The 279,417-nt window shown below is 57.7% G+C and overlaps 1 protein-coding gene across 2 annotated transcripts; it reads left to right on the forward strand.

Annotated features, from left to right (window-relative positions):
* The first annotated feature begins 20,344 nt into the window (after positions 1-20,344).
* Positions 20,345-236,338, forward strand: ITPR1 (inositol 1,4,5-trisphosphate receptor type 1). 2 transcript variants are annotated; one of them, XM_040995101.1, is made up of 62 exons: positions 20,345-20,531; positions 21,206-21,280; positions 41,380-41,487; positions 45,277-45,347; positions 98,783-98,898; positions 105,695-105,781; positions 107,229-107,387; positions 109,450-109,548; positions 110,024-110,107; positions 110,217-110,363; positions 112,528-112,623; positions 113,668-113,712; positions 115,894-116,048; positions 120,707-120,806; positions 121,946-122,106; positions 122,715-122,856; positions 122,983-123,141; positions 124,582-124,754; positions 125,501-125,620; positions 126,514-126,708; positions 129,048-129,299; positions 129,549-129,690; positions 130,032-130,185; positions 131,297-131,484; positions 134,645-134,786; positions 135,503-135,557; positions 136,623-136,788; positions 136,864-137,034; positions 137,755-137,820; positions 138,455-138,592; positions 139,103-139,228; positions 140,373-140,573; positions 141,312-141,563; positions 144,135-144,260; positions 146,863-146,991; positions 150,946-151,066; positions 152,645-152,829; positions 155,433-155,581; positions 156,825-156,936; positions 161,931-161,963; positions 167,936-167,971; positions 168,975-169,025; positions 172,693-172,825; positions 174,506-174,696; positions 191,789-191,969; positions 193,116-193,369; positions 193,821-194,021; positions 195,256-195,366; positions 197,143-197,238; positions 198,955-199,077; positions 199,952-200,056; positions 201,493-201,685; positions 205,464-205,586; positions 210,778-210,953; positions 213,248-213,412; positions 216,149-216,344; positions 217,228-217,320; positions 218,596-218,735; positions 218,959-219,124; positions 220,829-220,989; positions 231,784-231,945; positions 235,940-236,338. In XM_040995101.1, exons 3-62 carry the CDS (start codon positions 41,396-41,398, stop codon positions 236,024-236,026), a joined length of 8,253 nt encoding a protein of 2,750 aa, XP_040851035.1. In that variant the 5' UTR covers positions 20,345-20,531; positions 21,206-21,280; positions 41,380-41,395; the 3' UTR covers positions 236,027-236,338. The 2 variants fall into 2 exon arrangements, with proteins under 2 accessions (XP_040851035.1, XP_040851036.1); XM_040995102.1 differs by lacking the exons at positions 161,931-161,963; positions 167,936-167,971; positions 168,975-169,025.
* Positions 236,339-279,417: the final 43,079 nt, after the last annotated feature.

Raw genomic sequence — 279,417 nt, forward strand, 5'->3', positions numbered from 1 at the left:
GAAAATATCATGGTTTCCCAGGAGTTTTCATCGATCTCTTGGCTTAAGATTACAACCAGGTGTCAGGAGATCTGTATAAATAAAGTACAGAATGGGCATCCCCCTCTCAAAAGCCCAGCATGGGAAGCTTTGGGAGCCCTGGACTTGGCATCGCAAGTGGGAAATGCCACACCGGACCTCATGCGACACGACACAGAGGAAGAGCAAGGTCCCAAAAACATTCGTGGAATTACATCAGGATCATGTGTATTCTTCCTGATGCACCCCATTTCCAAGTCATGCTGCTCTGTGTGAACAAACAGTCAAAGTCCGAAACCCAGCACCCTCTGACCCCACGCATGTCGGATCCGGGGTACTGGGCTTCTGTGCCGGCTTCAGCAGCAAAGGTTCCACACAGCGTGTATTCTGGGATCTGGGACAGAGATCCGTTCTGGCCACTCCTTCCAAGGCTTCCATCTCGACACGCACTAGGCTGCCCGTCCACCAGTCAGGGCACAGAGAAGGAACTCGGAAAACACATACCAATCAACAGGACCTAAACAGGTGACAGTGATCGTCACGTATTTCTGTTAAGGAAAGGCAGATTGCTTTCAAAACTGTGCAGGGATCCTCAGCTGCAGGCAGCTGCCTAGGTGGCCGTGTACATAGGCAGGGCTTGCGCTGCTGGGAGAAAAGCAGCCATTCTGGGCCTGCTTAATACCACATTTGTGTTAACTATACCAGTATGTCAGCAGAGTTGTTTGTTCTTTTTTAATTGTTATTCTTTAAAAAAAAAAAAATATGGCAGACCAGGCCACAGATAAACAAGGGGGCTGAGATTGAGGAGAGCTGGAGGACCTTTCTGAGTCAGCCCAACGTATGCGCCCACGTGGAGACCCAAGCTGGGCTAGTTAGCTCACTACTGCACACAAAAGCTAGGGTTGGGGGACCTCCTGGGACAGCTAGTCCACAGTACCAGTGAGTGTCATGGCACGGGTGGGCCACGTTTGGCTGGGCCGTGACACTAACCAACTTGCAAGAGAACCAGGCCTAGAAGCAGATTCTGTGGAAGATTTGTGGGCTTACCCTCTGGTTTGCTCGAGAACTGGGGGTGATGACGGACTGAGCTAGGCATGAACATGGAGCTCATCAGCACTCGTGGTACCGAGGTTAGGAATAGGCCAGGTTAGGCCAGGCTGTAGCACCTGCAGGTGCACCCAAGAATTGGGTATGGGGTGGGCCAGGCCCTAACATCCACTAGCACACATAAAGACCGAGACTCAGGAACAGACTATTCCAGCTAGGGGCCTAGCACCTGCTGGCACACATGAGATCAGGGTCTGGGAGTGAGCCTGGCAGGGGAACTTGGGGAACTCCTTTAGTGAGCTGTGGCCCTGCTGTTGAGCACATAAATCATGGCTACATGTGAACTAGTGCTGCTCTATCTTGTCAGTTGGGGGGTAGGTAGGAATCTGGGCAGAGCCTGGCCAAACCATAGCACGTTTGCATGTGTGGGAGCCAGGATGGAGTGCAGCCAGACCAGGCTAAGACATCACACCTACTGGTTTGCATGAAAGCCAGGGACAGGGGCAGGCTGAGCAGGGCTAGGCTACAGCACCCACCAGCAAGAGTTGGGACTAGGGTCAGGCCAGACCAGGCCAGGCTAGAGCAACCCATGGTGAGGGCCGAGACTGGTGGAGGGGAGTGGGCAGGGAGGCCATGCCAAGCTGGGTCAGAGCAACCAACAGCATATGTAAGCTCTGTGGCTGGGAGCAGGCCTGGAAGGGTAGCTAAGGGGACAACCCTGCTGGGCTGCAGTTCCCACTGGTGAGTGCTAGGGCCGGAAATGGGGAGTCACTGGGCTGAGCATGGCCACAACACCCGTCAGAATGTGTATGAGCTGGGCTAGGTCGTGACACCTGTTTATCCACATGAAAACCAAGTCTGGGTGGGCCAGCTAGGACTGGGCTGCAGCACTCACCAGAGAGAGCCAGAAAGGTTGTTGGCTGGACTAGCAAGGCCACAGTATCAGCCAGTGAGTGTTGGGACTAGAAGTGGGCCAAGTCAGGCTGAGCCAGACATCCACCAGTGTGCAAGAGATCCACAGTTGGGAGCTGGTCTGATAGGGAGCCTAGAAAACTCCTCTGTTAAGATGCACATTGTAAGATCAATAACCCTTTCCCTACTGTTTTTGTTGCATCCCATGTGTTTTGATGTTTTCGCTTTTATTTTTATTTCTTCCAAATGTTTCTTTTCTCTTGTCAAATTCATCGCTAGCTCGTGGATTGCTCAGTGGCATCATTTTGCTCAAGAGGGTCTCGGTTTTTGTTTTTCATTTCTTCACCCATGCGTTGGCGAGTTTTTCAATTCCATGGTGCTGTAAATTTTTTATTTTAATTTCATACCTGCTCTTTGTTTCGTGGCTTCTCATTTAAGGGAATGTATAGTGATGGCGTAATAGAGACTGTCATATTCAGAAATAAAGATACATAATGCAGTATGCATCCCTACTTTAAACCAAAGATGGACTCCCAATGAAAATGTTGGACCTATCTTGACAAGGGGATGCTGGACTGTCTGACATTGTCTGTACCAGCAGTGTCAGGGCACACTTAAGTAACAAACTGATGGAGTTATGACTCCTTATGAAGGTCTTTACTATTGCACTAATATGGGGGCAATCAGTCAGGGGTGGGAATTTGGGGATGGGGTAGGGAAATCCCAGACCCTATAAAATTGTACCATAAAATTCAAACATATATGAAAAAAAAATACTTTACCAAAAAGAAGAAGAGAAAGATGCAGCCCGAGCTGGCGACTATGAGAACTGAGGCTGGGGGCAGTCCAGGGCAGACTGGGCTACTCTACCCATTGGCAAAATATGGGTCAGATTTGGGAGAAGGCAGGAAACTGGGCCAGTCTGCAACACCAGCTGGCAGTGTGAGAGCCAGGATGGGATATGACACCTGCCAGTCCACATTACGGCCAGGACTGGGGCCTGGCCAGTGTTGGCTAGGCTGTAGCATTCCCAGCATAAGCTGGGACAGGGGCAGGCTGGCTGGAGCCAGGCTGGAGCACCCGCCAGTAAATGCTGAGACAAGATGGACTATACCAGGCTGGGCTACAGCATTCCCTGGCACATACGAGACCCTAGGCTAGGAGCAAACCTGCTAGGAGCTGTGAGGGGGTCCCTTGCTGGGTCACTGCTCCCACTGTGAGTCCCAGTCTGGGACTGGGGCAGATTACTTAGGCAGGGCTGCAGTAACCGTTGGCTTGCATGCAAACTAGGCTTGGGGGAGGGCCAGGCTAGGTCAGACCACTGCATCCATTGACATGTACAGGAACCAGGATAAGTGCTGATTGACAGAGCTTTTCTGCAGCATCCCTTGGCAAGTGCTGGGATAGGGTGCAAGTTGTATCAGACTGGACCACAGTATCCCCCAAAAAGTGCAAGATCCAAGACTGGAAGTGGGCACTCTCCTGCTGGGTTGCAGCTCCCGCTGGAGTGTATGAAAACCAGGGGCTGAGGTAGACCAGGCCAGACAAGGCAGCAGCACCCATCAGCATGTGTGTGGACAGGTTGTGGATTGGGGTGGCTGAGCTAAGCTGCAACACCCATCGGTGTATATAAGAGCCCAACTCGGATGCAGCACAGGTTGGACTAGTCTGCTCTACATACTGGCACACACAGGAACCAGGGCCATGGGAGGGCCTGATGGGGGTTATGGTGGGTCGCTCTAACTAGGCTGCAGTTCCTACTAGTATGCACAAGGAATAGGTCTGTAGCAGGCTGGTTGGGCTAGGTCGCAACACCCATCAACTTGCACAGACTTGGGGTTGGGGTTAGAACTGACCAGGCAGCTGCAATTGCCAGTGTGTGCATAAGCTGATGCAAGTGACAGACTGAATCAGACCCTGTACCAGCTGGCACATGCAGGACTCAGGTCTGAGGTCACCCTGGGTGAGGTTTGCTGGGAGACTTGCCAACTGGACCACTGGACTCAAAACTCCAGCCACAGGGAAGCCTGTGAGATTTATAGTCTAACCTTGGAATGCACATATTCCTCAATTGTTGATGCTTGTACACAACATCAAAAATGAAACAAAATTATACAGGAGCCAGTGTGGTAATGTTGCAGGTACAATCGCTACCTGTGATGCTGGTGTCCCATATGGCATCTATTCGAGTCCTGGCCACTTCATTTCCAATGCACTCTAATCCACTAACCTGAAAAAGCAATGCAAAAAGGTCCAAGTCTCTGGACCCCTGCTACCCACATGGGAGAGCCAGAAGAAGCTCCTGGCTCCTGGCTTCAGTCTGACCCAACCCTGGCCATTGCAGCCATTTGGGGAATGAGCCAGGGAATGCAAGAGTCTCTCCTCTCCTTCCTTCCCTCCCTCCCTCTCTTTTTCAAATAAATGAAATAAACCTCTCCCCCCGCCACCTTTTTTTTTTTTAAGTGGTTGAGCTGAGTTCTGGCATAACATACTGAGTCAGGCTGCAGCTCAGACCTTGGCCAAGGTTGCAGCCTCATGGGTCACTCAAGCGGCCATTGGCAGGAGGCCTAAGCAGCATGCTGTGTGATTCTTTCTGGAGGGCCACTTGATGCCCTTGTGCCCTGAGATTCTATGCTGGCCAGTCCCTCGGGGCTGCTGCTGGAGGCTGCCCGCCAGTGGATGGCACACCAGCAGCAAGAGTGCCTCAAGCATACGCCCCGGCTGCCACCCAGCTGCACATCCTCCCTACCACACCAAGAAGTCATCCAGCAGGACCCTTCCTCCGGCACCTGGTACTCGCTGTGCCTTCCACCTGCACCTGCAGTGTGTGACTCTGCTCATGGCAAGAACAGTATCTTTGGCTTTTACTGTGGGAGCCTCGATGCCTACAACACTGCGTGTGCATCCGTGGTAAATCAACGCATCATCTGAAGGATAAACCCTGCAGGCAGCTGTGAAAGGCTGAGTGTGAGTGTCAGCCTTCCCAAACAGCAGAGCTAAGGCCACCCTCGGAGTCGCGGTCCTTGCCTGGCTAGAAGCTTGCTGTGTCTCCCTTGGAGACTTTCAGGGTGTGGCTTCCCGTCTTCCCAGCCAGCAGGGCCTGCAGGCAGCTGGAGAAGCACATCCCCCAGCCTTGTTCAAGATTCTCTTCAACTCATCTGACTGTGCCATGTCTCCCAGTAGCACACACTGAGGACGTATCCACTCACAGAACACACAGAATCCCTGCTTTGTGAAACTGATGTTAAAAAACCTAAAATTGGGGAAGAGTAGCTCAGGAATTGTCCGTTTGTTTCCTACCTAAAATGAATAATCAGATGTGGGCTTTCTGCCCCTGAGCTGTTTCCGCTAACTTCTCTTCAGGAACATGGAAAGGCAGTTGCATTCGGCTTTTGGCCGAGTTTTGCTAGTGTGCACCCTAGCCAATGAGGGAGACCTACATCAAGGAACGTGGTATTTTTATTTGCTTGTTTCCTGATTTCCTGTCCAAATGCTTTGATCTTCCCTCTCTGGAAGCATACACTTACATGTGTGCACACATACACATACACACGTGGCTGCCTTAAAGGCCATGCAAAGAAAAGTTGCGTAAGGAGACACAGACCAAGGGCAGGAGTTGTGGCATAACAGGATAAGGTGTTGTGTGTGATGCTTGCATCCCATATGGACACTGGTTGGAATCTCAGCTGTTCCACTTCCGATCCAGCTCTTTACTGATACTGCTCCTGGGAAAGCAGCAGAAGGTGGCCTAAACGTATGGGTGCCTGCACCAGTGTGGGAGACCTGGAAGAACTGCAGGCCTTGGCCTGGCCCCGCCTGGTCATGGTGCTCATTTGGGAGAGTGGGTACAAGATCTCTGTCTCTTTCTTTGTAACTCTCTCACTTAAATAATAATAATAAGTAATCCTTTTTAAAAATGGCAGTGCAGGGAGAGGCCGTGGGCAGGTCAGAGCCAGGGTAGGTAGCCTTGGCCTTCACTCTGGGCTTTCCTGGGTCAGCCCTGCCTCTGTGCACGGCTTCCCTTTGCCTCCAGAACCTGTCCCTCTTTCTCAACCCAGGGCATTCCCGTAGGGAGGCCGCGACTTGGCTGTACTTGTCGCCTCTGGCCACTTCAAGGTCATGTGAGGCCCTCTTGAAGCAGTGTGTCCTTGGCCCATGCCCAGGTTCCATGGCTGTGCCCTGGGCAGGAGAATTCACCTGACAATGTCCTGGCTCCTGCCGACCCTGCAAATCTGGACATGCCATAAGCTGATGCTTTTGTCGGGGACATCCCTGAGGCCCCGTGTCAGGTGGAATGTTCTTCTCTTGCTGATGCCAGGGGCGTGGCCATCCAGCGACTGGATGACTGGCACCTGCTGCCTGAGCCCTGAGCATACTGCTCCAGATCCACCTGCACTTATCTTCTTGATAACAATGGCCACTGGAGGGAAAGGGCGGAGCAGCTATGAGGCCATCAAAGGAAATCGAGGCACACCAGAGGAAGAGAGGGAGGAATGGCTAAGAAAATCCACAGCCCTGCAGCTGCTTCTGACCAGCATTTCAACAGCATCCTCAGTGAAAACGAGTGAGGGAGAAGAACCCAGCCCAGCCTTTCAAGCAGAGCAGGACAAGCAGGTGAGCTCACAGTAATCTTGGGGTACAAGCATAATGTGGCCAGACTGCGCATTTCCCCGGAGGGTACGGAGGACGCCTTGGGCAAGCAGTGGACACATGAAGCTGCACCAAGATCACACAGCCACCCAGGAGCAGTGTTACTTCTAGCAACCCTCTATGCAAAACTTCGCTGCCCTGGAGGCGGAGGTGGGCGGTGGAGCCGGCATGGGAGGCCTCCACTGCTCTGAGGACTGTTTGGGCAGCGCAAAGGCACACACCACCTTTTTGGGCCTCAGCCCACACTCAGCATGTGGGCTCCGTGGCCTCATGCGTAGCTGGACTCCCCATTGTCACAATCACTCAATGGTGTGGGCTCTGCAGAGGATACAGCGGCTTCCCCAGAGGTCGGAGCACGGTCTGTGTGCCCTGCCACTCTTGCTGGTGTGTAAAGGGCAGGGAATTGGCTCTGCCCATGGTGTTGCCGCATGGCAGTGGGCAGGGATGCAAGTTCAACATGGCCCCTGGGGTGCAGCCACCGTGGCATCCTGGTGCACTCACAAGGGGAGACCAGTGGGAATGAGACAATGCTGCTGTGTCCCCATGTGGCAGCCACCAGCAGGAAGCCCATCACCAACTGCAGCCCCTGGACCCTGGGCCCTGGACTCACCTGACTGTCCCTTGGTCAGCAGCAATGCGCTGCCAGCCATGGAAAATAGACTTGGAGCGGCCTTGCCCAGCCCATCAGAACTATCCCAGGGTCACAAGGCAGGCACTGGGCACTGGGCCCTGGCATTTGTCTGAAAGACTTGGGGTTTAATCATTAGTCTCCTAGGAGCCCAAGTTTTCTTTTTTGGCCTACTTCAACTCAGCACTTGGTTAAGATCATGTGCAAAGGGGTGGGAAGGGGAAAAAACCCATGATGACACTACAGTGTTCATTGCTTTCTCCTAAGACACATTTGCACCCCATCTTACAGCCTCTGAGCTATGGGTGTGTGCTTCCTTGTCTCCCAAAGAAAACAGATATTTGAAGTGGAGGTGTGTCTGAAATCCTGTGGGAATAGGGGACTACCACTTCGTCTCCCTCTGAGGACAGAGTGCATCGCCTTTCTTACCTGCTCCTCTGGCACGGAGAGCAGTCACCCTACGCTACACAGCAGGACTTGGCAGGTGGAGGGACGGCCCCAAGACACCTGCATGGCAGTGTTCAGGACCTGGTGGTGCGTTGCCTTGCCTGGCTAAAAGGACGGTGCAGATGTCACCAAGGAACCAAGGGGTCCTAAGGAACCCGCTGCCACCACCAGAGCCCCTAAGAGGAGGGTCAGCCTCCTGGCTGTGGACAGCAGTGCCTGGCTTTGTGTGGTTCAGAGGTGGAAGGCAAGGAGCCAAGAGCTGACTATATAGGGGAGAGGGCAGCTGGAAGCTAGGAAAGGGCAGAAATGCATTCTCCTGGAGACCCCCAAAAGGAGGCCCCCTAAAACCCTGCTCTTGGCTGGCTTCAGCTCAGTGAGGCTCAAACCCCAGAGTGAGACACCGAAAGTGAAATCACTAAAACCACTTTCTGGGGGCAGCAAGAGGAAATACATTTAAGCCCCGTATGTTAGGCCCAGCACCGTCACTCAGCATGAGTTGAAGCTCCTGTGCTCAGGGTCAGCAGGTGCAAGGCTCAAGACTCCAGCTAGGCCCAGGCCCATGGCTGGACCACAGTGGAGCACCAGCCCCACAATCGCTCCCCTGGGTGGTAATGCCTCTGTGAGCTGCAGTGGCAGAGGGCCCTCTGTGGGTGAGAATGGTCGCCAGGGGGCTCAAGAGCATGCTATGTTCAGACCTGGGCTATCTATGAAGGTCGCAAAGCTGGCCAGGCCCTGGAGCTCCTGGGGTCTTGAACTGGGAGAGGTTCAGCTCACAGTAAGAGACACAGTTCCCAGCCAGGCAACACAAAAGTCCCCGGAGATGTTTCCACATAGATGTCTTAGTGTCCTGCCCACAGAGAAGAAACCTTCCAGCTCAGACACATAGCCAGGGGCACCCGATTCTCCCCCACCAGCATCAGGATCACCTAGAGGGCAGCTTCCAACACGCACGACAGAGGCAGGCAATTGTCCCAGAAGTCAAGTCAGCAGTTAGAGTGCCCATGTCCCACACTGAAAGTCCTGACTCCAGCTGCCTGCCAGTGCAGATCCTGGGTGGCCGCTGCAGAGGTTCAACAAGTTGGGGCCAGGGCCTGGCACGGTGGCCTAGTGGCTTAAGTCCTTGCATTGAACATACCGGGAACCCATATGGTCGCCGGTTCTAATCCCGGCAGCTCCACTTCCCATCCAGCTCCTTGCTTGTGGCCTGTCATAGCAGTTGAAAATGGCCCAAAGCCTTGGGGCCCTGCACCTGCATGAGAGACCTGGAGGAAAGTTCCTGGCTCCTGGCTTCGGATCGGCGCAGCACCGGCCATGGCGGTCACTTGGGGAGTGAATCATCGGACAGATCTTCCTCTCTGTCTCTCCTCCTCTCTGTATATCTGACTTTGCAATGAAAATAAATAAATTTTTTTTTTAAAAAAAAGAAGAAGTTGGGTTCCTGCTAGTGTTCACACCCCTCTTTGGCCTCCCACCCATCGCAGTAGTTTGGGGAGCAACCCAAGGGAACATTCTATCACCCTCTCTTCTTCTGTGTCGCTCACATGAATCAATATTTTTTTAATTGTTGTCCCTCAGGCCCAGAACTTCTGACTCAGTAGATCTGAGATGCAGCTGGAACTGGGAATTTTGCAATCCTAAAAATTCCCCAGGCAATAGTGATGTTACTGGACACGCTGTGAGAAGTCTAGGCAGAATGGGCAACAGCTCGGGGTTCAGGCACCCCTTGTTGCAGCCAATGGGTGCCTTAAGTGTGGGCTCTTCGCATTCTAAAAGGTGATGAGAGTTAGAGAGGATGATCTGTGGGAAACACACAGCACACAGTAGGGCCTTTGTGCATGGCTTCCATGTGAGCTGGCATACATTTTTACGGTTAATGACAAGTGACAAGGCACAGCATTCGAGGCACCAGGGCACACCCGCAGACACACCAATGGCAGACAACAGGACCGGCCCCACCCCTGCCACTTTCTCGCAGAAAAATCAGGAGGACGTCTGGGAAAAGAGTCTGGATCAAATACTTCACCCTCCAAACAGAAGAAAAGGGAAGCAGAGCGCTTTGAGATATTCTAACAATAGAAAGAGGAAACTCATTTGGGTGTAATGCAATGGCCACAGAAATGAACAAAAAGTAAAATGGGCCAGGAGCAAATTAATTTGAAAAATAATGAATAATTGCAGACAAGAAAAAGGAACTGTGCCACATTGTCTCCTCTGGGGAATCTGACAAGAAAGTAAGGATTGGGTTTTTTCCTTCCTGTCCTAGGATAATTGGCATTACCGTCATGTGAAAAAAATAAGCCACCCGGGAGGATTCCATTTCCCTTCCACCGTGCAGAATTTGTTCCCCGGGCCGCAGCGAAAGCAGGTTAGGTCATGGGAAACCAGGACGCTCTGGAGAGTTCCCCCACAGTCTCCTGGTGGAAAGTTGCCGTACCCATGGACAAGCCCCCACTCCAGTGGAACGAGCCTTAACAAGCTGTTGTGTCCTTAAACTTGGAAGGTTAGCAGTTAGGATTTGGGCTTTACTCACCTACTCTGTCTCAAAATAAAGAAAACGAGTTGGTAAAGGGAGAAGATGGAAAAGTCTTCCAGGTGAACCCAGCGGTTGCCATCTCAGATCCCTGTGGCTGCAGCCTGAGTGGGGGCCGGGTCAGGAGAGCTGGCTGTCTTCCCCCAGCCTGGCCCCTGCTTGACTCTGCTGCAGAAAACGCCAGAAACAGCCCAGGTTCTGCAAATGTCAGCCTCTTCTTCACCAAAACGGGGTGAGCAGGTCACTGAACCTCGAAACTCACCAACCCCTCTTGAGTAAAAACTGCTTCTCGACCAGATTGTCAGGGCACGGCAAGTTAGCCCCGCAGGGACGTCTTTCCCCACTCTACGTGGACGATGAGAAATCTCAAATGCTGGCCAGCCAAGGGGGAAGGGTCTCAGACAATGTGGATGGGAGTTCCACTGGCAGCAACAGTGAGGAAGATGGTATGCAGGTGCCTTGAACCACTAAACAGAATCACAGTGCAATCCAGCAACCGCACTGCAGGGCACAGACCCAGGGGAGTCGATGCATGCATGTCTATTTCCACACCAGTGCCAGGGCCAGGGGTAGGGATCTGCTGAGGTGTCAGTGCCGTCTGCACACACAGTGGAACCCTGTTCAGCCACAGGCAAGCACAGAAGCCCAGGGACACTATGTTAGTTAAGGCCAGTGAGACTCAGGGAGGGGAGCCTGGAAGGGCAGGAGGAACGAAGGAGGAGCAAGTTGTTAGCCCGGTACACATCAGGGGCTGGGAGCAACAAGTGTATGCCGAAACAGGACAAGGGTGGCTTTCTTTCTTTCCTGTTTCTCAGTTCTTCACCCGAGATGGCAGAATGTGCACGTGACACACTCAGCCCTCACTGAGCGGCCCAGGACAGGGGCTGCCAGGGACTGCTTTGTAGGAGCAAGGTGCATTGCAGGCAGGTGTCTTCGGACGCCCCGAGGGGCCGGCTGTAGTCCGCAGTAGTCAGTCCTCTGGTCTCCCTTTCCCTTCTCCCTCGTGCTCTGGCCTGCCCATCCACTGTCTTCTGGACATGGAGAGTTCTGAGAAGATGCTACGATGGCCAAGAGGCTTTTCTTAACCAGAGAAATGAAAACTGTATGAGGGGTTAGGGATGCTTACTGCCCTGATGTGGTCATTACATGAACGGACTCACCACGCTGCACGTCGTTATACAATCACAGCATCCTTAAGAAAAGCAAGGTATATCCTTCAAAAGTGACTCCTTCTGCCACAGGCCTTCACGCTATGAATAATTCAGTATAACCAGCAAGTTCACCTGTGCCTTTGCTTGCGAAGAGTGAACTCTTTGAAAACAGGCTGGTGCTAGCCGAGAACAGTGCTCAGCCATGGAGCACACAGCCAGCTGAGCTCACTGCGTGTGTTCAGGTGCTCTGTGAGGGGCCTGCCATCAGCCAGGGTGCACAGATACGGCACCGACTTGGAGAGCTTGCACAGCTGCTCCCGATCTCAGCGAGGACACAGTAAGCTAGGATTCCTTTCTGAATGATCATTCCCTGTCTGTTTGAGACAGGCGGAAGAGAGAACGAGAGAGAACGAGAGAGAACGAGAGAGTGCTTCTCCCCAGTGGTGCACTCCCCAGATGCGCAGGATTCAGGCACCTCACTGCTCAGTCCCCTGAGCCCTCATCTCTGCCTCCCGGCGTCCACCCTGGCGGGAAGCTGGAGTCAGAAGCCTGGATTGCACTGAGACACAGAGATGCCCTGTCCCTCTGCCCATGGCTGCACCAGCTCCCACCATGCAGCTGATGTCCTGCACTGCTTCACATGGCATGGGCTGGAGCTCAGGTAGAGCTCAGGTGGAGCTCAGCTCCAGGCTGTCCACCTCCACACATGCCATCATCCCTCCTTCGCGTCTCCTGCACGCTTCCCTCCCACGCCGCAGTGTGCTCTGTCCCCGAGGAATCACTTCTGCTCACTCATCTGTAAATACAACTTGCACACAGTCCCGGTGCCTCCGGTCACTTGCACGCACTCCCGGTGCCTCTGGTCTTGGCTGCTGTTGTTCACCGGGCTCTCTGTTTCTCCAGGTCACCTCGTTGACCCTGGCCATCCTCTGCTGGGAGATTGTGCCACACACTGTCTGCCACAGAGCCTGGCACATGCCCTCAGTGGCACGAAATATAGCAGCGTGGTGTGCGGGTGGGCAGGGTCGTGGAAGTATCACTTCAGCTGGCACTGACTGGAGTCTCCAGGTGAGTGGAACCCAGTGGGACACAGGATGCTGGCCCCTTTAGACAGGGGACGCATCTAAGCTAATGAATAGCAGCTCCCAGCTCCTGGATTTTCTTACTCCTCAGCTTTATCAGAAAGTAATGCATGGGACTGTACGTTCCATGTGTAAAGTGCATGAGTCAACGGTTTTCAGGATGGTTGGACAATCACAGCAAGATTCAGACTGGTGTTATTTCCTCCACAATAAACTGCATGTCTCCCAGCATCACCACCATGTCCTCCCCCCAGGCCCTCACTCAAGCAGCCCCTGCCTACCTGAGTGCTAAGCACTTTACCAGGCAAGTATCTTCAAGGGTCAGTGTCTACAGTTCTTGCATGAGTGGCTGAACCAGAGTTCAGCTTCCTGAGTCCCTCTTTGGTTTATTTGGCATGTCCTAGCCACTTGTGTGTCTGGATGGCTCAGGTGGGCGGGCAGGCTAGAGGCCGGTGTGCAACCCAGGAGACAGCAGGGATGGCTAGAGTGACTGGGTCCTTGCCAGCCACGGGGAGACCCAGCCTGAGTTCCCAGATCCCAGCTTCAGCCTGGCCCAGCCCTGGCTGTTATAGGCCTTTGCGGACTGAAGCAGCAGCTGGGAGATTTCTGCTTCTGTCTATCTCTCTGCCTCTCAAATAAATAAACCTCCAACAGGCACCTCCTGAGTGGGAAACGGTATATGTCCACGGTCTCTATCGGAGAAGGATGTTGGGCTAATGCTGCTGTTTTCCTTATTTCCTCAAGAACTTCCCATTTCTACCACAGTGAAAATGAGATAGAAACACACAACAGAGACACACAATTAGTCCTGGTTTATTGCTGATGGGGAGTCCTTGGGGCAAGCATTTGGCATACTGGTAAGGTTAGGACGTGGGTTCAGGAGTCCAGGCTAAATTCCCAGCTCTGGCCCCTGACTCCAGCTCCCTGCTAAGTGGAGACACAGGAAGCAGGGGTGATGGCTCACATACTTGGGTGTGGGAGACCCAGCTGACTGTCCGACTCCTAGCTTCAGCCTGGCACAGTTCCAGATATCGCAGGCATTTGAGATGTGAACTAGTGACAGAAGATTCCTGTCTGTTTGCCTGTAATCGGACATTTAACAGCTATGCCATTCAATACACGAGAAGGGTTTTTCCTCTTCTTCGTCCTACGGTATGGACCGACATCACGCCAGTCACCCCGTGGCTTCAAGACGTGTTTCTAAAGTAGGTTAGCATTACACGATCTTTTTTTTTTCTTTTTAATAATGGTGCCTCTTCCTTTGAGATATGTTCTGAAAATAAGTAGAAGAGACTAGAAGAGAAATGAAGGCTAATTTAATCTGAAAACCTAGTTCCTAAGACACTTTGAGGTCAGAATGACCAAATTTTTCTTGAAAAGGAAAAAACAAATAAGAAAGGACAACAAACATGAGACACAGATTGCTGGTAGCAGCTCTTCCCACTGCTTCTCTAACCATATGAAAAGTTCCGAAGCCATATGGGCCTACACATACGCTTTTTCCCAAAGTCCAAATGGCCATTTGAGGATGCGTAGGCCGAAAGACCTCATCAGGGCTTGGGTTGGTGTTGCGGTGCAGAGGCGAGCTTTGAACTTGTGGTGTCAGCACCCCACACGGGGGTGTTGACTGCACTCCTCTGCTGTGCCTGCCCTCCAGCTCCCTGCCAGTGCATCCAGACAGGCTGAGATGATGGCTCATGTGCTTGGGTCCCTGGCACTCGCCGCTCAGCCCGCAGTGGAGTTCTAGGCTCCTGCTTTGGCTCCGTCCACGCTTGGCTGTTATAGACAATAGGGCAGTGAACCAGCAGGTGGAAAACCAATCTCTCTCCCTCTCTTTCTATAAAGGTCTTTGCAGACGCTTATCAAGATCCTTGGGGCTATCACAACTTTTCCACACTCAGGTGCAGGGAGCTTAGTGAGAAAGGCCTTGCTTGCCTTGTGACGGGATTCTTTGGTAAACACTGCTTCCTTTCTCTGAAATACTTTTATTAATTCTTTACAAAAAAAGTGCTGTGTGCTTGTTTAACTTGCTGTCTAGAGCCTGCTGGTATTTAACAAATGGCTCATGTTTCAGGGGAGATTTACTACCTTGTTAAGGTATCTCAAGTATTTCGAGGCAGGCCTAGAAATCCTTTAAACCACGCTGATTCCTGCTTCTTCCCTCTCTAGAAGGCAGCACAGTTACAAGGCCAGAGGGGGAGAGGGAAGGGGAGAGAGCCCCTCAGAAGGAGTTGTGTCTCCTTAACTTGCTGTAGCTTATCCAACTCAAATGCTTCAGTGAGGAGCCTCATCTCCATCCTATTAGGGAGAAATACCTGCCTGTGCAGACAGGTGCTGTGTGATGGTGATGCGCTAGGACAGGCCCAGGGATGCTCCCCGGGGCCCAGCAATGGTGTTGAGGCTAGGACAGGCCCAGGGATGCTCCCCGGGGCCCAGCAATGGTGGTGCTGCTAGAGAGGCCAAGGGATGCTCCCAGGAGCCCATCAATGGTGTTGAGGCCAGGACAGGCCCAGGGATGCTCCCCCGGGCCCAGCGGTGGTGGTGTGGCTAGGACAGGCCAAGGGATGCTCCCTGGGGCCCATCAATGGTGTTGAGGCTAGAGAGGCCAAGGGATGCTCCCCGGGGCCCAGCAATGGTGGTGCTGCCAGAGAGGCCCAGGGATGCTCCCGGGAGCCCATCAATGGTGGTGCTGCTAGAGAGGCCAAGGGATGCTCCCTGGGGCCCAGCAATGGTGTTGAGGCAAGGACAGGCCCAGGGATGCTCCCCGGGGTCCATCAATGGTGGTGAGGCTAGGACAGGCCCGGGGATGCTCCTGGGAGCCCATCAATGGTGTTGAGGCTAGGACAGGCCAAGGGATGCTCCCCGGGGCCCAGCAATGGTGGTGAGGCAAGGACAGGCCCAGGGATGCTCCCAGGAGCCCATCAATGCTCCTGGGAGCCCATCAATGGTGGTGAGGCCAGGACAGGCCCAGGGATGCTCCCCGGGGCCCAGCAATGGTGGTGAGGCCAGGACAGGCCCAGGGATGCTCCCCCGGCCCAGCGGTGGTGGTGTGGCTAGGACAGGCCCAGGGATGCTCCCCCGGGCCCAGCGGTGGTGGTGTGGCTAGGAAAGGCCCAGGGATGTGAGATTAAGCACGGGAAAGAGGAAGCTGCTGCTTTGCTAGTGTCTGCAAACACCCAGACAGCCTAGGGAGCACATGCTGCTGGAAAAGATGCCTCTGTGTCCGCCTGCTGGGTGACTCAATTACAGAGACCTGAGGGTCTAGTTCACTGGCTACGTCCATTGATCGCTGGACAGCTTCCTTCCGAGAAGAGAGAGCTGGAGCCTGCGGGCACTGCCTTGCTGTACTCTCCCTGCGTCCGTGCTGCTCCGGCTGGCTTCAAGGGATCTTCACAAGGATGTGCTGCACGATTACTCGAGACTATTGACACGAATCTCTGCATAGCTGCTGATTTTCCATTTTTAGCTAGGAAGATAAATGTAGATTTAAAAGAGTTTATTGGAAAGTAAACTTCATTTCCAAAGGTGCAAAAATGACTTCTTCAGCACTGATATGAGATACCATAAAAATGTGCATGAAAATACCTATTAATACAGATTGTAGGCCATTTGTTAGCTATGGCAGGCAAGGTTAATGTGTAAATGGAGAAGTTTTTGGATTAAGCAAGCAGGAAGGTTTTGAGGTGCGTTTCAGATAAAATGAGATCTTGCTTTGCCTAAGGATCAAGGCATTTGCTACATAACCACGACATCACCAACATGGCCCAGATGTTTACATCATAATTCTCATCAGAAGGGCATCTATATGCAAAGTTCTCCAGAAATCCCAAAATGTCTTCTATAGATTTTTTTTTCTTCTATAGATTTTTAAGACTCCCCTCCCCCCCGGGATGCACTCAAGGGTTACGTACTAAAATATCTGAAGGGTTACATGCTAAAATGTGTGGCCCAGCTGCTTTTCATCTGGGCATTTTCAGCCATTTTCAAGGAAATGTGAGGGGCTGGCACAGTGGAGTAGCAGGTTGAGCGACTCTCTGTGACACTGGCATCCTGTATCCAATTGACAGTTCAAGTCCTGGCTGCTCCACTTGCAACCCAGTTCCCTGCTAATGGCCTGGGAAAGCAGCAGAAGATGGCCTCAAGTCCTTGGGCCCCTACCCCCACGCGGGAGACCTGGAAGAAGCTCTGGCGTTGGCCTGGCCTCCCCGTCCCCCACGCGGGAGACCTGGGAGAAGCTCTGGTGTTGGCCTGGCCCCCTGTCCCCCACGCGGGAGACCTGGGAGAAGCTCTGGCGTTGGCCTGGCCCCCTGTCCCCCACGCGGGAGACCTGGGAGAAGCTCTGGCGTTGGCCTGGCCCCCTGTCCCCCACGCGGGAGACCTGGGAGAAGCTCTGGCGTTGGCCTGGCCAGCCATGGCTTTTGAAACCATTCTGGGGGATGAACCAGCACAGGGCACTCTGTGTCATTCCCTCTCTCGATGGAACTGTGTTTTTGAAATAAAATATATACACCCTGAACAAAAAGAGAGTGATTTGCTTGAAAAGTATGGGCCGCATTCTTGGTTTTTGATCATTTTCTCACAAACAGTTGTGGGTTGAACATTTTATATGTGACACTGTATAGTTGATTTGGTAAACTGGTCAGCTTGGTCCACGTTGGTGATGGCTGTGTCTTCACGGTGAGGGTCCACTCCTCGGGGGCACCAGGTAGGCAGGGGTGATTTCAGAACCATATGAACATCTTACACCCCGCCCACATTTTGCCCAGGGCATCTGGCTTACAATCTCTGCTAATATTAAATAATGTACAAAATAATAGTGCCAAGACTCAATACTTATTAACATCAGTACATCCTAAGATAATATTATTAATAATTAATGCTATTTGTTAGTAATGTCAAGTTTATTTTTGAATGAACTAGGCATGCAGTTTTTGAGTGTAATCCAGATGCAATGAGATTCACTTTATAATATTTCACTTATTGAATTCTTTGTCTAACTAAATCATTCCCCTGGAAGCTGCCAAAGGGTGACTTTTCATTTTAAGATTTCCTCTTAATGAATTGGCTGGATTCTGCCACCTGAAGAGCTTCGTGTGTTTCGTGTGACACACACACAGAGTCCGTCCCAGTTCACACACTGAGGCACACCCCAAGGCCTTCCTTGGCCCTCAGCCCCGACTTGGAGTGACTGCAGACGACAGACTTGGAGCTGGGAGAGAGGTGGACCTGGCCAGAGGTCTGGCTTAGACCGCAGGAGTCTGGGCTGCTGTTGTGTGAAAACGTGGGCACATGAGGCTGGCAGCTGCTTCCACCTGGTGCAAAGGCCCAGCTCTTGGGGACTGTTGCATCCTTTTGTGGCCGCCCTGGCACCTTCAGGTCTCTGGTCACTGGAGAGCCAGCCACATTCCCTCGACTCACAAGGTGGCCGGCCAGCAGGACAACCACTCCTACACCACAGCTGGCCGTGCTTGGGGTTCCATCAGTGAGCCAAGCTGTGCTACAAGGGACCCCGCTATCATGTTCTGCTGATTGCACACAAAGGAAGACGGAGCTGGCCTGTAGCCGAATCCTGCAGGGCTCTTCGCCAATCAGTTTGTTTGGGGGTGGTATAAGGAAGAACCACCCAAGAACCAGCACCCAAGTTATGAATGCCTGTGTCATGCTGGGAGAACTGTCCACGGGTTTCCTAAAATTCTCAAAAAGACTGTGTCACTCCATCCCTTACCACAGGAAGTTAACAGGGACCAAGAAGAACCAGAAGCTCTGGCCATTTCTTTACAGATATTTCTCACTATCAGAGGCTGGGTGACAAGTCAGTACAAAAACAAATAAAAGAGAACCAAAACAGATGGAATTGTGCTGGACATAAGCAGGAAATCATCCCGTGAGGTATCCAAGCACTCAGCTTCCCTGCAGGTGCATAGCAAGGACCCACTGAGCACCAACATGGGCTTGGTCTGGCTTTCCTAAACCAGCACTGTACAGCACAATACAGCCCGGACCACACAGGGCATCTTTGGTTTCCTAGTAACCACATTAGAAAAAGCAAAATAAGGCGGCCAAGCTCCCTGCAGCCATCTACTTCATTTGCATTTAAGACACTACGTCACCAATACGCAAATGAACAGCAACTTCGCTTTCTGAAAGTGTTTCACACCTACCTCATATTTCAGTTCCAGTCACAAAAGAAGAGCCTAAATGGCGATTAGCATCTGTACTGAAAAGTATGGAGCCTAGGGAAAAAAAAAATACTGTAGAGAAAAAGCAGCCCGCGTCCCTCACTGATCTGCACTCGTCAGCCGCTTGCCATCAGTGGAAGGTCTTTGCCTCCCAGCGCCTACCAGCCTGCACTTGAGGTACTGGTGAGGACCCGCTGAGCATGCAGGAGCAAGTGGGCGGGCTTCCGTGCAAGGGCTACAAGGTTCAGAGTGTGTTCATGTGACCTGCCCCGCTTCTGTGACTCCCACAGGTCCACTCAGAGCAGGCGGAGGACCAAGTCCTGCTGGGATGGGGGAAACATGTGCAGAGTGGACAGTGACCCCTGCCCCGGGGACAACTGTGGTCTGAGAGGGAAGATGCAGGGTGAGGCAGGAGTGGCCATGACCTCTGCCCCCCCCCCCCCCCAAAGCTGTGGTCTGAGAGGGAAGACCCAAGGTTAGGCAGGGAGTGGAGAGTGACCGCTGTGTGGCGAGGGTGGAGATGGCCAGCTCAGCTCTCACGGGGGACCCTGTGGTCATCGGGTGCCCTGGTGGAGCCTACACCCAAGCGTTGGTTTCCGTTTGCTATTGTTTAGCAGTGTTAGCAGCACAGAACCGCGTGTGGAGCTCATGCGGAAAGCAGAGCCAAAAACTGAACAGGGAACAGGCTGTTCTCAGGAGGGAGAGGTACTGCTGGATGTGCCCAGCTGGGTGTGCACATGGGCACGCGTGTGTCCAACACACATTCATGCAAGTATGTGTGTGCATCGCACGTGTCTGCACAAGGGTGAAGGGTGGCGGGCCATAGCAGGCACTGCATCGTGTGCCAGGTGTCCGGCATAGCGCTGAAACAAGGATCACACAGGGGACACACTCGGCTCTCCCGGAGCCGACCCACTCCTGGAGGACACGACCACTGCACGTGCCGCTGGGGATGTTCGGGGGCAGAGCTTGCGAGTCCGCACCCCTGTGTGACTTAGGGTGTTAACCTAACCCTGCCTTGTGTCTCGGCTGCCCCAAAGGTCAGGCGTGGCTCTTGAATGAGGTGGACAGCCTCTGTCAGGTTTGCCATGGCTGACCCGGGTTGGCTCTGGAAGCTTCTTCTCCACGGCCAGGTGCCAGGGCTAACGAGGAATCCCTTTTCCGGGTGCAGAGACGGCTCTGGAACAGCCTCTCCTTGGTGCTCCGAGCCCGCGGGGGTGCACCTGCCCCACGGCGGCGACAGACGCACCCTGGCGCCTGGCACCCCGCACGCGCTCACCCGCCTGCGCCCCATCTCTCCCAGACTAGGGAGCCCCGGATTTCGCACTTTCCGGGAGGCTGGGAACGGCTGGAAAAACTCCCAGCTGGAAGCTGAGAGCTCAGCTCCGTCCCCGCCAGTGCGCCCCGCCGGCGGCTCGAGGCCGGCGAGTCCCGAGGGGTCTGGCCGTCTGCTCCCCTCCAAGGGCGCCTGTTCTGGGGTCCAGGCGAAGGAGCTGCTCCGCACTCGCGGCCAGCCCGGCCCCCGCCCCCCACGCGCGTCTACTTGGAGCCCCGCCCAGGGCCCCGGGGAGATGCTGGGAGTTGTAGTCCCACCCCGCGCCCCGGGCGCCGCGGCGACCCGGGACCCGGACTACATTGCCCAGGGAGCTCCCCGACCTATATAAGTCGGCGGGAGTCGCTTCCCAGCGCAGTAACCATGTGGCTGGGCTGCTGAGCTGCTTCCTCGGGCTACCCCGGGCGGGAGCTCGCGGAGGAGGCAGGGAGGAGCGCGCCGAGCGAGGAGCGGTGGGTGCCCGCCTCCGTCCTAGCGGAACGCGCTCGCTCTGCAAACATGGGCTCAGCCCGCGGCCGCTGATCGGTCCACGTCCCTGCTCGCCAGGACACCAGGTAGGGTGGGGCGGGCGAAGGGGCGCTGGCATGGGCCCCCGGGCGCACAAGTTTTCTCCGCGGCTCGGCCAGCTCCGGGTGGTTTGGCAGGCATTGGCGTGCATCTAGGGGCTCACGGCGGGCAGTTGCTGCTGTTCTTTGGAGGGGGGCATCGTCTCGTTGGAGTTTTTAAGGACCCCGAATGCTCCACGACTCAGTGCCCGGCCTTGGGCCCCCCATCCCGAAGTTAGAAACTGTTGCAGCGGCTGCAAGAAATAGTTTCTTTCTTTTCTTTTTCTTGTTTGTTTGTTTTGTTTTGAGAGGGGCTGTGGGGGTTCATACGTGTGTGCGCGCGAGGAAGCGAACGATCTTTCCAAATATGCGGCGCGTGCTGCCGCTGCGCGCGGGGGCCCCGGCGGGGAGAGTGTTTATAGAGACGGAGGAAACTCGGGGAGCGACGGGGCTGTGCACGCAGCCGCTGCTCCGCACAGATGCGGGGTTCGGGTTCATGGCGGGCAGCGATCACCCTGGGCTCTCTCCAACACTTCCCTGAGTGGGACTCCTGCCCGAGCCTGGTGCGTGCACGTCTTTGTGCGTCCCACCCCCAGCCTGCCTGCAGGGGGGCGTCCCCTGCACTTTGGAGTGACTTTGGGGGAGACCCGCCGCGCTGATCTCACACCCTCCGTTACTTGCAGGCGCTGAGCGCGAAGGAGCAGATCCGCACCCCTGGCTGGGCGTGTTGTGGCCGAGCGGTGCCTGACCTGGGTCAGGTGAGTGTGGTATTCCGTGATGAGTTTCCGTCCCGGGCCTGCTTTGGGTTTCCTGGCCGCCGCCGCGGAGGTGGGCAGTGGGGAAGGCGAGACTTGAGGAAGCAGCTGTGGTGAGGGGGCTCGGAGGGCTTCAGAGGGGTGGGTGATATTGTGGGGGAGCCGGGGATACAGGGGCGGCCACGGCCGGGGGCGCGCGCTGGTGGTGGGGTCTTGAGGTTTGGCCTGCGCTTCGCATGCCAGGAGATGTAGCCCAAAATTAACTGCCTCTGGCAAAAATAGTCTGCCTTTCCTTACTGTGTGTGTGTGTGGGTGCGTGCGTGTGCGCGCAGAGTGGGCTGGACTGCAAGAAATGAAAGTGGCTGCCGGCGAATGGAGAGTTAGGGCTTGGAAAGGGGAAGTTTCTCCTTGGTGGGGGCAAACACAGGGCCTGCAGAGCTCCCTGAAGCCCCTGTGATGGGGTGCCCTGGCGGCGCCGAGCTGCGGGCAGTTTATCTGTAAACACAACAGCTCCTGTTTTTTTTCCCCAAAATGGTCAGACCTCATGCTCTGAGAGAGACGGAGGTCTGGGCAGTGCCCGCTCTTCTGGCCAGGGCCGGCCAGCTGCGAGTTTTTCCTCTGGATGGTCTGTGCCGGGGTACCCTGTAGGGGTGGGGTGGGGAGCTGGGTCTCTGTAACTTCTTTAATGTTCCAAATATTTGGCTGTTCCCTGGCTACAATCTTTGGGTTTTTCTAATTAGGAAACAAAAGCCAGAGAGCTTCATTATGGTGCTGCAGGGCTTTTGTTTCCTGCTGATAACATCTTCAGGGGTCTTGTGGAGGGGGGAGGCAGCAGGCACTGAGGTGGGCCTCCTCCTGGGAGTCCTGCTGGCTGGCTCCTGCCCTGGGACGCAGGGTTGGGTCCAGTTCCTGCCTTGGGATTTAACTGGGCACAGGCAGAAACTGGCCCATGCACTAAATGGTCAAGAGTAGAAGTGTTAGGTACTTGTTGGCTGGTGCGGAGCGGTTTGCTAGCGCCTGTGAGGAAGCAGGTGTGGGGGGAGCGTGCTCGGCCTGAGAGCCCGTGGACAGGTGGGCGTGTGGGCTGTGATGGCACACCTGAGGTGGGGAGGAGCCGGGGCGGAAGGATAGGTGAGCTTGTTGCTGCTGGTGAAAGGCCGCTGGCTGCTGCCCGCCGGTGTGAGAGGGACGATGGAGCTGCCGTTCTGGGGATGAGAGCCTGGGCACTGGAGGGTGATCTGGGCTCAGAAAGCTGCAGGTCGAAGTGCACCTGCCTTGGTGCAGCCACAGGGCTGCCGGGAGTGCTGGAGGTCTGAGCCAGGACTGTGTGGTGAGGGGCAGCTGCTGCTTGCTGCGGCCCGTTGTGTGGGATGGTGTAGCGTGCGTGTTGTGTGTAGCTGCATTGAATGCAGTCTGCTCTTGATGCCCCTCGGAGCGGAGCAGGAAAGCCTGATGGGGCAGGGTGGGTCGCAGTCTTTGAGTGCAGTGACGCTGGGTTGCCTTTTGGCACGAGTTGGTGGGGCCCTGCTCCAGTGACGAGATGCGGCGGTTGCTGGAAGGGGAGGGCCGAGTTGAACCCCCGGAGGAAGAGCTGTCATGTCTGCGGGAGGCCCTGGCCCCCCAGAACACTGTGGCTGCCGCACACCAAATGAACCACACAGCAAATATGAACTACAGATAACACGGCCGGAGTGAGACGGGGCCTGAAGTTGGGTTTGCGGGTCAGGGGAGGTCTCTCAAAGGAGTCTGCATGGGCCAGTGTCTCCTGGGCTGTGGTTTAAGCTTTTAAAATAGAGTGGGTCACTTCTGCGAGGGCTCCCGACTGGGTGCGCATGCGCGTTCTTAGTTCTTTGCCAGTTGGAAGTTGTACCTGTATGCATCTTAGAATGATCGAAACCACTTGAGCAGTGTCCTCAGAACCAGAGGGGACCCTGGGATGACATCGCGAGGCCGTCCTTGCATTCACGGGTACTGGCGTGCATGGGAGAGGCCCTTCTGTTCTCTCTCCACTTGATGCAGACACAGGAAGAAAAAGATTGGAGGGAGTTGTCTCTGCCACCTCCCTCCATCCCTCAGCTCTCCCCACCCAGGCCACATGCGCATGCATCTCTCTCAATTATATAAACGTCAAAAGTAAAATCAATGTATTGTTTTGTAAAGATTTATTTATTTATTATTGGAAAGTCAGATTTATAGAGAGGAGAGAGAGCTTCCATCGCTGGTTGACTCCCCAAGTGACCTTGGTGGCTGGAGCTGAGCCGATCTGAAGCCAGCCAGGAGCTTCTTCTGGGTCTCCCACGTGGGTGCAGAGTCCCAAGGTTTTGTGCCATTTTCTATTGCTTCCGCAGGCCACAAGCAGGGAGCTGGAAGGGAAGTGGAGCAGCTGGGACATGAACCGGCACCCGCATGGCATCCCAACACATGCAAAGCAAGGACTTTAGCCACTAGGCTCTTGCACCAGGCCCATGAATTTGCTACTTAGAGCCTGTCTGCTTTGTTGAGGGCAGTTGAGGCTGGAAGCCACGGACACAAGTGATGTGACTGTGTTGATCCCTTCCCAATGTCAGTGATGAGCTGACTGCACCGTGGCAGCTGTCGCCGTTGAACTTGGCGACTGCTGCTCTGGGATGCAGTGGAAGGCCCTTGCGGTGGTCATAGCCTGTGTCAGCGTCACGACGTGTGGGCTCTGGGAGACCGCAGAGGTCACAGCCTTCTTCCTTGTCGGGGGCAGCGTCAGTTCTGAATAGTCAAGGGGTGTCACGGATGTGAGGGCCACGGAGAAGAATCTAGCAGGTTGAGGGAGTCAAAGGGGAAGGTGTGATGGAGGATGTGGGGTCTGCGAGCCGTCAGAAAGCCCAACAGAGTGTGTGCCCTGACGTGTCGCGAGCAGGGTCTTGAACCCTTGGATCCCGCGCTGGCAGCAGAGCGTGTAAGGTGCCCCTGTGTGGACAGATGGAGACCACACCTGGCACAGCCCGTCCTGCACAGGAAGGTTGTTCTGAGCCGGCCTCCTGCCTGGTGACCTGGAGAGCGTTAAACTGAGTGGTGCTGTCCTGGTCCTGAGGCCACACATCCTGTGACGCTGAGTGATGTGGCCGGGTCCTGGTGGCCCCACTTCCTGTGACGCTGAGTGACGTGGTTGGGTCCTGGTGGCCCCGCTTCCTGTGACGCTGAGTGACGTGGTTGGGTCCTGGTGGCCCCGCTTCCTGTGACGCTGAGTGACGTGGTTGGGTCCTGGTGGCCTCGCTTCCTGTGACGCTGCTTGCCTGGGATATAGTGAAATTTGCGTCTGAAGAGGTTAGAGGTGCGGAAGAGGAGGGCTGGAGGTGGTTGGTGCTGATGGCTACTGACAAGACACGTGAGCACATTTGAGGGGTAAAGATTTGTTTATTTGAAAGGCGGAGCTACAGAGAGGAGAGATTTTCCACCTGTTGATTCACTCCCCGAAGGGCTGTAACGGCTGTGGCTGGGCCAGGTCGGAGCCAGGAACTTCATCCAGGTCTTCCATGTGGGCGCAGGGGCCCAAGACCTTGTACCATCTTCTGCTGCTTTCCCAGGCCATTAACAGGGAGGCGGATTAGAAGTGGGGCAGCATTTGGCTTTACCGGCTGTGCCACAATGCTAGTCCCACTGTCATTGCAAAAGCAGTAAGGCATGTGTTACATGTTTCATTACAGGAAGAAAATAAACAGCAAGAGCAAAACAGGGTACGGGAGGGTTGGGGCATGCTGAGGTGGAGTTAGCAGTCAGGGCTGTTTCTCGAGGGGGCCACATTTGAGCAGAATCAGGGGAGGTGTACCCCTGGGCTGCAGGCAGTCAGTGCAAGGGCCCTGGTGGGGGATGGGAACACGGGGTGGGGAGGGGAGGCAGGGTCCAGTCCCGCAGGGGCTGCAGGGCAGCAGGGGTCCACCTGGGGGTTCTTGACTCCAGCAGCCTTCCTGGAGATAGAGCCCACAGAAGCACAGCCCAGGGAGCGGAATCAGGGCAGAACCCACATTTCCAGACCGTCTGGTTCCTCAGCCGCCTCACCTGGGCTTGGATTCGCTTCAGTTGGAAAGGAATTTGCTCAGCGGGTGCACCTGTGAGGGTTTGGGCTTTCCGTGCTCCGCTTCCTGTGTCCAGGGGCAGGAGTGGTGGTGATTGTCCGGGACTGGTGGAGGTTTGCTGTCCTTGCCATGTCGGTTAGGAGTTTCCTATCAGCCTGTGTGACTTCACTGGGAGGAGCTGAAGCTGAGGCAGGGCGTCGAAGCTGTGCGTCCAGGGCCTGGGTCCCTGGCTCTCCCCGCGCATGCTTGTTGGTTGGCAGTTCACTTGTCGTTTATGTCCCGGACTGTCGTCCCCGCGAGTGCTTCCGTGAAGGGTCTGTGTGTGTGGAGTCTGTCGGTTGGCAGTTCCCGCTTCCCGTTTGTGTGTTGTTGCTCAGTCCATCTTACACACCCTGAACTGTTGGCGTGGGAATACCTGTAGTGGGTTCTTCTGCAGCTGTCTGAGTGTCTAGGGGTGGCAGAAGGGATGGCTGGGGTGACCGCAGCCTCGTGTTGAGACTCCCTCCGCATTGCCGAGCACCAGTTTTCTGCTGCATTGACAAGAAAGCCCTGTGCACCTGTTGGCTGCCTGCCTGCGAGGGGAAGGCCTGGTAACCCTCCCTGCTTATGGACGTCTTCTCATTTGTTCTTGGGAGCAGGTGGGACGAGACGCTCACTGGTGGGTGTTTGTGCTTGACCGGAGTACTTGACTGTGGGAGAGCGAATTCATCCTCACTGTACCCCAGGCCCTCCGCGCTCCCTGGTCACCCCTGTGGCCAGGCCCTCCCCACCCTCAGTGCGCCCCATGCCCTCCGCACTCCCTGGTCACCCCTGTGGCCAGGCCCTCCCACCCTTGGCCCCTCTCCACCCTCGGTGCGCCCCATGCCCTCTGCACTCCCTGGTCACCGCTGTGGCCAGGCCCTCCCACCCTTGGCCCCTCTCCACCCTCAGTGCGCCCCATGCCCTCTGCACTCCCTGGTCGCCCCATGCCCTCCGCACTCCCTGGTCACCGTTGTGGCCAGGCCCTCTCCACCCAGAGGCTCGCTTTAGGACTAAGTGTATCTTCTGTGCTGGAGTTTGCATCCTTAGCGTGGGCATTTTAAACACAGTCACATTCCTATTGCCACACTTTGAGAGAAAACATACAAGAGTTCTTTTAGGAATTTTAAATAAAAATTATTTTGAACGAGAGAGGGAAAGAGAGAGCTTCCATTTGCTGGTTCAATGCCCAAATGTCTACAATATCCAGGAGCTTCATTCTGGTCTCCCACGGGAGTGCAGGGCGCAAGCACTTGGGTCGTCTTCCCGTTTTTCCCAGGCTGTTGATGGGGACGGATTGGAAGTGAAGCAGCTGGGACGCTGTCATTCCAGTTAGCAGTTCTACTGGCTTTCCCACAACATTGGCCCCCAGTAATGCTGTTTTTGTTCTTTAGTGTGTATTCCTATTTCTTTGAGATCTACACATCTGTGTAAAAACACATGCAGCTGTTGTGTGCAGTGACACATGTGTGCACTGGTTGCTGTGGGCCCAGGCAGGCTGGCTCTGTGCGGGCTGGCTTGTGTCTTGCAATCTGCTTCCTGTGCCCTTCCTTTTCCCGTCATGGAAGCCCCCGGGTGATGGTTTGCTGTGCAGTTTGCTAACTGCCCACGTGTTTACAGTGTGCTTCTGGCCTCCCTCCTGTAATTTGTGGCTGGAGGCCCAGGTCCACTTTGGGAGCACTGGTCGGGAGTGTGTGGGTGTCCCAATCTCCCCTTTGGGGTACCCGTGGTCCTCAGTGCTCACGGCTGCCATCCCTTGGTTCATTTGCAGCGTGGACCCCTGGCTCTGCCGTTATGTGAGGGGTTGCTTCTGTGCCAGGCCTGCTCCTGCTGCTTTGTGATTGCCCTGGGGCAGTTCCTGGGGGAAAGAGAAAGCAAGTTGGTTTCAAAGCACACGTCGCTTCTTGGCAGGCTGTGTGCACGGTTCTTACACGGGCACCTGTAGCAGGGTCTGGGCATGGGCTTGGTCGGTGCGAGACACCCAGTGAGGAGAATGGCCAGCTCCCAGGCTCCCTTCCTGCAGAGTGCCCACTGCGACACGTCCGTGATGCTGCCCTGGGAGGCTCTCCGCTTGGTGGAGGTGGGCCCGTCCAAAGCCAGGGGCTAGGCACTTTCTCCGTGTCTCACATGAGCCCAAGGCTTGCGCTGACTTCCTCTGCTCCCCCAGGAGAGAGCGGGGTCTGAAGTGGAGCAGCTGGGAATCAAACTGGCACCCTTTTGGAAGCTTAATGTGCTCCCCACAGTGCTGGCCTCGTGTTGCTCATCTCACTGTGTGTAGAAAACTTGAAACTTAAATGTTTGTAGTTGGCACCTTATGGCTGGCTCCATTTGTATCTGGTCCAGGTCTTGCTATGCTAAAGAGTGTGCTGGGCACGTATTTCAGCTCGGAACCAACTGTTGCACCTTGCGCAAGTGGGTCGTGGGTCTGCTAGTACACAGCTGTGTATGTGTGTGAACTCGCTGCACCTAGCCGCACCCAGGGCACCCCTTGCCGGCGTGTCCCTCTGCGTCCCTGCCCCAGCCCTGGAGCTTCGTTCCTGATGGGGTTACAGCCATTCAGTGCCCTTGGGCCTCCTTTCGGGAGCTCCCGGCACCCCGGAAGAGCTCCTGGAGTGCTTGCTGAGGGAGGTGCTTTGTGCTTGGTGTTTCTCTCTTTTAAGGCCATCAGTGTCCTGTGGCTGGCCTTCCTGGGCTGGCCAGTGGCCTGCAGGGGTGCTGGTGTAAGGCCTATTGGGCATGTCTTGAACCCACCTCTGGGTGACTCTTTTAATAAGAGACTGTTTTTTGAAATATTAATTTGAAAAGCAGAGTTACAGTAATAAAAGGAGGGAGATGGGGAGAGAGAGAGAGAGTGACTGAAGAAGAAAGAGATCTTCCATCTACTGGTTCATTCCCTAAGTGGCTGCAACTGCTAGGGCTGGGTCATAGCAAAGCTGGGAGCTTCTGGCCTTCCTCGGGGCCCAAGGGTGTGAGCCATACTCTGCTGCTCTCCTAGGCCGTTAGCAAGGAGATGGCTAGGAAGTGGAGAAAGCAGGATGCAGACCATTGCCCGTATGGAATGCCGACACTGCAGGCGGAAGCTTAGCTGATGACACCCTGCACCCACTCCTTGGGTATCTCTGGAGATGTACCTGGGGATGACTTCGGGGACACTGACCTTACCCTGCAGTGGACTGGAGAGGGAAGCTCTCAGGCTGTACCTGGAGAACCAGGCGTCAGGATGCCCCAGTGCCAGTGCTGATGGTGTTGTGGGCACTGGCAGAGCCAGGAACAGTGCCTCGCCTGGCTGTTGGGTGGAGTGGGTGAGGGGAGACGTGCACTGGGTGTTGTCGCCATGTTTGTTTTGCTTGATGCAGCCAGAGACCTTGGAAAGACAGTCCATGCACGACCTTTGCCTGCGCTGCTGGTTCTCAGATCAGAGCTGGCCATGCCCTCCAGGGGACGTTTCTGGTTGCTGTGTCCTGGGCTCGGGAGGCAGGCAGTGCCCCAAACAACAGGACCCCAGTGTCAGACAGCTGAGGTTGGGGGCTCTCCTGGAGTTGCCACCACAGACCCGGGGTGCACCTGCTGGGGTTTTGCGGTCTAGGCTGTGTGGGCAGAGGCCTGTCTGGGTGTACACGGTCTGCCACTTCCCGCCAGTGCTGCTGTTGCTGGCTGGAGCCCTGTCTGGCTGTGGGACTCTCCAGGCCGTCGGTGCCCCCAGCCTGGCAGGGCCTCAGTGCCCCCAGGCTGGCAGGTCCTGACACCTGCGGTCCAGGAGGCTTGGGGCTGCATGCTGGCTCTCTGGCTGATGTAGCGGATCGGTCCCCTCAACCTTGAGGACACACAAGGGCAGAGGTCAGTGCTGCCAGCACTGTCACTCTGCAGGTAGTGGTCAAAGGCAGGCGGGTGTGCCTGTGTGCGGGAGGTGTGTGACGTCACACTCTGAGCACTGCCGTTTTTGACACAGAACTTCTGATCGTGGACTCCCTGTGGGAATGGCTGAGAATAAAAGCAGCATGCCACTCGGTGCTGCCTGAGTGGCTTGGGCGGCAGATTCTGTGAGGCGGGGTGCCACACGGTTGAGGGCACCTGGTACATAGCGCACGGGGCAGAGGAGCCGAGTGAGTGTGCGTCCATGTGCACGTGCGAGAGTGTGTCTCGGCCAGCACGGGGTATCCTGCCCCTTTCCTCATTTCACCCTGAAGAGGACCCCACTCTGTGCCCTTGCTCAGAGCGAGGGTGCCCAGGGCTGAGGGCACCGTGCAGAGCCGCTTTCCTTCCTCGGAGCACGCCCGGTGTTCCCAGCTGCGTCGGCAGCCATGTGACCATATATGTCCTGGGCGCGGGTGTCCTCCGGGGCCTCGTGCTCCCCTGGAGGAGTCTCCTTGGCCCCAGGCCAGCATGTGGATCTGGGTAGCAGCAGCATTTTCTCCTGCTGGACGGGCTCTCTTTTGCTCTGGGAGACCTCATGGTTGGGCTGGCAGCTTGCTCCACTCGGCCCTAGGCCACCTGACCTGGAAGTGGAGCTGGCCTATGCGTCTGGGTCACTGTGCAAGGCCCTGGGGCGGCAGCTGTGGCTCAGGTGGCTTGGCCTGCGTGTGGAAGCCCCTGTCCTGGCCACCAGACTTGGAGAGATGCTCTCAGTTGTTGTTTTTGAAGCTGGCTGTGACTACAGCGGCACTGAAGGGCTTTGGCCTGGCAGCCTGGGTTCTGGGGGTGGAGGTGGCGTGGACAGCCTTGCCTGGTGCTTGGTGCCGGAGGTGCTGGGGGTGCTGGGAGTGCTGGGCAGAGCCTAATGGCCGAAGGCTCCTTGCCAGCTGGCCCACCGGGACTGCTTTTATGGCATGTGTTTGTAGTGGGGAATGGAAGAGGAAATTCCCATGCACTGTTCACGCCCCAAATGCCTTCCGTGGCCAGGACTGCAGAGCCAGGGACCAGTGAGCTCAGCCCTCGTAGCTGGCTCCCAGGGCCACGCACCGCTGGGATCGCCTGCCTCACACCCTTCTCTCGTTGAGTCCTCAGCACAGCTGTGTACAGGCAGTCTCCTCGCCCTCACTTTGCAGGTGAGGGAGCTGAGAGCCAGGACAGGGCAGTGGCTTGGCCTGCGTGATGCAACCCCCGAAGGTGGCCGCTTCACCCCGGTCCTTCCTGTCTCCCACCTGGACCTGCCGTGTGCTGGCAGCTGCTGCCAGCTTCCTGTTTCCTGCCTCCACAGAGGCTCGCTCTGCCTGGGGCCTCGGCTCTGTCCTCCCCTCCCCCCATCTGGCTCTGGTTGGCTGCTTCCGTCCTGGCATTGAACGCAAAGGCCTGAGCTTTGGCCTGACTGCCTAAGGCTGTCACCCAGCCGTGTCTCCCAGTTTCAGTGTTTGGAGTGAGCGAAACTGCTCTCTGGTTGGCTAGTTGGTTCTATTCTGGCGTTGGTGGGTTAGTTGATTCTGGTTTATTCCCGCCACGTAGCTGTCACTGGGGCAGTCGCATGTCCTGGAAAGGAGCACCGAGGTTTGCTGTCTGGGAACCCCAACTGCTGCAGGACGTGCCTTTTTCCTCCAGTTGGGTCTGGCTGCGTGCTTGCCCAGGAGGAGCCCCAGTACCCAGCGAACAATCATGATTCCGAGCAAAGGCTGCCCTTGCACATGAACAGACACCAATGGCGTGTGCTGTGCACCTGCACCTCACATGTCACACCCTCCGGAAAGTCCTGCTGTGCCTGTGGGAGACACCGAGTAAATAAGCAGGCCTAGAGCTGCCGTGAAAGTGGCTTCGGTCTTGCCGCGTGCCTGACAGCTGTTGGGAGCCCTGGGAGAGCCGCTGGCTCTTGGGCATGGTGGTTTGAGAGGCCAGTTGGTGGCGTGGAACATTTGAGAGGGGAAGGTGGGAGGCTTACGTGGCAGAGTGCAGATGTCCGTGTGTGTGGGTTTGTGGCAGATTTTCTGTTCAGAAATAAGCACACGGGGATGCAAAGCAGAGCTGCTTCCCAGTTAGAGGCACCCATGCAGCTTGTCCATCAGAGGATCAGCAGCGAGGGGCAGCGAGGGGCTCTGCAGCATCCTTCACAGCTGTCCCCATGGGAACCATGCTGGGGTCCTTGTGGCTTTGCCCTCTGCTGGGGCTGGACACTGTGGCTGGGGGAGGTTATCTGGAAGCTCTGTTCCTCTGGTCTCCATCAGAGTCAGTGATGACAGACAAGATTATACCACATCTGTCTACTTGACCGGCCAAGGTGCGCGGTTGCAGGCTGTGTTGGTAATGGGAGGTGAGTGATGTGCTGGGGGCGGTGTGATGGGGCTCTCTGCCTGGGAGGCTTCACTAGGAGTCACGTGGGTTACTGAAAGTCCCACTGCTCAGCCCGGCGGCCACGTCTCTTCCTCTCAGTTAGACCAGCGGCGTACTTTGCTGGTGCAGGTGTGGGGCTGTGGTTTGGGAACTGGTGACCGCTGTGAACTTGGCCCCTGGTTTCCTGCTGAGACATTCACCCTGAGGTACCCAGTGATGCCTTGGGGAGCTTATTGAGTAATGCAAGAGTGCATGAAGGGCGGAGCCAGGTAAACCTGCTCAGGGGTGCGGATATCTGAATCTCTGAGTCACGTGGCTGTGGCTGGGAGAAGTTGTGTCGGGCCAGGCTTCCTGCTGGGGATCCTGGCTCCCAGTCTACTGCTGCCAAGCCCAAGGGCCGAGAATTTCCTCCCGTCACAGCGATCATGCTGTGGGTAGATCTCAGGGACGGCTCTGGGCATGCTCAGGGTCATGGCTCTGCCTACCACCGCCATGTTGGTGGGCGGAGGCCAGGTAAGTCTGGTCAGAGGTGTGGATATCTGAATCTTTCAGCCATGTGGCTGTGGCTGGGAGAAGCCATGCCGGGCCAGGCTTCCTGCTGGGGATCCTGGCTCCCAGTCCACCACTTCTAGGCAGGGGGAAGGTTCTGGGCTCTTGGATGGTCAGAGTGCCAACTGGTGCTGGGCTTTACCTGCTGGCCACCTGGCAGCAAGTTCTGGGGTGTTTGAGGTGTGGAATTACTGCCTAGGGACATCCAGTGATAAGGCCACAGTACATGTAGGTGAGGAATGAATCCTGAGAGAGATTCAATGTCAGGGCCACTGTACTTGCAGATAAGCGAGGGGACTGAGACCTGGTGATTTGGAGGGGAGAGACTGGAAGATCTGTATGGGTCAGACTCATGCAGCAGCCCACATGGGAATCAGGAGTTGGGCTTGTAAGCATGGAACATTGCTGACCACCACACGCCAGTCCGTGTGAAAGCTAGGGCTGGGGGCCTGTCTAGCAGGGCTAGATCCTAGTACCTGACTGAATGTTGGAACAGGGGATGAGTCACATTACACGGGGCCTTGACACTAACCTGCACACGAAAGAACCAGGTCCAGAGATAGATTCTGTGGGGGGATTTGTGGGCCAAACCCTGTGGAAATGCAAGTCCTGCTGGTTAGCTCAAGAGTTGGGATGGTGATGGGCTGAGCTAGGTGTGACCATGGAACCTGCCAACAGTCACGGGTACAGGGACTTAGAATAGTCTGGACAGATCCAGGCTGCAGTGCCCGCATGTGAATCCTAAAACAGGGTGTGGGTGGGCTGGGTCGCAGCATTCACCAGCTCATACTAGGCCAAGATGGAGGAGCAGGCTAAACCAGGGGCAGGGCCTACCATCTGCTGGCATGGGTGAGATCTGGGTCTGGGAGAAGACTGAGTAAAGGAACTTGGGGAAACTCCCCTAGTGGGTCATAACTCCCACTGGCGAGCACATATTCCAGGCCTGGGAGTCAGGCAGGATGGGCAAGATAGCTCCAGCTGTTGGCAAGTTTATGGATTGGTTTTGGAAGGGGGTGGACTGGGCAGGGTTGAGCAAACCTTTGCTCACCAGGCTGGAGCGCAGGTCATGCTAGGCTAGGCTGTCTCACCTAGTTTGCATGAACCAGGGATGGGAACAAACTGAGCAGGGCCAGGTGCCAGCGTCTGCCAGCAAGAGTTGGGACTAGGGGCAGGCCAAAAGGTAAAGGCCAAGACAGGTGAGGGACTATGCCAGGCTGGGTCAGAGCAACCACTGGCACGTGCAAGATTTATGGCTTGGTTGGGGAGTAAAGGGGACACCCTGGCTGGGTTGTGGTTCCCACTAGTGAGTATGAAGGCTAGAATAGGGGCTGCTGTCTGGTCTAGGCATGGCTGTAGTGTCCCTCGGAACAAGTGTAGGCTGGGTCTGGAGTGTGCCAGATTGGGCCAGACTCCAGCACCCACTGGTGCTCGTGAAAACCAGGGTAGGTGTAGGATGGGCTAGGTTAGGTCTCTGCCTCTGCTGAGCCATGTGTGAGCTGTGTCTGGGTGTGGACCAGGATTGGCTGGGCTGTAATGCTCAACAGTAAAAACAGGAATGGGTGAAGGCAAGTCAGGAAAGGCCACTGTTCCTGCCAGGACAGGAGGTGGACTAAGTATTGCTGGCCCATGGACCCACTGGTATGTGCGAGATCTGGCATTGGAGGAGCTTGGGCAACTCCTCTGTCAGGACACTGTCCCTGCAGGTGAATGCAAGAACCATGTTAGGGAACAGCCCGGACTAGGCCAAGGAATGGTACCCATTGGCATACATTTGGTGCAGGTCAGGGGTGAACCAGGTTGGACCAATTCATATTACCCGCTGGCAAATCCAAGTACCAGAATGGAGTGTGGGTCGGGCTGGTTTGGGTCATGACACAAGCCAATTCACATGAGGGCCAGGACTGGGGACAGACTGGGCTGGGCTAGGCTGTAACCCCCACCAGCATGAGTTGGAATTGGGGGGTGGTCTGGGCCCAGCCAGGCTTCAGCAACCACTGGCAAATGCTGTTGTGAGGCAGGCCATGCTGGACTGGACCGTAGCACTGAACCAGTACACGAAAGACCTAGGGGTGGAGGGGGTGAATCTGGTAGGGGGTTGTAGAGGGCTTCCCTGCTGGACCACCACTCCCACTGGAGAGCGTGAGTCGAGATGGGGCAGACGAGACCAGGCAGGATTACAACACCTGTTGCCTTCATATGAGCTGGATCAGGAGAAAGCCAGATTGGGTTGACCGTTCCTACTGGTGCATGCACAAGTCACAGTGGGTATGGGTTGGTTGGGCCTTGCCGCAGCATCAGCTGGCAGATGCTGGCACAGGGGAGCAAATTCTGTCAAGTTAAACTGCAGAACTTCCTGGAGAGTGTATGATCCGGGTGTGGGGGTAGGCCCAGTAGGAAACAGTGGGCACCTACCTCCTGGGTTTGCCACTCCGACTGGTGAGCATGAGAACAATGACTGGCACAGGTATAATTAGACAGAGTGGCACCTGCTGAGAGGTGTGTGGACTGGATAGTGAGGCTGGTTGGGTTGAATTAGGCTTCAATGCCCATTGACATGTGTGAGAGCTGAATGGTTTGTGGGACAGACTAGAGCAGTCTGTTGTACATACTGGCAAGCATGGGAACCAGGGCAGGGGTGGGCCTGGTAGGGGTTATTGTGGGTTGCTCTGACTAGGCTGCAGCTCCCACTGGTGTACGTGAAGGCTGAGTGTGTGGTAGACAGGATCGCCTGGACTGCAACACCCATTGGTTTATGCAGACAGGACTGGATGCAGAACTGACCCAGCAATTGCAACCACTAGCATGTGCATAAGCTGATTGGGGCGATGGACTGTGCCAGACCTTGTGTGGGCAAGCACACACAAGAATCAGTTCTGGGATCAGCACAGATGAAGTTTCTGTGGGGCAGTTTCTGAACTGCTGGACACAGAACCCCAGCCATGGAGAGAATTGCAGGTTCCATGGTCTGACCGTGGAGTGTGTGTCAGAACTGGGCCTCCTCAGTGGCTTAGAGCAGTGGACAGCATATCCAGGTGACATGGATAATATGGGAGTACACTGGAGCCTACAGAGGACACCTGTTACCACAACAGAGGATGGAGGACAGAACGAATCAGTCAACTCCCCCAGCCAAGTGTTGGCAGTGAGTCTCCTGGGCAAACAGAGACTCTAAAGTAGACTATGTCAACCAGTGGATTCTGGAGCAATTTCATCACACTTGGAGTGGCAGTAACTTGGAACTGTTGAACCATCGAAACCTTGTGAGCAGGACCCTGGGGTGGTGTCGGGTGGCTGTCCTCATCCCGAGTGCAGGGGCATTTGGGATGCTGGGTGTGGCTTCTCTCCTTGTCTCCTCCCTTCCCCCCAGATACAGGAAGGAAAAAAGAGAGTGTGGAAGTAGTGATCTCACCCACCTTCCTGTTGCCCTTGACCTCAATCACTGTGATCAACTATGTAAAAATCATCACAAATAAAAATAATGAAAAGAGTTCTCAAATGTTGGCAAAAGTTAAGATTTTTTTTTTTTTTTTTAGAAATGTAATGCTTTTAGTGAGAAGTACAATAAACACATGTGGAGAGCCTCTGCAGGGAAGCCAGCGGTCTCTGCTGTGAGCCTCACTGTGTCTGTTCACCTGCTTGGGGCGGGCCATTGATCCTGCATTGCCTCCACTTTGAAGAACTTGAGGTTTGTTGCTGGGTGAGCCCGCAGCCTGGGGCCCGTGAACTGCTCTGGACGCACTGCCTGGGGGTCAGTCGCTGCCCACCCTGGTTCACGACGGACTCGTGTGTCCGGCATTGCGGCCAGTCACAGTGAGGGATCACCATCGAGGGCAGTTGGGGAGCTGGGGGAGGTGAACCTGAGCAAACCCCAGGCAAGCCTTTCATTCCAGAACTGCAGGCGTGAGCGCTTGGGCAGGACTGCGTGCTGGCAGAGTCTAACGCCCCCATCCTGCTCATGTGCGCTGGGAGGCTGCCACTCACGTGGGAAACCCCGCCCGGAGTTCTGTATGCAGTCTGCCCTGGCTGTTACCAGCATTTGAAAGGAGAGAAAGGAGTTCCATTTCATGCTCCCAAATCCCTGGTGGGAATCTGAGAAGTTCTCTGGCCTTGGTCTAGCAGGGGTCACCTGGTGGTTTGGGAGACAAGCTTGTAGACAGCAGGTGGCATGTCCCCGTGGTTTCCTAAGCCCATGATCCCCTGCCCCGGCCCTGTGTGGGCGGCCATAGGTAAGGTCTTCAGCCACAAAGGCTGTGGCACAGTGTTAGGGCACAGCTGGAGGATGCAGGGCTGATCCCTTGTTGTGTCAGTAAGGACACGTCCTGGGGACTCGGAGCCCAGGAGTCAGAGGGCTCCCCCCTCTTGGTGGTGGCATCAAACTAGAGCTGCACTGGTGATTGGAGTTGGTCACTGCTGGGGGTAAGGGAAGGGAGGAGTGTCTCAGGCCCCAGGAGCAGGGTTGCATGCATGGGTGTGTGTGTGTGTGTGTGTGTGTGCGCGCGCGCGTGCACGCGTGCATGCTGCTGCCTGGCGCTCACTGAGGTTACAGAGGCTGGGAGAGAAAACAAGGTTGAGGAAGGCAGGCAGGTAGAACAGATCTTAAAGAGCTCTGGAGTGCTTCTGGAAAATTCCAGGTGTGTGCAGAGCAGGCTGAGGGGAAAGGTGAATTCTGGGTTGGGTGGGTGGAGGTGTGGGGTCGGTGACGCAGTGACATGGGAATCAGTGAGGCCTGGGGCTTGGTCAGGCTTCTTTATTCACTGATTTGACAAATGTTTGCCTGTGCCTGGGCGGATTTAGAGCTGGACCTTGGGGGAGTGAGGCGTGCCTGAGGGAGGGGCCGGACATTGCTCAGTGCACACAGATGCCTGGGGTGCTGGGTGGGGAGGAGGGACCCCCAGTGCAGGGAGCTCCTGAGGGCGGGGTTTGGGGAGAGCTTTCTGGTGATGCTGCTTCTGAGGCAGGTGGAAGCGGATATGGTGTGGGGGTGAGTGAGGGGAGATTGGAGGTGCTACCAGGCTTCTGCAGCGGGAGGAAGAGAGGGGTTGGGTGGAGCCTGAGTTCTTGCTGGCACGCTGGGCTGCCGTGGGTGGGCAGCGGCAGAACCCTTGGAGATGCTGGCCACAGAGTGCTCCCTTGGGAGTTGTTGCTGTGGAGGGCCTGGAGCCCGCAGACCATGTCTCTGGCTTCTCCACTCCCCGGAGACCTCTGAGTTGCCACATTTCTATTCGTGTCTTTCTTAGGAACTGAATCGTGTGCCCCTGGCCTGTGTGGCTCGCTCAGGGTGGGGTCTGGAGGCCAGCAAGGGAAGTCAGGTGCCGGTGGTGGTGTGAAGCTTGGCGGACTGCGTGCCCTCCGTCTGCCTGCTGCAGCTGCCCTGAGAGCCCCCTTTGAGCTGCCCTGGGCCAGGCAGTGGCCTGCTAGCAGGGGCTCCTGCAGGTGCAGGCAAGTCAGCGAGGTGACTGTTGGAGGGTCAGATGCCCTTCTGGCTGGGGAGAGCCAGGCTCGCAGTGACACAGGGTGGCGCTGACTTTGAAGCCAGGCACATGGGCTCTGGAGCCTGCCCGGGATCAGCAATGGCCTTGAGACCAGGCTGTGCCAGCAGAGAGCAGCCCTGGAGGCTTGGGGTAGGCGGTACGTGGGGAGCGGATGCTTGGGAGGCAGCTGTCTGTGTGGCCTTGGGAGTGAGGGGCACAGTCCATCTTTCTGCCTGCAGTTCTGTTCGCTCACTTAAGTGGTAACGTGACAAAGAGAGAGACCTGAACATCTGTTGGTTCACACTGTTAATGCCTGCAGTAACTGGGGCTGGGTCAGGCTGAAGCCAGGAGCCAGGAACTTGTGGTTCCCCGGGTGAGTGGCTGGGGCCAAGGCCTACATTGCTTTCCCTGGGTGTGTCAACGTCAACAAGGAGCCCGATGGGCAGTGGGGTAGCCAGGGCTCTGCCTGGCGCTCGAGGGGTGCCAGTGTCCTGAGTGATGGCTCAGCCTGCCGGGCCACGTGTTGTTTTCCTGGTATGGGTGTTTGAGCATGGGGAGGCTGGCCTGCCAAATGTGGGGGCAGAGGTGGAGTCCCGTTAGTGGGTGAGTGACCGGCACTGGCTTGGGCCTTTGCACCCCACGGTGGGGGCGTGGTTCGTGTTTGCCAGGCCTGAGGTTCCGTGGTGGGAGCTGAGGGTAGGTCTGCCTGGGGCAGCTTGTCCACTACAGGGTCCTGGGCAGCGTGTTCTTCCCTGAACTTGAGGGTCCTTGTGTCAGGGGCTCAGTGGACTGTTTAAAAAAATGAGAGAGAGAGAAAAAAAAAGAAAGAAAAATTTGAGAGACGAGTGGAAGAATGAAACAGTGCAAGCTCCTGGATTTACTTTCTGTAATATTTATTTATTTTTATTGGAAAGGCAGATGAGGTTTCACAGAGAAGAGAGACAAAAAGATCTTCCATCCATTTTACCCCCCAGATGGCCACAATGGTCAGAGCTCAGCCAATCCATGGGCAGGAGCTGGGAGCTTCTTCTGGGTCTCACTTCAGGGTCCCAAGGTTTTGGGCCATTCTCTTACTATTTTCCCAGGTTGTAAGCAGGGAGCCGGATGGGAAGTGGAACAGCTGGGACATGAACTGGTACCCCTATGAGTTGCTGGCGCTTGCGGGGTAGGGATTTAGCCATACCAGGCCCAGGGGTTCACTCTCCAGTGGCCACAGCTGCTGGACCTGGGCCAGGTGGAAGCCAGGAGCTGGGGACTGAATCCGGCTCTCCCACGTGAGTGGCAGGGAAGTGTCTGCTTGAGCCCTCGTCCCCTCGTCCCCTCCCTAGGGCAGCAGTGGCAGGAAGCTGGAAGGAGCAGCAGGGCTGGGACTTGGGCCCTGGCCCCGCACTCCAGGACATGGAATTCGAGTGGTGTCTTCACTCCAGCCCCTGACACCAGCCCTTCCCAGCTAACCACATGGCTGGGGTGCTTTGTGGAGGTAGCTGGTGTTGCACCGCGCAAAGATGCCCGCCGCAGTAACAAGTGCTTCTCTTTCTTTTTAAGTTGTTTTTCTTGTGTCTGAAAGAGAGACAAAGATGGAGGCAGAGATCTTCCCAGATGTCAGGAGAGCACATCTTTGGGTGTCACAGAGAATGCAGCAGGAGCCACCACCAGGGAACTGGAACCCACACCCACAAGTGTAAGAATGGAGGCTCCAGTGGGGCGTCCATGCTGTGCCCAGTGCCTGCGCCCTGCCTCTCGCGTGTTCTTTCAAGCATCATCTCCATAGGATGTTGTCCCCTCTTACCCATAGGGGGGCCTGTGATGAGAACTCAGGTGCAGGGGTCAGGTGGAGCTGAGGGTGGCCTGTGCTTCCACAGAGGCACCCATGGTGTGTGGCGCAGGGGCACGTCCCGTTGGCTCAGTGCTGTGTAGTTCCATGGTGGGTTAGCGCTAACCCTGTTTTTCTCGTAGGTATTATTCCCCAGCAGCTGTGTGAGTGACAGGGAAGTGGGACACAGATGGCTCCCCCCCACTCGATCAGATAAAGAGGCACCCCCCCTCCCCCGAACAACAGGAAGTCTCCGGGAGTGCGCCCAGGCCTGCGCACCGGGCCCTCTGCTTCCCGACTTCCTGGTCTTTGCTTTCCTCCCAGGAACCTCCCCCTCCCTGCTCCAGGGGCCCTGCAGAGGGGAGGGTGGGGGCCCAGGGCTGTCCTTTCCCTCCCCCCTGGTGTGTTGACTCTGGGACCCCTGGCCTGATGCCCCCCGCCCCCGCCTGTGTCGCTGGGGAGCTGTCCTGTGTGGCTCACGCTGTTGCTGGTCCGGTTGTCTCACCTGAAGTAGCACATGGGTTACAAAGATGGTGTCGTGTCTTTTTTTTTCTTATTTGTGAAAGTGCTCTCTGTGTCTTTGATGGAAAAGTTAGGAATGGCTCCGTAGGAGGATGAGCACTCAGGACTTCCTGCTCCCCGTCACCTCCTCACCCCAGCAGCCACGCAGTCCTGGGGAATGTCTGTCACTTGTTGTGGCTGCCAGGGTTCAGACAGAGGATGTTTGTATGACCTTTCTCCCAGTGGTGTCATCAGAGTGAGCAGTCGGCACCGCAGGTGGCAGTTGGTGGGCCAGTGCTGGACCCCGTGTGTGTTGTTGCGGCATCTCCTTGGGCCCTGGGTCTGTTACATCTTGGTTGCTGTCCTGCAGGGCGGTGAAACGCTTCCCTCTCCAGCCGTGTCCGAGTGCTGTGGACACAGGTCTGACTCCTGAGCTGCTCTCAGCCAGGACTGCGAGGTCTGCACGCTTGGCTTCTAGCAGCTTCCATTCCTTACCAAGCTGCCTGGGCTTCCACGCTGATGCCTGCTGGGGACTGCTTTGTCCAAAGCAGCTGCCGCACCACGCCGGCTCCTGTGCCTTGGTGGGGAGGTGCCAGGGTCTTGTCAGAGTCTGCGTTGACCAGTGAGGTCTTGGGCTGTCCCCACCACCCTCCAGGTCTGTAGCCTAGACCTGGGAGCTGCCGTCTCTGTCGCTGAGTCTGTGCTTTGAGGATCGGTTCAGTGTCTTGCATTTGGCAGCCACTCCTCACTACCTCTGTCCCCAGTGGACGCTGTCAGTGTGAGCCATGTCAGAATTCTTGTTGACCTCTGGGTGTGTGTTCTGTGGTTGCTGGGCTATGTGGCAAGTGTTGGCTGGGCCTGCCTAGACTGGCCGTGTGCCAGTGGCCAGGGACCTTGTCACTGCTGTCCACATCTGGACGGGCCGTGCTGACGTCTGTTCAGGCCTCTCCCGAGTTAGGCGATACGGGAGGTTTCTCACTGGTTGCCAGTGTCTGTGGGTTAGTTGTCTTCTGTTGCGTGTACTCCGGTGCCCTGGACCTGGCGGGGGCGTTTGTGCTGGGCCGTGCCTGGCGCCAGATGCTTCCTTGCACCTTTCCCCTCTGAGTAGGCACTCGGATATGTTGGCGTCCCCTGCACGCCAGTTTCCAGCTCGGTGGTCACGACAAGGCTCCTGGCTGAGTTCCCTGCCTTTACGTTCCCGGGGCCACAGTGTGGAGTCTGGTCCTGGCACGGTTTGCTGGAAGCAAATGCTAACGTGGCTGGAATCTCCTGCAATGAGTTGTGCACAGGGAGAAGCCGGCGTGCGTCCTGACTTGGCTCGGGGGGCCCGCTCTTGGCCGACTGACTCCAGTGTGTTTCTCCAGGGGTGCTCCGGGGAAGTGACTTGGTGACCTGTTCTGCCGCTCTCGGAGCGTGTCTTGCTAACTGTGTTTGTTTTACTTTCTCTAGGGTTTTCAGCAGAAACATGTCTGACAAAATGTCTAGTTTCCTGCACATCGGAGACATTTGTTCCTTGTACGCCGAGGGCTCCACAAATGGGTTCATTAGCACCTTGGGGTAAGAACACATTTGCTCATTTTGTTATTATTTTTTAATGTGACACGATTTGTTTCAGATGTCTTACAAACTGGGATTTCTTTTCTCTCTAGTTACAAAATGCGACTGTTTTCCTTGGCTTTTCCAAAGGTGACAGGTTCACAGATAGCAAATCCCATGCTGGTGTGAGAACAGGCTGTTCTCCTCCCCAAGAGGGCCACACCTCGGCCTCCCGTGCTGGTGTGAGAGCTCTCCTCCCCGAGAGGGCCACACCTTGGCCGTGAGGTCCATTAGCTGGGCATTCCTTGCGTCTGGCCCGCCTTATGTAGGAGGCAGGTGTGCAGTGGGAGTGGCCGAGAAGGTAAAGCTGGGTACTTAGACGCCAGCTAAGGCCCCTGAGCTGTCACCATTCCCCGTCTGCCATGTGTGCCAGGGCAGGGCTCCTGGGATGCCCACTGCACCCATTGGCACCAGGGCAGGGCTGCTGGGATGCCCACTGCACACTGTCTGCCGTGTGTGCCAGGGCAGGGCTACTGGGATGCCCACTGCACCCATTGGCACCAGGGCAGGGCTCCTGGGATACCCACTGCACCATTTGCCATGTGTGCCAGGGCAGAGCTCCTGGGATGCCCACTGCACCATCTGCCATGTGTGCCAGGACAGGGCTCCTGGGATGCCCACCGCACCCATTGGCACCAGGACAGGGCTGCTGGGATGCCCACTGCACCCATTGGCACCAGGGCAGGGCTACTGGGATGCCTACTGCACCCATTGGCACGAGGGCAGGGCTCCTGGGATGCCCACTGCACCGTCTGCTGTGTGTGCAAGGGCAGGGCTGCTGGGATGCCTGTGTTCTTGCAGCAGAACTCTGCCCAGTCAGAGCTGCTCTGTGCACTGCAGAGTGACAGATGGGCATGGCTTGGAGCTTCATGGAGATGCAGACACCCCAGCCTATTATGCACGGAGTGTGGGAATGCAAGGTGTGAGGACTGAGGTGGCCTTGTTGATTTTGGTGGGAGTTCGTCCCCAGCAGCTGCTGGCTGGAGCGTGTGCTCACAGCATGTCAGGCACCCATGTAGGTTCCCTCAGCGCCAATGAGACCATCATTTCCAGTAGAAAAGTGTCACTCAGAAGACCTGCCCTTTCACTGCATGGATTTGACGTGATGGCCGGTTCTGCACTGGCCATATTTGGTGGTGTGATCCGTGGCTGCTCACAGAGCTGCCACCTTCGAGCACACCACCCTGGCTGTCTCTCTCTGACTGGCCTCATGCCCTGAGCATTCCCACAATGCCACCCTGGCTGTCCCTCTCCGGCTGGCCCCATCCCCTGCCCGTCCCCACGATGCCACCCTGGCCATTCCTCTCTGACTGGTCCATCCGCTGCCCGTCCCCACAGTGCCACCCTGGCCATCCCTCTCCGGCTGGCCCCATCCCCTGCCCGTCCCCACAGTGCCACCCTGGCCGTCCCTCTCCGGCTGGCCCCATCCCCTGCGCGTCCCCACGGTTGAGTCTTGCCCTCTTGTCTTTTTCAGCAGTGACAGCAGCTGTGATAAGTGGCAGCGGTAAGCACCCCCAGCCCCCTCTCCTACAAGCTGTGGGTGTTCACATTGTGTCAGGCAGCGAGCTGTGTCCCCAGCTCCCGACCCCTCAGGACCCCCTCAGGTCCTCAGGAGTTGAGCACTGTCCCGAGGGTCAGACTTCCTCACTTCAGGTGGTGATAGCACCTGCCCAGGGGCTCGCGGCTTGGAAGGCTTGGGTCTCGGCGCCAGCGGGGCCATCTTGCCCTCCTCACCGTGTGTGCACAGGTCCTTACCGGGTGCCCTGCCCAGCCTCACTGTTGCTGCCCTGTCCCGACACCTTGGTGCCTCCCTGCCTGCTTGCCTTTCCCTGGGGCTCCTGCTCAGCAAGGCATCTGTCAGGGGCCTCCCCTGCTTTTTGGTCCTCCCCTCAAGTGTTGCTGCAGAGGGCCAAGCCCCTGCTCTCCACGGCAACCTGAGGGCTTCTAGGCGTTACAGTCTAGTGCCTGTTTAGTCCCCTTCCTTGCTGTCCTGTACTTGAAAACCGCTCATGTCAAAGTGGATGGGAAGATCGGGTTTGACCTGCTTTCCTGCTCTTGGTGTGGGTGCCGTTTCTGTAGTCGTGGCAGCCACCTGTCTCCCCACCCCTGTCCCATTGGCATAGGGGTGCTGGCTGCCTCCCCAGCCGTGTCCTGTTGGCACAGGAGTGCTTGCCCCCTGCAAATGTCCTGTCTTTGTCGACCTTGAAGAGGGTCTGTGTGGGCCTGCTCTGTATGAACCAGCAACTGGTGGTGTGGGCCCGGATGCTGCGGCCACATGCTGGGGAGAACAGGCCCCGTGTCAGTGTTGAGAGCAGTCTGATGAATACCCCTGTGCCCTAGTTTAGAATGCTTGAATCCTGCGATCCCATTTCTCAGGTGGCAAGCCTGATTCGTGGGGCGAAGAGAGATGGCCCAGGCACAGTTCCAGTGCCAGGAGCTGAATGGGGTCCCCTGTCGCTTGTTTTTGTTGAGTACATGATGATGTGTCAGCCCAGCCCTGCTTTGGATTCTGAGTGTCCCCTTTGTCCCCACGCGGGGCTCAGCGAGCGGCTGTCCTGTGGCCACGCGTTGCTCTTGACTTTCCTAGGAGACGCGAGCCATTGAACTTGCTGTCCTCCTTGCCAGTAGACAAGGTCCTGTGTCTTGAAGCTGATGAAGACACCTGCTGGTGGGGACCCTAGACCTCTAGGCTCGCCCACCCCTATGAACTGAGCGAGTGGCTGCCTTGGGTGTCTCCCTGGCCACACTTGCCAGTGTATCGGGGTGCCTGGGTAAGAAAGGCCCGGGTGCTTTGTAGGACAGATGGGGGCTCTGAACCTGGGTGTTAGAGAGGGGCAGGCTTCAAGAACTGACAGGGAGCCTGGAGGGAAGTCACCCCAGGAGACACCAGTGTGTGGGGGCCTGGGAAGTCACCCCAGGAGACACCGGCATGTCGGGGGCCTGGGAAGATACCCTGGAGACCCCGGCATGTCAGCCTGGAAGCACCCCAGGAGACCCTGTGTGTCGGGGGCCTGGAAAGGCACCCCAGGAAACCCCAGTGTTTTGGCTGGGAGCAGGTTCTTAGATTGCTTGGGACATGAGGTAGTGTCAGGAACTTGACCAAATCCAGGCTTCTGAGAGCAGTAGCCTGTTAGAAGAAGCACTAACTGTGAAACAGTGTCGTGTCATTGGCTGGGTGGATCTGGGCTTCCCATCCCTGGGGCCTCGTTCCTGCTTCACACTGGCCCGAGTCCTTTCCTTTCTCTGAGCTCCTGGTCTCCTCAGCGGCTTCCTCCTCGTCCTCTGGCCTGACCTCGTCTCCACCTGAGGTCCTCTGTCCACCTCGTCTGCAGCCTCATGGACAGCTTCGAGCACACTTCCTCTCTGGCTGCAGCATGGTTTTTGTCTTGCTCTTGGCAGCCTGGCACCCTCCCCGGGCTCCTGAGGGTGGAGACCAGCTCCTGGTCATCCTTACTTTCCACAACCCAGCTCGGTGCCTGGCACCAACGTGCCGCCTGCCAACCTGCTGAGGGATGCTCTGGCCCCTCGTCATGCCCGCAGTATCGGCGGTACAGCTGGCTGGGCCCACATGCATCACAGATGTGTCTGGGGGCTCGGCAGCCTGACCTTGGGCTCGGTCTGGGCTCAGCTCCACGTGTAGTGGCAGCTGTAGCGTAAGCAGCCTGTGGCTGGAGGATGCTGCAGGCAAGACATACGCAGGAGAGGTCTGGGGCGCCAGGTAATGTGTGTGTATCTGTGTCTCCTCTGCAGCCTGGTGGACGACCGCTGTGTTGTGCAGCCGGAAACCGGGGACCTTAACAACCCACCCAAGAAGTTCAGAGGTAAGACAGAGGCCTTCCTGCAGCAGCCTGAGGCTCTTGGGCGACTCCCCAAGTGCACTGCCGAGTGCGTGAGGCTGGTTCTGTTTTGTCATTCTAGGTTGGATTGCCCTTTTTCAGTGTGGTTTCAGTCCTCAGCTGCATGAGTTACAAGAGATGCCTACATCCGTTAAGGTGGCGATGGGTTTCTGAGCGCCTCCGTCAGGGGGAGCTGGGAGCTGCCCATCCTCTGCAAACATAGGGAGTGTTGGTGGTGTGGGTGGCTCTCGCTCTTCCAGCCGCTGCTGCTGTGGTCACAGCCGTCTGCTGGGCTCTGGTTTGGCCTGGAACACCCGAGGCTGGTTGCCTTTCTGGTGCTGTGTCTCCCATGTTTGGTGTCTTCCTCTGCATATGGCTTGGTTTGCTGCAGGAAGTGTTGGACATGGTACCCGAGATGATGACTAATTTGCTTTTTCTTTCTTGTGGTTCTCTGCTCTTGTCACTAATTGAAACGATCAGGGGAGGACTTTGGATCCGTGAACACTCAGCATTCCACTGCACAGTGGCTGTGGGGGTGGGAGCTTGGCTTCCCCCGTGGGTCCTGCCTGCTGCACAGGGCTCAGAGCACACTGGATTGGGCCTTTGATGGACAGCCTGTGTCTGGCTGTTTGCAGATGGTGTCATTAGAATGACAAGTTCTTACTGGATAGTGCTTCAGGACCTTTTGATAAAAGCTGAAGAAAAGAGAATCCACTCAAAGGTAGCCGTTTCTCTTGAGACTGGCAGGGTGATGTTCTCACTCGAGGGTGGTGGGACCTTTTGCACCTAAGGGTGCTTTGGTCCCTGGATGCCGGGAACGGCCAGAGCTTGCCCACGGACTTGGTTTTTCCTGAGGGACACTTAAGTTCTGCTCTGCTAGCAGTGTCAGGGACTCTGACCATTTTCAGTCTTACGGAGGATCGTGGAATCTCCGGTTGATTCCTCCAGCTCCCCCACCTCGCCCTGATTACCCTGGGAAACACCATCTGACTCTGCTCCCGTGGATCTGAACACGAGTGAGAGTGCATCTGTGTCTGGTTGCTTTTGCTTGACACCTGTCCGTAGGGCCTTCCGTGTCACGTTTGACTACAAGGTTAGTACAGGAAAATAGGCAGGCTGGCTGTGGCGAGGGTGCACGTGTTCTCCTGACAGTGGGGTGAACGTGCACAATCCTTGGTGTGCAACTGGGGTGGCTCTGGAGGACAGGGTAAGAGTGACTGGTAGAGACTACGAGAAGAACTCAGGCCTGGCCATGCAGGAATTGTGGGCTGCTTTTCTCCATTGAAATCTAGACTTTTCTGGGCGATGAGCTGCTTTGCACAGGTGGGAAAATCTGGTTGCAAGAGAACTCTGTGGTTGGCTTTGTGAATGTGGGCTAGCTCCACACCTGCCCAGGGCCTTTCCTGCACGCAGGTGTGGGGTCCCCGCGCCTCCAGCCTGGCAGGCTGCTCCCATGCAGGTGCAGGATTCCCATGTCTCCAGCCTGGCAGGCTGCTCCCATGCAGGTGTGGGGTCCCTGCGCCTCCAGCCTGGCAGGCTACTTCTGTGCAGGTGTGGGGTCCCCGCGCCTCCAGCCTGGCAGGCTGCTCCCATGCAGGTGCAGGATCCCCATGCCTCCAGCCTGGCAGGCTGCTCCCATGCAGGTGCAGGATCCCCATGTCTCCAGCCTGGCAGGCTGCTCCCATGCAGGTGTGGGGTCCCTGCGCCTCCAGCCTGGCAGGCTGCTGCTGCGCAGGTGCAGGGTTCCTGGGCCTCCGGCCTGCACAGTGCAGGGCACACAGTGAACAGTGTCCCTTTGGCTGTGGTGTGCTGCTGTGCTGTGAGGCTTCCTCGCTTTCTCCTTAAGGGAAGAGAAAGATCTGTCTCTGGAAGGCCTCGCTGCCTTTCTAGGTAGAGGGCTCCACGATGTTGAGACGCCATGCTGAGGGTGGTGGGGCCCCTTCCGGCCCCTGTACACTGTTTCCTTGTGGGGTTCGGGCCCAGGAGGTTGACAACACCAGTGACTGGTGAGTGGCCAAAGGAGCCCTTCCATCTTCCCTGGTCTCTCTGTGTTCTGGCCATGTGACTCCCAGTATCATGAGCTGCACCTAGCACTTGGATTTTTCTGTTCCATGAGCTCTGCAGCCCTGGGTTGGGGACCCTGGGCAGGATTGGCTGTCAGCCCCAGGTTGTGCTAACACTCAGCTCTGCAGCCCTGGGCTGGGGACCCTGGGCAGGATTGGCTGTCAGCCCCAGGTTGTGCTAACACTCAGCTCTGCAGCCCTGGGCTGGGGACCCTGGGCAGGATTGGCTGTCAGACCCAGGTTGTGCTAATGCTCAGCTCTGCAGCCCTGGTTGGGGACCCTGGGCAGGACTGCCGTGTGAGACCCGGGTTGTGCTAACGCTCAGCTCTGCAGCCCTGGTTGGGGACCCTGGGCAGGACTGCCGTGTGAGACCCGGGTTGTGCTAACGCTCAGCTGTGCAGCCCTGGGCTGGGTATGTGGGTGTGGATTTCCCAGCTGCAGAACAGGGGTGATCAAGGTTCTCAGTTCTGAGGCTGGGCAGAGGTTCAGCTTCAAACCCAGCAAGAACCTGGCCCTTGCTGAGCCCCTGGCATGGACAGTAGTGTGGGTGAGCCTGGGCGCCACATGTCACATGGTTTCACTTGAATGTGGAGCCCGGCACAGCTGGCCTCATGGTTGAGAGTAGAAAGGAGATCTCCAGGGAGCTGGGGGAGAGAGTGGGGACCGGGAGCTGAGACCCAGGGCCAGTTCCCAAACTCGTCCGTTCCACTGGACAGTGGTGGAGATTGTGGCTTCCCTGTGATGATGTTGGGGTTCACAGCTGCTGTGGACAGGGAGCCCATGGAATTCTAGCTCAGCAGCTGGAGTGTTTGATTTTTGCCAGGAGAGTTAAATGGGGACCCCAGTGGGTTTTCTCTGGTGGGCTCCATTGCACTTTCCGAGGACACGGCTTCTTGGTATGGTTGCTTCGAAGGTGCCTGCTGCCCCACTGTGGTGTGACGCTCACCTCTGCCTCCCTCAGCCGAGTGGTCTGGGATGGTACTGTGTCCTCCATAGGATGAGAGTGGCCCCTTGCCTCCCCTCCTTGGTTGACTGGCACCATCCTGGGCTACTAACATCCCTGGAAGGCTGGGCGAGGGCTTTGCCCATCACCTTCAAAAAAGTGACCCTGGGCCTGGTGCGGTAATCTAGTGACTGAAGTCCTTGCCTTGCATGCCCTGGGATCCCATATGGGTGCCGGTTTGTGTTCCAGCAGCCCCACTTCCCATCCAGCTCCCTGCTTGTGGCCTGGGAAAGCAGAAGAGGATTGCCCAAAGCCTTGGGACCCTGCACCTGTGTGGGAGGCCTGGAGGAAGCATAACCTCCCGCCCCCCCCAAAAAAAGGTGAGGCCTGGCCAGCCTCCCAGCTTAGCAGCGATGAGGTTGTGAACTCATGTTTCTTCCTCCCTCCCTCCACCTTGCCCAAGCACGGTCTCTGTTTAGATCGCTGGGTTTCTGCTGTTTTAAGTTTAGCCCTTGGGGTTGTTGGACTCAGGGCACTGGGGAACTTTGAGAGGCAGGGGCAGGCTGTAGTGCCTGGCTGTGTCCTTTACTGTGCATTCTCCTTTGCAGATGGGGACAAGTTCTTGAAGTTGGTCTTCAACATTTACTTGCTGGGGCCTGGTCTTAACCCTGAGTGGGTTCATGGTGGGCAAAGCTGGGCCCACCATGGGGAGAGAGGGCACGGGCGCCTTCCTGTGTCCTGCATGCTCTCTGTGACCTGTGGTGGGGCTGGGCACCATCAGGCCAGCTCAACAGTGCAGTCTGAGCTGATGGAGTAGTTGGGTTTTGTTTTGCTTTGAGTTGATAGGCGAAGAGGGAGAACGGTCTATGGTGGCCATGGCTGAGTCATGGGAGCTGGAAACCCAGACTGGGTGTCTCCTGCCTGGATGACGGAAGCCAGGTTGATGAACCTGCTTCCACCCAGGAAGTTACTCAGGAGCCTGAGGTAGCTCTGTGATGCAGGCCTCTGACGTGAGCCGTGGGCGTCCTAACTGCTAGGCTGCACACCTGCCCTCGAAACTGCTATGTTGGAGCCCTGCTGTCTGTAGGCTGCTGGCCTGGTGATGGGAGGGCGGGACTCTGACACCTGATGGCCCTGGTGGGGCTCTCTGCACCTGCTAACCTAGTGATGGGAGCGTGGGACTCTCTGATACCTGATGACTTTGGTGATGGGAGGGCAGGACCCTCTGACACCTGGTGATCTGGTGATGGGAGGGTGGTGCCCTTCCCAGCTGCCAGGAGACCTTGGGTCTCACGGAGAAGCAGACTGACCAGCAGGCATACTTGGGCATGGACCTGGTAAAGCACGTTAGCCATGGCATGTGTGCTGTGGTCGTGTGACTGTCTTCCAGGTGTTGGCTTTGATGTTCCTGGGAGTTGAGTTGCTGGCTGTGGTCAGGTGGGTGCTACGTGGTAGGAGATGCTTCCTCGCACGCACATGTGTTGGCACTGCCCGCCTTCCACAGTCTGCTGTTGTGTCCACGTCCTTCCCGTGTCCTGCTGGTGCACTGGGCATGGTGACACTTCACACCCGCTTTGCTCTCGCAGCCTCGTGGCACTGCTCCAGACCTGGCACATCTCTGCTGATTTTTCAGTGTTTACCATGTAGTATTTTACCTTTTTCTGGCAGACTCTAAGCTCCTTGAAGATAGTGGACATGCACTGCTTTTCATTTTATTTTCTAAATAAGTGTCAATTGGCAAAAAATACTTGTCTGTGTTTATGAAGTTTGGTGTGACAGTTTGAGACAGGTGTGCAGTGCCTAATAGTCACTGCTTTGTGTTGGAAATGATCAGAATCCTCCTGACCAGCAGTTTCCAAACAGGCAGTTACTGCTGGTCACGATTACCCTCCTGGCCTGCTGCGCGCCTGCAGGGACATACCTCTTTTACATCTGATGCCTTCTGGGGGATGAAGGGGCCCAAGGCTCCATGGCCTGGCTCGGATGAGTGGGGGAGGACTGCAGACACTTGTGCCGCCGTGGAGCTGCCAGCGGCTTTGAGAGGGCCTTGACTGAAAGTGGTACGAGCTGTCTGAGTGTTGCCTTCAGGCAAGGTGGCACATGTAAGGGAAGAGGCAGAGTTGGCCACTGCCCTTCGTGATTCCCGCGGACTCGGCTTTGTCTCAGCCTCATCTCTGAGATGGGGTCCCAGGATGTGGCTGCCATGGCCCCCTGCATTTGTAGCTCCGTGATAGGTGTCAGACGCAGGTGGTTCACCTTGCGGGAGGACACTGGGTTCGGGAGTCCTGTGCCTGCTGCCCAGAAGTAGGTTCCTGTGTTCTTGGGAATTGCCAGTTGCTGTCGAGACAAGACTGAGTGGTTAGACACGGCTAGGCCTTCCTTGAGGCCAGATGAGGACACGGCCAGCTCGTGGGTCAGTAGGGTCACCTTGGGTGGCCACAGTGCACTCCGTGAGTTTAGCCTTTTTGCACACCACTCCCTCAGAGTGCACATTGTTTTAATTGTTGCTAAGCAACAGGATTTCTTCTTTTTTGGCAAGTCAGCAGAGGCACGAGTCCCTATCTACTTAATTTCAAATGTCCTTGTGCAAAAGCTGTGTGTGTGACTTTGCTCCTTGGATCCAGGATGGCTGTCGTTGCACACGTGCAGGACCCAGTTCCTGCCTGTCTCGGTGAGCAGGGCAGAAGAGTCGGTCTGTTTAAGCGTCAGGTGTGTGCCTGCAGAGCTGGGGAAGGGCTGTGCACGCATAGAGCTGCCTCAGAGAGCCTTTTGCAAGTTGCTCTAACTTCACAGGATTGGTCCAAATTTAATAAAAGAAGATTAGTGTCTGCTTTGGAATTTTCATTTCCCATTTCCTGACTTATCTCAGTCTTGCCCCAGCAGACCCCGTGTAAAGAGAACACACTGTTATTTCAGTCAGGTCCCAGTGTGTCCCTGAGGGCACTGTTGTGGGCATGCTGCATACTATGGCATCCTCCCGGGTCCCGTGGGCATCCTGCATACTATGGCATCCTCCTGGAGCCCGTGGGCATCCCGTGCATCACAGCATCCTCCCTGGGCCCTGTGGGCATCCTTCCTGCCATGGCATCCTCCCTGAGCCCTGGGCATCTCGCATGCCATGGAGCTCTCTCTGGGCCCTGTGGGCATCCGGCGTGCTGCGATACGGCATTCTCCCTAGGATCCGCCTCCTTGGGTCTGACCAGGAGCTGTGCTGCTTAAAGCCCACACTGCATGGACGCCTCAGGCGCCTCTGGGTGTAGACGCCGGAGCCCTGCGGTGAGACTCCAGTACTTGAGGGGCTTCCTGTTGAGGGTTGGGAGCAACAGGTGTGTCCAGTTCAGAGGACACAAGTGCCTGCTGGTCTAGTGGCCTCCCAGCCTGGAGGGCACAGCAGACTTAGAAGTGGCCATGAGTGTAACTGGGTCACAGGCTTGGTGCTGCCTGGGCCTGATGCCCGTGTGTGGTGGAGGATCGAGGACCTGGGTTTTGGCTGACAGGATTGCCATCCTGTCCTCAGACCAGAGTCGAGTTCTGTGGGGTCCCTTGCACTGGATGTCATCCTTGGCCTTCCTCATTTGACAGGTGAGGAAGCTGAAGTGGGGGTGGTTGGCTTGCAGTTCCCCTCCCCATAGCTCCCTACCCATAGCCTCCTCCCCATAGCCCCCTCCCCATAGCCCCCTCCCCATATCCCCCTCCCCATATCCCCCTCTTCATATCCCCCTCCCCATAGCACCCTCCCCGTAGCCCCCTCCCTGTATCCCCCTCCTCGTATCCCCCTCCCCATATCCCCCTCCTCGTATCCCCCTCCCCATAGCCCCCTCCCTGTATCCCCCTCCCCGTATCCTCTCCCCATATCCCCCTCCCCCAGCTCCCCCTCCCCAGACCCCTCCACATATCCCCCTCCCTTTATCCCCCTCCTCATAGCCCCCTCCCTGTATCCTCTCCCCATAGCTCCTTCCCCTTATCCCCCTCCTCAGAGCCCCCTCCCTGTATCCCCCTCCCCGTGTCCCCTCCCGCATAGGCCCTCCATGTCCATCTCTTTACTGCTCTATGCCAGAGACCAGAGGGAGTTTTCTTTTCTGGATGATAGCCTGTTCTCTGTGGATGCAGGTCCTAGTGGCTGCCTTGCGTAGTACTTACGGGCAGTGGGTGATTAGTTTGTGACTTAGCCTCCTTAGTGCATGCTACTTCATTCTCATAAATCCCATGAGGCACGTGCCCTTGACTGAGATGTGACGTATTGGTCCCAGCTGAAAGAGGCAGAGCCTGGGTTTGAACTCAGGACTCTGAGAAGCCCCTTGAAATGGTCACTGCCATGCATGATGACCAGGTATTCCCCAAGTGGTGGTGCACCTGCTGCCACCCTGCCTGCCCACGTCCCCTGGGCTGCTGCAGCCCGCCCCTCCCTGGGCTGTGCGTTTCTCCTTGATGCCTCTGTGTCAGGAAGGATTGGGTGCAGTGCCACAGAGGACCCTGGTGGGTCCCTGGTGTGCTTAGGATGCCCCTGGGCTGGAGGGCTTGCAGAAGCCTGCTCAGCTGCCTTGGCCAGTCCCCACTGCACGACCTGGACCGTGGCCCATGGCTCTGTTTGCTGCTGGTTGTTGGTGGGCTGGGGCCTTGGCTCGGCCTCCTACTCATGTCTGATACCCCATCACCTGAACCCAAGCGTGTCCTTCCCACGTCTTGCACCCTCTCTGTCTGCTTGGGCGGGCGGGCTGCCCTGTTCGCATACGGATCTGCATCCAGGTGTTGTGGGGTGACTGCCAGCCTTGCTGTCTGTGGCCATGGCCCTGGGGTGACCTGCTGAACAGGACCATGGCTCCGGCTCCTTGTCTGAAGTCTGTCTCACGGGAACTCCTTAAGGACCCCTGACTTTATGCCTGGGAAGCCCTCAATGGAGTGCCTGGCCGTCTTCAGTGCCGCTCTGTATGTATGCTATAACTCAGGGGTCAGGAACCAAGCCTAGTCCCAGGCTGTGCCCATAGTGGGTGCTCTGGCATGTGCATTGGGTTTACACAGCCCTTGAGGGCATTGCTTCTGAAACTTGAACCTGTCAGGAGGCTTCTGGCTCCTGCAACAGGTAGGAATGGGGCCTGGAACTCTGCATTTCTGGGATGCCCACTTGGGGCCCTCCCTTGAGTTACAGGCCAGAGCTGCAGAATGTGAGGCTGTGGGCAGCAATGCCCAGGTCAGGGTCTTGTGACACACCTGGTTCTGTGAACTCTGGGCAGATGCCCGTGTGCTGGGGCTGAGTGGTCTGCGTTCCCACAGGGAACCCAGGGACTCAGGGCAGAGGTCAGGCGCGCTGTTCCTCGGCCGTCCGTGTTGGTGTTTTCCCACCGCCAGACCCAGCTGTTCCACCCGCCCGGGCTTCCTGTGGAGCCCTCTGGCTGGGAGCCCTGGGCCAGCAGCAGCTGGAGAGGTTGCAGACTGCGTCCAGACTGGGAGCTCAGGAAGGGGGCGTGGGGGGGGACCAGGCCTGCGCCGGAGGTGGGCGGAGTCGTGAAGGGGGGTCGGTAGGGTTTTGAAAAGGTGACCTGCTAGAAAGGCAGAGGCCTCTCTGTGTCAGGATCCTGGTTTCAAAACGTTATGCTTACAGTTTATGTGAGAGGTCAGCATTGGTTGATTCACCCTCTAAGTGCCCACAGCAGGCCCTACTAGGCCAGGCTGAGCTGGGTATACCAGCCGTTGGGTCTGGGTGTCCCACGTACATCGCAAGAACCTATCAGCTGAGCCGTCAGCTGCGGCCTTCCAGGGTGGATCGGAGCAGAGCTGTGCTGTTGTGCCACACACCTGCCCGAGTCAGGCTTCGAAGAGCAGCTGAGAGGTGCTGGGGTGCGCGAAGCACTGTGGTGGGGAGTGCTGGGAGCAGGTGCTCCTCCAGCTGTTGGGCCTCTGTGAGCCCAAGGCCGGTGCTGGCGCAGAGGGTGAGGTGGGCGTCTCTCAGCACTCCGTTGGCTGTGGTAACCGGTTCCGCAGCTCCAGCCTGGAGGACATCTCGTCTTACGGGAGGTCAGCCTGGCTGTGGTGACCAGGCAGTCAGGGTCAGCTTTCCTGGTGACCTTGATTGTTTCTGTGTGGCCATCCTCAGAGAATGGGACCTGTGGCCTCCCCAGGAGTCCCTGGTGTCCCCTCGGGCCATGCTTCGGTTCTGGCAGCTCCTGTGCTCGGGCAGTAATCCTGCCTTCGGGATAGAGTTACAGAGTCAGCTCCGAGAGGAAGTGGTGTTTATCTTACTCCAAACAGCGGGGATTCCAGGGACCTTGACAGACAGGAGGAAGGTGTCGCCGTCCACTCTTTCCCCAGGGCTGCGCCTCCCTCTGGCCCCGAGTTCCTTCCCATCAGCCTGTCTGCCAGGGTGTCGCTCGCCCCCGCCCCCGCCCCGGTGTAGGAGCTGCTGCTCCCACAGTGCTGGGCCAGGAGGAGTGTGTCGCCAGGGCGAGAGGCCAGCATGGCTCTCGGCAACACGCGTGCTGTTGGCACTGACCCCATGTCCACCTGTTGGCGAGTGGTGTGTGTGTGTGAGAGAGAGAGGGCGGGAGGGGAAGGCTAGGTCCTTGAGGAAATGGTAGCTGCATGTTGGTGCAAGAAAAATGAATAAGTTGTCCAGTTATTCCTCTTTCTGAGATTTGCATGTGCTTTTTCCCCTCTGGTATTTTTCCGGGTACATCCGAGTTCCAATTTGGGTGTTTCTGAGATGTCTGGATGTTTGCTGATGCTAAAATTACACGTGTCTAAAAATGTGATCAGTGATGACACTTGTGTGGAAGCTCGCTTGGCCTGCTGCTCGCACAGGTCTGTGGCTGGTGTCCCCTCTGCCCAGAGCCCTTCCCGCAGGCATGGCCCTTGGGGTCAAGGTGGGAAGTGACCGGAGCCCCCGGGTTTGTCCAGCCGCTGGGGGCGTGCCGCACACTTGATGCTTCACCACAGTCTCCTTAGCAGAGAATGCTGGGGTTTCGTTGCCATAGTTTCAGTAAAGAATTTGACCTTAGCTACAATAACATACAGTTAAAAAGAACCAGCTAATCGGTTTTCTAAAATTAGTGTTCCCTAGTACATAAACCAGTAGGCGCAGAGCATTTAATTAAATACTCTATGAGGCTCTCTCAGCCTCCGGGGAGTATGGTCCCATGGCCAGGCCGGGGGCAAGGCCTGGAGCCACTTCTTCTGGCCACTGGTGGGCTGCAAGGATGGCACTGGTTCTTGCCTTGCCACGGCTGTTTTCCAGTCTGTCAGGCAGAATCTGTTCAGCTTGCTTGGGAAGCAGAGCTGGGCCCTTGGGCTGTCTGAAGTTGACCCCTGCAGGGTCAGATGTGCCAGTGGCTGGTGGTCTTGCCGTTGGCGTGTTTGGTGTGTGGGACGGTGGGGACCTGTTGAAGGCCCGGGTGTCCATGAGTACGTCAACTTTCCTTGTTCCTGGGCTTGCTCGATGCGTGATGACGTGAGGCCACGATGCCGTTCTATCTGGTCAGCTGGTCAGTGCTCGTGCTGCAGTGAGGTGGCCCTTGGGGATTTGGGGGCTGGGTCAGCAGGTTCTCGGCCCTTCAGTGTTGCCGTGGAGTGGCGGTTGAGCACCTGCCGTGGATGGTGCCGAGGTCCCGTCAGTTTCACTCCTTGGCTGGGCTTCTTACCAGCTTGAGGTGGTTGTATGGTAGTGTTAGCTGTGCATTGATAAGCTCTGTGGGTTTCTGTTTGAAGATTTCAGCTTTTCACTTTCACCTTCAGATCATGGTGCCTGTTCCTTTGTAAGTAGCGATGGAAGTATGTCCTTGGCAAGGCTCCTGGAGACACAGCCCTGGAGGTCTTGGGCTGAGCTGGCATCTGGGCTGTTTGCAAGGTCAGGGCACCTGAATGAGCTGCCATGGTCCTTTCCTGTGAGGAATTTGTATCCGGTGAGGTAGGGACTGAGGAGGGCTTTGTGGCTTGTTCGGGAGGTGGGGAGGCCTGGGCCTGCTTGCTGCTGCCTGCCGGTCCCTAAGGCCACGGGGTCCCCGTGAGCTGAGCACGTCTTGGTGGTCCCGGAAGGGGACTGTGGAGGGGGAGTGGGGAGGAAGCGCGTGTCCCTGGAGGCCATGGTCCTCGCAGTCACGGGGGGTACACGGTGGCAGGGTGAACTCATCAGGACATTTGTTGTATTTTAAAGATGTATATGTATTGGGGAGTTAACAGAGAACGAGTGAGGGATGGAGCGAAAGAGGCATCTTCCATGGCTGCCGCACCCCACCGTGGCTGCCTCCTAGGTGGGCACAGGGGCTCAAGCGCTTGGGTCATCCTTCACTGCCTCTCCCAGGCGTGTCAGCAGGGAGTTGGGTTGGAAGTGGAGCAGCCGGGATTCGAACCGTTGCCTCCAGGTGGTGGCCTGACTCAGTATGCCGCAGTGCCGACTGGCATCAGGGTAATAGCTTGAACTTGCTGAGGCAAAGGGGGACTTTTCTTGGTGTATGCAGTCGCTGCCCTGCTGCGGGGTTCCGTGAGGGCAGCGCCGGCCCTGAGGCAGCTCCCTGGACTCTGCGTAGTGTGGCTTCCCCCTCTGGCTTTGGTGCTGAAGGGAGACTGCCTCCTCTTTCTGTGGGAGGGACCTCCGTGTGCTGTGGCCAGCATGGCTTGGCTAGCCTGGTTGGTGGCAGCACTGGGTGCGGTTTCGGCACACCCATGGGACCGGGGACCCGAGGGTGGGCTCACAGCCCCCGGGTTCGGCACAGGAGCTGCAGGCCTGGCCTCTGCTGTCCCTCACAACGCTGCCTCCTGCCTCTTCTCTGGCGATGGATGTGTGTTGGGGTCAGCTCAGCCCGCTTCCAGGAGAGCCGGATCAGCGTGGTGCCTTGTGCCCCTCGGTGTTGCAGTGTTGAAGAGGAAGCTGGCATCTGGTTGTGGCTTCTCCGTGTGAAGGAGCACTTCAGATTCCTCCAGCTCCTCGCCCACTCTCCCTGAATGAATGACATCTGTGCGTTTGTTAAAGCCACTTAGCCTACTTAGCAGGTCGACGTCATGCTGAGCCTGCTGTTGTGGGCAGCTCTGACGTAGGCAGTGGTGAGGCTGCGCGGCACCCAGCAGTGGTGTCCTGCCTCTGGCTGCGTCATCCCTGTGCCACCCTGGGCTTGGCACATGGGGAGGCAGGCCCCTGGCGCTGATCTGGCCAAGACCCAGAGGTAGGGGGCATTTGGGGAGTGAATCAATGGATGGAAGAGCTCTCTGTCTCCCTCTCAAATGCATGAACACATTAAACATTTTTACAGTGCTGAGTTTTGGAGACTCGGTACTGAACTGCGTGTTTGCAAGACGGCCTGTGGCTGCCATCTAGATGGTTTTATTTTGCTTGGTTCCATGAAAGCGATTTCTGCCTGGGGGGCGGAGCTGCGTGACTGGCTCAGCCTGGGGTTCCCTCACCCCCTTGTTTCTGCTTACTCATCAGTTGTGCCCTGAGCTCCGCCACAGGAGCTGACTCCCTCTGGGGGTGCTAGACATGCTCTGGCCAGCACTTACTAGCAGCCCTCCTTCTTTTCTTTAATTCCTCTCAATGGAGTCTCCCTGTGGGGCTCAGCCTTGCTTCTAGCAGTAGCTGCAGTCACTGACTTAATCTGAGAGACATTGCCAAGATGGAATTGCAGACCTTGACACTGAATTCAGTGAATTCACAGGAAGTCGATCTTGAGCTCTTCCTTTGTGCTGCAGGCTGGCCCCGGGTTTCGGGGGCCACATGTCTCGGTTCCCTTCACCCCGTGCCTGCCCAGCTTGGGGAGGAGAAGGACGTTGTTGTCTTCAGTCCCTCTTCCTGCCGCCTCCGGCTGGGCTCACCTTCGGTGCAGTCCACCACATTTCATCTCTCACCGGTGGGTGACAATCTCAGCATCTTTTTCTGAAGACCCGCATGCTTCCCGGCCAGGCGTGACGTGCAGCGTGAATGGACTGTTGGTCCTGCGTGGGGCCAGGCTTGGGTTACCTGGCTTTTTTGAAGGTACTGTGGAGGCATTTCAGTAGGAGTGTCTCACACCGTGAGTTTCCTGTTGCTGCTTCTTTGGTCTCCGTAGGTCACTGCAGAGCCCCACGTGGACTCTGAGGGGAAGCAGAGTGGACTCGTGTGACGGCTGCAGTGGTCCTCCCCACGGCCTGGGCGCCCCGTCCTGTGAGTGCTTCCTGGAGGGGAAGTGGGGGCTGTCCCCCCATGGTTTCTCTTTCAGGCTCACAGAGTGTGCCCAGGCCCAGGATGCACTCTGCCAGGTCCGCACAATACTTGGGCCATGTTGACATTAATTTTTAGGAATTACGGACGCTTGGTTTGCAAAGTCCACTTAATCAATCCAAATGCTAATTTATAACCACAGTTTAAAGAAATAAATGGGTTGCTTTTCTTTTTCGTAAAAAGCAGTGGTCCTTCTGCATCCCAGTTGTCACCAGCATCATGAAGGCTAAGTTACTGAGAGATGCCCCCTGGGCTGCTTCAACGGAGGGGCTTGAATTCTGCTTGCAGAGGTTAATACAAAACTGGCCAGCTTCCTACGCAGACAGCTGCATCCTGAGCCAGGCAGGCCGGAGCAGCTGGGAGTGGAGGAACGGCATGTTAGTGTCTGGGAGCAGGGCTGTCCTGGCGGGGTGCTCAGAACTGGGCTGCCCCTTCCCCGGTGTGGGCGGCTGGATTCTCTCCTGGCAGAGTTCTGGGGTCCCTCATCTCCCGTTTATCCTGGCTTCTGGTCTTTTTCCCTAGAGCTAAGGGTCAAGTTTCCGAGACACCTTTTTAGAGCTTGTGCTCTCCTCCTCTTGCCTGCTTCCCTCCTCTGGCCATCTCAGCTCCTCTCCCTGTCTCCTTCCCAGCTTCCTTCCTCTCTCCCTGTCTCTTTCTCCTTCCCCCTTCTCCCTGTCTCTCCCCCCTCCCTCACTGTCCCCTTCTCTTCCTCTCTCTCTCCGTCTCCTCCATCATCCCCCTCCACTCTTTCTCCTCCAGTCTCCCTCTCTGTTCTGTCCGCCTCTCTCTGGCTCCATCTCTCCCAGGTGTCTTTCCCTTCCTCTCGCTGCTTATCTGTGGTTGGGCTTTCGAAGCCTTGGAAGAAGGAAATGAGCTAAGAGAACAGGCATGGGTTTCTGCTAGGGGAGGCCGGGGTGTTCGTTTATCCCCAGGAAAAGCCAGCAGGACTTTGTCCCTCATCAGCCCTTCAGTGCCCCTTTTGGCTCTGGGAGGAGGCCCCTGCTGATGAAATCCCTGTCTGCATTGTTTCCTGTGCATTCGGTCTTGCTTCAGAGTTGCGACATTCACCTGTTGACGCTGCAAGCAGCATGGCACAGCTGGAGGAATTTGATTCTGGGGTACTGGATTTCTTGCTGTTGGGGATCCCTGAGACCCCTCTCCTCCCAGAGCAGGGCCTGTTGGTAGTGTCCTGTGTGTGGGCTGCTGTGGTACCTGCTACATCCCACACCCCTCTCATGCTGGAGCGCTCAGGTGCGAGGCATTTGCCTCTGCAGTGCACAGCGTCTCTCTCGCCGTTGGTGCCCGGCTCCGGGGTCCTGGTGTCTCGTGAATGCCACGTAGTACCAGGTGCATAAGGAATGCTTGCAAGCCCAAGTTCTCCTTGGGTTGGCCCAGAGTGCGTGGACCTCCTTGGTTTCGCGAAAGGAAGCCTGGCTTGGAGCTTGCCTTCAAGCTGGTGTCATCTGTGATGCAAGGAGGTACACCGAGAGTGCTGGCTTGTGGAAGGGAGAAGTGCTGCTCCTCCCCCGCCCAGCAGGGGCTGAGTGTGTGGACGCTTCACGCGTGGTGTCTTCCGTACGCGGAGCTGACTGCCTGGCTGGAGGCGCCGGCAGCTGAAGCTTCTCACTGCAGTCTGGAAGCCAAGGAGGTGGACGCAGGAAGGGCCTTTACTGCCACGTGTGCTTCGTTGGCTTCATGCTGGTCTCGGTCTGCCCATACAGGAAAAAAATGAAAAGACCATCTGGAGCGTGCATGGGAGAATGCCTGGATAGGAGGGAGCGCATTGGACATCTTGGTGTGCGCCGGGGGCTGAGCCCGGTGCTGAGGGGCTGAGCCCGTGCTGGGGGCTGAGCCCGGTGCTGAGGGGCTGAGCCCGGTGCTGAGGGGCTGAGCCCGTGCTGGGGGCTGAGCCCGGTGCTGGGGGCTGAGCCCTGCGCTGGGAGCTGCAGCTGAGCCACGGGACATTGTGGTGAGATGCAGCAGAGTCCCTAGGGGGACCCCGTCCCCCGGGGGCTTCAGGGTGCAGGACTTGTGACAGGCATAGATCTTCCTGACGGCGCTGCCCAGGAACGCCTGTGCTTCCGAGCCAGAGGGTGTGTTCCGTGTGGCTGTTCTGCTGGGTTGTGGACAGGACCTTTGCTGGCCCCAGCTCAGCACCAAGCGTGTGTCACACAGCGGACCTTGTGCAAAGGCTGGGGAATGAGCGCACAGCTGCTGCTGTGGACTGGGGAGGTGGGAACAGGGAAACGGGGCGTATTCGCATGAACAGAGGCTGAGGGGGACAGGGCAGAGGGCCCCCACTATGGAGCTGTTATCTGCTCCCTCCCCAGGCGTGCTGGGGGCGGAGAAGCTGGAGCTGAGATCCAGGCACCGAGAGCATCCCGGCCAGCGTGTCCTCAGCCGCAGGCGGCCTGCTTCCTGGTACCGATTCCTGGTACCGTGTAGAATGTAATGCAACCTCTCATTTCCCTCTGCACGGACCTGTGAGGTGTAGGCTGTTGTCTCCATCCTGCACGTGAGCACTGGGGACCCCCTGAGTTTAAGGATGATGCCCAAGACCGCAGATGGGGACAGTCAGTGATGCATTCTGGAGTGTTTTTTTTTGTATTTTATTCAGAAGACAGGAAAGAGAGATGTCCCATCTGCTGGTTTGTTCCCAAGAGGCCTGCGGCATCCGGGGTGGGGCCGTCCTCAAGCCTGCAGCCCAGGGCTCCATTTGGATACCTAGGTGGGAAACAGGCCCAAGTAAACTTGAGCTGTTACCTGTTCCTCCCCAGGAAGTGCGCTAGCAGGTGCAGGAGGCAGTCAGGGCTGTGGAGATGACTTCGCTGCCTGAGCTCCCCCCTTGGCAGCATCGGGTGCACTGATGCCCAGGAGAGCACCAGCCCCAGCTGCTTCCGTTGTGGTCAGAAGTGAGTGCCTGGTGGGTGCCCTGGGTCTGCCCATTCCTGTAGCTCAGCAGCACTTTGTGGAAGATGACTGTGGCAGCTGTTTGTACTGAGTAAGTCAAGTTTCTGTGGGGATGCAGCCTTGAGTTAACCCTTTGGGTGCTTGCTGTGTGCCAGGCTCTATCCTAGGGACCGATGAGGGTGAGCTCCGAGAGGGCTGGCTGCAGGAGGGAGGGGGCGGCAGGGAGCAGTGAGAGGGCCCAGGTTGGAGCAGCCTGGGGCTTGGGCACTGTGCCGCTGGTTCACTGAGGCCATGTCTGCTCCCCTTGGCTGCCAGAGACCACAGGTCACTCATGGAAGTGTGCACTGGGCAGATGCTGTGGACATGGTCTTATTTTTTTGAAGTTAAAAAGGACTTATTTTATTTGAAAGGCTGAGAGAGTGTGTGAAAGATGCCTGCTTGCCTGCTGGTTCCCTGTCTAAACAGGAGTGGGCTAGGTTGAAGTGAGAGGCAGAGAACCAGCTAACTGAGCCATCCTCTGCCACCTCCGAGACGGAGTTAGCAGGAAGCTGTGGTGGAGAGCAGTTAGGCCTTGCCTTGGGCCCTCCGGGGTGGGATGTGGTCAGTTAGGCCTTGCCTTGGGCCCTCTGGGGTGGGATGCGGTCATCCCAAGTGGCATCTGAACTGCTGTGTCAAGTGTGTGCGCCCTAGGACAGAATTCTTGCCTTCCCAGAGTGAGTGTGTGTGTGGGGGGGGTTCAGTGTTTATGAGTGCTGGCGTAGATGGGTTGTTGACCATGGAGCGTGGCTATGGGCATGCTTGTCAGTCCATGCCAGGGTGGAGAGTTCTCTCCTTGGAGCAGGTGGTGCCAACTGGGGTTGAGAAGGAGGAGGCCTCTGTTTGCAAGGATGTGACATGGAGAGGAGGGGATATGTCTCCAGCCAGCACTGATTGTACCTGGGCCAGAGGGCCACTCAGCAGGTCATGGCATTCGGGGGAATGGGCTTCAGTTGGAGGTATCCTGGATTTAGCCATCCTGCCTTTTAAGATGCCTCAGGAGTCATTTCTGTGTGATGTGGAGGTGGAAACAGATTACCAGTGAAACCACTCCCTGCCATGTGTTAACAGATTATATATTTTTAGAGTGGTTTTAGGCTTGTAGGAAAAATGAGAGGAAGCTTTGGAGATTGCTCCTAAGCCTCTTGCCCACATCAGCTACCCCATCAGTGCCATCCCCCACCAGAGCTCTGCGTTGTTGAGTGGACAGGTGCGTTGTGATAACCGATGGTAGCCAGGGTGCTGCGTTGTCACGGTGCTTCAACAGTGACATGAGCAGAGGGGCGCATGTGTTACGAGAGTGGGAGCAGAGCTGCAGGTTTGGGGGTTGAAGCACACACACACTGGCACGCCCGCTGTCTGCTGCAGTCTCTAGCTCATGGTAGGCTCACTCTAGTGTGATGTGCACCTGCCATTGCAGCATCTCGTGGAGCGGTGTTGCCACCCACCTGTCCATCCCTGTGCTGTGCCTAACCCCTGACAGCCCCCGGTCGTTTCACCAAGTCTGTCACTTGGTCTTTTCTGGAACGTGTTGTCGTTGGAGGCTGCAGACACTTAGGTTCTCTTCCAAGTCTCCTCATGGGTTTGGCACCTCGGTTCGTTTCAGTGCCGAGTGGTGTTCTGTCATCTGGATGAGCCACAGTTGATTTGTTGACCTCGATGTATGGGTTGACAGTAAATCTGGTGAGCCACTGCTGTGTGAGTTTTTCTGTAGACAGGCGTTTTTAGCATGTTAAATGCTGTGCAGATTATCGAGCAGATTTTCTGTTTTGAAGTGGAGCAGCAGATAAGCATCCAGGAGTTAGCTGGCTCCTCAATACTGCCTTTGTTGAGCACTGGGCTGAGTTCTGCCAGCACCTGGTCACCGAGTCGCTCTTCTAGTGGGGCGTCCTTGGTGGCCGAGCCCCTGGCCTCAGCTTCTGGTCTCTGTTTGCCTTTGAGTGTGTTCAGGAGCCTCCTCTTGGATGCACATACTGACTGAAGCTGTGCCCAGCATTCCACATTGTGACTTGAGTGGCTTTCTACCGAAAGACCCTCGTGTTGGGTGTGCGGAGTTAAGCTTGTGAGAAGCATGCTTTGGCCTGCGCTTCCCTCTTCCCTCGGGTCATTCCTCAGGTTTGACACATGCATCCTCTGGCAAAGTTAGTGCCTGGGCTCGTGGCTTGGAAGTGCAGCTGTAGTGGTCAGACGAGATCGGGCGTGTTCAGGGTGGTATGGCCGTAGACGTGCAGCTACAGTGGTAGGTAGTCCCAGTTATTCTGCTTCTTTAAACAAAGTGGTTTTTTTTTTTTTCTTTTTGTCTGCCCAAAAGGCAGAGAGTGAGAGAGTGTATGAGAGAGGAGAGAGAGGTCTGCCTGCTGGCTCACTCCCCCAAAGCCTGCAATGGCTGGGGCTGACGCGGGTATAGGCTGCGAGCTGGGAACTCATTCCCAGTGAGGTGGAGTTGGGAGCTGCTGCAAGGGTCCAGGTGTTCTGGTGGGAGTGGGCACTGGTGTCCTGTTCCGTGTCTTCATGCCAGGCTGAGTGCCCATCCCCTGCCTCGGAGTTGTTCTCAAACTGGCACAGTTTTCTTCCTGTTCTTATCACACTACAGTACTTGCTGTTAAAATGACTTGTAAGCATTAATTTCACTGAAAACTTGTAATTTATACAATGCAGTAAGCATCTCAACTTCCGAATCAGAGGTGGACTCCCAGTGGACTGTTAAGTATACCTTGGCAATGGGACGCTGGACTAGGCCATTGTCCGTGCCTGCAGTGTCAGGATACTTAGAATGGCGGACTTAGGACTGTGCTACTGTAACAGAGGGGAAATCAGTGGTGGGAAGGGGACTTAGGGGGAGGCAAGGGACATCCTAGAGCTCATGGAACTCTATCATAAAATAATAAAATTCAAAAATTAAAAAAGTAAAAAATAAAAATGATGAAATAATTTAAAGGGCTAAAAAGTACATGCAGTTTCCTCTATTTAAAAAATCTCCATTGTGGTCTCTTTAAGCGTGGTGGTGCAGCTCCCTTTGTAAAGTGTACAGTGTGTGTAATGAGAGGGCACTTCTGTGTTGGGCTTTGGGTTGGGGTCTTGGTCCTGTCCTGGCTGGCTGACTGGCAGCGGCGGCTGTGTGCTGACGGCGGGGGCCCGCGGGGCGGTGGAGATTGTCACGGCTTGCACTGGACAGGCCCCTCGTTAGGAGCTTGGGTGCATTGTGATGTGCACTGGACAGCAGCCTGCAGCCTCAGGAAGTGCAGGAACTTGGGCAGGTGTCTCCCCTGGTCAGTGCCCGCCTGCCCTGCGTGTGGACGCAGGCAGGGACAGGGACAGCTGGCTCTGCCTGCCGTGGGATCTGCCGCTCCCCTCCTGGTGGCACCACACACACACACACACACACACACACACACACACACACACTCACACACACTCTCTCTCTCTCTCTCTCTCTCTCTCTCTCTCTCTCTCTGAGGCTCTGGAGGCAGACTGTTCCCTCGGAGCCTGGCCTTCCTGTGCCTCAGTTTCCCTGAAAGTAAAACAGAGACACCCCATCCTGCCTCCCAGGTTCTTAGAATGACTCAGGGACTCCCTGTTGGAGGAGCCTTGGCACAGACCCTGGCTCATACGGAGATGGTGCTTTTCCTTGCTACAGCTTCCGTGGTTGTGGCTCAGCACCACTGCCCGAGCCTGAATGAGCAGTGTGGGCTGTTCTCCCTCTTGTCTCAGACTATTATAGTATGGGTGATTTTTTTTTTTAATTGTGGTGGATTTTTTTCTAATTGGTGGTATTGAATCCATTCTGTTTGAATTGTTCCATGGACTTCTCTTACTTGAAAGGCGGAGACACGTGTGCACCGAGAGGATGAGGTTGGTGCCAAGTAGCGCCAGCAGCTGTGACCCTGTGAGGCCAAAGCCAGAGCTGAGAACTCCGTCCAGGGCTCCCGTGTGGAAGGGAGGAGCTGGCGCTGCTCTCCGGAGCCCGCATCAGCAGGAAGTTGATCTGATGCAGCCAGGCCTGAACCCAGGCGCTTTGACTTGCGATGTGTCCACGTGGTGTTGTAATGGTTAGAGCGAGGGTCCCTGGTGCTCAGTGTTCAGGCCCACTTTCTGTCCATGCCTGCTCTTTCTTCAGCTGAGTGCCAGGGCATGTGCAAGGCTCCTGTCAAGTGGGGCTTGCTGCTGTGGGTGGAGAGGGCTCTGGGTTTGGGCTTTGTTCTGTAAGATGCAGGAGGACCTAGGAGGTTCTGGGTGACAGCTTAGCTGCACCACGTGCTGGGAGCTGCAGGGAGCTCCCACCCCAACCGTGCTGTCTCCAGGAGTGTAAGGAATTGTGAGTTGTCAGGAAGGGGTAGTGTTCCAGGACCCCCAGCTCCTCAGCCTGGGGCCAGTGGGCGCTTGGGGGATGCTGGCTGCAGGGGCCGTGGGCTCCATGCTATACGGAGGGTGGGGATGCATTTCCTGTCTGTATGGCTGTCCGTCAGAATGTTTGGGAAAATTTGATCAGATCTTTGCATCTCGTGTGATTTACTGACAAAGAGGAAGGAAAAAGGAGGAACACACACACGATTTGACTTGTGATTTCTAAGTCTAGAATGCATTTGGATATTTTTCAGTTTGTTTGGACGCTGCTTTGCTGTGTTATTCTTCCCCATCACTTTAGTCTCACAGCATTTATGGTTTAGAATGGGTGATTTGAATGTTTCATTTTTATTTAAAGGTTTTTTTTTCTTTTAGCATTTCATGTGGGTTCAAGGCGTGTGAGCAGTAGACGTTCCAGTGGCTGTTTTAAAATGTAAACAGACAGCCGTTTGCTTTGCCGCAAAGGGCACATTCAGCATTCAGAGCTGCCGACTTGCTGGGCGAATGTTTTTCTTAGAGAAATGGTTTCGACAAGTCGAATTGAACAACTCCTAGGTCATTGGCATTTATTCAACTTTGTCTTTAATGCATGTTTATTTTCTGAACATGGATGAGTGGGATATTGATGAGTTGCGATAAATTTCTGGATAATATGAGTTGCTCTTAATTGCTGTTTCTATAAGGAAAATGCTGAGGTGGCAGTCCTGGCACCATCATTCCGGGGTGCCTCGGCTGTGTGGGGTCTGCTGCGGCTCAGGGTGGGTTTTGGGGTTGCCTCTTCTGACTTGTTCCCAGTTCTGCAGAAAGCCTGTCTGGTGTTAGTCACAGATTTAAAAATTTTTCTATCTACTGATTGTGTACACAGAAAATACTGCGTGGGAGAAGCCTTTGGACCAATTGTCTCAGCGGAGGCTTTCGCAGGGATGCTGACATGTTTGCGTTGCACTGACACATTGTTCAGAGTGGAGATGAGTTTAGTGCATATTGCCAATATCTTGGCTTTTAGATTTGCCGGCACCGCGTGCTGAGATCTCCCAGAATCATCTTGTTTTCACCATAGAGCTGTGTGTTTATCTGAGAACAGCTCACCTTTGCAGGTGATACTGCTCCTGAGTCGGGCATGGCCACGTACAGGCACCTGCCGTCTGCCCCAGCCGCCCTCACGAGCATTCCTGGCCTCGGCTACTTGACTGCCCAGATACCTGCAACAGGCAGGGAGGGCCAGGCCAGGCTGGAAACAAGGAGCTTAAGAACTTCATCCTGACACCGACGCGGGAGGCAGGGACACAAGTGCGTGAGCCGGCACTGCCTGCCGAGGTGCACACCAGCGGAAGTGGGAAGTGAGGGGGAGCTGAGACTGTATGCGATGCAGATGTCTTCAGGTGTGACTTCATCTTTAACAGGAGTGCCGTCACATTGGAGTAGGGCCCGTTCTCCATGACGACCTCCTCTTGGCTGTTTCAGTCTGCAGAGATCCTGTGACCGAGGGCCACCACGCCAGCTCTTGTCTGCACCTTCCTGTTGCTCCACAGTTTCTGGGTGGAAGCCTGACGCACGCAACAGCAGTTCTGTGAGGTGGTCCTTGCTGCGTGCCCTCCTCGGAGGGTCCCCTGTCCGTCGCGTCCCCAGCCTGTGGAATCCTAAGAAGTGTGTTCTGTTATTTCTGAGCTGTCCAGCCTGCGGTGCCGTTTCGGCAGTTGGCTCAGGCTGAGCCGTGTTGTGGCATGCTGGGCTAGTGCTGCCATGCTGGCTGGCCGCTGGACAGTCCACAGCAGAGCTGCTTCAAGCTGGGGCAGTTCCCTTCTTGTTTTGAGTCTCTGGGAGCCTGGAAAGCTTCCAGCGACTCTTTCAGCCCAGGCACCTGCCTCCAGTTTGGCGAATGGCAGTGACACCTTAGCCCCGCCTCTCCTGCAGGAGGCCGCCTCGTTCTGGAGCGGACTCTGGAACCAGTGTCCCTGGCTTTTTCTGGCTTATGGGGAAACCTCTGGCCTCATGAAGTAGCTTCTCCACTGTGGGAAGTTCTGACTGCAGGGGCAGCTCACAAACTCCTGGGCACTTTATGCCATCATTGTAGGCAATTGAGGCCGTGACATCTCATTGGTATTTGCACAGCCCTTGGGAGAGGAAGGGTTCAACACTTACCTTTTGCCCCTGTGGCTGAGCAGTGCCCAGTCCTCCTGCCTGGGTCAGGGGCTCCCCGGCCCAGTGTTTGTGGACAGTGGGCTGTGTTGACAGTCATCCCAGGGGCTGGGTCTATAAGAGTTCCCATGCACGTGACTGGCTGTGTCACATATACTGAGCAGTTCGCTCTCCTCCAAGAGGAAGTAGGGCCGACTTGGGACCAGGGTTTCTTTCGTCTGTACCTTGTAGGGAATCCAGCTGTGTGTGGCCCCCAAGTTTGGAGTCCAAGCAGCCCTGCTCCCCTGAGCCCTGTGACACCCTGGGGGATGTGGCCGGCTCAGGGCAAGTGGAATTCCTTGTGTTTCTCACCTGTGACCGTTTGCATGGAGGGTCTGTGCCAGCTGGGCTCCTGAGGAGTCTGGGGGCCAGAGGGCAGGTCAGCCCTGCTCTGCGATCTTTCTTGGAGCAAGATCCTCATCCCGGGAATTGGAAAAGTGTGGGAGAGGGGGACAAGGAGCCCCTGGATTCACAGGCGGTTAATGAGCCGTGGGTTAAGGCCGGGGCCTGGCCCTTAGAGACCCCGTGCCTGCCTCCCGTTGCGCCAGTCATCTTGGCACCGTTCCCAAGTGTGTGCTGACGGCTGACACCAGCCAGAGTGCAAAGCCCGGAGTTGTTTTCTCAGAATGACTGACCTTTCTCCCAGTCTCCTGCAGGAGCGAGCTTCTGTGGAGGTGGCTCCTGGGGCCTCGGCTCTGACTCTGTAAGCGGCTTAAAGGTGCACGGCCGGTGGGTTGGCTGATGCTGGAGCACGGCCAAATTGGAGCAGAGGTCAGAGCAGTGTGTGCAGGGCAGAGGCGGCACTGTCCGGCCCAGGTGCCTGCGTCTTCCCTGCTACCCTTCCCTCCAGCTCCACCCGAAGCGGGCGTGCTTCGGACAGTCCCCAGCACATTCTCTCCGTGGCCGCCACCTGCCAGTTCTCCTCTTCCTCCTCTCCCAGTGGCAGCAGCTGCCCGGGCAGGATGAGTTCACTGTCAGTGGAGCCGGTCTGGGTTTGCATTCTGGTTCTGCACTGTGGCGTGTGAAGGCTGAGCAAGTCACTCCCCCACACCTGCCTGCGCTCCCCTCCTCTGAGGTGGGGGCATCAGCTACGTCTGTGGATTGTGGTTCAAGGGGTCAGCATGTGGGACATCGGGCACTGCAGCCACCCTCGGAAGCCAGACACTGGGATGAAGGCTGCTGCTCTCTCAACCACCAAGATGCAAAGTAGAGCTTTTACTTCAAGGCCCTACTGGCCCCACAAGACCCTGAGCTGCTGGCAAAGCCAACACTGCACCCCTCACCCCTCCAGAACTTCACCCACCAAGCTTTGCTCATTGACACTTAGCATGCACCTCTCCATGGGGACTGTGACCACAGAAACAACTTTACTCTTGGTTTGTAAGTTTGTTTGGCCACCGCCATACAATTACACTGCAGTGTAAGAGAAGCTACAAATCTCATCGCAAAGCACACACCTTGTACAAAGGCTGTAAGGAAGCTTATCTCCAAAGGCCCCACACAAGCCTGCAGCACTGCCATACAGCCCTTGCATCAGCCCCCCAGAGGGAGTCCTCTCCCACCTACCACCCCACAAGTCCAACAAAGTGCTGTGGCATGGGGCCCAGCATGGTGGCCTAGCAGCTAAAGTCCTCACCTTGCACACACTGGGATCCCATATGGGCACCATTTCTAATCCCCATAGCCACTTCCCATCCAGCTCCCTGCTTGTGCCCTGGGAAAGCAGTTGAGGACAGCCCAAAGCCTTGGGACCCTGCACCTGCATGGGATCTGGAAGAAGCTCCTGGCTTCTGGCTTCAGATCGGTGCAGCTCTGGCCACTGTGGCCATTTGGGGAGTGGATCAGTGGCTCCAGTTCCCAGCATCTGACGTTAGCCTGGCCCTGGCCTGGCTCTCGGAGGTTTCAGAGCGTACTCACTCACTTTCTCTGTGTCTTTTGTTTTCTCTGCCTTTGGAGTTAATAAAACAATCCTTAGTTTTATCAGTAGGGATTGTGGACCTGCTGATCCCCACCTGGAACGTGGTGATGCCAAGTGTTGGCAGCACAGCCTGCATGGCCCGTGTGTGGCTGTGTTTGGAAGGTTGGTGGGTATTTGGTGTCTGAGGCTAGATCTTCCTGCACAACAGCGCAGTTGTGATTCAGGAAATCAGTTTTTTTTTTTTTTAAGATTTATTTTTATTATTTTTTTATTGGAAAGGCGGATATACAGAGAGGAGGAGAGACAGAGAGGAAGATCTTCCGTCCGATGATTCACTCCCCAAGTGAGCGCAACAGCCGATGCTATGCCGATCCGAAGCCAGGAGACTCTTCCGGGTCTCCCACGTGGGTGCAGGGTCCCAAAGCTTTGGGCCGTCCTCTACTGCTTTCCCGGGCCACAGGCAGGGAGCTGGAAGGGAAGCGGGGCTGCCGGGATAGAACTGGCGCCCATATGGGATCCCGGGCGTGCAAGGCGAGGACCTTAACCACTGCACCACCGCGCCGGGCCCAGGAAATCAGTTCTTAACCTTGGTTCACACGGTTTGGAAGCCCAGCTGTGGAGGGCACCAATGCACATTTGCTTAAGGGTTTTCTAAATGGCGGTTGGGGATCTGAAGGCAGTCATGTCCAGATGCGGGAAAACTTGTCATGGCAGCATCATGGTTCTAGTCTAGACTGGCCTGGGACCTGTGTGCCCTAGCCTGTTGGCTGGCCCAAAACCCATTTTTACTTGTCTGCAGACCATGAGGGCCAGCCACAGGGCAGAGACTTGGTCTCGCTCTGTCCTTTCTAGCCCAGCCTCCCTGCGGGCAGAGCCCCGTCTTTCTCCACGGTGCCCCCTGCCCAGCCTTCCTGTGGGCAGAGCCACGTCTTTCTCCATGCTGCCCCTTGCCCAGCCTCCCTGCGGGCAGAGCCCCGTCTTTCTCCCGAGCATCGGGGTGAGGTGGCAGCGTGACCTGCCCACTGGGGAGAGGTGGTGGGTGTCCTGTCTATTGAACGTGGTGGTCTTTGCTTGTGTTGCATCTGCGGACCTGTGCGCATCCCTGGGGGCCCGCAGTTAAGGACAGGCCAGGCCACTCCTCCTGTGGCAGATTGGCACTGCTAGGTTCTGTGGCAGAGGGCATGGTACATGGAGGAGAGAGGAGCTGGACAGATGGTGCAACCCCAGGGTAGGATTAGGGCGCTCTGCTGGGGTGAGAGCAGAAGCCCTCCGAGCAGCCTTGGGGTTCTTGTCCACAGAAGGGGCAAGCTGTGGCCAGGGGCCTGGGGATGCCGTCTGCCAGCTGGAGATGCTGTTGCCTGTGGGAATCCATGTCCTTTCTCTCCGCCATTCTCCATACCTACTGGCTATGCGACCTGGTGTCCTTAAGCACATGTGGCCATCTCTGCCTGGCCCTGAAGCCCAGCCTCCTGCTTCTGCTTGCTGTCCGCTGCCTGCTGACCTGCTGCAGGGCCGCTGGCCTGGTTGCCTGCAGCCTTGGGCATCTGTCTTCCGTGTGACTCTCCCTGCAGGCCCAGCTCCTGGAGATCAACTTGATCTCCTCTTCTACATCTCAGACCACCTGCGGACAGGTCCCCTCAGAGACTGGCATCTCCTCCGCCTTCCTCGGTGATTGATAATGACTGGGGGTGGGGCACAGTGCGTCGTTAACCACTGCTTGGGCCGCCACGTCCCTGTTTCAGTTTGAGTCTGCTTCCTGCTGTCGTGTCCTGGGAGGTACAGCATGATGACCGAGGTGCTTGGTGCCCTGCCAGCCACGTGGGAGATGAGAGTGAGGTCCTGGCTCAAGGCTTTGGGGAGCGAACCAGTGGAATGAAGATTTGTCTTCTCCCTTCTCCCCAAGTCTTCTTTCTACCTTTCAAGTTGATGCACATGCTTCTGTAAATGCTTGCTTACTGAACATTTTACACATGCTCTCACCTGCTGCTTCACTGCCCCAGTGCGCTGGTGATTAGGAGTGCAGTCCGACCCCCTTGTGGGTGGCGGAGCCCAGCTCCTGGACCACTCCTCCCTGTCGCAGGATCTGTGTGGGAGGAAGCTGGGATGGGACCTGGAGCTGGAAATGCAGCCCAGCCGTGTTGTTGGGAGGCCTCCGATGGCTCTTCACCACCAGGCTACATGCCCACGGCAACATTGTAAAATTCTGTGGGAGCCGCAGTCCTGCTGTGATCCGTACATTATGAAACAAAGTGCATTTTTAAAGCTTAATCTGGTAACAGATGCAAAAGGAGCTTGAGTTCTGCAAGATTGATGCAAGGCTTTGAATTTTTGCTGCTACCATCCTGAGCTCAGTCGCTGCCTCCTGTGATTGCTCGAGGTTGACTCTCACAGCATTCCACCGTGTCCAGTTGCATGTGAAAAGGACAGCTCTGCACGGCTTCTGTGTCTCGTCCACGTGATCCTCTCCCCAGGACACAATGTTTCAGCCTCTGTTCTGCTTTGTCAGTTGGACTGCTGCATCACCTGCAGGTCACCAAGTGGTACTGTGTTTTTGTGACCAGGTTATTCCACAGCACATGAGGTCTTCATGGTTCATCTGTGCTGTGGCATGTGGCAGGATTTTGTTTCTCTCAAAGGCTAAGGAACATTCTAGTGCATGTATATGACAGCATTTTTAAAAACTTCTTGGAAAAGTGGAATTAAAAGGCAAGTTTGTTTTGGTGCACAGAATTTCAAAACCCGTGCTACTGTTTTTTTTTTCATAATATGCATTTTTCCGTGAACTTGCTAAAGTATTCTAGTGCTGCAATTGGGCGACCTGTGGCTGTGCTGCTAGGGTCACCATGTGCAGAAGCCTCCTGGAGACCCTGCCCTCCGTTGTGTGTGTGTGTCTCCGGAAGTCAGATTCCTTGAGCATGTAGGGGCTCCGATTTTACGTTCTGAGGAGCCTCAATGAGTTCCTCCATAGTGGGGGTGCCATTTTGCAATGCTGCCAGTCTCACACAAGGATGCTTCTGCCTTGGGCTGGCCTGGGCATCTCTTGTCCCTTGGTGTGGTCCTTGGGCATACGTGCTGACTTACCTTCAGAATTTTCCCTGCACATGCCCGCTTCTCTCCTTTTCCGTCCTGGCAGCCATTTTCCCAAGTGCCACTGGCCCTTAGCACAGTGGCCACCCTCTGCAGTGCATTCTCCATGGAGCGCATTGAGGGGTCATTTCAGCCCCACAGCCGGGTCTTGTAACCTGGGCTTACTACCTGGCAGGGGCTGGAACCCAGAGTTCCTCCCCTTCCCTTGACCCTCCCCTCGTGTGCCTTCAGGCATCTCATCCTCTGACCGATGGTGAGGTTGTTCATGGCTCCAAGGGCAGGTGCTTGACCCTGTCTGGTACCTGCTTTGCCCCGGCCCTTGATTGAGGTCTCAGCTTGCTTGTGACCTCCCGAGAGAGAGCGAGCATCCCAGCCCCTTTCTATATAAGATAGCTGGATTCCCTGACCAAGCCTTTGCCACTCGCAATGCTGTCCTGTGTTGGAACTTTCTCGCTGGTTGTTCTCCTGGGAAGATGTCCACCCCGGGTGTGCAGGGCTTCCGTCTCAGGCTTGGTCAGTGCCCGTGCCATGAACAAAGGAAAGACGACTGTGTGCCCTGGGGTCACGGCTTTGGCCGAGGCACTCGTGGCCCCAGGTGAGAGCCTCTGACGCGGCTCTCCCAGCTGGCTTCTGGCTCTTGCTGTGTGTGGGAGCTGTTGCTTCTGAGGCTTGCAGGGACGGGATTGCCGCACACCCAGGCTGGCCTGAGGCCGGCAGTGCAGGGGCTGATGGGAACTGCGTGTCTCTGCCCGCACCTCCAGATCGAGGCCTGGCTGCTTTTTACACCTGCCGGTCACATTTCTCATTGTGATGCAAGGGCGGAGCCTCATTGGCATAGTGAATACCGGGGGAAAAAAAATTGCTTTTGGTTGTTTTAAGGAGTTCTTTTGTCCGAAAGGCAATGTTAGAAAGGTCTTCCAGCTTCAGCTTAACTCCCCAAGTGGGAGCAAGGACTAGAGCTGGGCAGGGCCAAAAAAGACAAGAGACCAGAGCATCTTCCTGGTTCCTCACGGAGATGGCAGACCCATCTTCCACTGCTTGCTCAGGATCCCGAGTGGAGCAGCCAGGACTTGAACACATACCCACATGGGATGCCAGCCTCTCAGGCAGTGGCTCCACCCACTGCTCCACAGTGCTGCCCCTGGAAATTGTTTTAACTCGTCAAAGCAGCAAGGTCAGACATTGCTCCTGTAGGGCTTGATGGTTAGATAAGTCTGTGAATTATATAATGGAACCTCCCATTAACCTCCTTGTTAAAACTTATGAAATCAAAGTCACCCAAGAGAATGGGCTTTTCTTCCAGTTAACGCGGGGTACTTGGGCACCCTTCTCCTTGGGGCTCTGTGCTTTGCTTTCCCTGCCTGAACTTCTGATGAAGTTAACCAGTGGACATGCCAACATGCATGTGAGGGGGTGTGCGTGTGCACGGAGCAGAGTCTGCAGATCTGCACATGTGCACTGAGCAGGGCCCCACCGTGCCGCGTGTTGGAGGAGAGCTGCCGATGGCCGGTTTCAGGGATGGGTCCGTAGACCTGAAAATCTGGTGGCCTCTCCTGCCTCGTTGTGAACCTAAGGAATTGAGCTGAGTAAGCAGAGATAATGGCAAACTGGATTCTGGGCCCTGGGGTCTGCACGTGTGGGAGATTGAGGGCGACTGCCAGTACCGTCCAGCGCCCCATGCTTTATTTCCCAGTGTGAGTGCAGGTTTTCCTTGGTGAAAATCCAGATTCTCTGCTTACGGTTTGTAAGCCCATGACCCTCCAGTACCTGTGGGAAGGTCTCATGCTGGCAGAGTGGCCGGCTGGCAGATCGGCTGAGTCCTGAGTCAAGCGGAGCACGTGTGTCTTTGGAGAGAGGACAGAGGTTCAGGACAATTTTTTTTCTGATACCGTTGCCTGGCTCCCCCCACGTAGAGCAGGGGTTTGTACCAGGAAACCCCACTAAGCAGGCTAATTCTAGGTAGTACTGTGCTTGGAAACTAAAGTGTTAAAAACCCCAAAATAACATTAAAATGTCAACATTTTGTGGAAGTGTGATGAGAGTGGGCGCCCCAGTCTGCCCAGGCTTGGCGTGGATAGCGAAGTGGCTGGCTGGGTCAGTCCTGGCTGAAGGCAAGTCCATACTTCTGTGCTTTGTTAGTGTCGAATAGCTAATATTACTGAAAGCTGACAGCGACCCTGTGTTGTGTATGTTCCTGTTAAACAGTGGACGAGTGCGAGTGACTAAAACAAAATTAACTTATCTTTAAAAAAAATATCCTTAGCCATAAAATGTTGTTTCAAGTGATACAAAATGCTAGTGTTTCCCTCATAGTAAGTGGGTGAGCACCATTGGAAAAAGCAGTACTCAGCAAGCATTGAAAGATGCTGCAAAGCTAGCTTCTTGTCAGTACATCAGGCTCATAGCAGGAGTTGTGATGGTAGGAATCTGGAATAGTTGGATCAGTTGGGGTCGACAACACCCCTGGGTGGTGGATCCGGCGGCGTTGACCGTACCACTGGGCAGTGGGTCAGGTGGGGTCTGTGGCACCCCTGGGAGATGGGTCAGGTGGGGTCGACAGGTTAGATGGAGTTGACGGCACCTCCTGGCAGTGGGTCAGGTAGCATAGATGGCACCCCTGGGCGGTGGGTCTGGTGGTGTCGATGGCACTTCCTGGCAGTGGGTCAGATGGCGTAAATGGCACCGCCAGGCAGTGGGTCTGGTGGAGTTGGCGGCACCTCTGGGTCTGGTAATATCCCAGTGGGAGCTCAAGTGTGGCAGGAGCTGGTGAGGAGCATGGCACTGTTGGGCAGTTGAAGGTGGTAGGGTAGACGGTACTCAGAGGAATCTTTGGACAGTAGATCCAGGTGGAGAGGAGCTGGGAATTACCGTGGTCACAGCTGAATCACACCGGCTCCGGGCAGGGCTGAGGTTCTGTATCTGCACAGGCAGTGAGATGCACGTGGCTCAGGGCCGCACCTCTGCAGTGGCTGAAGATGTCAGTAGGGAGAGAGGTAGGGAGGGAACCGAACAGTGGGAGCACTCGGCGATGGGGCTCTTGGCTTTTGTTTTAGGGTCTGTTTATTTGACAAAGAGAATCTCCCATCTCCTGGTTCACTTCCCCCGTGCCTGCAGCAGCCGAGGCTGGGCCGGGTCAGAGCCAAGAACCTGAAACGTAGTTCTGGTGTCCCACGCGAGTGGCAGAAGACCATCACATGCTGCCTCCCGGAGCAGAGCAGCCAGGACTGGAATGAGTGCGCTAGCACGTAGGTGTCACGGTAAGGGCCTAACCCGCCATGCTACAGCACTGGCTCCCCAGCCGAATTCCTGAGGCAGAGCAAGAAAACATCTGGAAGGCAAGTGGCTCTCGCTGGCGCTAGAGGGGCTGGTGGGCGAGCAGGCAGTGGCACTTGAGGAGTGGTAGCTGATTTTCCATTTGAAAGTGACTTTGGAACAAAGTGGGTCTTTTAATGAGAACATCGCTCTTGGTGGGCTTGCATCTGGAAACATCAGAGCTCGAGCAAGGCTAGAATTCACTTCCAGTGCCCCCTGGCCCTGAAGCGTGGGCAGAGATCTGGCTGGCAGTCAGATTTTTGAAATTGTTACTGTTGGTTTTTTACCTATCAGAGAAGTGGGTGGGCAGGTGAGTGTTTCCGTCTGTTGATTCATGGCCCAGATACCTGGACTCTGGAGTGCAGGACCCGGGAGCTGGGGCTCATCCAAGCCTGCCCTGTGTGTGACAGGAGTCCAGCTCCTGGAGCTGCCGCTGCTGCCCCCTGCTCATTGCAGGAAGCCGCACATGAGCACAGTGCCTCAGTGGGCTAAACACTTGTTCCAAATTCTTAGTTTTTTGGGAGTGAGGGGTTGAGGAGGATGACTAGTGCTTTTTTTGTGTGTGAAACAGAAAGTAGGCACCTACTGTGTGCTCAGCCCTGGGCTAGGCTGTGGGTTCCTGCTGTTTAGAAAAGGTGTGCCCACGGCCCTTGGCCTCCTGGAGTTGGTCCGATGAAGGTGTCAAGTGCAGCATAGCTCCTGCAGGGAGCATCAGCGGCAGCGTAGTGGACTTGTGCTACCTGGAAACACACCTTGCGTCCTGGAGCCCCTCGTGACCCGGGTACACAACTGCCCGGGCCTTGGCAGGTGCTGGGGGGCCTGAGTTCTGTTGATGGCCTGTGGATGGCTTGGACATGGCGCAGCTGTACTTCCTGTACTCGGTCAGGCAAGGCCCCTGCTGAAGGTCCAGAAGGGAGGCTCGTGTGACCAGAGGGAGGGTCCCTGCCTTGTGCTGGTGCTGCCCCGAGGGGGACATCACTGCAAGGGACCTGGCCCTGGAGTCGCGCCCTTGGTGTCAGTGCAGGCCTCCTCAGGAGCACTTTTGATGAATCCTTGTGCATGTTTTCCAGCCCAAGTATACTATCTATATAACTGCTAGTAGTGAGACACACCGAGGCTACTGACGCAGCTCCACTGTTTCCACCCTAAGAGAAGGCCTTTCTGATCCCCGCTTGTCTCTGCTCTGATGCTTCCCCTTTTACCTCATGGAGGAAGCTCGCGTTTTAGGAAGCAGCCTTTCATGGGTTTGCCACGTGCGGTTACCGCAGATCAGACGGCGGTGACAAGGATGGCGGTGACCGGGGAACTGTGAGGGGTGCCGGGGGTCCGTGCCAGCGTGCGATTCTGAGACGGCCCACTGCTTGCCCGTCTGAGTGCGTGATCCCTGGGCCTGTAGCCGAGGGGTGCACCGCCTGCCGCAGCGCAGCGCACGTCCGCCGCACACCTGCCACGCTGGCCCTGCCGGACGGCGTTTCCGCGAGCGGAGGGAAAGCTGCTGCCTCAGATGGCTGCAGCGTTTGACATCCTTAAGCTTTTTAAAGGTTGGAAGTGAATAAATTGAGCTTTTGTGTAGGCGTGATTCTTTTTAAAAATTGATACAAGGTTAAAAACTTAATTACATAAGATTCTATAGAGAATAGATTTTTTTTCCCTCTTGCAGCTGTTACCAGTTGGTGGCTTTGGCCCTTGAGCGGTGGGGTTTGTGGTCCCAGGCCGTTCGCTTGGACCTTGATGTCTGTCTTCCTCTTTGGCATTGGTCTCCTGGTTGAAACTAGCAGGTTCATGCCCGGCCTCACGGGGCTAAATCCGGGGGCTTTTCCAGGTGTGTGGGTCTGTGGTGCCCCTGCAGCTGGAGGGGGATCCCCAGCCGGGGTTCTGTGTGCCCGGGGGCTGCCTCAGGGCCGGCGTTTGTGCTTGAGGCTGGAGTGAGAGGCCCTTGTGACAGAGCAGTGACGTGGGGCGTCCAGGGGATCCTCTGTCCTCCCTGGAGGTCCAGGACCTTTTATACTGTCTTGTGAGAGCGACCCTGTGGTAGATATGGACATCGTGTGAAGTAGGTGACAAGGGCTCCCCAGTGGCACCAGAGGAATGGGACTGCAGGCATCCAGGGCCCTTCGGTTCTTACATTGTCCACCTGAGAATTAGAGCAGGGGTTTGTCTGGTGTTGCTTTCAGCCATGGAAATGTTGCGCTTGCTCCCAGCTGACTTGTGGTACAAGTTACTGCGCACCTCGTGACAGGGATGTTCTGATCCCAGGAATGGTGGGTTGGGGCTGGCTTCATGTGGTCGGCGTGAGGTACTTGAAAAGCAGAAGGAGTGGCAGAGAAAGAAGGAAAGACAAAAAGGAGATGTGCAGCCTGCTGGTTTGCTCCCCATGTGGCTGTGAAGGTCGGGGCTGGACCAGACCAAAGGCTGGGTTCCCCACATGTGTGGCAGGGACCCGTTACCTGAGGCCCTGTCTGCTGCCTGCCAGGGGTTTAGCAGGAAACTAGGTCAGAAGCAGATGTGGAAATGGAGCACCTGTGTGGGATGTGTGTGCCCCAAGTGGCAGCTTAACCTGCTAAGCTGTCATCTTTAAGTTCCATTTCCACTGACCTTTGAAGTACCTTCTCCGGAAGTTTATACAGCTGAGAAAGGGAGCTGTGTCTTGACCAGGACCTGCCTGGGTGGACGTCCGGTGTCTGGCCTCAGTGCTGCTTGCTGCCACAGGTGCTCAGAGATGGAGGCTGCGGTCAGCGGCAGTGCCGTGTCCTTCACTGGTGGCTTCCCTTTGGCTCGGACGTCTGGTTCTGGTCCAGACTCTTACGTAGTGGAGCAGTGTGTGGGCGAGCGTTTCGCTCGTGGTGACGGGCGGGAAGCTATGTGCCTAGGTGGGCTGGGCTCGCAGCTGGATGGGACGGACAGGTGTGAGGGGTAGCGATGTCTGAGAGGGCTGTTACTTCAGGCCTGTAGGGACTTCTGGCTTCACAGTGCTGTGTGCTCCTCATGATCCTAACAGCATCCGGGGTGAGCAGGAGGGCTCCCAGTTGGTTTTTTCCCAAAGATTTATTTGTTTTTACTGAAAAGGCAGATAAACAGAAAGAGCTTCCGTCTGCTGATTCACTCCCCAAGTGGCCACACAAGCTGGAGCTGTGCCGATCTGTAGCCAGGAGCTTCTTCTGGGTCTCCCACGCGGGTGCAGAGTCCCAAGGCTTTGGGCCGTCCTCGATTGTTTTCGCTGGCCACAAGCAGGGAGCTGGATGGGAAGTGGGGCTGCCGGGACACAAACCGACGCCCATGTGGGATCCTGATGTGTATAAGATAAGGACTTTAGCTGCTAGGCTACCGTGCTGGGCCCCTTAAGTTGGGTTTTGTAACAGAGTGTCCAGTGGTGGTTTGGACAGGTGTCTGTCCGGCTTTCCAGTCAGTCCTCCCTGGAGCCCATGTTGCACCTTCAAGAGGCAGCGGGCACTCTCCTGTGTGGTGTTTGTCCATGTGTGACTGTCCCTGGCAGTGAGGAGGGGTGTGTGCTGGAGGAGTAAGCACCTTGGCAGGACCTGGCTCGTGCCATGCTGCGCTCACTGCTGCTCATCCTGCTGCCCACGGGCTTGGTCCTAGTGCCCCAGGAGATCTTGCAGAGATAGTTTGTGGAGCTAAGCTGACCCAAACAGCCCCTCACTGTGGCAAGCCATAGGGTCCCAACTGAGCGTGCTCAGTCCTCCCTCTGCCTGCCAGTCCCTGGGTGGGCCCTCAGCTTATCCGCAGCAGGAGAGGGTTTCAGAGCAGCACAGCGAGGGGCGGGGCCAATTCCAGCCCTGGGGAAAGCAAGAGGCAACAGGGCCTGAGGATTAGCCCTGCTTTCCGCTGTGAGTGCCACACTGTAGTGCAACTCTTGGTACAGACTCACTGTATGTCTGCTCAGCAGAACCCAGAGACTGACATCTGAGTCAGCTAGAAGCGAGTGCCTGCTCCTGCGCATCCTAGACCCAGGCGTTGCAGACATGCACAACTTACTGTGCCAGGAACCACTAGGAAGAGCCCCTCCTGCCCTGCCGCTGGCCCCCTAGGAGTGCAAGCAGGGTGGGGAAGTCGAGGCAGACCCTGCACTTCCTGTCCCAGAGCACTGCGGCCCACCACGGTGCCCGGGGCTGTGCAGAGCTCTGCGTCTGAATCCTGCCGTGCCCCACCAGTGTGTGGGATGTGGGTTGTGTTAGCTCCAGGTCGCTTGCCATATTCTACATGGACCTTAATGAAGACCTGGGGTGGAATGTTGTCTGTCCTGGGAATCAGCCCAATTCTATATCAGATGAGTCCGTGACAACAAGCGACGCCCAGCCCATTGCAAGTTTTATAGGAAGCAAACATCTATTTTTGCCTGTGCAGACTCCAATGTATGAAGAGCTAAAAATAACCAGATGCTCAGAAACCATCTATGATGGAAAAATGACTGCAGGGGGACTGTGTGGTCTGCCTTCTTAGACCGAGTGGTGGAGGCCAGAAGTGATGCCCTGGAATGGCCCTGCCAGCTTGTTGCTCGTCTTCCCAGTTAGAGAGACCCACGGCGGCTCTATGGGCCGGAAGAACTTAAGACGAGCTTTGTTTTCTGAATTGCCTTGGAGCGCTGCTGGGTTTCTTGGCCATCTTGAAAGGTTGGGTGTTTTACTTGGAGTTGCTGAAAAAGAGGAGAATGGAAATAAAGTTGTTTCGCTTTTGAAGATGTCCGGTGCGTCCCTGTGCCGAGTCTGTTCCCCGGTGTGCATCCTGCAGTGTCCCCAGGAAGTGTGTCAACACGTCTGGTGTGCCGTCCCCTCTCGCGGCCAGCCTGAGAAGCAGTTTCCCTTGCCCCCTAACAAAGAACCAGCTTTCAGTTCACGTCGGCACACGCCAAGGGGACAGCTGCCCGCACGAACACCGACAGGCGCTATTCTGCGGGCACAGGCGGGGTGGGTCAGTCGACTTGATTGCCAGCGGGCTGTGCAGGGGTGAACAGCGCCTGCTCTGCCACCCACCCGGGTGTGTGCCCTGCATCCGCTCGCCGTGGGCACTTGCTGGGGGCTGGCAGCCATGGGCGTCTGTCTGCTGTTGAGGGAGCACGCACAGCCGAGCGGCTACGCTGTGGTGTGTGGAAAGGAAGTGGAAGTCAGGGTTGCTGTGCTGCAAGGACCTGTGACGGCGGAACCCTGGGCCTTCCTGGAGCCGCTCACACCTCAGTGTGCCATCCTTTCTGGAAGTGCAGGGTTCTTGCCATCTGTTACATTCTGCCCTGCGACGTTTCCTTTGCACAAAATGAAATGACTCAAGGAAAGTGAAAGCAGTGCGAGGGTTGGTGGAAAAATTTATGGAATGCGTCCCCCCCCAGCTCTCTGTGTGCCCAGGGCACGGCCCGTGTGTGGGTCCACTGCGGAGGCTGCTGGCACTTGCAAGGGCCCATGGAAGATCCGGGAGACATCCCATCCGGGACCCTGGAGAACGTCCTCTCTTAGCCCCCCAGCCTTCACACCATCCTGCAGCGTCTGTTTCACTTCTTGTGCGCTGGGCAGAACTGGGAAGTTGTTTTAAAAGATCCCACCCTCCCTCCTGCAAGAGACCTTTGTTAAACCAGAAAACTGGATTAGGACCTTTTATGGGAGCCAAAAAAAAAAAAAAACACACCATAGTTACGTAAATGCTTCAACGGGCGTAGGCTCAGAAATACTCCGTGGTGAGAGTGGAAGTGAACCGCCTGGGTCCTGCCTGGGTCCGACAGCACAGCTGCGGGCTTGGGAGTGGCGGAGGGGACCTGGTGGTGACGGCAGCACCTCCCTGCTTGGGCGTCACAGGGGCTGTTACAGGCGGCCGGCCTTCAGGCCTCTCCCTGCTAAGGCACCCTTCCGTTGTAGTTCCTTTGCCTGCCTCTGTCTCTCTGGGCTGCAGGCGATGGCCTCGCGTGGCTGCATCCAGCTGGCTGGTTCTGGGGAGATGCAGCCGGGGCCTGTGGCTCCCTGGCTCCCATTTGCCTTATTTGGTCAAGCCGTTCACTTTACTATTCCTGGAAAGGGCCGTTTCTCCACACTCAGGGAGCGTTTCCCCGCTTCTTCCAGTTCTGGCCAGGAGCTCCTGGCAGCTGCTCTGCACTGGGGGCAGCCTGGGGCCTTTGGGGTGCTTGCCACAGGGAGGGGGCTGCAGGTACTCCCACAGGACGTGCAGATCCGTGAGCACTTCTTTGCCATGTGAAAAATCCTGACCCCTGGCTAAATTCCTGGGTTCCTTCTGTCCAGCTGCTGTTTCCCCAGCTCTCCCCGACTCTGCACTCTCCGTGATGTTTGAGGCTTTTCTGGCCCTTTTGAGGGGCAGACGCTGGGCCACCGGCCCGGGCAGATGCAGGGCCCCCATCCCGGGCAGACGCAGGGCCCCCATCCTGGGCAGACACAGGGCCCCCATCCCGGGCAGATGCTGGGCCCCCGGCCCGGGCAGACGCAGGGCCCCCATTCCGGGCAGACACAGGGCCCGGGCAGACGCAGGGCCCCCAACCCGGGCAGACACAGGGCCCGGGCAGACGCAGGGCCCCCAACCCGGGCAGACACAGGGCCCGGGCAGACGCAGGGCCCCCATCCCGGGCTTCCGTAAAGCTCACAGTTGATTAGCCTAAGCTCCGCACAGGAGCACGTATTTGTGTCGTGTTCTTGCTAGGTTCGTGGTGGGTGGGGTCCTGCTCTTGTGGCCTCCCGACCTGGCCATGCAGCATCTAGTCCTGGCAGCACTTCGTTGCGAGCGGTCTAGCTTGCTTTCAAATCAGTGAAGTGAGCAGCTTCAATTTTCAAGAGCAGGGAAAATGTGGCAGTTTTCCTGGAGCCAGTGCTTGTTTTCAGTTTTGGCCTAAAAAGGAAGTTTGTAGACCCTCTGCTCACGGTCATGGCCGTTTGCTGGAAGGTGAGGAGGGAGGGGGCAGACCCTAGGCTGGTGTTGGGAATTCTGCCCTCCGCCCAGGGAGCAGCATGGCTGGCTCGAAGCAGAGGGAAGTTGAGCTTCTTGGGGGTTTGTGGGAAGGGGGTGCAGGAGTGTTCTTTGCTCCTGGCCGAGTGGGGAGCCTGGGAAAAGCTCCGAAGCGCTCTTTGAGAAGCTGTCGGCGGAGCCTTTTCCATCTGCTGCTGCCTCTCCCACTCTGCCATCCGTTCTTCGCCCTCAGAGTCCTCCCCGGTGAGAGTGTGTGTGTGAGTGAGTACAGGGGTGCTGCATCATGGTCGGGCATCCCGAGAGGCCCGTAAGGAGTCCCTGGATGACACCCAGCAGTGCCCAGGGGTGGCCGGAGGACGGTGTCAGGGGGCAGTGTCTGTGTCCCCTATGTCAGTGCCTTCCTGGTGGGGAGTGTCCTCAGCCACCCAGCCCGTAGGAGGCTCTGCGGGGAGGTAGCCCCGGTGGGCAGCTGTGTGCTGCTCCCTGCCCGTAGGAGGCTCTGCGGGGAGGTAGCCCCGGTGGGCAGCTGTGTGCTGCTCCCTGCCCGTAGGAGGCTCTGTGGGGGTGGGGTAGCCCCGGTGGGCAGCTGTGTGCTGCTCCCTGCCCGTAGGAGGCTCTGCGGGGAGGTAGCCCTGGTGGGCAGCTGTGTGCTGCTCCCTGCCCGTAGGAGGCTCTGTGGGGAGGTAGCCCCAGTGGGCAGCTGTGTACTGCTCCCTGCCCAGGCAGTGGTTTCGGTCTTAGGACTCTCAGGGAAGCTCTGTGTGGTTTGGAGGTCACAAGCGAAGTTGACAGGGACCTGCCTGTATGTGTGATGGACGTATTGGCTTGAATCTGTGCAGCCAGGAGTCTGTCCTCGCAGGGTGGTCCCAGCCCCATTGCTCTGAATTCGGGGTTCCGTCATCTGTGCCTGCACGCAGGGAGCCACAGTCGTTACCACCATTAGCATGGATCCCTGAGTGCCGCCCCCTGAGGCTGCCGCTGTCGTGGCTCTCGAGCCATTAGGGAAGCTGAGGTATTCAGGCGCAGTCAGCTCTCAGCCCCACTGTGGTCACTTGGCTACCTGTGGCCGTGAGCTTGCTCCGTTGGCTCAGCCCCCTTCTGGAACTAGCCGCGTGGGCACGTGCGTTGTTAATGGGTGACCACGTTGGCACTGGGAGGCCTCTGTTGCCCTCGTGTGCTTCTGGACACTCCTGTCCAGTCTCTCTCTCACGTGGGTCTCATGTGAGATCTGCTGAGGCCATTGTCCCTGAGCTTTGCTGTCCCTGGGAGACTACATCTCGGGCTGGTTGGAGGAGGACTTGAGTCCAGGTGCTTCTCTGCCTGGAGGTTATGGTGCCCGCTCGCTGGCTTGAGGACCGGGCTCCTCACATCTCACTGCCCTGATGCTCCGCCTGGGGCTTTTGCGCTGATGCAGCTTCTGCACCGTCCGTGTGTCCTCTGGTTTGCTGGGCTCCCCACCCCAGTGCCTCCCTCTGCTGGCTTGTGTGGTTCCTTGGTAGCAGCTGGAGCCCTGTTCCTGACTCTGGGATTGGAGCCTTTGTCGCCTCCAGATTTGCTAGGTGATGCAAGGAGCGACATGGTGTGGCTTGACAAACCCGCTTCCTCGAGAGGCAGGCTTTGCATGTTGGTGGCTTGGACCGAGCACTCTGCCAGGCCATAGAGGTTGTGGCATCTTTCATCTGACAATAGCTGTGTGGTGCCTGCTGGAAGGGAGACTGGCCCCAAGGGCATCACAGCTCCCTGGTGTGCTCTGCAGATGCCACGTTCAGAGACGATTGGGCCTGTCAGGTACCTGTGCTTGGGTGCTCCTTGGGCATGCCCACCCAGTGATGTGTCGCCTGGCTGGTCACAAAGCTCTTCCACCGGGTGCCCTCCTGAAGTGGCCAGGGCTCCTTTGCCAACCTTGGAGTTGGTGTGCTTCCTGGGTTGCTCGGACACTGGCCGAGCTTTCCCCCATGCATTCTCGGCCCTGTGGGAAGTGGGGCTGGTCTTTAGGGCACTTGGAGGTTGGTGTGGGGTTTAAACATGTGTTCAAAGTGGATCCCGTGAGTGTGAGGCTTTGCAGACACCGTTGGCTGGTGGTGGCCTGGCATATCTGCTGTCCACATCTTTGGCTCTCTGTGTCTGCCACATCCTGGCTGTCCCTGCTCCCAGCCCTGGTCTCGTCCCTGTCCTCTCTGGCTGCCCGGATGATCTCATCAAGCCCTGGAGGGTGAATGTGCTCTTGAGTGACACGTCTCCTGGCCCTGTGTCCCGTGTGCTCAGCCTGCCTGCTCTGCCTCGTTAGCGACGCCCTGGCCTGAGTGGCAGCTGAGACCCCCGGGTGAGTGCCAGCTGAGACCCCCGGGTGAGTGCTGTGCCTCGCTGTACTTACAGCACCGATTGGGGTCATTGCCCCAAAGGGGACCTGACTCAGAATGTTTTGCAAATGTGCATCTCAGCCCCTCTGGGCGCCGTGGTGACAGGGCCCTAGATTGTCAGAAGAGGCACTGGGCTGGCTTGGCTGCAGGCTCCTCTTCCGGCCAGCCTTGGCATCTCATGTGGAGCTGCCCCCTTGCCTCCCCAGCTCCCCTCTGCATGTACAGCAGAGTGCTTGGGGACACTGTTTCAAACCTGTGTCTTGACCCTGGATAGGCTCACAGCCAGCATTCAGCATCCGGGACCCTCCCTGAGGAGGCAGCTGAGAACTCCCTGAGCAGCCAGGACTGAGGCTTGGCCCTGTTGGCCTCTGGCACGGACCTGCCTGGGTGCTCTGGCCTTGCTCAGCTGTCGCCACACAGGCCTTGTTCCTGTCCCGTGTGCCTGCCTCCTTACTCTGCACTTGCACAGTAATTCCAGGCTTTGTGTCTCACACTGATGCCCCCACTGCAGGAGAACCTCCCCTCTGCCACACGTACCTTCCTTTCTTGTCCTCCTTGTCCCTTTGTGGCTTCTCTTCCCTTCCACATCATCCTAGCTGCCCCTCCTCTGGATTCTGGGTTGGGCTCTGTTTGCTGGTTGACTTTGTTGCTTAATGGTAGGAAGCTTAAGCTGTGAGGATCAGGACCTGGTGCCTGGCCCAGCGTCTGGCACCGAGACGGAGGCTGAGCTGGTGCTGGTGGGTGCCTGGGTGGGATGGAGGAGCTGTGTTCGGCCTTTTGTGGCTTCTTAATGCTGTTCTGCTCTCTGTTCCCCGAGGATTGCCTTGTTGCTGGTCTACCTCCACCCTGCTCTTCTCAGCAGGGGTTTCGTGGCTCTTCCAGGGAAGAGGGGAGAATGGGCAGAGGTGCCCACTGTTGCCCTGAGCCGCTGCACTCTGCCCATCCCCTGGTCTTCCATGGGTGGGTTCCGCTTTGGTGGTGGGCCTGGCTGCCTTTGCTACCCAGGTTGGCCCCTTCCTTTATTTCCTGTTTCTAGAGGAGACGACAAATTGCCTTTGCTGGCGACTGATGCCACAGGGTCATGGTCAGGTTTTCCTGGTGTGGGCGTGTTCCTGGAGGGCTCCTGGGGGGTTGAAGTCTTCACTGGGGCTGTGTCAGTGGAGGAGTTGTGTCTGGCACAGCCAACCCATGCAGGCTTGGTGAGAGAGTTCAATGCAGAGGCCACGTGGAGCCCCTGCTGCTGTGGGCACTTTGGGGACCTGTCCTTCACGTTGGCCCCTTCCTTACCCTCCCTCTTTTGGTTAATGCAGGGCAGTTCCACTTAGAAGGAGCATGGAACCTGGCTGTTTCATCGCTGCTTCTCAGGCACGGGTGCACTGTGATGGCCTCCACACTGGCCGGCAGCTCTGGGCATGTGTGCTATGCTCACACTGAAATCCTGTGCTGGTCCCTAGCTGTCAGCACTGTGACCACAGGGGTCGGGACGGCTCTCAGGCCCAGCCTGGGCACAGGGCCTTTGAGGCGCAGTAGGAGGGCTGCCTGAGGAAGTGGGAGGCGTGTCTGGGAACCATCTCCTCGGTGAGGCAGTGTGAGGATAATCCTGCTGTGTGTTTGGCACACAGATGAAGGTGCTGTTTGGGACACTAGGACTCCACGGTGGAGTTCCTGGGTTCAAACCCTGGCCCTGTGTCAGCTGCAGCTCGTGCAGACCCTGGGAGTTGCAGGGGTGGCTGCTTGGGTTCCTGCACCTCCGTTGGGAGACTCAGGCTGAATGCCCAGCTCTGCCGCCAGGCTCTGGACTGACGCAGGTCTGTTCTTGTGGGCACTGGGCAACTGGCCCAGTGGATGGCAGCTGTGTCTGTGATCAGCACTGGGGGATGGCCTGTGGTTGGTAACCGCCCGTGCTGTATACCGAGGCAACCTTGCTGGGAATAGAGGGCCTGGGCTCCAGGCAGCTGGTGTGGGCGATGTGGGGCTGCCGATCGGCTCTGTGGGTGCAGCTTTGGCACTTGGTGCCGTGGCTGGGCAGCATCCATCCTTGATTCCTTGTCAGGAACTTCTTCCCGAGATGGAGCGGTGTGCTTTGTGAACTCGGATGCCTCATTCCCCTTTTAGCACACTGCTGCTGCGAGTGTAGACTGGACGTGCTAACACAGCCACTGCCGGTGTCTGTGGGATGCCTTCTCCTGGAGCTTCGATTACAAGGCAGGAAACAGCAACAGCCCAACTGATTTTTTTTTTTCTTGCACCCTTGAATGTGATTCAGAAACAAATTGGGTAATTGTGTGTGAAGTTCTGCTGCTGGCTCCTGGGGAGGGTGGAGGTGTGAGCTGGATGGGGCTGAGCTCCTGGTGGGTGTGTCCGAGGCCAGGAGGAGGGGCTAGAATTCTCTGCGAAGGCGGAGCCGACTTTGTCAGGTGGCCAGCCGGTGCACTCCTGGCTTCCGTACCCAGTGGGTGTCTGTGCTCAGCAGGCGTGGACGTCCCGTGTCCCGGTGTCGATGGTCGTGCAGCCTGTCCCCCGTACGGCCCTCTATGCCCACGTGCAGCCTGTCCCCGTGTCCCGGTGTCGATGGTTGTGCAGCCTGTCCCGTGTCCCGGTGTTGATGGCCGTGCAGCCTGTCCCTGTGTCCCGGTGTCGATGGCCGTGCAGCCTGTCCCGTGTCCCGGTGTCGATGGTCATGCAGCCTGTCCCGTGTCCCGGTGTTGATGGCCGTGCAGCCCGTCCCTGTGTCCCGGTGTCGATGGCCGTGCAGCCCGTCCCATGTCCTGGTGTCGATGGTCGTGCAGCCTGTCCCCCGTACGGCCCTCTGTGCCCACGTGCAGCCTGTCCCCGTGTCCCGGTGTCGATGGTCGTGCAGCCTGTCCCGTGTCCCGGTGTCGATGGCCGTGCAGCCAGTTGTTCTCCAGGAGTTGGTATACTACACAGGATCATTACTGTCGGGGTGTGCTTTCTTTTTCTCCGTTTCTGGCCGTTGGTCGTGTTTGGGGAAACAGGACATTCTGTCGAATAGGCTCTATCTGGAGCATGACATTGGCAGTATAAAATTTGCCCCTTGGCTACAGCCCTCAGATGTGCCCGCAGCCCTGGTTACCTATGAGTTCCTGGGCAGGCCAACACTCTGCTAACAGTCAGAGCTGCTGGCAGAGGCACTGGCCTTGAACCTGGAGTCCACCAGTGCCAGTTAGCACCCCACGGGGTAATTCTTGTGCAGTGTGTTTTCTGTTTAACCTGCATGGTGTTTTCCTCTTAAAATCGTAGGAGATTTCACACTTAGAAAGTCAAAGCTGGCACTGTCTTTCCGAGGGGAAACTCGTTACATAACCGGATGTCGGCTGGCCGACCCTCGCCCCCCCCGTGACCCGCACAGTCGCCGCTGCGGGTGGTTTGGGGAGGACGCTGTGGTTGAGGGAGGTGACAAGCTGCCAGTGGGAAGACGGCTGACCATGCAGTCACCACTTTCACAGCAGGGCAGAGGGGAGGGGGCCCTTCGGCTTTTGAATCCAGGACTCTGGGCCTGGGTCAGACAGGTCTGCCGTGCCTGAGTCAGTCCTGTGGAGAGGAGGCCGTGGTGTGCCAGTGCACACCGCTGCCGTGCAGTGGGTGTAGTTGTGTGCTCTGGGGCCCTGAATAGCTCTGTGGATGTGTAATTGCATGTCATAAACGCCGCCTTGTGAAAGTGTAGACATCCGTGAGACACCGCAGTCGATAGCCGAGTTCTCCGTGGTCTGCACAGGTTTCTGCCCGCTGCTGGCGATGCCCGTCTGCTTCCTCTGCCCCACCGAGGCCGTCCTCGGGGTGGATGGGTTTGCATTCCTGGGACTGTGTACACAGCTGGAACCTGCCAGCCTGATCTCTCGCATGCTCGTTCCCAGGGTGCTGTACACCTGTGGTGCCGCCTGGCCCTCACTGCTGGGCACTGCCACGGGGCAGTGCCTCGGTGGCCACCAGGCAGGATGGGGCACGGTGGCCTCTGGCTTCCCCTCTCCGCAGCCGTTTGTTATGCACATCCCCCAGAACCTGGTGGGATGGAATCAGAATTGATGTTGAGGATTTCAGTATTAGGTTGATTCTGTCGTTAAGGCAGTACCTGCCCCCAGGGATTTTTGTTTTCCTTTTAAAGGTTTATTTCTTTGAAGAACATAGAAGAGGAGGAAAGAGAGGTAGGGAAGCAGAGAGGTTGTTTTTCTTTTTTCTGCTTTACTCCCCAGACGCCCACAGCAGCTATGGCTAGGCCTGGCTGAGTTCAGGAGCCAGGGATGCCATTCACGTCTCTCGTGTAGGTGCTGTGGGTGACACCTGTGTACTTGTCACGTCCCCTGCCTCCCATCTGTGCTAGCAGGAAGCTGGATTGGAAACAGAGTGCCCAGAACTCAAGCGGCACTCTGATATGGATGTCAGTGTTGCTAGCTGGGGGCTGCAGCTGCCATGCTGCAGCACTGGTCTGGCCCGGATTCTCTGCTGGGAGGCCTGCCACCCCCGCTCCCGCCCCGGAGCACTGGGAGAGCTGATGGGCACTGGGAGGGCTGCCGGGCACTGGGAGAGCTGCTGGGCACTGGGAGGGCTGCTGGGCACTGGGAGAGCTGCTGGGCACTGGGAGGGCTGCCGGGCACTGGGAGAGCTGCTGGGCACTGGGAGGGCTGCCGGGCACTGGGAGAGCTGGTGGACACTGGGAGGGCTGCCGGGCACTGGGAGAGCTGCCAGGCACTGGGAGAGCTGGTGGACACTGGGAGGGCTGCCAGGCATTGGGAGAGCTGCTGGGCACTGGGAGAGCTGGTGGGCACTGGGAGGGCTGCCGGCACTGGGAGAGCTGCTGGGCAGCCCAGGGGCTCTGAGAGCCATCTCAGCGGACCTTTCTGCTCTGTGCTTTTGGAGAGCTCTAAACTGAGAGCCCTCCGGGCATTTATCAAGTGTGTATGAGTGTTGATGTGTCTTCCACATAAGCTGATAGTCTGTGGGCCACTCCACCAGCTCTGCTGTGGAGGGAGGCATTCTGGGAATGGAAAGTTCATGGTGCAGATGCATTCTTTGGAAGGAGGTCAGGATTGTGTCACCAGAGCGGACTTCCGTGGTGTCCCTGCCAGGGTGACTTGGTCCCCGAGAGCGATTGGTGTGGACGCTCCGGGACAGAGGAGGAAGGTGGGAGCACTGCTCCCGTCCCGATTCCCTGGCCACCTGGGATTTTCATTCGGTGTTAAGAATTGCACTTCTTCCTGGAAGGCAACTTGGTGCTAGCTCTGTTTGCCAAATATGGTGCCAGCTGCACCGCCTGCATGCCTGTGGCAGAGCAGTGGCCGGGCCTCTGTCCCCGGGGTCCGTGTGGAAGGCCTGCCCGCAATTGAAATTCCCGGGTCTTTTGGTCCCACGTGTTGACTGCAGTGTGTCCTCGAGGGCCACCACGTTCAGTGGAGGCACTGTTCCCAGTGTGTGTTTGCAAATGCTCAATTCTATTTGAAAGCTTTTTTGGTTCCCATAATCTTGAGAAACAAGGGCTAGGGGGATGCTGTCCTCAGCTCCACTTCCAGATTGGACGAGCCTCCCAGGGAATGGCCGGGTCGCTGCTTCCTGTCCAGCCCTTCCCACGCGAGGGTCAGGTGTAGCCCAGGTCAGGAATCCCACACTGACAGGATTTCAGGATGTGGAGGATGCTGGCAAGGCATGGCCCTCAGCTGGGGGACCTGGGCATCACGGGGAGGGGGAGGCTTGGAGCCTGTGCTTGCGATGGGGGTGTGTGGCAGACGCCGGCGAGAGCTCTAATCGCCCCTTTCTGGAATGGAGTGCAACCGACAGTGTGCAGGACACCCCAGCAGAGAGCCCCAGAGGAGCCCCACATGGCAGAGGTGGCATAGAGAAACAGCCGACTCACCTTTGCAGGCTGTTGCTCTGCCTTCGGAAATAATAGGTGGGTCTTCCAAAACACTCAGCCTTGAAGTAAATGGCGACAGATGTTCGCCCCATTACAAGCTCAACAGGAAGGGCGAGTAGGCATGCAGCCAGGCCCAGCCTTCAGAGCCCTTTGCAGGGGTGCTCTGTGTCTCAGGGGCCCCCTCTGCCATGAGGGTCTTGTCTACCTTGCCCCTGGATGCCCACCCTGTTCCCCCACTGGGCTCTCTCTCCCCTAGTCTTCACAAAGTCTGTGTGGGCAGGGCCAGACAGAGCATCTGATGATCCCGGCTGGCAGTGTCTGTGCCCGACTGCTGGCTAAGAGGGTCTGTGGCATACCTGCCTTTCACAATGGCAAGGGACCTGGCCTTCCCAGGCTATGGGCCTCTGGCCTCCTGGGTCCCGAGCTGATCCGTGTCCAGTCACTCATGGATCAGCTGCCCCTGCTGGACGAGGTCAGAAGGGCCAAGAGCTCCTCCATGTGCAGCTGACTGACTCAGGGGCAGGGAGGGGCCCCTACAGCTGGAAAGGTGGGCCGGATGGGGCAGTGCAGTGGGGACATCACTGCTTCCTTTGTCACTCAGTGACAGTGTCCGTTTTGTGGGGACAGCCAATGGGAGGTGCTTTGGCCGCCCCACTTTGGAGATGCCCCTGCCTGTGCCTGCTGCTCTGGCTTGGCAGGGGGCAGCAGACACGGGGTAGCTGGGGTTGGGAGCTGTTCCAGCGTTCTCCCCATCTTTGTGTGGACAACCCGCCCCTCGCAGTGACTGCACGCCCTGGGACAGAGGCGGAGCCGTGCAGCTGAGCCTGGTCCTCCGGCTCAGAGTGCATGGCTGTGACGGGTTCTCACCTTCTCCCTTCAGTACTCCTTGTGGGCGTTCACCACCACGGCGCCAGAGTTAGTCCCCTTTTCTCTGTTAATCAGGTGACGTTTTCCTTCTGAAACTTGCCCTCTGTGACCTTTTATCCTTTTAAAATTATTATTATTCAAAATTACTTACTACAGGCAGACAGGGGGTGTCCATCTGCTGGTTATTCCCCAGGTGCCACTGGCCAGAAATAGGATCCTGAAGCTCCATGCGGAGTTTCTGGGTGTCTGTTTTGCAGTGGAGATTTGGTCTTTTCTTCCTTGGATTTTCACTGTGTCATTGAGGAAGCAGGTGCGAGGGCTGACTGTCCCCCTGTGCTCCATGCCCTGGTTCCCTCTCCCTGTGCCACAAGGGACCTGCATGGTACCCTCGTGGCAAGACCTTGCTGCATCTGTCGGTGACAGAATGACTGGCAGGTTCCTTGTGAAGGCCTTTTTCAAGGCCCTGGGGAATCCAGTGCAGCCCCAAGTTCAAGGTTGAGGGTTACTTGGGGCCAGTACTGGGACGTGGCCACGACATGTTGGAGGCCCCTCTCGTTCCTGTACCTGATCTAGCTGGGGGGCAGGTGGTACTGGGGTCCTGAGAGCCATGCCCCATCCTGTCTGTGTGAAGGGGCCCACTGAGACTCACGTGCTAGGATCAGCGGCTCCTTTGGTTGTAACATCATCCTCCAGTCCAGGCGGTAGTGGCTGTAGTTTCCAGCTGCTGTTCGAGGCTGTAGTTTATACCTGTTGTTAGGGTAGTGGTAGTTTTCAACTGTTGTTTGAGGCTGTAGTTTAGCTGGTAGTGATTGTAGTTTGAGGCTGTAGTTTGTACCTGTTGTTTGAGGCTGTCGTTTATACCTGTTGTTAGAGTAGCTGTAGTTTCCAGCTGTTGTTTGAGGCTGTAGTTCAGCTGGTAGTGGCTGTAGCTTATAGCTGTTGTTTGAGGCTGCAGTTTATAGCTGCTCGAGGCTGTAGTTTATACCTGTTAGAGTAGCTGTAGTTTCTAGCTGCTGTTTGAGGCTGTAATTCAGTTTGAGGCTGTAGCTTACAGCTGTGGTTTGAGGCTGTGCTGGTAGTCTTGCTTCTGCAGGTCTGAACGGCAGGTTGGCTGTTGTTCCCTCTGGCTTCGCCCGTGTGTGCTCTGCTCTCTGGCCCTCAGAGCCACTTGGCCTGTTGCTCCTTAGTGTGTAGGGCTGCAGCCTTTGTCCCTTGATGCCTGGCCCCGTAGTCTGGTCTCAGAGGGGAGTGCTGAGTGACGGCTGCAGAACTGGGGGCATGGAGGGTGAGTGCCATCTGGGGCAGCCCCCGCCTCGGGGGCCCTCTGGAGGTCTTCGGAAGGGGTCTGTCATTTCTGACATTTCCAGTGAAGGATGGGACAGGAAATAGTTCGGGCCTTGCAGACACAGGCAGCGTGGAGGATGTGACGCGACACAGGGAGAGCGTGCTCCAAAAAGCTGTCTTGGCAAGAGTCGTGGCTTTCTCTATGGACGCTGGAATTCGAATCTCACATATTTTTGTGTATTATTAAGTACTATTTTTTTTTGGTACTTTTTCCTGTTTGAAAACAGTTGCGTAAGAGCCATTCTTAGTTCCTGGCTCCCGGGCTATAGGTTGCAGAGCTGGAAGAGAGGCGGCCAGGGTGGGGCCTGGGCCCCGTGCCCTCCTGTGGCATGCAGCCAACGGAGCCCTGGTTTCTGTTCTGTTCCTCAGTCTTCATGCCGCTGTGGGTGGCGTGGGTCTGATCTGCAGTGGCGTCTCCTGCACCCAGGTGCAGTGGTGACCTGCAGGTCTGACCTCCCTGGGTTTTCTGCCGGGCACTGCCAAGTCTTGTCATTAGTTCTGAAGCCTTCCAGGGATGGCTGTGCACACAGAATTCCTCTTGGTTGGGCCCTGTGCCCAAGCAGGTGCTGCTACCCTCAGCCCCATCCCTACAATCTTTCCGTCTTGTGCTACAAGCCTGGGGCGGGGGAGGGGGATTCACAGGAGACAGAGTGGAGTTTTTTCATTTGTTGTGTTTTAGGAGCAGGGGTAAAGGATCTTTATTCTGCACAGTGGAAATTGCTTATCCTGCTCAAGCTGTCATAGCTCCCCAGCTGTGCACGGGATATGGGGACCCCCCACCCCCATGCTGAAGGTTGACTGTTCCCAGTGCTGTTTCAGTCCTCCGTGCCCCCCTTGTCTTGTTCGCCCGTGTCCCCAACCCCCTCGCCCCGCCTGCACACAGGAAGCCAGGCTGTTGTGCTGTCTAAGCTGCTGGCTGATGGACAGCCTGCTTGCCCTGCGTATGCAACTGAAGCCTCCCGTGGTGTTGGCCCTCCCTGGCGTGGAGGCTGCTTGGACCCCAAGGAGGCTGACCCAGGTCTTGCCATGCCTCTAGCACTGAAACTTTCCTCTGCTCTAGGGTGAGAAGGTGGGCGCCTCCTGGCTTGCAGCCCTGCCTGTCCCAGTCTGATCTGGTCAGCCTGTTTCCCCTTGGGGTGTCTGTGCTACCTCTAGGCAGGGGGCTCATCCTGGTGTCCCTGGGGCTGGCTGTTCCTTTCCCGCCCATCAGGGCTGCACTGGGAGGCCGTGGACCTGCAGCTTGCTGCCCCAGCAACAGCTGTGCATTAAGCCGTGGACGTCAGGCTCTTCTCCATTGGATTCCTTGGCCCTGGTCCCTGGACCCATGTGGCTGTTCTGGTCAGCCACTGCCATGTGCCCGTTGGTCAATGGTGTTGAGTCTGGGAGCTGGGCTGGCCTCAGGAGACCTGTTTGCCATTGCCTCTGCAGTGCTGGAGCCACGCTGGGGTCCTGGGCTGCTGCTCCTTCCCTCGGCCCAGGAATGGAGGCCAAGGGGTCTTGGCTTGGCTTGTTCGTGTCTGAGTCTGTGGCTTTCATGAACGCCACGCACCTAGTGCCTGGCTGTGGTTTTGCTTTCCCTGTCCGTTCTGCCCCATGCTCAGGGCTCATTTGTGCCTCACCTTCCCCTGCCTGCTCTTAACTCTGCCCCGCAGGTCTTGATGGGACATTAACTCCACTCTTCAGCAGTCGGGTGAGGACCTGGGCCCTGTGTAGGTGGTGGATGGTTGTGAGTGGCCTCTTCTCCTTTGTGTGTGGCTCCCAAAACCCAAGACCCCCTACCCCAGGCCACTGTGTGGCTAAACCCCTGGGCCAGCTCACTCTGGTATGTGCTGAAGCTTTGGAATATTCCGAAGAAGTCTTTTGAAACCTTAGCTCAGTTGATTGCTCCACAGCCTAAAATAGCACCTGTCACATAAGTTTCTTCGTGGCATTTCTTTGGGAGGAGATCAAAGCACCGAGTGTGTCTGGGTGTGCACACATGCGTGGTGCCTCTCCTTGGTCAGCCTCCATGGGTGTTCTCCCAGGTTCTCTTCTTGGTCAGCACAGTGTTGGGACCTGGCAAAACTTGAGCTGTGCCCTGCGATGCCCTCTAGATAGTAAAGGGCAGCACGGGGACACTCAGTGACAAATTTCAGAAGGCCCCTTGAACATTATATTGGAATTGCTTAATTCAGTCTTCACTGTGAATCAGTTGCTAAGCAACCGGAAGGCTGGGAGGAATCGGCAAGGCTAATCTGGTTCTGTTACTAGCTCGTTAGAGTCTCTCCTATTTGCATAGACAGTTGGTTGTAAATGCACCGAATCCAGGGCCGGGCTCTGTTTAGCCCAGAGACAATCGTTGGTGTGGAAGCCAGAGCCAGGCTGTGGCTGGTCTTAGGTAAACCGCACACACCCTGATGATGGGGAGGCCTGTGCGGGGCGACATCTGCTGCAGCCAGCTGTGCTGCTGGCCGGCCAGTGTTGGGGTCGTGTGGGCGGCTCGGCATCCTGGGACAGAATCACCTGACGCGAAGTTGCTTTGAAGTGAAAGGCTCCCATGTGGCTGTTGCCCTGGTGGGGATGTTCCATGTAAAGGGGACATTTGAGTGGATCTTGTTGTTGGAGAAGGAAATTCCAACCCACTTGGTCCATGAGCAAGGCGTGATGACGAGCTGTACCCGTGTGTCGACTGGCCCGGGCCAGGTTCTGCCTCTAGTCCTGTGTCGTGGCATGTTACGTTGACCGAAACCCTCGTGGTTGGGGGCGGGGAGTTAGTGGTGACTGGCAAGCTTGCACATACCCGGCAAGAAGGAAACTGTTAGCTGTGATGTCATTGTGGTACCGTGGCTGGATGCTCATGGCTGTGACTGGGGCCTTTGGCATGAAGTGGGCAGTGATACCGTGGCTGGATGCTCGTGGCTGTGACCGGGGCCTTTGGCATGAAGTGGGCAGTGATACCGTGGCTGGATGCTTGTGGCTGTGACCAGGGCCTTTGGCATGAAGTGGGCAGTGGTATCGTGGCTGGATGCTCGTGGCCATGACTGGGGCCTTTGGCATGAAGTGGGCAGTGGTACCGTGGCTGGATGCTCATGGCTATGACCAGGGCCTTTGGCATGAAGCAGGCAGTGGTACCGTGGCTGGATGCTCGTGGCCATGACTGGGGCCTTTGGCATGAAGTGGGCAGTGATACCGTGGCTGGATGCTTGTGGCTGTGACCAGGGCCTTTGGCATGAAGTGGGCAGTGATACCGTGGCTGGATGCTTGTGGCTGTGACCAGGGCCTTTGGCATGAAGCAGGCAGTGGTATCGTGGCTGGATGCTCGTGGCCATGACCGGGGCCTTTGGCATGAAGTGGGCAGTGGTACCGTGGCTGGATGCTCGTGGCTGTGACCGGGGCCTTTGGCATTGTGGTACCATGGCTGGATGCACATGGTCGTGACCAGGGCCTTTGGCACAAAATGGGCAGAGCGTCCATCTGGAAGCTGGTGCCCTCCCGTGTCCACTGTGACCTGAGACCCGTACTGCATTTTCCATGTCTGTAACGATACTCTGCAGGTCCTCGACCCAATGACTGCTCCTCTGCCTCCTGCAGTCTGCCCAGGGCTGTGTAAACATGCAGGTGACGGAGAAGGGAGAATATGCCTTTAGTTCCCCAGGAACTCAGCTTGGGGCCAAGCTGGATTGAGTTACCCATGGGCAGTGCGTTGCCTGATACCAGCTTGTTGATGCTGGCTTGGACTGGCACTCTGAGTCAAGGAGAGGCAAGTCCTGGTGTTAAACTCACTTGGGGAGAGTTACCCAGGCAGGACGGTGTAACAGGTGTTTGCCCCAGGTCCTGTAAGCAAGTCTGCCTGATTGAACAGATCCCTGTACGTGTTTCGTTGTGGCCCGCGCTGAGGGTCTGTTCCGCAGATCCCAGTGTCTGCTCCAAGTGTGCCGATTCTGTTCCTGTTGGCCCAGCACGTGGGTATCATGTGTCGGCAGCTTAGCACAGCATTGTTCTGCCTTGATGACATGCCCTTGTCTAGAGATACTGAGCTGGTGTGTACGTTACCTTCCTGGTCAGCTGCATGTGTGGTAAGACAAGGACAACATGCATAGAGAGGTGGGGTGGTACCATGGTGACTCCTGACCATCTGTACATCGCGGCGTCACCAGGCCTGGGTGCCCCACGGGGCTTTAAAGCACATAGTTAAATGCAAGATTCTAAATGGTTTTTAAAAACCTGTTGTGTAACTTCCAGTGGACTTTTAAAAAAAGTTATTTATTTTTATTGGGAAGGGAGATTTTATTTTATGGAGAGGAGAATCAGAAAAATCCTCTATCTGCTGGTTCACTCTTGAAATGACCACAATGGTAGGAGCTGATCCAGATCCAGGAGCCAGGAGCTTCTTCTGGGTCCCCCACATGGGTGCAGGCTCAAGGCTTTGGTCTATCTTCCACTGCTTTTCCAACCCACGAGCGGGAAGCTGGGTGGGAAGTGGAACAGCTGGGACTTGAACTGGCGCCCATATGGGATGCCGGTGCTAGGAGGTGGAGGATTAGCGAGTTTAGCCATCGTTCCAGTCCTTCCAGTTGGCTTTTTCCATGACCTGTCCAGATGAGGAGGATGGTATGGGAGTTACTCCTGGCTTTAGTGCTTCATGTTATTTAACAAAATCTTCAGAAGTCATGTGGCAGCTGTGAGGTGTGGCTGTCCCTTTGGCCCGGAGTTTCTGGAGAGACAGGACAGGACCACATCTCTGCATCTCACATGGGACACCGACAGGCGGCCCACCAGCTCGCTCTCCGTCAGCTGCTGTTGGCTTGTTAGACGTGGAATGGGACTGCATAGGGTGCTGGATAGGCAGCTGTGTGTGTGGCGGCAGTGGCTATGGGTGGGCTCTGGGGCCTTGGGGTCTGAGGTCAAGTCCCACGTGGCCGTCACAGGCTCTGGGACACGTGACTGGCTTTCTGCCAGCCTCAGTTTCCCCATCTGGGACTGCCCACAGCAGTGACTGGGATGTGTGCAGGTGCCAGTCCAGCATTACCTGTGGCATCTGTGAGGGTGATGTAGAAATCCTGGCTCGAGCGTGCCGTGGCTTCAGCCCCAGTAACTGGTCCTTCTGTGTCTCACCTGCAGACTGCCTCTTCAAGCTGTGCCCTATGAACCGCTACTCGGCCCAGAAGCAGTTCTGGAAGGCAGCGAAGCCTGGGGCCAACAGCACCACGGACGCAGTGCTGCTTAACAAGCTGCATGTACGTATGGGTCAGGGACACGTGGGTGTGCGCTCGTGTGTGTGCGTGTGTCTGGGTGTGCGTTCACGTGTGGTGTGTGTGTGTGTGTCTGGGTGTGTGCTCACGTGTGTGTGTGTGCGTGTCTGATTGCAGTGCTGGGGGGCTCGGTATGTGTTCATGTGTGTGTGCATGTGTGACTGGGTGTGCACTCACGTGTGATGTGGGTGTCTGGCTGCAGTGCCGGGGGCTCGGTGTGGCTCCACCTCTAGTCCCACCGCTCTGTGAGGAGCAGGATGCTGGGGGTCTGGAGGTATGGGGTCAGGACCGTGCCCACCCTTTCCCCAGAAGTCGTCCTTACCTGCTGGCCTCGGGTGACTCTGCCCTAAGGTTGGCAAGATGGGGGCGGTGATGGCCATGTTGGTCTTACAGGGATTGTCCCTGAGGACATGGAGGAGGTGCCTGTATGGTGCTGGCCTGTGTGTGCAGCTGAGCGTGACCTCTGCCCTGGCACTGAAGGCTGTGTGGCCGCAGCATGGTTCTGAGCCTGCTGCTCCCGGTGCCTGCAGGTGCTTGCATCCGAGGCCCTGGGCCGCGGGTCCTCTGGAGTCTGCTGAACATTCCCAAGGCCTGTGCGTTGTGGTCTCTGCGGGGCAGGGAGGTGGCGTGCTGCAGGCACCTCATTGCTTGCTCTGGGTGTTGGGAGAAGCTGAGGTTCTTCACAGGGTGAGGAGGTGAACGCGGGCATTGGGGCACCTCAGGGTGCCCCACGTGGACCATGCACTCCCTGGAACACGTCCTGTGTTCCAGCCATCCTTGCTTGTGCTTTGCTGCTTTCAGCGCATGTCCAGAGCACCCCAGACTTGCCCCGGGGTATCCCGTGGGGCGCATTCTCAGGGCCCCTCTGCAGCCAGGGCCTCTGTCCCCCTCCCATGTTGGCACACAGTCACCTCAGCAGGTGTCCCGTGCCTGGCCAGAGACTTGGCTTGTTTGTCTCAGTCCCAGTGCTCTGCTTGGTCTTCCCAGCAGCGCGTGCGTCCTGACTGGTGTGCGCGGCGTGTGTGCACCGGCCCTGGTGTGCACCGGCCCTGGTGGGCACCCATCACTTGCTCATCAGGCTGGACACCTTCTCTCTTGCTCCCTGACGAGGGTGCTATGCCTGTGGTAGTGAATGGGAGCAGGGAGTGTTCCGGGATCTGCTGATGAGTGGATGGGTGCTGTGCTGGGTCCTGGTGAAATAGTGGGCACAAAGTCTTAATGCTGTGGGTGCTGATGGCAAGTGCCTAGGTCGTGAGGAGATGGCAAGAGGGGGACTGCAGTGCCATCACAGAGAGAGGCCCCAAAGCTGCCTTGCCTGGGTGACATGGGTGTGTGATTCAGCAGTCAGGGAGGACTTCCTGGAGGAAGAGGGACATGTCAGTCTGCCTGCGCACCCATGGGGGTCAGAGAATGGAAAAAGGAACAGTGAGAAGAGGACGCTGGAAGGCCCTGAAGTTCTAGGTCGTTGCGTCTGACTATTCCTGTGTTTGTATTGGACATTCTAATCTCAAAAGACTCCTTGTTCCCTCTTTTAAAAAAAGATAAAAAAGATTATGTATATGAAAAGCAGACAGAGGGAGGGATCCTGCCTGTGCAACCTCACTCCTGAAATGCCCACAGCAGCAGGGCTGGCCCAGCGGGAGCCCCGTCCAGTGTCCCGCGGCTGAGGGGGCCCCAGCAGGAGCCCGGCCCGTCCAGTGTCCTGCGGCTGAGGGGGCCCCAGCGGGAGCCCGGCCCGTCCAGTGTCCCGCGGCTGAGGGGGCCCTGCACTGGGGCCGTCAGCAGGCACTCCAAGCCGCACCTTTGTCCACTGCATCACAGCACCCACTCCATTGCTCTGTTCCTAGCAGACCTTATGTAACTGTGAGGCAGAACTCGTCATAACACAGCAAGGTTGAGAAAGTGTGTTAGAACAGAAAGGGATGCGGTGGCTCTCTGTGGAGGAGCCCAGGCGCTGGAGCCGTGCTGGGCAACAGTGCTGGGGGGCGTGAGGCTGGCAGCGGATGACCCTCTGCAGGCCCCGGGAGGGACAGCCACAGCTGGCAGTGTGCGTGCTGTGTGGGCTGTGGTGAGATTTTCTAGAATCGTTAGCAGCCCTTAGTAGTGTTTTAAAGACTGCAAACCACTCACTTCCCTTTGCTCAGGGAAGCTGTGTGAGGGGTCTCTGGAAAGCTGGTCTTTGGAAATACATGCTACAAAAAACCAAAACAGACATGAATTTAAGAAACTCTTAGGCCCCTGGGTGAGCTTGTCTTTTAATGATCTTTTCTGTGTGTTTCGAAGGTTGTTGATGTTGAAAGGCAGACCTATAGACGCATGCAGAGGGAGCTCCATGCTCCGGTAGCCAGGCTCCCCGTTGAAGCCAGGAACCGGGACCTCCTGCTGCGTCTCCCAAGCACTCAGCCATCTTCTGCTGCATTCCCAGGCAGGTTAGGAGGGAGCTGGATCAGAACTTGAGCAGGCAGGACTAGAACCAGGGCTCCTGGGGGATGCTGACCTTGCGGACGGAGGCTCATCCCGCTGTGTGCTGCGTTGCAGTGCCGGCTCCGGGTTACACTTTGCCATGGACTTGCTGAGGAGGTGTCACGCTAGCGACAGTCGCCATGAAGCCGTGCACAGCCGGCTCGGTGGAGAGATCAGCTGCTTGGTGATAGGTCACCCTGTGCAGGCCTGGGCCACCGCAGCCTGACTCCCACCCTCCTCACAGCACTTGTGTCTGCCTAGGGCTGTTCTGGGCACCTGGGCTTCTAGCTGCTGGGGGAACGTGGCTGCAGCCTGCAGGGGTCCTCGCGGAAAGCTGCTGCCTGCCTGTGCCTGGGTGCCCGGCTCCATCGGGCTCGGCTCCTGTGACGCTCACCCCGTTTGTGGAGCGCTTGTTGGGGCTGCTCTCCTTGCCGTCATTCCTGTGCTTCTGGCAGCAGGGCTGCACAGGCTGTTCCTCTGGGCTGCGCATGAAGCCAGCAGGAATGAAGGGCCTGAGGGGTGGCTCACCTGCTCAGGGTGTGGCGGCAGGGGCGCGTCTGCCCTGCTCGTTTTTCTCCAGAATGTAGACCTCAGTGCTTAGATGTGTAGCACTTTTGGTGCTAAAACACGCAGGCAGTGATTCAGTTGAGGCTGGAGGGATGCGTGGATCGGCAGCAGTGGCCGGCCTGGCCTGGCTGGTAAGGTGCTCCACGGGCACCTGCCCACCAGGCATTGTGTGTGATCAGCAGTTCCTTCTGATGCTGCAGGTGAACGGTGGAAAAACAGTGCAGGGAGAGAACGCAGCCCTGCTCAGGCCCCGGGACTTCAGCGTTGCAATGAGTTGCAAAGACACGTGCAATGAGTTCTTTCATGCCGATCACGACTTTTTTAAAAGGTGAAACTGGAGCTCTCCCTGGTTCTTCCTCTGAGGGGACTCCCGGCTCTGGAGTGTCGGCTGGGTACAGAGCCTCATTCCCCGTGTAGCTGAGGCTCTGCTGCCCGGGACCTGCAACCTGTGCCCACACTGCAGGCAGTGCTCCAAGCGTGAAGCTTCGGGCAGCCGCCTGCCACCGGGGGCCTGATGGCCAGCCAGGGTGCGGTGGCTTTCTGGTGTGGGTTTTCTGGCCACTGTGTAGCCCCAAGTCCAAGTTGAAATGGTTGCATATTAATGCTGCTTGGGGACTTTGTGCTCACACCCACCGCACTGCCTTCTGGTGAGGGGGAGCCCCATCGGCCACCCTCGGAGGGACAGCGACACCTAGAGGCTTCTGCTGGTGGTGATTTCCTGAGCTGCCTGAGCGTCGCCGGCTGCTCAGTCCTTGCTGATGATGTCCTCCCTGTTACCTTGAGACGGGCACCTGCGCCGTCTGGGCTCTGCCAAGCGTGTTTTCAGCTGAGCTCAGTCTTGCCCAGTGCGGAAGCACCGGCCGATGGCCAGGGCCGGCCCTGCACTGGCTGCCTGCAGGACCACAGCTGTTTTGCGTGATGTGACGCAGAGCTGACCTAAGCCGGGAGCCTTCCCTCGCGTTTCTGGCGAACTTTCGGTAGTCGTTTCTGCTAGTTGCTCGTGTGTTTGAAGCAGTGGTCTTCATGGCACGTGCCAGGTTATCTGCTTGAGACGAACTCTGAAACGGGGTGCTGCTCGGCCACCGAGAGGCTCGTGGGAAGTCCCGTCCACCTCGCACAGTGCTGCCAGCTCGCTGTCTCCAGGGGGGCCGTTCTTGGTGTGTCCTTGAGGGGTTTACCTGACCTGGCCTCTGGCTATCCAAAGGTGGACAGAACCTTGACCAGTGGGCGTGCTCTGGACCTGCCTACCTTTTTAGGAAATTACTATTGGAAAAAAAAGAAAAGATGGATGGAGACAGATGAATAGGTGCACAGAGAAGTCTCTGGTTCTTTCCCCAGATGCCCACAGGGCTGGAGCCGGACAGGCAGACTACACCTCCCACGTGGTGGTCACTGCCCAGTTACAGGAGCTCCCCCGGCAGCCTCACACCTAGGGACCACCTGGGTGGTTCTGTCTAAAGTCTGGACTTGGCTTTGAGGGCCGTTATCGAAGGACCTTGGTTGCTTAGGCATTTAGCACATGGCGACATGAATCAGCTTTCTCCTTAAAGAGAATTTCCAGGAGGCCCGGGACCTCAGGGTACTTGGTGGCTCAGCCTTTGTGGAACGTGCTGGGAGCGGAGAGCTTTGAGTCTGTCTGCAGCAGGACTTCAGATGTGTTCTTGGAGTCTTTGTTTTCAGGGAAGTCTGCAGGTGTTGGCTGCACGGCTTCTGTTCTGACTTGACTTTTCCTGTGTTTGTAATTAGCCTTGCTTTTCAGAGTTCTGGCGAGTTAGTCGTAGGCCTTCTGGGTGATTAACTTTGACATTTCTGAGAAATCCCCGCGCCCCCCAAGTGTCCCGTCAGTAACGGCGAGCAGCACTCAGCAGAGTGAGCAGCTGAGTCCCTGGCGAGCTTCACCTCCGTGCCCAGTAGAGTGGGGCCTGCAGCAACAGCAGAAGGCAGAGAGCCAGGGAGCCCCTGGCTGAGGACCATGCCCAGGCTGTGGCTTCAGAGTCTGGTCCCTGTGTCACCGAGCAGCAGGCAAGTGCCTGGTGCCACAGACTGGAGGAGGCTGCCGGAGTGGACTGTGCCTGCAGCCATTGCACAGGTGTGCTGGGCTGGCAGGGGCCCCTGTGGCCGCTCTCACCGCCTCTGCTGCGAGGTGGTTGGCTTCTGTTGAGGTCTGCATCCTGCGGTTCATTTCCCTACGAGGTGGCCGGGCTGTCCCCGCTCGGCCAGGCAGGCAGTTCCCCTTGAGAACCTCTGCTTGTCAGGCATCCCTTAGTCTTTGAAACTCACGTGCAATAGTCCTGGTGGAAGTCACTGAAGGAAAACGCGTTTGGGGTCTGGGGCCTGCTGCCTCCGAGGTTTGTGCAGTGCCCGTTTTGTGCTCGGCACACGGCACGAGGCTGGCGAGCTGGCAGAAGCTGGGCATGCTGACAGCTGGTTGACAGGTTCCTGAGGAAGTGAAGCCGGCCCCACCTGGGAGGAGGGGCTGTTGGCACCCTGTGGCATCTTGCTTCCAGCACGTGGGGAGCTGCAGGAAGGCAGTGTGGGGACACCCTCCAGCGTGTCCCGGCTCGTCCGGCAGGTTCAGCGTGGATGCTGTCTTCCAGCTGTTTTTGGTTTAGAGTTTACACGGTGGGTCACTGGTTGTGAAGGAGGAAGGTGATTTCCTCTGGCAACACGGTGGTGAAGACAGAGCCTCAAGTGAGTGAGTGAATGAGCGTGCTGCCGGGATGGCAGCGCTGGCAGGCTGCACTGGCACACCGTCTGGCTGTGCGGCACCGTGTTCCTGGCATGCTGCGGCCGAGCCGGGCTCAGATCCCAGCCTCGCTTGTCACCGTAGGGATTTGGCAGTAACCCAGATCTGGCTTTGGGGATTATCTCTGTCCCGTAATGAATGCGTGATTTAAAAACTGTTATGCAAAATTTCACACGTGTTGCAAGGGGAAAACAGCGTTAGGAACTGCTCTTGCCTCGGGGAATGAACTTTGTAAATGTCTTCCCTGCCAGGAGTGAGTGACAGTGGTGAGGTGACCACAGGCTCTGCTCGCAGCCCTCGGGCCTGGGGCACCTGGCAGGTGGATGTGCCGCGTTTACGATGTGTTCACAGAGGAGGCCACCGAGCCCCACAGATCCTGAAGGTTAAGGCCAGGAAGTTATAGAACACTCTAGGCTGTTATGCCTCCCTCTGCCTCTCTCTCACCTCCAAAGCCTCGGAGTGGTCTCTTTAAAAAATGACAAGCAGAGTTATCCACAGAAAGACTGCACTTCCATCTGCAGCAGGTGCCCGCCACAGCTTGTGCCCAGCAAGTCCAGACCCTCTCCAGAAACTCTGTTCAGGTCTGCCGTGTTGGTAGCAGGCACTCCGGTCCTTGGGCTGTTCCCTGCTGCCCCTGTGGGAAGTGGAGGTGGGACTCGGCCCCCACACTTGGGGCCACAGTTGGGATGTGAAGTGCCCAGGGGTTGGCTTGTGGCTGCACACAGTGCACGCCACACCGGAGGGCGCTGGGATACAGGGCTCACTCAGGTGCCTTTGAAAACACAGTGCCTTTCACTTAACAAGAACCGGTTGAAGAAGCCATGGGAGCCAGCAAGCCCAGGTGCCACGGGCTGGCTCTGAGCCACTAGCTCCTTTCCTGTGGGCTTGGGTGTCCCTGGAGCTTGTCCCGTGCTGAGTGCGGGCATGGTGTGCACTGCTGCTGCGGGGGACGGTAAGGCACGGCCGTTGCTGTGACGGGTCCTCTTCCTTCTCCTCCACACGCAGCACGCTGCAGACTTGGAAAAGAAGCAGAATGAGACGGAAAATAGGAAGCTGCTGGGGACGGTGATCCAGTACGGCAACGTCATCCAGGTGGGTCGGGGCAGCTGAGCGTGGCTGACAGCTCCGCCGTGTGCAGGCGGGGCCTGGGGGGCTCGGTTGCTGGTCCCCTGCAAGGCTGCAGCTGAAGGCAGACTGTCCTGGGGAGACATTTCCCACAGCAAAAGGAGCCTGGCAGTTAGGGCCTTCACTTGGGCTGCTGCAGACTTCGTCCTTGGTGGTGGCAGCTGGCTGCTTAGGACTTGGAGCTCCCGGGTACAGGGGTGTGCCCGGGCACCAGGGCCCTTCAGGGCTTCCCGCCTTTGCAGCACCTGACCCTTTTGCTTATCTTCTTCATTATTTCTTGTGCTGAAAGGCTTTGCTTATTGTGTAAGCTTTGCCAGTTATAAAGCAAATCCTTTGTGTTTGCTTTGGTGTTGGGGTTAGAGCCATCCTGGTCTGAAGGTGAGAAAGTGCAAACATGTCAGATGTGTAATGATGTCATCTACATTTGGAGACAGAGTGGGTCCCAGATTCCCTGGGAGGTTGGGCCCTGCCAGCCCACCCTCCTGCTGAAGTTCCACAGGACTGGGAGTGGATGTGAGGGGCAGTGGGAGCTCAGTGCAGCCCTGGCACTGGCCTGGTCCGTGTCCTGGATCTCAGAGGCAAGGCTCGCCGATGGGGTCTGATCATGGCTTCTCCAGGATGGACACCCAGTGTTCCTAAATAACTCATCATGGGTGATTGTGATATTTGGGGCAAGGAATATTGTCATATCTGAGATTGCTTGCAGGTGACCTGGGTTGGCTGTGATACCTGCTTCCCAGGATAGTTGAGAGGGGCCTGGCATCCAGACGCTGAGTGTAAACTGACCTTGGTCAACATTGCTCCCACGTCCTCAGCTTTGTCTCCAGGTGCTGTTGGTTTATAATCCACGGCAGTCCGTGCACAGGGCTGCAGGAGGGCGAGGGAGCAGTGTGGCTGGGCACAAGGTTGAGAGGAGGGTCTGCCCAGTGTCCCCAAGAGCAGCCATGCTGGATGCAGAGCCGCGTGCCCAGCTGTGGGCGTGGGACCGCAGAGGCGCGCACTCAGCTGTGGGCGTGGAACCACAGTCGCGCGCTCAGCTGTGGGTGTGGGACCGCAGAGGCGCGGACTCACCTGTGGGCGTGGAACCGCAGAGCCTCGCGCTCAGCTGTGGGCGTGGGACCACAGAGGCGCGCGCTCAGCTGTGGGCGTGGGGCCGCAGAGGCACGCGCTCACCTGTGAGCGTGGGAACACAGAGGCGCGGGCTCAGCTGTGGGCGTGGGACCGCAGAGGCGCGCGCTCACCTGTGGGCGTGGAACCGCAGAGGCGCGCTCAGCTGTGGGCGTGGGACCGCAGAGGCACGCGCTCACCTGTGAGCGTGGGACCACAGAGGCGCGGGCTCAGCTGTGGGCGTGGGACCGCAGAGGCACGCTCAGCTGTGGGCCTCGTGCTCACCTGTGCCCCGCCTGGGTTCCAGCTGCTACATCTCAAGAGCAACAAGTATCTGACTGTGAACAAGAGGCTCCCGGCACTGCTGGAGAAGAACGCCATGCGAGTGACACTGGACGAGGCGGGCAACGAGGGCTCCTGGTTCTACATCCAACCCTTCTACAAGCTGCGCTCCATCGGAGACAGCGTGAGTCCCAGCCCAGGGCTCGTGCACCCAAGGGTGATGCACACACACTGCCGAGCCTCTCATTGCATCAGCTACACCACCCATCACCACACCAGGGGGGCACCACCCCTAGGGTGTTGGGAGGATCCCTGACTCCTGGCTCAACCCTGCTGTGAGGCACCTTCCTCCTGGAACCCAGCCGCTGTCCTGGTGCTCTTTCCCGGGGAGGGGGAGGGGGAGCAGGTGGCAGCATGTGCTCTGGCCCTGCCTGGGAGGGGTCCTGAGCAGGGGAGCCCCGGGTGTCCTTTCCGCGGTGATGCACCCTGCAGGTTGGTCAGCTCAGTTCTTCAGCTGCCCTGTGGGCCTGGAGAGTGACAGCAAGCTGGTAAATGCTGTCCCTCGTGGGATGCTGGGATAGCTCGTTTTTCCTGGAAGGACATGTGTGCTTTAAACAGCATGGAGTCCTCTGAAAATGCTGAGCCAGCCTTAACCTCAATCTGAGTTTTTGGGTTTTTAAAGATAAATTTATTTTTATTGGAAAGGCAGATTACAGAGACAAGGAGAGACAGGAAGATCTTACATCTGCTGGTTCACTCCTCAAATGGCCGATGCCCGCAATAGTCAGAGCTGAGCCGATCTGCAGCCAGGAGCCAGGAGCTTCTCCTAGGTCCCCCACATGGGTGCTGCAGGGTCCCCAGCCTTCGGGCCATCCTTCGTTGCTTTTCCAACCCACAAGCAGGGAGCTGGATGGGAAGTGGAGCAGCTGAGGCACGAACTGGTGCCCATATAGGAGGCCGGTGATTGCAGGAAGAGGATTAGCCAGTTGAGCCATCACATCAGCTCTTGAGTCTGTTTTAACACTTTCTGATGGTGTTGTATATGTTTATAAACTTTAGGCAGTTCAGTGCTTGTGTGTGAGTGTGGCTGTTTCACATATGTTCATATATGCAGATAGGCAGACACCGTGTCTGTGTAGCACTGAGCTCCAGCAGCAGGCGCTTCCCTCACAGCGGGTGTGGATGTTGGGTCTTTCTGAGGGTGGAAGGAGTGCAGAGAAGCTTTAGGTCACTGCAGTGTGGGCCGACGCCGCCTTCCTGTGAGTGCAGATGTGTCCCGTTAGCTCCCCACACGGATCTGATGCCTGGGCGATGGGTTTGCATCTTGAGCCGCCTTCTCCTCCATGCCCCCTCCTGCCCCGAAGGAGACAGCTGTCCTCACTGGCACTTCCTCTCTCCTGTGACCTGCTCAGCTGCAACTCGGCCGAGAAGAGGTGTCGCAAGCACTGTGCTTTCAGTGCCCCGGACACGGCGGGCACCGACCCTGTCTGGGTCCTGGGGCCAGCTCAGTGGCTGTGACTGGCTCAGCAGAGAGGGCAGGGTGGGAAGGATAAGGCTGTGTTACCCCATGAGTGTCAGGATTATTTGGGAGGGATCACAGCCCCCTTCACACAGGCTCACGGCCCCACGTGTGGCAGGGCTGTGGGGGCAGGAAGGACTCCCAAAGGCCCTGCCATATCCAGGGCTGTCTAGAGCTGAAATTGAGAGCTGGGAATGCACCCTGTGTGTGACAGGGACCCTGCCAGCTGGGGACAAAGGCTCTGGGTCTCTGACACGGTGGCAGGATCACAAACACTTGGGCCACCCCCTGCTGCTTTCCTATCCCACCAGCAGGGAGCTGGATTGGGTGAGGCAGGTGGGACAGGAACTGGGTGCCAATGTAGGATGCTGGCTTAGCGTGTAGCAGCTTCTACCCACCATGCGACATGAGTCCTTAAAATGTAGTTCTTTGTGTAGCGTGTAGTGAGCGTAGAAGTTACTACTTTAGGGGCATAAAATTGTGGCCTTAGTCTTTAAAGACAAAGACTTAGACAGTGTCCTGTCTTCCCAGAGTCTAGTCAGTCCTGGCTTCTGCAGATTCCCCAGATGGAGGAAAGGGCCCAGAGCTGCTTGTCCTGGTGGGGCCTCCTATGCAGCATTGATGCAGGGGCAGTGGAATGCAGCTGGAGGCTCCCCCGGCCCCCTGATTCCTGCTGGCTGTGTGCTGCTGCTGATGACCAAACGCTCTGTGCTGCCTCCCCGTGCAGGTGGTCATAGGGGACAAGGTGGTGCTGAACCCCGTCAATGCTGGCCAGCCCCTGCATGCCAGCAGCCACCAACTGGTGGACAACCCAGGCTGCAATGAGGTAAGGGAGCCGTGTGCTCACTGGGGGCCAGGTCACCTGCAGGGAGGCCGTCCAGGGTCAGTGCGTGACCAGGTGGACAGGGATGCCAGCAGTGAATTAGACAATGGAGGAAACGGAGGTCCGGCCTTGGGGCTGCTGCACAAGGCTGAGCACCTGTGTTGTCACAGGGGGCAGGTGTGGGCTGAGCACCTGTGGTGCAGGTGTTATCCGTCTCCTCAGGGCTCATTTTGCTGAGCCTGGGGAGGGCGCCTTCTCCCAGCTTCCCTCTGGGCCGAGAAGGGTGTGCCCTGAGCGGTAGTACCCTCGAGGGGGGTCTGGGCTCCGGCAGGCTCCTGGAGTTCGTGAGCCTGGTGTTGTTGTGTGAGGCGGCCAAGGTTTGCGGAGTGCTGCAGGGTTCAGGTGTTGAAGTTGGGGTGCTGCCTGGCGAGCAGGCTCACAGGAGGACTGGAGAACCCCGCTGCTCTCTGCCCACCAGGTGAACTCTGTCAACTGTAACACGAGCTGGAAGATCGTGCTGTTCATGAAGTGGAGCGACAACAAGGACGACATCCTCAAGGGGGTAGGCAGCGTGGGGGCCATGGGGGGCCATGGGGGGCTGGAGGACGTGGCCTCCTGCTGGGCGTGGCCTCGGCCAGGTGCCAGCGCGGTCCCTGTCTGTTGGCACACAGGGCGATGTGGTGCGGCTGTTCCATGCCGAGCAGGAGAAGTTTCTCACCTGCGACGAGCACCGCAAGAAGCAGCACGTGTTCCTGAGGACCACCGGGCGCCAGTCGGCCACCTCGGCCACCAGCTCCAAGGCCCTGTGGGAGGTGGAGGTGAGGAGTACGCGGCGGGCCGGGGGGCTTGTGTGAGTGCATAGGATAGATACCTGCCTCTCCGTTGCTCTGTGGTCCCGGGCTGGCACTCACACCTTCATTCTGCAGACAGGTGGCACCCTGATGTTCGCGAGGAGATCATCTCCACTTGGGGAGCCAGGCCCCCCATGAAGTCAGAGCCCTGCCAGGCCCTCCCGTTTCTGTCTTCAGCATTGCTGTGGGGCTGCCTGCCTCTTTCCTCTGGGTATTTGGGTCCGGGGTGTCACTCCATCCAATTCCAGCTTCCTGTGCTTCAGCCTCCGGAAGGCGAGGATGTGGGGCCCGTGCCAGGAGGCCCCTAAGTTGCACCTGGTGTGTCCCCCTATCTTCCCCTCTGCCCCGGCTGAATCTGTTGTTAGAAGACATTTGTATTTCTCATTCAGTTGTCTATGGGTGAGATTTTTTTCTTTTGTCATATTTGGAAGCCCTGTAGCAAGAGGGGTTGCCAGTGCGTGAAGGCGTAGGAGGGCTGGTCCCCTGGGAGGCCGCTTCAGAGCGGTCCCTGTTTTCCCCCTCCTGAGCAGGAACAGCTGTGTCATTCCTGCCTCATCAAAGGCTGTCTCCTGCCGCTTTTCCCATGAGTTTCCTAGGAAAACACTGGCTGAGTTTGACATATTTTTTTTTCTTGCAAATCCTGGGAATTTGGCAGTGTTTTGTCTGTAGAACTGATCTTGGCTCCTGACTATGGGTCAGCTTCACACAGAGCCCGGGGCTTGCATGCTGCGTGGGGACCCCATGCCTTGTGGGGGCTTGCATGTCACGTGGAGGCCCCGTGTTGTCGTCTCCCCCTCTCGGCCTGTGCTGTCTGTGGGAGTGTGGTCTGCAGTACACGGGCACCTGTTGAGCCGTGTGCAAGAAGCCACTGAAGGTCTGAAGGCAGGGAGGGAGTGCACGCGAGGGATGGTCCTGCCTCCGCACCCTGCATCCCTTGAAAAATGTCAGGTCTTCCCATAACTGCTTCTCTCCTCTTTTGCATCTTCACTAAGCACTTTGGTTTTGCCCAAAATAGCACTTTACTGAGTGTGGCATTTCATGTCTGTGGCACCCCTTGTTGCCGTGCCACGTGTGTGAAGGGCACAGTTCAACACTTCTGGAAGGTTCCTTTGTTGTCTCTGATAGTGGGGCCTTTTCCTCGTGCCCGGAGAACCTCTGGGCCTGTTAGCAGCTGCTTCCTGATGCCCTGGTGCCCCCACCGCCTGCCCCGGATGCTCTCCCGCCCCCACCCCCACCTCTGTGCTGGGTGTTTAACGGGCTTTTGTTGTGCACCAGCCTGGGCTGCCCAGTAGAACTCTAGAAACCAGGAACTTGGAAACAGGCACCATTTCTTCTCTGTGTCTGGTGAGGGTGCCGTTTCCTCCCCTGCTGTGTCCCCATGCACTCTCTGCGGTCTGCATGGTGTGGTGTCCCTTCTGTGTGTAAGGGCTCTGCCCCATCTCCTGAACAGGGTTCAGCAAGGGAGGGACAGGGGAGAGGGAGGGACGGGGGGGGGGGGGGGGGCGGGGTTAGAGGGAGGGACGGGGGAGAGGGAGGGACAGCGGGCAGAGGCAGTTACCTTGAGGCCCAGCAGGTGTTTCCACAGCTGCTCCCATGCTGCCCTCTAGTGGCTGACTCATGTCCTGTCCATGTTTGCCTTGGTTTACCCCACGTGGGTTGAAATTTTTCTTCCCTGCGTCCCTTGCAAGTAGTGATGCTATATGAACATTCAACGTGCAGGCTTTTACGTGGACTTATTTTGGCATCCTGGGGAGTGGGATTGTGGGCGCTGTGGTGACTGTTCCCACCCTTGCGAGCTATGGCTGAGCTCTGTGGCCCAGTGGCAAGTTCCTGCTGGCATAGGATGCTTGTGTGCGGTGTGGGCTTCTGGGCTGGGCCCTTCTCTGCTGTGCTTGGAGATTCTCACCTGTTTGGGTCATGAATTTGTAGTTTTCGTTCCCTCCTGGAAGGTTTCTCTTTGATCACAGTGTGTCCTGCTGGAATCCCTGGGAGAACTTGGCGTCCCCACTTGTCACATGTTCCCTGTGGGCCATCTTGTGTCCGCCGCCACTGAGCTGGACATCCCCACGGCGGCACACGCCCGGTGTCCCCCCGGCGTGGGGGCTGCTGCTGATGGTTTTTCCTCTTGCAGGTCGTCCAGCATGACCCGTGCCGGGGTGGAGCTGGGTACTGGAACAGCCTCTTCCGCTTCAAGCATCTGGCCACGGGGCACTACCTGGCTGCGGAGGTAAGCAGTGGCCCTGAGGTGTTCCTGCCGGCGGCCTGGGCACCGCCGAGCCAGCTTGCTTTGCTTCTTCTCTCCCGTTTCCTTGTGCCTTGTCTGTCCAGAGAACAGGCCAAAGCGACGAATCCTTCTTAGTGCTGGATGGGTCCTCCTCGCGTCCTGGGTGCAAAGTGTCGAAGCGGAGCCCACCTGGGCTCTTAGCATCTTACTCGGGTTCTGCCCCTGCACGCCGCCTGCCGCACTCCTGATGGGCATGTCTGGCCCTCGGTGGCAGGTGGCATGTGAATGCCTGACTGCCCAGGAGCAGAGAGGGAGACGAGCTGCCAGGGCAGCAGGTGCAGACCAGGGCTGGCGTCACAGAGGGCCCTGGCCTCCGTGGCTGGGGGGCTTTGTGGAGCAGGGCGGGCCCCGGGCTGCAGGACGGGACCCTTGGAGGTTGTGTGGCAGGTGCCCGGAGCCATCGTCCGACGCCCTCTCGCCGTCTGCTGCCCGCTCCAGGAGTCTGCTCAGTTACTGCCACGTGTGTGGGGGTGTGAGAGCTGCTTCCATGTCTGCCCCCCACCGGGGCACCCACTGCTGTGTGAACCTGAGTCTTTGCATTGTTTAAGAACTGAAAACGCGGTGGGGAGTCACGGACCCAGCCGGGTCGCTGGGAGCGGTGTTGGTCACATCGCTTGCCGGGCTCCATGGTGGCGGCGTTCCACTCTGTGTGGAGACCAACCTGCTCTGTGAACACCTGGTTTTGCTTTAATGTCCCACTCCCACGAGCAGGTTGTCTGGCTGCATCTTCATCCTCCGTTTGTTTCAGACTCTGCGTGGCTTTGCTTGTGAGTGGTTGTATTTTCCTCCGTCTGCATGTGAGCGCCGTCGGGCACTGGTGACCAGTGGCCTGCTGTGTGTCCTGTGGTCAGGTGCCATGTGTGGTGTCGTGGCATGCTGCTCCCCCGAGCGGAGGGAAGGGACACGTCCTCAGGGTGTCCGCAGGCGTGGATGCCCCAGTCCTTCAGCATGTACGGATCCCTTAATCTCCTGATTCTTTCTCATCAGGTAGACCCTGACTTTGAGGAAGAATGCCTGGAGTTTCCGCCCCCAGTAAGTATGGGCGCAAGAGCCTTGTGGTCTCAGTGTGGTATGGCGAGGCCAAGCGGAACCCCGTGGAGGCAGCGGCCGCTGCGGCCCTGAGCTGGGATGGGCCACCTCAGGCTCCCTTGTCCTGCATGTCCTGGGGTGGCCCAGGGCCACCTGTGTGCTCTGGACTCCCAGGGCTGGCGGGCGTGGGGCTTGGCCCGTGTGCCAGGTCAGGCCTGGGCTCTCACGCCCTGATGTCCATGTGCCGTTCCCTGTGTCAGGGCAGGTGTGTGACGTAAGCTGTGACCTTGCCTGAGGTCATGCATGTGACCTGGTGTCTGGGACGTGTGCCTGGCCCCCTAACTGCGGAGTGGGAAGTGATGGGCGTGGGTGAGGCAGTTCACTGTGGAGGCCCTCACCCTGGTGTGGCCCTGGAGCAGTTGTTAATATGGCTGGTGGCTTGCACTCCGATGGCCTGCACCAACCAGGAGCTCCTCTTGCTCCTTGGAGCCCTGCCCCCTCCCTGGACTCAGAAGCTTTTCTGTGGGGTGCGAGGAGACATGTGGGTGCAGACCCTGCCGGTGGCCGCTTGCCTCTTCTCTGAGCTGTTTGTCTTCACACCCAGTCCACTTTAGGGCAGTATGGCCAGGGGGCCTCAGGGTCACTCTCTGTGGGCACAGGAAGCTGCACCTTGGCAGGGGCAGGCTGGGGCCACGAGCACTGAGGCCTGGCATCGCGGGGGCACAGCTGCCCTGCTGGCTTCCTGCTCTGAGGATGACTGGTCAGTGGCACGCAGGGGCAGTAGAGTGGACCTGCCTCAGATCCAGAGCCACTGCTCCGGGACTGGGGGACCTGGTGGTCTTGCTTTTCTTGGACAAGTGGCATTTTAAAGGCAGCTCCACTGCTTAACCTTGTTCCTGCCTGTGCTTCGGCAGGTGGCCTGTCCTGTGCCCTCCCCCGCCGGGCTCTGGTGACTTGGGGCTTCCTGGCGTCTCTGTTCTGGCGTGGTGGATGTGCCGGCAGGTGGGCTGTGGATCTGGCTCCCTGATGCTGTGCTGGCTGCATCCTAACCATGCAGGAACGTGGGGTTGGGGGTGAGGCAGCACCTCTGTGGGCGCTGTGTGTCCCCCTCCTGGCCTGGGAAGGCGGAGAAGCACCTGTGGCTCTGTCCTGCCTGTCCATCTCCCAGTGGCCCCTGTGCGCAGACCAGCCTCAGTGTTGTCCTGCAGGCACCTTCCTTCCCACCAGGGGCCACACGCTGGTGGCCAGTAGGATTTCCCTGTGGGGTCCCTTGGCCTCTCTTGACACCTGAGTCTTCATCATGATTGAGCCAGAATTTGCAGGGAAAACAGGATGAGGGGTGCTTTTCTAGGTCGTAGTGATTTGGAGCCATAGTGTTGGCAGTGGTCTGCGGCTTGTTCAGGTGGAGGTGCCCGGGGAGGAGCCAGAGGCATAGGCCTGCATTGCAGGCAGCTGCCGCTGCGTCGTATGTCCAGGCCCGTACTGTCTTCTCTGCCTTGGACCTGCTTCGCTTGTCCTGCCACTCCTGGAGCTGTCACCTGTCCGCCTGTTGGGGAAGCAGGCTGTGCTTCGAGCTGGGAGCAGGCAGCTCACAACAAGGGCAGCCTGGCTTTGTCAGGGACGTGGGAGGATGTGGTGGTCTTGAGGTGGTTCAGCTCACCAGGCCCATGGGGTCCGGGCCCACCTGAACAGGTGCCGGGCTGGGTCTGGGGGCTGCAGTGTTTCCCTGCGTGTGGTCCTGGAAGTTTGTCCTGAGGCTCTTGGTTCATCCCGTATGGACTCCCAGGGTTAGCGATTGTTTTCTTTTGTCTTGGGAACGAGCTGGTTTGTCCTGTTGGGTGGATTGCTCTTGCCATAGCCACGCGGCTCCTAAAGACCAAATCCCTGCAGTGTTTGCTGTGCGGGCCTCAGCTGCCGCAGGTGGAGGCAGCCAGACACACCTGATGTCTCTCCTGCTCTGCCCTGCCGGCTCCTGCTGCTGGCACACGGGGCGGCATCTGTGCCTGGCCAGGGGAGCAGTGAGTAGGCACTCTTGGCTCAGGCGGCCACGCTCACGCTCTCAGTTCAGCCCCAGAACTCCGCTCCTCTCCCTGCCGGCTGCCGTCATGGCCATCTCAGACGCAGTGTGCTCAGGACGCTTGAGGGCGTCGTGCTGTGTCCTGACTTGGTCCCTTCTCTCCTCAGGTGGACCCTGACCAGGACAGCTCTCGAAGCAGGCTGCGCAACGCCCCTGAGAAGATGGTCTACTCACTGGTCTCCGTGCCCGAGGGCAGTGACATCTCCTCCATCTTTGAGCTGGACCCCACCACGCTACGGGGAGGTGACAGCCTGGTTCCAAGGTCTGGTTTCAAGCTAATCTTCCCAAGGAGTCTGTCCTGGCCACATGTCTGGCCAGCAGCTCGCTGCTGTCTTTTTGAAAGCTCCTGGAAAGGGCTTGGCCCCCTCTGTGGCCGGGTTGGGGCCTCATGGTTCACATTGTCAGCGGTGAGTCCCCCGCCACCGCTGGGAACGTGCTGTCTGCACAGCTGGCTCTGCCCCGGCGGCTCGGAGATTCACCATGTGCCCGGGCCATTGTGCTCAAATCACTGAGAAATTAGATGGCTTTTCTCTGGTGAAATTCAACTGCTAGGTTTTTTTGCCTCAGCTGGCATTTTTCTGGGGCAAGCTGCTTCTTGGGGAATCAGCGGCAGTCTTGTCAGGAAGGGCTTGAGTCCTTCCACGTGCAGGGCTCGTGTGTGGCTGAGTGCTGTTCACCCATTCTTACTGTTAGAAAAATGGAGGCAGCTTGTGCAATGAGGGGATCCTGGAGCAGAACCTGTCCCCACCTGCCTCGCTGCCCAACCAGAGCTGCCTGTGACACAGATGACCCTGGCTCAGGGGGCTTGGCACAGCTGCCCTGTCCAGGTCTGCAGCCCTGAGGTCAGCCTGAGGTCAAGCGGATGTGCCTCACAGTTCCCCTCCAGTGCTTGGGTCAGCAGAGCCAGGCTGCACCCCGACAGTCGTCTCCTGGCCCCTCCTCCCTGGTCTTCCCAATGATGGTCCCCTGGCCCCTCCTCCCCTGGCCCTTCCTCCCCTGGCCCCTCCTCTCCTGGCCCCTCTTCTCCTGGGTCTTAGGCTGATGGGCTTTGTCTACTCTTGATTGGTCTGTGTTGGATGTCACTGCATCACCAAGCCACATTCCGTCATCTGGCTGATTGCCATTTGAGCCATACATTAGCTGGTGGCATCCATGTCAGGTTGTTGTATGGGAACCTGTTTTCACTTCTCTGTCCCTGGAGTGGACTTGCCAGGCCTTCTGCACCAGAAGTGTCTCCAAGTACATGCCCCAGTTTGTGTTGGCAGCAGCAGCAGCGTGCAAAATGCCAGTGACTCTAGTCCTGATGCATGCTAGTCACCGTCTTACCTGAGCCTTCCTGCTTAAGATGAGGTGCTGGCTCCCCCTGGTGGGTTCTGAGGTGCTGGCCCCCGTGGTGGGTTCTGAGGTGCTGGCCCCCGTGGTGGGTTCTGAGGTGCTGGCCCCCCGTGGTGGATTGGTGAGGTGCTGGCTCCCCATGGTGGGTTCTGAGGTGCTGGCCCCCTGTGGTGGGTTAGTGAGGTGCTGGCCCCCGTGGTGGATTGGTGAGGTGCTGGCTCCCCATGGTGGGTTAGTGAGGTGCTGGCCCCCGTGGTGGGTTAGTGAGGTGCTGGCCCCCGTGGTGGGTTAGTGAGGTGCTGGCCCCCCGTGGTGGGTTCTGAGGTGCTGGCCCCCCATGGTGGGTTAGTGAGGTGCTGGCCCCCCGTGGTGGGTTCTGAGGTGCTGGCCCCCCGTGGTGGGTTCTGAGGTGCTGGCCCCCCGTGGTGGGTTAGTGAGGTGCTGGCCCCCGTGGTGGGTTAGTGAGGTGCTGGCCCCCCGTGGTGGGTTAGTGAGGTGCTGGCTGCCCATGGTGGGTTCTGAGGTGCTGGCCCCCCGTGGTGGGTTCTGAGGTGCTGGCTCCCCGTGGTGGATTGGTGAGGTGCTGGCCCCCCGTGGTGGGTTAGTGAGGTGCTGGCTCCCCGTGGTGGATTGGTGAGGTGCTGGCCCCCCGTGGTGGGTTGTGAGGTGCTGGCTCCCCGTGGTGGGTTAGTGAGGTGCTGGCCCCCCGTGGTGGGTTAGTGAGGTGCTGGCCCCCGTGGTGGGTTAGTGAGGTGCTGGCCCCCCGTGGTGGGTTCTGAGGTGCTGGCCCCCCGTGGTGGGTTAGTGAGGTGCTGGCCCCCCGTGGTGGGTTCTGAGGTGCTGGCTCCCCGTGGTGGATTGGTGAGGTGCTGGCCCCCCGTGGTGGGTTAGTGAGGGGCTGGCCCCCGTGGTGGGTTCTGAGGTGCTGGCCCCCCGTGGTGGGTTCTGAGGTGCTGGCTCCCCGTGGTGGGTTCTGAGGTGCTGGCTCCCCGTGGTGGGTTCTGAGGTGCTGGCCCCCCGTGGTGGGTTCTGAGGTGCTGGCTCCCCGTGGTGGGTTCTGAGGTGCTGGCCCCCCGTGGTGGGTTAGTGAGGTGCTGGCTCCCCGTGATGCAGCGACATTTCCCTGGTTACTGATGTTGTGCTTCCTCTCTGTGTATTTATTGGTTATTACATTTCTCCTTTTAAAAGCTGATTTAGATGGATTTGCCTTTTTAAAAAATTGTTGACTATCTAACGAAACTGAATGTTTTGTTTCTATGATAGAACTTAGATGTTTTTCTGCACAGTTACCTTCTTAGAGAATTGAATAGCAAATTCTCTTGTCTTAGGGTTATCTTTTGATTTTGTTAGTCTTTGGAAGCACAAACATGTTGAAAATCACACTGTATTTAAGATTTTGATTCTTTAAGTCAGAAATCTGGCCAAATCCAAGGTCATGAAGGTTTTTCTTCAGAGTTGGTGGTGGTTGTTCTGTAATCTGCAGTCTTTGGTTGATTCTGTACGTGGGCTGCGGTGGGCATAACGGCTTAAGTTCCCTTCGACTTTGACCTTGGCCAAGGTATGGCAGGTGGTAGGACCCAAGTGCATTTCGGTGTGATTTCCCGTAAGTTATGTCTGTTCTGGAGGTTGTTTAGCCCCCTGCCTTAAACCACTGCATTTTCCCTCGGAGCGGGCTTCGTGGCCTCCCTGAGACTCAGGTGCTGCTTGCAGGCTGTGGACAGCCTCCTGCCCCTGCGGCGGACTCCTCTGGAAGGGGCAGGGTGCCGGCTCCCCTGCAGGTGGGCTTGGGCCTGCGTCTCTTCTCCTGGCCCTCGGTGGGCAGGGCCCTTAGTTGGACACCCTGGAGAGGCTCACTCACCGTTGTGCCCCTGGCTTCTCATCTTCCATTTTTCCTGGGCTGTGAGTTTGGGACGCCACTTGCAACACACATCCTGGGTCCAGTCAGGGCCACTCTGTTTCTCCTCCATCTTCCTGCGGGGTGTATCCTGGGAGTGGTTAATGCTGGCTCCAGCTCTTGGGTTTCTGCCACCCACAGAGAGTCCTGGCTTGGGTTCATGCTCCATGCTTCAGCCTGGCCGGGTCTTGGCTGCTGAGAGCCTTGTAGGAGTGAATCAGCAGATAGGAGACCACCTCGTTGTTGCCTGAAATCAAATTCATTTCAAATGTAAAGGTGTTGTCCTGCCCTGGGTCACCCTGTTGACGGAAACCCTTGGGGCATGAACTCCTTAGGCCTCAGGCATGTGCCAGGTTCATCTGCTTGACAGACAGGCGTTCTCAGAGCAGCTGTGTGAGCAGCTGGGACTCATTCAGCAGTGACAAAGTCTGTCTATACAGAGCAGGACTGGTGTGTGCAGTGGGTGTGGAGTGGGGAGCTAGTATGTGTGCCACGAGACACCCACCCCGCAGCTCTCCTAACGCACATGGGCGCTGCAAACATGCTGACAGGTGCCCACACCTCTCTGGTGCCCGTTGCTAACACCAGCTGGAAACAGCCGTACCCAGGTTGGCACTAAGCCCCAAGCTTTGTTTATAGCTCACAAGGTGATGCAGGAAAGTGGCTTGGGCTAAAGAATGTGTCTTCTCGTATACCGTCCTGTGTGGTTTACGCCTTTGTTGCTTGAAGGAAGAGCACAGGAGCTCAGTGGGAGCCAGGCGCTGGCTCGTCTCCTGGCTCAGTGGTAAGAGGAGCCCTCGCTTGCTGCCTCCTGGGTCTGCGCTGATGGGATGCTGGGAGCAGAGGCAGACCCGGGAACGAGAGCCGAGCTCTGCAAGGTGGGGTGCAGGCGTCCCTGCTGACACTCCAGCCACCGGGCCAGAGCCCTTGGCCCCTCCCCCTGGCCCCAGGAGGGGCAGCAGCGGTCTCCTGACCCGCTGGTGGTCTGTCCTGCTCACCAGGACCTGAGCAGAGGGGCACCTCATGTGTCCGGGTCCAGAGCTGCCTGACCATACTCTCATCCCCGAGGCCTTCACTGTTGCTGACCCGGCTGTTGGCAGGGCCCTTGGCAAGGAGATGAAATAAAATGCTGTGCCAAGGGGGTGGGCTTTGGAATCCATGTGGACAGAGTCTTAAAATGTTCTTGGAAAATACATGTTATGGCAAAGTTCAGCTTGGATCCTGGTTTTTGGTTTGTTCCTGTGCTGAGTGTAAACCTGCCTTTTAAGTCTCCATTTCCCTAAACTTTAAGACGAATCCTTGTATTTCCAAGCATCTCATGATTGAACAACTGGTTTGGGTCTTTTTTTTCCTCATTATTGATCCTTGGGACATGTCAGTCATTGCTTTTCCAGCTGTGGTGTAGGATGCTGGTGCAGGTGAAGCCCCCTCCTGTCCTTCTGTCCTTTCCTTCCCTTCCCCCCAGCAGCCTCGGGGGCATCACATGCCCATTAGCAGCTCCCTGTAGCAGCAGATCTGAGTGGACCTTGGGCCGGAACGGCTGGCTGTGGCGTCTGTCCTGTGAAGTGTGCAGTATGGTGGGATGCCTCATTCTGACACCATGGCATGACCTCTATGCCCCCCTCCTCCCTGTAGGAACTCCCCTGGAGTGCCCTCCATGCCCCCTCCTCATGCCCCTCTCCTCCCTGTAGGAACTCCTACGTCCGACTCAGGCACCTGTGCACCAACACCTGGGTGCACAGCACCAACATCCCCATCGACAAGGAGGAGGAGAAGCCAGTGATGCTCAAAGTGAGTCCTGCTGCTGGGGCTCCTGGGGGACCGCTGGGCCTGGGGGACCGCTGGGCTCCTGGGGGACCGCTGGGCCTGGGGGACCGCTGGGCCTGGGGGACCGCTGGGCTCCTGGGGGACCGCTGGGCTCCTGGGGGACCGCTGGGCTGGGCTCCTGGGGGACCGCTGGGCCTGGGGGACCGCTGGGCTCCTGGGGGACCGCTGGGCTCCTGGGGGACCGCTGGGCCTGGGGGACCGCTGGGCTCCTGGGGGACCGCTGGGCTGGGCTGCTTGGGGAGGGTGGGCTGGGCTCCTGGGGGACCGCTGGGCCTGGGGGACCGCTGGGCCTGGGGGACCGCTGGGCCTGGGGGACCGCTGGGCTCCTGGGGGACCGCTGGGCTCCTGGGGGACCGCTGGGCCTGGGGGACCGCTGGGCTCCTGGGGGACCGCTGGGCTCCTGGGGGACCGCTGGGCTGCTTGGGGAGGGTGGGCTGGGCTCCTGGGGGACCGCTGGGCTCCTGGGGGACCGCTGGGCTCCTGGGGGACCGCTGGGCCTGGGGGACCGCTGGGCTCCTGGGGGACCGCTGGGCTGGGCTGCTTGGGGAGGGTGGGCTGGGCTCCTGGGGGACTGCTGGGCTCCTGGGGGACTGCTGGGCTCCTGGGGGACCGCTGGGCTCCTGGGGGACCGCTGGGCTGGGCTGCTTGGGGAGGGTGGGCTGGGCTCCTGGGGGACCGCTGGGCTGGGCTGCTTGGGGAGGGTGGGCTGGGCTCCTGGGGGACCGCTGGGCTGGGCTGGAAGGGTGGGCTGGTCGCCCCAGGGCCTGCATGAAGCCTGCCCCCATGCCTCACTGAACCGTGTGAACCGTGGTGCCAGCCCAGACTGGTTTGTGTCTGGGGGACAGCAGGTGCCTGTGGCTGTCCTTCCTCTGCACATCTTGCTCTTCTGCTTACACTTCCACCTGCTCTGACCTGCTCCTTGTGGCGGGCTATAAGGTGGCAAGGCTGCTCCCTTGCTCCTAGGATGGGGCACACAGCCTGGCAGACAGGTGCCTCCACTGTTCCCTTCACTTGTACCCAACTGCACGGGTTTGCTGGCCCAGTGCCCTGTGAGCAGCGTGCCTGGCCCACAGGTGTCTCACAAAGCCCGCCCTGAATTGCAGATCGGCACCTCTCCCGTGAAGGAAGACAAGGAAGCCTTTGCCATCGTCCCTGTCTCTCCTGCGGAAGTGCGGGACCTTGACTTTGCCAACGATGCCAGCAAGGTGCTGGGCTCCATCGCTGGGAAGCTAGAAAAGGGCACCATCACCCAAAATGAGCGTCGGTGAGCACCTGACACCCAGCAGCCGCCCTCGCCCATGGGGCTCCCACGCACACAGCCGCCCTCGTCCACGGGGCTCCCACATCCAGCAGCTGCCCTCGTCCACAGGGCTCCCACACACACAGCCGTCCTCACCCATGGGGCTCCCCCCACAGCCGCCCTCGCCCACAGGGCCCCCACACCCAGCAGCCGCCCTCGTCCACAGGGCTCCCCGCACGGCTGCCCTCGCCCGTGGAGGTGTTTATGGTGCTGTGGGGGAAGCAGAGGGCACACTGTAAGGGTAGTGGGGTAATATGTTTCAGAGCCTTGTATTTGTAATTTCCCAGAAATAACTCATGGCATATACTTTCTGAGTGTCTCTGAAATGGTTGGAAGTTCTCCCACCGATCTGTCCAGCAGCCTGTTGCTGGCTTCAGGGTTTGAGGTCCCTCTGAGGTGACCTGGCGGCCTTCCGCGGACAGTCCTGTGCTGTCTGTATTCCTCTTTTTGGGACTTGGTGGGGAAGGGGCTGTGCGCCCGTGGGCTGGGTGGTGGCCGCAGGCCTCCCGGCAGAGTACCCATCACGGTGTCTCTGGCGGGTCCCCACCTCTGACTGCGTCTCCACTCCCAAGCTCTGTCACCAAGCTGTTAGAAGACCTGGTTTACTTTGTCACTGGAGGGACAAACTCTGGCCAGGACGTGCTCGAAGTGGTCTTCTCCAAGCCCAATCGGGAGCGGCAGAAGCTGATGCGAGAACAGAACATCCTCAAGCAGGTTGGTGTGCTGCATGCATGGGAGCTGACTGCGTGTGAGGGCGTAGGTCACTGCACCAGCTGGGCTGGGCTGGCACCTGCTGCCTGTCCCGACACGGCCGTCTCCCCTCCGTTTCTGCACGCACAGATCTTCAAGCTGCTGCAGGCGCCCTTCACCGACTGTGGCGATGGCCCCATGCTGCGGCTGGAGGAGCTCGGTGACCAGCGGCACGCGCCCTTCCGGCACATCTGCCGGCTGTGCTACCGGGTGCTGCGGCACTCGCAGCAGGACTACCGGAAGAACCAGGTGGGCCACGCAGGCAGGGGGAGGGCGGGTGCGGCCCCCCCCCCCCACCTTCCGAGCTCCTGTGCCCCGTGTGCTCACTGAGTGGGTGTGGAATAGAGGCGTGGCGGTGGAGGAACTCCACTGTGCCGGTTATGGACGAGCCAGTATCTTTCCCGCCCATCCTCTGGCGTGTTCAGCGTCTCTGCTGGGAACTTTGGTCTCTGGGTTCCGGTTTGTGAAATCCTGAAGTTCTTCCCTGCCGATGCACGTGGGTCCGTGTCTCAGCGTGGACCTGGCATACTCTCTGTCCAAGAAGCACATATTGGAACCACTCAGGAATACTGACAGCCTTGAGATTCTGAGAATCTGAGAACTGTTACTGCTTTGCTGAGTCTCATTTAGGGGGTAATTTTGTCCTCTAGGGAGCACCTGGCTGTGGCTGGAGACCCTGCTGGTAGATCATGCTGGGAGTGCGTTGGCACCTGCTGGGCAGAGGCCAGAGAGGGTCTGTGACACAGGGTCTGTGCACCTGACCGAGGCTGGGGCAGGCGGCCCTGTGTGGGCGACCTCTGTGATGCAGGGGCTCAGCGAGGTGTGCCTGATTGTGGCATTTGGCTGCTGCTTCAGGAACAGGTTCCTGTTTGTCATGAAGATGGAGTCAGTTTGTGATCGATGCTTCAGAGTTAGGACTGTGCCGGCCCCTCCGTTGGTGCCAGCTTCAGTGTGCCAGGGAGATTGCCCCTTGCCCCTCCCGTCCTCTCTTGGTGGATGACGGCTGGGTGACTTGTGGTCGATGCTGGTTGGCATGACCCTGCAGGCTGACCCCTCCCAAACGCCCATTCTTCCCACGTCCAGGCTGGAGGCTGGCTTGTGTACACTGGGTTACTCCTGAGCTGACCCGAGGGATTAGGAATTAATGTAAAGATCACAGGCAGAATCGGGAGCCCCTGGATCACGGAGCAGGTGTTCCCGGGCAGGGAAGCCCAGGGTGGCTTCCTGACCCACACCCGGGATATGTGGGCCCGACCCTGATAGCAGGGAGCACAGCCTTGCACACGTGTGTGATAAGGCAAGTGGCTGGCCTAGGCCCTCCTGGTTCGCTTGTGCTTCTCGTCCACCCTCCAGCACATCTCCACCACTGCAGAGCTGAGTGGGGTCATGCTGGTCCGCACCCCAGCTGCACTCGGGCACAAAGCCGGGGGCACGGTTAAGTCCTCTTGAATCAGTAATAAGTTCAGAGCTGGGAAACAGGTTCTGACCTTTGGATGTGCACACAGTGTACTTTGGCCACCTGTGGGAGTCCATGTGACTTGCTGGTGGAGCGGGCTGTGAGCGCCAGTGGTGGGAAGCTGAGGATGGTGCCCCGTTCTTGCCAGCCTCTTGCGCGTCTTCCTCCGGGGTGTGCTGCTGCCTCGCTGCCAGTGGCCTGGCCTTAGCTGACCTCCCCTCTCCCCCCGGAAGGAGTACATCGCCAAGCAGTTCGGCTTCATGCAGAAGCAGATCGGCTACGACGTGCTGGCCGAGGACACCATCACGGCCCTGCTGCACAACAACCGCAAGCTCCTGGAGAAGCACATCACGGCGGCCGAGATCGACACGTTCGTCAGCCTGGTGCGCAAGAACCGGGAGCCCCGGTGAGTGCAGGAGGGTGGCAGCTGGACTGTGCCCTGAGCGTGCAGACCAGGCCGCAGGTGTCCAAGGCTGTGCCGCGGGAGGTGGCAAGACCCGGGTACCATCCTGGCTCTGCTGCTGACCAGCCAGTGGCCGTGGCTGTCTGTGGATGTTCTCATATGTGAGATGGGCGTTGTGGAGACCGAGGGGATGAAGAGCCTGTGGTGGGTGCACCCAGTGTCCTCAGGAACCCCTGTGCTGCCCAGGTGCTGGTCGGAGTCTCACATGCTTAGTGCTGCCTGAGGGTTTCTGCCTGCTCTTGGCTGTAGGCGAGGGGTGTGGTTGGCACCCTGGGCACCAGGCTGAGTGGTGAGTCCCACTGCAGGGGTGGTTGTTTCCTGCTGCCCGTGAGTGGAGGTGGTGCTTGCCCTGCATCATGGGCAGAGGCTGCGTAAGGTTAGCCTGCAGGAGGAGCCGGCCCAGTGAGCGCAGTGGGATTAGGGACTCCTGCAGGGCTCCGCCCACCCACTCGAGTCCCCAAACCTCGCTCGCCCAGTGTTGCCCCCGTGTCCACTCTGCTTGTTGTCCTTGCTGTGTGTAGCCTCTCCACTGTGCGTCTCTCTTTTGTCCCTGGCATGTGGTCTCCAGCAGTGCCCTGGACCCTGACATCAAGCCTCTGTTAGAGGCTCACCTCGCTGTGCCTGGTAACAGGGGCTGCAGGTGCACCTGCCCTGCCTCACATGTCCCCTGTGATCCTGTGTCCACGCAGGTTCCTGGATTATCTCTCTGACCTCTGTGTGTCCATGAACAAGTCCATCCCGGTGACACAGGAGCTGATCTGCAAGGCTGTGCTGAACCCCACCAACGCGGACATCCTCATCGAGACCAAGTGAGGCACTCGAACGCAGGGGGCTGTGGGAGAGCCCATGGGGCAGCTGGCAGGAGTTCACGGGGCACGGGGGGGCGTGGGAGGGCCCATGGGGCAGCCAGGAGGAGTTCACAGGGTGCAGGGGGCCATGGGAGGGCCCATGGGGCAGCCAGCATGAGTTCACGGGGCGCAGGGGGCCGTGGGAGGGCCCATGGGGCAGCTGGCAGGAGTTCACAGGGCGCAGGGGGGCCGTGGGAGGGCCCATGGGGGGTGCAGCCAGCATGAGTTCACGGGGCGCAGGGGAGCTGTGGGAGGGCCCATGGGGCAGCTGGCAGGAGTTCACAGGGCGCAGGAGGGCCGTGGTAGGGCCCATGGGGATGCAGCCAGCAAGAACTCACAGGGCATAGGCCAGGCTGTGGGAGGGCCCATGGGGCAGCCAGCACCAGCTCAGGGGGTGCAGGTGAGGCAGTGGGAGGGCCTGTGGGTGCTCACACAGTGTGCCTGCCCCGTGTGGGTGGGGTTACAGAAGTACTAACTATGTTATTGGTGTGTGTATGTGTGTGTGTGGTCTCCTGTTTGGTTTTGGGGTGAAGCCCATTTGTGCGTTTGCACAGACCATCTCAGTGCTTTGGCTTTGGGGACCCGGTGTCTTGGGAAGGGGTCTGTACCATGTACCTGTTGACCCTTCTTCCCACCAAGGGTCAGCCCCTTTGTCTCCTGTCTTCTGCTGCTGGCGTCCTCTGGGTGACATGGTCACCTCTGGAGACCTTGGGTCCTGGTGTGTGAGGATGGTGGCCAGCTGTGAGGGGCTGGCTGGGCCAGGGCTGGCAAGACCACATTAGCCCTGCCTGGTGCTGCGGGCTGAGCCGGTGCCCAGTGCAACAACCTGAGTCCCCTTCCCATCCCCCTTCCAGGCTGGTTCTTTCTCGGTTTGAGTTCGAAGGGGTTTCCAGCGGGGAGAACGCCCTGGAGGCCGGAGAGGACGAAGAGGAAGTGTGGCTGTTCTGGAGGGATGGTAACAAAGAAGTCCGCAGTAAGAGCGTGCGCGAGCTGGCACAGGACGCCAAGGAGGGCCAGAGGGAGGACCGCGACGTGCTGAGCTACTACCGGTAAGTGGGCACGTGGCTGCTGTCTGCTGTGACCCACCTGCTAAGGGGCCGGGCAGGAGGGCAGGGAGTGGGCAGCATGGCCGCCGTCTGCTGTGACCCACCTGCTAAGGGGCCGGGCAGGAGGGCAGAGAGTGGGCAGCATGGCCGCCGTCTGCTGTGACCCACCTGCTAAGGGGCCGGGCAGGAGGGCAGGGAGTGGGCATGTGGCTGCTGTCTGCTGTGACCCACCTGCTAAGGGGCCGGGCAGGAGGGCAGGGAGTGGGCAGCATGGCCGCCGTCTGCTGTGACCCACCTGCTAAGGGGCCGGGCAGGAGGGCAGGGAGTGGGCAGCATGGCCGCCGTCTGCTGTGACCCACCTGCTAAGGGGCCGGGCAGGAGGGCAGGGAGTGGGCAGCATGGCCGCCGTCTGCTGTGACCCACCTGCTAAGGGGCCGGGCAGGAGGGCAGGGAGTGGGCAGCATGGCCGCCGTCTGCTGTGACCCACCTGCTAAGGGGCCGGGCAGGAGGGCAGGGAGTGGGCAGCATGGCCGCCGTCTGCTGTGACCCACCTGCTAAGGGGCCGGGCAGGAGGGCAGGGAGTGGGCAGCATGGCCGCCGTCTGCTGTGACCCACCTGCTAAGGGGCCGGGCAGGAAGGCAGGGAGTGGGCAGCATGGCTGCCGTCAGTGGTGACCCACCTGCTAAGGGGCCAGGCAGGAGGGCAGGGAGTGGGCAGCATGGCCGCCGTCTGCTGTGACCCACCTGCTAAGGGGCCAGGCAGGAGGGCAGGGAGTGGGCAGCATGGCTGCTGTCTGCTGTGACCCACCTGCTAAGGGGCCGGGCAGGAGGGCAGGGTGGCCACTGGGGAGTCAGCTGCTGTTGCCCGTGCAATCACAGGGGCCTGAATGTGCCCCCCAGCAGTTCCATGTGCTACTTGCCTGTGAGGGGAGAGTCAGGGCGTGGTGGAGTAGGACTGCCTGGGTTCACGTCCTGATCCCTCTCTTGTCTGCACATTGAGGCAGGGGTGCTGATCCCACAGAGCCACGTGTGTATACAGCTGTACATACGCATGGAAGTGCTTACGTCTGTGCCTAGCCACGCTCTGCCATCTGCACTTGCTGCTCTCTCCCAGGCCCCCGAGCTCCGTCTGCCTTCATCCTGCGTGCTGTCTCCATCCCCGGCGGTTTTCTCCCTGCTGTGCCCTGTTCGTGTTTCCATGTCTTCTACTGCTCATCACTTCTGCAGTGTCTCAGCCCTGCCGGGAGGCATGCCAGCAGGGGTGGACGGCTCAGAGGGCCAGAGAGGAGAGAGAAAAGGGCGGGCAGGGCAGGGTGGCGCGGCGGCACTCCAGCTGCCCGATGGCACACGCGTCTTGGCCTGCACGTGTCCCTCCCTCCACAGGTTTACACCTGTGTTGTGTGTGTGACGCTGGGTGCACCTGTCCGTGTGAGGATTCTGCCCAAGGGGCCCCACCCGCCCTTCCTCACGCAGCCTTGCCTCCCACACGCAGGGCCGCTTCTGTCTTGGTTGAGCGGAGTCCTGTGCACGTGCGTCTCTGCTGCGGGGGCTGCTCGGCCTCCTGGCTCACAGGACACACTGGTTCCTGCGGCGTTGCGGCCAGCAGCGGCCCTCATTGTCGGGCGTGTCCTGTGCATGCCTGCCTGTGCCCGCCGGGCTCTTGCACACCCGGGGATGGGTCGGGGGTGCTGGTGCATTGTACTTCCTCCGGGAATCCTAACCCCGTGTTAGGGCTGTCCACTCCTCTTGCTGTGGCTGACAGCCATGGCCAGCTGCGCGTGTTTTGATGCTTTTTAATCTCCGCTCATCCTGGGATTTCGTCCGAAGTTGGATTTCCCCAATTCCTTGGGGCGGTGGCGAGTGTGCGCTCATTCCGTGTTCAGTGGTGATGGTGGGGTCAGTGTTTGTGGGTTGGGCACCGGCCCCTGCAGGTCTGTCCCAGGTGACCGAGGAGGGTGTCTGCCAGGTGCATGGAGGGCCTCGGGAGAGGGTGGCATCTCCCACCTGACTCCATCCGATGTCGCTCAGATACACGAATGAGAGTGGCTCGTGTGACACAGGCTCCAGACGTGGTGTAAATATGTCAGTCAGACTTCGTGCTGGCAGTGCCTTTCTCCAGCATTTCCTCCCAGTCTCTGATGCCCAGGCAGGCGGCAGCTCAGGGCTTGCTGCGTGCTTGAGGTAAAGACACAGCTGAGTGAAGGCAGAGGACACGTGCAAGGGTCGTGCCCCGCCCTTGTCTGCAGCATAGCTGAGCCGTTCTTTGGTTAGGGGCTTGAGCTGCGGGCCCCCTTCCCTGCTCCGCCCCAGTGACGCCCTCTTGTCGCCACCCTGTCACTTCAGGTATCAGCTGAACCTCTTTGCTCGCATGTGTCTGGACCGCCAGTACTTGGCCATCAACGACATCTCGGGCCAGCTGGACGTGGACCTGATCCTGCGCTGCATGTCCGACGAAAACCTGCCCTATGAGCTGCGGGCGTCCTTCTGCCGCCTCATGCTGCATATGCACGTGGACCGGGACCCGCAGGAGCAGGTCACGCCTGTGAAATACGCCCGCCTCTGGTCGGAGATTCCCTCTGAGATCGCCATTGATGAGTGAGCATGGGTCCTGGCCCCGTGCCAGCCCCGTGGGGTGTTAGAGGGCAGAGGGTGCGGAAGCTGCTGCTGTAGCTCGTTTCCTCCGGAACATACAAGATGCACACGTCGTTGTGACGTGCCGGGGAGCGGGTGGCAGAGCTGCCTGTGCGAGGGCACGCGGCTGAGCTTGCAGGCTGGCCGTGGCGCCGGGGGCCTGCCTGGGCAGAGCCGAGCGTCTCACGCCTCTCCTTCCTCCTTCCCTTCCAGCTACGACAGCAGCGGGGCATCCAAAGACGACACCAAGGAGCGCTTCTCGCAGACCATGGAGTTTGTGGAGGAGTACCTGCGCGACGTGGTCTGCCAGCGGTTCCCGTTCTCCGACAAGGAGAAGAACAAGCTCACCTTTGAGGTAAGGCGCCTGGAGTCGTCTCCACCTGTGGGCAAGACAGAACGTGTGGGAGTGGGTGATGCTGCTGTGGGGTGAGCTGCTCCGTGCCTTGGGCTTGGTTGGCCCGGTGCAGCCTGCGGGAAGCTGGGGAGACTGGTTGGTTCGGTCAGTTGAACTCCCCAAAGCAGAATCATTGGGCAGGTCTCTATTTTTCGCTTTTTCTGATTCCTGAAACTTTTTGTTCATGGAGATCACGGTGCACACCTTCTCTTACCATGGAGGAGGTTTTAAAGGAAAGAAAAACCTGTGGCTCGTAAACCACTCCCCGTCCAGCCAGCGCTGTGTGCTCGTGTGTCCGACAGGTCGTGAATTTGGCCAGGAATCTCATCTACTTCGGCTTCTACAACTTCTCTGACCTCCTGCGGCTGACCAAGATCCTCCTGGCCATCTTGGACTGCGTGCACGTGACGACCATCTTCCCCGTCAGCAAGATGGCCAAGGGGGAGGAAAGCAAAGGTACGGTGGGCAGGGTGGGGTCCTGGCGGTGCCCGCCGGTCCCGCGACAGCGTTTCCTTCCTGCCCCTTCGCTGTCAGCGTCTTGTGGCACAGCGGGCGATCGTGGCGTGGCCTCCCGTGACTGAGGGCCACTTCGCTGGCTTAGCTTTGTGTTCAGCGTGGGCAGCTCTGCCCGTTGCTCTGGGCCCTGCAGCAGTGCCCTGCGGGGTCTCTCCTGTGTGGGAATCCTTGCTCATGCTGTTGGTCAGGGGTGAGACAGGACCTCAGCCTGCTTGCTGCTGAACGCCTGCACTGGGTCGGGAGGCAGATTAGCCTGTGACCTCTGTAGGCAGGAGGATGGCTGCCCCGGAGGCACCCAGTGTTCTGCGCAGCACGGTGCTGCCCGTGCCCAGTCCCTTGAAGGGTGGCGCCAGCCTCTGCCCAGCGCCAAGGGGGCTGCCCTGTCAGGTACCACTGGGTAACAGACCTGGGGAGGAATCTCACCAGTTTCACACCCAGGAAGCCCTTTGTCCAGAGAGGGTTGGGGGGAACAGAGAGGGGACTCCCCACCTTTGTGAACCCCGTCAGAGTGTGAGTTGGGCGCTGTTTGTCAGACTCCCCTTTCTACCAGGGCCCCAGTTCACACAGCCTCGCGACCGTGCCAGCATCCTGCTTGGTAAATTTCCCCCAGCAGAGAAAGCCGCCTCATAGGCACGTGCCCTCAGTCCTGGGCCCCCTGCAGCCAGCACACGTTGCTGCACTGGATGCCAGGCTGGGTCGTCCTGTTCCATGGTGCCTTTTGTTACTCTCCATGAGCATCCAGTGGACAGGCAGTGAGCCACAGGCACCACAGTGCTCCAAGGAGAAGCTGCTTTCCAAAGCAACACCGTGCCTCGTGCCTGTTGCGCCCTGGTCCTGTGGGGGATCTGTAGTATCCCACGGACCTGCTCCCGCAGCTTCTGAAGCCCATGTCTTCCCGTCCTCCGCACTCACCACCCTGTACTGGGCATGTGGGTCCTGGTGCCTGGGTGCTGGGCGTGCTGTGGAGCCAGGCGCACTCAACGCCCCAGTCAGGCTGCGTGTGCACCAAGCGCCGTGCAGTGACACTCCACCCGTGTCTCTGGCCCGGCAGGCAGTAACGTGATGAGGTCCATCCACGGGGTCGGGGAGCTCATGACCCAGGTGGTGCTGCGTGGCGGTGGCTTTCTGCCTGTGACCCCCATGGCCGCTGCACCCGAGGGCAACGTGAAGCAGGCGGAGCCCGAAAAGGAGGACATCATGGTCATGGACACGAAGCTCAAGATCATTGAGATCCTGCAGGTGCGGGGCGGCCTGGGCGGGGGTCAGGGCAGAGGCCTGGGCAGGTGCGGGGCGGCCTGGGCAGGGGTCAGGGCAGAGGCCTGGGCAGGTGCGGGGCGGCCTGGGCAGGGGTCAGGGCAGAGGCCTGGGCAGGTGCTGGGCGGCCTGGGCGGGGGTCAGGGCAGAGGCCTGGGCAGGTGCGGGGCGGCCTGGGCGGGGGTCAGGGCGAGCTGGGCAGGCAGAGGCCTGGGCAGGTGCGGGGCGGCCTGGGCGGGGGTCAGGTGGGAGGCTGCCCCCAGGGACCTGGAGGCCTGGGCAGGGGCTAGGCAGCTTGGGCAGGGGTCAGGGCAGAGGCCTGGGCAGGTGCAGGGCGGCCTGGGCAGGGGTCAGGGCAGAGGCCTGGGCAGGTGCAGGGTGGCTTGGGCAGTTGTCAGGTGGGAGGCTGCTCCCAGGGCCTCACTCCAGACGCCCGCTCCTTGCTCCTTGCTCAGGGGAGGGTAGGGTGGGATCCTGAGCTTGTTGCTCGGTGTCGTGGTGACCGGCTCCTCCTGGTCCCTTGGACAGTTGCTCCTTCCCTCGGCCCCCATCCACATGGCAGTTCCTGACTGGGCGTGCTTCTCACGTCCGCCTCTTTCCCACCTGCCCCTTGGCTCTGACTTCACTCCCTGTCCGCCTCTGGAGGAATCCCTGCCTGGTGCCCCTCCCTCAGGGCAGGTGCCCTCAGCTCTGCAGAGACCCTCCCCATTTGTTCAGCAGCCTTTTACTGCAGCAGGGTCTCTGTGAGCACTGGGGAGCCCCAGCAAAGTGCAGGTCATGTTCCCGCCTACTGAGACCTGGGTGTTGGCTGGGAACGCAGGGGTGTGCTTGGCAGAGTGTGAGCTGTGTCTGAATGGGTGAGGGCTCAGTCACTGGGCGAGGGGCTGGGAGCACTGTGTGGGGCTGGGAGCACTGTGTGGGGCTGGGAGCACTGTGTGGGGCTGGGAGCACTGTGTGGGGCTGGGAGCACTGTGTGGGGCTGGCTGTGCGGTCATCCAGGAGTCTTCAGGGTGGAGAGGGCAGTGAGAGCAGAGTCCCAGGTCCCTTGGGCAGGGGCGGGGCGAGGGATGAACCAAGGGAGGGCCACCACATGGGGAGCGGTGTTGGTGCTGGCAGCCACCTTCTTGGGGTCTACGTTGATAGGATTTGTGTGAGTGTGTGTGTGTGTGTGTGTGTGAGGGCCGGCTTCCTGTGTCAGCAGGAGTGGGTGGGGTCCCAGTAGGAGAACCTCACGGCCCTCGTGCCCCGTGCTGGGTGTGTCAGGTCTCTGGCATGGCTCAGTTCTCCCTTTCCTGTGTGGCTGCTCCTGGTCCACAATCGTGGTCAGCCAGCACAGGCTTTCCTGGAGATTTTTCCCTCCAACATCTGAGACCTCACCAAACTAAGTGTCGGTGAGACCCCACTGCTGTGCGCACCAGGATGGGGGGGACACTCGCAGTCTCCTGCCTGTCTGGAGGCAGAGGCCTCCCAGGCCCGGCCTGTGCGTCCCCAGGGACAGTGACCAGGAGTGCCGCAGGGCAGGCTGCTCTCCGTGGTCATCTGGGAGGAGCAGGGCAACCCCGTCCTTTGTGTACCATGCACTGCTGGCTGTGTGCCCCCCAAGGCCTCGTGAGAGGGTTGAGACGGGCGCTCCCCAGCTCAGGAGCATGGGTGCAGGGGAGCTGCCCCGGGAGCGCCCATGGGATGCGCCTGCGTGGGCTCTGTGGAGGAGGAAGGGCTCTCGGTTCCAGCGGAAAGGAAACCTTGTTAGTGGTCCAAGTGACTCACACAGCTCACTGTGGCCTGTATGCGGTGAGCAGGGACACGGGGCGTGTTGCCAAGAAGGCGGGGATGGGAGAAGGGGAGCAGGACTTGCCTGCTTGAGGGGACACTGCCTTCATGGGGCCCTAGAATGCCCTTGTGCAGGTCCCAGCTTACAAACAAGGCCCTCGGGGGGTGAATGTGGGGTTCAGTTTTGTCAGTGGCTTGAGCAGGGCATCCTGATGATGCAGCCAGGGTTCACTGCTGTGCTGGGGTGGCATGGGGACCATGGAAAGCAGCAGGACTCGGCTGCATGGAGTGTGAAGCATATACAGGACACTGAGGGTCCCTGGGTGGGCAGCAGCGCAGACAGACGTGCTGCTGTGTGTCCTGCGGAGGATGCGAAACCCAGGGTCACACACAGATGCCCCAGGCAGGTTTGTGCCACAGGCGGCTGCTGTGGCTGTGGGGCACTGGGGGCCAGGTATGTGCAGCTCTGAGGCCCCAGCCAGAGAGGGTGGAGTCCTGGCTCCAGGAACGAGAGAACAAACCGTCTCGGCCCTCATGGCTTTGCTGCCACCCACTCAGGCTGTGCAAGAGTGGGGGCTCCTCTCTCAGTGAGCCCGCTGAAATGGAGGCTGTCCCCTCGTGGGCACCCTCTAGCTCAGGAGGTCCTGGGGTCCAGGGGCAGCACCAGCTGATAGGAGCCAGGGCATCTGCTGCAGTGGGCAGGGAGGAAATTGAAGTGACACAGTGGAGGCAGCCAAGGTTTGTGCCTCCTGCAGGCAGCCAGGCCTGAGTTCAAAGTCGGGGCCAGGCTCCCTTTTGATAGGAAAGGAATCTTCCATGTGCTGCAGCTCTCAGCAGCCGCCTGTGCTCTTCCTGGGTTATGCCCGCAGTTACTGCTGCTGCTGCAGCGTCACGTGGCTGTGACATCACTGTGGTCTGTGTTTTTTGCCATGCAGTGTGCGTCCACGGGGTGGGGCAGGCCTAGGTGATGGGCTGGGTGTCTCGGTGGCCAGGACTGTGACCTTACGGCAGGAGCCCTGGGAGGCCTCTTGGAGTCCGCTAAAGCGACTGCTAGGTCATAAGTCTCAGCTAAGTTGGCCCTGGCAATGGCCATTCTGCCACTGAGCAGGGGCCTGGTGTGTGGGCATGGCACCCAGAATAGGGACCTGGCATGTGGGTGTAGCATTTCAGAGTGGTGGTCCAGTGTGTGGGCATGGCACCCCAGAGCAGGGACCTGACATGGATAGGGGGCTCCAAAGCAGGGGCCTGGCATGTGGGCATGGCGCCACGAAGTGGAGACCTGCTATGGGGGCATGGCGTCCCAGAGCAGGGGCTTCGTGTGTGGACATGGCGTGGCCGTGTAACCATCTGCCTCCACTCCCACTTGCCTCCCCAGTTCATTCTCAATGTGCGGTTGGATTACCGCATCTCCTGCCTCCTGTGCATATTCAAGCGGGAGTTTGACGAAAGCAACTCGCAGACTTCAGAAGCATCATCGTCTGGGAACAGCAGCCAAGAAGGGCCCGGCAACGTGCCAGGTCAGTCACCCTGGCATGGGCTGCCAGGCAGGACAGGGCCTGGGTGTGGGCAAGGTGGCTCCATGTGGCAGCTTCTGGAAGCAAAGCAGAGGTCCAGGGCTTTGGAGGGTGGTTGTGATTGCTAATGAGCACCCTGCAGCTTCGGCATGTTGAGCCAGGGCCACAGAGAGTGGAGCGAGGGCCGGGGCGGGCAGAGTCTGCTGGTCCCCAGTGGGGCTGGGGCCCGCGCGGTGTCTGCTGGTCCCTAGTGGGGCTGGGCGTGGGTGGTGTCTGCTGGTCCCCAGTGGGGTTGGGTGTGGGCAGTGTCTGCTGGTCCCCGGTGGGGCCGGGGCCCGTGCAGTGTCTGCTGGTCCCTAGTGGGGCTGGGCGTGGGTGGTGTCTGCTGGACTCCCTGGTGGGGCTGGGCGTGGGTGGTGTCTGCTGGACTCCCTGGTGGGGCTGGGCGTGGGTGGTGTCTGCTGGACTCTCCAGTGGGCCTGGGCATTGGCGGTGTCTGCCCGGGTTCTCAGTGGGGCTGGGCGTGGGTGGTGTCTGCCGGGGTTCCCAGTGGGGCTGGGCGTGGGTAGTGTCTGCCGGGGTTCCCAGTGGGACTGAGGGTGTGGGCAGTGTCTGCTGGTCCCCAGTGGGGTCGGGGCCAATTCTCAGGCGTTTGCAATGCACCTCGGCAAACTTGTCCTGGCCTTCCTGCTTCTGACGTCACGTCCCTAACTTTGTAGGCGCTCTCGACTTTGAACACATCGAGGAGCAAGCAGAAGGCATTTTTGGAGGAAGGCAAGTGTATTTGCGGCTGCCGTGTCACAGGGGGCCGTGAGGGCCACACGGAAGGCTGCCCCTCTGTGGCCCTCACGGCCGTTTCTATGATTGTCTTGGTCGAAATGTCTTTGCACCTAGGTCAGTTGGGTGCCCTCTTGGGGCCCTTAGTACTCCAGCGGGAGTTAGCTCAGTTGGCTTGATTGTGTGTGTGTGTGTGTGTGTACGCACGCGCGTGTGCCACAGCTAGATCCCAAGATCTCGGTGTGCTCACAAAGCTGCTGGAGAGATGCATGTTGTAAGAAAATCAATGCGTTTGAGTTCATTTGCTCCAAGATAAGCCTGGCTTTTAATCCCACTTTCTTGGCTAACTCTTTGAAGGACTCTTGTGCAGGGTTGTCAAGGTTAGCATAAACCTCAGGACCTGGGAGTCTGCAGCATGCTTTCTGATTAGGAAGATGGCAGATTCTGAGCTGCCCTGGGTGTCTGGGTGGAGACGGCCCTGTGCCCCTCCTGGGCCAGTGCAGGGTAGTAGTCCTCCCTGCCCACCCTCTCTGCGGCTTGCGTCAGCACACTTGCCTGCCCGGCCAGGGGTGGGGCTGTTGCAGCTCAGTGCTGGTACAAGTAGCCCACGGTTACCTCCCAGGCGGTGGGACAGGCTCTGATCCGTCCACTTTGTGGTCCTCCGAGTGGACAGTCCTGCTTGCTCCAGTTTGTAGCTTGGTAGTCTGGAGCAGTGTGAGCCTTTGGGCTGTTGGATTCATTGAAGCTCCCTAGTACAGGACTGGGGGTCAGTGCCAGGACACAAGGGAGCTGCAGGCTAGAGATACACAGGGGCCAGGGGATCTGACCGTGATGCCTGTCTGCCCACAGCCAGAGGGCCGTGGCTATGGCTTAGGATATGGCCTTGGTGACATCTCGCCAGGCTGCTGCCCCCTCTGTGGAGCGCAGGGCAAGTTAAGATGGTGTTGGCCGAAGGGGAAGTCGGCAGGCAGGAAGTGGCTAGAGCGCCAGATGTCTGAACTGCGGAGGGGCTGGGAGAGACACATGTAACTCTCGTGGTCTGTCCTCCCGTCTGCTCCCCAGCGAGGAGAACACGCCACTAGACCTGGACGACCATGGCGGCCGGACCTTCCTCCGCGTGCTGCTGCACCTGACCATGCACGACTACCCGCCCCTGGTGTCGGGGGCTCTGCAGCTGCTCTTCCGGCACTTCAGTCAGAGGCAGGAAGTCCTGCAGGCCTTCAAGCAGGTAGCGAGGGGGCCGGTGCTGGGCTGCACCCCAGCCAGGACACCGCTGTGCCTCTGACACATCGCGTCGGTTCAGGTTCAGCTGCTGGTGACCAGCCAGGATGTGGACAACTACAAGCAGATCAAACAGGACCTGGACCAGCTGCGGTCCATCGTGGAGAAGTCCGAGCTCTGGGTGTACAAGGGACAGGGGCCCGACGAGACCATGGACGGCGCCTCTGGACAAAATGAACACAAGAAGGCAGAGGTGAGCAGAGTGCACGCGGGTAGCAGGTGTCACAGGACGCAGCCTGCGGGGGTGAGGTGGGTGCAGCCTGGTCCCCAGAGACCTGCGTGCCACAGCCAGGGTGAGCGTTGTCCCAGAATGTCGGCTGCAGCATTACCCAGAGAATGGCTCAGTGCCTGGCTGCCTTACGGACCCACGTGGGCAACGTCCTGGCCTGTGACCTGGCTGCCTTACGGACCCATGTGGGCACCGTCCTGGCCTGTGACCTGGCTGCCTTCGACCCATGGCACCTGCCTGACAGACTGACGTGGGTACCAGCCTGGCCTGTGACCTGGCTGCCTTACAGACCCGCGTGGGTACCAGCCTGGCCTGTGACCTGGCTGCCTTACAGACCCATGTGGGTACCAGCCTGGCCTGTGACCTGACTGCCTTACAGACCCGCGTGGGCACCGTCCTGGCCTGTGACCTGGCTGCCTTACGGACCCGCATGGGCACCAGCCTGGCCTGTGACCTGGCTCTCTTACGGACCCATGTGGGTACCAGCCTGGCCTGTGACCTGGCTGCCTTACGGACCCATGTGGGCACCGTCCTGGCCTGTAACCTGGCTGCCTTACAGACCTGCGTGGGCACCAGCCTGGCCTGTGACCTGGCTGCCGGCCTGTCCTGCGGGGCCGGTGCATTGAGTTATGTGCTCTCCTGAAGGGCGGCGCACACCACAGTTGTCCTTGCTTTGGTTCCTAGGAGGGCAACAACAAGTCGCAGAAGCATGAGAGCGCCAGCAGCTACAACTACAGAGTGGTGAAGGAGGTGAGCTGCCTGCCGTCTGCGCTGTGACTTCCCTGGGGCGCTTTCGCTCTGAGGGCTGTGTTGAAGAACCAGCCCCCGTGGTGTAGGGTTTGTGAGAGGAAAGTGAAGTGGGAGAAGCAAGGCTCCAAGGTTCAGGGCTGGATCTTGGATCTTGCCTCTGACCTTGGCCTTGGCTCTGGCGTGTGGCTGTACTTCCTCCACCTGTGCTGAGCCCCAGATGCTGCTGGGGCATGGCACTGAAGGTTTGATGACATGCCTGCCGAGACTTTCTCCTGGGGCTGGCTCGCGTTGCTCAGGAGTAGGCCCCGTGGGAGGTTGAGGCTGGGAGCTCTGTCCGGAGAGCAGGCAGGGGTCCTGGTAGGCCTGTTCTAGATGGACTGTCTGTGTCTGTTACGATTGTTCCAGAAGTTGCATCCCTGGCTGTCTGTCTATTTGGCTATGTGCAGTGAGCAGGGACCCTGTGTCTGCCTTTTGGAGGGTGCTGTGTGCAGAGACCCCTTCTGCCTCCTGCCCCCTCTCCCAGCCCTGCACCCGCAGCCAGCTCCGGTGTCTGGTTCTCCCGCCCCCTCTCCCAACCCTGCGCCCACGGCCGGCTCCAGTATCTGGTTCTCTGAGACGTGTCTTTCTCTGCCAGATTTTGATTCGACTCAGCAAACTGTGCGTGCAGGAGAGTGCCTCCGTGCGGAAGAGCAGGAAGCAGCAACAGCGCCTTCTGCGGAACATGGGCGCACACGCCGTGGTTCTGGAGCTGCTGCAGATCCCCTATGAGAAGGTGGGTGCCTCGGCCATCTGTGCCTGAGGCTGTGACATGCCCAGCCTTGCCCAGGCTTCCGCTTGGGGGCAGCTCCCCTCTCCCTTGCCCGCTGACGGTGTGGTCTGTGAGCAGGGCTGGCCTGCACGCAGGCTGCTGCACAGGATGTCTGCAGTGCCCCCAGGCACACTGTTACATGGGTGAGGCAGCCAGGGGCCCAGTGGGCAGCCCACACCAGGGCCCGCGTTTGGGTTGCTGTGTGATCCGAGATGATTTTGCTGGCTGGGAGCAAAGGTTAGCTCCTAGGTTTTGTCTTTGGTGGGCATGGGTCTTGGCATCCATGTGAGATAACATGGTGCCCGAGGCCCTGTGAGGACTTGGGGTATGCCCACTGCATGGATGAGGGCACTGTGGTTGGGGGTAACATGGTGCCGAGGCCCCCTGAGGACTTGGGGTATGCCGGCGTGAGGGCGCAGGAGGTGCTGGCGGGCAGCCTGAGGTCACGCTCTGGGTCCTTCTGCTCCCACACAGGCTGAGGACACCAAGATGCAGGAGATCATGCGGCTGGCTCATGAATTTTTGCAGAATTTCTGTGCAGGCAACCAGCAGAATCAAGCCTTGCTGCATAAACACATCAACCTGTTTCTCAACCCCGGGGTAAGGCGTGGCTCTGGGTGCACCGTCCTGGGCAGGGCACATGGAGGGGCAGCGTGTTCACCTGCTGCTGGGCCCTCTGGAGGTCACTGTGGCCAGACGGCCAGCTGCTGGGACCGTGAGAGTGTGGAGCGCGTGGGGATGGCAGGGGAGGGGGCGTGGTCCTCACTGTCTGGCTGCGCCCTCGGGCCAGGTTGCTCTGCTCACACTGACCCATATCTGCAGAAATTGATCCTTACTTCAGTGTGACTTTTTTGTTAAAATAAGTCGTTTTTGGACTTAATCTGTTGCAGCACAGCACCAGCCTCTCCATGTGGTTTTGAATGTGTCACAAGAGCAGGAACGTTTTCTAGGGAAAGATGGTGCAGCCCTACACACATTGGCTTGCACTTTTCATTTCTCATCTGGCACGCGCACTAATTATGAAGGACAGTAGTGTGGTCTGTGGCTTCTTCAGACCCCGTCACCAGATGGCACCCTTGGGTGCTGCTGGAGGAAGGAAGGGCATCTGCTGGGGATTCCATCCAACTGAGAACCAGTCCCTGTGTGTTTGGAGCCAGCTCAACCATGTCTTAGGAGGCTCTGTGGGCACAGAGGGCGTGGCCAGGCCTTGGGTGAGAATGGCCAGGTCAGGGTGTCGGCAAGGCTGGGGAAGAGCCGTGCCCTTGGAGGCAGTCGACGCCGTGTGGCAGTATCTGCCGGGAAGTGTGTTCGTGCTGTAGCCCCGTGATGCAGGGGAGGTGTGTGCCTTGAGTGGCTGCGCTCAGGTCATGGCCAGGTGCGCCCAGAGCAGTGCCCACTGGCAGTGTGCTGCCACTGCTGACCCCAGCCTGGGGCTGCCCCGCGCCCAGAGCAGCGCCCACTGGCAGTGTGCTGCCAGTGCTGACCCCAGCCTGGGGCTGCCCCGGCCTGTTGGCTGTCGGTGAGATGTAGACGTTCCGGGTGTGAATTCACCCGTGCATCCTGTGTACGCCAGCGAGGAAGCGTGTGTGAGACAGGAGCAGCTGCACAGGCAGACAGGTGGGCAGAGCGCCGCCCTGCAGCGTGGTCCTCACCAGCCCTGGAGTTACAGAGCTGCTCCTGCGTTCTCCCGGCTCTGCGCTGTGCACCCCTGAGCAGTCCCCGTGCCCTGTGCTCGCTCCGGCAGATCCTCGAGGCCGTCACGATGCAGCACATCTTCATGAACAACTTCCAGCTCTGCAGCGAGATCAACGAGCGGGTCGTGCAGCACTTCGTCCACTGCATCGAGACGCACGGCCGCAACGTCCAGTACATCAAGTTCCTGCAGACCATCGTCAAAGCGGAAGGGAAATTCATCAAAAAGTGCCAGGACATGGTCATGGCTGAGGTGGTGATCCCAAGCTTCCCTGCGCGTCCATCTGTTGAGCTGTAGAATCGCAGATCATGTAGGAATGAAGGCGAGGTTGGGCAGTGTGTGTGTGCGTACGTGTGGAGGGTTTGCGTGCGTGTGTGCTGTATGGTTTGTGAGTTCAGGCTGATGGACAGCGTTAAATCTGTCGATGTGAGGTCTGGCTGGAATTCTGGGACTGAACGGTCGTGGTAACTGCAGGTGCCGCGTAGTCAGGGTCTGGGAGAAGCCCCCCTCCGTGGTAAGTGCAGGTGCCACGTAGTTAGGGTCCCGGGAGAAGCTCCCCTCCTGTGCATGAAGATCTTGCTTCTTGATTGTTTGACAAGAGGTCATGTTTTGGGGGACAGGTTGCCAGTAGGAGTCGCTGAGTGTTTTGAGGCACGATCCTTGGGGACTGGGGCCAGAGATGGGGAAGAACAGCTGGTCCAGTGACTGCTTTGTGCAGTAAGGAGATGGAGTGTTTGGTAGATCAGAACCGGCTTCCTGGTTGCAGTGGAAGTGCGGGCATGCAGTGGATGCTGTGTAAATGTGGGTGTTGATGCTCTGTAGCTGTGGGTGGCATTGTGCTGTTGAGCATCTGTAGTGGTTCAGATCTGCACAGCTGTGAGATCCCAGGTGTGTGTCTTTGTAGGGAGGCAGGTCTTAGGTCTCAGAGTGTGCCGCTTGCCGTCCCGGCCCCGCAAGGCTGCGGTGTGACCAGCTCTGTCTGTCATGCAGCTGGTCAACTCTGGAGAAGACGTCCTGGTGTTCTACAACGACCGAGCCTCTTTCCAGACACTGATCCAGATGATGCGGTCGGAGCGGGACCGAATGGACGAGAACAGCCCGCTCATGTACCACATCCACCTGGTGGAGCTCCTGGCCGTGTGCACCGAGGGCAAGAACGTCTACACGGAGATCAAGTGCAACTCCCTGCTGCCGCTGGACGACATTGTGCGGGTGGTCACCCATGAGGACTGCATCCCTGAGGTGAGTGTGCCCGTGTCGGCACCCAGCCTGGACTGCGCCCGAGCGCCCGTGGGGTCTCAGCTGGCAGCAAAGGTGTGTTTTCCAGTGTGGGGCATGTGCGGGAGGAGCCTGCGGGGGTTGGCCTTGCTCTGTCTCTGTGAGTGACTGGGAAGCTTCGCCTGCGGGGCTAACTGAGGCTTACTGACAGAGGACAGGAGATGATGGGACCTCAGGCAGGGTGAGTGAGAGATGGGAAAGGTGGACAGAAGACCGGGCAGCCACTTCTGGCCACGGCAGGGGTCGGTCACTGTAGGAAAGAATGCAGCGACTGTGGGCCATCAGGAGAAAATGGAATGACCTGTACTGCCACCCCGAGGAATGCGGTGTGGCGCTGTTTCTAGTTGTTCGTTGGAAGGGCAGGGAGACCAGCTGTCACTCCTGCAACAGAGCCGGACCAGGCTGAAGCCTGGGCCTCCACTTGGACAGTAGGGACCCGAGTACTTGTGTCGCCCTCTGCTGCCTCCCGGGCTTGCCAGTGGGAAGCTGGAAAGCCCAGAACAGCTGGCCAGTGAGCTGGGGACTCGAACGTGGCCCCTGGCTGTCCCAGTCAGTGGCAGGTTCATAAGCAGTCCAGCTGTTCTTCCCTGTTCATATGTACCGATTTCCGAAGTCTCTCCTTGTGTGTTTAAAAATGCATAGTAGTTCTTTCTAGTTTAGATTAGTATTGACCGTGCATGGTATGTGTCAGATGTGTGGACTGTCACATTAGGCTTCTTTGAGACTCTCCGGTAGCACAGTTGATAAAGACAGAAACATGTCCAACTCGTCTCCTCCACCCTCGCTGTGGAGAACAACTTAGGTGCTCAGACACTCTTGGGGGGCACAGACACTCTTGGGGGGCACAGAAGCAATGTCTCTGCCCATCCTGGTTTCCCCAAGTCGGCACCCTGAGCGCACTGCTTGGTTGCCGCTGCCATGCCAGTCCCTCCGTTGTATCGCACTCCGGTCTGCGAGTGTCACGTCTCTAATGTAACGCCGTCACAGATGGTAATCAGTAGCTGATTGTACAAAGAGCGCATGCTTCTCACACTCCTGCCTGTGTATGTGGCATGTTGACCGACACTTAGACTGCCCGACTGTTAGAGTCCACGCTAAAGCCCCCGGACGTCAGGATGCGAGCTAGTCAGCCCCCAGAGAACGACAGTCTCGCTGGTAATGCAAACAGCAAACAGAGTTTATTGCGCCAGCATGCTGGGGCCAGACCGCACTTGGGGCACACAGGCCAGCCAAGCTGGGTGGTCGGACTCTTAACAGCCCAAGACAGAAGCTTCTATAGGCCCTTTTGGGCTGGGAAATACATCAGAAGTAACAACCTTAGACATGTTCATTTTTATGGCCTTCAGGCACAGGCAACCTGTTCTGTTCCCATACCCATTATCTGTATGGCTCATCCAGTCTCACACCCTTATCTTCCTCCTGTTCCTGGGACTGGAGAAGAATTGTGCCCCTGCCCCCCTGCACCTGGGTTCACAAAGTTGCAGGACAGCAAAGAACGGATTTATCACTAAAGCAGAATCCTCCCAAAGTCCAGGGCCTCCTGGCCTAGCAAAGCAGCAGTTTTCTCTCCACAAAGGAACCTCACACTGCCCAACAGTAGCATTTTACCCACAGTCTAACACCACTTCTGAGATGGGCAGATGGGCAGACGGGGTGGTCCAGCACAGGTTAGATTTGCATTCCTGTTCCCATGGGTCAGGAAGCTAGAGTGTGTGTTACAGGAGGGCTTGGGAGGGTGTCCAAGCCGGCGTCTGCCTGCACACTGCCCGCCCTTGTTGGAGCACAACAGGAGGCAACAAAGGTACAAATTAGACATCACCAGGAAGACTGCGAAGGGAACACTTGGTGACCAGCACCTGTCGAGAGTGCGGCCTCTCCGGGCCCCCGGCCTGACCAGCACCTGTCGAGAGCGGCCTCCCCTTCCCTGCAGGAGCTGCCTGCTGTGGCAGCAGGAGCGCCTTGCACCCTTGCACCGTGGACCTTGGTTCTGCCAGGTCTCGCTCTTCCTTCTCTGGCTGAGTCACCCTCAGCAGCTTTCTGTGACCGAGGTCCACCTGTCCGTCCTCACGGGCACATGGTGTCCTCGCTTCCACCTGGAGGTGACTTGGCCCTCCATTGGCCAGGCACCCTTTGATTTCATGCTCTTGCTGCCAGGAGGAGTGCAGTGGGAGTGCTGGGTTCACAGGTGCCTTGTGGTGCCTCGTGGACACCTGTCACACCTAACAGGCCACCTGTGGTGGGCATGGCCCCTGTGTCTCTGCACTTCTACTGTCCAGCTCTTCACGGTGCTTTGAAGGAGACGCTTCTTGCTTTAATGCAAACTTCCGTGCTGGTGTGATTGTCATTCTTTGCCTTGAGGTTGTGAGAACACTCTTCCAGCGGCTTTTTGTGTGTAGCTTTGCAGGATGAGTGCTGGAGTGCTGGAGACCGGCGCGTCCCTCAGTGCAAGCCTGCTGGGGCGGGGCCGGGCAGTGACAACTCGTTGGCCCTGCGCTGTGCCAGCTCAGTGTTTGTGGACTTGTCTCTGCCCCACAGGTGAAAATTGCGTACATCAACTTCCTGAACCACTGCTACGTGGACACCGAGGTCGAGATGAAGGAGATCTACACGAGCAACCACATGTGGAAGCTCTTTGAGAACTTCCTGGTGGACATCTGCAGGGTGAGGGCTCTGCGGCAGTGTGCGTGTCTGGGAGTGTCAGTGGGAGTGTGTGTAAGTGTCTGGGAGTGTGTGTGTGTGCGTGGAGTGGGGCAGCCTGTGCAGCCCTGAGGGAGACAGGGGCACCCCTGTGGTCCCCGCAGCTGTGTGTGTGGAGTGGGGCAGCCTGTGTGGCCCTGAGGGAGACAGGTGCCTCCCTTGCTGGCTTTGCCTTTCAGCCGTCTTTCAGGGAGATAGGTTGTTCTAGCTTTGCTCCCGCCGTGTGGGTGGCAGCTAGGTGCCAATGCGCTTGCTAAGGGCTTTTCTTCTTGGCCACGCCTGTGCCAGGGACACCGCTGGGTCCCGGCACTTCCTGCCTGTGGGTTGGCAGGGAGTACTCTGCCAACTGCCTCTGCCCGTTGCCTGCGTCCCTCATCCGGAGCCCACTGGGCTTCCACACAGGAACCCCAGAGCTGGGCGTTCACCCCCGGCTGTGGCGCAGGGTGCCCTGCGTCGGTTTGTGGCTTACAGAGCGAGCGCGAGTCCTGGTGGAGTGGTTGTGAGCTGCACCCCAGGCTCAGCAGTGCGCTGTTCAGGAGAAAGGCCGCCGTTGCCAGCGGGCGGTGCTTGCTGTGTGACTGTGGCAGGGAGCCCGTGTGTGCTTGCTGTCCTGAGAGGGCAAGCCGAGTGCTCTGGCATTCATTTCACAATCAGGCACACAGTTTTTAATCTCAATAATGTCTGCTAGGCTTTTTTTTTTAATTAAAAAATTTGGTTTTATTTGAAGATAGAAGAGAGATAATCTTCCGTCTATTGGTTCACTCTCCAAATGGCTGCAGTGTCAGGAGCTGAGCTGATCCAAAGTCAGGAGCCAGGAGCCTCTTCCTGGTCTCCCAGGCAGATGCAGCGTCCCTAGGCTTTGGGCCGTCCTCTGCTGCTTTCACAGGTCACAGCAGGGAGCTGGTGGGGAAGTGGAGATGCTGCGACATGAACCGGTGCCCTTATGGGTTTTCCTGTTCTGCTTCACTCCCCAAATGCCACAACAGCTGGGGCTTGGCCAGGCTGAAGCCAGGAGCCTGGAGCTGCATCTGGGGCTCCCACCCTGCTTTATTCCTCGAAATCCAGATGCTGTTTTCTGGGTAGGAACAAGTGTCCAGGTATGGGCCCTGTGTGTCTCTCCCTGGCGGCACACATGACGGTGTGTGGACAGAGGAGCACGTCCGTGTCAGTGGAGCCGTGTCCAGGAAGCAGCCCCAGTGCCTGGCTGAGCCCTGCACACACGCGGGTCAGGAGCTGCTGGTCTCACCGGACTGCAGCCTCTTGTTGCTGCTGTGGAGTGCCACGTGCCGACAGCGCCACCCTCTGGCCCTGAGCTTGTATTGCTTTTCCTGATGTTTTCAGTAGGAGGAATTTGGATCCAGCCTCATGGAAGTGATGACTTTGGTTATGAAACTTGACTTGTGAAAATGGCTTGTCCACTCTTAGGACTGGCTAATCTTACCCTCAAGAGCAAAGTCGAGTGGGGTGCAGTGAGAGCTGGGGTGCATTTTCAGACCACAGTATGGTCTGAGTGTGACTGAGTGTGACTCGTTGCTTTGGCCTTGGCAGTGCGGGACAGGCACCGTGGTCGAGCCTCCAGAGCCCGTGCTCTTTCCAGGGCAGTTTGCTCCGTGGGAACATTCTAGACACCTGTAGCGGCTCTGCCTGTTACCGCTCTCCAGGGTAACAGGCTCTCCGCTCTGCACACAGCCCGACACAGGCAGGAAGCTGCTAAGGGAGGCCGTGGCAGCAATGTGCCCGTGTGGATGGTCCATGGTTCTGCATGGTGACATCCGTGCCAGTTGTTCAGGGTTGGTTTGTTTTCTAAATTATGGCCTTGTAGCTCTTTGGTTTTTGTTTGTTTTAAATGTTTTATTTATACAAAAGCAGGATTGCAGAATGGCCGCAGCTGCCAGCCTGGGCCAGGCCGAGCCAGGAGACAGAAACTTCATCTGGGTCTCCCACATGCTTGGGCTGCCGCCTTCTACTGTGCCAAGCTCATTACCAGTGAACTCTCGCAGAAGTGGAGTGGCAGGGACTTGAACTAGCACTCACAGCATTGCCAGCATTGCAGGATCAGCTTACCCTGCTACACCATGGGGCCAGCATTGCAGGATCAGCTTACCCTGCCACACCATGGGGCCAGTCCTTTTTATTACCTTCTAGAGAGAAGAGAAGAGAGGGCCACACCTTTGCCTTCTGTTTGTCAAGGGTGATGAAGAGGAAGGATTTTTGTTTTTTTTAAAAAAAATCATGTATTTTGGAAGTTGGAGATACAGAGAAAGATCAGAGACAAAAAGATCTTCCATCTGCTGGTTCACTCCCCACGTGGCCTCAGTGGCCAGTGCTGAGCTGTGCAGAAGCCAGGAACCCACAGCTTCATGTGGATCTCCCACAAGAATGACAGGGTCCCAGGCAGTTGGCCCATGCTGCTTTCCCAGGCCATTAGCAGGGAGCTGGACTGAACCATCACTGAGGGGCGTGCCGGCACTGCAGGCAGCAGCTCAGCACCAGCGCTGCGGCCGGGAGTCTCTTGGTGTTCCTGCGGGCATTTAGCTGTGGTGTCCAGCGTGTGTTTGCCTTGCAGGCCTGTAACAACACGAGCGACAGGAAGCACGCCGACTCCATCCTGGAGAAGTACGTCACCGAGATCGTCATGAGCATCGTCACAACCTTCTTCAGTTCCCCCTTCTCCGACCAGAGCACCACGCTGCAGGTGCGGGGGCTCGTGTGGGGCCGCATGCTCTGTGGTCCTGGTGCTGTGGGGCCAGACACTGACACGGGCACGTGTGGGCCGGGTGCCGTGTGGACACAGGACTGGTGGGGCTGGACACTAATGGGGGGTTGCTCGTGTGAGACCGCATGTCCTGTGGACTTGGTGCTGTGGCGCTCATGGGTGCGGCGGGGAGCACCTGGCAGAGGTGTGGAACCACAGGGTTACCAGTGGCCCCTGGGCTGTCCCTCTCGCTGAGTGGCAACGGCAGCCCGGAGCTCGGTAGGGCCTCCGAGTGAGCAATGCAGTCCTCAGCCAGTGCCCTGCTGCCCACAGTCCCTGGGCAGCTGCTTCTGCATAGCCAGGTAGCATGAAGAGACAGTTCCCATGGCGGTCCCCATCCTCCTGTGGGTCCCAAGATGACACCAGGAGCCACAGAAAATCCATGGCAATGCCTGGAAAACCGTTGACCATGTCTCACATCCGGTCACGTGCTCTCCCCTGCTCCCTTGGGAACACTCCTGTTGCACTGACAAGAGGGAATTGTCAGGTGAACCCTCTCCCTAAAGGCCATGGTCCCCTAGCCAGGCTTCTGTAATGCAGCATGTGGAGAGCACGGTGTGTAGTTTGTTGAACAAGTGGCCTGGGTGTTTGAAGGGTCTGGGAGCAGAGGCTGCCTGCAGTGTCCTGGGGCCTGTCTTCCAGTTGGAAGGCTGCCCTTCGCCCCCTCGCTGGACCACCAGCTGCTAGTGCTTGTGAGGGAGGAACATGAGCTGGGTTAGGGAGATGCCAAAGAGGCAGCTGGAAATGCGGAATGACTCCAGGAAGGAGGCTTCGGAACAGGACAGAGTTGGGCTTGTGTTCGGGACCCATCCCTTCTAGGTCTGTGAACATGGCCAGGTCATTCAGACCTGCCCGGCCGACACGTCTCACCTCGCAGGCTGTTGTGTCAGATTGTCTGTGCAGAGTGCAGGGCTGCGTGTGGTCTGGAGTGGGTGCTGCATGCGTGTGGCCTGTGGTGTTGAGCGGTGCTGTACTGAGCTCTGTGAGAGCCAGGCCCTGCCCTCGGCATCAATGTCCCATGTCTCTGGCTCTGTGGCCAGCTGCGATGCTGGATGGTCGGGGGATTGGAGACAGGTTTGTCCAGTGGAAGTCTTAGCCAGGTATACAGCGCGGTTGGTGCTGGGGAGCTGGAGTGAGCACAGGTGATGGTGGGGGTGGGAGAGAGCAGACAGGGATGCAGGGCTGTGCCCAAAGCGGGATGAGATGTGGGAGCATGTGGGCTGTTGGGAACTAAGAGAGGGGAGCGTATGGGCCTGTCCTTTCGCTCAAGAGGCCACACAAGCTGAAGCCACCATGCTGCCCGGTGCGTTTAGGCAGTGGGCAGGCAGCAGCGATGAGCTGTGTACTCCAGGTACATGGCAGCTCTAAGTGCAGGCTTGGAGGACTTAACGTTGTCGGAGCTCACTGCTTAGTGACTAACTGGACCGTGGGCTTCCTGTCCCCACTCCAGTACTCACACTTGGCAGGACTGGGTGACCTCACAAGGCCACTGTGGGGGTTCCTGAGGGATGTCCTATGCCTGGCTGCCAGGGAGTGCTCGGCTAAACGGCTCCTCACCGGGGGCCCTCAGGCCCTTGGCGCCAGCCCAGGACACACTGAACTTGAGGTGTCCCCGCCCCTTGAGCAGGTCCTGGCGCCCCTGTCTGATGAGCGTAGTTCTGGTTTCAGGGGGCCAGCAGGTGCAGAAGGGCCAGTCTGAGGAAAGGACCAGTGCCCGGGTGCCTCGTCCCTCATGCCCTCGTGGGAAGAGCGTGGGTGCTGGGTGCAGAGCTGTGGTCGACCCCAATGTGCACCCTCACCTCAGGGCTCCACACTTTCTCATGTCACCCAGTGACCACGTGGGTGGCACGCACGGATGTTTGAGGAAGTTCAAAGTCACGTGGTTTGGGGTGTATGAGATTTCTGATGCCCACACACACGAGGGCCCTCGGAGGGTAGGAGTGCATTTTTATGAAGGTGTTGTGTAACAATTTAAAGGACTTCTCGTGTCTGTCATTTCCTTGCTCTTCTGTGAGTTTTCCCAAGTGCCTAGGCCCAGTAACACGCTCTGTAACGGGATTCCTCTGCGCAGGTCTGCAGGCAGGGGCCGAAGGCTCTCACCAGGTCCAGGACTTCTGCCCCTCCTCCCTTGGTCAGCACTTCCCGCTGATGTTTTTTATTAATTGCTTGCATTATGTGACACAGTGTTATGGGCTCTGGGATTCCCCCCACCCCTCCCCGAACCCTCCCCATGGTTCTTTTCCTGGCGGGCTCACTGCAGCCTACGCGCGTCCCTATTTTCCAGGATCTTCAGCCACATCCGTCTAACCCCGGCGGCCATCTTCTCCTCCTGATTTTTTTCTTTCAGAAATCTTGAGAGAGTTTTTTTCAGCACTTTAGCACCTGGTTGTTTTTTGTTTTGTTTTGTTTTTTTAAGATTTATTTTATTTATTTAAAGAAACTGAATGACAGAAATATTTTGCACCTGCTGATTCTTTCCCCAAGTGGCCACAGCAGCCAGGACAAGGCCAGCGCACAGGCAGGGCCTCAGCACCCCAATTCCTCCTAGGCGGATGGGGTGGCCCGAGAGCTTGCCCATCTTCTGCTGCCTTCATAGGTGCAGTGACAGGGAGCCAGGCAGAGCCGAGCAGCAGCCAGGACTGAAGCTGCTGTGTGGTACAAGGTGCTGGTGGCTGGTTCATGCTGTTGGCCTGTCCTCTTGTTTTCTGGTGGCCTTGTCCTTTATTCACACGAACTGTAGACCACAGCTGTCGCTTCCTTCCTGTGGTTCCTGTCACTCGAAGGTCTGACTCCCTTTGGGATCAACAGGAGAGTTTGTGATGCATTCCAGAAAATCATTGTGAAATTGAGTGGCCACTTGAGTTTCCATACTTGGTGTGTGTTGGTGTGTCGCTTTTTGGAGGGCTCCTTTGTGGCGAGTGAGCGTGTTCTCCTGGGGCCCATCTTGAGGTGGTCACTGGTGTTGCCAGTCACAAAGAGGTGAGCAGGACTGCAGTTTGATTGTTCTGATCGGCAGTGTGGTTGTGCTCAGGTGGAATGTCTGGAGAGAGCTGGGGCGCTGTGCGCTTCAGTCCGTGTGTCTCACAGCGAAACAAAGCTGCACCTTGGGGAAGTGGTTTCCCGAGTGATGGACCTGGCCAGTGGCAGGACAGGAGCACCAGCCTGCACTCCCATTTCCACGCTCTCCGTGTGTGCCAGAGCACCTGGTGTCTGGCACCTGAAGTACTCCTGGGTTTCCTTCTTTGGCTAAGCGACTTTTTGGGGGTTTGGTTTGTTTGATTGATTTGTTTGGAAGACAGAGTTAGAATGCACCTAGTGGTTCATTCCGCAGATGATTGGGGTCAGAGCTGAGTGCTCCACCCACGTCTCCCATGCTGGGGACAGGTGCCGTGCCCACATGTGTGCTAGACTCTTCTCTGATGCTCCTGCAGGCTCACTAGCAGGGAGCTGGGTCAGAATTGGAGCAGGCAAGATTTGAACTGGCGTTCATGTGGAATGCCAACCTTGTAGGCAATGGCTTCACCTGCTGCAGGATGCTGCCAGCCCCAGAGTGATTCACTGGATCTGAATCCTGCTCCTGGAGGGCACCGCCTCAGCCACCTGCTCCAGACCCTCCAGGCCGTGGTCCAACGGGGGCACCGCCTCAGCCACCTGCTCCAGACCCTCCAGGCCATGGTCTAGCGGGGGCACCCCCTCGGGCCACCTGCTCCAGGCCCTCCAGGCTGTGGTCCAAGGAGGGCACCCCCCTGGCACCTGCTCCAGGCGCTCCAGGCCATAGTCCAGCGGGGGCACCCCCTCGGGCCACCTGCTCCAGGCCCTCCAGGCCGTGGTCCAGGGCAGAACCCTGGTGTCTGCCAAGAGCTGCTCTTCGCTCACACAGCCTCTCTCTTACAGACTCGGCAGCCCGTCTTTGTGCAGCTGCTGCAGGGCGTGTTCAGGGTTTACCACTGCAACTGGCTGATGCCAAGCCAGAAGGCGTCTGTGGAGAGCTGCATCCGAGTGCTGTCTGACGTAGGTAAGCTCTCTGCACGGTGTGGCTCTCGCATGCTGGAAGTGAGGGATCCCTGCTTCGTCTCTTCCCGTGGAAGCTGGCACCTGCTTCCCCTTTCACGGAAGAGCCAGTGAGCCCCAGAGAGAGGCAGTCTTGGGAAATAAGCTGCCATGCCTACATATTGGGCAATTCTTGCCGAAGGGCGGTGCACTTGGTGTGCCAGAGACGCTGGGGAGTCTCTCTGTGGGATACCCAGTTCAGCAGGAAGGTTTGACCATGTGGCAGCGTTGCTGTAAAGCTGCTCTAGATCTGGGGACACCCCTGCTCAGGAGTGGTCCTCCCACCGTGTGGCCCCTCTGGACCCACCATGGCAGGCAGCTCTGAAGGGGAGTCAGGAAGGGGCTCCTCCTGACAGCTCCCTCGTCCCTGCCCCGTGGGGCGCTCAGGTGTCTGCATCCTGCTGTGGCCGCCTGGATCTTGAGGGGCACCCAGAACGTGAAGCCATGTGGCCCTCTGCCCTCTGGTGGCTCACTAGGAGGTGCACATGGTGCTGACTCATGTCTGTCCCGAGGCAGGTCCTGGTGTCGTGTGGCAGTGTCACAGGAACTGAGGAGGCTTCCTGGCCTGTGTGTGCTGCAGTTACAGCACGAGCAGTGTGAGCGCTCAGAGATGGGGCTGCCAGTGAGGACACCCTATGCCCGCCCCAGGCCTGCCCACCCAGAGGGCAGCTGGAGAGGATGTGAGCGAGCTCCCGGCTTGACAGGCGCAAGGCCCGGAGGAGAGGGGCCTGCTGCACGGGCTGGGCAGTAATAAAAGATGGCGTGAGTCAGTCAGCCGTCAGAGAGGTAGCATAGACCCAGCAGCCTACGCACCCCAGACGCGCCCGTGCCTTCTCTGGCTAAAACTACACTGAGGTCCAGGGTCAGTGTTCCTGGGGGAAGTGCGGTTTTCCAGGCAGAACCTTCTGGCTGAGGTCAGGGCACTTCAGACATCCCACTGCAGCTTTTAGAGTTGTGTGTTATTAGACATGAACATACACAGCCACATGCACAGAACTGCACACACACCTCTGTACACACACACACACCCCTGTACACACAGCTCCTTTGCCCTTGATTGGCTCTCTGAATGTCCACACTGGGCAAAGCTGGGTTGGGTTCAAACCCAGAAGCCAGGAACTCATTCCATTGTCTTTCACTGTGAGTGGGCAGGGACTCACTGCATGAGCTCTGGGTCTGAGAAGAGGAATCTGGAAGCAAGCCTTGGAACCAGGGGTCGTGCCCAGATGCTCCACTGTGGAAGCCACTAGCCCCAGTGCCCCTCCCTCAGTCATGCCTGAAGTACGGGCGCACACCCACAGCCCTGAGAAGCTGCTGAGGAAGCGCTTTAATGGAGTCCTGACCTGCCTGCACCTGCCGACCAGGGAGTGTTCCGTTATCACTGCAGCCGCCGCCCCGACCTCTGAGTGGTGGAGGCTCAGATGAGCTCCTCCCACAGGGGTCAGCCTGGCCCATGGCAGTGAGGGGAGTCCTCTTGTGGGTCCCCCATCTAGGGTGTCCCCTGCAGACCTTGGGGTTCATGAGTTGTCTTTATCCTGTGCAGCCAAGAGCCGGGCCATCGCCATTCCCGTGGACCTGGACAGCCAGGTCAACAACCTCTTCCTGAAGTCACACAACATCGTGCAGAAAACAGCCATGAACTGGCGTCTGTCGGCCCGCAACGCTGCGCGCAGGGACTCGGTGCTGGCGGCGTCCAGGGATTACCGCAATATCATCGAGAGGCTGCAGGTAATGCCAGTGCCAAGCCTTGGTGCTTCCCTGGCCCGCACTGGGTCGCCCACGCAGCTCGGCGTCCTCCGTCCACCGACACAGCTGCTCGGCCTGGGCTGGTGGGTGCCCTGTCCTGTGTCTCAGCACGGCCACTTGGCACGTGCTGGCTGGGTCTTGCTCCAGAAGCTGCTCCTGGATGAGCAGGTCCCCGTGGGGAGGTGGAGGAGTCTGCTCTGGTAAGGGAGGCTCATTTGAGCATCAGGGGGAGCTGCTTGTAAGAGCACCAGGAAGGTTGGGGTTTGCTCCATCCTTCTGGGATGATCGGCCTGCTGAGTCAGCAGATGCAAAGTGTCAGGGCTGGACTCTTCTGTTTCCCTCTTGGTGCCTCCCAGGACACCTGCACCGAGCTCCTTTGTACATGGCCACCAGCTACGTCCTGTGTTCGTTTCCTGGCCCCGTTGCTCGGATGTCACATCGGTGGGGCTCCTTCGTGCCCATATCCTCACCCGTGAGGTTGGGCAGCGGGAGCACCTCGTGTTGCGCCAGGGTGAGGGCAGCGAGGTCTGCTCCTGTGTCCCATGGGTGTGTCCTGTGACGCACATCCTCGATGTTGCCTGGGCTCCGGCAGCTGGAGGTTGGCCAGGTTTGGGAAGAAGCTGCCCTCGGGTGGTGGCTCTGGTGGCCTGACTGCTTGCTCACCTACTGAGCATGAGCATTGGTGGGCAGCAGTGCCCAGCTGGAGCCCAGCTCAGCCCCTCAGGAGCCCAGGCCTCCTCCTGTCCTGGTGCTGGCTCCCTGTGCCCTTCTGCGGAGAGCCCGTGGAAAGCCTTGTGGCCGTGGTGACCCAGCTGCAGGAGTCCGCTAGTGCCACTCCTGTGCTCTCGGGCAGGCCACCAACAGCCCCACTCCGGGGGAGGTGCTGCCAACCACCCAGGACGGTGGAGATGCCAGTGGCCAGCCATGGCGCACAGGTCCGTAGGACAGCACTGGCCTGTGGGTGGAGTTTGACCGGGGGGTATTCCAGTCTTGGCTGTGGTTGCTGGTGTCACTGCTGTGGCTGCCGCAGTGACCAGCAGTGAGCCACAGTGCCTGTCTGTGAGGCTGTCGCTCACCTAAGGACAGGTGTGCTTGCTGGCCTCATTTGCTGCACCGGGCGTGACCAGAGGTGAGCCTTGTAGCTGTGGCTGGACGTCTTGGGATGTCTTGGGTCAGTGATAGCTGCCGTCACAGATGAGCTTAGAGGACTCGGGACGCTCAGGAGGAGGTAGCAGGGCCAGGAGGGCTGGGCTGAGGACCCTGGTTATGCTGGGGAGGGAGCCGATGGTTGAGGAAGGCTCTGCCGAAGGAGGAGGCAGAGAAGGGCAGGGGTGACCACGGCTTGCTGAGGTCGTTGGGGGCAGGGCCACCCAGCCCTGAGCAAAGGGTGCTCTGCAGTGGCGGGCGGCGGGTCCCCTCTGCTTTCCAAGCACAGGCGACCTGGCCGCAGACGTGCACCTGGTGTTTGCTTGCCTGCCCCAGCCGGGTAAATTATCTGCAGTCAAACATGTGCCACGTGCTTTTGTTAGCTGTGCTGCTGTGTTAGATAGAACACGTAGCCAAGCGTGAGACCCTGTGGCCACGGGCATGCCTGCTGCAGCAGCAGCTGTGCAGCCTGCTTGCATGGCACCTGGGCTGGCCCCCCAACAGATGCCTTCCTGCTCATCGCTTTGCTGTCTGTTGGCCTCTCCCCAATTGCCAATGTGCACATTGGACAATTTGGTGTGAGCCCATTACAAACGAGGCCTCTGAGGAGCACTCGGTCCTGGGTGGAGGCTGTGCACCAGAAAGGCTCTGCTGGGCCTTCACCCAGTGACCGCCAAATAGGAGGCAGTTATGGGGCTTCCAGAGCGGAGGCTGGGAGGCCCCAGAGCCTGGCACAAGTGCCTGCTTCCTTCAGTGCTGGGCAGGCCCTGCAAGCCACGGACTGCTGCAGTGTGCTGGTGTGCCCTGGCCCTGGCTGGGAGACTCACCTATCATTGACCTTTTCCCGGTGCTTGCTGTACTGGTTTTGCCAACCTGTCCTGTCCTGTGTGTGTCACGTTTGAAGACTGTCTTGACATTGGGGTACCTGTGTTGCGCATGTTGCTCCAGCGTGTTTTCTCACGTGTACACGTGTTAATGACTTCATTACGTGGATAATTCATGCTTGTTAGATGTGATTAACAAACACCGACAGGCAGGACCGGCAAGAGGCCAGTTGGAGCTCCCTGCAGTCCCAAGAAAGCCCGGGCAATATTCCACTGCTACTTGGCGTAGCCCCTGTGGACGCTGACGTTGGTTATGATATAGGGTCATGGAGTCCTTGGTGTGGTTGGACTGTCCTCATGCTGCCACCCTGCACGCCATTCTCTGTTGTGAAATCTGCGTGGGGTCACATCTTACAGCACGTAGAATGCCCTCCTCGTGTGACATCCAAGTCCCAAGCAGGGAGGTGGGGGGTGAGGGCTCAGTTCACTGTTGGGAGATGCTGGGCGTCAGTGCCAGCTGGTACCACGGTGCCCGCCTCTCTCCCTCCCAGCCTGCCTGCACAGCACACTCTGAGCGGAAGCCGGCACCCAACATGGGCTCTGTTTGTGTCGCAGGACATCGTCTCGGCACTGGAGGACCGGCTGCGGCCCCTGGTGCAGGCTGAGCTGTCGGTACTTGTGGATGTCCTACACAGACCCGAGCTGCTGTTCCCAGAGAACACTGATGCCAGGAGGAAGTGTGAGAGCGGCGGCTTCATTTGCAAGTAAGCAGCCTTGGCCCAGCATGGGCAGTTCGCCCAAGAGCCCTGGTGCCAGGCGGGCCCCTGCTGCCTGGCTCTTGACTTTGCTGACAGCAAGATTGTGTGCTGGAGTTCTGCTCGCTCCTTCCCAGGGCAGGTGCCTCCTGCATCCCACACAGGTGTTTCAGAAGAGGATTTTTGCATTTCAGCCTTGTGACGTGCCAGCCCTGTCCTGCTTCATCCCAGTGTTGGAGCACACTCTGGTGTGGTACCCAACACAAAGCCTGGGCCCGTGGCCTGAGCCTCCGGGAGCACTGTGACCTTATAGTACACAGCACAAGGCCTGAGCCCACTCTGACCCCATGTTACCCAGCATACAACCTGGGCCCACTGTGACCCCACGGTGCCCAGCACAAAGCCTGGACCCACTATGATCCCGTGGTACTCCAGGCCCACAGTGACCCTACGATGCCCAGCACAAGGCCTGGCCAAGCCATCAAGCCCACAGTGACCATCTGTTGCTGGCTACTTGGTCCTTGCCTGGCTTTTGCCTTGGGCAGTGGTTTGGCCTGAGAGTGGGCTCTGCTTCATCGGACGGCCATCCTGCGTATGGGGACAGTGTGCCGGCCACCGCCTCCTGAAGCTCCTTGGGCTTCTGGATGTCTCAGCTGTTTTAGCAACAGTCCACAGTGGGTTACCCCTACTGAGCTATGAGGGCAGAGCCCTGCGTGACCCCTTCATCCTGGCGCTGTGCATGCCTGACTCCCGCTCAGCAGCAGGTGTCACTGCTGAGCCATGGTAGCCTGGGCTGTGCAAGGCGAGCCTGGGAGTACTGGGGGGATGCACAGTGCTCTCTGGGCGAGCCTGGGAGCACTGGGGGGGGATGCGCAGTGCTCTCTGGGCGAGCCTGGGAGCACTGGGGGGATGCACAGTGCTCTCTGGGCGAGCCTGGGAGCACTGGGGGGATGCACAGTGCTCTCTGGGCGAGCCTGGGAGCACTGGGGGGATGCACAGTGCTCTCTGGGCGAGCCTGGGAGCACTGGGGGGGATGCGCAGTGCTCTCTGGGCGAGCCTGGGAGCACTGGGGGGATGCGCAGTGCTCTCTGGGTGAGCCTGGGAGCACTGGGGGGATGCACAGTGCTCTCTGGGCGAGCCTGGGAGCACTGGGGGGATGCACAGTGCTCTCTGGGTGAGCCGGGGGGATGCGCAGTGCTCTCTGGGTGTGCTCCCCTTGGGGACTCTCTAACATGCTGTTCTCCCCGGCCAGGTTGATCAAGCACACGAAACAGCTGCTGGAGGAGAATGAGGAGAAGCTGTGCATTAAGGTCCTGCAGACGCTGCGGGAGATGATGACCAAGGACCGAGGCTACGGGGACAAGGTGCCCGCCGCTTGCCGTCCCGTGGGGGAGTGGGTGGGAGTTGGGTGAGTCCCCTAGCTCAGGCGTGTCTAGCCAAGGCACTTTGCTGGAGCTCTTGATTCAGCTTCCCGCTGTGGCCTTGAACATGCAGGGACTCAAGGGTCTCTAAAAGTTCGCGGAAAGTGGAATTAGACGATAGCACGCATTTCCACAAGCTTCATGAAGTCCTGTGTGTAGTGCCACCGCTTCCAGGCTGCTAGCCGCAGTGTGGGGCCAGAGAGGTGGCCACAAGACCATGCACACTTGATGCCCTTTGAGAAGTGAATGCCCAGGTGCCTCAGTGCCTGGATCCTGCATCCTGGGTTGGCACGGAGCCTCCTGCAGCTGCACCTGCTGCTTCCCCTGTGTTGGCTCCTCCGTGCTCGCAGGTGCCCGGGAACTGCCTGCAGTTCCCACAGCCATTGGGCTGAGCTGTGCCCGGCTGGTGCCAGGGCTGTCTTCAGGGCAGGCAGTGAGGAGCTGCCTTCATGCCCAGCACCTCCCACATCGGGCAGAGACCATCTCATTGTCCTTCCTGGGAGTCCCTTCTGAGAATCTCAGATGGCAGGTTAGGTCTCAGGCGTCCGTGGGACATCGCTGGTGTCACTGTTGCCCAGTGGCTGCAGTGACAGCGTGGACTTGGGAGAATTCCTGGTGCTGCGTGTCCTCATCACGAAGGCCTTGGCTTCCTTGCCAGGAGTGGGTGGCACCAGGTCATGGCAAGTGTAGAGGGCAGAAGAAGTCTTGCTTTCTAACCAGAGCACGTCAGAGCAACTTAGCAGAAGAAAACAGGAAAGCCACTGTGGCTCCTTGGAGGCCGCCTTCCTCACCGCCCGCCCTGGCCACCAGGCGCTGGACACCCCTCCATGCTGGTGATGTGCGTGCACGGTGAGACGTGCCGCCTGCTGTTGCAGCTCAGCAGGGGCTGGTGATGCAGGCTCGGCAGCACCAGCAGTGGGAGTGAGAAGCTCTCTGGGAACCAGCCCTGGGTTCCCCCCATGCCTCGGCGAGCCTCTGTGGGCCTCCGCACGCCTGCTCCGCTGAGAGGAGGCAAAGACGGGAAGGACTAGAACAGTACGCACTCTGAGACAAGTCATTACTGCCTGTCGATCTGACACCGTGGCCATTTCTCTCAGATAAGTTCTCAGTACTCTTGGCACACACTGTGACCCTGGCTGGAAGGGGTCAGAAGCCGCCCAGGGGCCTCACAGCCCAAGGAATGTGTTGGCCTCTGCACACAGAAGGTGGACTTGGCTCTGCTTGGTGTTTCTGCTCTGCCTCCGGGCAGGTGTGCAGACCTGACCCCCGCTCACAGCGAGGCGCTGTCGTCACACCCTGCTGCCCTTGGCTTTGCATCACATACAAGAAGCACCAGCAGTTTGCTAGGTCCCTGGTTTCTGGAAGGTCAAATGTTCAGGGGCTTTGGGACTGAGGAAGGAATGCCGCCCCTGCCTCAGCTCTGTGCAGACCCCACTGGGCGCAAGGACACCAGCTGTGCTCTGCAGCTCTGGCTCCCCTCTCTGCCTGCCAGGACAGACGAGGAGTGCAGAAGCCCCTCCTGCCAGGATGGCTGGGGCGTCCACACCCTTCGTGACAGTGAAGAGACTGTGGGCAAGTGCAGAAGGTGCGTGGAACTGAGGGCCGTGGCACACAGGCTGGCTACAGGCCACGGACGCTACTTTGGTCATCGGCCTGCATTGGACTCTGTTGGGTGGGGGTGCAGGAGTCTGTTTGTCCCCACAGCGGGTGGACCCTGCCTCCCTGGGATTTAGAAGATGCTCTGGGCGGTGACCACAGATGCACGATGCAGCTGGCCTCTCCAGGGCCGGAAGTTGCCCAGAGCAAGCTGGCGGGCTGTCAGGGGTCAGCTGGAGTCAGGTGCCGATGCTGCTGCATCTGCAGGAGGCTCTTGGGCTCGTCCCGTTGCCATTCTCTTCTTCGTGGCCCCTTAAGGAAGAGCGTAGCCCGTTACACCTTCGGGGGGTGTGTGAGTAGCTGTGCCCGCCCGCTCAGGTTGCACAGCCGTGGCAAGGACCCTGGCATGACCTCACCCTGCCTGTTGTGTACCGGCAGGTCGGGGAGCTGGTGTGACTTCCCCAGCCACCTGGGAGGGTCGTGGCGGTCAGCACCACTGTCCACGTTTGTCAGCTCGCAGTGCAGCTTCCTTCCCATCTCCCACCCAGCCGCGTGTCCACGTGTGGGCCACATTTTCTTCTTCCCACGGGGCGTTGAACGGGAGAAGCTGCGAGTGCTGGCCGGGGTCTCATTTTTCCTTACTGTATGTGTCTAGCTGAGGTTGCAGATGAACATGGGGTTGAAATGCCTGGCTACTGGGCTTTGGCCAGTGCTGGCGTCTGCGGTTGCGCTGCTTGCCTTACAGGAAAGGTCACGTGGAGCCTTCGTCCATGTTAGCGAATGGGGGTTATTGGGTGCCGTGGTGGCAGAACTGACCTGTGGACCCACTGGTGTCCTTGTGAAGGCCACCTGCTAGCTGTCATGTGAATGCCTCTGTTTTTTCTCAGATCAGCCTGGGCTGCTTCCCGCTGCTGTTAGCTGGGGGAGCACAGGCCTCGGAGGCTCACAGGAAGCCGGAATCCCCGCCCAGCTGGAGGGCAGAGTCCCAGCTCGGGAACGTGGGGTCGCAAGCACACAGGACGAGGTCTCAGCTCCAGAATGTGGCATCGTGAGCACAGAGGACGAGATCCCAGCTCGGGGACGTGGCATCGTGGGTGGGCAGGACGAGGTCCCAGCTCGGGGACATGGCATCGTGGGTGGGCAGGATAAGGTCCCAGCTCGGGGACATGGCATCACGGGCAAGCAGGACGAGGTCCCAGCTTGGGAACGTGGCATCGTGAGCATGCAGGACGAGGTCCCAGCTCGGGGACGTGGCATCGTGGGTGAGCAGGATGAGGTCCCAGCTCAGGGACATGGCATCACGGGCAAGCAGGACGAGGTCCCAGCTCGGGGACGTGGCGTCGTGGGCACGCAGGACGAGGTCCCAGCCCGGGGACGTGGCATCGTGGGCACGCAGGAGGAGGTCCCTGCTCGGGGACGTGGCATCGTGAGCATGCAGGACGAGGTCCCAGCTTGGGGACGTGGTGTCGTGAGCACGCAGGATGAGGTCCTTGGAGCATTGTGGAGCCCACCACGTGCACAAGCTGGTTGTTGTGCATGCTGCTGTCACGAACGGGAGGCTAGCACACACAGCCACGGCGTGCTGAAACACCAGACCTGTGCTCTGTGCTGACAGGCTGCAGCCTCGGCCACACCAAGTGACTTTGGCAGCTGTGCAGGCAGCCACGGCCGCTCAGGAGCCTGGCTTTGTCACATCTCGTGCAAGGAGTCACATGGATGAGTTGCAGATCGACAGTTGGCCTGTCTGGTCGCTTGTCCCCAAATCGGAGAGACGTTATGGGAAGTCGGGCCCAGCCAGAGAAGATACTCGACAAATTTGCTGTTATCACTTGGGAATAATGGAATCTTTTTTCCTTTTTTTTTAAGATTTTATTTATTTTTATTGGAAAGGCATATTTACAGAAAGAAAGATCTTCCATCCCCTGGTTCATTCCCCAAGTGGCCACCATGGCTGGAAGTGAGCCATCCTGAAGCCAGGAGCCAGGAACCTCCTCCGGGTCTCCCATGGGGGTGCAGGGTCCCACGGCTTTGGGCCATCCCCTACTGCTTTCTCAGGTCACAAGCAGGGACATGGATGGGAAGTGCGGCCACCAGGACATGAACCATTGCCCATATGGAATGCCAGTGCATGCGAGGTGAGGACTTTAGCCACTAGGCTACTGCACTGGGCCCAATAATAAAATCTTTACCACAATGCCAGAACAGTGTGTTCTTTGAGAGTGGCCCCTAGCCAATAAAGAAATATTTAGAATTCCCACTCAGGCAGTGGTTGTGGCGCAGTAGGTCAAATGACCTCTCGGGATGTCCGTGTCCATGTCACAGCCTGTTGAGTCCTGGCTTTCTTACCAGTATGCCTGGGAGGCAACTCCAGGGTTCCTGCTGCCCATGTGGGAGACCCAAGTGGAGGTTTCTGGCTCCCGGCTTAAGCCTGGGCCAGCTCCAGCTGCTGGGGCTGCGTGGGCAGTGACCAGTGAATGAAAGACCACCCTCAGTTTTTTTAAGTTTCAAATAAATTGTTTTTCCCCAAGTCTAAGGTGCTTCCCAAGTCTAAGGTGAATACTCTGAAGTTTTGCCTTTAAAACTCTGCGTTGCCTACTGAATTCTGGTTATAATGGGCAGGCAAAATCACGTCTGTTGTTTCGACAAACTAACCTCCAATGCTGAACGCCTGAGGTTGACTCCGAGTCTGCAGTGCGTCCCTCCCCAGCCCTGCACGGGGCCCGGCTGCTCGCAGCTTCTGCCTCTGTGGGTAACAGTGGCTTTCCTAAGAGGCCACTGTCGACCTAGGCTGCCAGGCAGGGACCCCGTTAGGGAGACCTGGAGGCCGGCGGGTAATGTCTGTTGACCGTCGTGATTCCCTCAAAGGGTGTGGATGTGTTAGTCTCTCTCCTCGGGCACGGCCTGGCTTTTCAGCTTGTGCATCGTGACACCTGCTGGTTAGCGGCCACGGTGGCATGGCTGCATCTGACAGCGACTTGAGGTGGCCAGGTGGCTAAGTATGAGCAGTGGTGATGGGGTCGGGTGAGGACCACCCATCCGGCCTGGCCAGGTAGCGTCCTGGTCATTCTTTGGGTCCTGCCTTGGGTGGGATGCTGATTGGCTGTTGCCAGGAGAGGCCCTGGGGTCAGGCTGGACCATCCTGGGGACGTGAGGCCCTGCGGCCTCCAGCAGTACAGGTGACCCTGGACGGGCTGTGGAAAGCGCCCCCCCTCCCCGCCGGGCCCCACCTCCCACCGTGGAGCTCTGAGCTGGCCCCACCTCCCACCGTGGAGCTCTGAGCTGGCCCCCGTTTGCTTTCCTAATAACTCTGCTTTCTCTCTCTCCCCTCTTTTCTTTTCCAGCAAATTTCCATTGATGAAGTGGATAATGCTGAGGTCCTAATTCTGTGTTTTGTTTCCCGTGTCCCCTGGTGGCGTGTCCGTAACGCCCTCCCACTAAGCCCTGTGGTGTGTGCCTTGTCTGCAGTGTCTGGTCTCTGACTCCATGGGTTCTGTCACGTCCCTGCCACCTCCCATGAGCCTGTGTGTCTGTCATCCCGCTCTGCATCGGGGGAGGGTGGGGGCTTCCCGGACCGCAGCGACGGGAATGCCAACTGAATCTGTGGTTGATGCCAGCTGCTGACTCTTCTCTGAAGTTTTTATTTTTAAATTTTGATTTTTATGTTTTTCTGTTAGAACCCAGAGCTTTCTGAATGGAACTCCTCTGGTGTGGGAGTGTTGAGTGTCCCGGCACAGTCGGAGGCAGTGGTGAAGCTCAGGTGCCTTCCGTGTTGGAAGGTGTGGGGTACGTGGCTCATGTACCACAGTTGAAAATGCCTCGTGAATTCCCGCGCGTGGGCGCAGCTGTGGACCTGACCTGCACTGTGTCCAGGGCCTGTCTCCTAGGACATTGGGCTGCCAGCCAGTGGCTTGTAGACGTGGGGGTCAGATCAGCCTCCCTTGGCCCATGGCTACACTGGGAGTAGGCGGAGGTCGCCCTGTTTGGGTCAGGGAGCCTTGACTAGTTTGTTTCTGTCATTCCTTGCCACATCCCGGGTCAGTCCCAGAGTCAGCTAAGCCGGCCGAGGAGTGGACGTCACTGGCAGGCTTGCGTTGCTTGGGGGATGGAGCTGTCTGGGTTGAGATTTAGTTGGAGTTTAAAAAACTGATTTTATGGTCTTTGTCCCATATCTCATCAATTGATGGCTTCTTTTGGGTGGGGTGGAGAGCTGGCTGACGGAATGTGGCCCCATTATGTCTGTTCGGGCCAGTACTCCACAAGAGCAGATCTCGTAGGGACCGCAGGTGGGGGCTGAGAACAGCACTCTGCTCAGAGCCTTGGGCCGCAGCGCTGAGAGATGGAGCGAATGCTGTTGGCTCCCACAGCCCGGCACCCCGCTGCTCCCTCTGGGATTCCCTTCCTTTTCATCGGATATGAACAGGTGAGGGGAGGCCATGCCTCGTGTCGACAGAAGGTCAGAACAGCAGAGGGGGGTCCAGCAGTTGAGTTAGTTTATGGTGATTTTCACCATTTTTCACTACATTTTCCCTTTTCCGGCTTCTTTGCGTCTTCAGAGTGGCCCGCTGGCCGCCCAGGGTGCCCTGCTTCTGCCTGGAGCTGTGGGTGCCCAGGCTGCTGAGGCTGTGTCAGGAGAGGCTGCCCTGCCCCGCCGGTCCGAGGTTATTAATACACTTTGTGCAGCAGATCAGTCAGTTGATGTGCCTGCCTGCCCAAGGTGGAACCGGGCTCTCCTGGCAGGGCGCGGACGGCTTGCTTATGGAAAGATTCCACAGTTGGAGCAGGTGCGTTTATAATTATACTCGAGGAAACAGAATACTGTCTGTTTATAAAAGAAGAATGTTCTGGCAGGCACTTCAACTCTTTGAAAATTCCCTGAGGAAGCAACTGTGGATCCCCTCTGCCCTGTTGTCCCTGGCAACAGACAGAGCCCCGGGACACCAGCACCCTGCTCCCAGCCTCCCCCTCCCTGGGACCTGGGCTCTGGCCTGTCTCCAAGTGGAGCTGACTCCTTGGCCTGCGTTCTGGAAACTGCCACAGCTCCTGGGGCTTCTCCCGCCAAGTCTATGACGAGGGTGTGCGTGGAAACCGGCCGCTGGCAGCCAGGCCTCTGCAGGCGCTTTGCCAGTGGCCTGGGCTCAGGTGGCCTGGCCCCTGGACTGTGAGCCCCCAGACCAGCTTCTGAGCCTGGTGGGAAGGAGCTCCTGGCCCACAGCACAAGGCAAACGCTGGGGGAAAGGACTTGGAGAGGTGCACACAGCTGCTTCCCACCAGGACTCTGGGACCACTGGGGGCCCTGTGAGAAGTGTGTGTGCTGGGCAGCCTTGTAGCGCGAGGCTTTGCCTCAGAAGGGGGATTGTTGGTAAATAAGGAAGCATTATTTCCATCCTTGCCCTGCCAAGCCCCTGGCTACAATTCACTGTTTCTGCTGGAGGTGGAGAGTGGAGGAGTTGGACCTTAGTGTCATGGCCACACGTGTGGCCCTCGGTAGCCACTACCCGGTTAAGGTAGAGAATTTCTGTCAACACCAAAAGTTGCCTTACCCACCCACCCCGAGCTCTAAGGACGCGTAAGTCAGGGGAATTGCAGGGCCTCCTGCACCCGAGACGTGGTCCAGGGGAGCCGGGGACAGTGCTGAGAGAGGCACTGCACCTGTCACATTGGAACTCTCAGATTGGGGGGCAGAGGGTCACACAGCTCAAACAGCAGTGTTGTCAGCTGTGAGAACTGCCTGGGCAGGGAGGGCGGCTGCTGGGCAAGGACTGAGCGCAGGCTATGTGGCCGGCACGTGCCTGCGGCGTCGCAGTACTGAACGGGGAGCTGCCGTGCTCGGCTGCTTGTGACTGAGCGTGTGTCCTGGGCCCGGACCGCAGTGGAGAAGATGTTGCCGGAGCCTGGGATGGGTCTTCTGCGTGGTGGAAGGGGGTCCCGGTTGAATTGCGGTCTCCTGGGGCCCGCCCTGCAGCCTCCCGGGCCAGTGGCTCTCCCTGTCCTTGCGACAGATTCCACTGCCTGAGCACTGCAGAAAAAGTCCCAGCAGGGAACTTGGTAAAAATCAGGGACCCGGCAAGGAGGAGCCGAGTTCCCCAGCTCTCCCTTCAGGGGGCGTTCTCAGGACGCCCAGGCTGGGGTGGAGCTGTCCTACTTTCTGCATGGCCCTGCGCTGCTTTGGGCACCTGCCAGCATTGGATGGCGTTACATAAGAGCTGCTTTTTTCCTGGAATTCAGGCTCACGGCTGCTGTGTGACCTTCGGCGGTAATTGCCAGTGAACGCAGCAGAGCTGTTTGCTGTCAGCCGCTGGCGGCCGCAGCGCAGGCTCGGCCCAGGGCCCTGGGCATTTGAATGCCTAGATCCCAGCGTGACTGAAGTCGTGTAGCTGTGTTGACTTGGAATTTTTTTTTTTTGACAATACTCAGCACTGAGTTCAGATGTCCTCGTCGTGTAAGACAGGTGCAGGAGGTGAGAGTGATGGAACTAGGGGACTTATGAGTGAGCTTCCTAAGCACAGTGCGGGCAGGACAGAGGCCTGTGTGAGCAGGTAGACGGAGGGAGACTTTCTCGTAGGTTATGAGCCGGGAAGGTGGAACTGCAGACCGACTCACAGGGTCGGAGGATCACCTTTGCTCTTTAACGTGCTGCCAGGGTAGCCGTAGAAAGAGGTGGCTGTGATGAAGGGAAGATTCTAGAAGCCCAGAGGCCCTGTGAGATCTCTGTGCAGGCAGCACTCAGGTGTGGTGCAGAGTAGAGGAGTGACCCTGGGGAGTCTGTGGCTGCTGCTCATTGAAGACCAACGTGTGGCTCTCTTGCTCAGAAGGTGGGAATGGGATGAGCTGCAAATGAGCCTGTGGGGGTCTTGCACCCATGTGCTGCTGTGCCCTGCAAAGTGGCCTCCCAGGAGGGGCGTGTGGGTTCGTCACTTGAGCTCAGTGGAGTTTCTGTCTCAGAGCCAGTCATTCGCAGTCTTAGATACTGCCGAGCTGGGGTGAGAGCCCAGAGGCCGTGGGACAGGGGCAGCAGAAGGGAGTGGGTGTCGGCTGGGACACCCGTCCTCCTGGCCGATGGTGGGCCGATCCTGGGACCGAGAGGCTGTGGGAGACATGCCCCATGCTCTCCTGGCGCCTGCCGCTTCCAAGCAGAAACACTAGCTCATCACCCACCACTGTGCTGTGAAACGCCAGCCTTCCACTCTGCCTTGGGCACGTCCCATGTTTCTGCAGCTGTCACGTGTGGCTTACCGGAAGGCTCACGTTTGCCACAGTTGCAGCCCGTCCCTGTGGAATACGGCCCTCCTGCTGGGGTCGGGATCAACCTCAGCAGGTACAGTGCATGCTCAGGTCATTGGTCATTGCACCAGGCTGTTTCCCAGGTGCGGCCAGCCCTTTTCCACGCCTGGAAGTGTTGGTGTTCCAGCAAGTTGCATTGTTCTGGGAAGTTGCTTGCTGGATATTAAGAAACAAAGTTTACTGAAAGTATATCAGGCATTGTTTAATGCCAAGGCTGGAAGGACTCCCCAGGAATGCCTGCTCCATGATCTGCAGTTCCTGGACTAGGCCAGGAGGCAGTGGGAGCCTGTGGGGGGGAGTCCCACAGAGAGCCAGGGACAAGCCTGGATGTCACCCATGCAGGACTCACATGCTCCCATCCCCCTCCCCATAGGCATGGCGGGAAAGACTGAAGGTGACCCCATGTGTAGACGGTGCTTCCTGCACCTGGGCGCTGTCTTTCAGCACTTCACACAGTGACATGCAGCTGTCTGGGGAAGTTGTTTTGTGTTAGTGATTCAGCAAGCTAGCTTTAGAACAAGCATGCAACAGTCGAAGATGGGAAGAGGGCAGCACCCTGGGAAGCGTCAGAGATCTCTGTTCACTGAGCACTAGGCCTTAGAGAGGAATTGACATGGCTCAGAGCAGGTGCACGAAGGAGAGCGCACAGCATCCTCGTCTCCTTGACCGCTGGCTGTGCTTGAGGCCAGACAGCCCTGTGGCCCTCTGTCCGGCTCAGACAGGAAGGGATCTGCTTGCTTGTCTGTTGCTGGCTGCCCCTTAGCGGGACCTTTGGGCTCTGTGTCCTGCTTTCTGCGTGTCCGTGTGCACGAGGGTGAGGGAGCAGAGTGGACAAGACACATGGGAGGGTCAGCAACAGTGCGTTCTTAGATTGCCACGTATTTAGATCATTTTGGAAAGCACACATACCTGCCCCTTGATCCTGCTCCCCGACTCGGGGACTTTGTCTCCCGTTGTCCTCCCACCCTGGACCCCTTGCTAGGGACTCACGCTGACCCTGAGTGTGTGGTGCTTTCCATCCAGCGGTGAGCGACCGCCCTGCATCTGGGCTGTGTTGCCTCTGGAGGGACAGTAACTCCTGTCCCTGTTTTGTTCTACCTGTTGGGTGATAGAAGAAAGGCAGATAGCCTCAAGTTCCATTGAAACAGGCTTCTTGGAGGAGGATCTGTGTTTTGGGGGATCCAGAAGGCAGCCTTGAGTGGACTCCATGCTCCGTGTCATCATGCTTCTACCACCTGCTGGCTCGGTTCACTGTGGCCTCCTCCCCGCCTCCAGACAGGTGTCCCGTGTGGCCGAATGCCACGGAGGCCAAGGTCACGTGGCAGCACCCTGAGCCTTGGATTCACTCCACCATTCCAGATTGCATCTTGCACCTGCCAGCCACGTTGCCCCACGTGGCCTGCGTGGGGTCTGCCGGGCGGCACTGCCTGCATGTGCAACGTGCTCTTTTCTCTCTTCACCCTCACTCAGTCGCCAACCCCACCCTCCAGTTCACTTGCACATCTGTTGTAGGGGTCTCCTGCTGCCTTGTTTGGGGGCCACTTACTGTGAGCCCAAAGGTGGGTGGCAGTAGAGGCAGGAGTCTGGTGGCCAGATTGTGCCAGCGGAGCACAGGGCGTGGATTGGGGGAACTCTGCCAGGGGCTTCCTCCTCCTGCAGTGCCACTGCTGGAGGCTATGCTCTGGGCACCGCTCCTCAGCCGGTGCCTGCAGTTATGCCCGAGGCCGGGCTGTGGGGAGAGGCCTCTGTCCCCAGGTCCACGCCAGGGCGTGGCTGGTGGCGATTCTTCCTGGGGCCCTCTGGTGTGTGGACTCAGCTCCCTGAGTGGTGGAGGGCTGTGTTTCCCTGCTGGGTTGCACTGTGTTTCCTGTACCGGGCCAGTCTGTGGCAGAGCTGCCCGCACCTGCATGCTGAGAGCAGGTGCCCGGTCACCTGCCAGGTGCTGTGAGGCTACCCTGTCTGGTCTTCCCTTCTGTGTTCTGTCCTTGGTTGTGGATCTTTGGACTTCCCTGTGACCACAAAAGGCAAGTGCTGTGACTAACACACTCCGTTTACTCTTACCCAGCTGCCGCCAGCTCCGGAGCCCGAGAATGCCACAGAGGTGCGTTGCCCACCTATATTTGTGGTGCCAGCAAATATGGGTGCTCCTAGTCTAAGCTGTGCTGGTGGAGTGTCTGCCGTGTTGTGACCGAGTGTCTGTGCCGTGGGTAGAGGTGTTGGAGGGAGGTCTCCAGGCCGGCTGGCGGCTGAGGGTGGCACAGTGGCGGAGGGAACAGGTCGTCGTGGTGGGACCCCTCACACAGACCCCTCCCACCGTCACACAGCGTCAGCGGGCAGCGCTGGAAGACCCGAGGATCCGTAGTTTCAGACAGAGCTGCCAGGGAGCCTGTAGTCCCGCGCTCCTTCTGTCATGTCGTAGCCTTGCCTCCGCTAAGACAGCTTGCCAGCGGAGGGGCTGGAATTGACTCCACGGGTGTCGCTCAGGAGCTGTTGGGGGAGGCATCTTTCCAGATAATCCAAGTTGGCTTCCAAAAGCTGCTCTCAAATCGTAGCAGTGTGCGCTAGAGTGAAATGCGCTTTATTTCGAAGGAGTCTGTTGACAGTCTCAGATGAAGCACAAATGATGGGCGTGGGTGTTCTCAAGTGACGCGCCTGCCTGCGGCGTTCTCGCCAGCGCCCTGCATGGTTCGTGTGTTGGCTGCCGTGGGTGGGGCGGTGTCTCCTGCAAGTCTGCATAGCTGTGTCCTGTGCATGTGTGTGCAGACGCATGCATGAAGCCTGCAGGACTGCACGGATGTCTTGCATCATAACACCCCAGGGGCTGATGGAACAGAGTGTCACCAAGAACTCCCTGTGCGTCATCCTTGGAGAACACTGTGTGTGTGTCTGCTGTGAACCACCGGGGCCACGGCGGGGGGCAGGGAGGGCTCCCCTGGGAAGCCGAGTCCCAGGTCTCGCCCAGAAGCCCTGGGGAGAAACAGGCCTGCCCTCCCGTGCGGGGTTCTCGGCCATGTTCGGGCTCTCGGCGCGTTTGAGCTGTGACTGCTGCTGTAGATGGTAGTGTCTCCTCACTGCCGGCCTTAAAATGGAATCTCTGCACACAGCAGGAGCTTGAACCCAGCCCACCCCCGAGGCACCTGGAAGACCATACAAGGGTACGTAGTGATAGCGGGCAGTCCCGAGCCCCCGCCCCATGATTGGAGCCAGCTCGCTGTGGTGGCAGTGGTGTTCAGACATTAGTTACCACAGGACCGTTCACGGCCGTTTCTGCAAGCGACGCCAACAGGTGATGCTGTCGGGTTTGCACCTGCTCGGAGTGCTGTGCCCGGGCCTGGTTACCGTTCCTGCCCTCTCTGCTCTGGGGGTGGCGTGCTGGTTCGTTGATGTCCACGAGTTCACGTTCTGTGATGATTGATGATCATTAAAGATGGTTTATCGTAGTCCAAAAAGCATGGTTTAAAAGTTCATGATCGTTCTGCTGAACCATGAGAGCCACCTCTGTGCTCACACCTCCTTACCAGTTTCTCCTTTTACACACTTGGGTGTGTGTACCTGCAAGCGTGGCTGCGTATTCCATCTCGTCGGGATTGTGTGTGTTCACAGTTTTCATACCCCGTGTCTGTCATTTCAGTTCTTTAAATCCTGTCTGGACGTTTTTAAAGAAAAGGTCTTGGAAAGTTCACCCGTTTCTCTTTCTGCTTGGAGGTCCCCACGTTCGCACGTGGCTTGTAGCTTCTTCCTCCAACAAGGAAGTGAGTGAGTCGTGCCTCTTACTGGATTCCGCAGAGGGGAATTCCTTGTGCCGAGGACACGCGTGCAATTTCGGGGACAACGGACGCTTGCTCTGGGGCGAGCCAGGTGGTCCTCCCCTTGCAGCGTCCTCCGTCGCTGCCTGGCCACCTTGCATGCGTGTGTTTTTTTATTCATGCTTGATCCCCAAGAAGTGCTCTGGATCTTGGGAGTGGCCAGCAAAGGCCCTGGGCTGCCTCTCCCTGCCTGGGGGACTGACTGTTCCTCCAGGGCTGCCTAAATAGGTAAGGGTTGCAGTTAGGAACCGTGGAGGTGTGGGGCGTGCTGGCCCTCGCTGGGCCCGGTGTTGGGAGCACTGGGACTGTCCCAGGTGCAGCTCTCAGCCCAGCAGAGCCAGGAGGGAGAGTGTTAACTGTCGGTTACCTTGCAGTCTGAAGTGGCTCAGGACTGTTCTCGCAGACAGCAGGGAAGGGTAATGGTGTGCAGGTCACCCTGTGACCTCCGAGTGGTGGCAGTGCCCGTGGTGCCTTGCTCAGCCCCAGGCAGGGTCGCTTACACGTGAGTCCTTGCACAGTAGTCGCCTGGAGCAGCGCTGGCAGAGTGGCAGCCTCTCTCCCTGCCCAGGCCCTGCCCCGCCCTCATCCCCGTTGCGACCACATGCCCAGGGCAGGTGACACTTCGGCCATTGCTGGCCTTCCGTGGGACGTGTGGCTCGCTGGAGCTGTCTGCCCTGGGGTGGTGTGGAGAGAGTGTTGCTGCCTGGGACGGGAGCTAAAGGGAGGCTGCAGCTGGTCTCCTGTGGCCTTCCCCATGCCAGGTGCCTCGCCGGGCACAGGGGGCGGCTGAGTGCTGCTAGACTGACAGCAAAACCCGCAGGAAGACTCTCCCCTGACTGCGGCTTTTCCCAAATTAGACCCCTGGCTCAGAAGAACAGAATTTTCCCTCAGCCTAAGTTTTCACACTAGGGATTTGCATAACTTTTAATAATCCTCACCCATTTCTCTTTCTTTCCCCTCTTAGGAAAAATTCTCATTCCTTATTCTAAAAAAAATAATCAGTTTGATAAAACAGAAAGTCCCACTTGCTTCTCCTTGTTTTTTTTTTTTCTCCTCTTTCCATTAGAATTTTATGGAGAGATCATGAGCTGAATATATGCCAGAAAGCATGTGATTAAGAGGGGAAAAGTTTGTGGGACCGTGTGTTTTCTCTTCCCTACTGAGTGCATTTCACGACACTGTTACTCGGGGTAGGGAGTGTGCCACTGGATGCTTCTGTTGCCATGGCAACAGCTGGCAGGAAGAGGCAGGGTGCTGGGGCGCAGGTGTGTCCCAGGCATCCCTGCAGCAGCCCGCGCTGTCGGGCTGACCTGACCGTGGCTTCGCTGTTGTGCCTGGGCGCCCTGGAGCGGTGAGACACAGTCCATCTGGCTGTCTCGGGCATTAGGGGTGTGAGTGGGTAGATGAACTCTCCTACTATTCAAATAATTTTTTTTAATGGATATCTAAGTCAAGAAGAAAGGGAAGTCCCATGTAGTGGATCCTACTCATCATGAAGGTGACTTGCTTTGCCTACTCCCGTTTTCCTCCCAGGCCTTCTTGAATGTTACTTTTTCCAGCTTGCATTTCTCTTGGGAAATGGGCCTTGAATTGCCCAGGTTGCCCAAGGCTGCCAAGCCCTGGCCTGCTGGCTTCATTCCAGTGCCCAAGACTGGAACCGGGCTACCTCCCCAGCTCCTCACCCCCTGTTGGCAAGCAATTTGTTCAAACAGTACCTGAATCCTTAGGAGTAGCTTTCTTATTGGAAACACTCTTAGAGTTTCCGTCTGGGGCAGGGGCACGTGGAGCTGGCGAGCGGGTGGGCACAGTGAGGGTTAGGGCTGAACTGCCACTGAGACGTGTGCTTGCCAGTGTGCTCGAGGTAGGGAAATGGGGATTGTTCCTTTCCTGTCTGCTCCTTCAGGACTTCCGCACCTGTGCGTGCCCTGCACCCCTCCCGGTGTGTATCTCCCCGTCAGTAGCGGCCCTGGAGTCACTGGCCGTCAGCATGAGTTACGGAGAGAAGCCTGGCGTCATAGCCTGTGGGACTACTTAGTTTTCAGGAACCGAGTGAGCGTTTCTGGCCCCCCTGAAGCACCCCTCCCCCTCTGTTGCACAGTGGGGCTCCTGCATGTCTCTGACCACAGGGGTTTCCAACCACTGCTGCTTGTTCTAGAGGAGCAGGCCCAGAGTGGCCCCCAGACTTGCACATGGGGTGGTGGCCGTGAGGCTCTGGTTGTTAGCGCCCCATCCCATGGCTGACTGACATCTGGCCACTGTGGCCTGGCATTGGAGACCAGATCGGTGTTTTAGGGTTACAGAAAGAATTCCTGCATCCCCTGCCCAGGATTCATTTGCTGTCAACCTTGACGAAATGTTTATTAGGACATTGGGATCCGTGCTGCGAGAGTGGGCGACCTCCCGTTCGCCAGCCAGGCTCTGTGCCAGCAGGTCACCTGTGCTCCCACTGGTGCACCCTGCAGACGCCCGTCACGTCCTCCGTGACACTCACAGGCCTCTGCTGCCTCTGGCTTCCCCTGCGTTGTTGTCCCTTTGTGTTTGTTAGGGTTCCTCCGACTGTCCCTCTCCCATCTTCTAGGGACCGTGGGAGCAGGGACCGTGTGGAGGATGCCGTTTTCACGTTCTTCCGTGCGAGCTCGCCTGGGGCACATTCAGTTTCCCTACATTTTATCAGTTTACCCCAAAGAGAGTTTTGTTGGTGGTGGTTGCCCTTCTAAATTTCTTCTTTCCCTCCTCATTACTGTGTGTGAGAGTTCTTGAGATATTTCACATTCAGGATTGCTCTGTGTGTGTCTGTAACATCTGGTTTCCTGAGAAAATACTGACGTTCACGTCACAGCTTTCACATGCTTTTCATACATTTTTTTCACCAAGTGAAACTGGGCCAATTTTAACTGAGTACCGTGTGTGTGAGTGTGTGTGTGCGTGTGTGTGTGTGTGAGTGTGTGTGTTTGAGTATTATTTGCTCAGTTATGAATTGTTCAGAAGCTGATTTCAGTATCCTTTTTGGATTAAGGGTGAGGCACTCCGGCAAATTTTGGTCAACCGTTACTATGGAAACGTCAGAGCTTCGGGAAGAAGAGAGAGCCTGACCAGCTTTGGCAACGGCCCACTGTCACCAGGAACCCCCAGCAAGCCTGGGGGAGGAGGTAAGCGACGTGATGTGCTGATGGGCATCCTGTGGGCACCCTGCGTGTCACTACACAGGTGAGGCATCTGACTGCGCTCTGCCATCTGGTGATGCCCACGTGTTCTTCCCTGCAGTCAGATGTTGGCCAATCGCTCTGCCCTGTTCCCAGGCTGGACCCTGGCAGTCATGGGAGAGTGATTCAGGGAACTTGGTTTCCCTGCACATTTTCCTGTGGTCACTGGGAGTCACATCTTCCCATGATAGGCGGAGGCCGTTGGCGGCCCTGGTGGGCAGAGCTGCCGTCTATTACACCTTTGCTGAGTGCCAGGGGTTTTCCCGAGCCCTCTGAATGCCTCATCTCCTCTCTACCAAGTTATTCATTGTGTAGTTACTATCTTTACCCCAGCTTAGCAGGGGAGGTGGCAGCTCATTAGAATCTGAGCTGTAATTGACACCTGTGTGTCCCACTCTTGGGCCTGTGTTTTTTGTGCCCCTAAACTCTTATAGGTGTTGACCAAAAACATCCCTGTACAGGAGTACTTAAAAGCACATGCTTACAGCTGTTTGGGAGGAAGTTGGGAAAACCCTGTGCTGAGCAGTGGGTCTCGCCTGCCTGGGCTGGAGCGGAGCCAGGAGCCCGCACTTACTGAGGGGCTGTGCATCCGACTGGCAGGTTCTGTGCACACCATCTGGTTCTTAGTGCACACATCTGAGCAGCTTCTCCGACTGTGGCTGGGGTTTCTGGCCAGGTGCAGCCCTGACGTGGGTCCTCAGGCGTCCAGAGACAGGAACTTGCTTCTTGAGATCCAGAAATCCCCGCTTCGCTCTCAGGGACAAGTTCCTCCCACACAGCTCACAGCAGTTTCCCTTCTGTGTAGCTAGTTCTTCTGGCACAGGGGTGAGGCATGGCGGGGCAGGGAGGGGCGTCCACTGCAGACTGCGGCTCAAGAAGCTGAGGCCAGAGGGTCCAGGAGTCCTCACCAGGGGCTGCAGCCAGGGACAGCCCACTGATCAGAGGTGGTGGGGAAGGGACTTCTGTGGAGACAGAGCCCGGGGCAGTTTTCTGCTTGAGAAGTTGACAGCCCTGTTGCCACTCGTGTGCATGTGTGAGTGACCATGTCAGTTACTGCTGGCAGCTACGCCACACTGGTTCTCCAGGTGCAGCAGGACCCGGGCTGCTTAACGGCTAGCTCTTCCCGGGAGTGTTGGTCCCACCTAAAGCTGTCGGAGGACCGAGCCCTCATTTGGTCCTTCCCCATGTCCATTGCCTGCTAAGCTCTGAGTAAATACATGTGCAGTGACTGAGTGAACAGACACGGGCTGAGAGAGGCCAACCCTGGAGTCGGGTCAGTGTGCTAGAAAGAAGGGTGACCTGCCTGCTGGGAGCTGTTTCCTGGGGATGTCCCAAGGACGCCTACGTTTGGTTTGGGGTCTTGAACTCAGACCGACGCAGTGGTCGTGTGTTGTGGGGCATCTTGGCTGGCTGGTGGAGTCACCCCCTGGCCATGCACAGTGCTCCCTTCTCTGCTCCCTGTCCCTCTGTATTCCTGAGGAGTGCTTCCCCTTGCCTCCAGGTCACTAGGAGGGCTCAAATGGGTGATGCACCCAGCGTCCCGAGTGTCACTGTGTAGTGCTGCTGGACTACAGCAGCGGAGCTATCTGCTCTGATTGCCTCATGCCGTGTGATGTGTGCTTCCAGGAGGAGGCTCCGGATCCAGCTCCGTGAGCAGGGGTGACATGAGCCTGGCCGAGGTCCAGTGTCACCTCGACAAGGAGGGGGCCTCCAATCTGGTGATCGACCTCATCATGAATGCATCCAGCGACCGGGTCTTCCATGAGAGTATTCTCCTGGCCATCGCCCTCCTGGAAGGCGGCAATACCACCATCCAGGTAGGAGGGCGTCCTGCCCAGCGTGGGTGTACTGTCGGGGGAGCCTCTGTCGTGAGTGGTCAAAGGATTGGGCACAGGATGGCTCATTCTGACAGCACAGGCTCCTGGGGTTCTGTTCTAAAAAGAATGGGCTGCCAGCTGCCCTGCGGAGAGCATCCGGTTGAGGTTCAGACTTGGTTCCGAAAGGTGAGTGGCGCCTGGACATGGAGAACCTGCTGAGGTTTGCTCAGAAAACCGGCCCCGCGTGCTCGGCCTGCTGGGTTCTCTGTGAACACTCATTGGATGGGTGAGAACTTGGACTTTGTTTTCAGTTTTTGACCTAAGATTGTGAGGGAGTGTTGTCGCAGTGTGGGTTGACTGTGCTGTGTAGAAGGTTTGATTTTCAATTCTAGCAGCTTTGTCTGCTAGAAGTCTTGGTAGGAATACCTGTGTGTTAGTGCTGTTCCTTTTCATGGAAATGGCACAGAAGGTGCTCCCCCGCCCCTTCCTCTGCTGGCCCTTGGGATGAGGGTCCCCTGGGCACACTTGTGCACACACACGTACATAAGCATGCATTTAGTGGAAGTTTTGTTGAGATACTCACATACCAGAACATTCTCCCCTGAGAGTGGAATTGACATGCTGTTTTCAGGGCTTTGGATTGAACTTCGGAGTCCGGGTTGGTGAGATCTGGACTCGAGTGTGGATTGGAAGGGATGCGTCTCATCTCGGCCAGGGCAGTGGCGAAGCGGGTACATTCACACTAGGTCTCAGCCTCCATTCCCACGCCAGCCCCAGCGCCCCCTTCTCCCTCAGAGCCATTAGCCCTTACACACATGGCACCAGGTGGGCATGTAAAGTGAGATGTGTGGTGTTGCTGTGTGTGACCTGAGAGTGAAGGGTCCAGGGGGCCACCCTCCCGCTGGGTTCTGGGGTTCTGGGATCACTTGCTGGATGGAAGCCGAGCGCCCTGAGGTCCCGTGACTGACGCTGGCCTGGGGCTTGAGGCCGATGCTTCCGGAGCTTGTGCTAACGTCACGGGTGTGGAAGACGTTGGCCACGCACTGGGTTTCTCATCGGTCAGTGTGTTCAGTTTGGCTGGCTGTGACCATTCATTCTGTGATTAGCACCCTCCTGTGCCTTCATGTCGTGCTGTCGATAGTGGATGTTAAGGACTTTTTTTTCCTTGCTTTGGCCACATTAAAAGTTGGAAAGCCTTCTTCATTTCCTCCTTCCCCTGTGATTCTCAAAGCCATCCCAATCTGGAAAATTCCTGAATGCGAGCAGCACAGACTCGAGTGTCGGAGGACACGGAGGTGTTGCAGGTGTGCCGCTGAGTGCTGAAGTTAGCGGGGAGTCTTAGAGCTAGCCAAGGAGTACCAGCCTGCCAAAAGGAGCTGTGGTCTGAGAGGCAGAGGCGGGGCCAGAGCTGGGTCTAAGGGCTGGGCTGCGCTGGCACAAGAGAAGGCTGGAGTGCAAAGCCAGCAGTCACATTGGCAGACACGATGAGCCATGCACAGGAGAGGTGGAGGGGTCAGGGAGGCGTTGGGTGCTGGTGCCGAGTACCACGACTCTGCTGGTAAGGGACGGATGAGTCGAGGAAGGCCAGGTGTGGAGTGGGCCAGCAGCGACTTAAAAGGGGATTAGCAGGCAGCAGATAGAGGGATGCTCAAGTTTGGAGACAGACTGTCCAGTCCATGGACCACTGGGAATAAAAGCCAGGATTCCTGCTGAATGAGCAAAAAACAGCTGCTCTGGCCCCCAAAGTGAGAGTGGTGACCCCGTGAGATGGTGGGTGTGCCGGTCGACTGACCCCCGTGAAGTTCGTCCTGTAGTATATTGTTTTTTGTTAAATGTGCATGGTGCAGCCAAGTTTTCAGAAGTTGGCTAGCAGTTTTTTAGCAGAGAGCGTGTCCTGATGGAAGCTCCTGTGTGGGCCAAGACTGCTTCTGCGAGAGGCCCCGGGAGCTGGCACTGCAAACCTAGCCGTGGCACAGCCCAGTGCAAACCAAAACACGGAGACAAGCCGAGCCTGTGGGGCCTCGTGGGGACACAGAGGGACAGGGTGTCCCCTGTGAGCTGCCGTGGCTGCCTGCCTGGACCCATGGACGCCTTGGTGTCAGTAAATACTGGCTGAGACAGCCCTGGCTGATGGGTAGGCACTGGACAGGTCAGGAACTCTGCTTGGCAGGGCCGAGGCGGGGTCTGAAGGCTATGCAGGGTTTTGGCAAGGTGGCCAGAGACAGGTGGTCCTGAAACTTGTTAATGACATACAGCACAGCGGGGTGGGTGCTGGGGTGCACAGTCCTCCCCATGCTGGCCCCACTCCGGCCAGGTCACGCAATGGGAGCTCCTACCTGGCCTCCACATGGAACACCATGCTGGAAGGAGCCGTGAGCACCCCAGCTGTGGGTCACCGAGTGTCGTGGCCTTGAGGACATCTATCTGGCCCCTTCCCCATCCTGTGACTCACTGCCCCACAGGCAGCCCGGGGTTCCCAGAAGATTCTTCCAGCCTGGGGTAACTTGAGGAGGGCCACCTTGGCTGAGAGCTGCTGACAGAGGGCTGTGTCCAGGCCCAGGAAGGAACAGGACCCTGGGGCCTGCAGCAAGAGCCGTGTGGCTCTTGCTGTTCAGAGCCCCTTCCAAGGAGGCGATGACCTGCAGGGGGCAGTGGGGAAGGTATGAAGTGACTGTTGGTGACACCAGTGTACCTGGCCTGCTGTTGGGCGCCCATCACGATGTGCCTCCCTGGCCTTTCCCATTTGGCTGGCACAGGGCTCAGGAAGGGGGGCTGTCAGGGCAAGTGGAGCAGAGGGCAGCAGCCAGTCAGCACAGTTCCAGGACCTCATGCTACCTGTCCGTTCAGCGCTCAGCCTCGCAGCCATTCCTGTGGGCACTGGAGCTGTTTCCCAGGGGCGAGGGATGAGGGTTTCAGTGCTGGGCTTCTGTCCTGCCTCTCACAGGCCACCCACAAAGGCTTCCTGCCCCTGGGAGCTGACTGAAACACGGTCAGCAGGCCTGGCACACTGCAGCAGTGGTCAGGCAGTTGCCCTCAGGAGGTCTTCCAGGCCTCTCCACTCCCCATTCCCTGTTGCTCAGGCTTCTTCTGGTCACAGGCTGGGCTTTGGGGCTGGCGTCGCCGACCCAGGAAGTAGAGGCTTCCTGTCCTGTCACAACAGGTCTCTGGCCCCGATCAGCTGGTCAGAGCCAGTCAGGAGCCCAGGGGCAATGGGTGTGTGCAGGACAGTAGGGACTGTCGGGCACCTCTGGGGACTGGCCCCCACCCTCCAGCATGCGAGGCTGTACCGGCATTGCCCCCGGGGTGGTACAGAGCTGCAGAGGAGGGCCGCTGTAGCCCTGCGGTCCCGTCCTGGGGGAGAGAGGGGGAGGGGGAGCATCAATGCCATCTCCAGGCTGGGGCCACTGGAAGCTCCCAGACCTTGCAGGTGATTCATGGGGTCCTGAGGCGGTGACATTCAGGCCCTTGACCCTGGAAGCCTGGGTGCACCACAGCAGCCCTGAAGTGCCTGGGAACTGAGCTGAGCCTTGGCCCAGCCCGACACGCTGGGTCCTTGGGTAGGACGAGCTCAAGACTCCTTCCAGTGCCTTCTGTCCAGGCCCTGCTTCCCCTGGTAACGGGAACTGCTGAGCCCTCCTCCCATCCCACTCTCCCGCCTGCTCAGCCCTGCCACACCCACTGCTCCTGGGTCACAGCCCTGCTCAGAGCCCCCCTTGCCAGGCCCTGGGACGGGCTTATCTGGCAGCTCGTCGCCCGCCCTGCTTCCCACGTCAAATGCTGCACAGCAAGTGGAGGACCACGGAGCCAGCACTTGGTTGCGAGTGCATGGCACACGTGGCTCTTGATGTTTGCCCTAAGGCACCTGCCAGTTTGTGTCCCTTCTTCCTAAGGTGCTGCCACCAGCTCCAGGGTCCCTGGCTGAGAGGAGAACCAGGGGCGTGGACCGACTGCTCCCAGCTGCACAGGCATGGGCACCACAACGTGGCACGGCTGCCGACACACCCAGAGCGTTTTCCGCCCTGCATGTCTGCAGCTCCGCAGGCTGAGGCAGAGAGGAGGGGAGCGGACAGGGACCCGCTAGGCCTGAGGCCTGTGCTCAGACATCCCCAGAGCCAGTGTGGGACACTAAACTTCCTGCTCCTCCCGTTTGAGCTGTGGAGAGAGCACTCGAGGTAGCCACCTCTGACCCCAGCCGGCTGGGAAGGGTGAGGAAGGCCGGCGTGGGTGGGAGACCGGCCTTGGTGCCAGGGCCGCCACCCTGGGGAGGAGGGGAGTCGATGACGTCAATGGGTGTTTTTCCTGGCAGGGAAGTGAGAAGTGAGTCATTCGAAGTGGCGTTTTCTAACCTCAGATCACATCCACTGGGAAGGAACGGCGGGCAGTCTGGCTGGGGAGCAGCTGCCCTGTGTGACCAGCGGCTGGGTGTCCCAGATGAGGAAGACAGCTCGTGGGCAGGGCCCCAGCATGGAGGGGGGCACCTCTTTGGAGGCTGGAACCTGCTTCAAGAGTCAATGGCGTGAAGTGGCATGAAGATTGGGGGTCTACAGAGACCCCTTTGGAGGGACCCCACGGTGGAAGGGAGCTTGTCCTGTGGGTATACACCCACACCCTCTTTGCCTGCCCACCTGCCTCCTGTCACCTTGACATTGTCACGACAGCTTTGGACTCCACGGCATCAAAGAAACACAGCCACTTCAATGGGGAGCTGCAGAATGGGGGCAGTGCATGGTCATCCATGGTCGCCCCCTTCCTGCCCCCCAGCCTCTGGGTGGGGCCTACAGGTGGTTCTAGGAAGGGCAGCACCTGGCTCACGCAGAGCCCAAACTAGGGTGGGTCTCGTCTTGCAAAGTTGTGATGTGCCCACTGCTTAAAGCCCACCCACACCTTTTCAGGTGTTTGATGTCAGGTGTCCCCTGTGGACAGTTGGTGTGGTCCTGGCTGGTCAGCGATGCTCTGTATTTCCTGTCATTCCAGGATTACAGAGCCCCAGGGTTGGGAGTCCTTCCGCAGTGACATCAGTGTCAGTGTGCTGGGCTCCACTCCGCTTCCTGTCCACTTTCCTGCCAGGGCCACCGTGGGAGGGGAGGCAGCCGTGATGGTTCAGGAAGTTGGGTGTCTGCCACCCGTGTGGGAGAACCTGGCTTCCGGCTTTGGTCTAGGCTAGCCCTGGCTGCTGCGCATGCGAGCCTTCTCCGAGATAAAAATAAAAAAGTTTTAAATGCTCACAAATAAAAGATAGCATTAGTTGTTAAAACAGAAGAGTTCAAAATAAAGGGCTCTTGGCCAAGGGCATTGTGTGCCCGCCCTGCTTTGAGTGCCTCTGTGGTGCCTCTGAGCAGCCCAGCCCGTTCCCAGAAGGCTGCACTTGGGTCGTTGTGGGTAATTGGTCTAGGTCTGGGTCTTGAGGTGGAGATGGTCCTGTCCTCGTGATGTGGACACTGAACTCAGCGTTCGTGGAAGCGCAGTCAGCCTGGCTGGCCAGTGGGCCTGGGAGCACGCGTGTGTCCTGGCTGTTGCTGATACTGCAGCTGGAGAGTGGGAGCACTCGAGGATCCCTCGGGATGAGCCTGCAGGAGGAGATGGGGATCTGCAAGAGGCGAGTGCTCCACTGCTGCTCTCCCACCTGACCGGTAAGCCGGCCTTCTCTTCCATGAGGAGGTGGCGTTAGGCACCCCTTGGTCTGCAGCGAGCCGAGACAGCCCAGGACCGTGTCAGAGATGGGTGCTGTTTCTCTGAGCCTGTGCGGGTGCCATGTTTCTACATTTGTGTTTCCTCATTTGGGTCAAGCGTGAGGTCAGTGCCCCCATCCTTCCAGCTTACAGACCTCAGAGCCAGGCCACCCCTTGCTGGCCACCACCCTGGCTCCGGATCTTCTGTCTGTGACCCACCATGTTCAGAGCTGGTCGAGCACAGTTTGCCATGTTTGTAAATAAAGTTTTATTGGAACACAGCCTTGGCATGACTGCTAACGCCCACAATGTTGGTCTCTGACTTCCTGGGCACCCAATGTCTGGAACAAGTGTGGCTTCTCTATTCTGGATTCCTCACACCCTAGTGATGTAAGAACAGGCGTGGGGTGAGTATTCAGGTGAGCACGGGCCCAGGTCCGAGGTACTTCCCAGCTCTTGAGTCAGTGAATGAAGGCGGAGAGAAGAGAGGCTTTCTCCCTGTTCTGGTGGGCTGGCCGGCAGGCTTGTCCATGCCCTGGTGGGCTGGCCAGCAGGCTAGTCCATGCCCTGGTGGGCTGGCAGGCTGCTTGGCAGGCTAATCTGTGCCCTGGTGGGCTGACTGGCTGGCTCTTCTCTGTCCTGGTAGGCTGGCTAGCGGGCTTGCCCATGCCAGGCTTCCCTTGCTGTCTGCAGCCTCCCCCACCTTCCCTGTGGCAGTGTTGCACCACCCTGTTTGGAAGGCAGGGCAGGGCAGGGCATTCCTCTGGGAATTGTATGTGTGGCTCTGAGTCTGGCTACCTGGGAGTTCAGGCATTGGGTCCCAAGCCTCCCCTGCAGTTTTGACGGAGAGCGCCACATTCCTTGGTTAGTCACTTCCTCGTGGCGCAGTGCCGGCCTGTCCTGTGCCTGCAGTGAAGGCTGGAGCAGGTGCAGGGAGCCTGGTGTGTGCACACTGGCCCATGGGGTGTTTCACCTGCTTGACTTCTCCCTGGGGCTTCCCAGGAACCGCCTTCCCTCTTATGGTATCCCTTGCTCCTGTTGACACTGGAGGCCCCCACACTGCAGCTCCGGCCTCCGCTCTGTGGACTCGGCCCGTCTGCTCCGAATTGCTGTGGCTGCAGACACACCGTCCACACCATTTGTACCTGGTCCTCTTTTTTGTCTCAGTGGGGTCACCATGGCAGGCCGGCATGCACAGCTGCAGGCCCGAAGTTGTGCGCCTCTTTGTCTGAATCTCATTGAGAACTCATCCTGTGCTGCACAGTGGTAGTTTAGCAGCGGGGTCTGTGGCACTCGGTCGGTCGGGTCATGGCCTGTGGAGGCAGCAGCAAGCCCATGTGGTCACCTGGCATCCCCACTCCCTCCCCATGCTCTCCATCCTGCACCTGAACCTCTAGGCGTGTGCTTGGTCCAGGAGCCCTTGCTTGCATGTGAAGGACAGTTCCCCTTGCTCCTGAAGACGGGCAGGTGCCTGATGCCCCTGGGGAACTGGGGTTAGCCGTGAGACCCAGAAGCACGCAGACCACATGTGTCTGCACCTGGGCGCCCTGGAGAGGCCTGGTGTGTGCTACATCAGGCTCCCACGCCCTCCCCAGGGTCCCGTGGAGCTCCCCGTGCTGCTGAATGCCCATGGTAGCCCAGGAGTGGCATTCTTCTTGCCTCTTTGTCTTAGTTCTTTGGGAGCAGGGGTGTTGGTGAAGGCTTCTCACGCGTGGTGTTCCAGGCGTGAGTGGGCAGCGGTGGTGACACTGTCCAGCCTGTCGTCTCCCTGAGGGAGCTGGGCCTTTGCCACGTGTTCCTCATCCCACTGACTCCAGCGTGGAACTCCTCCCAGACACCCCCACCTACCGTTGCTCCTGGGCACCTGGCTGTGCCAGTCCTCTGAGGGACCCCATGGGCCCAGCGTGTGGGCAGCAGGAGGATGTGGTCGTGGTGATGGGCACCTTCTTTAGGGCTGGGAAGGACTACATGTTGCCCGTTGGGCGGCATATCCTGGCCCACATCTCATCTCCCTCGTGGGAACTCTGGACAGTAGGAGTCCCACAGCCTGGGTGTGCAGGGATGGAGGCAGGACCAGTGGGCTTCGCCTGGCCTGGGCTGCCCTGCAGGGTTGTCCTGGAGGTGGACAGGGCTCAGCTGGGATCTCACTGTTGGCATGGTTCTGGCTTGGCTACACCGCCTCAGGCCTTTCTGGAAGCCATCCCGAGGGGTGGGGCAGCCGGGAGGCCCTGCGCTGGGTCGTCGTGAGCCCCTCTACTATTCGCAGCAAGCGGCTACGTGTGTGTGTTGTATGCCTGCCTTCTGTTTACAAGAGGAAGTATCTCGTTTAATTTTATTTTCACACCAGAAGCTCAAGTGTGAAGAGAACATGGTGTTTTAGCACTCCCTCGGTTATCAGCTGCCGCGCGGGGGCTGTGTATTGTCACATACAGTTTTCCCAGTGTGTTTCTGCATTTGTCACCAGGCAACGTTGCCGCTTGGGCACATGGAGCCGAACCCGGGCCTGCCAGACCCTCAGTGTGAGGACCACAGAGCGAGGGCACAGGAGAACAGCCCCCGGCTGGTGGGCCGGGGGACAGGCTCCTGGCCTCAGCACGTGACCCCTGGCCAGGACTGGGCAGGAAGTGCAGCCTGCCCGTCCTCCCCTGCTGGGAGCCTTCCTCCCGGGTGAGGTGGGGCTGCACAGAGTCACGCAGGAGTGTCGCCAGGCCCGCGGTGCATGCCTGCCGTGGTCGTTTGGGACACTGTCTACCCACTTCAGATGATGCAATAGCCAGTTGCCGCTGGATACCTGGTTTCTTGTTGTGTTTGACCCCCACTGGTCCAGCTAAGGAAGGAAGTCCCAGGGCCAGAGTAGCAGGTGCTGCGACCCCGGCTCTCATCATCCCGATGCTGCTCAGGCAGCTCACTGTGACAACTCCGGGGCTGAGGACTCCATGGAGAGTCTGAACGCTCCCCTGCAGCCTGTCTCACTAACAGGGATGTTCGTGCCCGGAACCCCTGCCGGCAAGGCTTGAGCGCACCTGCTTAGGTTCAGAGGAAGCTGTCTGAGTCCCATGTGTGGGATCCTGACAGGTTTCTGGAAGTATTTCCATGACAACAGTGTTTCAAAAGCCTGTGTTTGGTGGCCCCCGACAGGTTAGGCAAGGAGTTGGCGTCAGCCGGGGTGCCAGGAGCACAGCTGATAAACAGACTCTCCTGGGGTGAGGACCCCTGCTGACTGGCTCTGCCCTGTCCCCACAGGTACTGTGGGTCTGGGCCTGGGCTCCGTGTCATCAGGAGACCCTCCGCTCCTGCTCGGGCGACTGTCCCTGCTGATTAAGGAACACAAGGACGGCAGTTGGAGCCTGGGGCGGGATCTTGTGGTGGCAGGGAGCTTTATTTGTCCATGTTCTTAGTTGCCAGAACAGCCTCTGTCGCTTAGAATACCCGACGAGTCTTGTACACAGTCCTTGGCGCTTGAATGTTACGCTCACTCCTTCGTTTTCATCAGGAAATGTTGGGAAAGGAGGCCCCAGGATCACTGACATGATGATGATTATTATTTTTTAAATAGGTATTTGATTTTTTGCCTCCGCACTTGAGGAGGCCTGGCCCCGAGGGCTCCTGCCCGGGCCATGCTGGACCATCTCTGTCCTGTGTACACGCCGAGATGACCCCTGGCCGGTCCAGGTCCTCCCCACAGGCCGCGGCGGAGTGCAGAGCGCCAGGGTCCAGAGCGCCAGGGTCGGCCACAGAGTGTTTGGGAAGCAGGGGCGTCAACAGAGACGTTATGTAACTTCTATTTATAACCTCTGCGCGCTGGCGGGCTGTGCTGGGCGGGAGCCTGGCAGGGGTGCAGGGGCTCCCAGCTCCACTCACCTTCCCAGCCACGGGGACCGCCTGCCTTAGCAGGTGGGGAAGGATGCAGCTCTGGTGGGTGGCCGGTGGGTGGGCTCAGCCATTGCCATGGTGTGTGATTCCACAGGGAGCCCACTTCCCCTTCTAACTCCTTCCTCTCCACCCTTTCTTTCTCTTTTCTTTTTCTTTCTTCTTTTTTTTAAACCCATAAGCTTCCCTGGTTTTCTGGCCCACACGCAGGTCCTGGAGCTGTCTCTGGAAACTGGGCATTTTCCTGTCTGTCCCAGGAGCTCCTGTGGTGTGTGGTGCCCTCTGTCCACTGTCACTTCTCCCGCCAGTCCCTCCATGACAGGGGCCATTCGCTGAGCCGCCTCCAGGTTCCAGGCCATGGGTCTTCCCTTTTCCCCAGGAGAGCAGGAGTGCCTGTGTCCCACACTGCGAGCTTGCATAACACCTGTGACCTGGAGGCCGCATGTTGACGTTACTCAGCTTTCACCTTAGCAACAAGCAGGTGCTCCCCGCTGGGAGGCTGGCTGGCTGCCTGCGTCCAGCCATGCTGCTGGTGACCATAGGTGATGGGAGGCTCGCGAGGTCTCCTGGAGCTGTCCCTCGCTTCCCACCCAGCCAGAGGTGCTGAACATGGGGCTGCTCAGAAGAGGGAGTCCCAGAAAGACAGGCTTTACAGTTTGTACAAAAGCCAAACCCATCTTTGCTTGGGCCGGTGCTTGTGCCAGCCCAGCAGCCCCCAGTCTGATGTGGGGCTCAGGGGCCAGCTGGCCATTGTGACAGCTTCTGTGAGACACATCCACTCCACGAGTCCCAGAGCCCAGGCCCGGGTGCTCAGCTTCTCCCGTCTGAGTAATGGAGAGACTTGCCCATTACAGATCTTCAGGCCCTGCAGGAGATGCCCACACTGGGCTGCTGCCTGGGGCCTTGGGGGCAGCCCAGGCTCATGTCATGGCAGCTCCTGTGTGCCCCCTCACCCCTGCTGTGCCAACAAGCTCCCCACCGCATGGTCCCCCCTTCCTTGGAGCCCAGAGCTGGTCCTTATCGCTGGTGCTCATCGCTGGGTCACCGAGGCTCTGCTGTTGCTGGCTGCTGTCTGTGGTGCCTCCCTGCCACCCAGGCCCACGGACAGCATAGCCTGAGGCAGGCGGCAGTACAGTGTGGGAGGGACACAGGTCATGACACCAAGTGATAACAGGAGGTCTTTGCACTGTCCAGGCCAGCAGGGGTGAGGGTCCACATGTGTGGGCTCAGTCTGGTGGGCCTGGGAGAGGTGACTGTGTGTCCTCAGCCACTGCCACGCGTGTTCCCTGTGGGCAGAGCATGTGAGAACAGGGATCTGGCTGCTGAGCACCTGTGGCTGCGTTGTCACTGCTGTGTACTGTGGGAGTTCTCGGCCGTGCGTTCTCTGGGTCCCTGCCTGTTGTCTCGTGGGGTTCGCAGTGGTGACTGGGCACACTGTGGCCACCAGGAGGAGTAGATGGCCTGCAGGAAGGGTGGCTGGGCTAGTGGGGCTTTGCTGGGGGAACCTCCGTGAGCCATCCCTGCAGGCGCCTCTGGACTGGGCTGTTGGGGGACAGGGGAGGTCAGGTCAGGCTGGGGAGGGGAGGGAGGCAGAGGGAACTGCTTGTCTGTGGTAATTTGCCTGTCATCAGGAGGAGCCGGGTCAGGTGAACCCAGGGACCCTGCCAGCCCCTAGTCACTGCTTCTAAAGGGCAGCAGGTTGGCTGGCCGAGCCCTGGCTTGGGTCGCACCATGATCACCCGTGGTGCTTCCAGGAGCCGCGTGTAATTTCATCTGCCTGTCTCCATGCACCTGGCGTCTGTGGCCCCCTGGATGTCACCTGAGCAGCCTGCACGGGGCAGTAAGGCCCGCGGGGCCGGGACACAGACATCCCAAAGCACACCCACCGGGAGACAGCCTCGGGCTGTGGCTGGGCTGTGTCGAGTGAAGCAGACAGACTGGGATGGCTGCAGGGAACAGGGGTCCCTGTCAGGAGGTGCCCGCTGCGGTGGGTATCATGCTGCTTAGGAGCTGTATCCTGGTACTTGGGCAAGCCCTTGTCTGGATTTGATGGGCTTGTCACAGGTGTGCCACTTGTTTCACAGATGTCACTGAAGAGCAGTGTGTGGACTATCACCTGTGCCACCTTCTCTGCCCAGCCGGCTCTCGCATACTTCCCCTCATTTCCAGGAGGGAGCCAAGGCTGTGGGGATCACTCCCAAGAAGGCTGCCTGTTGCAAATCTCTGGCGGCAGCCATAGTTGACCAGTGTTGAGTCGCTCAGTGTTGAGTGTGTGGGGCACACAGTGGAAGCACCTCAAGTGTGGCTCTCAGAGCCCAGCTCCCCCACAGGTCAGTGCCCTGGACTGGGGCAGTGACACTGGCCCAGAGCACTGGTCCCACCTGAGGCTTGGTGTCTGAGTGCCCTGTAGCATGCTTCTTCTGGGGTCTTGTGACCTAGCCTGGAGCAGCAGGGACGGGCCTCCCAGTGCTCCTGGCCACAGACCCCGCAGCCCGACTGTACACTGCACCACCACCAGGACTCACGGGCTTCCTGGGAGCCACACAGAGCTGACTGGTCATAGTGGCCCTGGAGGACGCCCTCAGTGCCTGTTACAGCTTCGGCAGGGAGTCAGTGTCCTCCCAGACACCTGACCACACTCGGCTTGGCTTCAGAGGGACTTGGTGCTCATTCCTTGTTCGATTCACTGTCAAGATAGAGAGAGATCTTCCTCTACTGGCTCACTTCCCAAGTACCCACGACAGTTGGGGCTACTCCAGGCTGATGCCAGGAGCCAAGAATTCAGTGTGACCCTCCTACACAGGTGGCAGGGGCCCAAGCACTGAGCTGTCACTGCTGCCTTCCAGGGTGTGTGTGAACCAGGGAGCTGGCGTTGGAGCCTTGTCCTGCCGTGTGGCAAGTGGGCATCCCCAGCCCTGTGGTGAATTGTTGTGGACATTTTTGTTGACTGGAGGAGCCGCCAAAACAGCTTGTTACTCTCATGGCAGGTCGCTGAGCAGATCTGACCACAGTCTCCGTTCTCATTGGCTGAGTGTCACTGTTGTACCTTCCTTTATTTTTGGGGGCTGCGCCCCTCTCTTGAGTCTCCTCAGGCTTTCTGTTTGCAAAAGACCCGGGCTAGACCTGGGCGGCTGTCAGCTAGGTTCCCTGCTGAACCCAGCACTGTCTTCACGCAGTCCCCAGAGAAGGCATCCACGGACGGCTTCCCCCAGCATCATGGCACTGCACGAGGCTGAGGCTTTATTAAGTGCTGGTTCCAGGGGTACAAGGGCAGGAAAGGAGGATTTAGGGGAGCAAGTTGGCCTTGCCCATCTCTGAGAAGTGTGGGACCCCCTAACAAGTGTCCTGAGGGTCTGCCATTTGGCCTTGACCCTGGCGCTCAGATCCTTGCCCACATCCAGCAGACGAGCTGATGTCTCCTGCCCTGCATCCCCACCCCAGGTGGGGCCTGATGGAGGTAGGTTCCAGTGGAGATCAGGTGACAGCGTGTGCCAGGGAGCGGTAAAATCTGAGTGCCCATTTGGGGAAGTAACGGCCCTTTCTCAGGAAATCGAGACTGGCGGAAGATCACGGGCAGTCTCTGCCGGGTGACCTCAGAGGATCTGACGCCTCCTGAATTCTACCCCAGGGCGTACTGGACTTTGAGAAGGAGGAGCCAAATATTTATCTCCATGGCAACAGAAATCCAGCGGGCCCCTGGAGCTTGTGAAATTCCAGTCGGCTGCTTGGTTAGCTTCCTGTGCTGTGATGGCTCCCGCTCAGTCTACAGGCCACCTTGACCCACCAAGACCAACTGGGGCAGATTCTTGGCACATCAGTCTCTGGGCATCACGTGGCACCACAGCCATGGTTAGTCCACCTGTCTGATCCCCGTGGGAAGGGGCTTGTGCTGTTAGATCCCAGTAGCAACCCTGCACTTCTGTGGGAACCAACATGCTTTGTTCACATGGGTTGCAGACAGGCAGGCCCAGGGCACAGTTGAGGCTGAGGAAGGCACGTGGGGTCACATGCCTGCCTGGAGAGGCACCAGGATGAGCTGCGGGCTCCTCAAGGTCCATGCCCCAGGGTGCGTGCTAATCGGGTCACGTGTGTTTTATTACCTAATCCGTGCTGCTCCATGTTTGAATTGCGATTCTTATCGCTGGTTTCTAGGAAAGGGCCGCCAATCTAGAGTCGCCGCTGAACAGCAAGGCTTTGTAGAACAGTTTATATGCGGAAGCCCAGGCAGGCCTTCACGGGGCATGAGGAGTTTTTTGGGGAGTCCCCGCTGGCAAGCGTGGGAGGCTGGGACCTTCACGGGTGCACCTGACACTTGGGCCTTGCACTGTGGGAGTTGCCTGGGGATGAGGAGGCGCTTCTACAAAAGGGGGTAGGCGGGCTGAGGTGTTCCCAAGGCACAGTGGGTGAGAGCGAGGCGTCCGTGCCTGGCGCCACCTCTGCTCACCTGGCTGAGAGCTTGGAAGGTAGTTTCATCTTCCGGAGCCTCAGCTTCCTCATCAGTGAAATTGGCTGAAGTCATGGCCACATCGTGGGACAGCTGTGAGAGCTGAGTCACTGAGGCCCAGCACCTGCAGGTGTGGGGCTGCTGACCCTGTAAGTGACCCACAGAGTCCCTGGCCCGGAAAGCAGCAGGTGCTTGGACTGGTTCATCTGAGGTGGAGGCGGAGACGCTGGGGCCAGCACCCTGATCTCTAGCACCCCAAGCCTCCCAAGTCGCAGCCCTCACCCTCTCCCTGCCAAGCCTCCAGGAGGTGTTGGCTGCCTGCCCAGTAGCTGGCCTGGCCTGGAGCAGATTTGCTGCAGACAAACGACCAGGTGCAGGGGCCATGGTAGGCTGTGCAGGTCAGGGCTACGCCTTAGGAGGTGGTTAGGAGGCCCTGGGCACCTGCGTTCCCCTGGGGCTCTGGTAGCCTGTGCTCTCTGCCAGGGCCCTTGCTAAATGCAGGTGCTAAGTGCAGGTTCCTCCCATGACAGTGGCCTGGCACTTGTGCCGGAGCGCTAGGGCCCTCGGGGCCTTTGGATGGCAGGAGTGCTGTTCCCTGTTGACTTGCAGCCAAGTGGAAGCCTTGTAACCCCTGGTTCATTGACCCAAACCCCTCCCACCCCCTCTAACTGGGGCTGTGCCCTCCAGCACCTAGTAAAAGCCCCTGGCCTGCCTGCCCCAGGTTGGGTGGGTGGCAGCCAGGCTCAGGAAGCTGTGTGCTCTCTGCAGCGTGGATGGAGTGTGCTTTGAGGGGAGGAGGTGAGGCGGTGACAGGGAGTGTCAGCCTGGTCCTTTGCAGAGCTGCCGTGCCCGCCCACATGGTCACGTCTGCCAGCCACGGCCAGCCTGGGCATTCCCCGTCTGCGCAGTGTGTTGGGGGGCGGGATTTGAAGCAGATAATTTCCGGCACTGGAGCTCTCCTGGCTGCTTCCCTGTCCTGCCAGCTGTTGATCCAGGATGGATTTGCTGGTGGGGAGAAAGCCAGGCTCCGTGCTACAGCCGAGCTTGCAGACACCCAACTTTGGAGGCATGGCTTAGAGCTGCGGGAGGTTTCTGCCACATCTACTGACACTCCATGGTGACCCAGGGACCTGGTGCAAGTCGGGCAGTGTGGCTCCCTGCAGGCTGGCCTGAGCATGGCCCACAACTCTAGCAGGTGGCTCTGGTCTCCTCCCCCGGGGTGGGGTTGAGGTGTTGCCTGGCAGTCTAGGTAGAAAATTTGGTCAGTGCACTTTGGCAGCTGTGGGTCACGTGCTTCCTCTCCACTCACCCCATTATGCTGTTTCTCATATTTGAGCAGTTCCCTGGATTTATTTGGGGGATTGTGCTGATCGGGAATCCATTAAGAGGAGCCGTAAGGGTTGACATGTAGCCATTCTTTGGCCATTCACACGGCGCTTCTGTCTGCTGGGCCCCCTTGACAGGGGCAGCCATAACCAGACAGGGAGGAGCCTGCCTTCCCAGGGCTGCGCTCTGCCTGGCCCAGATGACCAGCAGGTGAGCTAGAGGCAGCACTGGCATGCTGGGCACATATGAATGAGCAGTTCACCTGGAAACAACTCTAGGCATGGCCTTCCTAAGTGATGGCCACGCAATGAGCCCCAGGACTGCAGCCGGCCTTTGTGCGGGAAGCATCGAGAACACCACGGGGAGAAGCGGGCAGTGGCATGAGTGTTGGCTACTAGGTAAGGCAGGGAGCATGTTGAGAACTGTGACACCGATTCCCCGAGCCTCCGGTTTGATTAGCAGGGCCTGCAGTGTTTCACACTGAATATCCTCAGCTCTGACAGATGGCGCAAGAGCTGATGAGGGGTCAGTGGGCAAGTAGGTTGGTGAGTGGAAGAAAAGCAGGAGCAGCAGGGAACCTTCGAGACTTCAGTGAGGTTCAAGAGTGGGAGTCTGAGGACTCACTGACACCCGGGGTGATAAGGCTCAGTATGGGGGAGATAGTCCTGGTGTTGGGTGTGACTGGAGGGCAAGGGGTGGATCCAGGAAGCACTGGTGGGGAGGTGCGTGAATTCCCATGTTTTAAGAGACTACCTGGTAAAGGGGGATTGGGCCCAAGAGGGATGGCCATGACCAAGCGAGGCAGGTGGACACCAGAGCAGGTGTTTATGCAGCCCGGGGGCCTGGCTGGGGGGGCAGGGCAGGAACTGAGTCTGCTGAGTGAGGCAGTGCAGTGTGTGGCTGAGAGTGTGAGTTGAGGGCCTGGGCCTGCAATGAAAGCCTCACCATGCCTTCTTGAGAGGAAGGAAGGACTGGGGGCTGGGAGGAGAACATGGTGTTGTGTGGAGCTCTGTCAGACTTCTCTGGAGGAGATTGTGTTGTGTTTTGATGTAAATAACCGCAACAGCCTGGCGCTTGTGAGGGGTGCAGAGCAAACCCTCCTAAGGGGACAGTGTATACCATCCACAGTGTCTGCCAGTTGCTTGTGATAGGTCAGAAACAGGCGTGCATCCACAGTGTGAGCTGCCTGTTGGTCCTGAGCTGCTGTGGCTCACCACCCTGCCTGCCCCTGGGCCTGGTTTGGGAACGCCCTTTTCCACGAGGATTCTGGGACCTGCCAGGTTCAGAGCATCGCTGCCTATGCCATACTCCTGAGTTCAGTCGTGCGCTGCTGGGCACTTGCCTCCTGACTCTGGAGCTGCCCTTGAGCCCTGTCGGGGCAGGTGTCATATCTCAGCCTCCTGTATGTCCCAGGACTCAGCCAGTGTGCTCACAAGCCTTAAAAGGTGTCTAGCCTTGTGTCACTCCCACACCGTGTTCAGGGGGGTGTAACTCAGCGTCACAGCATGGCAGGGTGGTTTTCAGGTGGCTGAGTCTGCCCAGCACATGGGTCCCTGTGTGGTGCCCCAGCCACTGCGCGGGCTGGGGCAGCTCTGCAGGAGACACAAGCCTCAGAACCCAGAGCCATGGTATGGTGGGGCAGTGCTCAGCCGTGGTGTGCACACGGGTGCGGGCAGGTTTCATGCTGGCAGTGCTGTCCGCACGCCCGTGGGCTGCCCGGGCAGCAGAGCTCGGCGCCTGGCCTGTCACGCCTGCTGTGTGAGATTCCCTGGTTCTCTCCCAGCATTCCTTCTTCTGCCGACTGACGGAAGACAAGAAATCGGAGAGGTTCTTCAAAGTCTTCTATGACCGGATGAAAGTGGCCCAGCAGGAAATCAAGGCGACCGTGACGGTGAACACCAGTGACCTGGGGAACAAGAAGAAGGACGACGAGGTGGACAGGGATGCCCCGGCTCGCAAGAAAGGTGAGGCTCTTGCGTGGTCTCCAGGTCCCCAGGCCGCGGGAGGAGGAAGACCTCCCTGCATGGCACAGAGCTCACCAAGCCTGTGGTGCTAAGTGGCTGCATCCTCTTCCGGCCCAAGCTGAAAGCGCCACCAGTTATCTCATCCTGTGACTTCCGCTTCACGTGGAGGAAGCTGGCCCCAGTCAGGTGACCTCCCCATGCCATGGGAAGTATGTGGGAGTTGCCAGAGCTTCCAGGCTCTCTCCGTGGTCTCCCAAAGCTGAAGGCAAGGTCAGTCTGACGGGCCTTGGCGGACCCAACCGACAGTGGGTGACAACACTCATGGTGTTGTGACACTCGGAGCCCCTTGTGGCCTGGCTGGGGGATGAGCTCCTCAGCCACAGCCCAGGGACCTCTGGAAGCTTCCTTGTTGCAGGGTCTATGCTGGGGTTCTCCACAGCGCACGTGGCCTCTGTCCCCAGCCCAGACTGTCTCCAGGCCACGCCACTGTCTTGAGTGGGCTTGGCGGAAATCACCGCTGGTCCAGCAGAAAGAGGGAGAGCCGTGCCCCATGTGGGAGGTACTGCCCGCCCGTGGTGAGCCCCTCTTGTAGGTGGCAGTGTTGTCCCCTTGGCCAGCAGGGCAGATCGAGGCACACAGACAACATGGGCTTGTTGGGGACCTGGTGTGAGGACCCAGTGAGCCTCAGACGCTCACCCTGAGGCCGTCATCACCTCCTGGGGCCATTGTGACTACTGGGTGGGGTAACGCTAACCAGGCACTGGGTTGTGGTCTCTCAGTACTCACTTAGGACGAAGTTAATCAGGAGTGATTCCCGATGTGATTAGTGGGACATAGAGCCTTTGGGGGACTTCCTTGAGGCCAGATCTACCTGTCCCATTGCACAGATGAGGAAGCTGAGCCCCGGAGCTGAAGAAGCTGTGTGCAGTGGTTTCCTGTAAAGCCAGTGCAGACTGAGATCGGTGTTAGCTGGGAGCACAGTGGCTGCAGTTGACCCCACACCTTAGTGGCGGGCTGACACTGAGGGAGGTGGCCCCTGCCCTGCCTGTCATTCTGGGCTCTCTGGTTGTTGACCGTCCTCCGGCAGGGTCTGACCCTCCCGAGGACACAGCCACACCTGCCCCCACCCCCGCACTCGCCTTGCAGCCAAAGAGCCCTCCACGCAGATCACGGAGGAGGTGCGGGACCAGCTCCTGGAGGCATCGGCTGCCACCAGGAAGGCCTTCTCCACGTTCAGGAGGGAGGCTGACCCTGATGACCACTACCAGCCTGGCGAGGGCGCCCAGGCCACGGCCGACAAGAGCAAGGACGAGCTGGAGATGAGCGCGGTCATCACCATCATGCAGCCCATCCTCCGCTTCCTGCAGCTGCTGTGTGAAAACCACAACCGAGACCTGCAGGTGAGGCGGGCGGCGCTGGCCACGTGCCCTGCTGGGTGGCCGGAGGGTCCGTCCTTGTCCCGCGGGCCAAAGCCCTGGTCTCTCTGAGTTTCTCCTGTATGCAAAAGAACTTCATGAAGTTCATGCATAACTGAGTTTTTAAAAATATTGGTTTTGGTGAAAAAAGTTTTGACCTCTCTGCATACTATTTGCATAACACACATTTTCCAAGTCTCTTGGAGCCTGGGGTCTGCCCTGAAAGAGAAGCCCCTCTTTTGAAAAGCAGGTGCAGACCCTCTGGCAACCCAGCCAGAGTACTGAGGTACCACGGCTGGCCAAGACCGTGGGTTGGTGACTCAGGGTTGGTGGGGCCATGCTGCCTGACCCAGAGGCCACCGCGTGCCAGCCAGCAGGCAGACTGAGTGACCTCTCTCCTCTGCCTTTCCTCCCGCTGGACACTGGCCACCTGCAGAACTTCCTCCGTTGCCAGAGCAACAAGACCAACTACAACCTGGTATGTGAGACACTGCAGTTCCTGGACTGCATCTGCGGCAGCACGACTGGTGGTCTCGGGCTCCTCGGCCTCTACATCAACGAGAAGAACGTGGCGCTCATCAACCAGACCCTGGAAAGCCTGACCGAGTACTGCCAGGGCCCATGCCACGAGAACCAGGTATGTGCACGTGGGAGGAGGCGCTGTGTCAGGCACGATGCAGCAGAGCCCAGGCCGGCAGTCATGTGGCCTCTGTGCAGCCATTCTTGGCCTTCAGAAGCCAGCCTCAACCTGCTGCCTGGCTGTTCCAGTTTGCCTGGGTCTGATCTGGTTTCATTGTCCTCCAGATAAAGAGGGGGGAAAGAGAGAGTTTTTATCTTTTGGTTCATTCCCCATAGGCTGCAATGGCCAGGGCTCAGTCAGTCCGAATCCAGAAGCCAGAGCTTGTTCAGGTCTCCCACTGGGTTTAACAGCCCGGAACATGGTCCAATGTCTGCTGCTTTCGAAGGCACATTAGCAGGGAGCTTGGTTGGAGGTAGAACAGCCAGGACTCAAAACCAGTGCTCATGTGGAGATGCCAACGTTCTGGGCTGTGGTTTAATGCATGGAAGTGGTCAGTTTTAGACCCGGTGGCCAGGGCAGGGCAGGTGGAGCTGCTGTGATCTTTGGGGAGCTGGGACCTTCAGTCAGGGGGGACAGTGGCAGCTGAGAGTCAAGTCCCTGATGTTCCAAAGGCTGCTGGCTCCTGTCTGTGACCTTAAACCTGCTGTCTTCCTTGTGACCCTAGTGAGCAGGTGCTGTCAGCCTAGTTCACATGGAAAAAAAGAAAAAAAAAAAAGGGGGGGGCTATAAATGACAGGCTGGGGGCCTTTGCTCAGCGTGTAAGTGACTTCCAGGTCTCCTCGGACGTGCCTCTCCTGACAGCTGATGGGAGGAGTGGACCCAAATGGAAAGGACTGCCAGTGAGGGGCAGGAGGGGACTGATTCTGGCATCATGTGAATTCAACAGGAAATTGGCTTTGCAAGCTCCAACCTTAAGCAAAAGTATGAAAGGTGAAAAACAAGTGATGTGGGCAGAAAGGAGCCTGGCTCCGAGGGGCTGCTCAGTGCCTGTGCACGCTATGACCCCGGCTTCTCTTAAGAGCAGCTGCCAGCAGCCCGCACCCTGCGGATGGGCCGTGAGCAGCTGATGCATTCCAGCGCATGGGGACTTTCCTGCTGTTTACTGTTCATTCTGAAACCAGAGATGCTCATCTGGCTTGCATCTTTACCACTTTCTCACGGAAAATTTGCAGCTGTCCCCAGAGACGTGACTGGGAGTGGCGAGGCCGCTGTTGAACTCACCCCTCAGCCTGCTGGCCCGTGACGGGCGATTTATGACCGTGTGTGTCCCTGTGTGTGTGTGTTTGCTCAGAACTGCATCGCCACCCACGAGTCCAATGGCATTGACATCATCACCGCCCTGATCCTCAATGACATCAACCCGCTGGGGAAGAAGAGAATGGACCTGGTGCTGGAGCTGAAGGCAAGTAGCAGTGCAAGAGAGACTGCCACAGGTGCCCACAGTCGCCGGTGTGGCAAACTGGAACAGTAAAGATGGTTTGTGCTCAGTGCAATGCATGGTCACAGTTGCAAGTCTGCCTCCCAGGCCAGGGTCCTGTAACACCGGTCACGTTTCCAGGCTGAAGACAGCTTGAAATGGTGTTCAGGAGCCAGAAGTCACAGACAGAAGTATGGTGCTAACTCCACCCTGTCTGTGCCATTGGACGTGTCCTGCTCTGAGACAAAAGGGGCACTTGTAGGAAGGACCAGGGCACCTCTGCGGAGGAAGTCTGTCCCATCGTCCCCTGTCACTGGCAGAGGGTCAGTAGCATCAGCTGAGCCTAAGGAAACACAGGCTGACCAGGAATGTGCCAGCAGGCTCCGTGGCCACCTATGAAAGGCGTGCAAGGGCTGAGGCCTGGGGGGAGGGGAGCAGCACACCCGACGTGCTAGTAAACCCCCCAGTGACTTGCAGCTGGCAAGGTAGTGGCCAGGGGTGTCTGCCCGTCTTGGGTGTGCCAAGCTAGTTGGTTATCTACACCCACGAGCCCCTCCCCTCCGGGGCTTGCACAGGCTCCCTAGGTAGCCCAGAGTCCATTGTAGGAAGCATGCTTGCAGCCCAGGCCAGTGTCAAGTCCATCTCCCAGTGAGGCAGCCTTCCTGAGCACGTGTCTGATGTAACTTCCCTCACGGGACACATTGCCGTCTGGCCTGTGCCATGCACACGTGCAGGGCAGGAGAGCTGCTGGTTCTTCGGTTCGTGTTCAGCCGGAAGTGAAGACACATCGGACTTCATGCCTCGCTGTTTCTGTGCTCTTTACAAGTTAGTTATGGATTGGACATGAGCACTTTCTTTGGAAGTGACCTCTCGTTTGTTGCAGAGGCATCTGCCCTCTGATGGCACAGCCCCATGACCCAACTGCTGGGAAGGGACACAGAAGCCTAGCAGCCCCCAAGAGGGATGACAAGCCACTGCCAGCGTGGAGTCCTGCACAGAGTGCATGAATTCCCCTGGGTCTTGGACTCGCTGAGGTCAAGCCAGGAAATCCAGGGTGTGGACGCCCAACCGCCACAGACGTCATGAGAAATGTCGGCCTGACGGGTCACCTTGCCCCTCTGGGTCACTGAAGACATTGTCAGCTGTCCTCAGCCATGCTCTCACACTGGCCTTAGGGGCGCAGACAGGCAGTCAAGGGGGAAGAAATGCCGCCTGCTGCCTGTCAGTTCAGCTGGAGAGGCTCGGTGACCATTGCAGGCCACATCCTGGGGACGTCACGGGTCTGCAGGGTTGGCACAAGGTGGCCAATGCCCTCCTAGGCTCCACAGCCCCACCCAACCAGTTGTATATCCAGCATACTTGGAAGAGAAATCATGCCTGCATTGGCCCTGTGCTGGCAACTTTTTTCTTAACATGATTCGCTGACTGTGGCCATGGCTCACGTAGCATCTACATTGTATTAGATGATGTAGGTCGGCCGGAGGTGCTGTGAGGCTGTGGGCAGCGGCTAGGGGCAGCTGCCAGGCCAGTTCACACCGAGGACCCGGGCATCAACGGATATGCCACCACGGGGTAGAGACCAGTCCCAAGCTGATGGCATGGGATGCCCGCACCCATGGGTCCTGGTGCCTCTGCAGGGGCATAGCCACAGGCACATGTGTCAGCTGAGAAGTGGCTTGTTCTCACAGGGTGGCCCACGGGAAGTGTGTCCCACCAGGCCCATGTGGCTCCAGTCTACCTTCCCTTTTCTTCCCCGATTAGAACAATGCGTCCAAGCTGCTCCTGGCCATCATGGAGAGCAGACATGACAGCGAGAATGCCGAGCGGATCCTCTACAACATGCGGCCCAAGGAGCTGGTGAGTGGGTGGCCCTCAGCTGGGGCCCTACGGTGCGTTCCCTCTGTGGCTGTGCTGCCTTGAGCTCCCTGAACGTGCTCCTGAGTTGGACGTGTAGTGAGGACATTTAGCTCGGGCCCAGCCAGGGAGAGAAGGGAAGACCAGCATGGAAAGTGTGGCCTGCTCAGGCCAGACACCAGTCCTCAGTCGGAAGAGAGGGCCAGGGAGCCCAGCCGGCAGTGGCTCACACCGCTGCTCCACCTGTGTGGCTGTGTTGCCAGGGGCAGTCACCCGGCCCCTAGAGCTGGCAGGTGTAACATGAGGGGTGTGCAGCCCTTGCTGTCACTCCCGGCACTCATGAGACCTGCTGGAATGGCTCCTGTCCTCCCTCGGCTGTGGCTACAGAAGCCACATCTCTGGGGCCTGCAGCCCAGGACCTAGAGGCACAGGCCTTGGGAGCTGGTGCTGGGGATTTGTTTGTGAAGATGTGATCCCGGTTGCTGTGGAGGGGTGGCCATGCTGCGAGCTGTGACATCAGGCACCGTCAGCCACAGGACCTCCAGGCGAGGTCAGAGCCATCTGTGGCCTTCCCTCCAGACAGTAAGCCCTAACCGACAGACTTCAGTGAGGGTGCTAAGGCATCCTGCCCCTGGTGACCTGAGTGTGTGCCTGGGCTGGGTAAAGTCCATTTGTGAATCACCTTAAATGACACACATGGCAGCCCGGGCTTTGATCTCCAAGGAGAGGGCAGGTGACCCTTGGCGATGGGCACCCTCGCCGAGCTTCTGTAACCACCCACGTCACAGGCGGCCCATGTGGCCAGGGGCTGTGGCTCTCAAGTAGGGCCAACAGCTGGTGACCAGAAGCTGTCACTTGGCTCACAAGAGGAGTCCAAGGCTGCCTGGCGCCCAAATGGCCAGAAAGTTCTGATGTCACGAACACGTGTATGATAAGTACGTGGCCCAGACCCACCCTGTGCAGCGTGTTGTCTGACCGATTCGGTTCTGGAGGGATCTGACAGAAAGCAGGCCCAGTGCGTAAGGCTCTGTGTGCCCGGCTGTTTGAGGCCCCACCCTGTGCCAGCTGGGTGTGTGTGGCCTCAGGTCACGAGAGGCCAGAATGCCTTCCAATCATCAAAGAAAACGAATAATTTCCACCACAGTGTGGCGGGTAAAGGTACTTTCCTTCTTGGAGCCATCAGATCCCAGTGGCACTTCTGATACACACTGGGGCACCACACCTGGTACAAGGGGAGGGATTTATCCCTTAGCGGGACTCCCCCACTCCTGCCCCACCCCGCTCCAGGGAGCAGGAACGGGAGGTCGGGGAGCTATAGGACTCGGCCCTGAGTAGGCAGTGGGCCACAGGCCCGGGTTCTCGGGGCAGTCGGAGAAGAAGGCCGCTTGCCTGGCTGCTCCTGGTCACTGCGCAGCGTCTTGAGGTTCTTCCCTAGGATGGCCAAGCTGCAGTGGGGTGCGTGGAAGGAGAGGCCAGCTCCCAGCCTGCTTTGGGGTCATGTTTGGGTTGAAGCCCCTGTGGAGCCTCTGCTGCCATGTAAGATATGAGGTCTGAGCCGGCGCAGGAGGTCTGGGGGTGCAGGCAGAGTGCAGGGTCTTCCCTCGTGCTGGTGGGGGGAGGCTTGCAGTTACTCGTACCTGTGACCGTGTGGCAAAGCATTCTGAGACGTGTCCCAGGGCGCGGGCCGGGTCAGGATGCTACTCTGGATGCTTCTTGCAGGTGGAGGTCATCAAGAAGGCCTACATGCAGGGCGAAGTGGAGTTTGAGGATGGAGAGAACGGCGAGGACGGGGCCGCCTCCCCGAGGAACGTGGGCCACAACATCTACATCCTGGCTCATCAGGTGCAGCCCTGGCCCACTCTGCCACACACACACACACACTGCCCACAGTGCGAGCGGGGCACAGCGTGCTGGCTCATCAGGTCTGCCCTCCCCAGGCTCTGCCTTCCCCCCGTGCCAAGCACTGTGCTGGAGAGGCACTCACGCTGCCTGTGCTCTGAGGAGGGTGTGACGCGGTGTGCAGAGTGTGCCAGAACCTCTTGTTCCTGTGCAGTGGTGGGGTCCTGGCCTTGGAGACCACCGTGCTTGTCGGAAGCATCCCCGGCCGAGTGGTGGCGCTCCAGGACCCTTGACCGTCACACTGTCCTTGGGCTTTGCTCTGCTGTGCCTTTGTGGGACACGGTGCTGCACTCTGCCTCGGCCCAAGGCCTGGGGTTTCAAAGGTGTTTCCTCCTCCTGGAGAGCAGTGTGCCTTGTACTTGATGGTGGTGTGGGCAGGTGCAAGCCCTGGCGGTTGGGTCTTCCAGGCCCTTCGCTTCTGCGTCGCTCAAGGAGAACCATGAGGTCTGGGATGATGATGGCGTGGTAGCCCCGAGCTGTATGTAGTCTGTAGGACCCAAGCCATCTCCAGTCCCACCTGTTACCTGGCCAGCAGCCAGCTCAGAGTGTGTTTCTACACAGAAAACCCCATCGCCCTCTGGGTGTGACTAAAGAAATCATGGGTGGCAGGACTACAGGGACCCTGTGTGTTCCACACCTGCCCTCCCGGTTCCCCAAGTGGCCCCTGTGCAGGCTCCCTCACACGGAAGCCTGCTGATCCCTGGCACCTTGGCCGGGGGCTGGCGCATGTTCAGCGGTTTCCTTGGCCACGCGTGGAAGGGAGTGTGTGTTCCTGCGGGGGAGAGGCCTTGACCACTGTGCTCTGCTCTGGTTGCAGCTGGCTCGGCACAACAAGGAGCTGCAGAGCATGCTGAAGCCTGGAGGCCAGGTGGACGGGGACGAGGCGCTGGAGTTTTACGCCAAGCACACGGCGCAGATAGAGGTGAGAGCAGAGCCGGTGCTGCACACGGGCTTGTGCAAGACCTCCAGGGCGTGGCATCCCGTGCCAGGATGCATGCTGTGTCTTCCCAGTGTTGTCAGCAATCACTCCATGCCCCATTCAAGGCACTGGCTTGGCAGGCACACGCTGAGCCGCTCATCCCAGGGAAGGCCAGGGACAGATCCTGCGGGGCCAGGGACAGATGGGCGGCCCCAGGAGAGAGGCAGGCACGGGGCCTGGCAGTGGGCTGCGGCACAAGTTCTGCCCCAAGAGGGCACAGTGGTGAGAGCAGCAGAGCATCCAGGAAGGGGCGTGTCGTCCCTAGGTGAGGGGTGGGGCTGGAGCAGGAGGAGCCTAAGGAGGAGGAGAGCTCTGGGGGCACAGAGAGGCGGGCAGCCCGGAGCCTGTGCTGGCCAGCCTCCCTTCTCCTGCCCTCCTCCTCACGAGTAGCAACGAGCTCCTGGAGAATGCTACAGTCACGTCTGTGTTTAAACAAAGCCAAAACGGAAGTTCTGTGTCAACCAAACAGTACTGTCTCTGCAAAGCAGAAGCTAACGTGGCACCAAGACGGGCTGGGTCATCTTGTCATCGCCAGTGTAGAGCAGAAATTCTGGTCTGGTCCACCTGGCCCCTGCGCCCAGAGGACACGGTTACTCCCCTGAGTCATATCTGGGCAGGTACCCCCTCCCAAGCCAGCTGGGCTCTGGCCTATGATTTGCTCAAGTTCAGTGTCACAGTAGGCTCTGAGGGACTCCCAGGAGTGCCCTGGGCACTAGGACTGTGCGCCAAGGGGCATGTCGGGAGTCCATTCTGAGCCGGTGTATCAGGTCCACAGCAGAGCACCTCGCTCCTGTCGGCAGGTGTCATCAGCTGTGCCAGTGTGTGTGAGCACACTGTGTGAAGGCCATGCCAGTGTGTGAGCACATGGTGTCATCAGCTGTGCCAGTGCATGTGAGCACACTGTGTGAAGGCCGTGCCAGTGCATGTGAGCACACTGTGTGTGTGGAGGCTGTGCCAGTGTGTGTGAGCACACTGTGTGTGTGGAGGCTGTGTGAGTACATGATATATATTTGATTGATCTCCAGCAACAGCTGCCGACCCTCGTGCGTGGGCCACTGCCAGTCCTACAGGGACCTGTGCTCTGGCTCCTGGCCGTGTGTGGACCCCTGCCTGAGTCTGGGAAAGCCCCTGTGGGTGGTACTGCTCTGTGTCGGTCTTTATTGTCTCTCAAACAAAAAGTAATTTTTAAGTCTTTTTGGCTTTTGAAAAGAGGTAAGGGAACATTCCTACACAGGTCCTGGGGCCACGCGCTGTCGGCCCGCGTGGCACAGGGCCCCGAGGCTCACAGCGGAGTTCTCTGTCCCATCCTGCTCAGCGAGTGCACGCCAGCCGCCGCTCAGCTCGCTGACGTGCACCTGCCTCGTCCCCTCCTGCCGCAGATCGTGCGACTGGACCGGACCATGGAGCAGATCGTGTTCCCCGTGCCCAGCATCTGCGAGTTCCTGACCAAGGAGTCCAAGCTGCGCATCTACTACACCACCGAGAGGGACGAGCAGGGCAGCAAGATCAACGACTTCTTCCTGCGCTCCGAGGACCTCTTCAACGAGATGAACTGGCAGAAGAAGCTGCGAGGTAGGCGGGCTCGGAGCCCTGGGCACTCCCCGCTCGCCCACTCCTCGCACCTCTTGGGTGCCTTGAGAACATTGGGCCTGCCCTGTGTCTGGCGTCTGTCCGAGCTCCTTGTCTCAGAGGCCATGGTGCAGTCACAGGTCCGCAACACCAGCCCTGGGTACGGCGGCGACTCCAGCTCAGCTGTCGCTGTAAGCACTGGGACTTGGGCAGTAAGGAAGGACACCCCCCACCCCCCTTGCTTGCACTCCTGCTTCCTGGGGTTGGGTCACGCTAGAGGAACCTTCTAGATGCTTTAACCCCCTCACCAGGGTGCTGTGTTGGTGTGGCCAAGGGAGGTGACCCTGAATTCGGGTCTCCCCAACTCCATGATGGCTAGCTGCTTTGCCCTGCCCACATCTGATGCTGACAGGATTGGTTGACTCTCTTAGAACAGTACTGTGAAAAGCATTGGTAATGAGTGTGTCACACAGCTGCTCCAGCTGGCTCAGGACTCAACACAGAGCTTTTGCCCTTGGAAGGGAGACCCCTGCTGACCCCTCTTCCTGGGAGAGTAGATCACTCGGGCTCAGGGTGGCTGTGTGCTGGTTCTGGGCCCTGGCTGGGGACTTCACTGCTGCCAGAGTCCCGCCTGACAGGTGGGGACCTGGGGTGACGCATGGGCAGGAGGGTGGCTCCAGGGTGGCCCGTTCGTTGCTCCTGGCCCCACGCCGCCTCGCTGCTGGTGCCTTCACTCACTGCAAGCTCTGTGTTGTGATGAAGCTAAGCCCAGCCGAAGTCGTCAGCTAGTGGATTTTAATTGGCCTCAAAGCTGTCTGCTGGCAAAAGGGAAATCGAAAATAATGGAATTAAACATTTGTGTGCTTGGGGAAGGGAGAGTACTCGTTAGCAGCGAGCTGTGTCTCTCGCCCGGTTAGCGGTTGACTTCTCTGCTGATCAGAACACCCCAAAACCTTCCTGCTTACTCTGGCAGCTGCTCGCTGCTCTCCCCTGTTTAGCTCAGAGCCTTCCTCACCTTTCAACCTGTCACGAGATCTCCGACAGCCCGGGCTCTGTTGCCAGGTGCTTTTGTGTCGGACATTCTGTTCCCTGCTCTGCCTTGTGGGCACACGCGTGCACACGCAGCTCTGTGCTGCATGCCCTTTCTTCCCCAGCCCCTGTGACGTCAGCGCTCGGGGCTGGGAAGCCAGAAGGCTGCACAGGACAGCGGCAGAGCCGAGCTGCACATGTGGTGGTCCGCTTGCCGACGGTCTCCATCACAGTTGTCACACTCACTGGGAGACAGCTGGGAACCCCGTCTGCCCGGCCCTGGGTTCCTGAGCTGTCCCAAGGCCCCGGCAAGCCCCACAGGCATGGATCCACGACACCTTCCAATAAACGAGAGTCAGTCAAGAGCTGATGAGCCGCCCAGGTTGCTGTCCCCTCTGTCCACCTGCTGTCCAGGCTGGTCCTGCTCCATCTCCCGGCAGTGATGTCACAGGTGTACTGACCCAGCCGGCTCTCAGCCCTCAGAAGGCAGGGCGGGTGGGGTCAACAGTGAGTGAGCCGCCAACCCTGTCCCAGGCGCACACATCAGCCCCCAGTGATGCTCACTGGGGCAGTGCGGCAGGGCAGGCCAGGGCTCGGAAGCTGAAGTCGGTGCGGTGGGGCCATGTGCTCTGAGGGTCCAGCCCTCGCCAGCCTCTTCAGGCGCCTGCCTGCGCCCTCAGCCCCAGCCAGGCTCGGGGCAGACTTTGTCTTGCTTCCCCCACCTCTCTGGCAGCCACCTCCCTCCTGGACTCACAAGGGCCCCGTCATTCCAGCAGCGCTTCCCAGGAACCCCAGGCCTGGACCTCACGTTCAGATCCTGGGTTGCACCCCATACACACATGCAGTTGCACATTCAGAGGTTCCAGGGGCTGGGAAGTGGACGTCAGGGTGGCGTGTGAGGGTGGGGACATTATTTTGGCTGTTGCAGAGTGTATGTTCATGGCTTTCTGTCACTTAGTAACAGAATCTACTGGATTAAAATAAGCAGTGCTGACTCATGGCTCACAGGGCTTGGGAAGTGGGACTTGGCTCAGCTGGTGGCTTCCATCTTTCGGCCACGGTGTCAGCCAGCACTGCCCCCGAAAGGCTCACACGGAGGGTGCACAGCATAGCACTGTCTTTGGGCGGCTGGCGAGGACGACTGGGGAGCAGGGCTTGAGGCTTGGCTGTGGCAGCAGGAGCAGGGGAGGACTTTGGGGGCATGTCTCTAAGTGCCCGCTAAGGGAGCACGTGGAGACTGCCAACTGCAGGTGTGTAGGCAGGCGGGTTAAGAGCTTGCCCTGCTGCACCTGCTGAAGGCCAGCTGAGGGAAGGAGGGTGCCAGCTGCTGCCTAAGCAGAGAGTAAGCCTGGCAAAGGCTGTTGCTGAGCCCTGTGTGGTTGAGAGAGCTGATGGCAGCTGCTGGAGGTGTGCCCCTGGGAACACTCAGGTGCTGGGTACCCACCATCCCCCAGCCTGCCTGGCTCTGTGGTTGATTGTTTGCAGTCTTGGTGGGCGTTCCCACTGCCACACCCTTTGGGGGCCTCACCTTGCCTCATTTACAGAAGGGGGGGCGTTAATAGAGGATTGCTCGGAGTTCTGAGGTGTTGGTTTGGGGGCATTGCCTGTTATCAAGTGCAAACGCCATGCAGGAAATCCCCGGAGTTCCGCTAAGTGGGGCCGGGACTCTGTGTTGGCTGGATACTTTCTGGGGCTGGGCTTGCTTGGAGGTGCAGATGCGGCCCTGGTGCTGTCCTGTAGTTTAGTGGTAACTTTACAGGAAAAAGAAAGATGGGACAGCCGTAGCCTCAAGCTCAGGCTTCTGTGTAGAGGGCATGGGGGTGAGGCTGCCACTCACACGGTGATGCCTGTCCCTCTGATCTTGAGCATGGGGTGCAAGGTGCCGCTAAAGAGGGGCAGAGCGAGAGGGAAGCCCAGGACCCCCAGGCTGCTCAGTGGCCAGGCATGCCTGGCTCACCTGCAAGTAGCGGGAGGCTTCACCAACGCCTCCCTCTCCAACCCGCAGCTTGCCCTCCTGGTCTCCCAGGCCTCCAGGGAATGGTGCTGCCCCGAGGTTGGGAAGGGTGTTACAGTCTTGCTTTGAAGCCCCCCACGAGTGGAGCTGTGTGAGCGGGAAGCAGCACCAGGCCTATGAGGGGCACAGCTGTGACAATTCCAGTGTCACATCCCACCCCCGCACCTCTGGCAGCCTGGCTGCGTTCTCCAGCCCCTGGGCGGCTCCTTGGATCCTGGGGGATGCCAGGGAAGTGGGTTCTCAAAGCAGAACCCAGATGGACTCGACTCAAAGGCTGACCATGCTCACTGGGGCCTGAGGAAGCACCTCCCTCGCCCCCGACTGCCTTCTTCCTTGACCCCATCCCCGATACAACTTCTGTTCCAGTGTATTCTGCAGACCAAAGTGCCTAGCCTGCCTGCACTCGGGTGTCCCCAGCACTGGTCAAGGCTGGGAACACGAATGGACTTAGGGTGGTGAGGGGCGGTTCGAGATGAGCTTTGGCATGGCCCTGACTCTGTCCATCCCCACAGCGCAGCCCGTCCTGTGCTGGGGTGGGGTGTGTAGGGGGTGGTCTCTGCTGGCCCTCATGCTGTCTGTCCCCACAGCGCAGCCCGTCCTGTGCTGGGGTGGGGTGTGTAGGGGGTGGTCTCTGCTGGCCCTCATGCTGTCTGTCCCCACAGCGCAGCCCGTCCTGTGCTGGGGTGGGGTGTGTAGGGGGGTGGTCTCTGCTGGCCCTGACTCTGTCTGTCCCCGCAGCCCAGCCCGTCCTGTACTGGTGTGCACGCAACATGTCCTTCTGGAGCAGCATCTCCTTCAACCTGGCCGTGCTCATGAACCTGCTGGTGGCGTTTTTCTACCCATTCAGAGGAGTGCGAGGAGGTACCTGCTTCATGGTTTCCCACAGCAGGGGCGGGCTGGTTGCTGGAAGCCACTGGGAGGCTGGCATTCTCATCTTGTTCCCTGAATGTTGTGTCGTTTTCTATCCGATTGAGGCTGAGCTTCTTATCAGTCTGTTGTTTAGAAGCCTTTTCAGTTTCTTACTTGGTCTTTCACTTGTTATTTGTTGAACTCTTTATTTAGCAGAGTTATTAAGCCTTGTCCTAAAAGGTAAATTAAAAAATGTTATCTCAAAAGAATGTTAAGATTGAAGTTGAAGAGAAGAGAGTTGACATATAGTAAGTCCTCAATGAACACTGGCCACTCAGGGCTGAATGGAGGCAGTGTCCCTGTTGGCTTTTCTGAACTGGAAGAGGAAGAGCAGCTGAGCGTGCAGCAGAGCTGAGGGACCATCCGTCATTGCTGGGGGGCCACAAGCTCAGAGTCACACTGCTCATGAGCAGCACAGCCCATCAGCAGTGGGCAGGAGGTCATCCCTGATTGGGGCACTGGTGCGAGGCATCAGAAGCTCCTCTCAGCATTTGCCATTGCTTTTCAGGAAGACTGGCTTCATTCAGACTGACTGTGCATTTGAAAGGTGGAATTACAGAGACCCCGAGGCAGGACCCAAGCCCTTGGGCTGGCTTCCTCTGTCTTCCCAGGGACACGAGCTGGGAGCTGCATCAACATGGAGCAGCCAGAAGTTGAACCAGTGCTCATGTGGGATGCCAGTGTTCGGGGATTGACTTCTCAGCTAAAGCCAGACCTGCTGTGCCCAACACCAGCCTCTGGTCTGAAGAGCGTGGGTTCTCTCTGGTCTTCAGCCTGTCATGCTGGTAGCCTGAGCAGAAAGTCTGACTAGATCTGGACGCAGGCACTTCTCTAAAGTCCTTTTCATTAGAGATTGAGTAAAATGATACCCAGCTTTAGTCCTCACTGCCCCCACTGGGACCTCAGTTCTCTCCCTAAGAAGTCTTGGGTCCCTTCTGTTTACTCACTGCTGGCCACCTGCAGGAGGAACACGGACTTCTCATCGTTCCTGGCTGACTCTGGCTTTCAGAGCTTGCAACTGCTGAAAACCCAGTGGCCTTAAAAGCTCCTTCTCCTTTTCTCTTTTCCTGCTCCCCTCCCCTGGGGTTATCCCAGCACTGCCGAGCTGGTGTTGGCAGGCATGGGGCTTGGGCATGCTCCTGTGGCTGGCTTGCTGGCTGGTTGGCTGGCTGTGTGCATGCCACAATGGGCAGGGTGAGTGGCAGTGCTTAGAAAACTTGTCCCACATACACACAGCAAGTATCACTGAGTGTGCAGGTGCCCTGGATCTGCTACTCTGGTTTTCACAGTGCACGCTCTGCCAGTCTTGTTCCAACCATCCCTCTGCCTTTTAAAGTGTTTCACACAAGTCTAGACATCTTGTTGTTCTGTCCATAAATATTTCAGCATGCCTCTCTCACCAACAAGCACATTTTAAAATATGTGTGATCACTGTGCCGTGTTCCTCACTCTGACAAAGCCAACAATAATTCTTGGAATAGTCTGTCCAAATTTGCATGCTTCCAACTGTGTGAAAGACATTGCTGGAGAGCTGTTTTTCTGGAATCTGGTGCTATTTTGTCATACTCCTTTCATGGTAGGACATGGCTTGGCTTTACGTAGCCTTTACAGATATCCCTGGTACTGGTAACATTCGTTGGCCTGCGCTCTTCAGGGTCAGTTTAAAATAAGTAAGCATTTAAAGAAAAAAAGGGGTGAATGTGTTATGGCATAGCGGGTAAAACTGCTGCCTGTGGCACTGGCATCTCATATGGACGCCAGTTCAAGTCTTGGCTGCTCCACTTCCTTCCAGCTCCTTGCTCATGTATTTGGGTAAAGCAGTGGAAAACAGCCCCAGTGCTTGGACCCCTGCACTTACCTGGGAGACTGAGAAGAAATTCTTGGCTCCTGGCTTCAAACCAGCCAAGTTTCGACTCTTGAAACCATTTGGGGAATGAACCAGCAGTTGGAAAATCTTTCCCTCTCTCTGCCACTCCTTCTCACTCTAACTCTGCCTTTCAAGCAAATCTTTATTTAAAAATAAAGAAAAAGAAACAAAAAAAGTAGCCACAAGCTGAGAGCAAAATTTTTTTAAAGATTTTTAAAATTTTTATTGGAAAGGTAGATACACAGAGAGGAGGAGAGACAGAGAGGAAGGTCTTCATCCACTGAGTCACTCCCCAAGTGGCTGCAACGCCTGGAGCTTAGCCAACCCGAAGCCAGGAGCTTCTTCCAGGTCTCCCATGCGGGAGCATGGTCCCAAGGCTTTGGCCCGTCCTCGACTGCTTTCCCAGGCCACAAGCAGGGGCTGGATGGGAAGCGGGGCTGCCAGGATTAGAAGCAGTACCCATATAGGATCCCGGCACATTCAAGGCGAGGACTTTAACTGCTATGCCATCGTGTCAGGTCCTGACAGCAAAATTTTATAAAATATTTCTGAAGGTGCCAGTGCAGAGGCCTAGCAAACACATCCTGCAGCACTGGCATCCCATATGGGCGCCAGTTCAACTCCCAGCTACTCCACTTCCCATCCAGCTCCTAGCCTGTGGCCTGGGAAAGCAGTACAGGACAGCCCAAAGCCTTGGGACCCTGCACCCGTGTGGGAGACCCGGAAGAGGCTCCTGGCTTTGGATTGGCTATTGCGCCCATTTGGGAAGTGACTCAACAGATGGAAGATATCTATCTCTCCTTCTCTCTGTGAATCTGCTTTCAAATAAGAAAAAACTCTGAAAGGCTTATGTCCAGGATGCAAAGAACACTTAGTACTTACTAATAAAAATACTGCCTTCTTCAGTGGGGACAGTATGTGACCAAAACTTGATGAAAGAAGATGCATGATTGGCCAGAGACCACAGAATGACATGTTCTTGTCACGGATTGTGAGGGGGACGTAAAGCCACAGGAACCGTCCCGCTGCAGAGCTGCTGCAGGGGGAGACGCGATGCCACGTGTGCAGGCAGCCCGTGGCGCTGCGACACGCTGCGGGGCCTCGCGTCCTGCGTTCCCTCTACAAGAGGTGAGAGCTTTGCTGGGCTCCCACACTTGCACTTGACTGTCCCTAATAGCTTTGCTTGTGTTAACTCACCCCGGAGAGGCCCTTGTTGTCGGCCGGTGGCTGGGGAAAACGTAGCCCAGCCGTGTGCGGCTGGAGCGTCACTCTGCATAAGCACACAGTGCCCGTCCGCCTTAGGAGCGGCCTGGGCGGGAGAGGCCAGTACGCCCTCCACGTCGGTGAAGCCGTAGGCAAGGCGAGAGTGTGGTGGCAGGAAACACGTCGTCCACCACCCGTGGGGAGGGAGGGGAGTGTGACACGTGCGGTTATCTTGAAGGTGGCGACGGTTAGAGTGGTTGCATAACCGTGCTAACTGCCCGAGTTCACCGGACGATGTCGTTAAGGTGGGTGGTCAGGAGCGTCGGGCTTCCGGGACCCGGAGCCTCCGGCCACTCCGCTGTCATCTCGGGCTGAGCAAGGTGCAAAGCACAGAGAGGCCTCTAGAGGAGTCACAGTGACAGCTCACAGCCATTGATGCACTCGGTGACTGCACCTGTGCCCTGGAATCCGTACGAAAGAGTTCTTTCTCTCTTTATGTATTTATTTTTATTTGCAAGGCAAATTTACAGAGACAAGGATGAGATACACTCATCCCCAAATGGCCATAACGGCCACAGCTGGGCAGATCCCAAGCCAGGAACCAGGAGCTTCTTCCAGGTCTCCATTTGGCTGCAGGAACCCAAGGACTTGGGTCGTCCTCTGCTGCTTTCCCAGGCCACAAGCAGGGAGCTAGATGGGAAACGGAGCAGACAGGCCCCAAACCAACTCCCTTACGGGATGCTGGCACTGCAGGTGGAGGATTAGCCTACTGTGCCAGCATGCAGGCCTCCACTTGGGGGATTTCTGAGGAACGCCTGCCCCTGATGCCCACGGCTCCGTCAGCTTCCTCTTGGAGGGTGTGGGCAGGGGAGAAGGGGCAGTTTGGGGCAGCAGTTGAATGTGGGCCAGGGTGGCCGCAGGAGGCGCTGGAGCTGGCACCAAGCCTGGCTCCTGCAGCTGGGCAGAGCTGGGCTCTTTGGACACGTGGCCAGGCCCAACGCTGCGCCTGTTTACACCCGCAGGAGGCTCACAACGTGATGCGCTTGCAATCCGGGCTATTTTTTTTTAATGAATATTTTACAGAACTGTATTTTTAGCTGTTCATATTATATAACTGAGCTGTCCCGTGGGATGCTCTAAATAGAATTTGCAAGAGCAGGAGATGACAAAAACCAGTACAAACTCTGTGGCTCCCGGGCTGATCCGATTGTAGGATGATGCTTCCGCCTTCCCTTGACGCGCTGGAGGCAGGCGGGGCCCGCCGTGTGCTCCTCGCTTTTAATAGCAGCTAGGTGGAGGCTTCCGCGTTGTTGCCGCCACCACCGCTGAGTGGAGTGAGGTGTGACGCACTAATGGGCGTTAGTTCTTGCACCAGCATTCGGCGAGTGCCTGCAGGGCGTCAGGTGCTGCCCTTGGGGACTGACCTTAGCAAAGAGGGTTCGCTGAGGGCAGAGGCGAGCACGCTACCTGGGTCCCCATACCGTGTATCATGTCCTGGTTCCAGTCCCAGCTCTGCAGGTCTGACTGACTGAGAGTGTGCACCTGCAGCAGTGGGAGTCCAAATGCTCGGGGCTCCTGCCACTCGCATGGGAGACCCAGATGGAGCGCCCGGCTCCTGACATCTGCTGCCTGTACCTGGCTGGTATAGGCATTTGGGGAATGAACTACTGGATGGAAGATCTGTCTCTCTGGCTTGGTCCGTCTCTCTCTGCCTTACCATGAAAAATGGAAAGAAAAAAAAAAGTCATTGTCTTTAAAAAGAAAAGGAGGAAGATACTTCATACACACACACACACACACACACTTTAAATCTGTAGTGTGCTGTAGGGTTGACCTGCATGGCAGGTTCCTGTGACCCGGAGGCAGGGCCATCAGAGGACTGATGTCTCGAGTAGGCCCTGAGAAGCACAGTAAGGGAAGGACGCCCGGGCAGACGGAGGTGCAGACGTCAGAAAACAAGCATCCGAGTGGCCAGGCCACGGGCGACAACTTCAGGGACAGTTGCTGCTGTGATGAAGTGTGAGCCTGCCCTGCGTGGACTCTGGGCCTGAATGCCCTGTGTTGTCTTGGCAGGAACGCTGGAGCCCCACTGGTCAGGCCTCCTGTGGACGGCCATGCTCCTGTCCCTGGCCATCGTCATCGCCCTTCCCAAGCCCCACGGCATCCGCGCCTTAATCGCCTCCACGATCCTCCGGCTGATCTTCTCAGTGGGGTTGCAGCCCACGCTGTTCCTGCTGGGAGCCTTCAACGTGAGTACACAGTCCCGCCACGCTTCCCGTGCCGCTCTGTGCCTTGCGCTCTGATCTGCAAAGCCTTGGCCGAGGCTTTGGTGAACAGTAGAGGCTGGGCCATGCTGTCAGGAAGGCGGGGCAGGAGCCTGCAGCAGGTGCGGTGCCAGTCTCGACCCTCTCACGAATGAGCGTGTGAGGACCCCCACCGAGCCTCGGCAGTCTACTCAGGCCACGGCCCTCTTAGCTGGCCAGGGAGACCAGTGGGGAAGCTTTGCGTTGGCTTGCCCCAGTCCTGTCAAAGGTTTGTTGGACTCTAGGCCTGTGCACAGCCTGGATGCTCCCTGCATGGCTCTCAGCGTGGAAGGCCCTGACCACACACAGTGGTTTCCCAGACTGGAAGACCTGAACGTGGGTTCCAGATGTTCAAGGACAGTGTCTTAGTGGTGTTTCCCAGGCCCTGTGCCTGCGGGACCTTTAAGAGACTGTGCTCTCAGCGGGGCCCAGCACTGCTCCGCACCAGCACTGCTCCGCACCAGCACTGCTCTGCACGGGCTTCACACACCGGAGCATTGAGGTGGGAGGAAGCAGAGCAAGGAGGCCTTCCTGTCACAGGAGAGTCACCGTGAGGCAGAGCTCGCGAGGCAGCTGTGTCTAGACTGGGTGATGTATGTCGGGAACCGAGCTGGGATGGGTAGTTGCTGGTGCAGGGGACTGCGGCAGCCACAGAGTCATGCACAGACCAGTCTTCAGAGGAAAACATGCAGGTTGCCGGCCTGCAGGCTTGAGGTGGCAAGGTGCACTCTGTCCGCACTGGGCTTGGCCGTGCATGGCAAGTAGCGTGACGGAGGTGCCCGTGTGACGGTCTGGTGTGTCTGACCTTGAATCGCGCCACATTTACTGGTTCAGCTGGGATGAAGATTGCATAATTCTGTACAACGTAACCGAGGCAGGAGGGAGAAGACCCACAATAGACCAAGAAGACACAGGAAGCGACACGCCACACAGTGGAGGGGCTGCCATGATGGCGTGGTGTCCAGCTGGGGACACAGCGCCATGGGAGCCATGCCAAGGCTGGAAGCTGGGCCATGGTGTGCTGCTGGGAGCCCAGCGCCACAGGCCTCATCCCTGGGGCCACGAGAGCTGCTTTTCCAGGGAGGCGAGGCTGGAAGACAGGTGGCAGGGCAGCCAGGCACAGGCGGTGGGAGGCAGGCTGTGGCTGGGACCGGGGGCAGCTGCTGAGGCAGCTGGGGAGGAAGTCCAGGGAAGAAGGGGCATGGCAGAGGGCCCAGGGCAGGCAGGGTGCTGTGTGGCTGAGGCAGTGGGCCTGTCGGACGCTCTGTCTTGTCAGCCAGAACCTGGCCCCTGGCCATGTGCCCTCCCCAAGTCCTGCAAAGGTCAGGCTCAGAGGAAGCTGGCAGGTTGAATCCTGGCTGTCAGGGCGAGTCAGGAGGTTGCTGTGATGTGGGGCAGCTCATGTGGCCCAGTGGACCAGGTCCTCTGACAGCGTGGCTGGCGCCTGTGGCCCAGCAAGCGAGGGCAGCATGTGCAGTGATAAATTTACCAGGTGTGTCCCAAGAGTTTTCTTAAGTGTTCTCAAGTGTTCTGCCATCTCATTGCTGGTGATGGACTCCCAGGGTTGGGGTTATAGCCAGGGTAGGATGGTGTTAGGTGATGGGTCCCTTGGGCCTCCCTTAGGCACGTGTCGGCAGTGGCACTTGCTGCCAGCCCAGACACAGGGTCGTGGTGGTGGTAAAGGTGGGGCATGGCTGCACCTGGGGACTCCAGGTGCATCAGCGGCTGCAGGTCTTGCCCATCTCAGATGTGCTCCGGGACCCAGGGGGCCATTCAGGGGGAACTCTGTGGATCTCCCTGGCTCCATGTGGTCGCATGGCTGGCTCTGCACCTGTTCCAGCCCCCTGCAGGAGATGAGGTGGTACAAATTCCTCAGATCTCTTCAGCTTTTTTGTCCAAGAAAATCCCCATCCCCCTGCCTTCTCAGGATACGAGGGGCTGCTGCCCACCCACGCACTGACCACTTTGAGGTAGCAAACAGGTTCCCGGATGCTTCTTGGTCTTGCTGATCGCGGGGACCCTGTGTGCCTGACAGATGGCTGTGACAGGGTTGCCAGTGAATGACACCTTGTTGAAAATTGTGATGCCCTGCTGCTGGTGACTGCCCGGGCCGTCCTGCCTGGGTGGCAGAGGAGTGAAATGACTTAGATCTCCATGGCAGGCTTGCCAGAGCCTGTCAGCGCAGGCTCCCTCTGCCCGCGTGGCCCGTGCCCTCTGACCTCCCCTGTTGTCGTTGTCAGGTCTGCAATAAAATCATCTTTCTCATGAGCTTTGTGGGCAACTGCGGCACGTTCACGAGAGGCTACCGTGCCATGGTCCTGGACGTGGAGTTCCTCTACCACCTGCTGTACCTGCTCATCTGCGCCATGGGCCTCTTTGTTCACGAGTTCTTCTACAGCCTGCTGGTGAGTGCTCGGGCAGCAAGCCTGCGGTGCAGACCCCGGCCTGTCCCACTGTGCTCACCGGCCTTCCCTTCAGGGCACGTGGCATGCCGTGTCCGAGATGCATGATGGCGGGCCTGGTGGAGCTACTGGCTCTTTTGGTGGGAGGAGTTTTGTTCCTCTGGGGCTCAGTGGTTCATTCCCTGGGATTATGGAGCATGGTGCTCCATCGCCCTGCAGCAGGTGCTCCAGGCCCAGGTCCTGTGACAGCTGTCCTGAGCACAGAGCGACCTGCCTGGGCCTACACGGCCTGATCTCCATCACTGGACTGTAACCCAGACTTGTGGAACATGTAAGAAGTGGACCCAGGAAAAGAGCAGGCCGGGCTGAGCGCTTGTGAGACTAAGGGCAACCAGAGCCTCTTCCCGGGCTCGTCTCAGAGTGCCCTGCTGGACTGGCAGGTTCCAGGCAGAGGGCTCTTGGGGTCTAGCTGTGCTTGCCATTGCCTTTCTGCTCCCTTGCGCGTTTCTGCCCCTCGTAGTCAGAGCCCCAGAGGGTGTGTGTGCCCTGTGAGAGCTCAGTGAGCCCTCCGTCCCCTCTGCCGGGGGCAGGAGGGACCCTCCTGAGAAACCGCCCCTCGGGCAGGTCTGCTTCCCCAAGGAGGAGCTGGACTCCTGCCCTGCCGGCCTCCAGGCATCATGGTTTGCACTGGGTCACTGGGTGCCACCTGAGGCAGTGCCAGGGGCAGGGCCGACGGGCCAACACAGTGGGAGTCCCTGCCCAGAGAGAGGAGTGGCTACAGCGGCCAAGGGGCTCCCTGAGCTCGGGTCTCTTCCAGAGAGCAGGCAGCACTGGCACAGGTGGCCCTCGGGTGTGCCCTGGGAGCATGTCTGCTCGGGGCCTGCTCTGAGGTGGCCCCGTCGCACGCTGCCCCCTGACCTCCCCACCCCTCCCCGCCCTGGGCTGGTCAGCTCCTGGGTGCAGTTTTGTTAACGCTGGAGAGGAAGGCAGGCAGGGTCTCCAGGCAGGAGGGCAACATGGGAAGAGGCCCAGGTGGGAACCAGGAGGAAGCATCCAGCTGCCCTGCCCGCTGTCCCCTGGGGGTGATGCTCTTGGGGAGCAGCAGCCACACAGCCTTTCTGGAAAGCAGTAGGCCTGTGTCACAAGAAGGGACCCCCCGCGTGAAGCACATTCGCCAAAGAGAAATGGCAGGACCAGGAGGTGGAGGCCTGGAGTGGCGAGGGCTGTGTTCACTGGCCCCCGTGCCGGGGAAGCTGGCCCGGGCCCTGGTGCCGGGCGAGAGGCCACCGAGGTGGTGCATCTTTGTAAAACCATGTTTTTATGATGCTGTCTTGTGTGCCCGTATGCAGGGCGTGGAATTATTTGTACTTCCTTTATCCGCTGTGTTTTCCAAGCTTGTTCTGTTGAATGTGTCATATGTCCTTATTGAAAGAAAACATCACCTTTATGTAAATAATCTCTGCTCATTGTTAACTTTACTAACACTCTTTTTTGTTGTTGTTGTTAATCTGAAAGGCAGAAAGAAGTTCATCAACTTATTTACCGCCAAAATAGGCAGATGGCCAGTGGTGGCCAGAGCCAGGAGCTAGTTGCTGCATCCGGGTCACCCCAAGTCCTCAGGCCATCCTCTGCTGCTTTCCCAGCTGGTGCTCTGGGGGAAGCCACACCACGTCTCAGGCATGCCCTGCTGTGCCGCCGTGCTGTGCTGCTGTGCTGGGCCACCGTGCTGGGCCCTGCTCGCTGCCTTACAGTGAGAAGTCATATGGCAGCAAGAGAAGCCTTTGGCAGTCGTGGCAGGGATTCAGGGCCTGTGATGTCTAGTTCGTGACCGTGTCCTTGGTCGTCTGAGGCTGCTCTGACTTGCCGCTGGGAAGTACTTAACCAAGGACACAGTAGCACCTAGCTTTGCCAGCCCCTCCCTCTGTAAGCCCCACCCAGCACCCTCCCAGTCTGCTCACCCACTTGGTGTCAAGAGGTGGGGAATTCCTCGAGAGGAGAGCAGCCTCATGCAGAACGTGGCCTTGGACTGACAGGGCAGCTGGTCCTGTCCGCTTGTTCTGAGGCCCACGGGGGGAGGTGGCTCTGGCCACGTGTCACGGCACATGCAGGCAGCCAGTACCACACCCGAGGGAGAGGGTTAGACTGCACAGAGGCCAGATCGCAAACCAGCTGCCAGGGTGCGTGTGCCTGTGGCACGCTGTGTCTTGCAGGGATGTGCAGCATGTTGGGTGGCCACTGAGCCTGGCGGTAAGGATGCCTGAGCCCCACGTCCGAGTGCCCGGCTTGAGCCCAGCTCTGGCTCCTGGCTCCAGCTTCCCGCTGCTGTGGACCCTAGGACACAGCGGTGATGACTTCTCAGGTGGTTTCCTGCTAGCCCTGTGTTTCTGGTTCCAGGACCTTGGCTGTGAGCCAGCACTGGGCATCAAAGTGACTCCACGGATGAGCCTACACCTGTTCTCTCTTTTGCTCTCTCTCCCGACGCGTCCTCCATGCATGGGAGTGGAGGGCCTCATCCCCACCCAGCCTTTCACTCTTTGGAGCCCATCTCGCTTTGCCAAACCCTGTATCCAGGACTGACCTGGGGCTGTATCCGTGTCTGCCTGCCCCATCTCCATGTTTCTGCTGAGACACGTGGCTGGGGGCTGAGGGTCAGCAATAGGCCAGCTTCCTGTGGGCTGCTGCTCAGTATGCGAGGCTGACATGGGTCTAATGAGACCACCGTCCCCTCTGTTCCCACAGCTCTTCGACTTGGTGTACCGAGAGGAGACGCTGCTGAACGTGATCAAGAGCGTGACGCGCAACGGCCGCTCTATCATCCTCACGGCCGTGCTGGCCCTCATCCTGGTCTACCTCTTCTCCATCGTGGGCTACCTTTTCTTCAAGGATGACTTCATCCTGGAGGTGGACAGGCTGCCCAACGAGACCGCGCTCCCAGGTGCGTCTGGGCGCTGGGTCCTGTGATTGCCAAGGAGCATTTCCTGACAATGTCAGGATTCCTGATTAGAGCCAGCTCGGGGTTGGGGTTCCCTGGCACACACAGCTTGCAGCCTGCCAGGGCCAGCGTGGCGCCTTGGGCTAAGCCAGCAATGGGAACACGGGCCTTTGTAACACAGAGGTCCATGCCAGTGTGTTTGGGAAAGCAGCAGGTGTAGGCTCAAATGGTTGGGTCCCTGCCGTCCATGGAGGAGACCAGGATGGAGCTCCTGGCCCAGATCTGACTGGAACAGTTATTTGGGAAGTGAACCAGCAATGCAAGAGCTCTTTTCCCCTGTTGCTCTTTCAAATAAATAAATGGATGAATATGCCCGTTTGCTGGCAGTACATGCTGATGCTGTAAGCTTGTGCTGTGTCCAAGAGCTGGAGAGTTCCCATACAGAGTGAAGAGATGACCCCTGTGCTGGAGCCCCCGGGGGTGGTTGGAGTTGCTGGCACTCCTCAGGGAAGCTCTCCTGGCTTGTCACCCTGAGGGACGCGCTGGAGGTGCAGGGGCTAAGCCGGGCACCTGCTGTCTCCGTCTCAGCCTTCCCGAGGCCCCTGAGGCTTTTCAGCCTGTGACCACATTGGGCTTGGTCTCTGCATTGCACCGATGGGCCTGGCTGCCGCTGCTTCCCCAGCGCTGGTGTCGGTCTGCGGCTTCCAGGTGGAGAGGTGCTGGAGCAGGCAGGGCGCCTAGCAGGCCCAGCAGGGCGCCTAGGGGAAACACCCATGCAGCGGCTGTCCATGTGTGCAGCTGTTCAGCCGTGGCCTGGGGGCTGCCCGCATGCTCCCTGCAGCCATCTGAGGGTGCTCACACTCTGATGTCTCCTTCCCTCTCCCAGAGTCCGGCGAGAGTCTAGCCAGCGACTTCCTGTACACGGATGTGTGTCGGATGGAGACTGGGGAGAACTGCTCTTCCCCCGAGCCCAGGGAAGGTAGGCGCTCCCGTCCTGGCTCCCAGTGAGCCATGCCGGTGCTGGGGAGCAAAGCTGGCAGTCTGACATGAGAGCACAGGCATAAGCCCGAGCCACCAGGGGGAGGGGCTGCTTGGCTGATTGTGCCGATGGGGTGGGAGCACCCACGTTGCCAGGGACTAGTGTTCGTCCCACGCCTCAGGGGAGCGGGGAGACAGGTGAACACAGACCCTGCACATGATGCTCTGCAGAAGAGGCGCCTGGCGTAGGGAGCCTGGGGGAAGGTCTCCCATGGTGAGGCGCCTGGTGTAGGGAGCCTGGGGGAAGGTCTCCCATGGCACAGTGCCTGGCATAGCGAGCCTGGGAGGAAGGTCTCCCGTGGTGAGGCGCCTGGCGTAGGGAGCCTGGGGGAAGGTCTCCCATGGCACAGTGCCTGGCATAGCGAGCCTGGGAGGAAGGTCTCCCGTGGTGAGGCGCCTGGTGTAGGGAGCCTGGGGGAAGGTCTCCCATGGCACAGTGCCTGGCATAGCGAGCCCGGGGGGAAGGTCTCCCATGGCATAGCCATGGTCCGGGAGGAAGGTGAACTACAGAGGCAGGCCGGACAGCACTTCCAAAGGCCTCATGAAGCAGGAAGGACAAGAGCTGAGAGACCCGTGCAGGAAAGGGCTTCCCCACCTGGTGTCAGAGGGCAGGCCTCCTGTGCAACGTGACGGGGAACTGCAGGAGATGAGGCGACACTGGAGGGAGAGATACAGCTGGCAGTCGGCTTGCTTCCTCCAGAATGCAAGAGTGGCCACCAGAGTGGAGCAGTCAGTGACCATCCACAGCTAGGATGAGTCCCAGACAGGACCCTCGGCTGGGAGGCGGGAGGCCTGAGACTCGGCACTGAGCCTGCCACCTGACTCAGACCACTGCTGTGTCTGCCAGGGTGGGAGTTCAAAACCCTGAGAAGACAACAAGCAGTGTCAGACCTCCAGGGGGAGGGCAGCGCCACCGTGGTGGGAGAAAGAGGGTCATCATGGGCACAGGACAGGGGCATGGGGCATGTGTGTCCCTGCCCTCACCCCAGGAGCCCACACCTGCCGTGCTGGGCCGTGTGTCCTTCCTGTGTCTGTCTGTCCTTCCCCCGGGCCTGCTGTGCTGGGACTTGGCCCAGGAGACTTTCCTCCATCTGTCCTCTCTGTCCCTCTACGTTGTGCCGTGTAAGGTGTATTTGTCTGTCCTCCCCCCGCCCCACTTGAGCCTGCCGCTGCTGTGCTGTAACGCGTGGCCTGGGTGGCCTTCCCTGGGTTGCAGAGCTGGTCCCTGTGGGGGAGACGGAGCAGGACGAGGAACACACGTGCGAGACGCTGCTGATGTGCATCGTGACCGTGCTCAGCCACGGGCTGCGGAGCGGGGGCGGCGTGGGCGACGTGCTCAGAAAGCCGTCCAAGGAGGTAGCCTGGCCGCGGGCTGCGGGGGGCGGCCTGCAGGCGGGGTGGGGAGGGCGGCTGCAGACCCGGAGACCCCCTTTCCGTGGTTGTGGGCGGGGAGCCCGCACACCTTGGGGAGCTCAGATGCAGGTGTGCAAGGAGGCATAAAGACAGCTTCTAGGTTGTTCCGCCGGCGAGCAGGCGGGTGTGAGGGAGTCGCCCGGTCACACGCCCGTGTCGCTCCCAGGAGCCCCTCTTCGCCGCGAGGGTCATCTACGACCTGCTGTTCTTCTTCATGGTCATCATCATCGTCCTCAACCTGATTTTCGGGGTCATCATCGACACCTTTGCTGACCTGAGGAGCGAGAAGCAGAAGAAGGAGGAGATCTTGAAGACCACGTGCTTCATCTGCGGTGAGCGCGGGGTGGCGGGAGCGGCCACCCAGCTTGGGCTTTGTCCAGGGCCTGCGAGGAGGGGCACGTGGGCACTCTGTGAACGCCCCATCACTCCCCATGTAGACTTGGCCTCCCCGGGGTCAGCTGCCACCGGCAGCTCTTGCCCAGAGCTGTGGGTGCTGCCACCGACGAGCCTCGCATCCCGCCATCCCTCCTGCTTTTGCCAGCTGCCCCCTTTTCTCTTGTTTTTAAGATTTTTTTTTTTACTTGAAGAGTTACAGAGAGAGAGAGAAAGATGAGTGGTTCATTCCTCAGATGGCTGCAATGGCCAGAGCTGAGCCATTCTGAAGCCAGGAGCCAGGAGGTTCTTCCAGCTCTCCTATGTGGATGCAGGGGCCCAAGCATTTGGATACCCTCCATTACTTTCCCAGGCCACAAGCAGCGAGCTGGAACATGAACTGGTGCCCATGTGGGATGCTGAGATTACACGTGCAGGATCGGGCTGCCCACACTGGCTCAGAGAGAACTTTCCGTGCGCCTGCTCATGCTCCTTTTTGTTTGTTTTTAGTGATGTGGAAACAGCTTCCACCTTACTTGGCGTGTTGTGATCCTTCACTGACAGTGTTTGCTGTGGCCTGGAGCCCCATGTTCCTGTCCTTCCACTGTCGCTCCGTGACTTTCTTGCTTTGTGGGCTGAAACAGGCGGGCTCAGGCTCAGCCCTCACCCTCCGTGACCCGGCCTGGGCTCCTTGCGGCCAAGCATGGTGTTGAGAAACCATGGCTGGGAGAACAGGTGCACTCCCAGGGCTTGCCAGAGCCCTGACGTGGGCACATGTGAGCGTGTTCACGGGCACCTGTGTGTTTGCACAGTCTGTGTTAACGCTGTGGGTGTGTACCTGCGGGGATGGTGAGCTCACAGCCGCAGCCCCAGTGCCAGCCCATCGCAGGGTGCAGCACACCGCTGGGAAGGGAGGGGATCAGCCCTGTTGACCACCAGCTTGAGGGTGTGCTGGTTCTGTCCCAGCCTGGGTGGGAACTCGTGCAGGGTCGCCCCCCGAGGCTCTGCACAAGATGAGCCCGCCAGGTCAAGTGCCAGATGCTTGATTTGTTTCTGTCCACACCCGCATTTGGCTACGCTCCCGAGGAGGCAGGATCTGGCCTCCCCAGCTTACCTCCCCGTGTCACGCAGCCTTGCGTGTGGGCCCTAGTCAGCCGACAGAGGTTGGGCAGCATGGCTCAGGGCCAGGGATGAGGATTGAGCTCCAGCCAACCAGACTTGCCCACTTGTCCCCACGCCGCGTGGACGGGCATGCACCTGGGAGGCCAATGCATCCCACCTGGCCGTGAAGGCAGGAGGGCGCCACAGCTCCTGTGTGTGCCCGGGCCACAGGGCGGGGTCTCCTGTGCCCGGCAGCTCCCATGTGTGCCCAGGCCATGGGGCGGGGTCTCCTGTGCCCAGCGGCTCCCGTGTGTGCCCAGGCCATGGGCGGGGTCTCCTGTGCCCAGCGGCTCCTGTGTGTGCCCAGGCCATGGGGCGGGGTCTCCTGTGCGCAGCGGCTCCCGTGTGTGCCCAGCGGCTCCCGTGTGTGCCCAGCAGCTCCCGTGTGTGCCCAGGCCATGGGGCAGGGTCTCCTGTGCGCAGCGGCTCCCGTGGGGTGCTTGGGCCACGGGGTCTCCTGTGCCCGGCAGCTCACGAGGACCAGGGCTTCCTGTGTCCTTCAGGCCTGGAAAGGGACAAGTTTGACAACAAGACAGTCACGTTTGAGGAGCACATCAAGGAGGAGCACAACATGTGGCATTACCTGTGCTTCATCGTCCTGGTGAAGGTCAAGGACTCCACGGAGTACACGGGGCCCGAGAGCTACGTGGCGGAAATGATCAAGGTGAGTGGAGGGCAGCCCGCCCGGCATGCGCATGGGCACAGGCACTTGGTCTCGGGTCAGAGTGTGGTCCAAGCAGCTGCCAGCCGAGCCCTTCCCTGGGCTGTGGTGCTGCCCTGGGACCTCCAGGGGCTCGTCCAGGTGACCCTGAGGCCACCAGCAGGCTGTGGGCAGAATGTTCAGCATGCTAATCCCCTGGCCCCAGGAGTGTCATCCCAGGAGTGTTGACCTGCACTGAGTCCACACTGGGTGATATGCCCACTGGTCTCCAAGGGGGCCCCGCTGTCCCCGAGCACAGCTGGCCAATGTTTCTCCCAGGAAGCTATAGACACAGCAAAAGTGTGCTTGTGTGTCCCTGGCCAGGTACCTGCGTGTGCTACACACTGTGTGGTGGGAGATGTGGACTACGTGAGCGCCCGTGGCGATGCAATACCTGCACATCCTCCCCATTGCCCCGGGCAGGAGTGCCCTCTGGGTTTTGCTCAGCATGTTCCATGCACGTGTAGGTCTTTTCCAGGCCTGGCCTGCTGCGGGCATCGAGGGCAGCTGTGCTCCTGGAAGTGGTATCATTCACATGCTGCATGCAGGCAGGCATTGCAAGGCAGCCCTGCCCAGAGGGCCCAGTCCTAGGCCCCCTCCTGGACCTGGCCCCCTAAATCCCCATGTGTCTGGTTGTGTGTGCCTGTGGTGGTAGAGTGGACTCCCTTGGACCTTGGGAGAAGTCCATCTGGACTCAGTCTGTGTCCCATCACCTTCTGAGCATGCAAAAGCCATGGAGCCCTGAATCACCTTGGAGAAGCGAGGGTCTGGGCGCTGACCACCCAGACCGGTCAGGTGCACATGCAGGATGCTATCTGACCCTGTCTCAGAACCCACTCTGTCTGAAATTGTTACCCATCTAGTCTTGTGTTGGCTCATCAAAGTTATACCAGGTTGGGGGCTGGGGCAGTTGACAGGAAGGGCTTGAAGGGGGCAGGTGAAGACCCTGGCTCTGAGACAAAGGAGGGAATTAGATACCCAGAAGGGGAGGGGAAGTGGCCGTCCAGAATGTGGTGGTAGCTGGAGCAGCTTGGCTGAGCTGGGGTCAGGGCCGACTCCAGGACTCAATCCTGGGCAGCTACAGTGCTAATCAGCCAGGCACTGTAGGGGCACTGCTCAGGGGGAAGTGAGGCATGCTGACGGGTACCTGGAGTCGGGCACTTCTGATGGGCCACGTTCAGGCTGACACAGGTGTCCCAGGCACCAGTGGCAACCCTAGTGGTCTGCCCCAGCTCTGCGTGTCTCCCTGCATTTGACACTCACAGCAAGGCTGGCCACTGTCACAGTCACGTACATGGCCTGAGCCCTGTGAGTGGTCACCTGATGAGGATTACATGCTGGGGGCCCCTGTCCTGTTCCAGGCTGGCCACTGCCTTATGCGCAGCGATGGCCACTATGCCTCCCAGACCGCCTGACTCTCAGGTTGTCAGAGCTTTTTACCAGGAAGTTCCAGAAGTGTAGTGTCCAAGCAGTCCTAACAACGTGAGCATTGCCGAGTGAGCAGCTCAGGGAAGCATTAGGTTACCCAGCCAGAGGCAGGGTGGCCCGTGCCAGGGGTGCCCGCATGCTGGCTGGGCAGGTCTCAGCATGGGCACTGAGCTCTGGGGGCCAGCAGTGGAGATTCAGCTCCACTCCCTCTGGCTACATGACCGGGGGCGGGGGTGCCACCTGTCACCAGCCTGAGTTTCCTGCGTGCACGTGAGCTGCAGTGCCACCTCGCACTCCTGTGGCAGGTGACGGGAGCGACCTGTGGGTGAGAGGTTCCCGTGAGGACTCTGCCCCTCCAGTTCCCTGGGCAGCTGCTGTACAGCCACTGTTCACATGGCATTTCTGTCACAGTGTGTGTCGCAAGTCACCCCAGAGGCATAGAGAGGTGAGGAGGGCACAGAGCAGACCCAGCACCACCAGTGCAGCTGGCAGTGGGAATGCCAGAGGTGGCACTTCTCGGAGCACCAGGATCACAAGGACCCCGGGTGTGGGGTGCCGCCAGAGGCTGGGTAGCTCCCTGCCTCGCTCGAAAGCTTGGCATCTCTTGGTGACCTTGAATGTGGAGGTAACATCCTTGCTCCGCTGAGTTGTCAAGTCCAGCCGCACGGGTACTCTTGCTTCTGCGGCCCCTGTTAACGGCTCCCCTTGGCTGTGGCAGAGGTCGAGCCTGGTGGCTCACAGACGAGTCCCGGCTGGAGCCAGGAGGTCACACTCGGTGCCCTGGCAGCCACGTCCCCTGCTGACCCAGGCACCGCAGGCCAGGGCAGCTGTAACAGTTCTGTGAAAGACAGCAGAAGCTGACCCAAGGGCCGGGCCAGCTGACCTTCTAGAGAAGTGTGACTGTGGAGTGGCCGCACGTAACCCTGGCATCCAGGAGAGCAGCCCACAGCTTCCTTTCCCCGTAAGAACTTGAACTCTGGGGCTGCGGGGAGAGTTAAAGTGCTAGCCTCTCCTTGAGCAACCTCCCTGGAGCCTTGCTGAACTTGTGGGTTTTTCGTGGGAACTTGGCCCACCCCACACCTTCTGCGGGGTCTTCACACTGGCTGGCTGGAATCTGTCTGAACAGCAGGAATTCCCTCGAGTGCTGAGGGGCCAGGCTGCACCAAGAATGCCGTGTAGGCAAGAGAGGCCGGGCAGGACATGGTTTCCTGGAGCTAGGAACCTCAGCAGGGTTGAGAAGGCGCCCTGACACAAGCCCTCAGGCAGAGGCCTCGCTTCAGCTAGCTCTAGCTGCACTTCCGTACAGCTCGCTGCCCTGAGACTTCTGCCTTCTGGGCTTTTTCTGAGTGAACAGTGGCTACTGCCAGGTGACCAGGCCAGTGCTGGCCACCTGCACCCCAGGTGTCCTGGAGCCTGGGCTGCCCCAGCTGGCTGACTGCTCCCACGAGGGTCAGGCAGGTAGGAGAGACCCCTGGTGGCTGGGAGGCCCCGCACTTTAGTTTTCTGGGAGCAGGCCGAGCAGCACCTTGTCAGAGCCAGTGCTGATGGCCGCTGGTCATCGGCATGCACTAAATAATGCCCACTAAGACCCTTGCCCCTAGGAGCTCCTTTGCTTGTTGTCGGCTGCGGCGGCGTGGTGGCACGTCTATACAAATAGGCTTGAGAAGGCTGAGCGGGGGTCCCAGGACCCCGGAGCTGGGCCAGAGCCAACCTGTGGGCCATCCTGACACACGCACTTGCAGTCGCATCTGGCACTTCTGGCCAGGGCTTCCACTGGGGTGCTGAGGCAGCTGCCTTGGGAAGGGGTCAGCTGAGCACAGGGAAGAGAGGAGAGGACCAGCAGGCGACAGTGACCTGCACTGGGGAAAAGTTGGCAGGACAAAGCATCCGGGTGGTGGCTTTACTCCCACCACAGTGCCACTTGCACAGGTGCGTGAGGAATGCCAGCGGATGATAAGCACTGTCCATCATCCACCTCATGTGCATGCATTTCTAATGTTTTCGGCACCAAAATAAACATCCCTAAGTTCCATTTTTCAGCTGAGCTGGGGCGTCCCCTGTGTGAGAGGAGTTCAGGCAAGTGTGAGTTAGGTTGGGGTTCTCGCTGAAAACACTTGGGGTTGCTAAAACTAGGCAACGACAGTGCCCTGGCCTAACCAGACACAGGAGCACCTTGCCTGTGGCTGCCAGCCATGGACGGGGGGCAGCAGCTGGCAGTCGCAGCGGAAGGAGGGCAGAGCTGAACGGCGACTCCCCGGGCCTGCACACTCCACCTGCTGGTTTCTTGCAGCCGGGACGACAGCCACCCACTCTCTTTCCTCCTCCCAAACACCCCTCCCCCTCTCTACCCTTCATCTGTCTCGCTCGCTCTCTCTCACACACACACATAACATACACACATGACACCCTGTGGGTGGTCTTTATTTTTTTTAATTTGCTTGAAAGATCTAGACAAAGAATATTCATTCACTGGCTCAGGCCCCTACTGAGCAGCTGGAGCTGGGCCAGAGCAAAGCCAGCAGCCAAGGCTCCGTCCAGATCTCCTGCATGGCCCACTTGGGCCATCTTCCCCAGTTTCCCAGGTGCGTTAGCAGGGAGCTGGAGTGGAGGCAGAGCAGCCAGGACTGGACCCCACTTTCTAGTGTGGGATGCTAGAATTGCATAAGGCGACACGGCCCACTGTTGCACAGTGCTCACTACCTGGGGGTCTGCTTCCACCTGCGCAGGGACGCGAGTACACTGGGCTCCGTCCAGGTTCAGTGTCCATGGGAGAGGGGAGAGCATTCCCAGAGAGCCTCAGCAGGGCTCAGGACCCGGAGGGACACTGGTCCAGCCCTCGCAGCCACACGGGACAGAGTCGGCCGGTGTTCAAAAGGCAGGCTGAGACTGAGTGTCGCTGTGTCACCACCTCCCAGGGAGAGGGGAGCTGGCAGCAGATATGCAGCCCGGCAACCAGGCATGGGCATTGGGGGCCTGGAGTTTCCATGGACCCATGCAGTGGGCACCTAGGGGTGGGGCTGGAAAGGAGCCACACTGGAGACTCGGGGCCATCTTGGGTTCAAGGGTGTTGGAACTGGGATTGCTGCCAGATAGGACTTGGGGTGCAGGAGGGTGCAGAGGGATCCCTCCAGCCAGGCAGTCTGTTGTGTGAGGGTGTGGGGAGGGTGCTGGCAGCTTCCCGTCAGGAGGCTTTTGTGCTGTCACTGCTTTGCCAGCAGGTGTCACGTGAAAGGTCACCTGGCCTCTGACCGCAGAGGGGAGCCAGGCCATGCTGCCCTGTAAGCCCGATCCCCACAGTGTGTCCCCAGAGGAAGGGAGGCCTAGAGAGGGCGCCTTGGCCGGAAGCAGTGTGTCAGCACCTCCTGGCCGAGGAGTCCACGCCTGCCCACCTAGGAGGCGGCTGCCAGTAGCAGCCCCTGGCATCCCCACCCACCCTCAGACCGCTGCCCCTAGGGAAAGCAGCCAGCACTTGTCCTGTTAGAAGGTGCCCAGCACGGCTGCCTGTCTGCGCCAGGCCCCAGCTCCTTGCACACTCCTCCCTGCCTGGGGCTCCCGAGTGGGAACCTGGAGACCTTGTGCTGTGCACTGCAGGCGTCTGTCCAAGGAGCACCACCCTCCCAGGAACCAGCTTTCCCCGTTGCTCACTTGGTCCTGGGTGTAGGTGTGACCTGCGTGTGCCTGCCTGTTGGTGCATCAGGGGTCCTCTGGCACATCTTGCGAGTGCCTGGACCTCTTTGCAGTGCCCTCACTAGCATGGTTGTGCACACACACACACACTTCTACCAACTCGGCAGGTCTGCTCAGCTGCTCCCAGGAGCCCGTCTCAGTTGCCTGTTACGAGCCACACCTTCGGGTGACAGTTCTGACTCCTTTCCCTTGCTTAACTCCTTTGCTTCCAGTTGGCTGTGACCAACAGCTAGGCTACGGTGCCACCTGCTGCTGACGGGCATAGCCAAGAAAATGCCTCCCGAAGCCCGCTCTGAGCCTGTCCGTGTGTGTACGGCAGGTAGCTTTAGGTGCCCTGAGGCCCACCAGTGTGCCTCAGACCCGCGGGGAGTGGGGAGGACAGGGTGCCTGTGGGCAGTGTGAAGACTGGAGCCGAAAGGGTTCGTCGGTGGGCAGGGCACTGGCATTGTCGCCTCTCATGGAGCCTGTCTTTTGAGGGCCTCAGGCTTTCCGTCTGTACACAAACCAGCAAGTCTTGCACCCTGAGACTCCACAGTTTTCTGAGCAGCGGGCAGGCTGGTGTAGATAACACTCAGGGGCGCAGTGGGACTGAGGGGCTGCAGTAGCCGGTCATGCGCCAGCCAGGCCCGGTGCTGGCAGACTGTCCACGGTGGCCGCCTTCTGTGGCCTGTCACCCCCCTCCTGAGGGCATCAAGGCAGAGCTGGCCTTGAGGAGCCACTTCCGTCTGGCAGAGCTGCGCGAGTGCTGCCGTGGGGGAGCTGCCTTGTCTGGGAGGCCAGTGGTGTGTTTGTGCACAGACGCAGCAAGCCCTCTCCCAGGAACGACAGCAGAGAAGGTTGGAAGGTTTGAAAAGAGACAGGGATCTGAGTTGCCACAAGTGGAGCTGCAAAGAGGAGGGGAAAGAAGCACTGGCAGTGGCTGCTGCCCCGTGTGGAGCCGTGGGGATGCACAGGCGCAGTTCCCATGCCCTTAGCAAGGTGAAGGTGTCAGAACATCACAGGGTGGCTTCGATGCCCGTTTCTGAGAAGGGTGACTGAGCTTGGTGCTTTGTTACCAGTCTCAGCCGTGTGGCCCTGCCCCTGCCCCGTGACTCTGGTGACCCCGGCTTCTGCCACCTGCCTGGCGGCCCCAGGTGCTTAAGCCCATGCTAGCCACTCCCGGGGTGAGCCTGGTGTTGTCACGGTCACCGTGTGTGCCCAGAGGACCTCTGCACCAGTGTCCCCGGAATGACTTGGAAGCGGGGTGCTGCAGCTGGCTCTGCTGAGGGATTTCATCAGAAACGGGTGTGGCTCTCTACCGCTGGGCGGCTGCCTTTGTTAGTGCTGCGTCATCCACAACAGAGTCTGGGAAAGGGCCCTGGTTAGCCCGGGCGGCTGCAGGTCCCACAGGATGGCTTCTTGGGGTCCCGTCGGCCAGAGGTCAGCAATGCAGTGGGACCTGCAGCCGCAGCGGGAGCAGCTTAAGGACCTTGTCCGGGCGGCGGTTGGTAAGAGAGAAATCGGGAGCACTGAAACTTTGTAACGAGTTTGTTATTTCAAAGGCAGAGAGAGATGACTTCCACTGTGCCCTGGCTCACTCCCAGAAATGCACAGGAGCAGAGGCTGGCCAGGCTAGAGCCAGGCGCTCCAGGCAGGTCTCCCTGTGGGTTACACGTAGCCAAGGACTCGAGGGTCTGCGTGAGCAGGAAGATGGCATCGGGCACAGCTGGGACGTGAACCTAGGCCCTCCCTGGTGTGATGTGGGTGTTCCACTGTCCCGAAATTCACCCCACCGAAAGAAAATGTGTTTCCTTGTTTGAAAGGCAGTTACAGAGAGCATGCAGGAAAGAAAACATGAGGTCGTCCCTTTCACAGCCCTAAATGCCTCGATGGCCAGGACTGAACCCGGGCCAAGCCAGATCTCCCATGTGGGTGCAGGGGCCCAAGCACTTGGGCCAGCCTCTACTGCCTTCCCATGTGCACTAGCAGGGAGCTGTTCAGGAAGTGGAGCAGCCAGGATATAAATCAGTGCTGATGTGGGATGCTGGCCCCAGTCTAATATTGTCCCCAAAGACAGAAAGCTTACTTTGCACTGGAATTAGAGCCGGGCTTTGCAGGGCTGCCTCTGTGCCAGCTCTGTGACCTGGGGCAGGTGACTGATTTATGATGCCCAGGTGGGAACTGGAATGAAAAGGTAAGATGACGGCAGAAGTTTTCAACACCTTTTCATAGCTTGTGTTTTTGGTAAAATACATGCCTGTGAACTTCTCAAAATCCCTCATTTACATGGAGTTTTCCAAATGTGTTTTTAAGCACTTCTTGGAGCAGCAGAGCAGGGCACACCAAGAGCTCCTACCTGGTGGCTCACCCTCCAAATGCCCACAGATGTGAATGTGGCCTGAAGGCGCTGGGAGCTCAATCTGGACCTCCCACAGAGGAGCAGTCATGCTGTGTCCTGTGCGCTGCATGAGCTAGGAGCCAGGGCTGGGTATTGAACCCAGGCACTCTGTGTCCCTTACTGCTGCCCCATCTGCTAAGCTAAATACCACCCTGGTGTGTAAGGTCCCCACACCATAATATGCATGTCTGAATTCCATTTTCCTAGGCCTTCCCCTCAACCCTCCTAGCTGTGCACAACACATTCCTGGTTTATGGGCAACACTCCTGCCACTGGAGGCTCCGGGAAAGCCAGCTTAGCGGGCTGACGTGGTCCCGCCAGCCCCATTGCAAGTCCTGGGTGTCCACGCGTGTGAAGCTGCTGTAGTGATTGTCTGAGATTACTGTCACCCTCGGGGTGATCCAGGTTGGCTGACCTGTGGGACAGAGGCGTCTGCATTCTCCAGTTTGGGGTGACCCGCCTGCCTGGAAGGGTGGCTCCCTGTGTGAATGGGCTTGCAGAAGTAGGGAGCGCCGTCCGTCTCCCATTGGCACCTGCAGCCTGCCGGGTGTGCGTGTTAAAGTTAGTATTCTGGCACTGGGTGCCTACCTCAGGCCTCACTCCTGGCCCTGCACATCCTGCAGCTGCACACATCCAAGACACGTGTCACCCAGGGGAGTCTTGTCCTGTTTCTGAGCCCCTGGCAGCTGGAGTCTCGCCATGTCCAAGGGTGAGAGCGCCGTTCTGGGTTGTGTTTGGCTAGTCGTCTGCCAGGGTGCCAGCCGTTCACCGAGCACAAGGATCCTCACGGACATCGTCCACCAGGGGCTGCGGGGGCTGGTGGTTTTTTGTTGCGATCTTAGGAAACCTCTAAAGGGTGGGCCTTTGTTCTTCAGTGGTGGCAAGTCCCCAGCTCACCAGGAACGGGTGACCTAGTTAACTCACTGTGGGAGGCCCCTCTGATCGGTGTGGTCACCTGAGCATGGCAGGCCCCCAGGGGACATCCAGCTTGCCTGCCTTTGTGGTGAGGCAAGCAGAGGCAGGTGCATCTCCGCTGGAGCTGGAAGGCAGGCGCTCCCGGAGGGGCAAGGGCGTGCCTAGTGACGGGGCAGAGGACTCCCCGCCCCCTCGCCCCTTGGCTGCTGGAGCCCCGCTCAGGGAGTAAGCAGGACTCTACCTGGGTGTCGCTGAGCAAGCGACCGTTGGCTCTGGAGTCTTTCTCAGAACAGGCTCTTCAGCGGAACCACTTCTCAGAATGATTGTTTTTTGCATCACAGTCCTGACTTCCTCCTCCCCCCCAGTCACACCCCTCCCACTTTCCAGGCAGGGACCCTTGAAGGGGCAGTCAGTCCCACCCTTGGGTCTGAAACTCCAAGGATGGCCTATGCAGGGGCTTTTCCAACCTTACCAGGAAAAGAGCTAACCAGAACCTCAGCCCCCGCGGCCAGCCTGCTTCCTGCTGTGGCTTCAGCTTGTCCGGCCGAAGCAGGTGCAGGAAGCGCTGGTGTGAGGAGGAGGAGGGTGGGCTGAGCTGCGGGAGCACGGGCAGACAGTGCCTAAGGCCACTGGTATGCGCAATGCCAGCAGCGAGCCCAGAGGGAAGCCTCAGCTGGGCTTGGCAGCACAGATGCAGTGTCGTCCCACTGGCCCCCCCTCCACCCCTAACCAAATGCAGTCACCTGGGACGGATTCAGACATACACAGAGGGTCTCAGTGGACAGGGACGTGGCTGACTCTGGGGAAGCTGAGGCTGGAGGGGAGGAAGGCCGTCCTGGAGCACGCGGATGAGTGATAGCTGCGGTCAGGTGTCCTCACTGCCCCCAGGTGGGGGGATGTTGATTCTGACGCTTCCATTCCCTGCAGTAGAGCCAGGGAGCTTGGGACTCGGCATGCAAATGAGCAGGCCAGCCAGCTGTGTGCTGGGGCGATCATTTAATCAGAATACCACAGCCGGGCTTCTGTGGCTGAGCTTGTGTCCTGCAGCGTAGGGTCCTAGCCGGATGCACATACCCCAGGGGTGGACCCTGCCGAACCTGCAGCTGCGGCCAGGAGGCCCTCCGGGACATCAGAGTGAAGGTCCGTCCCAGGGGCCCCAGCTGGCCTGCAGTCTAGGGGCTGGTTTGCTTCAGGGTGTTTGTGGAGAGTGGATGTTTACAGTTTGTCATTAACCCAAATGGACATTCTAAGAACCAGCTTTGTGGCTCCCTGCCCCCACCTCCCCAGGGGAGGGAGCACAGCTGAGGAGGAGGGGCCGCGTGCCCAGGCTCAGGGCTGCACAGCCTGTGGTCCAGTTCTCTGCACAGGGCCCCACCACCATCATCCCCAGGGGACACAGGAGGTGGAAGTGGCTGCTGTCTGCATTTCACAGCCATTGCTTGTCAGGTGGGAGTCACCCCAGCTCTGAAAGAGGTAGGAATCAGGCGGGCAGAAGCGCCCCTCGTCTGTGGCCATTCAGTCCCTGAGGGCGCTCCACGGTCACGAGCGGATTCCTGAATCCACTTCCTGGCATCTGTTGAAGATCTCAGTCACGTGGACGCTGTGGGAATCTGTTTCCTGCTTTACTGCACGCTGCCCAAGCGCATGCACAGGGAGGAGTTTGAGAACTAGGTTTGCGTTATGTTCACTGACAGCCGCAGCTTTGCATTCAGTGAGCGAGCACCCGGTGAGCGAGCGAGCTCCCTGGCTGCTGTGTCCCTCCTCCTCTCTGCCTCTTGCACCTGGCCACCATCCCCTCACACCAGGGTCACCTGGGGATGCCTCCCCCTCCCATGTGCTAACCTGCTTACTGTGCAAGCTGCTGGGGGGATTGGCATGGTAGAACGTGTCCCCTAGCCTCCGGCAGTCATGGTAAGCTGGTGGAACCGCTGCCTATGCAGGGAGCAGTGGACATGAGTCCTTGCTGGCCTAGGCTGCCTCCTCCTTCCTGGGCCCCCCATGTGTGGAGTTTGGCCTTGTCTGTTGCCTAGGAGACAGTGTCTGGTCACCACCTTATATTAACCCTGGGAATCCTGTACAGAATAGAGGTTGGCACCCAGTGGCTGCCAACAGCATTTATCAATAGAGCCTTATTGGAGCATGGCCCCAGCCCCCGTGTTACATGCCATGTGGGAGCTACGTCCACAGAGCACGAGTCCTCATGGGCAAAGCTGAAGATAGTTCTGTCAGAAAGCACACACGGGACACTCGGCCTGTCAGGACAGGGCCCTGCCCTGGTGGTGGCGGGGCCCGGCGCAGGCCAGGGTCTCCCCCAGTGATGTCCCCTGCACGTGTCTCCCTGTGTGCCCCAGGAACGCAACCTCGACTGGTTCCCGCGGATGCGAGCCATGTCCCTGGTCAGCAGTGACTCAGAGGGTGAGCAGAATGAACTGCGCAGCCTGCAGGAGAAGCTCGAGTCCACCATGAGGCTGGTCACCAACCTCTCCGGGCAGCTGTCGGAGCTCAAAGACCAGGTACACGAGGGCGCCGTGCTCCGGGGTGGGAGAACGGGGGGTGGGGGGGAAGGAGGAAGGGGAGTGATGGACCCTCTTCCAGATGTGGCTGCCATTGCCCTGCAGGCTGTCCGTGGGCTTCCCTCCAGCTGCGTCCTGTCAGTGGACCCCTCCAGCGTGGTGCCAGGGCTGGCCCCACGCAGACAGACCAGGTCTCCTTGTGGGTGACAGGGACCAAGTACTTGGGCCATTACCTGCTCCCTTCCCAGGGGCATCAGAGCTGGATGGGACTCCAGAACTCAGCCAGCCACTTGATGAATGATGTAAGCGTCCCACATGGTGGCTTCACACGCTGAGCCATCCCCCAGAGTAAGCCTGTGAGCGCTAGTTCTTTCCTGCTGACAGAGCCCTGGGCTATGAGGGCCCTCCACTGGCACAGGAGCCAAGGGGCCAGGGCAGGTGCAGACCCCATGTGCGTGGCTGAGAGCAGCCAAGGCTCCCAACCCACAGGGACCCTCTTGGCTGACAGGTAGCTGTGGAGTCAGAAACCATGCATGTGGCTTCCTGTGGAACGTGTGCAGTGTGCCTGACCCAGACCCCTGCAGGTGCTCCAGGCCAGGCTGGCCGCTCAGGCTCAGGGTCAGCCTCAGCCAGACCCCTGCAGGTGCTCCAGGCCAGGCTGGGTGCACTTGGCTGCCACCTCGCCCTATGGCCCCCTTTTCCACCTGCTGACAGAAGGCTGTCAACGGCTGTGTGTACTTTGGTTTTAACCTGCTTAGTTCCATCACTTTGTCCTTCATGATTGACAAAGGTTTTTGTCAAGTGGCAGAGCTGCGTCACACTCAGTCACCGTCCACTGGTTCACTTCACCAGATGGCCACACGGCCAAGGCCATAGCCAGAGCTTTATCCAGGTCAGGGTCCAGGACCTTGGCCATCCACTACTGCTCTCCTAGACCATGGTAGGGAGCCTGACTGGAAATGGAGCCAGCACCTGTGCGGGAGGCTGGCAGGACTCTCAGTGCTGGTCGTGAGGGTCTTCCATCCTCAGGCTAAGGAGGGCCAGTGTAAGAACTGAACATTCCCTCGCACGTATTTTCCTAACACGGAAGAGCAGACGGAGAAGGGCTGTGTTCTGTGGAGCCGCCTTCTCGGGACAGCGCCTGTACCTGCTGCTCCAGGTGCAGCGCGGGGGATAGAGATGAACACAGCGTGTTCTTGGCACGCCCCACAGATGAGGGGGTGTGGATGGAGCAAGGGTGGGCGGCGTCATAGCAGAGCCCTCCGGGGGGCGGAGCAGGAGCTTATCCAGGGCAGCCATGTGGCTGTATCTCCCCTGCTAAGTCAGCGTAACTGTACCTGGGCACAGCTCCAGCGGGCTCACCGTGGGCATGGGTGTGAAGCAGGGGTGGGGAGTCTTGACTCCTTGCACGCCGCTTGGACCTGAAGGCGCCCTCCGGCACCCTGGCGCCTGTGCCCCAGGGTGCAGGACAATGAAGGTGGTGTATCAGCCCCCAGTGTTGCTGTGAGCTTTGCCCATGGAGCTGGCATGGAGCTGGCTCGTGGCTTTCAGCCCGTCCCGCCTAGGGGGAGCCCAAGGTGTGCCAGTGCACCAGTCTGAGGGTGCTGTGTCCCAAACACGAGAGCCTGGTTGTGATTGACCTGTCTTGCCTCAGGAAGAAGGGGAGACACAAGACATGCTGTGTCATGTGAGAATGCACAGGCAGTGGACGGCAAGCTGAGAAAGGAGCTGAGGGGTCTGCAGGGAAGTGTCCCAGGCTTCCTTTGGACCTCCTCCAGTCCCAGGGTTTGTGGTCTGAGGAGGTCTTAGTGTCCCCTTGTCACTCTAACTGGGTAATGGCCACTGTCTCATTTGTCACTTGAATGGCGGGCAGCCACAGGGGTGCCCCAGGTGCTTAGCTGCAGAGAGCCTTGTCCAGGCCACCTTGTCCAAGAAGGGTGCGTCAGTGTTGGGCAGCATTTTGTCATGTGCTCCGTCATCTTGGCCTGTTTTGGGGGTGGTCAGGGCAAGGCCCTTGCAGAGCGCTGGCCCTCAGCTGCAGTGCCCGGCACTGGTCAGAAACAGCCTCACAGGGCCCCGGCCCTTGTGCCGATCCGGGTGACTGTGGAGCACACCACGGGTACTGGAGGAGACCCCGCCTGAGACTGCATGGGGAGGCGCTGTCTACTCCTGAAGCGCGCTAGCTCTCACTGCAGGTGCATTTGCATAGAGGCCAGCGATGAAGCTATGCCTGTATGCAGGGTACCTCACGGACAAGTGCAGACCCAAGTCCCCTGCCCAGCAGAAAGGTCTCGGCAGCCTGAAGGGGGCGCTCTGGGGAGGTTCCCTTGGCCCCTGTGAACACGGAGGGAATCCAGGTGGAGTCACAGGGTTGAAGGGATGCTGGAGGTTCTGTGTGGCAACCTGTGGGCTTTGGAATAGGTTTGCTACAGCAGGTGGCACCTTCGTCCAGGACCCCCAAGCAGCACTCACCTGCTGTTTGACATGCTGGGGTCAGAGCTGTGCTGAAACAGGTAAGCTGTAGTCTGTGGTGCTGGCATCCCAGGCGGGTGCAGGTTTGAGTCCCGCTTGCGCCACCTCCCATCCAGCTCCCCACAAGTGGTTCTGGGAAAGCAGCCAAGGACAGACCAAGTGCTTGGGCCCCTGCACACTCCTGGGAGCCCCAGAAGGAGCTCCTGGCTGCAGTCGGGCCCAGCCCTGGCTGTAGTCGGGCCCAGCCCTGGCTGTTGCAGTCATTTGGGGACTGAACCAGCAAATAAAAGATCTGTGTCTCCCTCTGTCTTTCTATAAATCTGCCTTTCCGATTTTTATCGGAGAGGGAAGGAGAGAAAGAACCTTCCATCCACTGCTTTACTCTGCAAATGACTGCAACAGCCTGAGCCGGGCCAGCCAAAATCCAGAAGCCAGGAGCTTCTTGCAGGTGTGTCAGGGGCCCCAGGCCTGGGTCTGTCCTCTGCTGCCATAAGCAGGTGGGAAGCAGAGCAGCTGCACTCAAACCAGCACTACGGGCTTAGCCTTAGCCTGCCATGTGAACAGGCTGGCCCCACAGATAAATGTGTAAAAACAAAAAAAGACAAAATGGCCACTTTGAAAATGAACCTAGGTTGCTGTTCCTGTTTAACGCTCTTGGGTATTCTGAGCCAGTTGGAGCCGTTAAAGCACCCACGTGTGCCAGGCTCTGTGCAGGTGAGTGGGGACACACTGTTGCCCCCCCCCCCGGAGGCCCTAGGTGGGAACCTCTTTCCCACCAAGGAGCATGGAGGTGCTTGTCACTGTTCCCAGGCACTGATCCAGACGCAGATCTCAGCATGGTAGCTGGGGCTGAGCCTGCCCTCCTGGCCCGGTTATAGGGAGATGATAAAGGCACTCCCTGCCAGGCACCTGCGTTCCGGGAAGCAGAGCAGCCAGGAGCAGCCAGGTGTCTCCTGCACCAGGGTGGTTCACTCGCAGCCTGTTCCTCTCACCTGAGCACCCTGCCTCCAACCCAGCGCCAAACTAACCGGGCCCGCACTGAGGGGCGCCCTGGGGCATGGAGAGCCCTCGGGGGGAGGCCAGTGCTGGGACTAGGTCCCTGCAGAGCACAGGCACAGCTGCCTGGAGGCCTGGGCAGTGTCTGTGGACTGCACTCCCTGGACCGCAGCGGGCATGTCCCTGCCGCCTCTGTCGCTCTGTGACTCGTCTGGGGTCAGCAGGAAGTGCACAATCCCTGTGCCACCTGGGTCCTCGGCTCCTGGCTGTCCTGGAGCAGTGCCCCCGGAGGGCGGGGGGCAGCCTACAAGGCAGCACAGGCAGCACTCTCTCCCCAGGCCGGCCAGCTCAGCTCAGGGGTGGCAGAATTCCCCAGCAGGCAGCCCGGGGTGTGGCGCGCTGCTGGGGCCAGCGGTAGAAAGTGGGTTTCGGATAAACCCCGACCACAGAGGTCAGTGCCGCCTGCTGTGCAGCTTGACGCACAGGAAGTGTCTGAGTCTAATGATGAAACCTGTTAACTTTCCAGATGACGGAGCAGAGGAAGCAGAAGCAGAGAATCGGGCTTCTAGGACATCCTGCTCACATGAACGTCAACCCCCAGCAGCCGGCCTGAGCGTCGGGAGCGCTTGCCTTCCTGCCAGCCCGGCGCAGCTCCCACTGTGTGTGTGTGTGAGGGCTGCGCCGGGGCCCCGGGGTGCGTGTCGTAATCAGATGTGCCGGAGCAGGGACGGCCCACCCGTGCCGGACGTGTCGGCTTGCCTTTTCTTGGAAGGACTTGAGACAGCACCTGATTTGCACTTGAAACCAGATTCTAGATTTAAAAGTATATATGACATGTATTTTGTATTTAAAGATAGAATAGACAGTATTTATGTTTTTTATAAAACTGTGCAATACGAATTATGCAATCACAAGGAACTTGTAACTCCCGCGTGCCCTGCAGGAGTCGTGTCTTTAAAGCGGGTGCGTTACCTCTGCACTTGGCGGCTCAGCGGCAGGGTCACAGGAGTGGCGAGTGCCACGGCCCGGGCCTCGTGGCCGCACCGTGCTCTCCCGGGAGGCTGCTGCTGCACCGCGGCCCCTGCCTGGCGATGCTCCAAGTCCTCATTTTAAGAAAAGCAACTTCAGTTCCCGATTATTTTATGCTTCTGTATTGATCGTTGAACCTATTTCTTTCAGTAAGAGAACCATTTAGAGGCTCATACTTTAGTTTGTGAAATAGTTAGCGTATTTTGCTAAGGGGAACTTTCTATGCAATGTTTGAAATGAGTGCTGCCCAGTGTCCTCTCCTGCGTGAATTCCAGCTTGCTGGCAGTTGTGCCCCTGTGAGGGGGACAGTCCTGACTCTGATAGCCTGACGGATGACAAGTATCAACGGAGACTTTTATACCTGTTGCTAGTTTTGTACATGGATCTCATTTTACAAGAGAATCTCTGCACCAAGGTCAAAATGTACTGAGGGCAGAGTTTTGAAATGAGTGCAGTTTGTAAATGCATAATAAAAATATTTAATAAACCATGCGCGACGAGAACCGGTGGCCGGGCCGTGTGACTTGAGAGCGTCCGTTCTGAACACAGCTGGCGAGATCACTGAATTAACTAGAAAAACGTGCACGGCTGATGACAGCAAGCCGCGGGGCAGACAGTGGCCGGCACTCGCCCACCCTCGCAGCTCAGTGGCACCCCGAGGGTGCCGGCTGCCCTACTTGGTCTCCCAGAGGGCGAATCGGGGTGCTATGCAGGGCCAGTACCTCAAATTCAGTTAGCCTGTGCCAATAGCAGGCAGGCACAAGTGTCCTTGCAAGGCTCATGGTCGTGTCCAGGCGTGGACACACCTTCCCCTGAGCAATACTAACCGTGACCCCCAGTTACAGGGGAAGGTTCATGACTGGTGGGTGCCTCCACTTGACAAATCTGGTGGATTTTGCTAAAACATCACACATTTCCCCAGTCCCAGTCATCTGGGACTCGCCCCTGCCTGGCTCCCCTCCCAGCTCAGGGTTGTGACAGAGCGTCACCTTTCCTGGAAGCCTATCACTTGAAGATACTTGATTGGCCGGCCTCGGCAGAGCGTCAGGGCCCGGAGCTCAAGCCCGCACGCAGCAGCCCCTGGGCCTGCAGCCAGCACAGCCAGGGCTCTGGACGCTCAGGGCCTGCCCCTGGGGCTGCGTGTGGGTGTGAGCTGCCTGCCCTCTCCACCCACGGCTTCCAGGGACTGCAGGCCACGTCACCTGCAGCGGCGACCCCGACGACATTCTAGTCAGTCACCCATCCTGGCTTCCAGCTGTTGCACACTTTTCTTACCTGAACTGTGTACTCGGTCAAAGGGCCTGGAAGACTCCACATCTTGAGAAGTTGCAGCAGCCTTGGGTTCCTGAAGACGCGCAGCTATACACATCTTGTCTGTCCTGGAGCCCTGGTCCCCAAGTTCTAAGTTGGGGCTGGAATGTGGCCAGCCCGGGAGGATGTCTGTGGTGCCATTCGGTCTTGTCCTGCCAAGGCAACCAAAAGCGGGGCTTGAAACTCAACACTTCCAACACAGGCTATTTACCTTGAACGCCGCAGTTACAGGGCACCTGCATTCCTTAGTTCACTCCTCAGCTGTCTCCCCATGGGCAGAGCTGGGCCTGGGCAAAACCACCAATCCAAGCCTGCCACGTGGGTGCAGGAGCACGGAGCGGCTGGGACACTCATTGGCACCCACAGAAGATGCCAACGTCGCAATCGGCTTTGCCCACCGTGCTAGAGTGCTGGCCCTGTGACAGGCTGTTTTTTAAGTTGATCATTTTGTGTGGCCAGCAAAGGGTGTTAAGAGCACCCAGATGGCCCTTGGAGCTCCCAGCCCGCCCTGCCCTCCAGGATGACCCAGGCCCTTGGAGCGCCCACCCCGCCCTGCCCTCCAGGATGACCCAGGCCCTTGGAGCTCCACCCCGCCCTGCCCTCCAGGATGACCCAGGCTGCACATCTGTTCTCCGAATGTGCGCCTCACTCCCCCTTGCCCCCAGACACACAGTGCAGCACCATGTTCCAGTCTCTAGAAACATGATTCAGACAGGCTCTTGGACTTCTGAATTCATGCCCCTATTCGTTGCTTTTCACTCGGGCAATTATTTAAGTTCGATTGTACCGTCTGCAAACAGATTACTTGGGTTCGTGCCTGTCAGACCTGCTCTGCCAGCTGGACTGTTTCCTAACGTAAACTACAAAGTCGTCCTCCAGCATTTGTGGGATGTGGTCCCCCCCACGTAGTAGCAAACCAAGCCAAGCTCCACTTGTGGGAAAGGGAGAGCATCTAGCCGGAGCACGAGGGAGTGAGGCCGACATGCTCAGCTCTGCGGGTCTGTCTCCTGTGTTTACCCCCAGGCCGGGGCCGAGATCACTAGTCCACGGGGACGTTGGCTTCCTCAAAAGCACAGAAGGGGTTCGGTTCACCAAGACGGTGTTTTAAATGAACACTGGGGCCGGCGCGGTGGGTGCGGCCTCAGCCTACACCGCCATTCGTGTCTGGCTGCCCCTCTCCCATCCAACAGGCCGCTAACGCCTCTGGAAAGGCAGCAGGTGGCTCACCCAGGCGGGAGCCCTTGCCTGAACTGCGCCTGGCCCAGCTCTGGCCATCACAGGCTTTTAGGGAGTGAGCCAGTGGGTAGAAGATCTCCATCTCTGTCTCCTCCTCTGTGTCTGCCCCTCTTTCTGGAACTCTGCCTTTCAAATCAGTAATAAACCTCTGGGGGGAAAGACATACAAGACAGAAGCAGCCTGTACCCGTGAGACCTGAGCCGGCAGGAGCCAAGGCCTTCGCGGCCTCTGCTGACCACGCACCTCCCCCGGGCTCAGCAGCCCCGCGCCGGTTTCCGTGTGCAGAAAGCCCCTTCTACGCGGGGAGCCACACAGCCCGAGGGACTCTACCTTACAAAGCCCCCCGCGTGAATGCTTGGTAGAGAGTGGAGGTTCCGTGGCCAGCCCCATCTGGAGCTTCTCCCTGGCATTTGCCAGTCTCATTGCAGCCCCACCAGGCCCACGTCCCCCTGCTCTCCTGTCCCCCTGGGCTCCATGTCTAAGCAGGTGCTGGCGGTGCTGCTCAGCACGCAGGCAGCTGGAAACCCCCCATCAAGATTTCGATTTCACAGAAAGTACCCAAAATTCCACTGGTTTTGCATCACAAAGCGGTGGTTACAGCGCAGTTCTGAGTGGGCCGCCCTGTGCGTGGTTTCTGTGGGTGGCAGCAGCAGCGCTTGGCTCGGGCTTCACCGTTGCCTGCCTGGAGCAGGCTTGGCTGGCAGCCGCCTGACATCTTCCCCCTTGGCCCTTGGGGGCGGGTGGGTGGACAAGCAGAAGCCCCAACCCCAAGTGTCCCCAGCAGGAGGGAAACACGAGGAAAAACCCACAGGCAGGGTATTCACACGGGATCTGCCTGACCCAGCTGCCGCCTGCCGGGCTCTGGGTACCAGGCTGCTCGTATCTCCAGCTCCCTGGGGTGTGACCTCTAGGATGAAAACTGCCCTGGACAACCCTGAGCGCAGAGAAGGCCAGGCCAGGCCGAGGACCCCGTCGCCAGGCACCACCCGCCCCACCTGCCCTGTCCTGTCCAGGAGAGCCACCATCTGGGCAGGGGAAGGGGCGCTGATGGAGAAAGCCCCAGGAGAGCTCTAAGCAAGCACAGATACCCCGCAACACCCCCCACGCCCCACCCCATGCCTGGGTGTGCTGGGCTCAGGAGCCAAGGGTGGAAAGTGACAGCACCCGCCCCAAGGTTGGCACAGCCTCCAGCGGGCTCCCCGCAGACGCCAGGCCCCCCAGCCTGTTGCTTCCTTATTTTGATTTCCAGGCAATACAACTCCCACAGGTGGTCCAGGGTGTGGGGACAGACAGTGCAAACCAGCGTCCAGGCTGAGACCCAGAGCTGTCACTTCTCATTTTCTGGGTCCCAGCCTTTGCCCTTCCCTGCCTCCTGCCCCCAGGCTGGGCTGATGGCCTGGGGTGTGCCCCATGAGCCCACATCTGCAGGCCAGAGTGCGGGTGCTGCTCGCTCCCAGCCAGTCATGGAGGGCAGGCTCCAACTGCCCAAGTTTCTAACAACTGCCAGTTTGAACTGAAGAAATTACAAATCAAGAAACCAATCTGCTAACTAGCTTCATGTAGTGAACAACTCTGAATTCTCTTCACAAAACCTTTTACTGAAAGATGCTGACCCTGGGGCTGCCGGCGCTGGCGTGGTGTGTGCCCTCCCACATTCTGAAGAGCTCCCCAACCCTGCTGGCCAGGCGCTGTCCCTGCCTGATGCCTGTCCTGGCTCTGGGACCCAGATGCATCCTTGATCATTTCAGAGCTCCAGGGGTGCTGCTGGCACCGTGCCACAAGCCCTGTCACAGCTGAATCCTGTGTCCTCCCTCATAACCACGCCCCCCAAGGTGGACACAGCCCGCCTCCTTTCTGGCCCCTCAGCACCGCCTTAGCACCTGCTGTCAACGGCGGATGAGAAGCCACTGGACTCGCTGCAAACACACTCAGTGGCCACTACCCGTGACGCCGCCATCCCATGTGGGCACCAGATGGAGTCCTGGGCTTGCCTCTGGCTCCCTGGGCATGCGCAAGGGAAAGCAGGTGGTCCAGGTGCTCACAGCCCTGCCCCTGCCCCCATGCAGGGGACGACCCAGATGGAGTTCCAGGCTCCTGGCTTCAGCCTGCCCCAGCCCAGCCGCTGCAGCCATCTGGCAGGTGAATCAGTGAATGGAACCTCGCTCTCTCCTTCTTTCTACCTCTTTGAGATAGTAAATAAATGTTAAGGGGAAAAAATGCTCTGACCATCGGAGCTCCCTGCCCCTTCCTCCTCAGATCCTGGGAAGGGCAAGGGCTTCACCCACAACCTTTCCCTCCAGCCTCAAGCGAAAGCAAGACTTGTGTCTCTTGCCTATGGATTCCCCAACCACTCACATCTATGGTGGCTCTTTGAAAAAAAATCAGATATGGACCCGGCGCAATAACCTAGTGGCTAAAGTCCTTGCCTTGCCTACACCAAGATCCCATATGGGCTCCAGTTCAAGTCCCAGCTGCTCTGCTTCCGATCCAGCTCACTGCTTGTGTCCTGGAAAAGCACTAAAGGATTGCCCAAAGCCTTAGGACTCTGCACCCACATGGGAGACCAGGAAAAAGCTATGGCTCCTGGCTTCAGATTGGCTCAGCTCGGACCATTGTAACCACTTGGGGAGTGAACCAGTGGACAGAAGATCTTTCTGTCGCTCCTTCTCTCTGTAAATCTGCCTTCCCAATAAAAATGAATAAAATCTTTGGGAAAATATATCATAAAATTTGTTTTATATATAAAACATCTTTATGAAATATTATATATATATATATATATTATAAGTCAGAATTCTAGAAATAAAGGAAGAGAATCTTCCATTCACTGATTCACTCTCCAAATAGCTGCAAAAGGAGCTGGTGGGGGTGGCCAAAGCCAGGAGCCAAGAGTTTCATCCAAGTCTCCCACATGGGTGACAGGGGCCAAAGCATTTGGGCCATCCTCTGCCACCTTCCCAGGCACATGAGCAGGGAGCTGGATCGGAAGCAGAGCAGCTGGGACTCGAACCGGTGCCCGTGTGGCATGTCAGCGTCTCAGGCTGTTATGTAGTCCACTATGCCGGGCGCTGGCCTCTGCACTAGTTCTTTATCATACTTCCACTGTCCTCAGCTTCCAATTCACCGAGCATGAAAGCTTCAGAAAAAGTCATTTTTCTTTCCGATACGCCCTCTCAGCACAGCAGAAGGAACTGCTTTAGGAGGCTGGAGTGCATCCAAGCCAGATGATGCAATGTCACATTTTTTGTTATTGCTGTTTTTCCTTTTTAGGGGGGTGGTGGGAAGAGCACTTCCATCCACCAGGTCACTCCTCCAGCACCCACACAGCCGGGGCGGGGCTGAGCTGAAGCCAAAGCTGGGAGCTGGGGACCCCATCATCTGGGTCCCCCACCTCGGTGCAGGAGCTCGGCGACGTGAGCATCAGCAAGCAGCCAGAGCCAGTGGCTGGTGCTAAAGCCAGGCCCTCCAGAATGGGACACTGGCGTCTTCGGGGTGGCTGCCCCGCACTGCTGGGCTGCGTCCTCCACACCACCCGCAGCCCCACAGCTCATCCCGTTTTCCCACTCTGGCAGCAGACAGAGCTGGGATGCAGTGAAGTCTTGGTGGACTCACTGCCCACCCCTGGCCACCTGCAGCCCCTTGCCTGCTGCCCACCCCAACAATGCCATGTTTGGTGCCTCCTGGCTCCACCCTGACACATAGGGTTCCCTGCAGGTGCCTGAGGAGGGGGTGACAAACGGGTCATGCTCCAGGCACAGAATCCTTTTTCCCAAGCACGCTACTTCACAGGCACCGCGCAGGATTTCTGCTGATCCTATAGCAAAGGGCCCTGGAGGGGGCACTGCCCCCAGCCCCCATTTCTCCTCCGTACTGGTCTGCAGCCCTTAATCCGGGACACTTGCAACTCCGTCAGAGAATGCAGTGCAACCACCAACCACTCTGGAAGAGTTTTTCAGTGTTTTTATATAGATAAACAGACACCTAACAAATGAGACAGAGACCCCAGCGCCAATTACTTACCAAGGAAGCAAACTACTTGTCTATACTCAAACTACCAACAGCCTCATTGTCGGCCACCAGCTGGCACGATGAGCACCTTGTGGTTCGCGGACAGGGACCCACAGGTCCTAGCACACATGGGTGGGGGGACAGGACCACGGGTGTGTGTGGACTGAGGGTACCTGGCTTCCACACAGCACCACGCACACTTCACCTGCTTCACCAGGAAGGGGAGAAGAGGGTGGGAGTGCACAACCAACCCAAAGCATGCCACCCCCAGCTCTCCTGGTGAGGACTGGCACGTCTGACAGATGTGCTCACAAGCTTCACAGCCAGGTAACCCTCACTAACCACCAGCAGAACCCCAGCTGCATGCTGGACCCCCGAGCGCTCCCCTGCTAGAGGACCTGCCCTCCTCCTCTCCCTCTGTTGTGATTCTGTTTCCAGAGTTCTGTTTTTTATAGTCTGTGTGTCAAATTCTTAATTGTATTTTACACATCTTTTCCCTGCCTCATGACTTGTCATTTTCTTCATGAGCTTTTTGCAAACCAGAAATTTTTAATTTTGATGCAACCCATTGTGTCCATTCTGTTTTTTTACTGGCTCTTGCTTTCTCTGTCCTTAGAAAGTCTTTGCATAACTAACATGCCCAGGGCGTTCTCCAGTTGGTCCTGTGGAACTGGCTGCGAGATGGACCGCCAACACGCGGCACTGCGAGATGGACCGCCAACACGCAGTACTGCTGGGCACACCCACTGCTCACGACCAGGACATGAGAGCTGCCCAACTTCATGCTTCTCTGTGGTCTGATCTGGTTTAAGATCAAACAGCCACATTTGGTTACCAACTGGAATCGGGAGGGCCCAGATTTTACAGTTTTGATCCATCATACATTTTTAGTTAACTTCTGTGTAAATGCAGAACATTGTGGGGTCACGGTTAACTTTTTCAAACACTTGACACCCAGGGACCCAGCACTGTGGAATGGAAAGCCTCTTCCCGGCCCCCATGCACTCTCCCGGTGCACCTGCTCCTTCCCAGGCTCCATCATCTTAACCTGTCACCATCTCCACATCCGCTCAGTGGGTCCTTAGCAAGAGCACCGGGAAGGCACGCAATGGAAAAGAATGCGCTCCTCCACAAGGGGCGGGCGGTGGCAGAGCTGGAGAGCCGCTTGCCAAGTGCATCATGACACGTCCTGGTGGTGATTCCTTGAGTATGAAACTAGAAGCCCAGGCAGCAAAAACAGGAACAGCCAAGTGGAGCTGCATCAAGTGGAGAAGCTTCTGCACAACCAGGCAACAAAAAGACGACCTACAGGGAACCCACACGTGAACGGAAGGATGGACAAACCAGAAGTGTGATGAGGCTCCCACACCAAATACAGAAGCAACTCCAACAGCTCCAAGCAAAACAAGCCTAACACGACCGAAAAACGGGCATCACGGCATGCAATGTGTGACTCTTTCAAATAAATACATCTTTCAAAATAAAATGCAGCTCAAAGTATTACCCAGCCACAGAAAGGAAGGAAACGCTATTGTATGCCCTGGCGAATACTGGGCTCAGTGGGCAGTCACCCAGGCAGCTGCACCCGGGACACGGAAAGGGACTTGCTGGGGGCCAGGGCGCGCCGCACCCGAGGCGGAAAGTCCACCTTCAGCTCTGGGTGGGGAGAGGGGCACCTCACACGCTTGTCACACTCACTTCAATACAAAGTCTTCAAATCAGACAGTGCAGGTCCCCAAGCCCTATCCAGACCGCGCTGTTCGTATATATCAATGAACATTTTACAAACAACCTGTCCGACAGTGATGAGGCACAGCAAGCCAACTGCCGCCTTCCACTGCACATTGCTACGTGCACCAGTTGACGTACTGCTGACTCTGCAGGGCAGTGACCCATTGGAGAGTGCCTGATGCTTGGGCCTGTGCACCCACATGGGAGCTCTGGCTGCTGCTCGCCTGGCCCTGGCTGCTGCAGCCACCCGGGGAATGAAGCAGTGGATGGAAGCTCTCTCCCTCGGTCTCATTTGCTCTGTCTCTGACTGTATGTGTGAGACAGACAGAGGGAGTGAGAGTGTGTATCTTTCAATTCATCGGAAAAGGAAAATGATTCCTTCTCATGTTGTGACCTTGCTGTCTGTAGACCATCTGAACTTTTCTACAAAGGGGGACATCTTTGTTCTGCCTTGTCTGCTGTGTCCACTTCTCCTTTCTGGCGTTCCTGCGCTGGGTAGTAGAGTATACGACACAGTGGTGAAAGCGAGCATCCTGGCCCTCTTCTACCTTGGAGGAACATGCCAGCCTGACCTTGGCCTTGGGCTGTGATTTGACCTTGGCCTTGGGCTGTGCTTCAATGCCAGCCTGACCTTGGCCTTGGGCTGTGCTTTAACGCCAGCCTGACCTTGGCCTTGGGCTGTGCTTTAACGTCCCTCATGAGCTGCAGCCGGTTTCCCTGTTGTGTTTCCCCATTTTCTCAAGAACAGAACACAGTTTGTGTAAGGAACATGTGCCCGGCCCAGTGCAATGGCCTGTCTTTGCATTGTTGTTCCTTAGTCTGCTAATGTGATAAACTGCATTGACTGGGTGCAGCCAGGCTCACTTGGTCAGGACACTCTGCTCTTCCCAGCTGGACTTCAATTGCTAAAGGAGTTGTCCTTCGGTAGCCCTGGGGGCCCAGGTCCACAGCATCCCAGGGAGACCGAAACCCACCAGTGCTCACAGCTCTTTCATAAGATGGCTAAGCAGGCAGATGTTCTCAAACACTTGCAACCGTACTCTTCTCTGGATAAACTGTACAACTTCTACACAAGTCCACAGTGGTGACATGCAGCCTAAGGGAAAGACCTGGACAGCTTCAATGGGGTCACGCTGTCTTTTTCAAATAGTTCCCATCACCGCTTGAATCCATGAGTGTGGAACCCACAGGTATGGGGGGCCCATGTCACATGCCAAGCAGAATTTAAAAGGTGATTTTATTTTCATGAAAAAGGTTTTTGAAATCATGCAAATGATGAATCTCCAGAAAGATCACAGAAAACACATATGGTAAACCATCATGCGTGGAATATCAAAACAAGCTTATCATCTAATCCCATTATGCATAAGCTTTTTCAAGCGCTCTTATATGGTTAAAAACGTGTATCTGTGTGAAAGACACGGGCCTGTGTGTTTCTGCCTGGTTTTGGTTTCAGCTGTGCTCAGTTCCTAGATGCTCTGGGTCTTCTGTGATGTGTGTGTGGTTTTAGCATGTGCCTCAAAGTGTCATGTGTCAGAAGCTTGGTGCCCAGAGGGTGGCATGGGAGGAGTGAGTCCGGGGGAAGGCCTTCTCCCCTCATAAGGAAGTGGGGGCTCCCACCCGGCCCTTGCTAGTGTCAGCAGGAAAGCTGCTGTAGGAGCCTGCGGCTGGGTACCCACCAGCCCCTTTCACCTTGAACTGGGGCTCCATGAACTTCTTGGCTTACTCGGTGCACAGGCGTGTTGGCTCAAACACACCTTGAAAGGCCACAGGCCAGGCTGCCTGCCCACCCTGCCGCACCACCCGAGGGGTTGTGCAGTTCACAGGATGGCCCCCGTTGTCAGCCTTGGCAGAGAAGCCATCTCTCTGCCCTGTCCTCCTGCCACATCTGCATAAGCATTCATCGGCTTTTCTGTTTGTGCTCTTAACCACTGCCTAGTTTCTGCTCCTTTGAGGGTACACTCTTCTGGGTGGTGCTGTTGCTGTTTACCACGAACCTCACATCATGGGTCTGAGGACACCTTTGTTTTCTGGCACAACATTTAGGTGCCCCCCTTCCCCCTCTCGGTACTGCTTTATATGTTTGTCTGACACATTTGGCTAGGATGAACTTTCAGAGCCATTCCATCCAAGATGGTTTTATTGTCTTTATGCCTTTCTCTCTGGCTCACAAGTTAGCCAGATGTTTTAATTTCCAAATAACGGAATTTGTTCAGTTTATCAAGATCTACCTTATCAGACCCTTTATTTAAGGGCTGTCATTGTGGTGTGGTGGGTTAAGCCACTACCTGTACTGCTGGCATCCCATGGGGTGCTGCTCCCTCTGACCCAGATCCCTGCCACAGAACCTGGGCACAGCAGCAGATGGCTCAAGTGCTTGTGCTCCCGCTAATCCCAAGGAAGACCCGGATGAGGCTCCTGGCTCCTTCCTGGCCCAGCCCCAGCTGTGTGGCCATACGGGGAGTGAATCAGCAGGTGGAAGACTTTCTCTGTGTAATCCTGACTTTGAAATAAATAAATATTTGGGGTGGGTAGTGGCACCTTAGATGGTTTTAATTCCTGAAGTGGTTTTGAGGCCCATACTTCGCAACAGCGGCCACCTGGGCAGAGGACACGGGTGCTGCTGTTCCACGGATGCACACTCGGACCCCGGTGCAGCACAGGGGAGGGGCTGACCACAGGGTGCCTTCCCTGGGCCCCACACCTCGCTCTCAAGCCCCCTCTGCCTGTTGAATGTTAGGCAAACCTTCTAGGCCATGTCATGTTTTTGGCTCTGGAGGTGCCTTACAAACTTGTCATGCAAATGAAGCTCAATACTTTTCTTCCAAAAAAAAAAAAAGCTCGAAATGCACCTGACATATCAGTTCTGACTGTGGTAACTAGATGCCAGCAGTGTCCCTGCCCAGCACGCAAGGCCGGGAGCACGCAAGGCCGGGGCAGCAGCCGCCCCTCCCACAGCCTCTTCACCTCTGCAGGGGCACCTGCCATCTTTCAGTCACAGCAGGACCAGGCACTGCCCATGTCTCCCTGCACCCCAGCTGGCACGAACTCCACTCTCTGCCCTCCTCTGCGATGGTGCAGCCCCCTCAGCCCCTGGACTTTTTTTTTTTTAAGATTTATTTATTTTTATTGGAAAGGCAAATATACAGAGAGAATGAGAGACAGGAAGATCTTCCATCTGTTGATTCACTCCCCAAGCGGCCACAATGCCAGGAGCCAGGATCCTCTTCCCGGTCTCACACATGGGTTCAAAGTCCCAAGGCTTTGGGCCGTCCTTGACTGCTTTCCCAGGCCTCAAGCAGGGAGCTGGATGGGAAGCGGGGCGCCCATATGGGATCCCGGCACATGCAAGGTGAGGACTTGAGCTGCTAAGCCACTGCTCTCTCATGAAGCCACCAGCCCAGAGTCTAACAGCTCCTTGTCAGTTTCCCAGTAGTACTCATGTTCCATAGTCTCCAATTTATTTTCAACTGAATAGAGCACAGGACAAGCGCCCATTTCCCCTTCCTTTTCTGACTAGAGCTCTCATCTGACAGCCCTCTGCACCCACTTCAGTTTTAAGAGCAACCAAGTTCAGTGGAAATTCCCGATCCCTGGAGCACAGCGAGAAGCGACCAGTTTCAGTAAGGCCAAGGCTGTCTTTCTCAAGGAAGCACCACAAGCACCCAGGATTTAGCTCACAATGAAAAGGCATGATAGTCCTGGTAGAATCATTCCTCTAAAAAAGAGTACAGCAATGCACAAATGTCCTGAGCTGGAAGAATTATTCAATAAAATTGTCTCCTGCCCCAGTTTCTGGAACAGTAAAACTGCAGTCCTGAACTCTAGGGGCAGATCTGGCCACCAGCCGGGCACTCTCCCTGGGTGCGGGTGACTCCTGCGGTGACTCAGCGGACTTCCCTACACTGGCCCCAAGCAACACCACCAGGGGAGGGCAGTGGGACAGAGAAGAAAAAGTGCTTCAGTCACAAAGGCAGACCGGGACTCCCTCACGTGTGAAATGGAGCAGGGGTAACCAGGGGGAACCACACTGCAGGACAGACCAACACCAGGTTCTTGCCAGAAAGCACAGTAGCTCAGCCCGGTGTGATCACAAGGGAATTCTCCTGGGAAGCAAGGGGACAGGCGAGCGCCCGTCCACACACAGCACGGGGAGGGGACGGGCACACCGCAGCGACCCCCGCAGAGCACGCAGCCACACAGCCGGCACCTGCCGCTCAGGAGTCCAGCGAGTCCCCTCAGACAGCCAGGGTGGCCGCATTCCCTCAGGACACGCCCAGAGGTGCTTGAAAGGTTAAGGCTGGAAAGGAGGGGGAGAGCTGCAGCCTCACCTCAGGAACCGGGCCAGTGTCCCAGCACCGGCGCCCCAGCCACACACCCCCGCCAGCAGCCGTGGGGAGACTGAGTCACAAAGCCCCTAGCCCCGGGGAGAGGGGTCTAGGAGACCGGCCTCCGCAACTCCCAACGTGCACTTGGCAGCTGTGCCCTGCGTCCGAGGGAAAGGGCCAGGTCGCCACCCTCGCGGCTGGGCTTCCCGTCAGCGGCTTTCCTCGGAGGGGCACGGGCGGAAGGGGCACACCCAGCCCTCCCAGCCACCGCCCCGGGTGGGCCTCCTCTCACGTGGGCCTCCACCTGGCCGGGCGCCTCCCTGGGGCAGGCCGTGCCCGAGCTCCGCCCAGCCCGTGTGTGTCCTGAGGGGCGCCGCGGGCTTGGGGTGTCCCTGTGGGAGGAGGACCAGGCGGAGCGGGCCTCAGCCTCCACGGTGCACGGCTGAGGAGGCAGAATCAGACCTCCTCCCGCACGTGGGGGTAGCAGAATGCGGTTTGTGAAGGAAGGATGCGCAGGGGAACGTCAGCATGCCTCCTTCACCCACTTAACTCCCCTTTTCTTTGAGCCTGTTGTGGTCGCGCGTGAGCGTGAAGCCTGGCAAGCCCAGGGCACAGCCGTGCCTTTGCAGTTCTGCTTCAGCGCGCTGTCCTTCCCACTTTCGTCTTCTCTGGTGGGGAGGATTTCCACAACCCCAGTGGACAGCAAGCACCGACATGGCAGGTAACAGAGACCAGAGAACTTAATCCACAAGCCCCCTTGTGGGTGTGGCACTCCTCCCGAGGGACACCCACTGACCTCTCACCATCTGGGGGTCCCGCAGGAGGAACTCGCTGGAGCCAGTTATAGGAGCCTGCCTGAACCCCCACCAAGCCCCTGAGCAGGTGCAGCCAGTCGGGCACAAAGGCCACATCCCTGAGACCCACAAACAGAAGCTGTCCGTCGCTGACTCATACAGGGCTGGGAGCCCTGGCTTTGCTACTCCACCTGCTGAGCCTCTCAGCTGCTCACAAAAGTGCCCCGGGGGTCCCTGGGGCAATCTGATGGCCGTGGTTACTAAGCACAGCGGCTGAAGGTCCTCACTGTTTGCTGTCTCATCCCACAGCCTGCTCAGACTGACGCAATGTTTATGGAGCCGTTCCACCGACTGTTTGGTCAAGATAACTCATTCTGTCCAAGCAGCGACTCTCCAGCCCTGGTGGGGATCCTTGCCTGGGTTCCTCTCCATCTTGGCTGGCTTCCTAACTTGTGAGATGGAAGAGGAGTGGACTGTCACAGAAGCAATGTCCTGAGGTGTCACAGAGTGAGCCCACGTGGCTGATGCTGGCCACGGCCAACCACAGCCAAGGGTACATCGTTCGTGCCCTGTTCTCGCTCTTCTGCTCCCGTTTTCTGGGCCAGCAGAGCTGCTGCAGAACCATGGAGTTGGGCAAGACCTTGGGGCGCAGGGCTCAGTCTCCTCGCTAGTCATCTGCACACAAGGCTTAAGCGTGACCAAATGACTCAGCTCAGCCACACAGCCAGTTACTGCCACGGTCAACGTGAGAGCAGCTCTCTCCCCTGGCTCTTTGCTGTTGATCCCCGGGGCAGCCACGTTTGCTGCCACCCTGTAGGTGCACAACATGGTGTTTAGAGTTTGTCAGCAGGTGTAGTCTCTTCCCATGATCTAGGATGCTACTTCATTTGACTGACAACACACACAACAGAGGGGACGAACCGGGACTTGCGAGGTCAGGCCCTAAGACCCGGTAGCCTCCACTCTTCCCCCCTATGGCTGTGAGGGTGGCATGCAGAAGCCACACTGAAAGGTCCATGAACACACCAGGAAGGAAACCTTTAGAACCACCAGCCCAGCTCTACAACCCAGTCATGAGCCACAGACAACCCAAGCTTGCTGCACCCTGGCCTGTCCTTACAAACTCAGTCAGTGCAGCTGGACATCAGTGCATTTCAGAAATCTCACCAAGAGAACTAGTCCACCAACTACACCTGAACCATCCCTGCCTCCCAGGAAACTAACTTGGGGAGCACAGCCAGGCTGCAATTCAGTACCACGAGATGCAATGACACTAATGCCTGCTCGAAAAAGTAACTTAAGTGACAATTAATGAATAGTAACTTTATGACCTTTGCTGATCAAGAAACCCAGCCATGGCTTGTTAGCTTACACTCAGCTTTTAACTGTGGCATTTCTCCAAATCCTCTACCACCAGACAATCCAGGAAACTTGGGGTTTTGAGGCAGCACCACAGTCACTCCTGGCACCCCCGGCCCCCGCAGATGCTTGGGCCCACACCAGAGGTGGCTTGGTCTCTGTACAGAACACATCTGCCCCATGACACTGGATACACTGTGCATGTCAGGTGCGTGTTTGTCACCCTGTGCTCCCGCCGTGGAGAACGCAAAGTGGGGACATGTTCGGTTCTGACGCAGGTTTTTCTGAGTATTTTCGATCCGCAAGTGGTTAACTCTGCAAACGAGGAACCGTGGACACAGAGGGCTGACCCTGTTTGCTTTGCCGGCCAACCACTTCCAGTTTACACAGGGCTCCAGGGGGCCCTCTGGGCTCTGCTGTGCTTGGCATTGACCAGGGCTTGGGAGAACTGGGCAGGTGGAGGCCAGAGGAGCTGGGGCACCTCCCTTCCCCAGAGCCTCCCCAGCCAGGGTGCCCGCAGCACTACGAGCCAGCAGAAGCTACAGCACTTCATGTGACTTGGTCTCGAGAGTCATCTGGCCTGCCCTCTGCCCTGCCTGGGTCCCCCTCTGCCTCTGCCCTGCTGGATCCTCCTGCACCCCAGGACATGGCCCCCTCCTAAAAAGGGAGTGCCAGCAGTAGTTACAGGAGCTCACGGGAGGGAACGGCTGCCACGGCCCCAGCAAGGGGCAAGGTGCAAGCCTGCCTCGCCCAACACCCAGCTCCGGGCCTATATATTTTTAGAGATTTATTTATTTGAAATCAGAGCCAGAGAGAGAGGTCTGTAGCCACAGGGTCACTCCCCAGCTGCACTCATCAGCCAGGGCCGAGTCAGGTCAAAGGCAGCAGTTTTGTCCAGCTCTCCCACGTGGGTCCAGGGGCCCAAGCACTTGGGCCATCCTCTTCCTCTTTCCCGGGCCATTGGCAGGGAGTTGGGCTGGAAGTGGAGCTGCTGGATTCCGATCAGTGCCAGCGTCACAGGAAGCTCTATCCACTCCGCCATAACACTGGCCTCTGTAGCACCTGCGCTTCTTGCCTGGGATAAAAAACTGTAGGAAAACTAATTCCAGGAGGGAGACTTGATTTTTATTTTTTTTTTAAATATTATGACTAATTGTAACACTTCTGAATGCTAGTTCACTTCTCCCGTGGCTGACTCATTTAGGGCTACAGGGTATGCCCTCTTCTCTTGGGGATTCGGATTAGAGTTTCAGAAGGAAAAAATGAATAATCTACTGATAGCACTGTTGTACAGCGCCCTCACCTTAAAAACATTTCAACTCATAGCTTGCAGTTGACTAAGCAAGGAGAATATTCACAGCAAGGCTAACACTTTGTGAACCTCGCCTGGCTCTAGCAACCAGAGCCTTGGCTGCGTGTGCTAACGATTCTGGAAGCCTGGCAGTGCACACCTGTGCATGCCCCTTCACACATCCCGTGTATCCAAGGGGATTCCAGCATCTCAGACCGGCTTACCATCCCACACTGTTCTGGGGACTTTTTTTTTTTTTTAAGATTTACTCACTTTTATTTGAAAGGCAGATTTAGAGCGGGTCTTTATCCGCTGGTTCACTCCTCAACTAGCTGCAGCCACCACAGCTGAGCTAATCTGAAGGCAGAAACCAGGAGCCTCTTCCAGGTCTCCCACATGGGTGCTTTGGGCCATCTTCCTGTGCTATCCCAGAGCATAAACAAGGAGCTAGATGGGAAGTGGAGCAGCCAGGACAGAACTGGTGCCCTTGCCGTATGGTATGCTGGCGCCACTGGGTGGAGGATTAGCCTGTGAGACAGAGCACTGGCCCCCTGTGGTGCCGTTTTAGTGTTGCCTGGCAACACTGAACCCTCCAGAGGGAGCAAAGTGCACAGGGCCTTCCACCAAGATTCAATCAGCTCATTCACAGAAAAATGAGTGTTTCCACTGCTTCAGGAATGCACACACACCCTGGAGCCAGACCACCACGCCCCAGGCCTGCGGTGACCATCCTGAGCCTGTGTCCTGGGATTGCTGCGAGAGGAAGTGAACGGCTGGGGGCATCACCCCACGTTTCCCTGGAGAACAGCTCCTTCTGTGGCCTGACTTTAACATTTCATGACTGCAAACGACACGTACAGTTCACACACAGGAACCCTACTATTTCACGATTGTAAATTACACACACAATTCAGACAGGATCCATCAGCCAAAAGAAAGATCTCTACAGAAGCGGGGCGTCCCCCGTGGCGACAGGCTGGAGTGGCCTGTTGTCACATTTTGTGTCTGTGAAATATGAGCAGTTGAAGAACATTATGCAAAAGCAGCAGAATGAGGGCTGGGCTTGTCCCTAGCTAAGGCAGTTACATCTCAGCTCATTCAAAATGAAATGAAATGCTTGTTTTCACATTTTTGATCCAGAAAAGGAAAACTGGCTAAAAAGCCAAAAAAGGAAAAAAGAACTATTGCAGGAGGCAGCTCTAACCTGGAACCAGCCGCCGCCAGCAGCAGGCAGCTCCGTGTCCACACGGGGCAGTGCCTTCCAGGGCCACCGGATGGACACTCAGCCCTGGGCCAAGCGAGGCCACAGCCAGCTGGGCTTGGGTCCAGGGGCTTCTCTGCCTGTCTTTTTGCAAAGCCACACTGACCAAGGAGCCTGGGTTGTGCAAGTCCCTTTCACAGGCTAGACACACACACACACACACACAGAAATTCCCCCATGGGTCATTTCCACTTGGAAATAAGAGTTACTGGAATCCTGACAACTTATGTTTGTCCCTTCCCTTCCCCTGAAAGGAAAAATAAAAAAAGACACACAAGGCAGACGGACATGAGGCTCCCGTCCGTGTTCAGCTGGGACCAAAAAGAGGCCACACGCTGCAAGGGGCAGGGCACGTGACAGCGTCAGCCGCTCCGTGTCCGGCTCAGCCAGCGTTTCAGGTTCCCCGTGGCAGCCCCGCCCTGGAGACTCACCTCGTGGCCTTTCCCTGGCATTCAGACCTGACTGAGCTCGAAAACCAGAGTCACTTGTCGCTCCACCTCGTGTGCCTGAACACCCCTTTCCTGCTCGGGAGAGGGCCGGTAATCCACACGCCTACTTTCCCACAGCTGGTGCCGTGGGAACAGAGTCGGCGAGAGGGAGCTCAGCGAGGCCGGCCTGGGCGTGCATGGCAGCAGCATCCCCAGGCCTCATCCTGACCTTAGGAGCCAGGGCCAGAGATCAAAGCCTTAGGAGCGAGTGGCTCCAGCCCAGGCCAGGGTGTCGGGACCTGGGGTCACCTGGTCTGAGTAGTCTCTGTGTTTGTGACGGGGCAGGAGCATCTGCGAGGTCTGACACTCCTTCCTGACTCCCGGCCTGGCCCGGCCCGGCCTTGGGCTTTGGAGGGATGAAGAGAATACCTCTGTCTCTTTCAAATAAAGGAAAATAAAAAAGCAAACACTCTTTAAAAGTCAGGGGGAAAAACACAAATAAAAATACCTAATAAAAAATCCCATGACATCCGTGTGCGTGTGTTTGTGTACTGCTTTATGGCTTCCATTCTTGTTGATCTGATGCTTTGATTCAGGGGACATTTTTTATGACAGTCATTTATGATCTGGGTAGAAAACCCAGCAGCAACTGAGCACAGCACTGCAGGCAAGCCCCACTTCCCACAGGGGGAGGGGGCCCAGCAAAGGGGGAGGGGGCCCAGCACAGTATGGGGTGGGGCCCACTCAGCACAGCAGGGCAGTTCTCGGGCGGGTCCAGCACAGGCCAGGGGACCCAGTGGAGGGGGCACAGCCCGGCGTGAGAATCCTGATCCTGGCTCGAGAGGGTCAGGGTGACCCAGGGCCACAGCGGTCACACCAGCCGTCATCTGGCGCAATGAACAGACCTCTCAGCCCCAAACACTCGCGCATCTGGCACATATCCGACATCATCCCAGAAACATTCATTTCTAGAAAAACCAGATCCAGAAGGCGAGTCCTTGCAGACAGCATTTTCCTGTGAGGACTGAGTGGGGAGCCAAAACAGGCTCTGTGAGTGAGTCTCCAAGGCAGGTGGGGGGCACTGAGGCAGGCTGAGTGTAGTGTAGTGTAGTGTAGTGTAGTGTAGTGTAGTGTAGTGTAGTGTAGTGTAGTGTAGTGTGTGTGTGTGTGTGTGTGTGTGTGTGTGTGTGTGTGTGTGTGTGTAGCAGTCCAAGGGGCAGAAGGATTCCTAGAATTCCGAGCTGTACCTTGGACCCGGGGTTCACTGGAGGTGGAAATGGGAGGGGAGACTGTACTCTGACCAAGGGTTGAGGTTCTGACGCAGGCAAGCTGGCAAGCATATCTATGCCGGCTTGGGGCTCCTTGCCAACAAGTAGAAATCTGGGAGACCCTTGAACAGGAGCCGCCTCGGAGGCCTGCTGGACGCCCTGCTCAGACAGAAGGACCACACAGGGGCTTCAGAGGCACCTGCCCACTGCCCTCCTTGCCACCAAGGCCACAAGAATGAGCAAACACAGCTCATTCTTGCTCCATGCTCAAATCCCTTCCCAATTCTACTTGTTTGGCATCTGCAGGGGCTGCTCCAAGCTCACGTGCCCAACCAGCCCATCTCCTGCAGGGCCTGGTCACAGTCCTAGGGGCTGCAGTGAGGCTGGGCGACAAGAGGCAGACCTCTGCCCCTGTCACCACTGACGTAAGAAGCATGGAGTCCCAGAGGAATGAGAGCTTGGCACACAGGAGGCACACACGGTCTCCCACCACTCTCCAGTGGCTCCAAGGATACGCCGAGTCTCTGTGATTCTGGGCAAGGTTCCTAAGTCTCCTGGAGCCTGTCCTTCATTCCAGTTCATTGACTTCGATTCATTCTAGTTCCTGCTTCTTTATTCAGCAGCATCGAAGTGCCTAACTCGCGGCTAATTAGAAGCAGCGTTCGGGGTGTCTGAATCATTGTAGCCACTTAACACACACTCACGCCACACAGCTATACACTCCTATCACACACGACTTAGCCATCGCAAACCCTTGCATAGCACATACTCGTGTATCAGAGCCACACGTTTCACACGTGCTGTGTAACTTGCATATTACACAATCACTTGACTATCACATTTCACACTTTCCGTTACGCACACATCAGCTGTCATGTGTCATACACTCATGTCGTGTCCTTGCCTATCACAGTCATATATCACACATCACGTGCTTACACCGGTTACATATTTACAAAGCCACATGTACATACACACTTGCATAGCATTCATACATGTTTCACATCTGCCATATGCATATCACAAATGTCACACGCAAGCATTTTATATACACATCATGCATGCTCACATGTCATGCTCCTCACATACCACAAACATTTAAGAATCACTTATTGCATGCACTTACATATTACATATAGGAGAGCACAAGCCTTGCTAGTCAAATGAAGCAACTTATTGAAAGCACACACAGGTCCATCTTACTAACTAATCAAAGAAGGTATTTAGTAAATTCAGTCACCAAAATCCACTCAAGCCACATAATATCTGAAATAATTAGGAAAGAAGTTTAACATCATCATAGTCTATTAGGCCCTAGCTTAAAAGTTATTTATCTTAATATCAGTTTATCTTTGCTTTTGAAGAGGATGCCTTCTCTCTTCTCACATGTAGTTTTTTTTTTCATTTTTAAAAGTATTAATTTGAAAAACAAAGAGAGGGAAGAACAGAGACAGATCTGTTCACTGGCTCACTCCCCAAATGGCTACAGCAGCCAGGGCTAGGCCTGGCCCAAGGCAGGAGCCTCAGCTCCATCAGAGTCTCCCAGGTGGGTGCAGGGTCCCAAGCACTTGGCCATCTGCTGCTGCTTTCCCAGCCACCAGCCTGGATCAGAGGCAGAGCAGCCAGGGCACCGATGATGCCCGTACGGGATGCAGGTGCTGTGGGCCCCACAAGTGCCGTGTCAATGAAGAACCCTGGTAGGAATCCATCAGGGAAGTTCACACCACTCCGGTAACAAAACACATAGAGGGGAAACCACACCTGCTGTAGAAAGAAACGGAAGCAGCGCTGCCCGCCTGTGCTCTTCCATGAAATCCCTCCTGCTGCCTGGCCCTGTGCAGGAGCCACACCACGGCCACCCTCCCAGACCCACATCCATGCTCCACAGAGGGCAGCCAGGAGCCCTCAGGACTGCCAGCAAGGCAGCAGGGAGGGGTGGGCACACTCCCTGCACTGTTTCCAGAGTGTGCCTAAGGCAGGGCCAGCACTGTGACACAGCAGCCGCTGCACATCCCATCCAGCTCCCCGCCAACGGCTAGGAAAGCAGCAGGAGATGCCCCACGTGTCTGGGCCCCTGTACCCACATGGGAGAGCTGGGGTAAGCTCCTAACTTTGGCCTAAGTCAACCCTGGTTGCTGCAGGCACCAGGGGAGTGAGCCAGAAGATGGATGAGCTCTAGCTCTCCTTTCTCTGTAACTCTGCCTTTCAAGTAAGTATTTAAAACCGAACAACCAAGGAGTAGCCAAGGCTCTCCCACGGCACAGCCAATCCCTTCCTCTTAGAAAAACCTTTGCATGCAGTCATGGCACACCTCGGCATGCAAAATACTTTTACAGAAAAGCAGCTCTGTCTTCAGGAAAGAATCTCCTAAACGGGGATACATCCCCAGGAGACATTTAAAGTTAAACATTTTGAGCACGGTGTTACTGTTGGTGAAACTGATTCTAGTGGTCCACTTTCAACACAGAAGGCAAAATGACGGGATGACCTGTAGAGGCAGCCACAACTCACTGGGCAGACAGGATGCTACGGAGCAGGCAGCTCACAGGAGGAAGCTGACGTGCAGAGGTGGCGGCGGCAACTTCCTGGGAAGATGGCACACTGAGTCAGGAGCCACACGAGGGGCCTGCGTGCCAGGCTCTCCATTTCTCTCATTGCTCTGACTGTGCCTGCTTGCCAAAGCCGTCACAAACACTCCCTCTCATCCTATCCCGAGTGTAAATCCTTGTCATACGTGGACAGGTGAGGAGAATATTCCCACATACACAGAGACAGACATTTCCAATGATGGACTCAGTCTTGCCTTTTTCTTCACGCGTTCACTTTAATTTCAGGATCAACATCCGACCAAACTCAGGGGAAAACTTTGACTTTTATTTGATGGTCCCAGTATGATCCAACTAAGAGAAGGCCCGTGCTTGTTCTAACACTGTGGAGACTGCTGCTTTCCCTCCCACCCTTTATCCCTAAGTGCACACTCAGAAATACCCATGTTTCTGTGAAACGCAATGCATGTTTGGAAAATAACTGACTAAAGCCTGGGGAGTCAGTCTCCCTGCCAGGAACAGAGCGAGCGAGCAGAGTTAGGTGTGCACTACTGCTGGTGACAAACCCAGCAGAATACCCGAGGAACGTGACATTCCGAGTTCCTGTTCCATTGGTTTCATTCGCAGGATGCCAGCTGGTTGGAAGCTTCCGTGTTTATACAAAGGCTAATTCCGAGTCTTTGGAACAGATCTTACTTGATTAAGCGAAGTCAGGAATAGAACATGAGCGTATTGTCTGGTCTCCAGACAGATGCAACCGCCCCAGGAGACCCCTGCCCTCAAGTGCCCACTGCATCTCTCGTCCACAGATGGATCACCTTCCAGCACATGCCCCTGCGATGGCGCCTGGACAGGCCAAGCTGAGCCGAGCCTCCACTGCCGGCCCTCACACGACATTACATGTGACGCTTTAAAACCCGCAGGCCCAATGCTTTCCCTAAAATCCTGCAATACAAGTGTTACATAACCAGCCTGCTGTTGTTTCCAAGTTAAAAAAATATATATATGTTTTTTTTTACAGTGACAAAACCACGCCACAATAAATGGGATTCAAAGTTAAGTCTCCCAATCACGTTGGGGATGCCATGACAGCTCTAACGCCTACAATTTCTCCCCGAGCTCTGCCTGTTTGATCCACCTTCCACATTAGAATACACCATGTAAAAGCAAGACACATTTCTAGTCTGCGTACAGAAGTGCCTGTCAAAAAAGTCCACATAAGTGGGGGTTGTGGCATAGCGGTTTAAGCCACTGATTGTGACAGTTCCGGTCCTAGATTTCCCACATCCCATCCAACTGGCTCCTACTGTGCCTGGAAACACAGTGGGTAACGGCCACGTGCTTGGCCCCCTGCCATCACCCGGGACACCAGCACAAAGTTCCTGGCTCCTGCTTCTGCCTGGCCCAGACGCTGGCCGTCGCACTCATTCGGGAGCGAAGGTCTCCTTTTTTTCACAAGATTTCAGCTTTTTGCAGAATTAGCTCTGATATGAATAATATTTTCACATAACTGCAAACACATTTTTCATTCCATATAAATCTCTAAAGATGTTGTTCAAGAAAGCAGACGGAAGCAAACTCTGTGAACAGGAAAAATCAGCTTGAAAACAGAGAGCTCAGACACTTCAGGTACCTGAACAGAACCCCAAATCACAAGCAGCAAGGGACACTTTCAAGAGTGGCAGCATGTGAAGACATAGTTTTAAAGCCACTAGGCCCACAAATCGATCCAAAGAGACAGAGGCTAAGATTGCACCACAAGCCAGCTCAGAATTCGAAAGAGTTCAATGTTTGTTGCTGAGGTCACCAGATGGCATTCCAGGAGGAAAACGGGCACGGGTACACCAGGACACACTCCCAGTGCCTACAATATTTAAAGTAAACACTGGCCAGCCAGCCAGGGAGCACAGCAGCCTTTCCCAACTCAAGCCAGATCAACGGATGAAAATCAATTCGATCAAGTCAACTTCAGGAAAACCAAACTTCCACAGCCAAAGCCACCACAAGCAAGTCACTAGAGGCCCGGCAAGAGCACTGGCAACTCGGAGCAGTCCCAAAGGACTTCCGCCCCGACCACCAGCTTTAAAGCGGACACAACTTCTCACCTCTCCCAGAGACACCTTGGCAATGTCAGTGGAGGAAGCAGCAGGCTCACCGGCAGCTGGCTGCTGGAAGAGGACAGCTGTCCCACGGGGCGTCGTGGCGACAGCTGCACACACGACTCGTACTACTCCTTTACCCAGATGTCCCTGTGGACATGCCCACGATACAACCACAGGCAGGCAACTCGCTGCCACTGAGCGGGGCACCCACCAATAGGTCATCCATGTGTGTACAAGCGGACATGATCAGCTACATAAAAGGAAAGCCGGGGCTCCGGATCTGCTGCAGAAAGACCCCTAGCAGGAAGTAGGAAAACCCAGCCCAAGCACCATGCTGCAGCGACCCTTCAGAGCCTGCTGAAAGGAGACTCACCAATGACTTTCCACATCACCTGTCTTTAACTGCATACTTAAAAATTACCTAGGTTTCCTGTGACCATTGCTGAGTTCCTTGTCCGAGTTACTTTATCACATATTTGACTTTTCATCAACTCAAAAGCTTGTACTTCAGCCACGAATGAAACCTTGTTATTTTTCTGAGAAAAATATGAGACCTTTCTCTTGTCAAGAGGCCTAACTCCCTCGGTCACAGAGCACACTGTATCCAACAGGAGCTTTCACAAGCACCCTGGGGTCTTGTGGCTGTGAGGTGGATGGGCTGGGCCACACAGCTGAAGCAGGACTATGCAGTAGGGCACCCAGAGCCCCTTACATGTTCGCCCCTTCTAAAGTGGTGTGTGAAGCTGACCATTAGTCAGAGGGCTAAGAAAATACCCCTTACACTGGGAAGAGGCCACCTGCAGGGCGTGCACGGATGCCAGGGTATTCCAGAATGCTCACGCCACAGTGGATTCCGAGCCATCCGTCTGGCCACACACAGCTGACTACACACATCTCTACCAACCACATCAGCACTCCTCCCAGCCTGCCCACCCACATCCCAGCAAGGCGATGACTCTTTCTTTGGTCATGTTTAAGAACCTCTGTTTCAGCCCAAACACAATGTCAAGAATGCCCTTAACAAGGCTCACTCCCCTTCCCTCATGCAACCACTCCGTGAGTGGCCTCTGCAACACTTCACAGTGACCAATAATCACAGCCTAGCGACCCCCCTGGTCGAATGCCAGGATAGCAACTGCACCTGTCCCACTCTCCATGCCAAGCAGACATAGCCCAGGGCCTGCCTTCAGCCAAGCCTCACTAAGTGCTTGCTGAAGAAATGAATTGCCTTTGTTCCTTCCTGGTTCCATCCCATCCACTGCACTTGCAAACTTCTCCAGGCCAGAGGTTGTTTCCAAGGAATGGCTAGCACAGCGTGGAACGAAGTTGTATCCCTAAGTCATTCGTCATTCACCTGCACCAAAACTAACATTGACCCAGCTATCCCACATCTTTGCAGATCCAGAACTCGGCTGGCCTGATGCGAAACCATGGTAACATTCTCAAAGCACCTCTGCCCTGCTCATTGGGGCCTACTCCCTACAGCGTCCCGAGCCCATCCGCCAGTGCCAGGCCTGACCCACCTGCGAGCTCCTGGAAGCGGTCCAACTGACCACCAGCAGGTGGCTCAGCCTGTTCCAGAAAGATCGTCCCTCTCAGGGTGGGGCTGGCCCCTAAAAATAACTGCAACGCAAAGTGCAGCTTCCATTCAAAACTGTTTAATTTTCCTTGCGGTGTTATCACGACAACTTCCTTAACCTGATAACAGATTTTCTCCAATGTAATCATGTGTTTATTTTATGGCTTTCACAAGATGTACCTTTAGTACATCCAGATTTTCAAAGCCCGTCAAACAGTTTTTCAGAATGTGTTCTGGCAGGATTTTCTGGAACTGCCAAGGAGAGTGGATTCGCAGAGCCGCCTGCAGCGCACTCACTACGACAAATTAGCATAAGCAGCTCCATTTTAGCAGGCATGGCTTTCACAAGAAACGCAGAATGACTGTGTGGTTTTGCGTTTCTACCATTAAATACTGCCCAAGCAGCGCCTGGCTTCCCCGGGACATCAGGCAGGCCTGTGCATCAGCGCTGCCGTCTCGGGGTCAGGAGGAGTGCTCGGCGAAGAGCTCCGGGCCTGCATCAAGACCGCCCAGGAAAACCAGCTAACAAGCACCTATTTTTATGGGCTTCTCTTTCTGACTTCAACAAACGCATATCGGAACCTCTCAGCACTTGTCAACTCTCCTGTGAACACACCATATAAATGGACTGGCAGCAGCCACCAGGAAGTGCCACAGGCCAAATGGCGCTCTCCCACCCGCGCCCTGAGGTGCGGAGCGAAGCCTTCTGTGGGCCCACACCATGCCGGGCGCTCACTGAGCAAGGCGGGACCACGTCCCGCAAAGCCCCTGGCACGGGAGCACACACGCCCACAGCCACGACACAGCCACGAGTCATGCCCAAAACCCAGGTGTCCTCATTGCGGCACACAGGCAGGCCGCTCAGTCGACGCTATCCACCGCACCTGTGACACAGGGCCCACCTGCAGCAGGCAGGCGGACAGCGCTCGGCTGGCCAGAGGACCCAGAGCATCGCCAATCGAAGGCGCACCCCAAGCAATTCCATTCCAGACAGCTGGGCGCCAGCTGAGCCATTTCCAAGCCATCACCAAGCCCCGCAGACCCACGTAGGACAAGCCTCAGGGTGGCCTCCCCGGCCCTCGCTGGGGTCCACGGGTGGTTTCTGACTGATTACCTTATTCCCAAACTAAAGCCCCTGGCACCACCCTCTCGGGGTCCAGCTTGGCTACCCCATGCCCATGCTTCTCCCTCTGCCCGCCTGGCACCACCTTCTCATGCGCCCTACCTCCATGCACAGGTCCTCAGAGACATGCGTCTGTTGCCACCGCTTGCCTGCCTGTGGCCCTCGGGCTGAGAGACGCAGCTTCCTGCCGGAGCGGAAGTTCCTGGCCTGGTGAACGCTCCCCAAGCCCCCGCCTCTGCAAAGCCTGATCAGGAGCCCAAGTGTGAGCACCTGTGGGGGAGGCCGACCAGAGCGCTCCATGCAGCTCACCTGGTCAGCGCTCACCTGGAGAGCGCTCACCTGGTCAGCGCTCAGGCGAGGCTCTGACCTGCCTCACAGCCCTGCAGCAGGATCCCCCCCGAGGCTCAGCCCCTTGACAAGCAGGAGGTGCCTTTAGGAAGACAACACCAGAGACAGCACCAGTGTTTGGATTTTTTTTAATGTATATTTTTAATTGAAAGCCAGATTTTACAGAGAGAGAGAGAGGAAGAGAGGTCTTCCATCCTCTGGTTCACTCCCCAAAATGGCTGCCATGACCAGAGCTGACCTGATCCAAAGCCAGGAGCCTGGAACTTCTTCCATGTCTCCCACACAGGTGCAGAGGCCAGGCCCACGTAGGCCGTCCTCCTCTGTTTCCACAGGGGCGTTAGCAGGGAGCTGGATCAGAAAGGAGCAGCTTGGACACGGAATGGTGCCCATATGGAATGGCAGCTCTAGTAGGTAGAGGATTGGCCTGTAAGCCACCACACTGGCCTCAAGTCCTTGGACTTGTGCAGAACCGGGGCCGGGGATGGGCAGCAGCCTTGCTCTCCACACACGTGGTACATACGCTTACACTTGATGGATTCCCGTGTCGCTGGCAGAGACGCGGGTCACCTCCAGCAAGAACAGTGTTGGGGAGCCAATACTCTGAAAGCACTCGTTACAATTTGTGCAACTTCCGGTCATGTCCAGACTCAGCGCCAAAAATTTAGATGTGAATCAGAAACACAGCCATTCAGTTCCTTCCCTGGGGGTGGGGCCTGGCAATCTGCATTTCATTTTTTTTTTAAAGATTTATTTATTTTTATTGGGAAGTCAGATATACAGAGAGGAGGAGAAGCAAAGCAAAAGATCTTTTGTCTTCTAATTCACTCCCCAAGTGACTGCAACAGCTGGAGGTGCAATGATCTGAAGCCAGGAGCCAGGAGCTTCTTCTGGCTCTCCCACATGGGCACAGGGTCCCAAGACTTTGGGTCCTCGACTGCTTTCCCAGGTCACAAGCAGGGAGCTGGATGGGAAGCGGCTGTCAGGACACCGCCCATACGGATCCCGGCATGTACAAGAAGAGGACTTCAGCCACTAGGCTACCACGTGGGCCCTCAAGCTGCATTGTTCTTTTTTCTTTTTTGATTTTTTAAATTTTGTGGTACAATTTCGTATAGACTGGGATCCCCCTGCCAAGCTCCCACCCCCGACAGATTTTCCCCATGTTGCTACAATAGTATAGTCCTGCATAAGGAGTCATGACTCCATCCGTCTGTTATTTAAGTGTGCCCCGACATTGCTGGTACAGACAATGGCGGACAGTCCAGCATCCCATTGTCTACACATGTCCAACAGTTTCCCTGGGAGTTAATCTTTTGTTTGTAAGCAGGGATGCATGTTGCATTGTACCCCACATCTGGATATGGTAGTCCCCAGTACTCCATCACTACATTTCCATAAATAAGAAACTATGATATAAGGTCAACAACTGGTATGAATTAGAACAATACCACCACCACAACAGTAACAACAAATTACAGCACCATGAAAAAAAGGCACCAATTTTCCCAAGAAACTTTTGTGTTTCCTTTTAGTCACCCAAGTGTTGGTTACTCAGTCTGCATTTCTACCAAACTCCGTGGGTGAACACTGGTAATGGGCTGAGCAGGGGCAGCGCGGAGGCCACGCCTAGGGCCAGAGACCAGGCAGTGCAGCGGGTCCCAAAGCTGGACCTCGACGGGGACCTTGGGAACCCGAGGAACAGGATTTGAAAAAGCCTTAGAGGTTAGGGGGCCACTTGGATCCGAGCACACACCGGCGACTCAGGAGCCCAAAGCCCAGCTCCATGGGCGCAACTCTGCTTGCAGACAAACGCACGGGTCCATGCGTGAAACCTCCGACGGAATTAGGAGAACGTGGGCTGAGTGCTGGCTGGCGTTGCCTAGCAATGTGGTGAGGGCCCAGGCATCACAGGACGGGAGTCACACCCACAAGGGAAGCGGATGATTCACCATGCGGGCAGGCAACACTGGGGGCGCGTTCTGAACCATGAGTGCACAGGGCGAGGCCTGGGAGAGGCAGCCGCCCTGGGGGATGGGCTGTTTACGTGGCAGAGTCCATGGGAGTGAATCCATCACTCCACGTGCTGTGCGTGGAGCGGGCAGTGCCCTCCCGGAAGGGTCCATAGGAGTGAATCCATCACTCCACGTGCTGTGCGTGGAGCGGGCAGTGCCCTCCCGGAAGGGTCCATAGGAGTGAATCCATCACTCCATGTGCTGTGCGTGGAGTGGGCAGTGCCCTCCCGGAAGGGTCCATGGGAGTGAATCCATCACTCCACGTGCTGTGCGTGGAGCGGGCAGTGCCCTCCCGGAAGGGTCCATGGGAGTGAATCCATCACTCCACGTGCTGTGCGTGAAGTGGGCAGTGCCCTCCCGGCAGAGTCCATGGGAGTGAATCTATCATTCTGTGTGCTGTGCGTGGAGTGGGCAGTGCCCTCCCGGCAGGGTCCGGGAGTGATACAGTGTACACCTCCCAAGGAGCACACAGCATCAACAGTTACACTGCAGGAAGAACAAGGGCCCTCAAACCATGCAAGGAGGACCACAGGTGATTCTCTAAGCCTTTTGCACCAGCATGCACCCAGCTCTAATTCCCCTTCCCACAAACCATCTGACATGCACTCACATTCTACTTAAGAAAACAACTTCAAATCCCTTTGCTCGTCTTTAGTTATCAAGATTGGTTCTAAATTCTCCTCGGAGCCGAGTGTGTTGGTAAACAGTCCTTGATGCTGGACACTTGGTCTCAGTCCTGACTCCCCCGTGTGCCCAGGAGAATTTCTCTCTTCTTTCTTCTCTAGAGGGGGACACATAGAAAGAGAGAATCTTTCATCTGCTGGTTCATTTCCTGAATGGCAGCAACAGCAGAGGCTGGAGCAGGCCAAAGCTAGGAGCCCAGAACTCTACCCAAGCCTCCCTACGGGGTGGCAGGTCCCCAGCACCTGGGCCACCCTCGGCTGCTTTCCCAGGTGCACTAGCAGGAAGCTGGATCAGAAGCAGAGCGGTCAGTACTTGAACCTCTGACACACGAAGCCAGTGTTGCAAGTGGCAGCCAGCCCCCAGGGCCAGTGGCTTCCTTCCGTACCCCTGCATTTCCTCTGCTGGGGTCGAGCCTTGGAGGAGCTGACACAGGGGACTCTGTGCCACAGTACTGCATGAAGCTGGACGCTCTATGTGTCAGGAAGAAGCATCAGAGGCCCCATCTTTCCCTGACTGCAAGGAGCAGGCGCCAAACCATGCCTCCCTTCACTTTCTGGGGTTCTTTCGAAGTCACAGCCAATCAACCAGCCCCTCTGTGAGGGGAATTGCATTGCTCAAGGCCACCCACCCCGCCCCAGCTGCATGGCTCAGATTGCTCAAGGCCACCCACCCCGCCCCAGCTGCACGGCCCAGTACCGTCCTGGCTGCAGGAGCAACTCACACCCATGGCCAGCTTACATGTTTCCAAGTCTTCTGGGAAGTGCCTGTCTTTCTCCTTCCCAACTGACCATGGAAAGCTCTTCTTCATTTCTTGAACCCCAACCATGCTCCCTAGATTCCACAGAAGGCAGAGAGCAAGTACAGTTGAAGGGGAGTCCCCAGCTGCCTTTGGAGCCTATGCTGTAGCTCCCAGAGTGCTCGTCCCTTAGCTGAGAAAGAGCCAGAATGTTGGCTGAGAGGCCTCCTTCTTTGGGAGCTATGAGCAGAGCACCCAGGGAGCTCTGTGTAAGCTGAGAGCAAAGGAACCGAGAAAAGCAGGCAGATTTTGCAGCCAGATTCGAGTCAGCCAAGAGGCGGCTTTAAAAGAGGTTGGTCATCCCTAAGCTGTCTCACTTGTGTGAACTTGGGAACTGAGATGCACACCAACTCCTGTGCTACTGCTACTCCGTACGGTTTCCAAAGCCTTCTTGGCACCGAGGAATTCTTGAAGCAATATCAGGTGAGAAACAAAACAGACCCCATTGGTTCTCCCAACAACAACCTACTAAGTTCCTAGGGAAAAATTTTAGACGTGAACAAAAACTATGAGAAGGAAACATTTTTTTCTCATTTATTTATTATTATTAAAAAGAGAGAAATAGATTTTGCATCAGTTGGCTCATTCTTCGAATGCTAGGACTAAGGAGACACCAAGCCAGGAGACTAGAACTCAGTCTGTCTCCCAGGCGGGAGATGGGCACCAGCAATCACCCCCTCCCGTCCCCGAGGGCACACGTGGGCAACGGGCAGAGCTGCAGGCCGAGCCAGGACCTGTACACCAGGACTCCGATTCAGGAAACAGGCATCCCAAGCAACGTATCATTATTGTCACTGTTATTATTAAAGGTGTAATTTTGACATTTTAAATAAAGAGTAAGAGAGAGAGATCTGTTCACCTCCCACACGGCTGGGCCAGGCTGAAGGCAGGAGCCGGGTCTCCTGCATGGGGCTGAGGCCTCTACCATCAGCCATTGTCTCCCGGGTGCATGGGCAGGGAGCTGGAGAGGAAGCAGAGCAGTCGGGCCTGAAGCCACACAGCGACACAGGTGCCCTAAGCCCCGGCCCCATCTCCTGTCCCGACCCCCGGTAGGCAAGGTAGGGCACCTGCTTACTTTCTGGGGAAGGTTTTAAGGTTGGTTCTGAAACACACAGATTGTGTTGTCCTGAATTCTAATGGATTAACATTTTCAGGCAAATAGACCATGAGATAGCATGACAACCTCGGAGTGATAGGTTTTTTGGCCTACAGAATGAATCTAGAACACTCAAAAGATGGAGTCACACATCAAGTCAAATATTTCTGTATAGCCCCCCCTTCAACAAGGCTGACACACAGATAACAAGCGAAGGAAAACCAAGGCCAATTCACAAAACAGACGCAGGATTCCTGCAAACCTACAAGAAAAAGAGCAACATTTCCATGTTCTAAAAAAAGGCCCTTTGCAGAGAGACAAATTCAAATGGAAACTTTCTGACTGCATGGAGACGCACCAGCCACCTGCCCCACTGATTGAGAATGGTCAGGCCCAGCTCGTGCCTGGGGAGAGCATGGTCAGACACTCGTGTGTCGCTGTCCAGGGCATGGAGGGCGATCTAGCCATGTAGATGAAATGACCTGCCGACATGTGTGTGGGCATGGCCACGGCACTTCTGCCATTGCATGCCACCACGTGCAAGTCTGTTACTGCTGAGTGCCATGTGGAGCTGAATAGGTCACAGGGTCCCTGCACAGGGCTGTATATCAGCACTACAAAGGATGAGGTCACCCCTGCTGTGCCACTGGAAGTGACTCCTGTGGTCCCACAGGACTGGGAAAACACACAAGATAGACACAGAGGGCACAAAGACGTTCACCGCACACTATCTGTGAAGCTAGACCCTCAACCATCAATATGTAAAACCTAGAGCAGACAGGGAATGGCACTGTGCCACAGCCCGGACCCTGAGGGGTCGTCAGTTTGAGTGCTGCGAGCCCCAGCTGCCCCAGCTCCGCTGCAGCTCCACGCTGATGTAGCTGGGAAAGCAGTGGAAGATGACTCCATGTGGAAGACTGGGATGGGGCTCCCGGCCCAACACTGGACATGGTGGACACTGGGGCGTGAATCAGCACCTGGACACCAGTGTGCCCACCTGCGTGAGTGGGTGTGCATTTCCCTCTCTGTAACTCCACCTTTCAAATAAATAAATCTTTTTTAAAATTGAGTAAAGAAGGGCCTCTCCCACTGCGGTTGTATGACAGTAAAGAGCTGTACTGGCTTGCTGGCCATGCCCTACAGCCGACAGCACTATCCTGTCAGGACTCCCCACCTTCAGCTTCATGGAGTTGAATGTTAGCTACAAACTGCCGCAGCGAGAGGATGAGAAGCAGAGCCTCCTCCCCTCCTTGTGCGGCTTCCTCCGCTCATGTTACCTGATTCAGGCGACTGGGGCGGCAGGAAGAACAGGCAGGAATACGGGGCCACTTCCAGGTTCATGGCATCAGGATGCAGCCACATACTCTGGTGGCTTTCCTATGCCACACCCAGCAGCATGTACAGCACGGGCTGGCAAGCCAATGTCACTGGCTGCCCCCTCCCAGGACATCAGCCAGCCCTGTTACATGCCACTGTGAGCTGGGTCGCATGGGGTGCACCCAGGGCACCCCTCCCCTGGTTAGGCTGCAGACTGGACAGAGCCACTGCCACTGGCCAGGCCAGAGCTGCCAGAGGCCTCTGGGAACTGAGAGCAGTGCCAGCAAGGACCATGGGACCCGTGTGTGGCTGCAAAGAGGATGCCGAGTTTCAGGAGGAGGCTGTAGCAGACATGGGTGGCCTTGGCTGGACTCCCAGCCCTGGAGGGAGGCTGGCCACAGAGCAGGTAGATGTCCATGCAGGTCACAGTGGGTCTTGCGAGAAACAAACATCCCTACCCAACCTCCAGGCCCTGCCATCCTCTGGCTGCCGGAGTGAGCCAGATCTCTTAGGGGACAGCTAGACAGCTTCCCCCTGCTCCTTTGCAAGACAGAGCCATGTGTGACCTCAAGACATGGGTGTGTGAGGACAGGGCGCAGCTTGCTGAAGGCTGGACAGGCCGATGGAACAATTTCTATCATGGGTTAAATTATGCAGGCCCGGAAGCCACCCTTCCCGGGGACTTCTTGTGACTTCCCAGTCTATATGTTTGCTTATGGGGTGAACAGGTGGTCAGCAAACCACGGAGCCAGCTTACCACCTTCCTTTGTGAACCAAGTTTCATTGGAACACCCATGTGGTCAGCACTGTTCTCATGCTGGGGCAGAGCTGAGTCCTCGTGGCCTTTAGGACCAGTTACAGCTATTTGTCCCTTTGCCAGCCCTGGTTTAAACCACTTGGAGTCAAGTCTCTTACTCCTGATGACTGGGACGCACTGATTGGATCCTGGTTGCTCTCGTCACGATCAAGAGTGAAAAAGCAGCAAGCCACAGCCGGCAGCAGCGACTGGCTCGGCGGGGTTGGGCTCACACGGCAAAACACCACGCAAGAGGGGCTTCCATGAGGGCATCTCTCAAAGCTCATGGACACCGCCATCGTAGCAAGCTCTCTCTCCTCTTAAACATTCATCGTTGCATCTCTCTCTCTCTCAGATTTATCTGTTTATTTGAAAGGCAGAATTACAGAGACCCATCTTTCATTCTCTGCTTCATACCCCCAAATAGCTGTAATAACAGGAGTTGGGCCAGGCTGGTACCAGGAGACCAGGTCTCCCACATGAGTGCAAAGGCCCTGGCACACTAGCAGCAAGCTGGATCAGAAGTGGAGTGGCAGCCGGGACTATGACATGCCAGGAACAGAGGCAGTGGTCCAATTCATTGCACCACCAAAAAGAATTCTGCACCCCAATAAGCAGATCTTTTCTGTTCCATTTTTCCAAAGAGTATTGGACTAGCTGTGCCTGAAGGAGCTTATGATCTCTGAGTGCCAAGGACCAAGGGGCCACTGAATCAGTGTCTGGAGACAGCCACTTGCGGGCTCACACTTGCTGGCTGCATCCTCCCACAGCCAACTGGATGGCTGTGTCAGCCTCATCGTGCAGCTCCGTGAATTTTCACCAAGTGAACATATTTGTGTGACGTCACCAAACTCAGCACCGGCCTGCACCCCCTCCATCACAAACACCCCGCCTCCGTGGCAGACGCCCCCCAGGTCAGATCCCCATGTACCGACTTCACGCAAATGGATCCCTAAGGGAGTGTCCTTCTGCATCTGCTTCCGTCTGCTCAGTGTTCTGTTCGGGAAGCTCATCTCTTGGGGGCGAGATTCATTTATTCTCCCAGTTACATAACGCGCCCCTAGAGGATTGCAGCATGGCTTATTTGTCCAGCCTGGAGCCACTGGACGCCTGCCACGCTTCCGGTTCTCAGCTGCTGCTCTGAACGACTGAGGCATCCAAACAGATGCACCTGCGGCAAGGGGACCCTGGCTCCCTCACACATGAGGCAGCTCAGGAAGGCATTAATGTGACCAGACGCTGGCCTGGTCTGGCTCCCACTTCAGCATTAAGACTAATGCAGTCAAGGATTGGGTCTGAAGGACCACATGTAACAAATCAATCGAAATGTAAAACAGCTGAAGACAAGTTGCTTTCCCCTCCAGAACCAAAATCACCACTTTAAAGTCATTCCAAGCTGCCTATTTGGAGGCTGACTTTTAAGGAGCTGAATTCAAATGAGTGTTCCGTGGGGAGCGCCGAGACAGGCTCGGGCGGACTGGAGCTCTGCTGGACCACAGAGGCACGGTTCAGAGCAACGGCTGACCTTGAGGGCCAAGGGAAGGAAAGCTGGGAACATCATGGAGTGGCAGAGCCCCAGTGACCCCCAAGCTCCAACGAGGAAGACCTTCCCCCTGGGCCATCCTACTGCAGAGAACAACCAGAGAGCAGCCAGACCGCCTCAGTAGGTGCTCTCCTCTGGCCCAAGTCCCTGCGACTGCCACTTCCACCTGCCATGCTCTGGGGCTTGGGGGCTGATGCCGCTCCAGGCAGGCTGGCAGGATTCATCAGACACCTGGGGACACCAAGGCAGCCAACCTGAGAACAGCGAGGACATGGGGTGTCAGGCCTGACTAGCATGCCCCTCCCCTCAGTGCTCGTGATGGAGCTGGCTGAGAGGGCTGAGCCCGATCATTATCTGTGTGAGTCATCATAGCCAGAGTGCCAGGGTCACCCGCAGGGCTTTGCGGTTTTGAGCGGCTGTCCTGCTAAGCAGGGAGCAGATGCAACTGCTGGGCCTGTGTCCCTTCCCTGGCGAAGGCAAGCCTGACTCTACGAGAGAGGAGGGCGACAGAGACAGACTCAGCTCCCCACTCTAGGGCTGGCAAGGGCTCATGGCGAGGCCACATAGACCCATGTGCCCTTGCCCTGTCCAGGAGGAGGACAGCACAGCCTGAGACAGTTCCTCCCACTCCTTGGCCACGGGCACAATGTTCCCAACCTGGAAGCACAGGTGTGTCCCACCGTCCCTGGCTTGCTGTCTGACTTTAAATATTCTGAGCAGTGTTCAGCAGGCAACAAACTCCTCAGCAACGAGCCCACCAGCTGTGCCCAGCTCCCGGCACTCAGTGCCACGGGCAGCCACACCTGTCCCCGCTGGGCTCGTCTCACTTCCCCCTAGACAATGGCTGGGCAGCACCCTGCCTGTAAGCCAGGAGCACCGCCCAGGAGACGTGGAACAGCCAGCTGCGCCACACAGTTTGGAGGCGATTCAAGGCTGCCCTGCCCTTCTTACTGTTCAGGAGACCTAGATGGGAGCAGGAGCCCTAGGTCTCCCTGGAGCTAGAGGCAAGCTTGCTGGTGGCGCTCCTGGCAACCTCAACTCAGCACTGAGCCCCCCGGTGAGCCGAGCAGCCACACAGCCTCCTTGATCTCAGAGGCTGCTACGTGAGCATCCAGCGCCCTGGGCACGGCCACCTCACCACCCTCCTCCTGAGCCAAGGAGATCCGTATGTGGCCAGGACACCCCTCCACACTGCAGGTCCCTGACCCCACCTCCCTGTCCTTCTGAGTCCTGATATTCTAGGTCAGAAGCCCCTCCCCAGCCCCACCTGGTGGCCCTTCCTGGGAAGCCCTTATCTGACACCATCAGCCCTACAGTCAGTGGGCCTCCTGCACACTGCACTTGGCACCTGGTGGGGGCTGAGCTGGCAAGCAAGCGTCAGGCTTTCCTGCCAGGGACAGGCCGCTGAGCATACTGGATATGCCGGCCATGAATGGCCGCTGTTGATTCTTCTTTTTCACAAGGCTTTGCAAACATACAAGAGATGGCACTTGGGAGAGCCTCGTGCCTTGTCAGAGGGCTGGACGGAAGCCCTGGCTGCCCCTGATGCCAGCGGCAGGGGACAGCAGCGCCTGACTTCAGCCTGCCCCGGCCCTGGTGCTGGCCGCTGCAGGCATTTAGGGAGTAAACAAGCAGATGGAAGTTTCTCTCTCTCCCTCTGTCTCTGTTTTTTTTCTCTCTCTCCTTTTAAAATAAACGTAAATTAGCTTCAAAACACCAAATAAAGGAAAGCCATTGCTAAGCTTCCGAATCAGCACTGGGCTTGGTTTCTTACATGATGAAGAACCGTTTTCCAGACCCGGGGCCAAGTACACTTCAAGGCTCTTAGCTGTTTGCACTTTCGAGAGATTTTTCTCTGAAATGCCATACTTTAGTATCGGTTTTGTTTTGGAAACGTGAGTAGCTAGGTCACAGTTGATGAAGCTCAGCATTATGGATGCCGGAGTATGAACTTGCAAAACCCATGCCTGCATCCTTTCGCGTCATGCAATGGCCAAGCTCCATGAGCTTTACCAAGACTCTTCCCAGCTAGAGGGTTCATGGTTGTGCTAGGAAGTGGATGATAAAGGGTGCTGCTCCACACTGATAGGATTGTTGTCTCAAGGTGTTGCAAAATGTTTCATGAGACTCGTCAATCATTGCTGGGAGGCAGGCTCTTGGAGAAGTTAATGTTTATAATGCGTTAAACTAACGAGAGAAGGAGAAAGGGCGCCTACCAAGTCAGCCTGACCCAGGCTGCACAGCACCCACACGGTGCCACGCACAGCAGCAGCCAGCCGCCAGACAGGCAAGTCATGAGCAGTAAAGAGTTAGTCATTTCCTGCATTACGATACGGCAGCTTCTCCATTAGCATATCTAACTGCGTTACAGTTCAAGTAGCCATTTCCACATCGGCAGCTGTTGGCTTGCCCACCTTGCCCCCAGAGGTGCCTTAGGAGCCTTCCAGGAACCCACAGGTGCCCAGTCAAGCCCAGGTCCCAGGGGACACCAGGCTGAGCCCAGTGCTGCTGACCACCGGCCAGCCTGGACAGTGTCGGAACTATCTCAGTCATCATGCCTGATAACCTCCCAACTTCAGTGAATTGGGATCGTGTGCGGCTGACACAGCCCGACTTCCGTAGCACGTGGGAAGTGCCTGCCCTGGGCTGTGCACCTCTAACACCCAGTTCCGCTGAGCATCACTGGACAGCACGCCAGCTCCAGCTCTGGACCGGGAGCTGCAGTGTCTCAAACACAAACTCCCACCAGCTAGGTGACCCACCAAGGAAGCAGGAAGGCAGGCACAAATTCATCTCACCAAAGTGATCCTTAAAGTGAGGCATATTTCCCACATGAAACCATTTGGTCTAAGGCAATAGAAGTACTCTATTAAAAATGATCTTTTCATTTCATGGGTAAACATTGAAAAGCTGATCTATGACAAACTTTTAAAATATCCTTGCCTCATTGAAAGATAGTAGGATTTCCTGCTAGCTAGGGCCATAATTTAAAACGATCCATCTTTTGATACTTACTCATGTTTTAAAGTGGGAAAGCACCATGTCCTACACCTAAAAGGGCTTTTGAAAAGGAAGCAGATTGCGTCTGCTAAGCGTCCAACCACCTGGTGAATCACGGTTTCCTCTTGTTTGTTTTCCACTATGCGTGTGTTGCACGTTGTGGAAAGTGGTGAGCAAAGTAGAGAGGACGTTGTTTGCTTTGACTCTGAATTCTTGGTCTGGATGCATCTGCACTTGGGGTTAACCAGGTTGAATAACGTGGAATTGCTGCTTATTCAGTTGTGGTGGTGGGGAACGCCCAGCCTGCAGGCTGGAGGGGGTTGACGGAATCATTTGGTCCAACTGGGGCAGGAAATGCAATACAACTATAGCAGGATAATTTTTAAGCTGACAAATCTGTGGTGTCCATGAACAATGCTGTAAGCATCTAATTGACCACTGGCAGAAAGAAAAAAAAGTCCCCACCCCTGAAAGTCTCTGCAAATACTGACCATTGCCTAAGTGGTCGCTTTGCCACATCTTGATGTGTTTCTGCTTCTCTGCCTCCTTGTTGACTGAGCAGAGGCATGTGGGACAGAATGGGTGGCAGAGGCGCCAGCTGACAAAAGCAGACAGTAGGGACACATCTCTGGACAGCAAAGAGCAGAAAACTGGTAGAAAGATGGACAAAGAGGCCGGTAGGAGCAGGTGCAGGCAGATCTGGACCCCGAGGTTTGTGCACCTGCAGAGGGGCTCACCATCACCTGGGCCCTGGGGAGGCAACGAGAGACGCTTTCTCTGTTTCAAATCAAACACTCATGCAGGCATTCTGGAAACCTGCCCTGAGTCAGGGCTCTGACACCACCTTCCTTTCCTTTCTATACTGATCGTAGTGATAACGGTGGTTAGCATGGCTTGAGTACTTCCTACAGAAGTGTTGGGGCTTCCAGGAAGGGCTTCACGCTTTCGCAAGACTTCCTCAAAGCAGCCCTGGGTGGCAAGTACTGATTCCAATGTGTGCCAAGTGGGGAGTTTGGTTATCAGTGGGCAACACATCCCACGGTGGCCCCAGGCGGCGACCGCAGAGCTGAAATTCATACACCCAGGAGTTTCTATGTCACCTCTCCTGGACTTAGTTACATCTTGGTGCACAAACCCTTGCCATCTTACAACACCTACAGGATCCAGTGCAGCTCAAGCTATACAGGCTGGCGGCCTGAGAGCAACAGGCTGCTGTGTCATGGGCTGTGCCGTTCGGGTGTCTAGAGGTGCACGTGGTGAGGGTCACACAACGATGAAACCATCTAAACATGCTTTTCTCAGACTGTGTTGCCACTGCTGGCGGCACGTGAGTGTGCTACAATCCCTGTGTTGTGGATGAAGGCCCTGGGAGAGCGGAACAGCTGAAAACCATTTCTGAGCCCACAGTACATTTGATGAAGTGGAAGGAAGACAGAAGACGCAGAGAAAAGCTTTATCCAACCTGCACATTTGTATAGCAAGTAAGTACAGCTTTGGTGACAAAACCTGGAAATCCCCACACTGACATGGTTTATGGCGAAACAGGCTTCCCCGATCCTCCCACCTGTGCTTTAAGATCCTACTGCGGAGTGGAGCAGTGTGACCTTGGACTTCAGCTCTCTGTCCTTCACTGTCCCTCTCTACAGAACCACAAGGAACTGTCCACCTCGGAGGAATGCTGTGGCTCCCCTCACCGCCCGTGATGTCTCCGGATAAACACACACAACGTGAGACAGCCTGTTCCAAAAGGAGAGAGAACCACTGTAGGATGATTCTGTCTTCAGGACAAATGCTAGCTCTTACCTGACAGTAGCTGGACAAGAAAGAAACCACCGCTTATACACATGATTCTGTTGGTGCTACAGTTCGGGTGTGGTTTGTCCTCCACCGAAACTCACGCTGAGGCTTGCTAAAGGGGTTGGGAAGTGGCAGCAAGGTCCTGATGCCCAATCCTTATGAGGAAGGTAGTGCAATTCCCTGGAGACTGGGTCGGCTCTCACACGGGTGGATGGCTACCAAGAAACCTGGCACTTTGCTCACCCGTTCCCTCTCCCTTGCTTGTCTCTTTCACACATGCCTGCTTCATTTCTCTGCTTTCCCACCATGTACTGAGCCTTAGCAGGCGGCCGGTATCATTGTCATTCTCTTGGAATCCAAACTTTGAGAAAAGAAAAAAAAAAAAGCCTCTTTTGGTCGCAGCCCCACCCCTGCCCGACCTCAGGTATTTTGCATGGCCGTAGAAGATGACAGCTATGCTTTGAACAGATTCACGGTCTTGCTTCTTTCGGGCTGGAGATGTCCAGGCCAAGGCAGAGAGCCTCAGCTGTTGATTCTCACTGCCCTGCCCCTCCCTCTACCTGGCGACACTGCCATTCTCAGAGCGCACCTGCTCCTGGGACCTGCAGACCCTGACGAGCCACATGGAAAGGATTCTACTACAGCATGCCGGCGCATTAGCGGCACGGCTAGACAATGGTGCAGAATGAGCCAAAGACACAGAGCTGATTTTTTTCCCCCAAATGATGGCTAAAGACATCTTCGGAGACAGTTGAATCTGGGTTGGCAAGGCAAGAAGTCAAACAGCCGATCAAAACAAGACAAGAAAACTGTGACTAAAATAAAAGTGATGATATGCTCATCTAATTTAAACGCTGGAGTCTGGGTAAATGAACTACAGACTTCTCTCTGAAACCTTCTGGTAATTTCTCACCAGTTGTTAGATAGACCAAATAATTTAAAACAATCTGTGGAGTCTGGATGAGGGTTTCAACTTCCGAAGCATTATTAAGAAGCAGATGGCAAGGGTGGTGACTACCCCCTAAGGACCCATCTGAGACACAGCTATGCCTCCGGGCCCTTCCCGGCCTTGCCACCCCACTCCTGGGCCTGTCATTTTGAGGCTGCTTGCCTCCACAAGCACCGAGGCTGCCCATGGCAGGGCAGGCCTGAAGGGATGCAGCCATGGGCAGGATGGTCCTTCCTGGGAGACTTGGTGTTACTACTGAAGGTGCCTGGTTCTCCACCTTGGCACCTGGTTCACCCAACAACAAAGCTGACCCATGAGCCACACGCACCTGCTGGCCCCTGAACTCTGGGAGGAAGCTCTAGAGCATCCTACGATGAGGATTGGTAGAGACTGTAGCCAGGGAATCACAGCAGCCTGGGGACACGGGATGGCGCTGGCATGACCTCTTGGAGGCAACCCTGCTGTAGGCTGGGCACCTGCACTGGGTCCCATGGCCCAGGCCAGCACAGAGGTTGAGCACAGTTACAAGCTTTGGCTGTGCCCCTTAGCCCTCCTGGCAGGGGCTGAGAGCTGATGGAGCTATCCCAGGGTCCGGGCAGCTTAGGAAGCTGGAACTCATTCTCGTTTGCTCCGTGCCTGGATCTGTCTGATGAAGCAGTCAGGATTTCTGAGCTTGCCACACCTGAAGGTCATTTTGCTTGGTTCAAATAAGCTGCTCTAAATGGGACTGGTCAGAGGACACTCCCTCATGCCCATCCATTACTGGGGATGGGTGGAGCCAGGCCTTTGCTGGGGAAGGCGGGAGCAGCTGCTCCAGGTTCTGGCAGAAGACAGATGGGTGTTTGCCGAGTGAACTGGTTCAGGGTGCTTTCCCACAGGTCTGTGGGGGTGCACACAGGAGTGGCTGCAAGCCCAGGTGGCTTTCTATCCTTTCTCTGCAACCTCGCCTGGGCCCTGATGGGCCCAAGGGACACTCCCAAGTGGCACTACTGGATATGTGGGGAGCACTTGGCAAAGTCTCTGAACATGCAACAGAGGCATGTTTGGTTTTGTGCAAAAAATAATAAATTTGGTCTCTATGGAGAGCTTTGCCTTACACGTGTTTTCCAGGAGCCTCTGAAGGATACTTCCTCTGGGCTTGTCAGATTCTACTAGCTTCTTATCCAGGGTTCCTCAAGCCCCATTTCGTGTTACCGCTGGATACAGCACAGGTATTTAGAAAATGCTACAACTGCCGGTACAGCAGTCTAGTGCCTAAAGTTCTCAATTTGCATGTGCTGGGATCCCATATGGGTATCAGTTCGTGTCCTAGTGGCCCCACTTCCCATCCAGCTCCCTGCTTGTGGCTTGGGAAAGCAGTAGAGGACAGTCCAAAGCCTAGGGACCTTGTACCTGCATGAGAGACCCAGAAGAGGCTCCTGGCTCCTGGCTTTGAATTGCCTCAGCTCTGTCCATTGTGGCTGCTTGGGGGAGTGAATCAGTGGGTGGAAGATCTTTCTCAGTTTCTCCTCCTCTTTGGTATATCTGATTTTCCAATAAAAATAAATAAAACTTTAAAAAGGAAAAAGAAAGATAATGCTTCGAGTCCCTCTGTGGAAAGCTGTAAGCAGATCTGAGAGAATCTACAAGAAGATGGGTGAGGGGGGTGCACTGTCGCCCCCTGCCTCTGCAGGCAGCCCTGGGTCCAAGGGGGAGGGTGGCAGGTGCAGGTCCTGATTCAGATGGGAAAAGCACACACAAGGATGTAGGGAAAGCTCACTACACGACCGTATTACAGGGCAATGTACAGCGAATAGCCCTGTTTCCTTTGTTAAGCTCTCTAGGTGTTCCTTGAGGATTTTTTTTTTTCCTTTAGCCAAAAGAGCAAAATGGAGCTGAAAAATGGGCTGTGTTTAAGATGGGTTCCATTAGGCCAACAGCTCCCAGCAGCGCCTCCTGGCATCTGGCTCATGTGGGCATCACTTGAAGAGACGGCGGAGCCACGGCTCCCATCTAGCTTCCTGAGCTCAGCACCCAGCCCAGCTTGGCTGGGGTCACCAGGACTGGAGGCGCTGCCTCCCAGTGCGAAGGCAGGCGCGGATCCTGTTCCAGAGGGGGGACAGAGAAGGTGCAGGGATGGGCTCAGCCACATCCAGCTTCCAGGTCCTTGTGTAGGGGGCCTGGAAGCCATGGTGCCACAGGGCCACCCCAGCCCTTGGCAGCCCAGCTGGCAGCAGGACAGCTGTCATTCAACAGAGCAGAAGACGAAGCTCAGAGAGCAAGCAAGGCATGT

This window comes from Ochotona curzoniae, unplaced genomic scaffold (genome assembly GCF_017591425.1).
Source record: "Ochotona curzoniae isolate NIBS_2020 unplaced genomic scaffold, NIBS_Ocur_1.0 contig_908, whole genome shotgun sequence".
NCBI classification, from domain to species: domain Eukaryota; kingdom Metazoa; phylum Chordata; class Mammalia; order Lagomorpha; family Ochotonidae; genus Ochotona; species Ochotona curzoniae.

Coding starts and splice junctions, on each gene's coding strand:
- ITPR1 (XM_040995101.1), top strand. CDS start 41,396: ATGTCTGACAAAATGTCTAGTTTCCTGCACATCGGAGACATTTGTTCC. Junction 112,624..113,667: donor GGCACTACCTGGCTGCGGAG/GTAAGCAGTGGC, acceptor CTTTCTCATCAG/GTAGACCCTGACTTTGAGGA. Junction 122,107..122,714: donor ATCACCCAAAATGAGCGTCG/GTGAGCACCTGA, acceptor TCCACTCCCAAG/CTCTGTCACCAAGCTGTTAG.